We start from the raw sequence: 207,500 nt of genomic DNA on the forward strand, positions 1-207,500 counted from the left end.
CTCTCTCTCTCTCTCTCTCTCTCTCTCTCTCTCTCTCTCTCTCTCTCTCTCTCTCTCTCTCTCTCTCTCTCGATCTCTCTCTCTCTCTCTCTCTCTCTCTCTCTCTCTCTCTCTCTCTCTCTCACTGTCTCTGCCTCTCTCTCTCTCATCTTATCCTATGGTTGTCATGGTGTGGTCCCATCTGACACCAGCAGTGAAACGACCCAGGGGCGTGCATGCTCAGTGCACGTGACAAGCATAGATGCGGGCGCCCGCCAGACCCCGGCAGCCACTTAACATCAAACCCACCAATGTGATCTGGCTGTTATCTGGAAACTCATTGGCTACATTGATGTATTTGCCTACTGCCTGCTTCATTAAACAGGTGAACCAGTGCACCGGCTCCTGGTCAGACCTTACAGGTGAGTATGAAATAGGCAGAGAGAGCAGGAGGTAGAGCGGACGTACCAGGTACCACTGCTGGTTCCACATGGGGTCGTCGAACAGCTTGTCAACGGGGCAGTCCTTGCAGCCCCCGATGGAGGCTCGCTTGTTCCGCCTCTTCTCATACTGCTGTTCAGCCCAGGACACCTACGACGCACAGCAGGCACTGGTTATCGGCATGTTGGGGGACAGCTAAGAGACGGTCGTCTATAGCGCACTGCCGCATGAGATGAATCAGTATCTTCTATGATATCACTTCTTTAAAGCCACTTTTATAAACTGGCCTTTACGTGAAAAACAGCTTTTATGATTTTTTCCTTTTTTTTTTACGTTACAGGAAACACGTTATATTAGGGTTCAATAGACAACCATTCATTAACATTCTTTTTTTAATTCACTAATAAGCATGAACTAACAACTAACTCAAAATGTATTAAGTGTTAACTAATTGTTTATTTATACATTAATTAAACAGGTTATTATAATAAAGTTGATTATTATTATTATTATGAATAATATCATTATCTAAAAATAGGGAGTAGGAAGGGCAGCACTTACGCGGTCGTCCTCCGACAGCCTCTTGGTGATGTGGTTGGCACTCCTCCTCATCCTGCTAGGATGGCTTCGGTGTTTGAACAGGAAATGGTTTTCCAGGGCCCCAATCTGAAACCACAGGAAGGAATGGTGAGCGATTATGTTTGCATTGTTGGACGGTGTAAATATTTAGATTACAAAAGTGTATCCTTGTGTTTTTTTCGTTCAAATGAATTGATCTAGAATTGAATAATTCGGATGAAGGCTTCAGTCCTGGAATCTTTGTTGGATTCAGAAAACATTGGCATGATTCACATGTATTAACATGTATATTACGGTGGTTCGGGATAGATCTGGGTTTGGGCACCGAAACATGCATTCCCTATTGAACATTAATACTCAGAGTTTAGAAAACGGTGCATTTCCAGTCACACAGTGCATTTCATAAGCTTCATTGTCTCTCGGCTTAAAGAGCAATTTTGCCTTGAAAATTGTCGCTGGGTTTTGTTTCAAGGGTCCCTGAGCTAATTTTCCCTATTGGTTCTTAGAACCCAGGTGATCTGGTAGAAAATCTGATATTTTGTCTTACTCTGTTAGGTTTCCAAATCAATGGTGATGTAAGTGTCTACAGAGGATGGCATGCCAGGTGCCTGGTTTCCATGATACCTGGAAGCAGCTCAGTTACTCATTGACCATTGTTTTCAGTGCCACAGGTGCATCTGAATTAATTAAGTGGTCTTTTAGCTCGAGGGAAAACCTAGTATGTTTGCATTGGTCTAATACAAACAATGCTGGGAATTCATTGGGGAAAAAGGACGGGAAATAATAAAACACAAATACAAAATGTTTGATTATGGGTAAATACGGTGTGTATATGTGTGCATACTTAGTTATAGATTGATTCAACTAGTTTAGTGCGACTCATAAGCCTACGTCGAGGAAGCCACGTTGAAGACCAGTCGTGTCCAGTCAATTAGTGCAATTAATAAATCAAAGGAAACTTGAAGTTCTGTAGTGCAAAAAAAGTCTGAAATCTAAAATTCAAAGTCCTTAATAAAAAATATTACAAATAGGTACAGATGGAAACGGACATGAATGCTGCTTTTTTGGGTTGGACATTTTGTGACATGGTTTAACGAATGCTATTTAACTGTAATAACAACAACTCAATTGCATGTCAATTTCCATCAGTAGACTCTCGTCTCGGCGTCGAGACGACGACATTCGATCAATCACACGTATTCATAAAGAAACACATTAAACGTTGTCTGTTTAGATGAATGACCCAGACGGTTGGCGGAAGTCTAGCCTACCTGTCGGACTAATTCGTAGTCCAGTTCTTTGGCGATCGTGTCGGCAGCGCGAAGTCCACCGGGGACCTCCACAGCCCACTCGTTGAGGTACTGTCTGTCCCCGTAGGAGAGACCCGCGGACCGGGGGACCATCGTAGCGCACAGCATCGCGAACACAGAGCAGCACATCACCGTTGGACGACATCTCATTTCCATCTCCCAAGAAAATATCGGATTAAAGAAAAATGTATCGAATAACCCAGATGCTCACCAAAAAACAAACAAACAGCTAGGCTATGACACCAAACATTGAACGGAATGTATGATGAAATCCCCTCCTCTCGTTTTTTTTTTGCCAAAGAAAAACAACAATCTACACAATTATTCCTCAAGACACAACCTGAAGTGATGGAGGGAACGTGACACTGCTCGGCGGTGGATGCTCGCTCCAATAAGGGAAGAGGTGCCTCAGGGATGGGTCGTGGTGGGCGGGGGGGCAAAGTGTACGCGTCAAAGTCCTTCTGACGTCAGCTTGGCGGAGCCTACGCTACACCTGTGTGTGTGTGTGTGTGTGTGTGTGTGTGTGTGTGTGTGTGTGTGTGTGTGTGTGTGTGTGTGTGTGTGTGTGTGTGTGTGTGTGTGTGTGTGTGTGTGTGTGTGTGTGTGTGTGTGTGTGTGCGTCTCTGGTTGGGGGGGGGGGGCGGAGCGACTAATGATGTGGGAATTAATTTTCCATTGGGCGCCTAAATAGGGGGGGGTGAATGGGAATGTATAGGGTTCTTTATTATCATCGGCATCATCTGTATAGATTCTTACATGCGGCTTTTGTATGTGTTAAATTGTATGTGCTAAAACTATAGCAGCATCACCGTGAGACTGAGAGATGCTTAAGTAGGAAAGCGCGACGAGTGAACGGTGTTTGTCCGCCTCTCGGAGGGCGCTCTGCTGATGATGTGTCGGTGCTCGCGCGTCATTCACCATGACATGCACGAGTCAGGTCCGACGCACATCGCTCCTTGTGTGGCAGAGGAAGGTTACACTATGCACACATAACCAAATCAATCCATAGACGTAGACCACTATGGTGATCGTTTTTTTTTTGTGTTTCAATAATGATTGAGGAAACCTATTTCACGTTAAACGTATCCTACCCACCACGTCTTTTCCCCATCCCAACACAATAATTCGATTTCAGGTGGTTTATGCATGCCATAAAATCAGGCTATAAATAATTGTTTTTGGGCTATTTTGAAACGTAACAAGAAACATTGTGACCATTGAGTCTAAATTGGACCAAGCAAGAGTGGCATTTAGCCCTTAATGTCCCTTAAATTGAACCACACAATATTGTTCTCCACTGATTCCAGTAACAGCTGTGCTCCTGGGGAAACTGATCTCACAAGTGTCGAAATGAGTCATGCACTACATCCTTCAGGACGATGCAGGCTATGGGCCTATCCCTCATTTAATACATCGAAATGAATAAATATAAATCATATACATTACAAACAAATGCAAATGACCATAAATGAATACAGAAGAATATAAATAATCGACCTATACATTCATATACATATGTAAATAAATAATAACTAATAATAAGAATGATAATACAAATTATAATGATAATAATAGTAATACTAACCAATAATGACAACAATTCAGCGCAAAATTGGTTGCTGAAAAACCACAGAAAAACCATATCATTCTAATGTCTATTGACATCTAATGTTATAATTCCCTTCACTGTATTGATGGAACAATCGGGCACTTTGCTATTAAACAATGGGTCAAAGCACTCTCATTCCATCTGCATGAGTACACAACACGTTATCTGGGAGTTACGAGGGCTGCTGGCAGGGGCTGCATGTTGAATTGTCATACACATTGAAGGATGTGAATGTCAAAAACACACACACACACACACACACACACACACACACAGGTAAGAACACACACACACACACAGGTAAGAACACACACACACACACACACACACACACACACACACACACACACACACACACACACACACACACACACACACACACAGGGAGGAACACACACACACATGTAAGAACACACACACGTATCCAGACACACACACACGCACAAAAACACACACACACACACACACACACACACACACACACACACACACACACACACACACACACACACACACATATACACAAAAACGCACAAGGCAATAATCTTTGCCAGCCCATCTCTGGAGATGTCTCAAAGATTATTGCCTTCCTTTTCATTACAGGGTTGTCTTCGAGCCAGTCTCTACCAGATAGGTTAGAAAAACAATGCAACTCTTTAGCTCTGCTCATACAGGGATGAACCAACTCAGCCATATATCCTCCTGAGTGAAAGGACTTCTGCGCCAGCAGCCTCATAGGGTTAATAAGCAGAAAGAAAACCATTAGCCTGCTGCTATTGTAATTGGAACCGTACGGTGGGTTCACTAAGCTAGTTAGTAAGGGTTATGTAGCATGTCCCTGCCCTGTACTATCTCAAGGTGTAAAACCCTCAGGCGAAGCTAGCCTTAGATCTGCAGATATCTCACCATCCCTCTTACAATAACAAACAAGAAGAGCTCACAAAAGGTTTCATGACTATCTTTTAATATCAAGTCTCTTGGTACAGGATTTAATTGTTGCAAATAATATAGATATCCAGGGTCTAGGTGGAACCTGGTGAAAAACAGACATAGATCTACCATTTAATGAAGATACTCCATCTATATGTTGGCTCACAATATCTTGAGAATCCTTAAAAGGTGGTCGATTGGCCCTCATATCTAACTCAAACCTCCTCCGTAAAGCCCAAAAAAAAAAAAAAAATTGTATATAGGTTCACATCGTTTGAGGGGCTTGCCTTCTGCTCCTAAATTCCTCTTAGACAATCCAGATTCATTATTTTTGGCTACTTCCCCATCGGGCCAGTATCTGTTTTTCGTAGATGAGTTTTCTGAATTTGCAGCTGATCTTGTAATATATTTGGACAAAGTTTTGCTTATTAGGGATTTCAACACTCATGTGTCTCTTTCTCTTTTGAAGGTTTCTTTGTCTGTTACAGACATGTTTTGCGTCAAACTGCATGTCCAGCACCCACAATGGTGGAAACCAGTTGGACCTTGTCTTGACCCGTGGTGTCCAAACTTCAGACCTGGTTGTCTCACCCTATACCTCAGCTTTATCTGACAACTTCCTGCTCACCTTCAGGTGTTGGTATCCCTCCCCACGACGACCGGCCGGCTGTCGTCATATCACCCAGTGCTTCCCCTATACGCGCACCACCGCTGCAGGATTGAAAGGGGGTGGGGGGGGGGGTATGCCCCAGGACCCCCCTAGCGTTGCTAGGTTACCAACTCACAGCACCACTGCTATAGAAAAATCTAGGGGAAACACTGGATCACCCCTTCAACCATAGCAGATAAGTTAGCCCCTTCACTTTAGAGGCTCTATGGATAGTCTCACTGACTTCAACACTGCCCGTTGACTCGGCTGCTCCTCTTATTGGTAAAAAGCTGACTACAAAAAAACCAGCGCCTTTGAAGACACTTGCACCCTGAAGCGCAGCTGCAGAAAACTAGAACTCAAATGGAGCTCAACTAAACCTGAGGTCTTTCATCTTGCATGGCACGATAGCCTGCACATCGGCAAAACTGAATAAATTACATCTAAAAACGCCAACTAGTCCAGTGTCATAAAAAAGGTTTGACGTCAAAACAGCCTAGGAAAGTAGGCTCCTCCCACTTGGAAAGAAACGTCATGGTATTCCAACAAAAAATTATATAAATTAGAAAATGAATAGATCCTTCCCCTATTCTTCATCTTAAACATCCTACAAGAGCATCCCCACATGTCTCTCTTTGTCTTCCCTGAAGCAACCTTCCTGTACCTCAGCACAATCTTCATGGATGAACTTGCAAAACTAACGAAGGCATCTATACCATCTAAATCCACAACCTCCCAACAAAGGTTCTTAAAGAACGTTTTCAAAATGTGCGACCTGCTATGCTCAACCTGATAATTTTTCCTTGTATATTTGGAAGAGTTTCCTCTTTTAAGACTGCTGTGATAAAACCTCCACTCAGGAAGCCTGGCTTAGACCATGAAATACCCATCCAAATCTAACCATTCCATTCCTTTTTAATGTACTGGAAAGAATTGCAGCTGACCAAATCATCAATCACCTGATGATGAAGAACTTATTTGAATCCTTTCAATCTGGTTTCAGGACTTTCGACTCCACTGAAACTGCTGTGAGCAGAGTCGTAAACTTATTTTTCTCTCTCTCTTCAGCAATGGAAGATCCCTGCTGGTTATGCTTCACCTCAGTACGGCACTTAACACAACGACGACCACCATAGTCTTCTACATCATCGTATTGAGCACTATGTTGGCATCAGAGGTTCTGCTCTGCTCTGGGTTCGATCCGTTCACACAAATAGAACACAATTTGTTCTATTTGAACAAATTGTGAGACTCAAAATCAAAACACTGCACACTAAGCTTTGGTCTTCCCCAAGGGTCGGTACATGGTCCACTGCTCTTTGAAATCTGCATGCTTCTTCTTGCTGATATTATTCTATAGTTATATTATTATATAACTCCTCTAATATCCAGAATGTTGAATCTTGGCTCACTGCAACTCAAAGATGGATGTCCCAAAACGAATTGCAGGTAACTATAGGGAAAACCAAGCTGATAGTAATTTGCCCAAAGCAAAACCGAACATAATTTATGACATCACACTGTATCCCTCCAAAATTCCTGTGTCAAACGTCTTGATGTCTTGTTTGACCCAATGCTTTGAAAAAGTATCACCGGAGCTGCATTCTTTCATCTGAGGAACATTGCTCAAATCAGACCAATGTTATCCGCAGAGACGCTAAGCCACGCATTTATATTGCTTAGACTAGATTACTGAAAATGTATGCATATTACTCCTTTTCTCGCCTCTCTTCCTTTGCTCCCAATAACTGCCATCTCAGAAATGAAGGTGCTTCTACTTACCCCTGCACGGTTCAGCACCATCCTACCTGAAGGACCTGATTATTCCTTATTGACCTTCTCGAGCTTGCCTTCTATCAATTCCAAAGGTTGAAAAGTAATCAGTAGGAACCAGAGCATTCTCCTATCAAGCGGCCTATTTATAGAATAGTCTGCCACCTGTAATCAGGGAAGGACATTGCTGAGAAAACTGAAAAGTTGCATTGGAAGGACGTTGTTTGGCGCCTATTGGAGTGCCCCTCAGCCCTCTAGCAGCTGGATTGGCCGGCATTGACCTAACCCTGATGCTGATAGGCACTAGATTAGAGGTGGCCGACATGTTGCCTGTCCACCCTGCCCTATCTAACCATAATCTCTGTCTCTTTAAGTGTGCTGTGGTGAATGTGACTGGATGTGTGGACTCCCCCAACGGCTACCATCTTGCTCACCGGCCAGCACCCCCTCAGTGTCAACAATATTTTATCCCTCGAAGATTCTAAAATGTTGGCTTTATCCCTACTATGTATGCAGGGCCGACGGACTGCGGGGGAAAGCGAGGCAGTCCTGGGGGGGCCCAAGGCAAAGGGGGGGGGGCCATCAGTACCTCTTGTATACAGGGCCCAGGATTTGGTGCCACGGCCCTGTATGTATGTAAATGATGGCAACCATTGCACTCGTTACCATCTCTGGGGAAGGGATCCCCCACTCTGCGTTCCTTATGAAGATCTCCTTTTTGTTAATTAAGGGAGTTTTTTCTTGCCCTTTGGGGGGCTAGAGTTAGTGGTGTGTCATAAATATATAGCCTGTTAAGCCCTTTGAGACTGCTGTTTAAATAAAATTGACTTGACTTGACACACACACATGTGCACACATACACATGTGCACACATACACATGCGCACACACACAAACACACTCGCACATACACACTATCTGGTCAGTGTAGGAAGATGGGAGTCATGGAATAGCTACCCATTGACGTCAGCAGCAGGGCAGCAATCGCCCTGGAGGACAGCCCTGCATATCAGGGAACCCGATTGTTTTTTTGCAGGTCTTACTCACAAGTAACAAAGAGCCAAACGCCTAGTAAAGAGGACCATCCACCATGACATGACATGGACAAGACCATGACATGACAACTAAAGACAAAAACCATCGGCTAACATCTGATTATTCTAACACCCCCCTCCCCCTCCTCTGTTATGCCCCCTCGGCGGGTGGAAATATGAATGCATTAACACGGACACTGGGTCAACGTAATGTCAACATTGTATCGTCACAGGTTCACTCTCCATTGTACTGCGTATTCGCACATGACATACGTGCCAGTGGTCTTGGGCCGGATCGTAAGGTCCTCAGCAGTGTTTCACAGCGTTCCCGTCTGAAGAGCCACGCAGGCAGCTCACCGCCGCCAACGATGCGCCGTTAGAATGTGGTTGTCATGCCAACCACTGCCTTTGAACGAGGCTGCCGGTGAGCAGTGGTCACATGCATGATGTGCGATGCAATCTCAAACCCTGTATCCTTATTCACAAGCAGCCCTCGCCGAATGAACATATAGATTGATACGGTTGGATGATGGATGCCGTTTGCTGCTAAATGAAAGTGTCCAGCATGGAACCAATATGCATGGGTTACAAGGGGTAACATGCTCTCCTGACAAGGTTTAACTTCTTTAATGAAGTTTTCATACACCTAAACATTTGTTCACCAAAAAAACAGAGTTTGTTCTTATCGCTAATATAATATTCACCCCATATTATCTTATAATTCTCCTAGGAATACCACACTATGAATTTATTCTAAAATGAGAAAACACTGCACTTTAGTAAAAAGCCTGTGTATTATTTTCTTTAGCAGCACCATAGGCGACACGATGTGTGTGTGCGATTGAGGAAATGCTAACAGATTGTAGGCCTATGTAAGAAAGCTGGTTTAATTATGAACATCTCTGAGCTCCCTGAATATCATCTGGTTCACTGACGCTTCCCAAATGTCACCCAGTGTCATCTAGACTGACATTTCTCCGGATAGTTGGACATTATGTTTAGTATCTGTGGTTGTTGTGGTTCTCGGGGCTCTTCCTGTTATCAGGCAGTAAAAAGGGTAACCAGACAGACATCTTTGGGTTTTCACCAGGACGTGTAATTATTTGATTTCATTTTTCTTCCGTCCACAATTCGTCCCCATGAACAATTGGTTGTAGCCTTGGGCTAAATTTTCAGCCCTCCACCAGGAAGGGAAAACAAGATTTGGTGACTTTATGAATTTAAAGCTCTTAATTGTCCTCTTGAATCGTTGATCTTTTCTGAGCTTACAAAGGATAGAAAAGGGTGGCAGCGATTACTAGGGGATTTCACTAAGCAGCTATGAAAAGGAGTTTATTAATAGGCCTACCTCAAACTTTTCCAAAAAATTGCATAGATTTAAGTTATTAATAAGTGGCATTCAAAGTTATCTCTCTAATTGGTGACTGTCACAATCAGCCCAACCAACCAGAGCGCAAACTATACAGACTAATTAGGACTAAAGAAATGACTCATATTGGATGTGAGTTATGCAAGCTACCAAAACATTCAAGGGACTTACTGTAATGCAGAGTCATAACGGTCATTTAGTCAAGGGTTTCACTTTTCTCCCAATTATCTATATAGTTTAATGTTATGCAATCATCCTTCACTGTCTAAACAAAGCTGTCATTTATGACGTTTCTTTTGCATCAATGACTAAATTAGCTGTAGGTCTTGGAAAAAAACAATGAAAGCTCAAATTCAAAGAACTTAATTTTTCCCGTGAGGGAACTTCATTTGTGGTCAGGCACATACAAACAAGACATAGGGTAAAATGTTATAATTAATTGTAGTGGCAACTCATTGGATAATCGCTGGTCGTTAGTCCCTGGTTAAGTACATAGACAGTATCAAATCATTATTATAGGATTTTTTTTTTTTAAGTAAGTGAATAAGGCAGTACCGCCTTCCTCCACTAAAGGACAGCATTCTATCATTTGACCAGGGGGAAATTGTCACACAGTTTGAGCTGGCAATGCAACAACTCGTGGGTGGTGGGATGGGTCCTGGGGAACCAAAACACACATCCAGTGTCGCTCGTAACTATTAGGACCCGACACGTCCTACTTCTAGGCTACTATGTAATCATCTAACTTCTACCCCTTATGTCGGCCTGGAAAATACAAACAAATCTAGTTTACATAATCTACATTGAGTCAGAGATAATGTCTGACAAGTGTATTCGTTGATCTCACTTGCAAAAGCGACGCGACATTCACTTCACAAGAAGTTTTAAGAGCAGCCGTTGCCTACCCATAGCGCCATCTCATGTTGCGTTGGATATCCACCTATCATTTAAATATTGTGTCTGCGGAAACTTATAGCCTATTACCTTCAACCATCTAGAAACTACTACGCTCCAGCGGGAGGGGCATTTTTGCGCTAAAGAGATCGGGCGTAGGCATTGGCAAATAAAAACTAGAACTGCAAGCAGTTATGCAGGGGTCCAAGAAGTGTGCATTTCGCCGGCACAACGCGACAAGAAATGTGCGTTTTGCCGGCACAACGCGAAGCATGTGTTCAAAACGCTACCCTGAACCTGTGGATATAAAGGTTTTGACTGTGGGAGCTTCGGTGTGGGAGTTATAGCCTGAAACGCGTTTTCAGAACATTGGCCAAATAGGAGATAGACAATGTCGTCGTTTTTTGGCGCCGCCCTGTGGCGACATTTTCCAAAGACAATTTTTCTTTGCCAAAAACTCCCGCCCACATTAATAATTCTTGGCCATATTTTCTATATAGATTCGGGTTTGCCCCTTGATGGTTTCCCTTGAGTTTGAAGAACATTCCTTTGGCCAATTAGAAGATATACAATTTCCTCGTTTATTGCGCCCCCTAATGGCGAAATATTCCGAATTCTTTATTGAACGCCATTAAGGGTAGCACCGACATGTGTCTAAAATTTGGACTTGATCCGATGTCTAATTTTGGTATTTTCTGAATTTTTGCGTATCGACGTAAAACGTAGCTAATAAAGCAATATTCAAAACGCTACCGTTTCGTAGTCGAAGGTCGGATCAAAAAAGTATATAGTTTTTCTTTTCGTGTGCGTCTGACGATGTCGTGTGCAAAGTTTGGTGTCGATTGGTCAAGAAATGTGGGCGGAGTTGGGAAAAAACAGTTTTGCGGTTTTCGCGATTTTGCGAAAAAAAATTATAGACGCAAATGGGCGTGGCCTATGCCAAAAGATGCATCAGATTCCAGTGAATCTGTGTGTTCAAGGTTTTGAATGTGGGAGGTTCGGTGTGGGAGTTATAGCCCCAAACGCGTTTTCCCTTGGTATAGCGCCACCTAGTGGCCGGCGTGTCTGGATTTTGTCGTCTGCGTAGTCCGAAGAGATCTGGATCTAGTCATGCAATTGGCGTGTCGTCACCATTTACGGTTTGGGCTGTGGGCACACTTTTAGGGAGGTAAGAATAATAATAATAATAATCCTTACAAAAACAATAGGGATCCAACCTGTTGGCTTGGACCCCTAATTACCCCACGCAGAAGGAAGGTAGTCGACCTGGGAATCAGGACAGTCGTACCCACGCGCAGAGATGCCACACAAAAAAAGAAGTCATGGACATCACAAAAAGAACAAGGAGGTAACTTTATTCATCCGTCGGTTTGTATTCAACTGTGTGAGAAGTGTTCTGTCGTATCGTTAAGTTATTGTATTTCCTGCTAACGTCATGCACGCATGTTTTTATTGCACGAATCGAATCGATAGATGCATTTCGATAGAACCATTTAGGCTACTGCATACAGGTTGTTCCAAAGCTTTATTTAAATCAAGCACAACTTGGAATGGACTACGAAATCAACCAAATAAATATGTAATTGGTAAACAACATTGTAATTTGCAATTTTATTAATTTTTTTATATAGCAAGTGCATGTGGCAGTACCGCTTTTCTCCACCGGGGTACACTATTCTACCACTGATCTAGTGGGACTTGACCACACAGTATGCGCTGGTGATTCAACAATTCCTGGGAAGTGGCGGGGGTCTGGGGAACTGTAATCAAAACACACACATCCAGTGTTGCACCACCACGTAACTACATATAAGGACCCCGCACTGCCGACTTCAACAATGTTATCCTCTCCACCCCATACATGTAGGCCTGGAAAATACAAACAAATCTTGCTAACATAATATAGCCTACATAGAGTCAGACAGAAGTGTCCGACTAGTTAGTTTAGTCGTTGATCTCACTTTCAAAGGCCATGTTCACTTCACAAGCATGCATCTTTTTTTTGTAGAAGTGGCACCGTTTTAAGAGGAGCCTATCACTTGTGCCATGCCATCTCATGTTTACACTCCTAGTTACGTTTGGTATCTATATTGTGTCTGCGGACACTTATAGCCTATTACATTCAACGATCTAGAAACTACTCTGCTCCAGCGGGAGGGGCATTTTTGCGCTAAAGAGAAAATCGGGCGTAGGCATTGGCAAGTAAACTCTATCTCGAGCAGAGCGAAGGTAGTCGACCTGGGAATCTGTATAGTCGTAGTACCCACCCGCAGAGATGCCCCACAAAAAAAGAAGTCATGGACATCACAAAAAAAGCACCGAGGTAACTTTACTCATACGTTTTGTATTAAACTGAGTGAGTGAGAAGTGTTCTGTCGTATGTTAAAGATATTGGTTTCCTGCTACCGTCATGCACGCATGTTAATATTGCATGTATCTAATCTATTGTCTTTTTTGATCGAGCATCGAGCCATTTACTGCGATACCCACACCTTGTTCAAATCCCCATAGATCAAGCATCCCCATAACAAATGAACCAAATACATGTGTAAGTTGGTAGACAACATTTCCAGGATGCCAGTTTGCTTAAAAAACACTCCCTAGTTTTGGGGGGGAAGCCAAAACTAGGGAGTGTTTTCTTCAGAAATTGCGCAATGCTCCAATTGTTGCACCCATCACCCAAATGTGCCAGGGTTGGTCCAACTCTCGGCTACTAGATAGTCTTGCCTGAGGCGGAAGAGATCAACTTAGATCAACTGCAGTAATAATAACTTCAACAAAGCGATTGCTGCCTGTGGTTGTCATCTCAGAGGGCTGAACGTTATCTGTGTAGAGTATCTATCTGCTGTAGAACTACTTTAGCTGGACTGGGAGTGGCACAGAGTGGTATTCGTAGAGAACCGGAGAGGTGGGAATGTGAGTTCAGGACTCCATACAGTTTTTTATTGATTCGCCTGGAGGTCCGTGCCTTTTCTCTTTCACAATGGCCTACGCTGCGTATTGGATGAGCACTGTGAGTACATGGATATTTGCCATCTTTTTTTTTTTTAACCCGTCTTATAATAAGTCCCTCTGGCGTTACATGTTAGGATTTAAAAAAGTTAGATGAGTTATGAAACTATTCATCAAATGTAATTAATCAATGTTTACTTCCATGTCATTTTTTTAAGTTTAGACGTAGGCTATACTTATAATTAGGCTATAGTGTACACTTTGTTGCCAAATTGGTTTTAAACTGGAATAAAGGAGGACACTGTTGGCTACAGTCTAGAATATATTTATTTTGATTAAATGTTTGCATTATGTAAGTGAAGTAACCTAAAAACGTTATAGTTGTTTTATAAACGGAAAGAAAAACAACTGTTTTTGTTGTTGTTTTGTGTGGCGTTGTAGCATAGAGGAGATGGCCATGCGAATAGCAGACTAAACTACTACTCCAGTCTGTCTTCTAATGTTAAGGTACTCACTCTACCCCTGCTAAATGTATGCATGTAAACTTTGAACATCGCAAAGAGAAAATCCCTTATAGAGTTGGCCTACCCTTTTTAAGTGGCTATACTCTATGGCATAACCTTCCTACATAGACATATGTTGCTATTGACAACGATTGCACAATTGGTGTTGTCTAAATGACCAATTCAAACTTTAAAATCCTATTTTAGGAAATACAACAATAGGGGTTTGGAGTTTTGATTGCATTGAAAGGATATTTCATACCAAAATGGATGGCATGGTTGGATTTGTACGGGGCGCCTTCTAGTGGGGACAACGGCAAGTGAATCAGCAAGTCATTAATGAAACAGATGTTGTATAAAGCTATAAACATGTTTGGTGAAATGAATACCAACTTTAACAATTATTGTCTTTAGATCTCTATAAGTAGATATAGAGTTGAAAGTGCAAGTTGGAGTTAAAATAGGTAAGTGTGTTGTTGCATGTGCATGCAAATAATGTTGGGTAACACCCAGTACCACAGAAAGTACTTATTTTTAATATTCTCTTATAATTTTCTTACCTATCTGTAAGATATAAAATACATAAATATGCTTGTTATGGGGTTTGTACCATACATTTTAAGGGTATTAATCATGTGTGATTTAATGTAATGCTGCGAATTTGATTGAACAGCTTCCCATCAAATCATATAATCAAATAGTTGTATTGCTCAAAATGTTGATGCAACCTGTAGCTGATCGTAGCAGGTTGTGTGCTTCACCTATAGGCTCATGAGAGTTGTAGCTTGACAGAATTAGCGTGGACCTAATAATAGTGCTTCCCAGCATCGGTTCTGCCAGGGGTCCAGTTACACCTGCAGTCGTATGTACTACTAATGCGTACAACATGTGCGCACACACATGTCGCTTTTTAGTGTCCTCTACTGGCATCACAACTTTCTAGTACTTCTGTATTGGTCCCTATGAGTATTGGTCCCTAGTATGAGTCATAGGATGGTGTAGCCTATAACAGAAAAATGTTCAAACCTCTAATAACATATTCCACAATTTTAATAACATCTTTAATAATATTCACCTTTTTTTATTTACAGATACTATGTACTCGAAAGATGAATCTAAACCATACAGAAAATGATCAAAAGGGAGTTTCCAGACAGCTCTGTGTCATCATGCTCCACGAGGTGTCAGACTGTGTTCTCATTCGTCCCCAGACTAGAGACGCAATCGATACAAATGACCAGTCAAATGTCTTTTTAGCCCTAGTTTAGCACACATAATGAACCAGCAATAGCAGTTATCATACGCGTTGTGTGATTATCTGTGTCTTAACGATGGAGCTGTCATCTTTAATCAAGTCAATCAGACTCATCCCCAATTAGTACCTCAGATGAAGAGCTCAGCTGCACGTGTTTTACCAGGGTGCAATAGCTCGTTCTACAGGCAACAACAAGGGCTGTCCTGCACCCTTAAGGTGTGCCTCTTACAGGGGCGGGTCCCATTGTCAGCTCTTGGAATGTGTGAAATGCATGGACATTTTATTTTGTTATTTTTGCTTTTCTTTTTACTTTCAGCTGGACAAAGACATATTGTAAAACAGATAGTTTTCTAAAAAACTTAGCCTATTGTGACGTCATACGTCATGACGTGTATAAAACATTTGCATCACTCCCTTTGATGTGTCCCTGTGACGTCGCTGTCTCAGAGTCTATTAGATGTGTACATTTGAATCCTGTCACTGCTTCTGTAAGAGATGTCTTCCTCTGCGGGGCCACTGCAATGTCACATTGCAGCTGCCACCCAACCTCTATCACAACCTGTATCATGCGCTACTTAGTAGAAGTTGACTAGATGAGTTACTGCTGAGGTTAAATATAGCACCGGCAATATATCACAACGTTAAGGGGACAGCGAGGTGAACCCTTAGGGGTGAAGCCCAAGCCCCCTCAGTCACCACTTACCACTTACCACTTACCTTCGGGTCTCAGATCTTGGACCTGTTAGTGTTACAATACTGACACCAAGGTGGGCATTCAATTGATACACACACACACACACCTTTTTCCTGCGCTTGGTGATTAAAGAAAGGGTGTAGACTAGAGCTGGGTTTCGATTCAAATTTCAAGAATCGATTAGATTCCGATTTTTAAGTTTCAGAATCGATTTTTTCAGATTTTCTCGATTTTGATCTGATTTCCGATTCGATCCGATTTCGATTCGATCCGTGGGTTAATGTTATTAAAAATGAAAAATGTATTTGAACCGTTTCCTTCACTTCATGACTGTGTAGAGAAGCAACATATTAAAACTAGTATTATATCAATATTAAACAGCAAATCTTACAAGTATTGGTAGTTACTGATGGCTGGAAGACTGATGAAAAGGTTAAGGGTCAATCTACCTTCAAGAAAGATAATTCAGGACAATAAATGGAGGACATCATTGAGGTGACTATATCTGCAACAGTGGATTCCTACTGGGACACTAACCAGTGCATTATTATTATGCTTGAAAATAATTAAGAATTCACCCAAAAGCGGTTGCTACCAAAAGCATTTATATTTTAAAACTGCTCACACTTAATAAACTGAGAAGTACTGAAACTGGAAGTATAAAATGTAAACGTTGAGCATTTTTCTTTAAAGTGCGAACATAAGAACAGAACATTTTAAACTGTAAAAGCACTGAATGGCGTCTATATGAGCATGTTCAAATCTGTTCTAAAACCACACTCAAGATTTGTTTTCAAGAATATGCAGCACCCTAAGTGTTCAGGGGAATCCCATGAATATTTTCCATGAATATATAAAATATAAATTTTTAACTTATAAAATTCGATTTTTTTTTTTTTTTTTTTTTTTTTTTTTAATTAAAAAAAAATCGATCTTTGGACGTACGAATCGATAATCGGTCATTAATATGCGAATCGATTAAAAATCGGAAAATCGATTTTTTCAACACAGCTCTAGTGTAGACTAAAACAAAGAAAGAGTTAACGCTTGGGAGACATGCACACTGTGAGCGTGACTCAAAGACGCTAGTTTGCTGACTTGCATCACCACACCCAAGAGCTACCCTGAGAGACAAAGGGAACGGTGAACATTCCTGGAGGCCTGCCAACAGCCATAATTGTAATGCACTCTGCACCTTCCCTACATTATTTTCAGTCAATAGTGGTAGGAGGCATGGAACAGCTTTTCACACTGAACTCCTGATTACTTCATAGGGCCATGTCATTGCCTTTGTTGAGACATTCAAGCTCCAGAACACAATTCCTATCAATCCCTTCCGCTCACTGAGTGTTTTCGGCGGTGGTTGCATGCATACTAGTCAACAATGTGTTTTGTCTCCGAAGGAGCAATGGCTGTTGTTAATATGAGGGATGTGGGAGTTCTGCACAAAGGATACACCCTAATTCTTGTTATTTCACTCTGTCATTGTAATTAATTATTGAGCCATTTTCATCTCATCACCCTCACACAAAGACCAAGTCCTAAGCCGGTTGGTTTGGTTCCAACTTTAAAGGGAGTGAGAGTTGAGTGTGCACATTTTTTCAATAGTTGGATGAAAGTGTTTGTCCTTTCCAAATTATTTCCCCAAAGATAACTTTCTGTTCAAATACCATGGGGGAAAGAAAGTCTAGAAGTCATCCCACTTGGACATTGAGAAGAGTCCACTCCCAAGTCCACTCCTTGATGATACAGCTGTAATAGGATACTACTGTGTATCTATCTGCATGGCCCTTCCCTTGTGTCAACACAGATTGCAAAACTTATATCTGACTGCTGTGACTTCCCCTGGGGGGTACTGGAGACTGGAGAGCATGTAAGCCAAAATGTGGAGCAGGGGTGGTCTGATTGGAAAAGTTGTTTTTAATATTTCGTTCTGAAGAAAGAGACGAGTCAGATTCCCTGTGCTTATGCATTATATATAGGTTTGCAGTCATATGCAATTGTATACACATAGGTATGTGTATGTGTGTGTCTGTGTGCGTGTGTGTGTGGTGCCAGTAGCAGACCTATCCGTTAACAATGAGAATTGTCCCAGATGTGGCCCCTAGTCTACGTGGGTGTCGGTGTGAGTGGGGTGACCCTGTTCCCTTTATAGCCCAGAGACTTTACAGCCCAACCCTAATAACCAATCATGTGTGAGCCCGGCTGCCACGGCTCCCTGACCACACCCACCCTGGGAGTGTCCCCGCCCAGCCTACCCTGTGTGTGTGTGTGTGTGTGTGGGGAGCACGCTGCAGCGGACACAGCAGAGTTAGAGGATCATACTTGCGGGAGGAACACTTACAGCTGACATGGGCCAGATACTGAGCTGGATCCGGGGTCCCAACCGGGACAACCCGGACCTCCTGGACGTGGCCGTGGAGCAGCAGGTCTGTGTGTGTGTCTGTGTGTGTGTGTGTATGTGTCCGTCTGATTCCGTCCCGGTGTCGGTCTGTCCCGGTCTCAGTCTCGTGTTGTTATCAGAACATCATGTTCAAGTCCTGCTGTGCTGGAGTGTCTTGAGGAGAACGTTCTCTTTGGTGTTAATACATAAAGAAAGGCTTTGTTTTGAATTTCTTATTTGCAACTGTTAAAATCACAGAGTTGCTGCAAGTTGGAATGTGTTTTTGTTAGTTTAGTAAAAGGACTTATATGGGAAGGCACGTCAGAGGGTAGACGTTTTTGGCAGTGTTTCAAGTCAGACCACCACCTCCCTCTTGCGCTCTCTCTCCCTCTCCTATCCCGGTCTGTCTGGCTCTCTTTCTCTCTTGCTCTCTCTCTCTGTCTATCTGTCTCTCTGTCTCTGTCTCTGTCTCTGTCTCTGTCTCTGTCTCTCTCTCTCTCTCTCTCTCTCTCTCTCTCTCTCTCTCTCTCTCTCTCTCTCTCTCTCTCTCTCTCTCTCTTGCTCTCTCTCTCTGTATCCCTGTCACTCTCTCTCTCTCTCTCTCTCTCCCTTGCTCTCTCTCTCTGTCTCTGTCTCTCTCTCTCTCTCTCTCTCTCTCTCTCTCTCTCTCTCTCTCTCTCTCTCTCTCTCTGTCTCGCTGTCTCACTCTCTCTCTCTCCCTTGCTCTCTCTCTCCCTCTGGCTCTCTGCTGGGCTGGGACGAGACGAGGAATGTGAGGACTTCTCGGTCAGACTTATTATTTGTGTATTACCGTGCACAGTGTGCACAGAGTTATAGTGTCATGTAGAGACAAGAGGTTTATTGTGAAAGGGCAGCGTGGGGACTTCAAACAGTTAAACAGATAGATTAACGGTCATGTCTCCCAAATGACAACATTCCTCTACTGTTCGATGTTTGGCTTACAGGAAACGTCCACTAAGGAAACATGTCTAGATTACACATACCTTGTACAATAATGTCTAACGATGACAGGCCAGGCAATAGTGCCACAGTTATCAGCTTTCCCTGTCAACTCTGTCTCAACTCTTCTAGGCTGTAAGGAGAAGAACACGTCTGCACATATAAGCATGGCTCACTTGGACTGGCTCCAGAAAACGTTGGTTATGAGCTTATATCACCAGGGCTTGTTTTTATGGTCAGATCATGGGTCAAATGTGAGCCTTTATTAGTAAAAAGAGACAACATTTAAGAAACTATAGAGAACAAAACAGGTTCTAGAATATATATTATAATATATATTATGAACAATATATATATTGTGGTCAATAATTATAATTCTCCACTGTGTGATTGGCAGAACTTGCCAAACATTGCCATTATCAATACCTAAACCCTACCCTTAAGGCACTGCCTGACAGTGTGTCTGCTCAAATGTTAAGGCAAACAGCAAACATAATCTCCACCGAACCCCCTCAGACCATTAAGGCCTGTGCGTGCCCTCCGTGTGTGTGTGTGTGTGCCACAGTTGTGTGGGTGCAACATCCGTGCGTTTTCATAGCCGTCTGAAATAAAGCGTGTGTATCAACATGCCGACCACGTGTTCTGGTGCTTTCTGTTTCCGAGCATCGGTTTGGCTGTTGCGTTATGTGCTTCTGCTGTGTCTCCATAATGTATAAGACCTGTGTTTCCATTTGACGGCTTTGGCAGGGATGTGTGTCTCTCAGTTCAGGTTGAGCCTGGTGTGAACTTATTATCTCATCTGATTTAACAGGTTTTTCCCGTTGTAAAAATGTAATATTGTAGAGAAGTCCGAAGGAGTACATGTGGAAGGGCCACTAGGGCTGCTGTCAGACAGCACAACTGTCTTAACAACAATCGTTCCCAAGTCTGCTGTGCTTCAGGAAAAGCTGATGACTCCAGCATGTATCTTATGCAATAGTAACACCCATGACGTACTCATAAACCATTGTTAATGCACAAAGTCAGAGCAGTAAGGAAAGGGATATGAGCATGAAGGAATCCTAATGCTCTTATCTCTTACATTCCGCTGTAATCCGGCATAGGGGTGCAACAGGTGAGGGGGCAGTGATGGAATGCAGCTGTAGCAAGCTGGGGAGAGAGAGTAGATAGAAGCTGTTGGTCCGGTCATTCATGAGGAGGTGATTTGTGTTGTTTTTTTGTTTGTCAATATTGACTACCCCGAACAGGTTGTTTATCTGATACTGTGTCTCCAACTCGGCGTTTTCTATTTAGATTTGAATCTTCCTTTGAGATTTATAGTATAAGCTAGACATAGCCTCTCAAGAGGTGAGAAATGGTTCCGTGTTGACCTGTGATCTGTTGTAGCGCAGGGAATAACTTTGAACATATGATAGCCTTTACGGTGCTAACTTTAGCATGGGAGAGGGTACTGGATGAGTACTACAGAAACCCTAGACCTGCTTTACTGCAGAGATAACCCTTGGGTGTTGATGCTAACACTACAACATCTACACCGGGTTATTGCATCACGAATTAATGAAATCTAACGGGAGAGTTGAACAAAAGACATGAATAAATGGAGTTGAGGGAGTGTTCACATGACTGGATCCCCCCAGTATTATCATTTTCAGCGAGTAAATCATATTTGAAAAGAGTACAGAGTAGAGTTATGGCCCTTGTGCACTTTATTGCATGGGAGTTTGAGAAATTACAGTTTACAGGTTGTAAAAGCTTTTATTTGATCTGAGCTGAGTTGTATATCTAGCAGACAAATATGTTTGAGTTTATCATATATGAGATTATCGTTTCATATGGTTAAAGGTCTGCTTATATGTAAAACAAATCCTTAATAATGCATGCGTGTTATTTTTTGTGATTGCAAGGCTATATCACAAACACATACAATTAATCATTTATTAATAAGTCAGTTTCTGAATGGCCACTCCCTTGGACTAGTTTATTGTGGCACTAAGGCCAACAGAGAAAACATGTTGCCATGGGAACAGACAGTATAGACGCAATTTTACACCCACACACACACACACACACGCACGCACGCACGCACGCACGCACGCACGCACGCACGCACGCACACACACACACACACACACACACACACACACACACACACACACACACACACACACACCTTGTTGTCATCCAGGGTCTGATAGCTTGTCCATGTTAGGGTATTTTTAAACAACGTCAGGGTTTGAGGAACGAGGACACATAAAATACTCTGCCTCTCATCGGTAAACAACTTAACATTATTTGGAGTCTGGGTACCTCCTCATGGTGATACGAATGGTACCTTGAATACATTTATATTGATCAACAAGCAAGTAAATGAAATTATACTTTAATTTATCAAACCCTTGTGGAAAATGTGTATCTATTAATATGCATAGAAAAAAATGACATAATCCACCATGGACTTGCTATCTATACCCCTTTCAAACATCAGTATGGTCAGCTATCCAGATCAACTCATTGCAGTCTGTCGACCTCTGCTATGGGAACTGGAAGTTTCACTGACATACTAAAGTGGCACATGGGTGTGACTACACAGACTTTCCATGATGTATTGCTTTTCCTCCTATCTATTCGGTCACAGACATTTGTCACACCACACCCTGACCTGAAGGTTACAAACTGTTAACTAATGACAAACTGACCCACCCATAATCAAAAACTAGCCTTCAACCATCTCTAACCTTATACCCAATGTCAACCACTGCTGGTGGTTGAAACTTTATACGTATATAAACCCTAACCATCCTTAATCACAAACATACATTTATCAATCCATCACCTAACAAGTAAACTTTTAAATTTTGACCTCGACAGTTAATTTAATCTACTCTTAATCTTACCTGACCTTAACTGTTTATGTAGATGCATTGCACCATGTCAGACACAAGGGGGTGTCCCATTCTCAACATTATTTTTATTGTCTACAGTTAATGACAAATGCTATATTTTAGCAACCCCACTTTTAAAAGTAGGTGACTTCAAACTAATCTATTGAATCATGGTCTTCATGTGCTTCCTTAGGAAGTATATCGTCCTGCCATGTTTTATTATTGTTTTCTTTATTTTTTTCAAGCTCTTTGGCACTAGTCCAGTTCTGTTTCCTGTCTTTCTTGGCTTTGAATCTCGGTAGTGTAATCACATTGAAGACTTGTAAAGTGAAGAACAGCACTTCTAAAGTGTAATGTTTTAACCTTTGCATGACTTCACTCTTAAGCATTCATAGCTAGCAACTTGGATGGTGACACATTCTATCTCTCTCTCTCTCTCTCTCTCTGTCTCTCTCTCTCTCTCTCTCTCTCTCTCTCTCTCTCTCTCTCTCTCTCTCTCTCTCTCTCTCTCTCTCTCTCTCTCTCTCTGTTCTTGCTCTCCTTTTACCCGCTCTGTCTCTCTCTCCTCTCCCTCTCACCCCCGCTCTCTCTCTGTCAGTGTGGCTTTGCAGTCTAGATTCCTAAGCAGTGAGACTACCAGACACGCCCTGTCTTTGCCAAACAAGCTTGCTAGTTTGGATTCGTAATTGCCCTGTCATCATTTATACCTGATTCCCCAACTCTTGTCCCTACTTCTGCTGTACAACAAGCATTTTCCACACACACACACACACACACACACACACACACACACACACACACACACACACACACACACACACACACACACACACACACACACACACACACACACACACACACATATATACATATATATATATATATATCCCCTTCCTGCGTTTTCAGGGTGTTATCAAAGCAGGACCCTCCCATTTCCCCTGGACACACGCAATGACAAGTTTCCACCAGAAGTTTTCTTCAACGCATGGAAACTAACGCAGCCTATTTATTTTCCTGGCCTGCTATGAGGAGTGGGCGGGCTCTGTGCGGTCTGTTTGTCCAATCATAAAGAGACTTCTCTTCAGCAGCATGAGAGGGGAGGAGGGGCTTAAGCATCACAGGCTCATTGGGTTGGTTCCAGTGGGTGGGGCAATAGATTTTTCACTTCTGGGGCGTGTGTCGATGTGTGTGTTTACGAGTGTGTATATACCAACTAGAGTTACGACTGGGGAATCAAAGGCTTTCGGATATATAGAGACCTTTACATAAAGGACACACACTCAAACATATGGTATGTACCCACACAGTTTCCCCTGAAAGTTTAATGTTAAAGTAAAACGGTTATGTGCAATGTTTTTTTTCCAGTTGAAGTAACATTGGCTTCCTGACTGATGTGCTTTGGGACGTTTTGACGACTTAGACGAGATCATAGCAACTAATGATCTCATAAACATCTTTAATGTAGAATGTGTGTGTGGATCAAGAGTGAGGAACAATCTGGTTATTTTAAGCAACGTAGCTAGATACTTTCAAGGAAAGTGAAGAAACTTTTTCAGAGAACTCATCAACTGTGTCCTCACACAAGATGCCAGTCGCAGATCATTTCCTAAGCTCCTCTTGTGCCATGCGTCGGATATTATATCTCATGTTGTTGGTCTATTGGTCTAGATGCTTGTTGGTCGAATAACGGGTCATGTGGTCATGTTATCTTGGGCAGAGGGTCTGTTGTTGGTCTCCATGGAGCAGTACAAAGCTATGCCCCCTCATACAGCTCTGAGCAGTAACCACTGCTTTGCTGTTTCTTAGTAAAAGACCGTCCTCTGCTGAAAGAATATTTAATTTGTTTTTATTCAGCAAGTAGACAGTAAAAACATGTATATCCACGCACTGTCTTACTTTGCATGAAAGCATGAAGGGCCATGAAATAACATAGAGATTTACTATAACAAGTGATACTGTGGTTGGATGAAATCTTTTGAGGGTCACTACTGATAACTACACTAATCCTGGTCATGCCCCATATTAACATTTCCATTAAAAAGTCTGTCATTTCTTGAGTCCCTGAATACTCCCAGATACCTGGCTTGTGCTTCCAATTGAGATGTGACGCAGTCTACCTTTCCCCTCATTCGTTAATGTGCAAGGGTGAGGTCATCCACATTTTCATATACACCACCAAGCATCTAGTTGTCAAGTAGCTATTTAAAGTCCTGGCTGAAGCTGAGGACAGAACCATGCTCCCTGGCGCTCTTCACATGCTTCTGTTTGTGGGGAGGCGGGTGGGGCTTGGGATTAGTCATCAGTTTTAAGAACCAGGCCCTGAGAGGCGAAGCAGTTGCTTTTATCTCCATTGTTGGGGTGAAATGCTCTGGGCGAAAGGTGTGACCTTTATATGGGAAAAAGAGACAAAGAGACTTGAATGTTATGAATGGGGTTGTTGTTGTTGTTCCAGGGTCGGACCATTAGTGGGTCGAGATGCCTAACCTTTGGTTTGATAAAACTATAGAGTATGCGTCTATTTTAGGCACCCGTACTTCGGTGGCGAAAAAGTCCAAGCTATTATTAATGCCATCTTGTTGATGTGGCCGTACGGGCATCCACTGTTGACAGTCAGGTTGCTGTCGTTTTATCTAAGTCATAAAACACTTTAGCCCTCAGCTTTATGTAGTGTGTGTGTGTGTGTGTGTGTGTGTGTTTGTGTGTGTGTGTGTGTGTGTGTGTGTGTGTGTGTGTGTGTGTGTGTGTGTGTGTGTGTGTGTGTGTGTGTGTGTGTGTGTGTGTGTGTGTGTGTGTGTGTGAGAGAGTTTGTTTGTTCTTGCATGTCATGCAGAACAGCGAGACGTTTTTTAATCCGTGTTTGTAATGGAACGTTTAGTCTCATACAGTGCATGTATGTGCCACGTGAAACGCAGCGCCGTTTCAACCACATCTTACTCCATCACAAGGCGCAGGCCGACCTTTGACCCCTGAACGCTCCCCTCCCTCACTCTTCTGCGAGGTTGACACTGGGACGTTTTTAACTCTTATGATGCCCATTCTCAGCTTATTGTTCTGGGCTTTGCAAAGCTCTGCATGACTACGGGGAACTTTGTAGAAATGAGTAAATACTGGGGGGATCCAGGGTCAGTCGAGGTGGGCCTCTATTTATATAGAGGCCTCACCGCAGTATGTACCGTATGTGTCTGTGTGCTTTTACCATTTCGTTTTTTTGAAGTTAGTTTGTTCTTTTCACTTTATTTTTTGCCTATCTACCGACGTATACTCTTTCGTCGATTGATATATAACTTATCTACCTGATCACAAATTTTGAATATTCATGATCCCTTTTCAAACCAGACAGAGCTGGGACCTACCGGGCCCTTCCCCTGCCCAGAGCTCATTTCAAGCAGGTACCGGTGTGACTGCATTGTGAGGTCTGTTGGGCTCTTACAGTCTAGGTCTAGCAGGACACAAGCGTCTAATTATCGAACAAAGGATAAACAGTGAGAGAACAGTCAAATTTACCTTGCATGGAATTGCACATGAGATGAATTGAATGAGTATTCAACTCTCTGAAAAGCTGTGGCCAACGTTGGCTCCACCATAAATTTACCAACCACAGGGCAGACGCAATGTCATCTATCTGAGCTAGTTAGCCAGCTCATTTGACAGTTTATGGCCATCCCTGGAATATCCCTTTCTGACAGCATGTCATTATAGTCAGGCCAAAGGCGGCCGAGAAAGAGGTCAACAGCACCTTCTATATACATCATCACTGACTTTCAAGGGAGAGGAGCATTATCAGTTGACACCGTAAAGAGTACTGTTTATGTGCCTCTCAAGATGGTTTTCTCTAATGCTCCAGTCACCAATCCTACTGTGTTGCTTTGTGTGTTTTGACTCTTCCTTGACAGCATTGAGTAAAAGCACGTCAGCGTGGTGTTCTCTTTGTGTGTCTTTCTTGCTTGTTTGGGTGGTTCCCTGTAGGCACCAGCCCAACCTGTCCCTGTTGACGCTGAGGCACAAAGACCGAGCAGGGTTGTCCCCGGTACGGTTAAAATAACCACATGCTTGAAATATGTTGTGTTTTTGTATTGTATGATGGATTCACTCGCGGTGAATCTCACAGAGGTCAGCCAAAAATAATATATGTCTTTACCGACTTCAGGCTTCAGTTTGCTATTGTGCTGTGTGGCCATGCATTTGCCTGGGGTGTGTTGGAGATATTGGCTGAAATATGGGTTCAAATGGGTTACTACAAAGTCCCTTGAAATGATAAATTGATGCCAGGGATTGACTGTATGAGAAGAAACTCATACAGACTGAAACATTCCACTGGGTTCCAAAGCCCTAAGCCATCACATGATCAGATGAAACCCTGCCATCTTCCTCTTTGTTTCAACCCACACAGACCGTTTTATAGAGTTGATTATAAATAGAGAGAGAGAGAGAGAGAGAGAGAGAGAGAGAGAGAGAGAGAGAGAGAGAGAGAGAGAGAGAGAGAGAGAGAGAGAGAGAGAGAGAGAGAGAGAGAGAGAGAGAGAGAGAGAGAGAGAGAGAGAGAGAGAGAGAGAGAGAGAGATCACTACTTGCTCCTCACAAGGAGTGTTTTTGCGAGTCAAGTGGGTGTCCTATTGACTTTTTATTTTGGAAAGGGAAAGTATGCTAGCTTTTCGCTTTCTCACGTTTTAAAAGTGGCGTTTATACACCTTTATCAGCTTATTCAGGAATATGAAACGTGTGTGTTTGTTTCATTCTTACTTCTTGAAGTCTCTGTTTGAATGTTCATAGTTGCCTAGCATCCACCAATATTTACCTCTGCAAACAGAGTGATAATAACAGTGAATCCTACTAGGGGTGACTCCCTAACCCTAACTTACCCTCTGGGTGCACAGTATAACATACATTTAAAGCCTATAATGCCACAGAAGACCCCATGGAAGTCCACAATACGTTTTATGTAAGAATGTATTAAATCAGTAGGACATCAGAAGGCAGGAGGTAGGTCAGAAGACACAGCACTAGACACGGTCTGCTGCGGGAGGAAGGCAGGATGTCGTGACTCATGTGTTGTTCAGGGACTCCATCACTTCAGTTGTGGGCCAATGCTGAGCTTGCAACGCCACCAGAATATGGGCTGTTTTAGTCGCTTATCAGTGATGGGGGGAGGGGGAAAGAAAGTGTCTTGTTATTCAAGACTTTTTGAATCCACTCCTTTTCCTTGCGTCCTCCTCTCCAACCTGTTGATCTCACTGGTAGGCTTAATGCGTAGTTGTTCAGCCACAGCCAGTGGAACAGGTTAGGCCTGTTAATACCAACTAATACCAATACAAAATGATTGTATTGGTATTAGTGATGGGGTAGAAAGTAAAGACATATATGTTGATGAAACAATGTTTCTAAGAGGGACTGAGGAAAAATAAATTATTGACACTGTTAGAAAACTTAAGAGCAAAAAGTCCACAGACTGTCATGATATTGATATGTGCACTGTCAAAAATGTAATTGAATGTATAGCAAGGCCTCTAACCCACATCTGCAATCAGTCTCTTCAAACCGGTGTATTTCCAAACAATATGAAAACAGCTAAAGTCATACCAATACATAAAACTGGAGACAAACATATACTCTCAAACTACAGACCAATTTCATTGCTTCCCCAGTTCTCCAAAATACTGGAAAAAATATTCTATACAAGAATTAATGAATTCATCACCAAACATAACATACTGTATGAACAACAATATGGTTTTAGAGCAAAGAGAACTACTTCATTTGCAATCATAGAATTTGTAGACAAAATCACTAAGGCAATAGAAAATAAAGAATATGCAGTGGGGATATTTCTGGATTTAAAAAAAGCATTCGACACTGTTGATCATGAGCTGTTAATAAAAAAAACGACAAAGATATGGCATTAGAGGCATTGCACTGGCATGGTTATCCAGCTACCTACAGAACAGGAAACAATATGTCGAAATTCAAAATCATAAATCACAATTGCAACAGGTAACATGTGGGGTGCCCCAGAGCTCAGTGTTAGGGCCATTATTATTCAATCTGTACATCAATAATATATGTGAAGTATCAAAAACTGTCAAAACTGTTCTTTTTGCTGATGACACAAATTTAATCTGCTGTGGAGATAACTTGGAACAGCTTCTGGATACTGTGGAAAAGGAATTGAACAGGATGAAGATCTGGTTTGATGAAAATAAACTCACATTGAATCTAAGTAAAACTAAATTTATGATTTTTGGGAATAGACCAACCAACACAGAAAAGAAACTCATGATAAATGGCATAGAACTAGAAAGAGTATCTAAAATAAAGTTTCTGGGAGTATTAATTGACAACAAATTAAGTTGGAAACCTCACATAAATTATATTAAAGCTAAAATATCTAAATCAATAGCAATACTAAATAAAAAAAAAGTACCTACTGAATAAAACCTCCCTGTATACATTGTACTGCTCCTTCATACTTCCTTACATGAACCTACTGTGTGGAGATATGGGGAAACACATACAAAACAAATATACACCCAATCTTCATCCTTCAAAAAAGAGCTATACGAATTATACATAAAACCGCTTACAGAGAACCAACAAATCCGTTATTTGTTGAACTAAAAACACTTACATTTCTAGATTTGATTGACTATAAATAATAATAATAATAACTATTCAAATAATGTTTAAAGCAAATAATCACCAATTGCCTCATGGCATCCAGGAGTTGTTCCAACTGAGAGACAGCAAATACAATTAAAGATTTATTTTTTGGTAAACAATTATAAAAAATAAGAGGGGGTAGGACCAGAAAAGTTTTTCTTAACTTCTTCCTATCCCTTTTGAACATGAACTATGTTATTTGAGTTTTGTATTTGTTGCTTAGGAACCTGAGGATCCCATTTGTTTGTTTTTAATTTATTTATTTCCTTTTTTACTGCTCAATTGTTTTTGTTTGTATTATTTTATTTTATTTTTTAACCATGTTCAATAAAAGACTTAAATAAAAAAAAAAGATTGACAACTGACAATAACAAGCATCATTACCAGTTGGGTAGGCTGAGAAATGTAAGGCAAGATGAAACAAATGGAAAATGTAAAGAAAAGGCAAATGTAAAGAGTGCAGACTGCAGACACTCTTGGCCAAAAGCCTTCTCCGAAGAAATGAGTCATGCAGATGTCTGGAGGGGAGGCCAGGATGGTGTCCACAGATCTCTCTGTTTCTGTGACGCCGATGAATACACTGGAACCGAAAGTGTTGAAGTTAAAGCAGGAATGGATTTGTGACATGCATTACAAGACAATGTGAACTTATGAACCTGTCTTATCAGTGTGGTCAGGGGAAAAACCACTGAAGGGTGAACCGCGCAAATCACTATTCCATCCAACGCTCAAATCCTGATGAGACTTAAATATACTTCACATTGCTGTGATGCACTTTGATAGGAGGAAACTGATGATTAAAAATACATTCAACAATTCTGTCATACAAGGTATGACATCATGGTGAGATTAGTGGGGCAGAGAGGGGTGGGTCAGCCCTTAATTCACATTATCTGAATGGCTTTGGCTTCTATTGATCATATTGTAAATGCTGACACACACACACACACACACACACACACACACACACACACACACACACACACACACACACACACACACACACACACTACACGGATTCCAATTTGTATTTTATTATATAAAACAAATTCCACAATAAAATCCATAAACTATTTGACCAACAGAATGTTATGTTGAGCTGTAATGAAAATATCCTCTTAAATGAGCCTGTTGGCCTGTACTTACAGTAGAATACATGGCATGTAGCTGATGGGTGTTAGTTTTCCCTGTGGTTCCATTATCCCATGGCACGATATCAAAGCTAACCGTATCCGGTCAAACTAGTTTGGTTGTTGCCTACAAAGCAAACACTCCTATCTCCCAGTGTCTAGAGCAGAGAGTGATGCGTACCTGTAGAATGCAACAGGAGGCTGGATAAACTCAGGATGTCACCGGTCTATTTCAAGTCCCTATGGAAGGACGTACATTTCTTCTCACTAGACAGCAGCATTAGGTAGACGAGGCATGTTTGTGCTGTTCCATCAACATTTACTGTTGTGCGTTTATGTTTGTCTGACCGACCGACAGCCCTCTGTTGTGTGATTGTTGTGACTAGTATTCCTCAAAGTTGCTGTTGTTACCATGCTGTGTTTTGTTAAGTAATTATTGCAGCAGCCATATTATGTCTAACTAAAATACAATCCATTTACCCTCTCGCTATGTCTCTCTGTCTGTCTGTCTGTCTGTCTGTCTGTCTGTCTGTCTGTCTGTCTGTCTGTCTGTCTGTCTGTCTGTCTGTCGGTCTGTCTGTCTGTGTCTCTCTCTCTTTCTCTCTGTCTGTCTGTCTGTCTGTGTCTCTCTCTCTGTCTCTGTCTGTCTGTCTGTCTGTGTCTCTCTCTCCTTCTCTCTTTCTATAGTCGCAGCCCAGCCAGACCACTCCCACTCCTGCGGCTCAGGTCACCACTGTGAAGCCTTCACAGTTTGAGGTATGAGGACAATCTGTCTGTCTGACTGTCTGACTGTCTCTCTGTCTCTGTCTTGACAAAAACCAAGCTTTTCATTTCCTGTGTGATGGGTCCATTCCTTTCTGAGTTTCTGGCCCTTGGTTCAACATGCCTGGTCCTCAGCAGGTCGACCTCTGACCTCTTGCCTTATCTGGGCCTTGATCAGCAGTGGTTGGCCTTTCCGGCGTTGTTTGATTATTTGTGCAAAGCCGGACTTTGTGGAGAAATGTTATTGTCTCCGGGCTAGATGGGCCTTGCCTGCGAATACTTTACGGAAGAGGGACCTTTCCTTTTCCTTCCATTCTTCTCCCACCGGGGAACCCCCTCATCTCCCAGGAGGTATTTAGCAGGTACTCGCAAATACCAAGTATTTGGTATTTACAAGTAGTAAAGCAGTAAAACCAAATAGAAGTGATCAAAACAAAAACAAAAATGTCTCTCTCTCTCTCTCTCTCTCTCTCTCTCTCTCTCTCTCTCTCTCTCTCTCTCTCTCTCTCTCTCTCTCTCTCTCTCTCTCTCTCTCTCTCTCTCTCTCTCTCTCTCTAAAATTTAGGCTTCAAACGTATTTTCCATGAACCTTTTTGCTACCTGTACATTAGCAGATTTCACCAGCTTCTGGTATGGCTAGCCAACACGCTGCTGTTGCCGTAGCAATGGGCGGTGCCAGCCCCAGCAGTGTTTCAACAGGAGGAGGTTCCTCTGTCGTAACCGCAGCAAAAGGGCAGGCCAAAGCCAGGGCAGAGGTAGACTTGTTAGAGCCTGAGAGCTTCCTGTTTGAAGAGGGCTAGCTGTATGGCGTTAGGACTGCCTTCTCCTCGTTCCCTGCTGTGTGGGTGTCACGCCGCCTTCATTAACCCCGCCCCTACCCTTCTTTCTTTTGTCCTTGCCACACCTTCTCAACATGTCATTGGCTGAAAACCAAACCTTTACACCCTTCTGTCATGGATATTTTCTTTGGTTTTGGGCTCTGATATCGATGAACTTTGACCTGCCTCTGCTCTCTCCGCTTAGAGCTAATTAGTTCAGATATGCACAAGGACACTCATTGGCACGTGCTTCTGCCTTGGGATTAACATAACTAACACCTTGAGCAGACTTGTTTCTGTACATGCTGAATAACCCACTTGTCGGTTCATAGACTGCACGCGCTGCGGCTAAGCGCGGAGTTGCTGGCGCTACTTCTATAGACATGTCCTCTCCCGGCGCGACCATTGTTGACATGTCAGCCCCGGCAAGGGGCAGCACTAACACCGCATCCAAGGTAAACATTCTAACACACCTTCGCTTGCTCTCCTATTGTGGGTCACTTTGGTCAGGCAGGCAGAGTAGCGGTTGGAGTCTAGGATGGGTCATAAACTGACCAAGAAGAAAAAGCGCAGTTGATATTAAGTTTTACTTGAGGATGTTAAACAGCTTATCAATTGCTTCATTGCGGCTAAAAAAAGCGACCTGTTTGGAGGGGGATTGGCGTTGTGTGTCTCGCGAAATATGGTTGCTATGGTGATGGTAACGGTTTCGGTTGTACGTTTGTAGACTCCACCGGTCTCACAAGTGAAAGCCACAGCTGCTGCTACACCTTCTCCACCCTCTGGCGCTGCCAGAGCCACGATGTCTGCAGGGACAGCAGCATCTTCAGCCCAGGCTAAGCCCACTGCTAACGAGCCTGCCAAGGTACACTACTCTCCGCTGTCCAGCACTGGCCTTCCCTGTGGGGACTGGCCTTCACTGCGAGGAATGCTTGTCACTGGTCCTTTCAACACTCCTATTGGTCGTTATCACGTCATCTCTGGGCTTTTTTCTTCTCCTCTTGGCTTCTTCGCCTCACTGAGTTTTGCCGCTGCCACTCTGCAAAGTGTACCTCAGTGTCCATATAAGCACACTCTTTGATCTCAGAAAAATCGTCCATCTTTGCTTTACTCTGACAGAGATGGTCACTGATGTCCCACGAAAGCAGGGACGGCTACTGATGTCTTACGAGATGCCTGTTTGCTTTTGCGCTTTCTATTTCTCTACCGGGGAACTTGAGTTTGGTGTCGGGCTGGAAAGGAGCTGTTCACTTGTTCTTCAGCTTCTTCTGCACTCTTCTGGTCTTGTTCTGAGGGAAAGCCTTTTGCACCTGTCCCTGCACTCAGCAAGTTCAGGTAAACCAGGACTATTCTAGTGGCTTGGCTTGAATACAAGAATAGAAAGGCCCAGTGTTTCAATGTGTGCCTTGTATGCGGCCTCAGTGCTCTCATCTCTCTGTGCTACGTCCGGCCGGGGGGTTAAACTGATCCCCTTCATTAAGTGGGTGATAACACAGGCTTGTGAAAGATGAACCCACGCTGTGCTATTTCTGTGTTCCCTCACTTCAACTTCACATCTGTTGGAATCTTATTTTGAGCACGCTTGCGACACAACGTTTCTTCTACGCTTTCTGGGTCTTTTCTTAAAAACATCCCGAGCTTTATGTTAGATCTAAATGGGTCAAAACACTTGTTACGTTGTAGAGCGCTGCACCCACCGCCAAGCCACCAGTCAGAGACACGCCTAAAGCTGATCCTGCCAAAGCAGCCAAGCCAGCTGGGGCTGTAACCCCAGCTGCTGCTGCTGCTGCTGCTGCAGTGGGAGTGTCTGGGAAGGGGAAGCCGGAGGTGGCAAAGCCTGCACAGAAGGTAGACGATTCCTTTAGACATCAGTGGTGCTGGTGGTGGGGGATCTTCTTCTTTCTTGCACCCCATTTGTGTGCTTGTGTTTGTATGTGTGTGTGTGTGTGTGTGTGTGTGTGTGTGTGTGTGTGTGTGTGTGTGTGTGTGTGTGTGTGTGTGTGTGTGTGTGTGTGTGTGTGTGTGTGTGTGATTAATGTATTCATTTGGGTTGTATGTGAAGAGCACACCAGCGATAAAGAGGAACAATCAGATCCTTTAGAGGGACTTCATTGTTCCATTTATGTTGTCTCTCTGTCTCTGTCTCTCTCTCTCTCTCTCTCTCTCTCTCTCTCTCTCTCTCTCTCTCTCTCTCTCTCTCTCTCTCTCTCTCTCTCTCTCTCTCTCTCTCTCTCTCTCTCTCTCTCTCTCTCTCTCTCTCTCCCTCTCCCACTCACTCACACACACACACCCCTTCGAAAGCTTTATCATGCTCTGTAAATGCTGACCCTAAGACCCATAGTGTGAGCCATCAGCAAACACAATCTGTGTGCGTTTGTTGGGCACAAACAGATTCAGAGCAACAATTATAGTCGACCTAATCCAAAGGCACTGTCCTGCAGGTGCAGGTGGAGGTCGCACCCCCGAGAGCCAAGGCTGCCAAAGAGGTAAAGTAGCGCGTTCACTGCTTTTGAAGAGCATGGGGTTGTGTCGTGTTGTGTTATTGCTTCAGCGTCACACTTAATGCATGTGCAGGCACCTGCTCTGGACCCCTTCGATGCCCTGGCCAGCAGCCTGCCCACTGTCGGACCCGTAAAGCCAGAGCCTGTTTACACTGGCCCAGAGGTCCACGAGGTACTGTGCGTGTGTGTGTGTGTTTGTGTGTGTGTGTGTGTGTGTGTGTGTGTGTGTGTGTGTGTGTGTGTGTGTGTGTGTGTGTGTGTGTGTGTGTGTGTGTGTGTGTGTGTGTGTGTCTGTGTCTGTGGTGTGAGCACACGCACACACACAAACACACAGATTGTGTTATTGTGTTTGTATGTGTTTGTGGTACTCACGTGTCTGTCTGCAAGAAAGTCGATATGAATGTTAGTAAGCGTGTCTGTGCTTTGTTAGGTGTTTTTGTTCTTTCTTTGTGTGGTTGTGAGTGTAAAGCCCACTAAAAACACTGCATTCTGTGCTTGTCTGAGAAGCCCTTGTGTTGGTTTGGCCCGTTCAACCTGTGTTATGCATGTCTCACAGCATGGGGTCACAGCCGAGAAGGGGGTTCTGTGTGGAGAGAGAGAAGACACACTGCCTCCCAATTACAGATATGAAAACATGGTCAGTTAAATACTCTGAAGTCCTAATGTTGAGTGCTACTTGGAAGAATGACACTGCCGCTTTACAGCTGAGAGACGATAGGATCTTTTAAATACTGCTATGAATCATATATAAATAAATACCGGAAATATTGTTGTTAGTGTTGTTATCATTATGCATTACATAGCACACTCACTGCTGTAATGTATAATATATTGATAACGTGTGTGTGTGTGTGTGTGTGTGTGTGTGTGTGTGTGTGTGTGTGTGTGTGTGTGTGTGTGTGTGTGTGTGTGTGTGTGTGTGTGTGTGTGTGTGTGTGTGCGTGTTCTGCAGCCCACTGCCCCAGACGTCAAGCCAAAGGACGTGCCGGTAAGTTGAATCACCATTCGGCTTACACACACACACACACACACACACACACACACACACACACACACACACACACACACACACACACACACACACACACACAAATACATATTTCATTCACGTGTAGACATGTGAATGCTCAGACACACACATTACCATGACATCTAGATGTATATGCCAACACACACAAAGTACGGAGATACTGCTTCTATGACCCCGTCATTGACACTTTGGTTCCTTTAGAGTGAGGAATGTTGCATAACTGCGTAGGGTGTTGGTTCTGCAAAACAAAAAGCAGGACCCACCTTCAGTACATGGACCCTTTAGCTCCATGAGTAAACACCTCCCCAAACCATCTGACATAACACATGCATGCAGTAGGCACGCTCATACAAACAACATGAGAGGTTCCACTGCTAAGTATAGAGTATATTCACACAATACACTCCCATATTTGCATCATAGCCTACACCCATGATGCCTCTTTCCTGTCCTTCACTCTGCCTGCTTGCTTTGATTACTTACTTAAGCAAGTTCCAGGTTGTAGTTTAGTTTAACTTTTGAACGTTACCCTCGAGAGTTCGACGATCGACAAGTCGATTAAAAAACGGTGCGTTCGCTGAAATGTTTCTTTTGAAGTTGTTATTTGGGCTTCATGGAATGTATCATGGGTGTGTCTGTACTTTTCCTCCAGTGTTTCTACGTGCCGCTGGTTTGCATTATATTTGCTTTGTCTGGGTTTGACATGCCCCCTACTGGCCGCCACCTTATATTTTTAGTTGTAGTTGAAACATGGGGCTGCTCTGCTTCACAGACGACTCGATGTAGTAACGATGGGTTAATGTTTTTTTTTCGTTTCCATCCCAGAAACCCATGAGCACTGACGAGGCCCTGGACTCCCTGAGCTTCGGCTTCGCGCCGGCCCCCAGCGCCCCCCCGCAGGCCCCCCAGGAGGTTGGTTACAGCACGCTTGTGGCTCCGCAGTCTAAGCTAATTAGCATTTTACTCAGCGTTTGGGTAACTTTGAATGTACAACAAATACTTGTTGTACTCCTTAGCAATTTGAAAGTAACAACTTGGACATTTTCATTTTAGTTGGGGTGGCAGGATATGCTCTCTATCCAGCCACAGTGATACATTCATTTACTTTCTTCACCTTTCGGTTTATCTTCTTCTTTTTTTTCAGAAAATGGAAAGTGTGGATGCCATCGATGCCCTGTCCGCGGGATTCTCAAACTTCGCCCCTCCTCCCCCTGCTTCTGTCAAGGTACAGAACACCTTTGCCTCTGGGAAAGCAGTGCGGCTTGGCATGTACAGGAACGCAGATTAAGACCAAAGGACACTCCCAGGTCCCACGATGTTAGAAATCAACATTTAAAAAGAACTTACAAGCTCCACCCAGAGTGTCAAGGTCATCTAATTGTTTAAAAGATGAAACCTTCTCAGATCGCATGCTTGATATCAAGGTGCTTCTCTAGCATATACCACATATACATATGCAGACTGAGGATGACAAACGTTAGGACTTGGTATTCAAAGGGAGGTCTAACAGGCCTGTTCTCTGACCCAGAGCCCCGCTCCCCCTGTGGACAAGAAGGCCAAGATGGACGCCATCCCCGATGACTTCTCTCTGATGGGCGCGCTTTCCTCCCCGCCTCCTCCTCAGGTATTCAGACTTTGGCACACACATGCACAAAATGTATTACTCCATACAAACTGAACTTAGCTTACCATATTTAGCTTTTTGTCCTGTAATCTCACTTGAATAACAACCACTGTCCCTCTAACGTAGAAGTCTGCTGAGCCAAAGCTCAAGGTAGAGTCACCTGCTGCCCCAGTGCTCAAGGAAAAGACATCGGCTGCCCCAGCAGTCAAGGCACAGGCCCCTGCTGTCCCAGTAGCCAAGATACAGGCCCCTGCTGTCCCAGTAGCCAAGATACAGGCCCCTGCTGTCCCAGTAGCCAAGGCACAGGCCCCTGCTGTCCCAGTAGCCAAGGCACAGGCCCCTGCTGTCCCAGTAGCCAAGGTACAGGCCGCTGTCCCAAAAGAAACCAAGGTCGACTCGGTGAGTCCCATGACTGCTCTACTGGCCACCTCTCGCTCACTCCTCCCCTTCTTCTATCAACCCCCTTTTTTCTGATTTCCCTTCTCCCCGCCCATTTTTATTTTCATTGCCGTAATATGGAGATGAATGTGAATTCCATTCCTTTTTTCTACCCCTTTGTCTTTCTTTCATTTATATTTTAAAGAGCTTTATCTGCATGATCAACTTAAGAATCGTTATTTTGAAGGAAATGACATGAACAACTTTGTCAATACAAGACCTCTCTCCCTCTCTCTCCCTCCCTCTCTCTCCCTCCGCAGTTTGATGATTTCTCTCTGGACCCCTTTGCTGCTCTTGGAGACACCCTGGGAGCTCCAGAACCGGTGCATGAACTTCCTGAGCTCAGACCTGAGGACATTGTTTCGGTAAGCGTCCAGGAGACATAGAACTTATCAAACTGAACAGGCTTTGTTGAGTCCACAGCCACACACCCCCCCCCCTCAGGTGTGGCTCATCAGTTTTCCATTTCGTTGTCTGAAACAAAAGCTTTTTTAGTATTGGTTAATGTTAATAATTGCTCACATTTCTCCATCCTTGGCAGTTTGGTTGTGTATTGATTTCACAGTTCCGCCAATACATTTCACGTTTCTTTAGAAGGGATCCACCGAGCCATCTGTCCATTAGCGTCAACCCTCTTAGCCAGATTTAGATGTTTAATTCCAAATTCATAATTGTGCCTCCAGAAGGGGAGTTTGCTGCTTTAGCATTTGCTTTCCGTTATATTCCCCTCACAGAAGCCTGGCTCCTGTGAGGGGAATATACTTTTAATTCATTTCCAAAGATTTGCATTGTTCCCATTAACATGGATTCAACTCTGTTCCAGCTATGTGGCCCCTGGTTGTGGGGGGCACGCGCGCGCACACACACACACACACACACACACACACACACACACACACACACACACACACACACACACACACACACCCTTATCCTTTGAACCTTGTTTGCAGGAGGCCAAACTGACGGAGGAAGAGGGCGTGCGGACGGGAGTGAGAGATGACACCCTTCCTCCAGAGTACCGCTTCTCCGAAGCCAAGCTCAAAGACCTGCCGGCCCCCAAACCAGAGGTGAGAGGATAATAATAATAATAATATGGATTAATATCGTTTAAACATGAAGGAAGTATTAATTCACGGCCAAAAGGTGCCGGTACAGAGAGAGAAAATACTTTCTCTTTAATATGTGGTGTCACTGTATCAACTAACGAACAAATGATTTGGCTATAATAAGTAACCAATGCATGATGTATATACTCATTAGAATATGAAATTCTAATTCTACCACTACCGATACCCATCCCTCCTTATAACTTTCTCTCTCTGTCTCTGTCCCTCTCTTTCTCTTTCTATCTTTCTCTCGTTCTCTTCCAGCCTTCCTTGGCCCCTGGGGAGGCCCTTGACTTCTTGTCCGGGGACTTTGTGACTCTCCCCGCAGCAGCTCCTGTCGTCCAGGCCCCCGTTTTGGCCCCCTCAGCCCCGCCCGCCCAGGTGAACACTGACATCCCATTGGGGATGTAACATCCTCTTGCATATAGAGCAACACACAAGTCATTCAGTCCAATATAACTCATGTGTGGATTGTGTGTGTGTGTGTGTGTGTGTGTGTGTGTGTGTGTGTGTGTGTGTGTGTGTGTGTGTGTGTGTGTGTGTGTGTGTGTGTGTGTGTGTGTGTGTGTGTGTGTGTGTGTGTGTTCTGCAGCCCATTATAGGCACATGATTCATATATCTGAGGGGCTATTTATGATGGTGGATCAGATGTTATTTCTATGTGTATACATTGAGTGGGCCTATCCTGACTGGACTGATCTGCCCTGCAGGTCATGGTGGAGGATCTGTCAGCGCTGGACGCCCTGGACGCCCTTTCTGGAGATTTCATGACCCAAACAAAGACCACTTCTGTCCAGGCCCCACTCCCATCCCTGGCCAAGAAGACCCCAAAAGTAAACGTGTGTGTGTGTTTGTGTGTGTGTGGAAATTTGTCCTTATCAACTTTTAAATTCTTCGCTTAAACAGTACCAGAAATGTCTGTTTTGTGGCCTCAATTCTAAAGGTCCTTCTACATTGTACTAGATCATTATTATTTTTTATCAAAATTAATAAAATAATTACAAATAATGGTTCGGCTATAATTAGTAAATCAGTTGAACCGATCACAATCAGGTACCTGAAAACTAACGTTTTCTTCCGGCTCTTTCACATATTTTATCCGCTATGCATCTGGTGTCAAAGGACCTTTTGATGCTGTGCCACAGTGCCAGCATTATCACATCTTTAAACCGTAAACATATTTCTTACTCATCTATCTGCATGTGTGTCTGCAGAAGGATTCAGCCAAGCCCAACACCACTGTTAAGGTCCCCTCCCAGAAACCAGTCGAGGTAAGTGGCCACAAATCAGAACTAGTCCTAAGCTTCTCTTTCTGCGATTCTTACGAAGAAGGGGGATGGCATATTCATAATCATATTAAATATTTAATATTGGATACGCATATTCTTTTCCCATATATTTAGTTGCTCTTACGTATCCCCCTTGCGTTATCGCTCTCTGCATGCACCGCACTATTGTTTTGATCGTCTGGTGATTTATCACTGTCGGGTGAACCTCTGTGTCTCCAGGATGACTTCTCTCTGGACCCCTTCGCTGCCCTAAGCGACACCCTGGCAGCCCCGGAGCCGGCCCCTGAACCCCCCAAGCTCAGGCCTGAGGACATTGTCTCAGTAGGTCAAGTGTTTTTAAACCTTACACTGTCATTATGCTATTTTATTCAATATAATACAGCCGTACATTGATGGTTAGGTATCCAAATGGAGATTTGCAGCAGGAAAAATAGATTTTTGTACATCCAGGCACACTTATTGAAATGAATGCATGTGACCATATTTGTTTTTGATCCTGTGTGTGTGTGTGTGTGTGTGTGTGTGTGTGTGTGTGTGTCTGTGTGTCTGTGTGTGTCTGTGTCTGTGTCTGTGTCTGTGTCTGTGTCTGTGTGTGTGTGTGTGTACGTGTCCGTGTCCGTGTACGTGTTTAGGAAGGAAAAGTGATTTCCGAAAAGGGCGTGCGGGTGGGAGAGCGGGATGACACCCTCCCTCCAGAGTATCGGTTGTCAGGAGACAAACTGAAAGACCTGCCGGCCCCCAAACCGGAGGTGAGTCCCTTCAGCCTACCTCTACCTACGCTGTAATAAAAACAGCAACAAGTCGTACTCTGACTAGCAAAGTAGCCATAACTACTTTACCCCACCCCCTTGTTTGTAGCCTACCATGAACACAGGTGACGCTCTGGACATCTTGTCGGGAGACTTCCTGAGCCCATCCCTGGCTCCTGCTGTCCAGGCCCCCGTCTGCAGCCTCCCAAAGCCTCCGGTACGACTCACGGGCCCCGCCCGCCCCCTGCTGTTTATGGGGATTAGCAGAACATAATGCATTTTTATCTGTTACCTGTTCCCCTGTTGTCAAGGTGAATCTGTAATGCTTGCTAGGGTTCAGAGACAGGGGCAGGATTTTCTAACTAGTGGGGAGGGTGTTTGACTCCCGGCCAAATGGTTTTGGGTTCGAGCTCCAATGATTGCAGTATTTCCAGTAGTTGTCTTGAGTAAGATTCCTATCTGCTTCTTAGTATATATGTATCTACAGATCAAACCCTAAACCTTTAGATGCTTAATGACCTAATAAGTCACCTCACAAGACTTACTGTGTACCAGCAAAGGCGGTATGTAGAGTTTCTAGCTACCTAGGTTCTAAGTGTGTGTGTGTGTGTGTGTGTGTGTGTGTGTGTGTGTGTGTGTGTGTGTGTGTGTGGCTCCCTCCTGCAGGCCTCTGCAGATTTTGACGCTCTGGATGCCTTGGCGGGGGACTTTGTCACCAACGCCGTTGTCGCACCTGCAGTCAAGTGTGCCACCAGTCAACCCACACAAATCTCTCGCCAGGTACACGCGCACACACACACAACACCGCACACCGCACACACACATAGCTGCAAGAACACCGAACCACGCACGCATTCAAAAAGGAAACTACTGTCTAACATAAACAATGTGTCTCGGCAGTGTGTGATTGTTGTTCGTGCTCATTGCTCACTCTCACTCTCACTCTGCACCTGTGCGCGATGCGCACCCATCCCGTGAACGCAGGTGTCGGAGGGAGACACCAGTGCCATGGACGCCCTGTCAGACTCCCTGATGGACATCACCCCTGTGCCAGAGCCTGCCCCCCTGCCTATGAAAGACATTGCCAAGGTATTAACCCCCCCCCCTCCCCAAATAGCAACGGAGTGTTGTCCTGCACAGGGGGAGGTGAACGTTTGCCCGTAACATTTGCTTCCCTGGTGGCAGGAGAAGAAGGTGGTGGAGGAGAGGCTGATCCTGATGGGCGAGGACGACAGCACGTTGCCCCCCGAGTACCGGCCCACCGAGGAGGACATCAAGGTGACGAGGCCTTTTACACTTGATATGGACTCCCGCTACATGTTCTAGTCAATGGACAGTATATGGACCCTGTGCTTGAAACCCAGTCAAGAGTTATAAAACCCATGGGCGGCGGCATTAATTAAAGATTCATTCCTTTATAGATGGCAGCGGCTGAGGCCAAGAAACCCAAGGAGGTAAGATCACAACGCTCGACCGCACCCGCACAAGCACACTCTCCCCCCCCACACACACACACACTAAACTACACTACACTACACTACATTACACTACACTACACTACACTACACTACAATGCAAATCATGCTTTAGACCAAAAATGTTAGGAAAAAAATACATGCACTTTAAAAATCAAAGGCCCACCATTTTGTTTCTCCTCCGACCGTCTGTAGAAACCCATGGGTGACGCTGCCGCCCTCGATCTGCTGTCCGGTGACTTTCTTCAGGCTCCCAGCGCCCCTGCAGCCGCTGTTGCACCCGCCGCTGCACTCGCCGCTGCAGCCGCTGTTGCACCCGCCGCTGCAGCCGCTGTTGCACCCGCCGCTGCACCTTGTTTTGTAGCCCCCCCAGCGACGCAGCAATTAGTGCCCGACACAGAGCCCCTGAAGGTGATAGGAGAACTGAACACCTAATTTACATCAACTTGATTAAAAGATGATTAGATACTTGACTCTGTTCACCAAAGTGTTTCCTAAATAAGACCTGATGAACACCTATCACCTGTCAAACAGAAAATGTGTTTATTTTAATGTGATGTCTGTCTGTATCTAATGTACTGGTTTAATGCCTCTGCCGTGAGGCCAAAGGATAACCTCCGGCCCAGACTAAACAATAAAGATGTTTTTTTCTTTTCTGTTCCCTTCCTCCAGCCCATGGCTGGGTCGGCCCTGGACTCCCTGGCTGGTTCCCTGCTCCCTGACGCCATTAAGACCACATCTAAGGGGGAAAAGCCCAAGGTGAGGAATGGACACTCAAATATTACAATGTCGTCGCCCACCATATTGGCTTCTGTGTAACGCTGTGTACGTACAACATGCACACAGCTTATTAAATAACAGGTTTTTAAGGACACATTAACGGTAAACGGTATGGTTCCATTGGTCCATTCGGAGCAAAGTCAACAGTCACAAACTGTGTGGCAGAGACTCTAGCTGAAGTGTTTCTCTTACTTCAGAAAACAACAGGGCCTTCCCTGGACTCTTCATCTGGGAACGCAGACGCTCCTGGAGCCAAGAGCAAGGGGGAGAAGGCCCAGGTGAGGAGGAAACTGTACAATATTACGATGTGGTGTGTGTGTTTGCACGTATGCTCGTGTGTGTGTATGTGTGTGCATGCAGGTTGTGCATACAACGTGCACTGTACCGTTTCTTATGAGGCATTAGCGGTGCGTTAACGGTAATCGGTGTAGTTCCATCGGCCCCATGCGGAGGTCCGAGCCCCCATGTCCACCCTAACCCCAGGTATCGACTGTGTTACAGGGCAAGAGCAAGTCACGGTCAAAGTCAAAAGTAAGGGCATGACCTGCTGCATGTCGATCTAACAGAAGTCGGCCTTGGTCACTAAAACAATCAATTAACCTTCAATAATTCAACTAATTCAACTAATTCAACCTCGATAATGTGATAAATTATCCACATCTGCTGTGCTCTGCTATCCAGGCTGCCAACACGCTGCTTCAGATTTAAATGAATTTCTTTTGCTTCCTGTCTTCATGGAATGTCATAAAGCGTATTGTAATTGCTGTTGCAACGGCGTTTTTATACCTCTCATCTTGTTATCCACTGCATCCCATCTTTAGTGCCAACGTGACACTTTTCATCTATTTTCAATACATAAACTCTACCCTTGTCCGACTCATATACCTTGTACTTATTTTAGCTTCATGTTTTGTAGAAACACCATGCTGATGATCCATCTCCCATTGACCAGCTCGCCGGTGATTTCCGCACAGATGTTATGTCTGCGAAGAAGGGAGGCAAAAGCTAGACCACTTGGTAAGGCAACCACAACTGAATGGTATCTATCGAATCTCTCAAATAGGACATACCAGTTAATCACTCTTATAGGGAGTGACTCATGAAGGCCACCCCAACTGAATTATTTTTAGGAAGCATATCAAAATGGCCATCCCAACTTCAATTTGTTCAGGCAGTGTCTAAAAAGGACATCCCAACTGAATTTTTTTCAGGGAGCGTCTAAAAAGCCCTATCAAACTGAAGTGTGTTTTTTCTAGATGTGTTAATTGTTACAACCCTCTTACTGATCCCCTCCGTTGTGTGTTTTACCTTTTCAGAGTCATGCTGCAATTCTTCTACCCTTTACCGCGATTGTGGGATTGACACTCTAGATTATAAATCTATTTTTCTAAGTGATGGAGAATGTATACTGGATGACAGCAGAACCCTATGCCTACACAGCATGCTTACCCCCTGACACACAAACATACACACACACACAAACACAATTGTAAACACCCTTACACATACATACACACACAGACACAACACTGTGTGCAACGCCTTACCTGCTTATTTTCATGTGTATTAAGAAAACAAGAAGATTGACGATTTACTTCCCCTTTGTGTGCAATTTGATAAAAACTGAAATGAATGATAGCCAGAGAACGTTGGCCTAAATTAGATGAGTTGGGACGGTTGATATATGAGGGCGAAGGGATGGTGAGGATTTTATAGGGGAAGTATTTTTTTTAAAAGAAAACAAAAAAATGTTTTCATCGTCTGTCGGCCCATTGATACAAAGTCAGGCGATGCCCATCAGCATTGGGACCGGGCACCACAGCTGCTGGTGCCACCAAAAACAAACTAAAGCGCCTCGATGCCATGGTGTTGCGGCGACGTCTCCATGTCAGAGAGGGGGCGGTAAGGGCCTTCAGCTGGTGTGAGAGAGTGGCCTCTAGTGGTGTGTATAGGGTGTGCAACCTGAATACGCACAGCCAAGTAGCCCAGTTATCTATTATGTGGTTGAACGCAATTGAGACACTAGTGTACAGCTTACTTTGCTTAAATATATTGATGGATAACATTTAGTTTACAATATTAAAGACAAATTTATGAAAAAAAAGGGTTTACAGGATGTGGTCTGCTTGATTCTGTTCCTGAGAACGTTGTGTGAATGCTGTTCATTTTCTGTAAAGCAATAATATCCCGTGAGAGGTTGTGTGTGTGTGTGTGTGTGTGTGTGTGTGTGTGTGTGTGTGTGTGTGTGTGTGTGTGTGTGTGTGTGTGTGTGTGTGTGTGTGTACTGCTTTGGAGTAAAATCCTATCTGTATTCAAAAGTGCACTTAGAACCAAGGTAGTTAGAAACTCTACACACTGCCTTAGTTTTTATACTGTAGTAAAGGGAGAGATGTTGTTGTTAATATACCACCACTGTATCGTTCACTGGGTCCAATCCCAGCTGATGTTTAGGAGGTTCCTTGTCGAATATGTCAGTTTAAACCGGCTTCTCCAGGGAAAACGATATGTTGAGAAAGATGGAGGGTATTGTAGAAGGGAAAACTAATGCTGGATCTGTGTCTGGATTAGATGTCATTATATAATCCAGACACATACACAATTGCAAAAAAATGAATCAGATTCACTAATTTAGATTCAGCATTAGTTTCCCAATCTAAAATAGGCTCTATGCTCCCCAAAATAAAAACGAATCAATAAAATACACCCCCCCCCAAAAAAAATAGTATGCTAAAAGAAAAAAAAATGGTATGGACAAATGCCAAATATATTTTAGCGACAGGATAGAGTATGCTGTTTTTATTGTGCAGGGAAATGGCAGTACACCCAGCAGGTATACGGTCTCTTTGTCTTTGGGCTCCGTGGTATTTCACTGTGCATATTTCTATAAGCCCACTTCCTTTTGACTCGTGGGGGCTTCAGTTTCAATTATCCTTGCTTAAACTTTCTGTCTAAAACCTTTACAATTCTGTGCCACACCTCTGGATGACTGATGATGGGATTTCAAAAACGTGGGTTTGATGTGCATTAAACCAAATGTATGTGTTTGAAAATATAAGAATAAACATTTGTTCTCACAAGTTGTAGCTTTTGTACGTTTTATTTACAAGCGGGGAATCCAAAAGTTTATTGAAAAAGACAATAGATATTAAGTTAAGAAATGGTTGGATACAATATTTAAGTTGAAATCCAATAAAAATATTGATAATTTCACTCTTACAAAGTGCTGAAAAAAATGATTATCTAGTAGGCCTATTTGTTACATTATAAATGGCATTAATCTGGGAGATCAGTTTAGGACTGAAAAATGGGTCCTTATTTTTTACTCGTTGCTTAAGTTGACAAATAAAAAGAGAAAATACAAAAAATGGAAATTGGTTCATTAAATTGTATTTTTCACATTTCTTCCCTGGTTTTACTTGATTAACAAGTTCTAAATCATGAACTACATTGATTTCTTAAATATTAATTAAATATTAATATTTTAAGGATGGAAATATTACGGTATATGTTTACGAGCAAAGTTTAACCATTTCTCTTGTTTGCCAAGTCATTAGTCAACTAGCATTTAATATTTTGAGTATAAAGAGAATAATTCTACATTCCCTGTTTGATTAAAACCAATTATTTTTAGATTACACGTGAGAATAGGAGCAGCAATTTAAAATGGACTTAAAATTAACTTCAAAACGTATTCAGTTTTCCATCGCACGTCCTCCTTCAACCTTCCGCCGTTGTTTTCTGTAGAAGACAATAAGACTAAGAGTAAATATAATGTTACAATTATCCTGAATAATATATATATATTAATAAAGTATAATATAATAATAACAATATGAATGAATAATTATGTTATATATATTTGTGCGTGTGTGTCTGAGGTGATTTGTGTTTTGTATTTCTATGTATATATATATATATATATATATATATATATATATATGTATATATATATATATGTGTATATATATGTATATATGTATGTATATGCCCTTTGTGTGTATTTATATTTATATATATATATGTAGCCCCTGTTGTGTGTTTGTGTGTGTCTGCACGCGGACAAAATAACTTACTGCCTTTTATAATGATGCGGACAACGCCTTGTCCTTATCCCTTGAACAAAGAAAAAGTGTTACTCAGAACAAGCTGAAGTGCTTTGCCATGTTAAACTCATGGATGGATTAAGACTCATGCATTGACCTGGTGAGTAAAACCAGGAGAACATGGAAGCAATGATTTTCCATCAGGATTTGATACCATCACCCTGCTCAAAATGTTGCACATTGAGAAAGGGATGTGAGTGAGAGCTGTTTCGTCCACAGTTTCGTCTTAATTCAAGTCAAAAGTGGACACATTACACAGCATTTGGATGGTGTACATTGAAGACCAGTGATAAAGGCTTGGACTCACTGTTGCAGTAGACAATTGTGATGACGAAGAGCAAGATGATAAAGCCATAACCACAAGCCAAGGAGCCCAGAATGATGGGGCTGCAGTCCCAGATGCTCAAGACTGAAACACATGACGACATTTTGACTTTGGGCCATTTTTCAGCTAAAAGTTTAAGCTCAGCCAACCAACTCTTTTTAAATGAACTTCTACAACTTCTACAAACAACCATCATTTAAAAAGAGTAGGTGGGCTGACTGAGATGTACAATTTGTAATGATAAGACCACACCCTTACCTTCCTCGGTTTTGCTGTTGCAAGTGCAGACCATTGGAGTGGAAGGCGTCTTTGCGTTGGTGGCAGGCACAGCGGCTGCTGGGGTCACTGATACAACTTGAGATAAAGGAGATTTTCTTTTTAATTATCAATAGAAAAAGATAATCTGAAACGATTTAATTCCCAAAGTGTACAAATTTTTTGGGACTGTAAAGTAATTTAATACGTATGTTTTAATATGAGTTATATAATAAAGTGCTCTCACCCCGTTGAAGTCTTGTGTCTTTTCCAAATATGAGTGTATTGGAAGTCAACGCAGCGCAGATGTAAACACCACTGTCTCGTTGTGAATTAAATTTTTTGATTGAAAGTATATTTTCAGACTGCATCTTTGATTCACTGTAGATCTCGTTCAAGATAGTTTCCGTCTTTCTTATGCCAGTGGAGTGATAAGATGCAATGAATTCTGCGCCGTTGTCCACGACCCGAAGCCACATGACAGTGACTTTTTTTTGTGGAGATTCACATTTGATTTGAACCTTATCTCCTTCTTCAGGTGTAATGACCTCACCATGCAGTGATACAATGTCTGAAATATTCAAAAAATATATATATGACAATTTAGAAAGTACTCTCGAAACTGCATTGAGAAAAACAAATTCAATTAAATCTTGGTATCAAACTTAGCTACTAATGCAGTCAATACAACTTACTTTGAAACAGAATAAAAAGGGAAATGGCCTTAATCCTTTTTTGGTCCATTTTTTTATTTGTCTTTAGCTTGGTAGCGTCTACTCGTCTCTTTGTGTGAAGAATAGCAGCCCAGTCTGACAAAATGTAGTGCGACATATGACCACGCCCCACCTGTAACCCATGTCTCCACTTCATCAAGTAGGATCATTGCATTGGATTTCTGCAAAGAGCATTGCTGCACCAGTTGGTTCGCGGCACAGGCCTTTATGGTGAAACCTAGAAAACATGAACAAGAGCACACAACCATGTTATCAACAGCACCGACACCTTGGGGTGGGGGGAGGGAGGGGGGGGGGGGGGGGGGGGGGGTGCAACCAAGACAATTCTTGGTTAGAGCCTGGATTAATGCGGACATTTGTCATACGGACATGGGCAAATTTTGGGGGAATTCCGACATTTTATGGTCAACTTATCTTCAATTATCAAATGTACCATGGCCAAAAAAACTGAATCTAGTATGCTGTGGCTGATTGTGAGGATTGTCCAATCACATGGCCGTACACATGCCAAACTTTGTGCTCATTTGCATACAGTCAACTGAAGTTCAGCTTTTGTCCAGCTGTTTTAATGCGTTGACTATTCAAGACATCTCTTGTGGTGCGGTCGAGCCGTAACGACCCCATGCTTCACATTTTGTCATCCAAATTCATTCATCTTCCATGATGAACTCATCTCAATACATCATCAAGAAGACAATATATTCAAGCTATCCATGCAAAAAATAAATAAAAAGGATTGTTTTTATTTAAATATCAATACATATACAGTGAATCTGAACAGCATTGTAGCAAGCCTACACGTATATTAAAGTTAGATTGGCTTATCCTCTATTAATTTTACCAGCAGCTCAACTATATGTTGGCACTGCTGCTTTTACCATGTCCTCATGAAACTGTGTTTTGTCTTGAATAAAACATGTGCTGGCCCATTAGGCCTGCAAAGCTTTTAAAAGATCAACACCTCTAAAAGAAGGACAAAAACCAACCATGACCTGTCCCAGCCCACCCAGTCATAGGGCTTATCAACAACAGACTTCCATTTCAATTGATAAACAAACAATGAAATGACTCGCTGCTGAACCACCTACGACGTGTGGAACACACATGCTGCATGGCTCTGAGGCCCGTCCTGTTTCCTCCGACCCAGGACGGAACATCTATTGACACGTTTGGTAACCAGAAGCGAGGTGACATTCAGCAGCACTGCGGCTGCTCCGGGGTGGGTAGGCAGAGATTCAGACACGGTTGCGAAACCCAAGCGTTCTCTGACTTTTCTTTTTACCAAGGCTCAGCCTTCACACACTTTGTTGTTGTTTGTGAGTTTTCTAGTCTTTTCGATTTTTGTTTGTTCATTCATCTTATTGTATTTTATTGCTGGGTGTGGGGGGGGGGGGGGGGGGATTTATATTATGGCTGAAACAGGGCTAGTTTGAGGTTGCATGAGGTACTGATGTCACCAGGGGGAGACTTCCTTTTGTCTCAGAGGAAGCCTTAAGCCCACTTGAATCGTTCCATTGCTGTTCTCCAGGGTTGAGTCACTCACAGCGCCACACACACGCACATGCACGCACGCACGCACACACACACACACACACACACACACACACACACACACACACACACACACACACACACACACACACACACACACACACACACACACACACACACACACACACGTACACCCATTACAATTTTCCAATAGTATGATATCCCCCACCCCTCCCCCAGACACCTGCATGGGCTCCCCTGTCTTACTCACACTGGGGATATACAACCTGAAACCATCTTCACTGTCCCCAGCGTGTGAGAATGTGTGTGTTCCTATGGAGTGGGTGTCCAGGGGAAGCCAAAGAGAATGCCCTGAGTTGCCGTGTGGGTGCGTGTTCAACAGACCTGACATTCATATGTAGTTTGAAAAATAATACCTCTCCTTTCCTCCCCTCAATCAGCTTCCACTGTCGTGTCTCTCTCTGGTCAGATCTAGCGGTTCTAAGCATTGTGGGATATGGTTTGGAGGACAGGACGCTGCAAGGACTCAACAGCATCACAGACAGTAAGTCAATTAGGCATGTGATCAATACATCAATCGATCAATGAGTTACTTAGTCAGTAAGGGATTGAGTCAGTCCGTCAGCCAGTCAGTATTCAGTCAGTCAGTAGTCAGTCCATCAGTCAGTCAGTCAGTCAGTAGTCAGTCAATCAGTCAGAAGTTAGCTTGTTGTTTATGGCTGTGTCTGTACCCCTGGCAGGAGCATGAACCTTACAAGGAGCTTTCTGGATACCAGTAGAGATATCATCAGACGTGTGTGATAAATACACATAAAACGCAAACACATAAAACACGCATGCAAGCCAATACACCCATATTTACAAACACAAACAGAGAACTGATATACTGCGCTTGATGCCAAATCTCGACATAGCTTTAAAAGTGTCAAATATAAATAGATTAGACGTTATATATATAAGGATATAGTTTTATGTTATGCTATATTTTCAGTCAGAATGGACCCTTGTCAGGTGTCATCGACTCATCGTAGGACAAACACAGGTAGTCTCAGGTAGTTCGTAGTACTATGAGTCTGCTGCTTTGAAGCGCCAGGGCTGGGGGAGCAGACTAAACTAGTGAACATAAATACGTACGTATTATCTACTAGCTGTTTTGTGGCACGTCAAAGTAGAAGAGACATATTTAGTGTTATGAGTGACACCTGTGTTTGCCATATGATGATCTAAACTAATTTTCTCTAATTGTGGTATATGAACAATGATTTAACCACATTCTTATGACTTTTGGTCCCTCCTAAGAATTCAAAATGCAAATAGTTCAATATTTTTTTTTACAATTCATTATCAAAAGAACACTATATGTATACATATATATATATATATATATATATATATATATATATATATATATATATATATATATATATATATATATATATATATATATATGTTTATAGCAATGGCTTCTCTCGTTTTTTAATGCAGTATTATGAAGTCTTCAGATTGTACTTCAAATATGTGCTTCAAATATTTTATATTAAACATTGCTGGCAAATCTATTCTTAGGTTTTTTTTAAACACATGATACAGTGAAATAAGGTAGACTTTGTACAAATGATAGAACAAATCAAAAATAATATTTAAAACTCATGTATGACCGTTTGTGTCTGTGTTCTGTTGAAGCAATTTACGTTGTTTCTGTGAGTGCTGAGTGGTTGTTTGTTGGTGAGTTGATTTCTTGGTCAGAGTGCTGGTATATCGTCCCGGGAGGAGGGACCCATTACCACCTCCATCGCAGCAAGGCTGTGCGTCTTTATTTTATTTTATTAATTTATTTCTTCTTTTTGTGTTGTGGATTGGAAGCTGAAGTGGAAGTGGACACCAGGCATTTGTCTTAGACTCTTGCATCCATTTTGAAATAGATCAACAAGGAAATATGTCCGCTGTAAGAAGCCCTAATCTAAACTACAGGATAAGATTAGTACGTACACATATTTGATCATAAGATGTTATTGTAGCTCATGTGCTGCTTATTATAACATAAATATGCACATTGTGTAAAAGGTTACGTGGGTGTAAGGTGGAAAGTGAAGGGGCGGGATTTCCATTTTCTTCTGTGTTTAAATATAAATACATATGTACTTATCTTGCGTTAACATATAACCAGAAGGGCTAAATAATCATAATATTATGGATAAGGATACATCAGAAAAATGTATGCAGCTTTATTCTATATACTGAATCTAGACTACAGGATATCTAAGGCAAAATACTTTCTGAATAGCTGAAAGATCACATCCTTTTTTGTTTTGCTTTATAACATTTGTGTCATATTTGTTAATTGGTTATTTATTAACATCAGACAACGGAATAATGAACTGTGAATAACGTTATATCTTAAGAGAAGAGGTGGACAAAGGTAGGCTATGTAAGGCTATGCAATAGTAGTTAGTTGTAGTAGTAAGTTTGATACAACCATTGATCCCTCCCAGGGGTTGCCCATAGAAGTCCTGAAAACCCAACATTGCCTTCTAAGCTCTCCTAAAGTATTATAACAAAGATGGGCAAACCAAGGAATTTACACTGCATATACAGTGGCATATACATGCCACACTAGAACTGAATCCCAGATCAAAAGGACATTACCGTTTTAATACTAAATTCTAATTCTATTCTTTAATTATAGATGGACAGGTGGTGTTCTGACCTCTTCCTTAGGAATTCAAACGAAATATGTTTAGCTCTAGAACTGACTGAAAACAGAAAGCAAAGAAACAGCGAGACTGTCTCTACCTGTACGTGTGTGTGTGTGTGTGTGTGTGTGTGTGTGTGTGTGTGTGTGTGTGTGTGTGTGTGTGTGTGTGTGTGTGTGTGTGTGTGTGTGTGTGTGTGTGTCACAGAGTGTGTGTCTCAGTGTTTGCGGTGAGGTCTGTGGTGTTCTTGTGGCTTTTTGTTTCAGAGACAATGAGGCACTCAGAGTTGAGAAGCGGACAGCCGAGAGAGATGGCATCTCAAGCGAAGGCTGCTCATTTTCTCATCTTTCTCTCTCTCTCTCTCTCTCTCTCTCTCTCTCTCTCTCTCTCTCTCTCTCTCTCTCTCTCTCTCTCTCTCTCTCTCTCTCTCTCTCTCTGTCTCTCTTTCTTCCTCTCATTATCGCAGAGAAGAAAAACCAAAGAACAGATGCCTTTCACCTTCTCGTGTTTATGTGTGTGTGTGTGAGTGTGTGTGCACCATGGTGTGTGTGTGTGTGTGTCTGTTTGTGTGAGTGCATGTGTGCACAGGTGTTCGTGTGCACTAGATAAGGTAAAGCTAAACCATAGTTTACATTTGTTGTTGCTGTTGAATGTAAATACATTTGTGCTCCAATTACACTCGCTAAAATACATTCACGCATATTACATGAGATGCAGCTTGTTCATGTATATGTATGTGTGTTTGTGTATGTGGGTGTCTCTTTCATTTCTCACCACTCTTTATCCGCTATATGGAAGTAATTTTCAGAACACTGTTTCGTCTCTGTAATACATATCCTTTGAGACAACAAATTATTTCTTGACTTTGCGCCAACAAAGACGAATTAATGTACTTGCTTCTTGCTTGTATGTATATTCATAAATTATCAAATCAACAAATATACTGTGTTGTTTCGTTTCAGTCTTTCAATGTTATTCAGCAGTTAATAAATTGTTTCTCAACTGGAATCCTCAAACACGACATTAAAACAATATATTGTATAATTAAAGCAGTTTCACAGAGCTGTTTGGTTGTCTTACACTTTCCCACATTTGTTGTTAATGACCTTGATCAGGTTACCTCATCCACAACTCAACACAACTATTGACTTTCTGGCACCCTTTTTTCCTCAACGATGCATTAGAGATGTTTAAGGTTAGAAATGGTAAAGCTGAGGTTTCGGTAAACGTATAGTTAAGGTAAGGTGTACAGTTTCAAAGCGTTGAGTTTAGGTCTTACACTATGGTGTGTTTAGTGTTAGTGGTTGCTGTGGTAAGGGTGTAGGCTGTTGTTGATGACATCACAAACCTTGATTGGCTAAGGTTAATGCAACAGAGTAATACTTATACTACTACGATTACTCCTACCACTAATAACAAGGATAATCATAATACATTTTAGTTGAATGGCACCAATTCGGACATTGTAATGAATGAGTATCAACCAAAAGAATAGACACAAATACAAACTGATGCATCAAATTAAAAACAACACAGAAAGAAATGTGATAGAAGAAGTAATAAAAAAATTACTTGCATTTGAAGAAGCATTCAAATGGATAGTTGCAGGCTAATTCGAAGAGGTATGTTTATAAGTGGCGCGTAAAGATGTTATCTTGCTTCCCTGATTCCTTGAGGTATTGTATTCCACAGTTTAGAGGTGTAATTGTCCATCTTTATTTTAGGTTTAGTTGGTAACGAAATGTCAGCAGCAGAGGACATGAGCGTTCCCGAGGGGAACCCGAGTTAGTGGGGTATAGGCTGGTCCCCACATTTTTTGATCACTTTAAATAACAAAATAAGGAATTTGAAGTCGATGCTACTATAGCAGCCTTAACTGGAGTGATATATTCTCTTCCCTTAATTTTCGTTAGTGAACTAGCAATTCTTCGTTCTGTCTGAGTAGATGCCTCTTAATCCGGAAGGGCAGTTCATAGTGAGTTTCAAAAGTCCCAGCTATCTGAAATAGTAGCATGAACTTTATCATGTCGTCATGCTGAGGTAAAAAAACGCAGCACAAGTAAGTTATTATAGGATTTATTGGACAATAACACAATTTTGTAATAGTTTGTTAACATTAAATAGACGGTCAAACAATGATGATTGACAAGCACTGCCAATGAATTATCTTCATCAAGTCTTTAACATGATCTCTCTCTTTATCAAATATTTAGATTGATTCAAATGTCTTCCACACATTTTAAATGAATGAAAAGCCCCAAACAAGACCAATGAATAAAATAGACAAGAGTCGTTACATTCAAATTGTGATTTTAAACATTTTAATAAATGTGTCAATACAAAAGAGGAACATTCATTGTACTTACAAGACATTCTATTTACATACAGAAATAACTTCAGTCACATCAACCTCAGTGGTACTTTTCAAAGTTGGTGCAAGTCTCTAATAAGCACTCACTTAGCACAGCCGTGGCATTAGCATCATTCAAAAACCATGGGGGGCATGAATTCTATACATGGGGTACAAAACCAACACGGTATGATGTGAGCTTTAGATCGATTGGTTTAGTTTAGTCTCATCTTCTATCTTTCCTATAGAGAAAACAATAAAGAACAAAGGATTAATATTGCATGGTAGACATTGACAGACTTTGATACACATATACATACATACATACATGTTTTACATGCACAAGTCAAAAGTGATAAATAACATGAAAATAACGATCCTTAAAGCAATTTATATAATACATGTAGCTGATACGTGCTGTACACTAGCCTGGCTATCTGTGTTTGTCTACTTACTTTACAAAGTGGTGGCGGCATTTCTTGGGTAACCCTGTCCGAGAATTAGGAGACAAATCAAAATAAGAGTCATCATTAAACACGCTCCATTCATCGTACCCCGGCACAAGCAACATATTCTTTTGACAAATTATCAAACAAACTGCATCTCAGTTCCAATTTTTAGATGACGCTCTAATAACAGTATTCTGTGCATCTGATAAAGAAGGCTGACAGTAACTTTACATTGTTGTTGTACTAAAGTGGGAGGCCTACTCACGGCTGAAGTAGTACAGTGTGGCGAGAAGCGCCAGGGCCAAGCCCGCCAGGATGCCCACCGATGGCCACAAGGCATCGGAGTCACAGCCCTTTGCTAAACAAAAACAATACATTTTTCAAGGTTAACACAGCATCATAGCCTGTCACACATAGGAGTCTGAAAACATAGACTTGGTATGGATATGGGCATACAGACTGAAACGTAAACGGACAATCTGCAATGTTCAAGATGATTTGATTTTTTAACCAAAACGCCATCAATATCCACATTGATGCATCTGTAAGCGCTCCAGGTGCCATCTTCGTGGGGCCAGCCCCTGGGGCCGGACTGAGGGGCCAGCCTGGGTAACTTACGGTGCGGTTTATAGCTCTTCTCCGGGCACCTGCAGAGCGGCTTAGATGTGGGTTGAGGCGTGGGTTCTGGAGGGGTCACTGTCAAATAAATGTCCACACAGACAGTTTATTACGACACACACAGACAGAACACTTCCTTGTAAGACATTTGGGTATTTCATTGGACGTTTCTTTTGTTTTGTTTTCTATGTTTGATAATTAACCTTTGGGGTTAATTATCAGGACGGGGATTAATTGCCAGGGCATGATTGGCTGAAGTCTGAAAAAATAACATTTAGTTCAATGGTTTTCAAAGTGGATGCTTTGTGTAGGTGAAATAACGGTATCGCTTTTATCTAGCACCACAGTTCAGTCAGACAAAAAGAAGGATTGCCTTTGTACTGCCGGTCGTTTGTTTTACACCGGGCGCATTGGCGCAACACTCTCAACTAACGCAACACCAAGACAACTACTAGTTGCAGGTGATAAAGGTGTGCTACCTTTAACTAGCATTTACTTCAACATTTATTTTCCCTTAGTATTACTTTAGCACTACTTTCTGTGTACTTTTTGGTTTTATATCTTGCGTCTTTTCTTTTCCCTGCAACTGTGATGCAACAAATATTTTCACTCCGGATATTAATAAAGTGTTATCTATCTATCAATTAAAAATAAACATGACCTTGACTTGATACCATGACCTTGCCTACGGGTCAGACCTAGGTTTGTACGTCCTAACGTCTACCCTCCCTGCTGGGTAGAGGTGTGGGTACTGGAGAGTAACTTGGGAGACACTGGGGTAAAGTGTCCCCCAAATATATAATTTCAGTGGCACGGCGCTACTACTGACCCCCAGGCAGCAGAAGGACCCCCGGAGCCCCGATGCCCTCCGTCTCCTTGTTCTTCGACACACAGGAGTACACGCCGCTGTCCTCCCGCTTCAAGTTGGCGATGCGCAGCGTCGACTTGCCGGCGTTCATCCTGACGATGAAGCGGCTCTTGTCCAAGCCTGGGTTGGTGTAATCGCGGTCAGCGTTGTTCACGCTCACCAGGAACTGCAGCTTGCTTCCATTCTCCAGGCTGCGGAACCACAGGAAAAGATCGCAGGAGGTCTTGTGACACCCACAGGCCAGCGCCTCGCTGTCGTGGATCTTGGGGTAACGGACAGGGACCTGAGCAGAACCTGGGGGGGGGGGAGGGGGGGGGGTAGATGTCAAAAGGAGGTCAATCTAGGGATTGGACTGAGAACTAAAATATGTATTGTTATAGTTCTGTTCTTCATCGCTTATCTTCTAAGCGGTATTATTTTGATCCCTTGAGATTTTGTGTAGCTCAATCGCTTACGCATGGGATTGAGAGGGGCAGGATTCGATTCTGCGTTGAGGACACCGATGCTGAGAAATAAAGCACTCATACTACTGTAAAATGCTTCAGATAAAATCTAAAATGCAATCTATTTAGATTGCGAACGCAGACTTTACAAACTTCAGCACTTCAGTGTGGTTAATTATATTATTATTGATAACTGTTAGATGATTTATCTGTTTTGATGACCGGTGGATGTCGACAATATGGGTCGGACTCGTTACACTTCTCTAGACTTTAGAAATGGTGCATTGAAAATATAAATGTTCAATAAAGTTTATCATAAGCTCAGCGATAAAGGATTGTTTACCCCAAAGGCCAGAAAGTGCTTTTAGGAGGCTTAGTGGGTATAGCCTTTAGAAACTGATGCCAAAAACGCATTCGGCTATCCAGGGAATTCACGTACATCGTCAAAATAAAGAAGATACAATCAGTAAACACAATAATCATATTATGTACCAATAGGTTACAGAGGCCCATTATCATAAAAAGATATGTTAAGCAAGAATGGAAATTAGGCTGAACCATGGCGAAACACATGAAGAAGATTCCAGTCTTATTTAGAAAGGTTGGCATGATGCAAAGGCAGCATTGTGACACCACCTCACCTTGTATGCAGTGTTGCAAATACATTGAAGATGTCTTAAAGGTTTCTATAAAGAAGATGTTATCTCCTCTATTTTTAGAACTTTTACTTTAAGCCAAGTACATGTTGACATATGACTGGTGCTGGAAAATAATCAATGTAACCTGGCCCCTGTGTTAAGGTCCTCGCGCCGCTTCAGATTGTTCTAATTCGGTAAGATGGAAATATAATCAAGTGTATATTACATTATACACATTGTTCAATATCAGTATACAGTATATAGATAGTATAGATATAGTATAGTCTTTATTTGGTGTTGTTTACGGCCGCTGATCAGAATGTACGTAACAATCTCAATACGTATCATTTTAAATACCAAAGGGTACAAGTAAACCAAATGTCTCAATCCAAATAAAGCTCTGTTTTAAGAGCAATTCATAGAGATAAAGATATCTCTATTGTCTCAACAATGTATGACACATTACAAGACCTTGATGAGAACTTGGGTAGTTGCCCTGTCAGATTTCTTTAGTAACGTCTAAAATCTCAAGATAAAATATGGTAATTATATTATTAAATACACATGAAAATACATCAGGGAAGTTCTCTCTTTTTCATTGAATAATACCAACGTAAAAGCATTCGAGATATGAATTTCCAAAATGACGGTGACATTGTTAGACTATCTAACCCATATTTACAACTATAACAATACATTTGTGTAAAAGATGATCATTTACAAGAAACCTAGGACATGCTTCACAAGCTATACTAGACCTGGGTCATAAACAACAAAATAACTAAGTTGTACACATGAGGCCTGAGACTACGTATGCACCGGAATACACTTAATACCGTGATGCGTTTGCACAAAGCAGCGTAAAAGCAACAACTTTCATCGGCCTTACCTGATGTCCAGCAGAGACATGTGACAGTTGTCCATACCAGCACTAAGTAGGTCATCTTGGCAGGTGGCCAGCAGCACCTGTGTCTGTGCATGTCTGTGTCTTCGGGTTGGAGATGGTGATAGTGGGGGTTGGATGGTTTCTTTTCCTGCTGTCTATCTGTCAGCGAGGATGGGAGGAACTCTGATGACAGGGCTCTCAGTCGTCAAGGTAACACCCCAACTGTGACACACACACACGCACGCAGGCACACACACGCGCGCGCGCGCGCGCGCGCGCGCGCGCGCACGCACACACACACACACACACACACACACACACACACACACACACACACACACACACACACACACACACACACACACACACACACACACAAACAAACACACACACAAACAAACACACACACACACACACACACACTCAGAACAGGACTGGAAACAGTACAGCAATTATTTTTTTTGATACTCAGTCACTGTGAGGAACAACTTCCATGCATACTTCTCAATTCACACAAAACAACGTGGCTTTACACGATATTCTACAGTATGTGGGTACAAAGACGATCAAAGAGAGCATGAAAATGACTAGGACTAAAACAGTTTGACACGTTCTTCTCCCAAGATCTGATGTATACAACAAACAAGAAATAACAAACAAAAGAACTCAGTCGCAGAACTTCACGCGCCACAAAGAGAAAAAGCTGCCACATGCAAGCCTCGGGGTGCAGGATTGTGGTGTGGACCCCTGCCCAGACAGCTGCATGGCCCAGCCCTCAGGGGAGGTCATGTTGGAGTGCATGTCCTACTATAGAGCTGGGGATTGGTTAGGCAGAGCTCTGATCCTACACACCTGGGGTTCAGGGCTCTACTGACAACCTAGTAGAGCCAGCGTAGGAGAAACCCTGCCATGGTATACGTTCATCACATGGGCTTTACGGAGCGCAGTAGGCCTTCTACTTGTTGGCCTCTTTACAAACTTTGATGTGCCGCTACACATGTGAACTGTAACTGGGTAGTAGGTTTGATTAGTAGACCACTACATCTGTCCATCAATCATCCATCCAGCTATTCACATTACAATCCACGTGAATATAGACAGAATTGTTTTGAGAGATCATTCGAGATTATCTAGGCAAATGTTTAGTATTCAAAGTTATTAATACGTTGTGTAGCCTATCTGTATAAATGGTTTACTGTTTTTCAATACATTTATCAATCAAATCTTACTTGTAGCATTCTAAGCCTTGCGAAAAAACATATTTGCCCTTTGTTGATAAGCATATAACATTTTGTTTCTAAGCAACAAATAATCCTGATTATTAATAAATATTACTTATTCCTTCCTTGTGTTATTGCCTGTAGCCCAAAATAGGTTATATATTAGAATGGCTTAATCTTAAAGTTAAATTGAATATTCTTAAATTGAATACCTATAGGAGTGTTAAAAGATGGATAGGAATCATAGCTAATCCAATGCAAACATTTGATGACTGGCAGTAATTACAAAAACTACCACAAATAACAACATATATGCATAAATGATTTAAAACACTCAAATCTAATGGGATGTTAGGCTCATGTAATGTATGGAGCCCAAGAGATCCAATATAGTCCTATAGGGTTGTGTTCTTTTAAAATTGCAACAATACCAAATGAAAAAAACATTCTGTAAAGAATACTATAATGTGCCTTGTTCATTCATAGATGAATAGTACAAATGAATGTGTTTGGTTATCCAGATTTATTGCCCATTCTTATAGAGCCAACACAGTTTACACAACCATATCTAAAGCCATTTCTATCCACGGTATCAGAGCTCAGGTGGTAATTTTGCAATGCATTCATACGTTGTACAATATACTGTATAATTCCTAGTGCATCTACAATCTACTCCGTAGCCTGTGATCTATGTGTGGGCTGTGTTTCAAAAGGGTTCTGGGTGTATGCAGAGCCTATGGTAGTCCTAAACACGGAGGATGTGGGTACCGGTACAACCCGGCGGGGGTCGTGGATGCGAGCACGAGGCGGAGAGAACCGCAGGATTCTTTGAAAACAGGAGCTTTGAGGGGCGGCTACAGAGGCACTCTCCACACAGCGCTGTGTGGGCCTTGCAGTGCTGTTCTTTACAGTACTCTATAGGGTGATACGGCTAGTAGTAGAGTTAGTGTTAGTAACATGGTTTAGGTTAGTAGGAGGGTTAGTGTTTGGAAGAGGGTTAGGGTTATTAGTAGTAGTAGAAGAGGGTTACTGTTAGTACGGTTAGGGCTAGTAGTTGGGTTAGTTGTAGTAGTGTTTTAGTAACAGGGTTAGTGTTAGTTGTAGGGTTGGAGGAGGGTTAGTAATAGTAGTACGATTAGGGTTAGTATTAGTGTTAGCACAAGGGTAAGTGGTGGAAGTAGGTTTAGGGCTAGGTTAGTAGAGTGGTAAGTTAGTAGTAGGGTTAATGTTAGTAGTAGGGTAAGAGTTTGTGATAGTAGTAGGGTTAGGGCTAGTAAAGGGGATATGTTTGTGTTAGAAATTGTATAGGCCTATATATAATCTTCCAAATCTCGTGATTCAAATACACCAACATGATTTGTATAATAACCAACATTGGCTCACATTTCACATATTGTGTGACTTAGTTGAATTTCTCAGAGTAAAAGATAATAATTGAATTTTCCTTCCGGCAACCTCATTTTAGTTGCATTGTTGATCATTGTTAAAAGTTAATGTCAATGTATTCATCTGATCTTTCTCCAAAAAGTAATGAATTCATTTAAGTGCTTGGGCTCTTTATTGGAACCCATTGATAAGGGACTTAATTCCAAACAGCTTGATTCCTGCAATGCGGGTTGAGTACTGAAAACCATGCAAAGATCTTACCTAGCGGCATGCCAATGCAATTGGTGTGATGCTTAGACAAGCTAAGGCTAATCAAACATAGGAGGCAGTGCCAGAAAGGAATGAGTGATTTGTCCCCATCAATCATTTTGACTGATAGTACAAAGACCGAGACCTACCCGTTTCTTCACCGTTTGGGATTCATTAAGTAATTGGCACAAAACATCAACGTGTACAATTAAATTGCACTGAAAAGAAACCCTGAAGCATCTGTTCATGTTAAGTACTGTGTCCTAGTTGTCACCTTTGCAGCTGTCTGACCCCAAACGAACTGCAAACTGTGCACACGTACATGAGCTAAATGTAAGTGAAGCCTACCATCGTCAGAACTTTCGTTTTTATCTTCGTCTTTGTTAACAATCTACATGCTTATTCAAGTAGTATATTCTGACAGCGTTAGTTATGCTGCTTTGCATAAATCATGGGTGAACAGTGCCAACTACAGGCTGCTAAAGGAACTACAATTTAGATTTCCCAAAGACACTGAATAATTGCAAATACTTATATTTGACATGATATTAATTACATACAACCAATAATATATTAGAAAATGTAAACGGATGAGTAGTACAGTGCAATCAACTATACTTAAACTAATATGATAAAGAAAAATAGCTTTATTGTGACAAGAAAAGAGGTGTATTAAAAAAACAGCAAAGGTTTTCCATTAATTAATACAAATTATAGAAATAACTAGCCAGCCAACTAGGATGCTTGGACAACACAAGGATTTCTGGATCTTCTTAGACGGCAGTCAATTAATAACTTTTTCATGAAATTTGTCCGATTGTTATTGTTGGGAGGGCTTGATGAAAAGTTAGAGTTGGGCGTCTAAAACAGGCCCATAGACTCATCCCACAGCTTCTCTTCCTCCGTCCGCTTGTCCTCCATCCCTCGTTGTTTCTTCTTCTCCTTCCTGGGTTTGGGTTTAAGGGGCACGGCCATTTGTGTCTCTGCTTGCTCAGGGGTAATCTGAGCCTCTGGGTGCGTCGCCACCAGTTCCTTCTGCATTTCTGAAGGATTCCTGGCCTTCACGTCTTTCACAGCCACCGCTTTCTCTTCTGCTCCTTCAGCCTCCACAGACTCCTCGTGACTCCTCTCCGGCCTTCGCCTCCGAACGGGATCTCGATGTCCCCTTCTGCTGCTCTCTGTGTGAGGGATCCCGCCTTCCTCTCCTCCTCCTCCTCTTCTCTCCTGGGAGGGGTTGCGCCTCACCCTCTTCCGTCGCTGCGCCCTCCAAACCTCCTCCTCAGAGTCCCGTTCTCGTAACCGCTTCTCCCTCCCGCTCCTGTGTCTCCTCCCCTTCCTCTTCTCCTCCTCACTGTCACTGCTGGAGGAAGACGAGGAGGAGGACGACGATGAGGAGCAGGACGAGAAGCTCGACTGCTCGCTGTGCCTCTTCCGTGCCCCCGGTCGGTTAGGGTTCGGGGGGTAACGGGCGCCTGTGCTTGGGAAGAGCGCTGGGTGAGGGAAGGAGGGACCGGGCTGATATGGAGGAGGACCCCAGCCAGCAGCCGGGTAGCCCGGACCCAAGAGGGGCTTGGACGATGGGGGCTCAATGACTGGGGGACAGTTCAGTTCATATATTCTGTGATGTACACTGTCCCTTGGATCCCTTTCGGCGCTGTCGCCGTCCTTCTGTTTGCCTCCCTGGGGTGTCAGGTGACTGGCTGCCGGGGTGTTGATCCCACGAGCCTTCTGGACCTGAATGTAGTCGGCCAGTTCATCCGCAAAGGAGCTGTAGTCCTTTGGTTGAGACTTGCACAGGTCAATCACCTTCTTCTCCCTGGTCAACATATCAGGACTGGTTAATGGTGCCTTTTCATTCTTATTCTTAGTCCACAATCTTGTAGGTTCTAAACCACTCCAGTTTTCAACTGGAAAGGTGATTGTTGATGAGACTTTGATGACTTGGATGTGATGGTATTGAATGGAACTCACTTGACCTGGTGCTTGTTCCCCTTCATGTGGGCCTGATACATTTCCATCGAGGTGAACCGTGCATTGCACACCTGACAGATAAAACCTCTTGCTGCAGACAAAAGGAGCCACACAAATACAAAAGGCTTGAGCTTTTGGGGGATGGATGAAGCAACTGAACGGGATTCATCCACTAACAAACTGTTAAAGACTAGAGTACGTTCCCTCCAAAATGTTATGTAAAGACAGATGCTCTGGGCAGTACCTTGCTGGGCATCCTCTCCGAGGCCTTGCATCAACTTCTCCCTGGCTTTGTTCCTTTGGTGCTTGCGGCCGTTGTAGTGCTGCAGTGCCATCATGGGGTTGTTGAAAGGGGCAGAGCATAGTGCGCAGTAATTGGGGTCCTTCAGATCCTGCCCGGGGTTTGCTGCGGTGCAGACTGCGGCCTTCACGTTGTATGAAGCCTGCGTCTGGCCAGAATGAGTTGGTAGGCCCGGCTGATTCAACTCTAAGAGGTTGAAACAAGACTGAGTGTCAACAGCACTTCCTTTGTGAAACCCTTACAGAGACTTAGTTACAGACACTGGCCAATTACACGCATACAGATCCCCTTCTCTAGCAACACGAAAGATTGAAAACATATATGAAGTGAAAGAAATCACATAGATTGGAGCTTGTCTGCCATCAGACTTTAGACATGAATCTAAGGTCTGATTTGTGATACTAGCTTTGCTTAAAATATGTACTTAGTACAAACATGGCAACACTTAGTTTAGGAAGGAGTTTAAAAGTTTTGGTCTTGACATTATAAAACTTGCCTTTGGATTGTTCGAAGGGTTGCCTACGCAGGTTTTGCGCATGGACCTTGCCTTTGAAATGGGACATTGCCACCACCGGGGAGCAGAACATCATGTTGCATAACTTACAGAAGTGTTCTATGTGTGTCGGCACATCTTTCTGAGAAAAACAGAGGCATAGAACTATTTTACCTTTTATCCTTTTCTTTACTTAAGTAAATTCATGACAATGAACTCAAATTCCCAGAATGCCCAGCATGGTAAATACAGCTGCTTATGAATATTATTTTCACTGGCTAACAGTGAACTTAAGATCGACTGGCGCTGCTCTAGGCCACAGCCAGACGTGTCCTCCGATATTTAATTGCTGAACCAATCACAGGTTATTTCTGATCAAATGTTGACTGCATATTAAGGATCACTCAATGATTGTATCATTCATTCAGCTGCATCATTTACCTTGAGTTCTCCTGAGTCTTTGCTCATGGTCCCCACTGCCCTCTGGCTCTCCAGGTACATCTTCACTTTCTGGTTGTGCTTCTCTCCCTTAGGGTTAGGAGAACACAGATGTGACCAAAGACTATTAATCATTCACGGGAGGATTCTCACTAAACTTCATGCGGCAATGCCCACCTCATAATGTCTGTGAGGCTCAAATAAGAGCACAGTGTCACACACATGGCAGTAGTCATCAGAAAGAAGACCCTTCATTAAGTCCTGGTCACTCGGGTTTCCTACCAGGTGAAAAACGATTAAAGGTTAGTTTAAATAGTTTCCCCCAAAAAACACAGCTGAACCGTAAATCATCATTTCAAAGTACAGATAAAGCCCACAGCTTTTCTGTATACGGCTATTCGTATGGTCTTGTCTGATATTTGAAAGTTTTACATTTTAAATTGGCAACAATTACAATAGCCATCATGTGACTTTTTTGGGAAATGTTTGATTCCTTGTCCCTAATAGGGACCATGCACATTGCTACTAAGAAATAACTTATGCCGTGTCCAGGTAAACAAACAAACTACAAACTGTGCACATTGCACACGTACATGAGCTAAATGTAAGTGAAGCCTACCATCGTCAGAACCGTCGTTTTTATCGTTGTTTTTTGTTAACAATCTTCATGCTTATTCAAGTAGTATATTCTGACAGCGTTAGTTATGCTGCTCTGCATAATTCATGGGTGAACAGTGCCAACTACAGGCTGCTAAAGGAACTACAATTTAGATTTCACAAAGACCCTGAATAATTGCAAATACTTATATTTGACATGATATTAATTACATACAATCAATAATATATTAAAAAATGTAAACATATGAGTAGTACAGTGCAATCAACTATAATTAAACTAATATGATAAAGAAAAATAGCTTTATTGTGACAAGAAAAGAGGTGTATTAAAAAAACAGCAAAGGTTTTCCATTAATTAATACAAATTATAGAAATAATTAGCCAGCCAACTAGGATGCTTGGACAACACAAGGATTTCTGGATCTTCTTAGACGGCAGTCAATTAATAACTTTTTCATGAAATTTGTCCGATTGTTATTGTTGGGAGGGCTTGATGAAAAGTTAAGAGTTGGGCGTCTAAAACAGGCCCATAGACTCATCCCACAGCTTCTCTTCCTCCGTCCGCTTGTCCTCCATCCCTCGTTGTTTCTTCTTCTCCTTCCTGGGTTTTGGTTTAAGGGGCACGGCCATTTGTGTCTCTGCTTGCTCAGGGGTAATCTGAGCCTCTGGGTGCGTCGCCACCAGTTCCTTCTGCATTTCTGAAGGATTCCTGGCCTTCATGTCTTTCACAGCCACCGCTTTCTCTTCTGCTCCTTCAGCCTCCACAGACTCCTCGTGACTCCTCTCCGGCCTTCGCCTCCGAACGGGATCTCGATGTCCCCTTCTGCTGCTCTCTGTGTGAGGGATCCCGCCTTCCTCTCCTCCTCCTCCTCTTCTCTCCTGGGAGGGGTTGCGCCTCACCCTCTTCCGTCGCTGCGCCCTCCAAACCTCCTCCTCAGAGTCCCGTTCTCGTAACCGCTTCTCCCTCCCGCTCCTGTGTCTCCTCCCCTTCCTCTTCTCCTCCTCACTGTCACTGCTGGAGGAAGACGAGGAGGAGGACGACGATGAGGAGTAGGACGAGAAGCTCGACTGCTCGCTGTGCCTCTTCCGTGCCCCCGGTCGGTTAGGGTTTGGGGGGTAACGGGCGCCTGTGCTTGGGAAGAGCGCTGGGTGAGGGAAGGAGGGACCGGGCTGATATGGAGGAGGACCCCAGCCAGCAGCCGGGTAGCCCGGACCCAAGAGGGGCTTGGACGATGGGGGCTCAATGACTGGGGGACAGTTCAGTTCATATATTCTGTGATGTACACTGTCCCTTGGATCCCTTTCGGCGCTGTCGCCGTCCTTCTGTTTGCCTCCCTGGGGTGTCAGGTGACTGGCTGCCGGGGTGTTGATCCCACGAGCCTTCTGGACCTGAATGTAGTCGGCCAGTTCATCCGCAAAGGAGCTGTAGTCCTTTGGTTGAGACTTGCACAGGTCAATCACCTTCTTCTCCCTGGTCAACATATCAGGACTGGTTAATGGTGCCTTTTCATTCTTATTCTTAGTCCACAATCTTGTAGGTTCTAAACCACTCCAGTTTTCAACTGGAAAGGTGATTGTTGATGAGACTTTGATGACTTGGATGTGATGGTATTGAATGGAACTCACTTGACCTGGTGCTTGTTCCCCTTCATGTGGGCCTGATACATTTCCATCGAGGTGAACCGTGCATTGCACACCTGACAGATAAAACCTCTTGCTGCAGACAAAAGGAGCCACACAAATACAAAAGGCTTGAGCTTTTGGGGGATGGATGAAGCAACTGAACGGGATTCATCCACTAACAAACTGTTAAAGACTAGAGTACGTTCCCTCCAAAATGTTATGTAAAGACAGATGCTCTGGGCAGTACCTTGCTGGGCATCCTCTCCGAGGCCTTGCATCAACTTCTCCCTGGCTTTGTTCCTTTGGTGCTTGCGGCCGTTGTAGTGCTGCAGTGCCATCATGGGGTTGTTGAAAGGGGCAGAGCATAGTGCGCAGTAATTGGGGTCCTTCAGATCCTGCCCGGGGTTTGCTGCGGTGCAGACTGCGGCCTTCACGTTGTATGAAGCCTGCGTCTGGCCAGAATGAGTTGGTAGGCCCGGCTGATTCAACTCTAAGAGGTTGAAACAAGACTGAGTGTCAACAGCACTTCCTTTGTGAAACCCTTACAGAGACTTAGTTACAGACACTGGCCAATTACACGCATACAGATCCCCTTCTCTAGCAACACGAAAGATTGAAAACATATATGAAGTGAAAGAAATCACATAGATTGGAGCTTGTCTGCCATCAGACTTTAGACATGAATCTAAGGTCTGATTTGTGATACTAGCTTTGCTTAAAATATGTACTTAGTACAAACATGGCAACACTTAGTTTAGGAAGGAGTTTAAAAGTTTTGGTCTTGACATTATAAAACTTGCCTTTGGATTGTTCGAAGGGTTGCCTACGCAGGTTTTGCGCATGGACCTTGCCTTTGAAATGGGACATTGCCACCACCGGGGAGCAGAACATCATGTTGCATAACTTACAGAAGTGTTCTATGTGTGTCGGCACATCTTTCTGAGAAAAACAGAGGCATAGAACTATTTTACCTTTTATCCTTTTCTTTACTTAAGTAAATTCATGACAATGAACTCAAATTCCCAGAATGCCCAGCATGGTAAATACAGCTGCTTATGAATATTATTTTCACTGGCTAACAGTGAACTTAAGATCGACTGGCGCTGCTCTAGGCCACAGCCAGACGTGTCCTCCGATATTTAATTGCTGAACCAATCACAGGTTATTTCTGATCAAATGTTGACTGCATATTAAGGATCACTCAATGATTGTATCATTCATTCAGCTGCATCATTTACCTTGAGTTCTCCTGAGTCTTTGCTCATGGTCCCCACTGCCCTCTGGCTCTCCAGGTACATCTTCACTTTCTGGTTGTGCTTCTCTCCCTTAGGGTTAGGAGAACACAGATGTGACCAAAGACTATTAATCATTCACGGGAGGATTCTCACTAAACTTCATGCGGCAATGCCCACCTCATAATGTCTGTGAGGCTCAAATAAGAGCACAGTGTCACACACATGGCAGTAGTCATCAGAAAGAAGACCCTTCATTAAGTCCTGGTCACTCGGGTTTCCTACCAGGTGAAAAACGATTAAAGGTTAGTTTAAATAGTTTCCCCCAAAAAACACAGCTGAACCGTAAATCATCATTTCAAAGTACAGATAAAGCCCACAGCTTTTCTGTATACGGCTATTCGTATGGTCTTGTCTGATATTTGAAAGTTTTACATTTTAAATTGGCAACAATTACAATAGCCATCATGTGACTTTTTTGGGAAATGTTTGATTCCTTGTCCCTAATAGGGACCATGCACATTGCTACTAAGAAATAACTTATGCCGTGTCCAGGTAAACAAACAAACTACAAACTGTGCACATTGCACACGTACATGAGCTAAATGTAAGTGAAGCCTACCATCGTCAGAACCGTCGTTTTTATCGTTGTTTTTTGTTAACAATCTTCATGCTTATTCAAGTAGTATATTCTGACAGCGTTAGTTATGCTGCTCTGCATAATTCATGGGTGAACAGTGCCAACTACAGGCTGCTAAAGGAACTACAATTTAGATTTCACAAAGACCCTGAATAATTGCAAATACTTATATTTGACATGATATTAATTACATACAATCAATAATATATTAAAAAATGTAAACATATGAGTAGTACAGTGCAATCAACTATAATTAAACTAATATGATAAAGAAAAATAGCTTTATTGTGACAAGAAAAGAGGTGTATTAAAAAAACAGCAAAGGTTTTCCATTAATTAATACAAATTATAGAAATAATTAGCCAGCCAACTAGGATGCTTGGACAACACAAGGATTTCTGGATCTTCTTAGACGGCAGTCAATTAATAACTTTTTCATGAAATTTGTCCGATTGTTATTGTTGGGAGGGCTTGATGAAAAGTTAAGAGTTGGGCGTCTAAAACAGGCCCATAGACTCATCCCACAGCTTCTCTTCCTCCGTCCGCTTGTCCTCCATCCCTCGTTGTTTCTTCTTCTCCTTCCTGGGTTTTGGTTTAAGGGGCACGGCCATTTGTGTCTCTGCTTGCTCAGGGGTAATCTGAGCCTCTGGGTGCGTCGCCACCAGTTCCTTCTGCATTTCTGAAGGATTCCTGGCCTTCATGTCTTTCACAGCCACCGCTTTCTCTTCTGCTCCTTCAGCCTCCACAGACTCCTCGTGACTCCTCTCCGGCCTTCGCTTCCGAACGGGATCTCGATGTCCCCTTCTGCTGCTCTCTGTGTGAGGGATCCCGCCTTCCTCTCCTCCTCCTCCTCTTCTCTCCTGGGAGGGGTTGCGCCTCACCCTCTTCCGTCGCTGCGCCCTCCAAACCTCCTCCTCAGAGTCCCGTTCTCGTAACCGCTTCTCCCTCCCGCTCCTGTGTCTCCTCCCCTTCCTCTTCTCCTCCTCACTGTCACTGCTGGAGGAAGACGAGGAGGAGGACGACGATGAGGAGTAGGACGAGAAGCTCGACTGCTCGCTGTGCCTCTTCCGTGCCCCCGGTCGGTTAGGGTTTGGGGGGTAACGGGCGCCTGTGCTTGGGAAGAGCGCTGGGTGAGGGAAGGAGGGACCGGGCTGATATGGAGGAGGACCCCAGCCAGCAGCCGGGTAGCCCGGACCCAAGAGGGGCTTGGACGATGGGGGCTCAATGACTGGGGGACAGTTCAGTTCATATATTCTGTGATGTACACTGTCCCTTGGATCCCTTTCGGCGCTGTCGCCGTCCTTCTGTTTGCCTCCCTGGGGTGTCAGGTGACTGGCTGCCGGGGTGTTGATCCCACGAGCCTTCTGGACCTGAATGTAGTCGGCCAGTTCATCCGCAAAGGAGCTGTAGTCCTTTGGTTGAGACTTGCACAGGTCAATCACCTTCTTCTCCCTGGTCAACATATCAGGACTGGTTAATGGTGCCTTTTCATTCTTATTCTTAGTCCACAATCTTGTAGGTTCTAAACCACTCCAGTTTTCAACTGGAAAGGTGATTGTTGATGAGACTTTGATGACTTGGATTTGATGGTATTGAATGGAACTCACTTGACCTGGTGCTTGTTCCCCTTCATGTGGGCCTGATACATTTCCACGGAGGTGAACCGTGCATTGCACACCTGACAGATAAGACCTTTTGCTGCAGACAAAAGGAGTCACACAAATACAAAAGGCTTGAGCTTTTGGGGGATGGATGAAGCAACTGAACGGGATTCATCCACTAACAAACTGTTAAAGACTACGTACGTTCCCTCAAAAATGTTACGTAAAGACAGATGCTCTGGGCAGTACCTTGCTGGGCATCCTCTCCGAGGCCTTGCATCACCTTCGCCCTGGCCTTGTTCCTTTGGTGCTTGCGGCCGTTGTAGTGCTGCAGTGCCATCTTGGGGTTGTTGAAAGGGGCAGAGCATAGTGCGCAGTAATTGGGGTCCTTCAGATCCTGCCCGGGGTTTGCTGCGGTGCAGACTGCGGGCCTCACGTTGTATGAAGCCTGCGTCTGGCCAGAATGAGTTGGTAGGCCCGGCTGATTCAACTCTAAGAGGTTGAAACAAGACTGAGTGTCAACAGCACTTCCTTTGTGAAACCCTTACAGAGACTTAGTTACAGACACTGGCCAATTACACGCATACAGATCCCCTTCTCTAGCAACACGAAAGATTGAAAACATATATGAAGTGAAAGAAATCACATAGATGGGAGCTTGTCTGCCATCAGTCTTTCGACATCAATCTAAGGTCAGATTTGTGATACTAGCTATGCTAAGATGTACTTAGTACAAACATGGCAACACTTAGTTTAGGAAGGAGTTTAAAAGTTTTGGTCTTGACATTATAAAACTTGCCTTTGGATTGTTCGAAGGGTTGCCTACGCAGGTTTTGCGCATGGACCTTGCCTTTGAAATGGGACATTGCCACCACCGGGGAACAGAACATCATGTTGCATAACTTACAGAAGAGGTCTATGTGTGTCGGCACATCTTTCTGAGAAAAACAGAGGCATAGAACTATTTTACCTTTTATCCTTTTCTTTACTTAAGTAAATTCATGACAATGAACTCAAATTCCCAGGATGCCCAGCATGGTAAATACAGCTGTGCCGTGTTCCAATACCCGTACTGTCCGCACTTACTAGCCAAAATTTGAGTACACAGTACGTTCCAATTCAGATCCGGCGAAAAGAAGTATACTTCAAGGACCCGGATGCCGTACTCAAAACGGGCTAATCGTGAAGTGTGGATCGAAGGACACTCCCCGTACTCGACGGCAGCCATCTTAGCTACGTAGCGGAAGAGGCGGAGCCAGGCTGAGCCAAAGTCGGTGCATTTTCCACATAGCCTGCATTAATAGAGTCATTTTGTAGTTTTTATAGCTTTTTATAGCTGCTAGGCGTAAAGAGTTCACCGTTCAAAGCGGAATGTTTATTGCGGGGGAGGAGCCACGGCGGCAGTCGTGATCGTCATTTCCGGTAAGTGCACCACAGAGTACTCGATTTGGAACAGCACTCACATCTAAAAAATTAGCGTACTCAAGTGAGTACGGGTAGTGCAGATAGTGTACTTCCTTTAAGTATACTCATGGAAGTACGGGTATTGGAACACGGCACTGCTTATGAATATTATTTTCACTGGCTAACAGTGAACTTAAGATCGACTGGCGCTGCTCTAGGCCACAGCCAGACGTGTCCTCCGATATTTAATTGCTGAACCAATCACACGTTATTTCTGATCAAATGTTGACTGCATATTAAGGATCACTCAATGATTGTATCATTCATTCAGCTGCATCATTTACCTTGAGTTCTCCTGAGTCTTTGCTCATGGTCCCCACTGCCCTCTGGCTCTCCAGGTACATCTTCACTTTCTGGTTGTGCTTCTCTCCCTTAGGGTTAGGAGAACACAGATGTGACCAAAGACTATTTATCATTCAAGGGAGGATTCTCACTAAATTTCATGCGGCAATGCCCACCTCATAATGTCTGTGAGGCTCAAATAAGAGCACAGTGTCACACACATGGCAGTAGTCATCAGAAAGAAGACCCTTCATTAAGTCCTGGTCACTCGGGTTACCTAACAGGTCAAAAACGGTTAAAGGTTAGTTTAAATAGTTTCCCCCAAAAAACACAGCTGAACCATAAATCATTTCAAAGTACAAATAAAGCCCACAGTTTTTCTGTATATGGCTATTCTTATGGTCTTGTCTGATATTTTATAAGTTTTACATTTTAAATTGGCAACAATAACAATAGCCAGCAAGTGACTTTTATGGGAAATGTTTGATTCCTTGTCCCTAATAGGCATCATGCACATTTCTAGTACTAGGAAATAACTTATGCCGTGTCCATATAAACATGCTCATTAATAATTTACCCCACATATGGTCTTACCTTGAGCTAATTTTCTACTTTGAGGGGCCACCGACATAATGCAGGTATCATGTACTCTTAAAATGTACTTATCATAGCCCATCTGCTTAAAGCAGGTTCACTTGCAGCCTACTACAGATCATAGCATTAAGTCTGTTCTGTAATTATCGCTACTTTAATGATTAATGTAAATGACAATACATACGTACATTGTACTGTAATGTTGAATGAATAAAAACCAAATTTAAAAACATGCCAGAACATACTGTATTTTATGAATAATACATTACAGATGTACTTCTTAATATTACTTCCGGGATCATTACTAGAGTTGATTGTACCCCATTATACATTATCCTTAAGGGTACATATTCTGAAGACACCACGCAGCGCCAGGCTAGGGAATTACTTGCAAAAGCGCCAAACAAGTATAGTTTTTTGACTTGTTAATAAGTGGACCCTTTCCAAAACAGTTGCATTATGCCAACCTTTTTTTTTTTTTTTTTTTTAAATAACAGTAAAAAACATACATGGAGGGCAAGATTGGACTTTCTACTAAAGAGTCAGCCTATTTATTTATTAATTAGCAATATCGATCTTTAAAATTCCTCCGAGGAAAAAAACTTGAAAGTGTCGGATGTATGAATGTACGTGAGAAATGTAATCCAGCAACACCGCCGTGGCTCTTTGACACTCGTAAATAGTAATGGGGAGGGGTCTAAAACTGACACCTTAGATTGCCATTTAAAGCCCCAAATAACCGAAATATATCGTCCAGCTTTTAGCCCTTTACAAGGTCCTTCTATAAAATCCCCCATCCATATTCTGATGTTGGGGGTCCGGCCTAAAGTATAACTTGTTGGTGTGTTAGATATAAAAGGGAAGACGTTTGCAGTAAGCTTTGTTAGCTGTCAACTACCTAGTTAGCCACCAGAAGGAACCCTTACACGGGTCGTTTTGTTGCTATTCTACTTTCTAATGGGCCTAACTTATATTGGTTGAGTTTTATTGGGAGATTATACTACAAGCGAGTCTCATACGCAAGCAAGGCAATAAATAACAACTCGAGTTAGCTAAGAGGCTAGCTAACCCACGTAAGGACGTTGCTAGCAAGTTAGCCAAGAGGCTGACGTTAGCATTCCACTTAGGACACCATGACTGGATTTTCGCTTTCTAGACAAACTCACCTTTAGTCTGGGCACTTTTTATTTTAGTGTTTATTAATTTGTCACCATCGTTTAAAGAGGCCGCGAAAGGGGTACTACTCAAAGTGTTATCATCTGACTCTGCGAGTTGCGTAGCACAGACGCGCCCCTCCATTTTTCCCTATATTGTGAAAAATGCGCACATCCGCAATTTGGTTTATGTGCTACAGTAGGCGGAGGAGAGGGTCATGCATTGTAGCGTTATCCGGTCTACCAGTACGCTATTTCCGGTGTCAATAGGCTGGGTACGCCCATTCACCTACGCCAATAGCCGGAGTGCAAAGAAGATATCATGACAAGAATGACAACGAAACATTTTAATATAAATGTTTTATTTTATTTTATATTATTCGACACGATGGCACCTGATTAATGATTCAACCAAAAAGCAAAATATACATGTTGATATTTTTATTTTAACCATTGTAAATGCAAGACGTTTATGCATGTTTTTCACCTCTTCCAACACAAATCACTTTGAAAGAAAGAAATACCCAACATTAACAAAATATATCCTTTATTATAGGATATAAGGGCACACATGTAAGGAAAGGATGCTTGAAACCTTTAATTGGCAATGTATTATAGACCACAGAGAGCCAAGAAAAAAAATTGAAAAAGAAAATGTATTTTATGAAGCCCATTTAGTCAAGTAACTAATTTCCCCTATTTAGAAAAGAATCGCAAACTGATGTCACTTTCTCTTCTGTAACTCTCTGGCCAGGACATCCATCTGTGGACAAAAATATTAAGCCTGATAAATATCTTAATTAATAAAAATAATGAACAAAAAACCAGCTACAAACAACAAAGCATTTGTGTTGAATTTTCTGATGAGTTATACTTTAATATGATTTAATTTGAATGTTGTTATAATTTCAATCAATGCATCATGTCAGATACAGTTTGAACCCAATGGGTCCTTTTGCATTTACTTACAAAGATGTTTCTCAAGGTGCCCCTGTGCTGGGGCCTCAGGTAGCTACACTCCCCCGCCTCACACAGCTTGATCTCGTCTGAAACCTGGAGGGGAGAAAGGGAGGGAAGCCACATATTTACGTACGAAAATACTCTGTGAAGGGTGACATAGGAGAAAAAACAAGCTGTAAAATAATCTAGTGTTGAGGGTACATGACTCAAAGCTAAAAGGTTCCAAGTTTGAACGCCGACCTATCCAGTCAGCTGCCTCACCCATACCTGCTCATGAATGACATGCATAAATCACCTTTAATGTAGTAAAAACTGAACAATGCGGCAGTTTGGATAAAGGCGTCGGATACAGGACCAAATAGGTAATTTCAAGTAAAGCAGACTGGTTCACTCGTCCATTCCTACCTCAGAGGTGGTGAATGCCTCCAGCTCTCTCTTTCCTCCAGGGTACCAGCCATGAGACCAGTGCTGGGCGGTGGAGAGCTGGACCCCCAGACACAGCAGGAGGCCCAGAAGCAGCACCAGCCGAGACACGTACATCATGGTCCTGGCACAAGGAGAGGTCACAACGATGGAATTTACAGTCATTTATACAAGGCTTATGGGGAAATGGGATGTATGATCTGATGCACTTAAATATCATTTTATATTTGACTTGCTGCTTCATAAAATAGCTTTGATTGTCATTTGCATGTTATTGCCATTAATACGAGCTAAACTTGATTTTAAAGCTAAGTCGATAATGTCTCAAGAGGGAAAGGCTCAGTTTTCTTTTCTAAAATAGCAGAGTTCAGAATTATTTAATATTCAAGAACATGATTTTCTTCTTGCTGGGAGCAGTGATCAATGCATATAGAAAGGAAATGGATATATTAAAATTAAAAGTACCATATTTAATTAAAAGTTGAAACAGAATGATCAATTCGGTGCAAATATGCTGCCTAGATACAGTTAAACAGTGTGGCGCAAAGAAACATTCAAACTTACCTTATACTTCCTTCGTCGCAACAGGTATCCACCCAGTTTCCTTGAATCTCTCTCAGTGTAGTATAAAGTCAAAGATGCGTGGATGTTCAGGTACAGCAGTCAGAACACGTGTATAGGCGGTGGTCCAGTGTGTCTGGTCCTCCTTGTTATAAGTACCAGTAGGGAGGGCTTTCCAGACCCCACGTCACTCTGTCCTGTGGTCCCTCTAACCCCACCCACCATGTTGACCCCTCTGCTCTCGACGCCACCAGGGGTCAAAGGATGGGTCTTGGGAGACGAGGGATGCGGACCACTGGTGCTGTTCCAATTATCAGGGGCAAACATTACTCAGGAGGGGGGCCCAGCCCTGCAAATACTCCTCCCTTAAACACCCAGAAGGTTCCTCCATTAGCCTCACAAAATGCATTTGACTGATCACATAATCTCCCAAGACGAGGAGCATATGCTGGCCTCTTGGGAAGGCCGTTTAACATCTCCTTTCCCATCTGAAGCCTCACGACCACCAGGGCCTCATCCAGGCTTAGACTGTAACCAGACACCTATACAGGAAGTAACAGGTATTAGATGTACACCTATACAGGAAGTAACAGGTATTAGATGTACACCTATACAGGAAGTAACAGGTATTAGATGTACACCTATACAGGAAGCAGCTTTGTACTGTTGGATGTGTCTTTGTACATGAGGATGTCATCTAACGCTGGATAAGGAAAACGGTCGATAGCATGTTCTACTAACACCCTAGGGTCAGTAATACTGGATCATCCAATGAGAAATAGAAGGCATTACTATTTAATAAGAAGGGGGTATTGGCTGATTGATTGAACACTGATTGATACTCTGGAGGAATGCTTGCACACAAGACAAATGGGCAATTATTTGAAACCCATTTGTCTCACTTTAGCCATAATGAGCACTGGATGTGGATGACATGAAACAGCCAATGACAACACCATTTGCCTCATTGCAAATGGGAGCTGAACAACCATTTTTAATTTGTAATTATACAAAATAACGAGGCAGGAATGATAAAATCTCAAGCACTTTATTATGTTGAACATTATCTTGCTTAAAAAGGCCATTTGGTATTATATAATTATATATAATTTGTTAGCATATATATAATTATATATACATATATTAAAATGTTGAATAACAAAACCCTAGAGACAGACAGATGAAAAAAAAAATGCTTAAGACATCAAATTAGAAATGGCCAAAAAAAGATAATCTCTAAAACGTTTTAGAAATGGTCCCAATACAGTTCAATATAGATCTATTAAAAAAAAAAAAAAAAAGCAAGGCAAGAAGACAAGAAGGAAATATAAATAACCTTACATTATGTACAAAGGGTGGTAGGTAGTGACCATTTTGAAAACCGGTAGAAGAGCAAGTCAAGTAAGGACATCAATCAGGGTTGGTTAGTGAAAGGGGGACACCTGTTTCAGCAGGGGAGTGTAAACTTCTCAAACTGAAATAAACATGACATGGATGAACACTCTGAACCTCCACTTCCCAACCAGAGACCCTCTCCATCCATCGATACCTGTCTCTGCTAGAAGGGCGGCATAAAAAACACATTTTTTTTTTAGGGGGGGGGGGAAGTTTAAGATAAAAGGTTCAACCAAGCAGCTATCATTTTTTGTTGTGTACAATCAGGAGCCTACTGTGTACTATTTATAATATACCAAACGATTAAGTGAATTAAAATGAATTGGCAGCGCATTTAGGAAGAATGGCATAAGTGAGTGCTGCTGGAACAATAGTAGACACTCAAAGATCTACTGTGAATTTATCTAAAACCCTATGGCTCCATTCATAGGCTATGCTGACAGCGGCATTTCCTTTTACTCTTAGTTGGGGCGGGGCCACATAGATGGAGCTGCCACTAACATGGGGCTGCTAGCTGGGGTCTGTGGGAAATTCATTACCTTGCTAAAATTCATTTTTTGGGGTGGAACATAACTATGGAGGCACTTTTTGGAGATAACAAGCTACGTTCATTTGAAAAGTTGGCACAGTGTCATATTCTTGTGACGTAATCATCTTGAGCAAACATTTTTAATTAAAACAGGACTAAATGGCCAAACACAGACAAGCCATAAGGGGAACAACACGACTCCTCCCTCTGCCACCTCAGCGGCTATAAGAGAAGTTGGAAACATAACAAAGAAGTAACTAAACACAGTGGCACCTAACTACTAATATGGGCACTTGTGACGCTTTGGAATGAGAGTTAACCTGAAATGGCAATGACGGTGCAGAGACAGCCAGCAGCCAAGGGAAAGGTCTCGACTGCTTCACAAAACAAGGACCCCACGCACTCCGTCGCAACGTTGAGTCTTGACACTGCTACTTTGGATTTTTCTTCTCAAAAATTCTCTCCCTCCACAATTTCTGGTTGGGTTCTATTCATACAAGGGATTCAGTTTCTTTTTAGGGTGCAAATTGCACATTAGTATACGAGTCTTCAACCCAGTGATCACAGAATTGCATATTCTAACCTTTTAATCTTTTAAGCAACAAATTAATTCTGTGTGTTACACGCATGAAGGAGAATCTAATCATTGTAGTCAAAATGAGTTTGAAATTGGGACGTGCAAATTAAATATTAATTTATAAATCGTCTTTTTTTATAAGGTGAAAACAAACAAAAAAATTATCTGAAGAACACACCGTGGATAAGGGTGGGCAATTTATGCTCCGGTAATCTTCAGGTAGGAGTGAACCTTTTGAACTCTAGCCAACTGTGGAAATGGACCAGTGTTGAATTTGTAAATTGAAACAATCCTGTGCGCAGTCATTTCCTGAGTTGGCAGAGTTGAAATAGGACTGACCCCTGTCGATAACTGACATCATTCATCTTTCATTACAATCATAAAGGGAATGGCTTCAATGGTGGCCTCATTGGAAACACATGGCGTCGCAAACCGAAGTAGAATATAAGAATCCACTGCAAACATTTCAGAGCACTCATACATTTCATGAAAAGAAAGTTTCACTTTGGAAATTAATCGAAGCAACAGCTTTATAGTTTTACACAATAAAAAATAAACATTCTTCGGCATCAGTGACCGTGGTGAAATAATACAATCTTATACCAAAAAAAATGGTGACAAAACAGCATTGTGATGCAAGGCCAGTATACAACAAAGGGGAAGCAGTTCATTCATACAGAAAGGAAATACTCTTTGATTTTGAGTTCTCCCCATCAATACTGCTGAATGTCCGTAAGCAAACACATGAACTATAGAATTGGTATATCTCGATGATAAGATTCCAATGGTTTATCATGGTATTTAAATTGATTGTCATGTCTCACGCTTTAACAAATTTACTCGAAGGGCGGGGGATGGATCCAAAGTGTGGTGCATTACTCATCGATGCACCAGAAGTCTTGTCTTGTCTTGTCTGGTTTTTCCTGGACAGTTTGTTGAGGTGGTCTCCACGTTCAAAGCTCAGGTGAATCAGGGGCTTTGGCACTGTGGGAAGGATGCAGCTTAGGGCTCACTTTCTTTTTGCGTATCTGGACGCATGTGCATTTTTTCTTAGGGTTACGCCACATTGATGTCGCCCGCCTAGAGACTCTTGTTACTTCAACTCCAAAACTGGATGGGGGGGGGGGGGGGGGTTGGATGATGATGTGTTAACACTCCTGTGTTGAACAGTTGTGTGGTCTTTGTGTGCACATGAAGGGGTGGGTGGGTAGGGATACCAAAACAGAAAATCTATCGAGGATAATTCTATAAATAAATCAACCTGTGTTCTGCCAACCACTGCAGTCAGGTAGAGCCACTGATTCAGGCCATAAGAAGACAAATCAAGTATCAGTTCCTATGTAGAAACAAAATAAAAAGTATAATAACCCAGCTACGTAGACCCTAACAATCTTCCCTTAACTGTGAACACCAGCCAATAAAGCGTTGGATTTGTATTCATATATAGTTATATTATTTATATATATATTCCAATAAAATATGTTACAAATGCCACCCTAAAACGTAGCCAACCTCAAAATGGTCTAAAAAAAAACAAAATAAAAGAAGCCTCAGGATCGTTATATATACACTTTCTAAAGAGAGACGGAAAGCTAAAAGGGACAAAAAGGGCTGTATTGACAAGACAAATATTACAAAATATTCATGAAAGCATTTCAGTTTGTCGTGTCTTTCTGTAGGAAAGCTCTGGGTTCTGTTTTACTGTGCCGAGACTGTGGTTCCCTTTTTCCTCTGGGAAGGAGGAACCTCAAGAAGTCCGTCAGGTGAGCCAAACTGCGCGTGAACGTGGATGTGTTTACCACGGTGAGTTTATATTGGTTTTAACGGTGTGTTTGAGTGTGGTCGTCCGTCTGCTACTTGAAATTGGCATAGTCGGAAAAGGCATCTATGTACTCTTGAACCACCTTGTAGCAGAACTCGTACTGCTCCTAAAGGGAGAGAGGGACAGAGAGAGAGAACTGTAAGGGACTCCATTGTAAAACCAAAAATGGAATATGAATAAATAATAAACAGTTTTTTGTTAAAGTCTGTACATTCAATATTGTTTGCAAAACCAACAGAATACTCAATTGGTTTTGTATAAACTGGATAATCCTCCAGGGAAATGAATGAATACAGACTTAAATATTAGGTTGACATTTCAGAAAAAACAGACACAATGGGTTCAACAGGAGCATGTCCGAAGTGTGTTGTTAAAACCAAAGCTAGCCCTCTTGAAAGGCGTTTAAGAACTTTATACATTCATGTAAAGTTACACAAAAACGTTCATTTTGTGAGACCCAAACGTAACTGTTTCTAAGTTGGTGAAAACAGGTGAAAGCCCCCCTGATCCAACCTAGAACTCATTGGGCTGAGCTCTGCTCACCAGTGTCTGCACCATGTGGGGCCTCTGAAGTCTCAGGCTCTTGACCGTCTGAAACACGTCCAAGATGCCCTCGGCCTTGACCCTCTCCAGGACCGTACTCAGCGCACAGAACGTCCCGGTCCGGCCGGCCCCCGCACTGCACACGCACACGCACACACACAATTTAGGAGCCGTTTTTATCTAAGGCAGCTTTAAAGTATGGATGCTTACAGTATACAATCAACATTTTCAAGGGTAATTAAGTTCATATAGATGAATGTAGCATTGAGAGTAAATAATAAGGATGTTATGTCCAGAAATACACAGACACCCATAAACACTCAAGACACCCATGAACACAGTAACTGTGTGCAGGTTTTTTTTTTTTGCCTGCCAGCCCGTCAGAAGGAAGAGGAGAACAATCTAACCGAGCAGTGAGTTCCTGTGACATAAATAGACATTGTGTTTTACCCAATACATTAACTGTTCAACGCACACATACACGTGCACGACAGATATAAATAACAGATGCTCTCTACATCAAGTGCCTATGCATAGAATAGAGGTGGGGAGGGGAGGCTGCTTCTATGTACTGTGTATATGGGTTTGCACTTAGCTCTCCTGTATAGAGTGTGTATTTGCTTCATCCAATATTTATGTTTATAGGATGTATGGTCGATTATTTAAGAATTATTTAATTGTTGACAAAATTACAATTCAATTCCTTCATCTCACAACGAACGGGAAACCTTGTGAATATCAAAAAACGTGACTGAATGAAGTCAACAAAGGAGCCCACTAGGCAACGTAAAGTGGTTGTGCGTGTCTCTGACCTGCAGTGGACAGTGATCGGGTGGTTCCCAGACTGCTGCTGCTGTTTCGTCACCGCGGCGATAATGTTGATCATGCCTTTCCCGTCGGCGGGGATGCCCACCTCAGGCCAGCCGTGGAAGTGGAACTGACGCACCGCCCGTGCTTTGTTCTCCTGATCGGAACCGGGGAGCGCGGGGAGAGTACAGGTCACCAGGATGGCAGCACATTGTGTTTATGGGTTATAAAGGGCAAACTAGTGGAGGGGAGGGGATCTCCAATGTGTTTAAGGAATAGGTCATGAAGGTTTACTATTTCTATCTATCTAGCTTTCAATATCTAGAGGAGAATATCTAGAATATCGAGAGGAGGCACAGAGTGATGGCGATAGAGAGACATACAGAGAGCCCTTACCCGGTTGTTGGTGACCAGGAGCTCTCTCACTGTGTAGCTTTCGCTCTCATCCTCCCTCTTGATCTCGATGGAGACGTCCCCATAGGCCACCGCCCCGTCGCTGGGCCAGTACTGGGCACACTTCTCCTGTAATGGACGCCCACGACACAGGGCAGACGCGCAAAGGAGCAGGTACACGAGGTTAATCATCCCGTATTGTGTGCTCCACCGTAGCCACGTTCACATGCAGAGACGCGCTCCATGAATGAGTAAGCCTACGTAAAATAAAAATTGCCTTCTTATTCTGAACTATGGCACAATGTCGGAAATGGATGGGGATTATAAGTAAAAAAAAAAGAGTTCAAGGTCAACCCTTCATCTAGGCTGCGGGGGGGCTATTGTGGCCGTTCGGTTCCTGGTACAATACATGTGATTGAATGAAAGTTATTTCTGTGCTCCTGGATGTTCTGTGCAGGAGTGGCATGATGAAGGTCATGGCTGGGCTCGGGTCGCCTGCGTGCAGCAGGACCTCTGCTTCTGTTGTATTATTGAGTAGCTTCTCCATTAACAGCCGTCTATTTTAGCCCCTTATTGGCCTGATACCCAACACCGCCGCACGCACACATGCGTATTCACACATCTCTCTGGAGACTACCGGAGAAGGGGAGCTGCCCGGCCCCTTTTGTGTATGAGTCTGCCATCCCTAACCTTTTACTCCCAGTATATACGAACCGGGTTGCATCCCCAAAGTCTCACAACCTAAGGAGCAGCCTTAGGTTAAGCACCCTTCCCGATATTAAATGAGCTGTATCCAAATTCACTTGGGAGTATTTCGGATCCATTAACCTCCTGAATGAGTTCTGAGCATTGTAATATTATTCCCAGCAACAATCCCCCTCCAGGTCTCTGATCCTACCTGGCCTCTCTCCTCCAGCTCCGTCAGCATAACGATGGAGCAGCTTCTCCACTCCCAGATCATCCTCCAGAAGTCCTCCAACGTGTGCTGGAGAGGGCCCTGGCTGGCGATGTACGAGTCCTTCTGGCGGTAGCCCTGAGGAGGCAGATGAGAGGGGAGGGGAAATGGGAAACAACAGTTGGTGAGACAATGGGTGAGAGAGAATGCATGTAAGTAGACATGAGTAGTGATTTTGAATGTTAGCATTCATTTTGTATTGTAATGCATCTACTGATTATTACACATGACATCGCTTGTTAAAGAGGGATAACAGAAAATGAAATACTGGATGGTGCATTTGCGTTCAAACATAAAAACAAAAGAATGCTTTTTCAGACTGACATCAATGAAGGATGCGTTCACATAATCCGTGTTCTCTTCTCCCCGTTTCACTGGAATGATGACTCTGTTAAACTCATCTGAAACAGACAGAGGGACACATTGGTGGTAGACTGATACAAAGGGTTGGGATAGACAATGGTCGCAAAGCCGTTTAGAAACCCTAACCCCTTCCTCGTCTTTGGGAGAATAAAAAGCATAATTACTGTTATGCCTTAACCCCTTTTAAGCTTGAGTTTATGTGTAATGGTCCCTTCCTGCAAGTAGAATGATATTGCATGCAAAGGCACGTCCATAAAAACTCAGGAGAAGACCTACATGGAATAATCTGTAGGACTCGGTTCTTCTTCATGTTGGCCGGCAGGTTGCCCGTTCTCATCTTATCGTTCTGGATCTTTATAGATGTCAGCTTCTACGAGGAAGAGAAAAAGAAAGGATACATTTTCTGGATTGTCGAACATAAACATCCGGCAACGTAAAAGTAAGACGGAAAATACCACATGCACACAAAGACTCCCAGCCCTGACTACCTTGAATTCGGTCTCCAGGCCCCCGCAGCCGGCTCCCGGGGACGGGGCGTAGAGCTTGGCCAGGTGGGACTCCAGGGAGGAGACTTCCAGCTCAGTGTCTCCGTACAGGTAGTGCTCCAGCAGGGCCTGGAAGATGAACACGTACTGCATCTGGGGAAGGAGAGAAAGGAGAGAGATTGTAGAGGACTCGTGATGCTCCACCAACTTCAGGATCGACCAAATGGGAAATGCCTTTCTAGGAAACAACCAGCTATTATGGGGGACAACTATTTTTGAAATTGGTCCAGTATTGAGCGAGAGCACCCTGTCAAGGCACGTAAAAAAAAAAGACAGGCCCTGATATTATACGTGTCTGACAACATTATTGAAAGGATCCCTACAGAGATACAAAACTCTTTTCTTTACCTTAATTTGGTCTGTTTGCTATTGTGTCTACAAGAGTCTCGCTCAAGGACAATTTTCGCTCTATAAGAGCACGCGAGAGATCGTTGCAGGAAATTTCCAGGTTGTCGTTACAATCTCAACTCTCCTTCACCCAAATATTTCCAAGGCATCGGGTTTTATGTAGTCCAACACAATACACTCTTTCCTGCACTCCGCTCTGACCTGTCCACTGTTCTCTTCCTGCAACAACTCAACTATCGTGCTCTTTCACAGGCGAGACTAATTAAATACTGGACCAAGTTCAAACATTTTGGTCTGCATTAGTCCCTTAAACCATATATAAATAACGAGACCTACTTTTAAAAAGGGACTTGCTGATATGTATATGACAGTTGCAATTTCAGGTCTAACATCATTTTTGCATTAAATGACTCTTTTAAATGAATGTTTAATAGTTGCGACAAAAAAGTAATGAATTTGAGGAAGAACATAGTGAGGCAGGATTTTCCGAGAATGCAATTTCATTCTGGTAAATAGCTCAAATGAGCAGTGATTCAGCTGGTCATGTGCGTTTGCGTTGGCCTTCCCTGTTGTTTCGTTGGTCTGTGTGTCACCTTTAAAGCCGTACCCCCACTGTGAGCACCAGTCCCTCCATCTGGTGTTTACCCCAGAGACCTGACCGTCCTGTTTTGGCTTCTTTAATTCATTACAAAGCACAATCAAGCTCATGACAACGGCTTTGTTTGCAGTTTTAGCTGTTTATGCGTGTGTGAGCACCCAGTCAGGACCAGGCAGTGATGCATTTGTCAAAATATTTATTTTTAACCTCCACTGGGAATTAAACTCCTGAAGCTTTATATATACTTGCCGCGTTTGAAACCAAAATAGAGTAACGATGACGGCCCTCACACAGTACATACGCCAATTTGTCCTCGGAAAATTTGAAATGTACAAACTGCGGTCCAGATCACAGTGAGGGCAAAACGCAGACTACAAATGCCTTGGTGACACGTGCTCGCATGTCTTAACATTCTATATAAATCGCATCACAGCGAAGGGGCAGGACAGGACCCACCAGATATGAACCCTGATCACAACGCTGCTAAGCAAGTAGCAAACGCATACCGGCTCTCTCATCGTTTCAATCCTCTGCGAGTATGCAAGTGTGTTTTTGTGCGCGTGTATCCAGCCGTCTGCCTGTCTGTCTTTGTTCGTGTCTTTATGCGTGTGTGTCTGTTTGAATGAGTGCGTCTATGTGTCTGTTTGTCTGGCTGTCTGTCCATGTGTGTGTGTGCATTTCCCCCAGAAGCAGCGCGTCGGGGGTCCGACCAACTCACGTCCGTCTGCACCATCTGACAGCGCTGCGCTCGGATGCGCGTGACGAAGCCGAACACGTCCACCTTCCGCTCTGAGGTCATCATGTCCAGCATGGCGTCGATCACGATGAAGGTGCCGGTGCGGCCCACGCCGGCGCTGCAGTGCACCACGATGGCGCCGGCGTACTGCGGGTTGCAGTTCTTCACCTTCTTCAGGAACTTGAGCATGCCGATGGGCGTGAAGGGCACGCCGAAGTCGGGCCAGCTGGTGAAGTGGAACTGGGTGACCAGCCGCTGGGGCTTCTTGCCCGACAGGTCGCCCACCTAGATGGACGGACAGACAGGCAGAGAGAAAGAGGTCAAGAGAAGAAGAGCCCTTCGAGCCGGGGTTCAGGGGTCATGCGTTTGGTTGAAGACACCGAAGGTAAACATGAACGAACAAGGAGAAAATGACGACAAAACAAAAATAAGTCCAAAAGAGTAATAAGTAATGATAGTAATTAATGTGCATTAGTGCTATTTTTATACCACTAAATGAGTGACTTTGTTCACATTTATTTTTATATTCATGCGAGAGTAGAACAACTGTAGCCATCGTGTTTTAACAAAAAAACACATGTGACCCTTCCTGTTGAGACCCAGTGGAACGGTACCTGTTGGATGCAGAACTTGCGGATGGTGTAATCCACGAGGACCATCACGTCTTCCACAGAGACGCGGATGTTCCCGTAGGTCCAACAGCCCTGGTCCGGCCAGTACTGGGCGCATTTACACTGAGGAAAGAGAGAAAAGGGCAGTGCTGTGAATACACACTCACTGAGACCCCTCTGCTCTGATCTACCAATCACCTGGCACTCTACCAGCTGATCAGGTGACACCCAAACACATGCATAAGAAGATCATCTTATGGCACCATGAGGACACAGAATTAAAAAGCCTATTTCCCAAATTCATCAATAAAGCTAATGGGCAAGATGATGTCATACAAAACGTGCAACAAAGGGGTACCTGAAACCTAACGTGTCATTCCCAATATTGCCTACCTCTTTCCTCTCCTTGAGATTTGTAACCATGACGATGGTGGCTGTGTTCTGCTCCCAGATCATTCTCCAGAAGTCGTTCAACGTTTCTTCCTTTGGCCCTGATAGGACAGAAAAAGAAATGCACAGAAACATGAATTAAACCGACAGATTTAAAACTATGGACCTACTTTTATCTTGTTTTAAAAAATGCACCTTGGGCTCCAATAAACTTGTTCTTCTCTTGGTAACCCTATAAAAAACAAACAAACAGAATAAAGAATATATATTAATACAGATTTGAGACGAAAGGTCTGTTCTAACTCAAAACAAACAAAATAGCAACGAAAAAAAGAATCTTCATACTAACGTTTACAAAAGAGGCGTTGATAAAGTCAGAATCGGGGACTCCCTCCAAAGATGAGAGGTGGACCCTTGAATGGTCATCTGAAATGGCACGGACACAAATCAAGGAAAATAAGTCAAAAAATAGCAAATAGGATTTACAATGTGGACCATTGAATGGTCATCAGAAATGGCAGGGACACACATTAAGGAAGATAAGTAAAATTAAAAAGCAAATACATAGACATTTTGAAAGTCAGGAATACCATGCAAGACATGCTAGAATAAACAATACCATCAAGGACGAAGGTGTGATGCTTATTATTGTTGATGTTGGGCTTCTGGATCTATTTCCATTAAATGATTGGAGTGCAGTTTAGTTTTAGAGCTAATAAATCAGTTTCATCTAAGAAGAATCTCTGCAGGGTATATAGGCATTGTACATAGTTTATTTGCATAATTAGGTAGAAAAGCATTTAGCTTTGTGTGGTCGTACTGGGGGTCACTCACATGGCAGGATGTTGACGTATCTATTCTTCTCCTTATTCTCTTCCTTGGAGGCAGCGTCACACGACGGCTGGATAGGGCACACTGGTAGCGACTGAACGAGAAAAACAAACATTTCAAATTCCATTCCCCAACACATCATTCTGAGCTTCTTGTACGCTCCTTGTGGAGTTCACCCTGGTTTAGTACTACTGTGATGACCGCACGATTGTGTTGATTGTATCCCGCGGCTCAGTATGATATCAGACACACAACAACCTTCCCCCCCAGTCTCTCCCTTATCGGTATCTCATAAGTGATGTTTCGAGACTTGCGGTTCCATTCTATAAAAAATATGTGTAAAAAGGTTTAAAATAGTGGTTGTTATTTCTAAACGTAGATAGTTTAATGACCCCCTTGGAGGGATTTAGTCAGTTACTGATGGCATCCCATAATTTTGTGCTCTAGCTACGCTGATCTTCGGTTGGCTCATTTCATTATTGTCTGATTGCATTCTAACAGTCTCAGTCTGTCAGCAGAGGGTTGGGAAGCCAGACAATGAGATCCTAGGTGCAGGTGCGGTGTGGTAGGGCGTTGGAAAGCTATGACAACTCATTTCTCATCAAAGGATTATGTGAGATATTTACCAGCACACTGCTTAATACGTCTGCTTCCTAGACTGTGGGGATACAGGTTTGACATCTATTTTGTCTGGGACTGATGTATATTGTGTGTGACTGAGTCATACATTAAATTCCTCCCTGAAGAGCTTGTTGTCGTCAGCCATTCGCCGGTTCATCTCTTCCTCCAGCTTATCAATAGGAAGGGGCGGGTACTTCCTGTTTGTACTGGGCGAGCGGGCCAATAGTGGCACACTCTGGAGCTCTGGAGGAAAAGAGAAAGATAGAAGAGGAGGGGAGATCAGGAAGGAGAGGAGAGGAGCATAGGAACAAAAAGGAACAGAAAAAGGAGGAAGTAGTTAGAGCGAGAGAGGGAGAATTTGAGAGCACAACTTTTCAACTATTCACTATTCAACTGTTCAAACAGGCCACCAGAGGTCAGTGTTGTGCAGCACTGCCTTAGGAATGGGCTAACCTAAGAGTTAGGTAATCCCATTGAACAAAAGCCTCTGCCATCGGCCAGCCAGTGAAACAGATATTAGCAACGGGAGCGTGATCAATCCAGTCTTATCTGAATCAACTCAATGCGGCACGTTGGAACAGGCCGACTGATGTACAACAGCACAAACTCGTTGATATGACCCAAAATAAACAGAAACGAATGCCTGATTACACGGTCCGATGTGCCGAGACACACACACACACAAAGATCAATCACTGAAAGCACATGCAACCACATCCGCGTACACACGCAGAAAGACGGATACCCACACTTATTGACTTACCCGTATCATCTGATCTACCATTGGTCAGTCTGAAGGAGTTGGAATGACTTCCTGCCTGCTTGTACTTCTTAAACCTGTCAATGACGAGACAAGCGTTTCAGCACACATCTACATCTGACACACACACACACACACACACACACACACACACACACACACACACACACACACACACACACACACACACACACACACACACACACACACACACACACATACACACACACACACACTCGCCCCAGATACACTGCAGAATGTCGGTTGGTTGTTGCCATAGTAACAGCTGCAACTTGGGGCCTCTCCACAGGCTTCTTGGCTCCATAAAAAACCTAACAAGTGTTCCTTGGCTTCCCTGCTTTTTATGTTATTTTGCCCATGAACAGAAATGTTACATTCACTCAATGCATTCCAGGCCACTTTGTTAAAAAAAGTCGCATCCAACATGTTGTTGTCTGACCTGAGCATGTAGAGGATGATGATGATGAAGATGATGACCAGCAAGGAGGACACGGCCACCATGACGGCCATGATAGGCATCTCGTCCGCCTGGTCGTCTTCTTGGGCGAGGGACAACAGAAAAGACACAAAAAGTTTGTTCTGCATGTACAGCACAGCGGGATGAGGGGGAGAAAAACAGACTAAGCAGCAAGAGACAGTTCCACAGTAGGAGTTAACCTGTACGCTTCTGTACGAAGAGACAGATATACGTGCCCACTAAATGCTAACCCTTTAGCAGGATCTAATACATAAGGTCAAAATCCATGTTCCAGCCATGCACTCTTATGCATGTGTGTTTTTATGTATTCATTATAATTATTGACGTTGAAGCAGCATTCCCCAAACTAACGACAGTGCAGTCTTGTTTATTTAACAACAACCTTGTTGTGATGTGGAGGGAGGGATTGAGCTTTGAGCTTTTTTTGCCCCATCCAACCCTGCATCCTTCATGTCAAGTGTTCAAGCATAAGGCAGAGCCAAGGTCTGGTGTAAATATTTCATTGGCCTTCGGAGGAGGACGTCTCGGCCTGGCTGGAGAGAGTGAGAGCTGTGGAAAGCTCATCCACAGTCGGCGTAAACCTTCACTTCAGAATGTGCAGTTACATCACTAGAGAGCTGTAGGGTCAACCTACAGCTCAAGTCTGGTTTTAACCTGGTAAGCGTCCACAGATGTAGACTGGACTGGGTTGTGGTGAGAGTATGGGTTATTCAAAGTAGGGCTGAGGTTTGGGGTTATTTCCATTGTCGGTGGAAAAACTTTGTCATAAAATGTCGGAGATAATGACCAATGGGCACTTCAAAATAGCATCGCCCTATGATACGCCTTTCATATGACAAACTGTAGCTCTGTAGCAAGGGAAAACAACGTTTTATAAAGTTTTTAAATAAATATTTCCTTTTCTGAAACTATAAGGACTCTATTAAATAATAAATGATATAATAAATAACATTAAATATTTATGTGGATTTACTCATCTGTAAATTGACTAATTTCATCAGCACTTGTTTGGAGAACAACAAAAAATAAACTAAAGCTAAAAGCAGAAAAAAAAGAGCTGAAAAACGCTTCAGTATTCAGTAATAGGGTATGTCATTAATGCCAGATATTTGTTTTTGCATGGTCAGGTTACTACTGCTATCAAAACATGTATTATTGATGAATAAAAAGTATAGAATGTTTCTGATTTGAAACATACTGGTTGCCCAGAGAGGGAATCATCTGACCACATGTTCCACCATTAATTTCCACTATGCTGTGAATGTTGATGCATCATTCCCATAGTTATTCTGGCACTTTCCTGCAGACAATGAATACATTTAGGAGTGCATCATCACAATAGCCTATGTATGGACATCATGTGAGTGCAACATGCCTACGATTGCGCAAATTCCAGCTACAAGTTCTCGCAGGTTGGACTAGAGACCACATATAGATTATCAGGAGGGAGGGGTGGGGGGGGTAAAGCAGAACAAAAAAATACAATAAAAAATACAAAACAATTATCATCAAAATACACAAATTCAAGTTATACAGCCAAAATATGGCCCTGCAGTTACATCTGCCACCCTTTCCAACTGGCAAAGTGGATTAAGGCCTGTTTGTCACCAGACCCCTTTCATTCATCAAATCCCCTTTAAACTCCAATCAAATAGCAGGAAACAGTGGGGGTCGGCGGTGTATTAAATGGGGTGTAAAAGTAGGTTTCAAGTGAAGCCACGCTTAAGCAAATAGTGATACTGCTTAGTGAGGGGGATTATTCCAGAAAACCATGAAGCCATGCTTTTTGGGTCCAAAAAATAAAATCGCGGCAATATGGATCACTGTTTGGATTATGTATCAGCATGATCATCATGTATATGATTTTAATCAATCAGTACATGTTCTTGAAGGTATGCCATCAGATAACTATAGTTTTCCATCGTCTCCCCTGTTCAAGCCTCCAATATTATGGAAAAAAAAGGAGAAAAGGGCAGGCATGCCTATTCAAATTATTAAGACACCACCACTCAAGAACCATAACCCACTGAATCATGCCCAGACACCAAAAACATGGATGCTGTCTCACCTGGATCCTGGCCATCTGTAGAAGGACACAAGATGGTGTTTACTTATGGTGCATCTAACAGCAACTACAGCATCCCCCACTGTCAGGTTGTGGATAACAAGCGGCTGACTCGGTCACACGGACAAACTCACCTGGCGGTACCACGCGGAACTCCCCCCCCCCGCTCGCCGCCGTGGCCGTGGCCGTCGCCATGGGGTCGTCGGTGACATCGCCCGAGAACGTCTGCGGAGGAGTGACGTCCGGCGTCCCCGTCACTGCGGTCCCGTTGTCCCGTCCTCCGTCTTCTACTGGCTCCGTGCCGTTGGGCGCCAGCGGGGGCGGTGGGGGGGGCTGGGTGGCTGGAGGTCCGCTGGGGCCGTCTGTTGGGGCCTGAGGTTGTGGCAGGGGAGGGGCCGGTTGGGGCTCCGCTGAGGGCGCGGCCTGACCCCCGTCATCTTGGGCCGCCGCGGCCGTCGTAGGCGTCGTCTCCGGGACAACGATAGGGGGGAGGACAGTGGGCGGGTCTGTCAGGGCAGGGGTGGGCGGAGCTGTGGTGTTGAGTAAGGGGGCGACGGGGGGCGCAGTGGCCGGGGCAGTGATGACACCCACAAGGCCTGGAGAGAGGAGGGAAGGATGGGGGTGGTAGAGCTGCTGCTACGGCGACTACAACGTTGTGATAACAAGAGTCAGATTCCATTAAGCATCAGAAAATGATGTTCAATCCACGTCAATCTAATGTGAATTCAGTCTGGACTTCCTTCTATTCCGTTGAGACGACTTGATGGGTGGAGTGTATTTTCCCTCCTGGCTACATAGCTAAGCGGGTGAGCGATTATGGTACACTAGTGTTATGGCAACGGTGCCGCTGAACTAAGCAACAGCATTTTAAACGTTGAGGAAGTGCAAACAACACAAACAACGCAAGGGGGGGATTCAGACCACACCCCTATAATGTTCATTAGCTGACTTTGAGATTCATATTCATTTACTATTTGAGGGTAAGATACATTATGTTATGCTATGGTTATTGTAAGTTGATAGCTTCTGCTCCATCACTTTCATTCATATGACACCGCTCAAGCATAACAGTACAGAACATGGAAAAGGGTGAGTCATTCTGAGGTACCTGTGGTGAGGGGGGGGTCCTGCGCTGAGGCCCCTAGGGCCAGGCCGAGCAGAAGGAGCAGGGGACACACACCCATTCTGCCCTACACACACACACACACACACACACACACACACACACACACACACACACACACACACACACACACACACACACACACACACACACACACACACACACACACACACACACACACACACACACACAGGACCATGAGTCAAAGAGAACATCCCATCACAATGACATCTTAACCAGAGCCTTGTGACCTGAAAACTAAACTGAACCACTGTTGGGACAGGAGGAGCCACTGGCCCCTCTGACCCCGGAGCAGAATCCAACATGCTCATCATGTCAAGAGATGTATCTAAATCTTGTTTTGAAACCACAACGGAGTACTCACACACTAATGGGTGTGTTCACAAAGAGATCCCCTTACCTTGAGGAGCGGAGTTGGCATCAATTACTCATTCGCACAGCATGGTCCTGAATCAGGAGGAATGGACAATGAATATACACAGCATATGGAATGACAACAATGCAGACTTTATCATGCACATCATGACAGGAGCATAGGCTTAGATTTCAACGGGGATTAAAGGGATACGTCCCCCTCAATATTATAACATGTGCATTCATCCATCCTCACCCACAAAAAGATTTTATTGAGAAATAACACCATAACGCTAATAGACACGGCAATGTCTCTGACAGAGGCAGATCTTTATTTACTCCCAAACACACACAAATACCTGAAAGCAGGAATACCGGAAAGCTTTACTGCATCCACACACGTAGAAATAGTACGTAGGTAGAGTATAGACTTAAGCAGCACAATGAAGGGTATCCTGCATGGTCAATACAGCTATGAGTAGTTCAATACTGCCCAAAGCATAGATTCTGTGCCAAAAAGGCAGAGGCCTATGTGAAACTTCTGCAACCGATTGCTGATCGTAATAACACCGTGGCCAGCCTTCCCTAAATCACCACCGAGGCCTAACAGAATCAGTCCCCCCCCGACCGCAGGACTTGAATGGTTCCTCTGCTGAGTGCTGCCTATTCATGCAGAAGTGACTAGGCCCACTGTGAACCGCGACCAGAAGGAGGGAATGGAGTTGGGCAGTCTGTATCTGCCAGACTGACCGTTTTCTGCTCCACTCACAGAAGCCCTAAAAAGTTGTTGTCTCACTGAGTGAGCTGTGATAATCTCTGTGGCTAATCCAACGCTCTTGACCCAGCAATAATCCTGCATGTCTGGCCCTAAGGAAAAGGAGATGCATTAGGGGGGGGGGCACGGGCACACACACACACACACACACACACACACACACACACACACACACACACACACACACACACACACACACACACACACACACACACACACACACACACACACACACACACACACACACACACATTACTACATCAGGGCCCTGCACAAATTGGGCGCTAAAGTCAATAGCGTTGCCAGTTCCTCTGTCTAGGCAAACTAAAAATCTGTGGACAAGCACAGTTTTCACCAGAGCCTGTCCATTCCAGCACTTACATTCAAGCTGCACAATACCGTTTTCTATCTGGCCCTGATTGGAGCCTAAAACAGCGAATGAATGCTGAGTAATGCAGTCGTGCGTTATCCGCCCACTAAACAAAACGCTTGTCCTCCTTGGCTCCAACCAAACCTACAGCATTCACAATCACGGCATCTTTTGAGCTGAATATTTACTGTCATCAAACTGCTCTTCCCTCTTCATTTGGATCCTATTCAACTTCAAGTAGGGCGTCGCTAATGATCTGCAATAGGCTAAATAAAGTGTGGCTTCTAAACTAGCCCGTGTGACCTTGCATAACAAAACATACCTGTTTTAGTCCACATGGCAATCTAATTAACCATGAACGCAACTGGACTGAAACAATCCATCTTGGCACGCTGCACACATTCTGTTATATGTATAAACGAGACCAAATAAAAATAACACTGGCTTGATTGCGTTTTATCTTGATTCAATCCAGATTGCTTCCATAAGATTAACAACTATGGACAAAAAACACAATACGAGTTCAAAAATTGGGCAACATAATACATTGGGTGACCAAACAGCTTTCTTCACACTGAGTAAACCGATATGGAGTCGGACAGCTCCAAACACGACAGGGATCCATCGTTAGCGGCACATCCCTCGCTCATCGACCTCCCACCTTATTAGAGGGAGTGACTCAGCTGGAACGGCGCTCGGGGGCCACAGGTAGCGACTGAAAGGGGCACCTGCCTTCTGCCCGTGGTAAATATAGCACCATATATAGCTTGCATGTCAACAGCATCTAATCACTGTCAAGCTTTTATTAATGAGCTTTTTTCCTGAATGGAATGTGAATAATTGTCAGTGTCATATGGGGGGGGGGAAGGAGAGAGAGAGAGAGAGAGAGAGAGAGAGAGAGAGAGAGAGAGAGAGAGAGAGAGAGAGAGAGAGAGAGAGAGAGAGAGAGAGAGAGAGAGAGAGAGAGAGAGAGAGAGAGAGAGAGAGAGAGAGAGAGAGAGAGAGAAACCTTCCTTCGTTAATAGGAAGGTTTGAAGCTTTTAGTGCCAAAGACGCTAGAGAACCCCACTGAAACCCCCTCCTATGGTCTCCGAGTCCGACCATGTTTTTGCGATATATTGGGAAGCGGTTATTATTAATTTACTACTCAAAAGGCTAGTGGGTTAACATCTGCCCTCTTAAGTGTGCTTCAAATAAATCAAAGCATTCACTTGGTAACATTTTCCTCCAAAATCTCCATCATGCTACCGCTACCATCTAACAATGGTCATTCAAGCATTTCTGCATGTTCCAAATTTGTCATTATATTTAAATCTATACAAAGCATACTGTTATCATAATAGAATAAGCAACTTTTAAATCAAATTAAATATTCACAGCTTTGTGATGGCCATTCATGAAACGTTATTTATACATCTGGAAAACCTTATAAGGCTCCATTAGAAGTTACTTTTATACTAAACATGCCTTTCGTAAACCCTGACACATATTTCAGCATCTTTTGTCTTTTTCAGCATCTACCCTTTTCAGAAGAGAACAGAGCATAAAAGTTCCTTTCATGTGCCTCATTGATTTTATCTCACAACCTGCACCATCGGTTTCAAATCCTAATGCATAATTATAGTCGTACTATGCAATACATATTTCCATGTATCATACTCTTCCCTTCTGTTTTGTCACGGAGCTGAAAAAACATCCTCACTGGCATCAACATTATCCTATCCCCTTTGGAGGAAACATACTTGTAGCATGTTAGCTCCAATTTTCCTTAGCATCTTGAAGCACTAAAACTAAAAGAAAGTTGAGCCCGACTGGCCTGCAGTGGGAGTTGTGCTGTGCACCCATGTGAAGACATAGTGATTCACAGTGAATCACCTAGGCAGGTCCTTTAGGGCAGCCAGGCAGCTTCAGGAATTGTATGGCAGAAGTGTAATGCCGAAGCAATTAACTGACTGATTAACTGCTGAATTATTAGAAGCAAAACCATGATTACAAACAAAATAACAAACTCCAAATAAAAAAGTGGTTAAAAGGGGGTAAAAAAAAGCTAACATTTTAAACAGATAATTCTAAAACATTGTACCTAAGTACACATTAACTTGTAACCTTTTCTTAAGCTATCCGTATGCGTCTACGAAACAAATGCATTGAGTTGCTATATTACAATTCTACCATGTAAACATTAAATCTGGTAGTAAGGAACAGTGTAGTTGGAGATCCAGCGAAACCCCCTTAAATAGGAAAAACACTCCCAAGGAAGGCCAGAAATGCATGTGAAGAGAAAAGAAACAACTTAGTGCTTTTGCAGCCACCCATATTTATAATCACAGCACTTCCCAAATTCTCACTCCTGCTATAATTCTTACAATGTTGCCAGACTTTAAAATCTCTGAGGCCTACCCAGGCCTAATAATTATAATTTCTAACTCAATACCTGAACCTTAGGGTCTATAAACGAATATCTAAACAAAACCACAATCCCTCTAGAAATGGCCACCCATTGACAATCATAGCCTCCAGGGATTCAGCTGGATCCAGGGAAGAGTCTGGGGTCATATTACAATAGATAACCCATATTATATGTTGTGATGCCGCAAACGCAGCATTGCCTTTCATCATGAATGCAGATTACCTTAATAATACAAGTAGGATCCAATACAGGCAATATATTTACAATATAGACCTATGTATTAAAAAAAGCTGTAAATAAACCGTAGAAGACAGTAATAATAATAATAATAATAATAATAATAATAATAATAATACTAATAAAAATAAGAATAATTATGTGATTCGATAACTCAAATGTTGTCATTTAAACCATTTACTTTGACAATCAAATATTCACCCTCCATTTCTCTCAATACTTAAAGCGTTTGTTAAACTTCATACTGTAATCACTGTTGCATCCGTAGATCCGCTCTTGCCGTTTCATTCTTATACATAACAAAGGATTCTCCTGTGAAATGAATGTTATTTATATGATGCTATGGCCCAAAACACACACACAGACCTGGCTCATTTTGAAACCACAGACAAATTGTCTGCAAGCACACACCACAGGGTTTAACTTCATAATCACCGCAGTTCCCCTGTTTGGTTGCACTACGCGAGTGCCCCCTGACACCTACTAGGATGAGCACAGAGCAGAACCAGCATGACCTCAACCCGAACAGAAGTGGTATAATATTGGTGATTGAGCAAGGATAGTTGTGTGTTTGGGGGGTTTTCTTGAGCGCACCTTGCTGCGGTGGATAATAGGAGTCTGTCCTTATCCGTGGCACATTAATACAGTTCCTATGTCTCTGTGGGGAGGGGCCCGTCGGTCCAGGGGAGACAGCATTACAGTGAATGCTTCTCTTCATCGCGAGGCTGGTGTAGGCCTAACCCAGAACCGCCAGGGCTCTATGCTCTGACACAGACCGCAGATTATATGTCCCCAACGCCACACGGGGCGGCCACAAGCCTCTGGACTTCCCTTTCTAACAGCCCGCTACACTCTGCTGGTGTGGTTTGTCTTCTGCTGGTTTTCATTTATGGGCTGTTGGGTTGATGCAAAGACTTGCAGCACATGCTGGGAATTAGCATTGTGGCTAATCGTACGGGCACGGCCGACCGCGCTGTCCGTTCACCATACTGGTGGTGGTAGGGTTCAATCAGAGAGGTGTTGAACTCTGCCCACTCTTGGCAGGGTCTCTCTCTGTGTGTGTGTGTGTGTGTGTGTGTGTGTGTGTGTGTGTGTGTGTGTGTGTGTGTGTGTGTGTGTGTGTGTGTGTGTGTGTGTGTGTGTGTGTGTGTCCGTCCGTCCCACTGAGTAACCCAGAGGACGACCAGGGCTGGGGCCACATCAGATGGAGAGAGGATGTGGAGCCGCTTGTAGTGGCCTCTCCACACAAGCCTCTCTCTCTCCACCCTCCATGCAGGGTGCAAGGCCGCCAATGTGACAGCATTGTATGCTTTGCTTTCCCACATAGTACGTTTTCCCTTGCAGCACCACGTAAGGCTCCCTAATAAAAATGCCAATTTGAACTAGCAAATGTCACTAGCACATTAAACATAAGAGAAACTATTTTTGACTGTAGCGCCACACTATTAATGTGTGGTTAATGATGCTTGGTTCTTCCAATTGAGATGAAAACTGAGCTTTTAAATATGTGATTGACCTCAACTCCTTTTTGAGAACGATAAAGCCTTTCAAATATAATATTGAACAGATTCCATTCACCTAGACATCATGCAGGTTTTTTTCTCATGTCTTTGATTTAAATTGATGTCATCATAAAAGGATAAACAAGGTCTGCAATTATCTTCCCTTTACATATTCATGTAAATATGACAGCCTTATCTCAGATGATTATTCATGTGTATAATAGGTATATTAAAGCTGGGTGATTAATATTACACTCACAATTTAGGGTGGTCATTATAGCAAATGTTGTGAATTAATCTTACAAACAAATTAGTTTGCATCCTGGTCAGTCATTGGTAATGTTTACAAACACTAAATGTACATTCCTCTTTTACTCAAAGCTGCCTACCTTCACAGGGTACGGTCCATTATAAATGGTTCACGCCTTACAACTGTATTTTTCCATATGCAGTTTCCTCCTTTTATTTAAAACTGAGGTTCACCTCATACGGCATAACCATTGACCCACAAATAAGCATGTAACAATTAAATATTTATAAGCTAAAGATAAAACATTGCCGTACAGTATCTGATTGGTTTAAAGTCCACCATTGCTAAAAGAAAGTGAAATATAGCTAAGAATTTGCTTACCATCCTGGGGAATTCACCACTGTAACTGAGGACATAAATAGGCCAACACCTTTAGGCAATTCTGCATAACCTCATAATATTACCATGTAATAGACATTGAATCAGTGTTCATTTTTTCTAAAATATGTATACCTAGGTAGAAACGAAAATAGATATACTGCCCCCCCCCCCCAAGGGCCAACATAATATATTGTCAGTGGCCTTCAAATTGTGAAATATCCCCCAGTAGGAGTTATTTTAGACTCCAATGTTGCAAAGATTTCCAGAAAGGCATTAGAAGCTCTGTTTATTTGAAAAGGTAAAACAATTGCTAAATGCAGAACACAAGAACATCAAATCAACTTTAGAACGGCCATCCATAAATAGTTCCTAGAACCAAAAATAGGTTGGAATACATCGTTCTGAGTAAGATAAAACGATTAGGCCTGCTGCCTTTTTGACTGATATTGCAATAGCAATGTTTTGGAGTCAATCTGCTTAACTAAGTCGATTTGCATTTTGCTCAGCGATTCCAGGCTAACATTAATATGGGTGGAGGACATACAACTTTTGAGGGGAGGTAACGTGTGCAGACCTGACCGCCGAAGGTAGGCCTGCTGGCAGGATTTGACAGGATGACTAAACACCCCCACGTAACAAGGTTGAGCTTTGCACGTGGAGGATCTTGACTCCTAACATGAGGACCTCACGGAAAATGAATCCCAGATCGAGACAGAGATGCGGTAAGTAGGCCTACTTGCCAACCGCTTGAGGCTAACGATAGGCTAGGATTGAAGCAGCACTTGATCCCTGATGTGACACGCTGCATCCTGGTTCTGGAATGACATCATGACATCAAACTGCTGCAATCGATCCAGCTCACCTTTAGTTTGAATCATGTGATGAATCATCAGCCATTAATATCTTCTGCCCTTCAGCAAAGAACATCATTATCAAAAAATCGGGGTACCAATTAAAGCAAACGACCAAATAAGCCAGGCTAGTCTACACAACTACTGTGCCAGGTTCTCTGACAGCAAGAAGAGTCTCAACACTCACGAGATAGTGTGCTTGGTTACATTCTCAGTGACATTTTGGTAGTATAAAGGCAGGTTGTGGATAAGAAGTGTCTTTGTATAGAGGAGTAGATAGGCTACTTTGTTTCAAGGATCACAATTAAGAAAACTCTTAACCTGCTGGGATTTGGTCGGAAGATGTTAGCGATCCCGTATTCCTGGCCTGGTTCTCATGAAGCCCCCAGTTACTCCACCCACCCCGAGTCGCTCCACACCCTCTCAAAACATGTAACAACAAAGCATCGGCTGATAAAAGTGCATTTCCCAGGGTGACCGAAACCACAAGACTTTCATTCGTTCAACGGAATATGGGGTGTATAATGGGATATAGTTGGAAAAAACGCAGGATGCTCAGTTGAGATATTCCCGACTTAAATGTTCTAATATATATCTCATCTATCCCCCTGTACTGGAGAATCCCCTTCGCCAAAATGTCCCTCCCTGCCTCCCAGCCACTTCTACAATGTTCATGTTGTTCCAATCAGGGTAGAGTTCCCCCGTGATTTACCATTCACAAAGTTGACTGGCTCTCGGGAGATCCGACCCATCCTATAACCTCATTAAACCGTAAAAAGAATCACTTTGTAAACGGAAACGAGATACCGTAGTGGGACAGAAGACCGTCTAATGGGCACAATCATGATCTCAGATTAATGACGCTGGATTCGGCCCGCAGAAGTAACACGGTATGAAAACTTGACTTGACTTCCAGGTCTCCTCTAGAACTGACTGCACTGGAAACAGTCAGTTCTACATAGAGCTATAGGGCCAAAGTACTGGGATCCGATGTTTCCCCATAACCAAACATGCCGTAGTCCCCATGTAATGTAATGTGTGAAAAGCGTGCGCAACAAAAACAAACTCACCCCAACTTCAGTACAGGCCAAGGGGAAATGTTGGAGATGAGGTGATGCGTTGAAATAGTATATTTTGTATTTCCACGTTTTCAACCCCGGCCCCCAGTCTCCACACCCCAGGATCAGAGTGTGTGAGCGGGGTGGGTAGGGGGGGGCGACCTGTGATATAGGAATGATCTGGTGCTCGTACTTCCAATCCGAGGAGCCACTATTCGGTTTATTTTAACATGCTAGGGCGGCCCCCTGAAATTCCCAACTCGATCCCAAAGGCGTACAACAGATGGTAGTTTCTTCGTCTTCCGTATTATACGAGGAAAAATATGGAACAACAGCGTTTATCCTCAGTATCCGGGCGCGTCAGACGATCATTCTAGTCCGCCATGTTGTATGTCTGCATTGGAAGAATGGGAAGCAAGCAGCACATTCCCTGGCCAGGCCCCAGCTCCAAGTTTTTGTTCCGTAGTATGGTGCGACGTCTGCTGGCCATTGGCGAGAGTGCCAGATAAGTTTAGTCAATGTGCCAGTGTTTACTGCAATGGTCTGTGCTATGAATGGGTCCGTTTTCTGCTTTCATGTCCGGTAAGAAAATAAACTATATACCTAAACACAAAGCAGTTGAACCGCATAGATTATTGGGAGAGTCCGTGTTTTTTCCTTCGGTGATACCCATCTCTAATAAATACAACACAGTATTCTTGACAATAGAAAGGGAAGTGATTTATTTGTCTGTTTTAGTCTTATATTGTAGAACGTATAAATCTTATTTTCCTTTAGCTCTCAAAAGAAGCAAACAGATCTTGTTTAAAATGTTTAATGAATAAATAATACATGACACATTATGCATATTTCTTGATATTTGACCCAAGCATCAAAGCCTTATATTGCATTTACAAAGAGCTATAACATAACAGAACCCATGTTACATAGGCTATACATTTCATTTAGCTGGATGTCTTGAATGCAGATACCAACATCACCATAGTCATTGCTTAATATTTGAGCTGTACTCTATTAAAGTAAGTCATTGTTTTGGGATATACCTCTACTTAAGTTTCATGGTCCACAAATAAACGTGTGTGCGTGTTTTCGGCGGAAAGTCTTCTTCTGTATTCAGAATACTCAGACGGCCATGTTAGCGATGACGGCCCGGGTGAACTCGTCACTGGAAGCGTAGCCTCCGAGGTCGCCTGTGCGCACCTGTTGTAAAACACAAGAACCATGTGTTACAAACACACACATGCACAGTAACAGCTGCGCAACACTTGTCCTCACATTCTAAAATACTCCCTTTAATATGGCTGCACAATTAAAGCAGTTCATCAGTGCTGAAGACAGATGCGCGTGTATGTATATCCATTGCAAATAGACAGTGTTCTATGAAGACATTCCCGTGCAGTGTCGCCAAGACAGTTTGCTGCATAGCAGCAGATCTAAGGTCAGTTGAACCGTTGCGACCATTATACAGTGATTAATGGTCAGTAAAGCAGACATCATTCACTATAACAGTAAAAAACAACAATGTAGCTATTAGTCAAGCAGTTTGTTTCAGTCTGGTTTATTATTGCATGGAAACATTGTCAGTTTTATTTTGGGCCACGTACCAGTCTGAAACCCAACTATAATGTTCTTAGCTTTGAACCCGAACAGATTCTTCAAGCCAATTCCGACATTCTTCTATGAAACATGTACGACATCTCTACGACAATGTATGCAATCAGAGTAGGAATGAATGTTGAATTAGTATGTTAATTTGTAAAACTAAAATTTAGCAGCCAACATTGGATTATTTTCAAAATTGGGTACGTACACATGTACATCGATAACATATATGCCAATAATTATAACTAGGATCGTTAAAGGTTCAGTGTTATTCACTTTACCAGGAATGTATTTTGGCTAAATTAAATAAATACTTTGTATTTGTTAATTCTGTTATATTTTTCCCACTTTGATTTTCCAGGTTACACCTAAAGATTAAACAAGTGATTCTTAATACTTTCCATCGGAAGCATTGTGAAAGGTTTCACTGAACCAAATAATTTTCTCCTTTGGATGAGTTTTTGGGATAATCACTCATGGTCAAAGATAAATGTCCTTATTTCCACCATGGATTTGTTACATCTCAAGTTCAACCCCATATTTCAAAGAAATCAAACGTGCTGTGGCATACTTAGAATAAACCTTTGACAGCTAAAGTCAAATGAGATCCCAGAATGCATTGCTGCGAGTTTAATCTGTTTTGGAAAAAGACCTGGGCCCAGTTTTTTTTTTTTTTAATTGGGATAAAATTGATCCGGATTTGGAAATCCAATGTTTTGCTATCCTACTTTGTACTTTTATGCCAGTTTTTAAATGAACATTGGATCGGATCACTGTGATCCAAATACCAAATTTAAGGATAACCAACTGAATCCAACCTTCGGATGGGATCAGGATAATACTGTTTTTTAGGATCAAATTGATCCCAAACCGAGTTCAAAGTTTTGAAAAACCCAAAGGCCAGGTTTGACCAGATCAAATACAAGATCGGATTACATGATCTGATCTTCGTTCTGAATCCCACTTTTGCTTTGAAAAAAACATTTGTTGATCCAATCCATGATCCTAAATCCCACTGGATTACTTTTGAAAAACTGGGCCAAAGATAAAGAGAAAATAAGATTAAACCTGTATACAAATAACACCTTGAAGGAATATTTCAACAATGAAGCAAAAAATGAGGACAGAAAAACATTTACATCAAATTATAAAAATAAAATAAAAAGTCAAAAGTAACAAATCATTTGCAATCAATCTTTTGTGACACAGTAGAGCACTAGATTTCATCCGGGAGAAAGCTAATGAAATCGAAATGTAAATGAGTGTTAGACCCAGGGATTAAAGTGAAAAAAAATCTTCTGACTGAAATTTTATTCGCGCTACACCCAAGTCACGTGCAGTGTGTGAAACATGTTCCAGGTTAGGTTACTTGACACCTGCTTAAGAAATACAAATGTATAAGACGTCAGCACCAAATGCAGCCATCACGTTTAAATGCTCGACCAATACTGTTTTACAGGAGGAGGATTTTAAACAGCTGTTCTTTTGCATCTATTGCAATTTTTTTGTTGTCTTTTCAAATAGACTCTAAGATTTTTTTTTTGCAAAGCTTGTCTCATATTTTACTCTCTAAAAAAGGCTTGCCATCGTTCCCCGTTTCCGTCAGCCATGCCCATCTCCATTTATTTTTTTGTGTTTTATCAATATCCGATACATCAGAGCCGTCAATCATTATAAGGGAGTTCATACTAGCTTAACTTTCGCTCTGACACTCAACACTAACACAACAAAGAGACGTAAGATGTGGCGCGAAAATGGTGTGTATATATATACATTTGTATATAATATATTTAATATATATTTAATATATAATCGGGATGTACATTAAAATGCTTGTGTTTTCAGTCAATTTTAACGGTAGACCTTTTAAATACTCACTATATAATTTGACAATTTTACCGGCGTTGACGTATGACGACATAATACACGCGTGTATTATGTCCATGTTTATGGCAAGCCGAGTGTGCCACAATTCGACTTCAATTAAACGCGTTCTGAAACGCCAGCACGCGTGCCCAGAACGCGTTCCGGCGTTTCAGCGCGCGCGCCCAGCGTTTCAGCGCGCGCGCCCAGAACGCGTTCTGGCATTTCAGCGCGCGCACCAAGAACGCGTTCCGGCATTTCTGCGCGCGCGCTCAGAACGCATATTAGCATATTAACAGCACGCGTGCTGTTAATATGCTAATGCGCTCCTCCCCTCAATTTTCTCAGCCAATAGATTTGAGCCGTTTTCACCCAATCATATGCTAGGGCAAACACACAGACAACATCAGTCGAGACCAGGGCCCCGTTTCCCGATAACGATGGATCCACGCTCGTACGATCATTCTCACGATGGATCTTGCGATCCATCGTCAATTTCTTTGGAGCGTTTCCCGAAACTCCTCTTAACGTGAACGCGCATTCGCTGCACTCACGACGTCGTAGGATTGTAACTGTCTACTGACACGGTGCTGAAATGGGCTCCGTAGGAGGGGGAGACGCAGGAATGTCGCAGGAAAATTGTGTTAAAAAGGGTTAAAATATATCCCCATCAAGGACAACAGCAGAGTAGCCTACGAAAAAAATAGACTGCAATTATATGAATGCTAAAGACATTAAAACACAATTGATTAGGCTTAAACCGACATATATCAGTCCTAATCCTGAATGCACTGTGCGTTTCACGGCATTTTCCCCCCTTAAATAATTCCTCTTCACACCTGTGAATAACCCGGGAGAGGTCCATGATGAGGAATACAACGAAGCCCACCGTCTGGCCCGGTGCATCGTTGAGCGCACGATCGGGAGGTGGAAGTTACGCTTTAGATGCCTTCACAAGTCAGGCGGAGGGCTCCAGTTTTCTCCGGCCAAGTCATGCGCCGTGATATGTGTGACGGCTATGTTGCACAACATTGCAGCTAAGGGTGGGGTGGCATTGCTTGAACCGGAGGACGTTGAGGACGATGACGATGACGATGATGAGGAAGATCGGTGTGAGGACGGCCTCCCTCATAACTACGCGGCTGGTTTTCATGCGCGTCGAATAGTGATTGAGACTTTTTTTTAACCCCCTCCACCCTCCCTCATGTCACTAAACATTCCCGTCAACGTGACCAATCCCCACCATATCCCAGCCTTTTGCCTGCTCCTTTGCTTGTTTTTTATAAAAAAAATTATTTCTTTATTTTCTTATTTTTTTAAATTTCTTTTATTTCGTTATTATTATTTTTTTTTAATTTGTTTAATTTAATTTATTTTTTACATTATTTTATGCTACGTTTTATGAGTAGCCTATGTCAGTCTGCACAAATCCCCCCACTTTCTCTCACACATTTTGAGTGCCCTGCCTGCGCAAACATTTTCTGGACTGTCCCGTTTTATTTTGGCCATTTTAACATCTTTATTAATAAATAAATTAATAATCTTTATTAATTACCAAACTAAGAACATAAAGGCGCAATACGTTTTAATAAAACGCATCCAATAGACGGAATGTCCGATGGTGTCGCCACTGAGGCTATAGCTGACGATGCTCTTAGCGTCCTACGAGCACCCCTGGAGTACTCGTTAGCTACGAGCGTTTTCAAGACGTTCGTTCCCCACGATGCTTTCGGGAAACGCGGTGAAAACTCTACGATGCCCTTTCGACGCACTTCACGATCCACTTAGGCTAACGATGCTTTCGGGAAACGGGGCCCAGAGCTCTTCTTTCGCGAATCAGTTTCTCTCACTCCTAATCAGGAGATTGTCGGCAGGTGCTGGTTGGACCGGGACCGCAGTGTATAGAGCCTGCCCAGACAGGCTTCTCCCTCCTCCCGGCATTTGATTTCTGCTGTTTGTTTGTAACACATGGACTAATGTTCACTTAATAACAATATAGTAATAACATACTAACTAACTAATATAAATATATGATTAATATATTCCTCACCATGACCTGACGTGTAGACACTGTGAAAAAGAAATAGGAAAAAGGTGACCAAAACGTTTCACTAAATTAAAGGCTATGAGTGAGTTTGTAGGTGAGTTACAAATGTATCAAGAGTAGAGGCCAGTTTAATGTGAAAAGGGATGGTTAAATGGTAAATGTTGTGAATATTTTGGGGGCAATTTTGGCTGCAATATTTTCTGCATTTATATAGGCTATACACCAACTATTTATGTAATGTGACAGGAGCAGGATGGAAGTCTTCCTAAAGGGCTTGGTCTGTTGGGTACCAATACCTACCAGTTGGTTACCAATAGTATCAGTTGTAGTAGTATCTATCTCCTCACCTCCCTATAATATATATACATATATATATATATATATATATATATATATATATATATAGTTTTTTCTATCTGTCTCATTCCAACTGATGAAGTGAATTATACCTCGTCTTATAGGCTACTACCACGTACAGGCTAAAACCTGCAACTGCATGTTAATACTTCAGACGGACTTATTTACTTCTAATGGAATTTTAACTCTAACTTCTGAACTCTTTTATTGTTTTTATTGTACTCAGAAGACGAATAAGCTGACTCATGTAATGCTGTAATAAACAAAATGTAATAAACGATACCAGAGGCGTCGTCAGCCCCTTTTTACTGGGGCACGTGCCCCAGTAAAAGTCTCCAGTGCCCCAGTAAAATTCCATTGATCATTATTAAATTCATCTGCAGAAGCGCCGCTCTCGCTATGGAATCGGCAGGATTCATCAAGTGCATCTCCTGCTGCCTCTGGAGTCTTCAGTCGAGCCTGCCTCTTACCAGCCAATCAAAAAACGAAAGGGGCTACATAAAAGCCAATCAGAAAATACCCCTACTGTATCTGGGTAAGATTTAACGCAACAACCAATGAAAAAAATCAGTTATTTACGGATTCGTCCACGTGACTCTTCTGAATGTTTCAGTGGTAAAGTGTGTAAAGTATGACCAAGTGTTTCTTTCTGTTCAATAGTCTAGATAGAACTTTATCAATCCCCTGTAGGAGAAATTTGTTAATAAAACAATAATGGTAAAAAAAATAAGGAATCTCCCACTTCCGGCTTCCATGAAAGAGAACCATACTAATTCACACAATAGCGTTGATGCAAATCTAGCATTAAAGGTTAATTTAAGGAAGTTCTCTCCAGTCACGCTGAAACTAGTTTGCTAGTACTGGTGGTGGTGAGTGAGGTCCCCCCTATCAATGTAAAGCGTCTTTGAGTGTCTAGGACAAAGCGCTATATAAATTCAATGCATTATTATAGTAGTAGCGCTTTAATTTGCAGCATAAGAGAATTCTGAGAAATCTGAATGCTGACAAAATTCTCAGAATTCTGACACTGCAATTTATTTGCACGCTATGACTAGTGAACTACTTTAAAAAAAAAAACTCGACACTGCGACCAGGCGACAAATGACTGGGGAGAACCTTCTTAAATGAACCTTTAATGCTGGATTTAATTATCAGAATTCGGATTTTATCCAAGTATTCTGACTTTATTATCAGAATGCTGAATTTTATCTCACAATTCAGAGTTAATTAGCCTATTCGATTTCTGAATTAAAATTCTTGTGATGAATAATCTACATTTGTACAGTCGATGTGCAGCACTTTAATTCCTGTCAACTTTGTTTTCTAACACCAGCATTTCCACAACTATGCTCATGTTCGTGACTGCTATACAAAACCATTTATAGTGCATCTATTTTTCTGCTGGGTAGTGATAGTCGCCCTAAATGCAGCTTTAATTTGGGCTCTGATTCTGAATAAATGCCGCTGCTGAACTGTGTGAATAAATAAAGGGAACTGAAATCGAAAGAAGACGTGTGGTTTTGATGTACCGTGAATTCCAGCTGAAAGTGGAACATTGCTGCCATCAGGGGAAATTAATGTAACCTAGGCATATTGTAAGTAGCTTTCAATTCCTTGTTTTTTTGTTGATCATGTTTCGTTGGAAACCACGGGAGCTGGAAACAGCCCAGAGTAAGTCATCTCCTTTTTTAACGTTACAACAAATTCACAACTTGTTTGACACAAACAATGACAACTTGATTGCTGTTAAAGAATGTTGCCCATATAATTAGCACCAGTTTTTCAATACTGAGCGTCTGTAGCCTGTAGTTTTATAGCACACACACACACACACACACACACACACACACACCATGCGTGCACGCACACACGCGGAAAATTAATAATGAATGAAAAATTGTCTGTATTCAAAACTTGAAGTTTTAGTGGACAAAAACTTCCTTAACACAAAAAAGGAAATTATGGATATACAGGGTGTTTTTAACATACTGGATCCAACAATGTTCCCAACACTGACACAGATAATTCAGATCATTGCACTCACAATTCCTGTAAACAGTTGTAGTTGTGAGCGATCTTTCAGTGTGTCGAGAAGGCTCCACACCTGGCTTAGGTCCACCATGGGGCAAGGAAGGCTTCACCAACTTTCTCTTTTGTCCATTGAAAAGGAGCAACTATGCAAAGTGAGTCAAAGCCACGTTATTGACCGCTTTGCCACCATGAAGGCGCGGCGATACAGCTTAATAGTGAAAGAATTATCATTTAAAAAGGCTCTATGCAGTAGTGTATGGACTTATTTAGTTTAATTTACGAGCTTTGATGGTTCTATAACATTTTCCAGGTTGATTGGTGGCAATGAGCCACCTCACCTTAAGTCAGAAATTCTATTAGTTTTAAACCTTGTTTCTTGCCTTTTTAGTACATGTCGTTCTGGCAAAATTATGCTGTTTCCACACAGCTTCTAAATAAATATAGATGTGTAGACTTCTCCTGATAAAGAGGTGAAGGTCATAAAGAGACTTTTTGTTTATTTGTCAGTTACCTTATTTGTAAATCTTTGAGATGTGTATGTGTTTAAATAAATATAATTGTACGGTACTCATGAATCCATCTTTGCGTCTTTACCTTTACCAGTGCTTTAATATAGCCTACAGTATGACAGTGACAATGATTTTGAAGCTCGTACATAACCTTCTGTATCAATCTATTTCATATTGTGCACACGTAAAAAAAAAAATGTTGGCAGTTGGGGGCCTGTGCCCCAGTAAAACTCTAGGTCTAGCAACGCCCCTGAACGATACGCTATAAATAAAAGTATTTTTTAATTATGTTATCATAGTTGCCACGGCACTTACCATACACAATGTTCGGTCAAGTAGCTTAGATAGTGTATAGTCAAAGTGTATGTACTTGTAGTGTTCACCACCTCCACATTAACCACCTAATTTGAAACATCTTAACATCTTTCGACTTTAAGAACGACACAACAGAAAAGATTCGCGAAAGAAGAGCTATGGTCTCGACTGATGTTGTCTGTGTGTTTGCCCTAGCATATGATTAGGTGAAAACGGCTCAAATCTATTGGCTGAGAAAATTGAGGGGAGGAGCGAATTAGCATATTAACAGCACGCGTGCTGTTAATATGCTAATATGCGTTCTGAGCGCGCGCGCAGAAATGCCGGAACTATATGGCAAGCCGAGTGTGCCACAATTCGACTTCAATTAAACGCGTTCTGAAACGCCAGCACGCGTGCCCAGAACGCGTTTTGGTTTTCCAAAACGCGTTCCGGCGTTTCAGCGCGCGCGCCCAGAACGCGTTCCGGCGTTTCAGCGCGCGCGCTCAGAACGCGTTTGGGCATTTCAGCGCGCGCGCCAAGAACGCGTTCCGGCATTTCTGCGCGCGCGCTCAGAACGCATATTAGCATATTAACAGCACGCGTGCTGTTAATATGCTAATGCGTTCCTCCCCTCAATTTTCTCAGCCAATAGATTTGAGCCGTTTTCACCCAATCATATGCTAGGGCAAACACACAGACAACATCAGTCGAGACCAGAGCTCTTCTTTCGCGAATCTTTTCTGTTGTGTCGTTCTTAAAGTCGAAAGATGTTAAGATGTTTCAAATTAGGTGGTTAATGTGGAGGTGGTGAACACTACAAGTACATACACTTTGACTATACACTATCTAAGCTACTTGACCGAACATTGTGTATGGTAAGTGCCGTGGTAACTATGATAACATCATTAAAAAATACTTTTATTTATAGCGTATCGTTTATTACATTTATTTATTACAGCATTACATGAGTCAGCTTATTCGTCTTCTGAGTACAATAAAAACAATAAAAGAGTTCAGAAGTTAGAGTTAAAATTCCATTAGAAGTAAATAAGTCCGTCTGAAGTATTAACATGCAGTTGCAGGTTTTAGCCTGTACGTGGTAGTAGCCTATAAGACGAGGTATAATTCACTTCATCAGTTGGAATGAGACAGATAGAAAAAACTATATATATATATATATATATATATATATATATATATATATATATATATATATCTATATATATATATATATATAATATAGGGAGGTGAGGAGATAGATACTACTACAACTGATACTATTGGTAACCAACTGGTAGGTATTGGTACCCAACAGACCAAGCCCTTTAGGAAGACTTCCATCCTGCTCCTGTCACATTACATAAATAGTTGGTGTATAGCCTATATAAATGCAGAAAATATTGCAGCCAAAATTGCCCCCAAAATATTCACAACATTTACCATTTAACCATCCCTTTTCACATTAAACTGGCCTCTACTCTTGATACATTTGTAACTCACCTACAAACTCACTCATAGCCTTTAATTTAGTGAAACGTTTTGGTCACCTTTTTCCTATTTCTTTTTCACAGTGTCTACACGTCAGGTCATGGTGAGGAATATATTAATCATATATGTATATTAGTTAGTTAGTATGTTATTACTATATTGTTATTAAGTGAACATCAGTCCATGTGTTACAAACAAACAGCAGAAATCAAATGCCGGGAGGAGGGAGAAGCCTGTCTGGGCAGGCTCTATACACTGCGGTCCCGGTCCAACCAGCACCTGCCGACAATCTCCTGATTAGGAGTGAGAGAAACTGATTCGCGAAAGAAGAGCTCTGGGCCCCGTTTCCCGATAACGATGGATCTTCGCTCGTACGATCATTCTCCCGATGGATCTTGCGATCCATCGATAATTTCTTTGGAGCGTTTCCCGAAACTCCTCTTAACGTGAACGCGCATTCGCTGCACTCACGACGTCGTAGGATTGTAACTGTCTACTGACACGGTGCTTAAATGGGCTCTGTAGGAGGGGGAGACGCAGGAATGTCGCAGGAAAATTGTGTTAAAAAGGGTTAAAATATATCCCCATCAAGGACAACAGCAGAGTAGCCTACGAAAAAAATAGACTGCAATTATATGAATGCTAAAGACATTAAAACACAATTGATTAGGCTTAAACCGACATATATCAGTCCTAATCCTGAATGCACTGTGCGTTTCACGGCATTTTCCCCCCTGAAATAATTCCTTATGACAAAAAATTAAAAATAGCTTGTGTGACAACTACATTTATCTTAATGGGCTGATTTCTGAAACATGCTTTGCGCAGCAAAGAGAGCCGACTTAATCTGATTCCGCATAAGGGTTTCCTTGATTGATAATTTGATTGGCTATAAAAGCCCCTCCGGAAATAGGGTAAGGTATGTATTGATGAGGAATACAACGAAGCCCACCGTCTGGCCCGGTGCATCGTTGAGCGCACGATCGGGAGGTGGAAGTTGCGCTTTAGATGCCTTCACAAGTCAGGCGGAGGGCTCCAGTTTTCGCCGGCCAAGTCATGCGCCGTGATATGTGTGACGGCTATGTTGCACAACATTGCAGCTAAGGCTGGGGTGGCATTGCTTGAACCGGAGGACGCTGAGGACGATGACGACGAGGAAGATCGGTGTGAGGACGGCCTCCCTCATAACTACGCGGCTGGTTTTCATGCGCGTCGAAGAGTGATTGAGACTTTTTTTTAACCCCCTCCACCCTCCCACATGTCACTAAACATTCCCGTCAACGTGACCAATCCCCACCATATCCCAGCCTTTTGCCTGCTCCTTTGCTTGTTTTTTATAATTTATTTTATTTCTTTATTTTAAATTTTTTTAATTGTATTTTATTTTGTACATTATTTTATGCTACGTTTTATGAGTAGCCTATGTCAGTCTGCACAAATCCCCCCACTTTCTCTCACACATTTTGAGTGCCCTGCCTGCGCAAACATTTTCTGGACTGTCCCGTTTTATTTTGGCCATTTTAACATCTTTATTAATAAATTAATTAATAATCTTTATTAATTACCAAACTAAGAACATAAAGGCGCAATGCGTTTTACTAAAACGCATCCAATAGACGGAATGTCCGATGGTGTCGCCACTGAGGCTATAGCTGACGATTCTCTTAGAGTCCTACGAGTACCTACGAGCACCCCTGGAGTACTCGTTAGCTACGAGCGTTTTCAAGACGTTCGTTCCCCACGATGCTTTCGGGAAACGCGGTGAAAACTCTACGATGCCCTTTCGACGCACTTCACGATCCACTTAGGCTAACGACACTTTCGGGAAACGGGGCCCTGGTCTCTACTGATGTTGTCTGTGTGTTTGCCCTAGCATATGATTGGGTGAAAACGGCTCAAATCTATTGGCTGAGAAAATTGAGGGGAGGAGCGCATTAGCATATTAACAGCACGCGTGCTGTTAATATGCTAATATGCGTTCTGAGCGCGCGCGCAGAAATGCCGGAACGCGTTCTTGGCGCGCGCGCTGAAATGCCAGAACGCGTTCTGGGCGCGCGCGCTGAAACGCTGGGCGCGCGCGCTGAAACGCCGGAACGCGTTCTGGGCGCGCGCGCTGAAACGCCGGAACGCGTTTTGGAAAACCAAAACGCGTTCTGGCCACGCGTGCTGGCGTTTCAGAACGCGTTTAATTGAAGTCGAATTGTGGCACACTCGGCTTGCCATAGAACTATGGCAAGCCGAGTGTGCCACAATTCGACAGCCGAGTGTGCCACAATTCGACGCATATTAGCATATTAACAGCACGCGTGCTGTTAATATGCTAATGCGTTCCTCCCCTCAATTTTCTCAGCCAATAGATTTGAGCCGTTTTCACCCAATCATATGCTAGGGCAAACACACAGACAACATCAGTCGAGACCAGAGCTCTTCTTTAGCGAATCTTTTCTGTTGTGTCGTTCTTAAAGTCTAAAGATGTTAAGATGTTTCAAATTAGGTGGTTAATGTGGAGGTGGTGAACACTACAAGTACATACACTTTGACTATACACTATCTAAGCTACTTGACCGAACATTGTGTATGGTAAGTGCCGTGGTAACTATGATAACATCATTAAAAAATACTTTTATTTATAGCGTATCGTTTATTACATTTATTTATTACAGCATTACATGAGTCAGCTTATTCGTCTTCTGAGTACAATAAAAACAATAAAAGAGTTCAGAAGTTAGAGTTAAAATTCCATTAGAAGTAAATAAGTCCGTCTGAAGTATTAACATGCAGTTGCAGGTTTTAGCCTGTACGTGGTAGTAGCCTATAAGACGAGGTATAATTCACTTCATCAGTTGGAATGAGACAGATAGAAAAAACTATATATATATATATATATATATATATATATATATATATATATATAGGGAGGTGAGGAGATAGATACTACTACAACTGATACTATTGGTAACCAACTGGTAGGTATTGGTACCCAACAGACCAAGCCCTTTAGGAAGACTTCCATCCTGCTCCTGTCACATTACATAAATAGTTGGTGTATAGCCTATATAAATGCAGAAAATATTGCAGCCAAAATTGCCCCCAAAATATTCACACCATTTAACCATCCCTTTTCACATTAAACTGGCCTCTACTCTTGATACATTTGTAACTCACCTACAAACTCACTCATAGCCTTTAATTTAGTGAAACGTTTTGGTCACCTTTTTCCTATTTCTTTTTCACAGTGTTTACACGTCAGGTCGTGGTGAGGAATATATTAATCATATATGTATATTAGTTAGTTAGTATGTTATTACTATATTGTTATTAAGTGAACATCAGTCCATGTGTTACAAACAAACAGCAGAAATCAAATGCCGGGAGGAGGGAGAAGCCTGTCTGGGCAGGCTCTATACACTGCGGTCCCGGTCCAACCAGCACCTGCCGACAATCTCCTGATTAGGAGTGAGAGAAACTGATTCGCGAAAGAAGAGCTCTGGGCCCCGTTTCCCGATAACGATGGATCTTCGCTCGTACGATCATTCTCCCGATGGATCTTGCGATCCATCGATAATTTCTTTGGAGCGTTTCCCGAAACTCCTCTTAACGTGAACGCGCATTCGCTGCACTCACGACGTCGTAGGATTGTAACTGTCTACTGACACGGTGCTTAAATGGGCTCTGTAGGAGGGGGAGACGCAGGAATGTCGCAGGAAAATTGTGTTAAAAAGGGTTAAAATATATCCCAATCAAGGACAACAGCAGAGTAGCCTACGAAAAAAATAGACTGCAATTATATGAATGCTAAAGACATTAAAACACAATTGATTAGGCTTAAACCGACATATATCAGTCCTAATCCTGAATGCACTGTGCGTTTCACGGCATTTTCCCCCCTGAAATAATTCCATATGACAAAAAATTAAAAATAGCTTGTGTGACAACTACATTTATCTTAATGGGCTGATTTCTGAAACATGCTTTGCGCAGCAAAGAGAGCCGACTTAATCTGATTTCCTTGATTGATAATTTGATTGGCTATAAAAGCCCCTCCGGAAATAGGGTAAGGTATGTATTGATGAGGAATACAACGAAGCCCACCGTCTGGCCCGGTGCATCGTTGAGCGCACGATCGGGAGGTGGAAGTTGCGCTTTAGATGCCTTCACAAGTCAGGCGGAGGGCTCCAGTTTTCGCCGGCCAAGTCATGCGCCGTGATATGTGTGACGGCTATGTTGCACAACATTGCAGCTAAGGCTGGGGTGGCATTGCTTGAACCGGAGGACGCTGAGGACGATGACGACGAGGAAGATCGGTGTGAGGACGGCCTCCCTCATAACTACGCGGCTGGTTTTCATGCGCGTCGAAGAGTGATTGAGACTTTTTTTTAACCCCCTCCACCCTCCCACATGTCACTAAACATTCCCGTCAACGTGACCAATCCCCACCATATCCCAGCCTTTTGCCTGCTCCTTTGCTTGTTTTTTATAATTTATTTTATTTCTTTATTTTTAATTTTTTTAATTGTATTTTATTTTGTACATTATTTTATGCTACGTTTTATGAGTAGCCTATGTCAGTCTGCACAAATCCCCCCACTTTCTCTCACACATTTTGAGTGCCCTGCCTGCGCAAACATTTTCTGGACTGTCCCGTTTTATTTTGGCCATTTTAACATCTTTATTAATAAATTAATTAATAATCTTTATTAATTACCAAACTAAGAACATAAAGGCGCAATGCGTTTTACTAAAACGCATCCAATAGACGGAATGTCCGATGGTGTCGCCACTGAGGCTATAGCTGACGATTCTCTTAGAGTCCTACGAGTACCTACGAGCACCCCTGGAGTACTCGTTAGCAACGAGCGTTTTCAAGACGTTCGTTCCCCACGATGCTTTCGGGAAACGCGGTGAAAACTCTACGATGCCCTTTCGACGCACTTCACGATCCACTTAGGCTAACGACGCTTTCGGGAAACGGGGCCCTGGTCTCTACTGATGTTGTCTGTGTGTTTGCCCTAGCATATGATTGGGTGAAAACGGCTCAAATCTATTGGCTGAGAAAATTGAGGGGAGGAGCGCATTAGCATATTAACAGCACGCGTGCTGTTAATATGCTAATATGCGTTCTGAGCGCGCGCGCAGAAATGCCGGAACGCGTTCTTGGCGCGCGCGCTGAAATGCCAGAACGCGTTCTGGGCGCGCGCGCTGAAACGCTGGGCGCGCGCGCTGAAACGCCGGAACGCGTTCTGGGCGCGCGCGCTGAAACGCCGGAACGCGTTTTGGAAAACCAAAACGCGTTCTGGCCACGCGTGCTGGCGTTTCAGAACGCGTTTAATTGAAGTCGAATTGTGGCACACTCGGCTTGCCATACGGAACGCGTTCTTGGCGCGCGCGCTGAAATGCCAGAACGCGTTCTGGGCGCGCGCGCTGAAACGCTGGGCGTGCGCGCTGAAACGCCGGAACGCGTTTTGGGCGCGCGCGCTGAAACGCCGGAACGCGTTCTGGAAAACCAAAACGCGTTCTGGGCACGCGTGCTGGCGTTTCAGAACGCGTTTAATTGAAGTCGAATTGTGGCACACTCGGCTTGCCATACATGTTCGAAACTGCATACTACCGTACTGCCGACTACATACTGCGCGGTATGTACTGTATACTGCATACTGAATGTGGGATTCAGTATGCAGTATACAGCAGACCGACTGCACCGCAGTATACAGTATGCAAGTTTCCCAGAATGCATTTCGCGGCAGCGGTAGCGGTAAAGCTGCTAAAAGCTGTTTTAATTCTCGCTTCAGTGCTGTTAATACATCACTTTCTTAAGTTTTAATATTTTTTTATGCGAGAAAGTACCTATTTAGATCCTTAATATGCGATTAGTTTATCCAAATGACGCCTGTTTGTAAATTTGTCCCGACGTTATCGGAGATGTGAAGTGGCCTCTGTGAACTCCAAATGACGGAAATCCGTCGTAGCGACGGAGAACTTTAATCCATGTAGACCACACACAAGCAGCAGATGTTTTTAGTAATCCAATAACAAACCATTAAACAGGGAGTTGGAGTTATTTGTTTTACAGTTAATGTTTTACCGTCATACACGTTTTAACATTATGGTAGAACTTTCACTCAAACATTTAACATAAAAAGGGGGGGAGAGCACATCGGGTGTGAAGCTTCTCAGTGGCGAGGGCGGAAACGCAGGTTATCCACTACGGCATGCACAAAGTCCCCAGTGGTGCAATAACCGCCAAGGTCCCTCGTCCTCACCTGAGACAGCAGCACGCACACGCACACGCACACGCACACGCACACGCACACAGGTTCGAGGAAGGGAGAGTAAAGGAGAGCGGAAAAGGTAGGGCACTTCAAACAACTTCCAGGCAGAATCTCTCTCTTGCTCCTAATCTATTTTAACAGTCCATTGGGCAAATTTTACCTCAATATGAATGGGTATTTTATTTATATTGGAATAACGGCATTTTAAACTTTAATGCTGAGGCTGACTGGAGTGATTCTAAATGTGATAATTGCTGATTTACATTTAACTTAAGCCCTTTAGTTGTGGGTCCACACCCATCATGTCCTATCCAGATGAACAAAAGGGACTCAAGGCCTGACTTGGGGCCTGATACTGATTTTAGTCACTTCTGTTATTGAAAAAATGTCTCCCATGTCTAGAGATAAGCTTACTTCCCCGCTCAATACATAAATGTCTCATGCAAAGCCTTTTCATTATATTAGGGAAGGAAATGTCAAATTTTTGTTTTGTTTAGTATTTGACAGTTGGTTAATGGATTAGGTATTGACAGGTGAACGGAGCATACAAAAACAAACAGCCGGGTTCCGAGACAATGGCCATTCACATCAGCATGCGAGAGACATGCGTGTTGCAGATGTATTATGATATTTTATCCATATTGCCTAGGTCTACATGCATCCCACCTTCACTTAAGTTATGAAGATAAAACAGTGAAAAAAAAAAAAGTTGATTCGATTTTATGTTTCAGCAATGTTAGTAGTGACTGAAGATACTGAAAAAGAGTTTAGTTTGATAAGGAAAAATGCAGTTTAGGTAAAGACTTAAAAAAAAAATGTTTTTAAAAAGGGACACTGTAAAAATTACTCCCATCTAGTTGTACAATTGTATATTGCATTCAAACTAATAGTGCTCGCTTGTTCAAAACTACTGTGGGCAGTATGTGCCAAGAAGCTGTGTCATGACATCCAATACTACCTCATCGAGTCATTCGAGTGATGATGAGGTTCGTTATTTCAAACAGATTTCAAACTGCATTGAATCATTAGTGCAAGCTAATGATGTATGAGTAATTACTCCTCGAGCAAGATAGTGAATTATTTCAGTCATCATTCATGCTGGCTCAGAGTGAAAACGCGTTTGCATTTCCTGTACCACGTAGTGCTTTTTGTCCCTCTCGGCAGTTCATAGACCGGAAGAACATGGAAGCCTTCATGAAGCTTACCCGTCCTATGTAACTACGTATTAATTATTCTTCGCTCAGGAGGATAAGTGAGATTTTTGGCAGAGATAATTTTACACCAATGAGGGCTTATTTATGAATGAATACGTTGATTTGAGGTAATAAATGGCATTAGAGATGCGGGGACACAAGTGAAGTCTTTTGTGGTTCAGCAGTAAAATAAGTTATACAAGCCTGCCGTTAGTTAGGTTAAATCCAAACGGGATTCTTGTGTCTGGGACTATTGGTGTAAATATGATCAAAACTAATGGATCTATCAAAACATTTGTTCATCGGATTAGTTTCAAACCAATGACCCATTTATATAGAAGACGAGGAAGAAGATGACGAGGCAGGAGAAGAAGAGGAGGAAGAAAGGTTTCCCAAGTCAGCTGTCGTGCTGCTGACAATTTCTAAAATCCAATGTGCCAACCATACCAAAGCAGGAGGCAGACACTGTTCCTAGAGGTCATGCTGGTAGGGTTAGTTCATCAAGACATTGGCTCCGGCGCCAGAATGATCCGGCATAGATTAAAAGCCCACAAAGTCTTACCTTGCCCTGCTTGATGACCTTCTTCACAGCGTCCGACACCATCTGGGAGTGATATTCCAGACTGCAAGAAAAGGCAGCCCGTTAAGATTAAGCCATCTCGTACCCGTGGCTAATAAAGGGCACACTTAAAAAGGTGGGCATGTTCAATGCCTGGATAGCCCCAGTGGGTAGGTCCTATGCTATGCGAGTGCTTTTTTGACCGTTTAAGTACAAAAAATGACTTACTTCAGGTGCTTGAGCATGTTGGCAGCGCTAAGCAGCATGGCGGTGGGGTTGGCGATGTTCCTGCCTACCGCCTGGGCGAAAGGGTGACGGGCACCCTGGCACAAAGACGAAGGAGGAGGATATGAGACAAGGACAGTCAACCAAACAATTGCGGGAGCTATAGCCAGCTCAGACTATTCATTGCTTGGGGTTCTCATATTGTTAATATGGAAATCATTGACCTTTAATAATAATACCTTTTGGATAAATATTCAAAGATATTAGATATCCCAATATCTTACTGACACAATATAATATGACACTGTCGGCAAATGAAAGCATGAATATTCTGCTGAAAAGGCAACAACCAAAATTGTAACAAACAAAATAAGCAAAAACAAAGGGTGTTGGAAGCGAATAGACAATCGATTTACTTTACCATCCAAGCTACATAGAGAAGACTAAATCCTGGGCAAAGCCATTATGTAATCAATAATATGAGCTCTTGAAAGTACTTGACAACAAAGCTAAATAACATTAAATTAAAAATGTCCAAAAACCTACGGTCTCAAAGACGGCATACTCTGCGCTGTAGCTCTCGCCGGGTACCACACCAGCCCCTCCTACCAGGCCTGCTGCCAGGTTGTCAATGATGTTACCATACAGGTTGGGCATCACCAGCACATCAAACTGGTAGGGGTTCTGCACAAGCTGCAAAAACAAAACATCAACCCCAAATGTCACAATATGACTAGACAAATCCTTACTTCATCTATAAAAGGATGCATCATCAATTGTATATCATAGAAAATGTAGCGTTGTTATAATTACATCTTGTAAGCAGATGTAGTGCTGAACATACCTGCATGCAAGCGTTGTCAATGATGATAGTCTCATATTTGATTTTAGGATACAGTTCTGCAATTTCAGCACAGCACTGCAGAAAGAGGCCATCAGCTAATTTCCTGAAATGAAATGATGTATGCACAACTTTAAATGTGCTCCAACTTTGTTCAAAAGGTGACTTAATCTCATGGAAATGAGAATTCAATTAAAATATACTGACATGATGTTGGCCTTGTGCACAGCCGTAACCTTGCTCCTTCCCTTCTTGGTGGCGTAGTCAAACGCAAACTTAGCGATCCGCCGAGACTTCACTCTGGTGATGATCTTCAGACACTCGATAACCCCAGGGACGCTCTAAATAGTAAAAACAGGCAATTAAAAAATAAATAAAAAAATCCCCCCTGGTTAAGGATTGATGAATGGAATCACATTTGCAGAGATAAATGCATGATATCTTCTATCGGTCAGCTCTTCTACCTCGTGTTCCAGGGAGCTGTACTCCCCCTCCGTCTGCTCACGGATGATAACCAGGTCCAGGTTGTTGTGGCGCGTGTTGTAGCCTGGCAGGCTGTTCACATGCACGACGTTGGCGAATAGGTCCAATTTACGACTGGACGTGGACAGAGGGGAGAGTTACCGGAACAGAACAGACCAACCAAAGACAGCCAGACGGCATGAACATAATCCCTCGCATCCACAACATAAGGCTACAATTACCGTAGTCTCATCTCATAGGAAGCAAGTTCTCCTTTGTACTCCATTGGTGTGTGAATTTTGCCTAGGAATACACAGAAAGGACAAGTGAACATTTCATCAAATGGCCATTTAACCAGGGTCTTTGACAAGGTGACGCTAAATACTAACGGTGCACCGTCGCGCGGCAACCGCCCTGATAACCGCCTCGCTGCCAGAGGGTTCAGCGCGACGGTGTGAAGGGCAAGGCGTTTTCAAAAGCGGCCGGGTGGCTGACGCCGACAGTTTAAACACGGGGGAAGCTGAGCGGTAGGGCAAAAATCTGTGCACGTTCACGTGGGCGGCAACCGCTTCCTGGTCCAACAGCCCTTTTTTTTACCGCCTCCCCTCTGCCGCCCTTCCCTCATTTAAATAAATGGAGGCGGCGAGTTGACGCGCGGCGGTGTGAAACCTGCTTAAAGTCTAGTACAGAGATCTACTCTTTTGTTGACAATAGCTTGAGGGAATTATAGGAATGAAATAGAAACCCAATGAGAGTACAATTGATTAATACTTTTTAAACATGATGGTAAGTGGAGGGCAGAAAACAACAAGGTACCTTTCATGGCCACCTTGTTGGTCTTCATGGAGGTCAGCACTTGCTCAAGCTTCTCCTCGCTGGCCATGTTCTGTACTTCACTCAGATGGAACTCCTCAAATTCCACTGGAACATCTCCTGCCTGAGGATTGAGATATGGTCAATTTTATTACATCAACTTAAAATTCGTTTTAAGTTATGATACCAAATTTAAACTTGGGTGAAAATGATACCTTGAACACATCTTTGACGGCGGTCATCAGCTCAGGTCCCACACCGTCACCTGGCACCATGGTGACCTTGAAGGTGGCATCAGCCCGAGCGGGGGATGTTTCTGGGGCACAAAGACCTGCGGATACACTGAGAGGTCTCAGGGGCATCTGCTGCCACCTGGGGCCAGCCAGACCCTGATGACAAGAAACAGGAGGACCGATTCAGTGTCAGACAAACCTTGGTATTTTGCATCCATCGGGTGTATAATACATATATTTAAGTGGTATGTTCAATTTCCTGTGCGTGTGTCTGTGTGTGTGTGTGTAATCACAGCAGATGTAATGCATCTCGATTTTGCAGCCATTAATACCACCATTAAATCACCGTGGCTGTCACAAAAAACAGTAGCTGTTTAAAACCATTAGACATATCAAAATCAGGGTGATTAATTCGGATAAACATAGATGAGGATAACATGATAGTTCAATCATTTAGCCAATCTGCTTCTACTGACTCGAACAAGACGCGAACTAGACAATAAGCCAATTAATAGCTGTTATATCATGTTATATCATACAAATACAATTCCGTGGAAAAAGGGTTAATTTGTTTGCTGTCATCTGCGTCACTTTTGACATGCAGTTAATTTCTCCCTCTTCAATAAGCAATTGTATGCTAGGGGCTCAGGAGTTAAACACTCGTGTATCCTGTCGTTTTCTTCTATATTTACCAGTATCGTCCTCCTACAATGGTAATCACAGTAAGATAATCAATTCAGATGTCTTTACAACATAGATCATGCGTGTAAGCATCATGAAACACTCACCTTGACCAATGTTAACAAACTCCCTCTCAAGGCGGCGGCCATCGTTACGGATAAATGCAGCAAGTGAAGGTGACGTGAGGAAGAATCTTCTTCGTTGGTGTATTACTCGAAATATCACAGTGAACATCCTACTATATCATCAGCGGCACATAGTGGAATGCATTGGTGTTGCACTTTTTTAAAAAAACGGTAGTGTTTAGTGTGAGATTACTATATGCGCAGAGCAACCCACAATTTTGCAAAACACGGCAATCCTTCAAAAAAAAAGATCCATAAAGTACTATTGAAAAATCCAGCAAGTTTACATATTGTTCCTAATTGATTAGTACAAATGTACAAAATGCATTGGATGTGTGGTTTTCGTAACATTGGTAAATAAGTATAGTGGTGGCATAAAAGGGATTAATTCAAATATATTTTAAGCTAATATTAATGGCTGTGTGTCTAGGGTTGGTGATATTATTGATGTCAATTCCAGAAATAACCATTGTAAAAATTCTAAGTTGTAATGAGATCTGCGCACATGCGCTCTCCCTCACAACTAGTTATGGATTCAATGATTAATTTCCTTGATTCAGTTCGCTTCGGTCAGTTCGCCAAGAAGAGTCGTTCAGGTTCGGTCGTTCATTCGTTCGTTTGTTTGTTTGTTCGTTCAGTCTAGTTTCCGGTAGCGGTGAATCGAATCATGGAATGCACGGTTCTCAGGTGAGTCAGTCAGACTCAGCTCCTCCCTCGTTCTCATTCTCAAATGATCATGGGAGTCTGTCATCAATCAACACAACATTACAACTTTAACCAAATGCAGCAGGATTGGTGGTATAGTTGATAAGACTTGATTTAGCAATGATGGTGGGGGTCAGGGTTCGGTTGTGATTCCATCTCTGTGGGGGTCTCTAAAAAAACAAGTAAATATGTAAGGGATAATGTATAACGCTGTGATCACGGCTGTGTGTGCATATGAATGCTGTCAAGAAAAGTGGACTTTTTGCAACTGATTCACGTCTTTCGTATCCAGTGACGGACTGGGAACCAAAAAAGGCCCTGGCATTTGCACTCTGCAGCCAAAATCAATAGATCATCAGAGCCAGCCGCTCCATAATAAAAACATGTGTAACCGTCATGCATTTAACAAAGTACAAAGGAGCTTGCTCTTCTCCGCAACCCTGTCATCCGAATCCAAGTTCATAAGGACCTCTGTGATGGCGACAGAGTATAGCTTCCAACTTCCAACAACCCCAAACACGCAGACGCGGTCTAGCCTACTCGATTCGGTCTTGAAATTCCCAGAAGTGATTGCTTCGGCAAAACTTTTGCAAACAAATAATCAAATAAAGAAAATACAGGTAGATTTGTTTTATTTCAAACCATGCACATTTAACATCTGAATAAGAAATTTGGCTACAAAACAATGTAGACCGAAAAGTTAACTATGACTGTGATATAGAGACCCATATCTCTGGTATAAATACTGATATTTTCTCTCTGATCCGCCGGCCGGCTTAAACGGCCCACGAGAGACCGCGGCCCCCCCGGCACCCGCCAGAACGCAAGACCGCCCAGTCCGCCCCCGTATCGGCATTCGGCTAGTAGTCCGGCTACTCATCAACCCCAGCGTATTCATTTGCTAAGCGACGTCAACGTCATTGGCGAACTATATCTCCTCTGATCAAGACTACCAATGGTAACAAATAAATTTTAAAAAGACACACCTTGTGAATTTATTTTTTCGTTTTGGCAAGTAGCCGTGCAATAAGCGGGATAATGCTTCAGGTCGAAGCAAGTCACCTCTGCTTCGCGTCGGTGCCCGGTTCGCCCTGTCTTGGCTTATTTTCCCAATAATGACCGGCGTTCTATACATAAAAATACCAATAAAGTTTAGACAGTCGATTAACAGTGCAGAAGAAGAGTCAATATTACTCTGTATGTGGAAGGGAAAATAGCTTTTTTTGTAATTAAAATATTATGCTGCTTTATTTTCAGAGACCCCACAGATATTTGAGTTTGCTGCTTTCATGGGAACCAGAACTCTCTCTATGGGAGCTTAGCTCCAAATGGCTCCCACCTCGAACCCTGGTGGGGGTTCCGGGTGGATGACGAACCATGAAAGAACGACAGATTGACGAGAAATTCAAATATTTGATTAATCTTGCATGACACAGAAAGTACAAAGATAGCATGCATTTGCCATTTCACTGATATTGAATCATATTAGCGTACGCTCGCTCACTAAGCCTCTTCCCTCTTCACCACTCACAGTCAGGGAACGAACAGCGAGTCAGCGACTAGCGGGTCTGGAATGAGTCGAGTCTGAGAACGAACGAGACGAACAAGAGAGAAGTATCAGTTCGGTTCGTTCTTGTTCATTCGAACTGATTCGGTTCGAATTTTAAAGATCTCCTATTATAATTTTCTGGTCTTAATTTCTTATTAATGACTCCCATAGAGCAACCTGACACAAATCAAAGCACAAAAAACGATGTCCATTTTTGGGAAACTCTTCCTCTCATCTGGGCGCTTTCAGCATTCTCTGTCAACACTCGGCTTCGTCCTTCTCCGCCCCCTCGTTCTCCTCCTGCCAACCCCACTCCTCTGTGGTTGGTGGAGCATGTTGCAGCATTACATGCATAGAAAATCCGGATTGTTCTACGTAGATAAATCCCGGAAATTTAACAAGTGAATCGTGACCGGCGTCCCTAGTGCTCTGCACAGCAGGGAATACGTCTAAATGCATGTACGTCATTATTTGACACTTTAGTATGGTTAAACATGACTATAAATCATTATAACAACGTTTATAGGTCATAAAAGTCGAAAAAGCTTTAAGTGCAATATTTAATAAGTCAAAGTTAGAACAAACTAATAGTGCATATATTTCATTTTAGACCGTTTCTGTTCAGGATATTATTTATTTTTTTGGCCCCCATGTGGCTACGCCCCTGCCCTTACAATTATTGCACCGGGCCTTTAATGACCTACTTACGCCACTACCACTACCACCATATCTTAGGACGAAAGGCAATTGACGAATTAGAAGTAGGAGGTGTGGATTGAGAGCGTAAGAAATGGGTAATTTGCGTGAGTATCAAGCTCAATGGGGGAAACATTATTCTGTTCTTATCAGAGTAGGCCACACAATGATACGAGGCCCAGATGACTCGTTTTAGTATCAGAGTTGATCGTGTAAACTAAGTTTGAAATAGCCTATATCAATGCAGGGAAAACGAAAGTCACCCAGACCCTAGAACTGTTCGTGTTGTTTATAACATGATTAGCATATATGGTTGTGTACCAAATATGATCAACTATGATTTAACGACAAAAATACAAAGCGTCTGAATTTAAGGACGATAAGGGACATCGTCGATTTAATAATTTCTTATTATGGCCCAATGGCCCATACGAGGCAAGGGGACACCTAACACATTCAAGTCCTTCTCCATAACAGAAGAATGCGGCTAAATAGCACTTTGAGGTCATTGAGTTGATGCCAAGTGCGTTATAAATAAAATGTATTATTATTATTATTATTATTATTATTATTATTATTATTATTATTATTATTATTATTATTATTATTATTACAATAATAATTATTATTACTAATAAATCACACTGGGCTCATCAGGGATTTCCCCACATCCATCCTATTCCTAGGCAGGCTGACGGTGATGTGTATCGTATGTCCATGTTTAACTATTATGCACAGTTGGACATCACCGTGGTTAAAATAGAGACATATGAGAGAAACAACTCGTTCTGATGATGATCTGATCAGGAACTATTTACCATATCCTGTATATTTAATTCACGCAGTCATCCCCTCACCAGCAGGCAGCTGACAGCTGCCGCGTAGGAGCCGAGATGACTATATATGGTCATAGACAGGCATTCCGCGAGCTGCCCTCGCTTCCGTGTTTGTATGATCAGAGAGTCTGTCTGTAGCCGGGGTGTGTGCACTGGTTCATTCATCTGGAGGCCTAAACAAAAAAGCAATCGCGAAAATGTCATATGAGTCGAGTAAGTATTTATTATTTGTGATCTTACAGAATGTATATTGAAAGAAAGCACTGTTGTTATACTTTGAGAATGGGGGACAATGAGCTTTCTAGGCAGCTAGCGGTTTTGCAGCTAACGTAACTAACCTCGCCCAATTGACTATTTGGGCATTTCGTGCAATAGAATGAAATCGGCCCTCCAAGATAGATAGTCGTTTCGTGTTTTGCAGATGTACGATTAAATATACCATTGCTGAATAGCAGAATCCCGCAGGATTTGGGCATTACCAATACCTAGAAATGGTATGTTATAGATCTGCCCCTGTTTTCTTGGAGGCTACGTCCGCATTGTTATGACATGTCCATACCCATGTCCTCGCCGTGGCTTTAGTGGCTTGGTCGTGATTTTGTTTTCCAGGTTAGCAGCTGGGAAAAAAAAGCCAATAAAAGCCTTTACATTACTTTCGAAATGGTTCAATATACTATGTTTTATGTCTATTGCCATTACTTATGTCTAAATGTGTCATTCTCTTTACCACGACCTTTTAGAACACACGTTTGCCAGTCTCCCGCAGATGGAGAGGGGAGTGTCCAAAGTACTTGGCAGAGATCCCAAAGGGAACAACTTTCTCTATGCCAATGGAAAGACTGTTATCATCAGGAACATTGATGTAATTCAATAGTTTATATTATCTGACCAACCAACTTCTGTTATCTTTCCACACCTACTGATGTGTAATGTATTTAATCTTCTACAGAATCCATCTATAGCAGACATCTACACAGAGCATGCCCAGCAAGTAACTGTCGCCTGCTATGCACCCAGTGGCTTTTACATCGCCTCTGGAGGTAATCTACCACCTAGCCGTTCACCTCACTCACCAATGTCAACAAATCCTATCATCAGAACTTTGCTCAGTAATTCTAGAACATTCTAAATCCGGGCAGATGTGTCGGGAAAGATCCGTATCTGGGACACCACCCAGAAGGAGCACCTGCTGAAGTACGAGTACCAACCGTTTTCCGGCAAGATCCGAGATATTGCCTGGACTGAGGACAGCAAGAGAATGGCTGTGGTTGGCGAGGGACGTGAGAAGTGAGTCAGTCAAGTGATTTGGGTTTTACTCAGACATGCGCGTGCAACCAAATGGGATGTGGTTGCCTTTTTCCGTGATGTAATATTACAGCAAATGTGTAGCATGAACATTTAAACAACACCAAAGAAATAAGGCTGATCAAATGAGGGAGATTTGCTGATGGGATATCTAACCTAACCCTAGCCCAAAGGGGTTAATTAGCTTTTGATTGTGTATGAATTGCTGGACATGACTGAACCAACAGAGCATTGGATAAGCAACTGTCCCGGAGTCAAGCCTAAGTACATTTTTGGGGTGTGTGAGAGAAACAATTCACTGTAGGACGCTTTGGATTGACTGTACAACTAAATTGTAATAGCACAGTGTATATACATGGTTGGAGTGACATGTATTCCATTGAGGTTTTTTTTACCTTTCTTCCTCTCAGGTTTGGAGCGGTGTTCCTGTGGGACTCTGGGTCGTCAGTGGGTGAGCTGGCGGGACACAGTAAATCCATCAACTCTGTGGACCTCAAACCCTCTCGCCCCTACCGCCTCATCTCTGGCAGTGACGACATGACTGTGGCTTTCTCTGAGGGGCCTCCATTCAAGTTCAAGTTCACATTAAAGGTATTGACTCATATCTTTAGGGCGGGGAATGGTGTGTGCCAGTATAAACAAACTCAACAATCATAGGGAAATCCTGGATTACCCCCCTAGCTTTGGTGGTTTCTCTTGAGCCTCATCGTTACACATCTTTGTTTAGGTTTATTTTTTAAGGCTAGTTCAGCTGTTCTTTTTGATTGATTTATAGTCTTCTCTGTTGTGTTGTGCTGTATTTTGTTTTGCATGAGGCATCCTGTTCTCCTGCAAAGGAGTGCACAGTAGAGGAAATATAAATGCAGAGTAAATCTGTCTCTAGTGGCCTGATAGTCTAAAATGTTTAGCTTCAAGTGAAGAAGTTGGATTTTAAACATGGGGGGCTCTCTTACATTGTAATGGAGGGGAAATGGAAATGCCGACTCGCATGTTTTGCACCTTCAAAATATTTATTTTATTTTTTCCCCTGTATTAGGACCATACCCGGTTTGTCAATTGTGTGCGATTCTCCCCTGATGGGAACCGTTTTGCCGCTGCTGGAGCTGATGGGCTGGTAAGTACCCTGCTGCACTGATGTGCTGATGATGGTCTGCCCTACGCTTAACACTAGAAGTGCCGTGGGGGAGTGTTGCCCTTTCATGACTTTTTCTAAATATGTGTGCTTTTAGATTACAAGCAGTTTAGTGACTTATAGGCGGAAGTTGACCTTTTCTCCAGCAGGAGTCACAAAAGTGCAGGTTTACCAAAAGACTAATTATTATATCTCGGGCAGACTAAACTATTATTAATTTGCAGTAATTACACTGGGATCCAAACATTTTTTATTATGACCTATGTTTTGAGGAATATTTGTTTTCATTTACTTACTTATAGTGATGCACATTCATCTCTAACCACAATTACCCTTTCCAGACTTCAAATCCACAAATAATTTGCATAGATATACAGGCTATGAATGAAGCAACATTACTCATTGATAAATAAAACACACAAAATTGTTTCTATCAGATTACAATTCATTACAAAAATATTGGGGATAGATCTTTAGCTGGGTCGTTTGCTCTTTTGAAGCTTTCCAAGGCAACGCCAATTACTACTGGCAACAGAGATGCGATATAATATATTTTTCATGTCTAATACAAAATGTGACGTATCCAAATGTCAACTGTGGTTTGTGTCCTCACAGATCATCATATGTGATGGAAAGACCGGCGAGAAAATCTCTGCACTTGGGGGAGAGAAAGCCCACAATGGAGGAGTTTACGCCGTAAGTGTCTTTTTGTAATTCATTCTGCCAAAATACAATCTTCTCACTAGGGGTGGGAATCTCTTAGGAATCTCACGATTCGATTCGGATAACGATTATTGATGCAACAATTAAAAAAAAAAAAATGAATCGCAATCGTGTCAAGACAAATCAGATTGACATATACACACTGAAGATAAATTAAATAATTTTAAAATTACTAAAATTATCCTTCTCTGGCGAAGAGAATGTTGCAGCAAACAAACAAAAAACTAAGTGTTTTATTTTTATTCCGATTATTATTTTATCTGAATCGAGGCGGAATTGTTCTAGAGAGAATCGCGAAGCATCGATTATTTTTCCCACCCCTACTTCTCACCTGAAACTCAGACAGATTTGGCAACAAAATGGCAAAATGCAAGGCAGGTTGAGCCTATGTTGCGCCAACATCCCTTTTGATGCCAAACTCTCACTTCCTTTTCCCAAACCCCTGCTAATAAACATAAACGTTGTGCAAGGCTTGGGGTTGGTTCTTCTAGCTGCCGGCAGCCTGCACCATGTTATTTGTCGCGTAGTGACATGTCTGTTAACCTCAACGCCAGGTGTCCTGGAGCCCCGACAGCTCCCAGCTGATCTCCGCCTCGGGGGACAAGACGGTGAAGCTATGGGACGTCAGCACGGGTACGGCCGTCACCACCTTCAACATGGGCAATGATGTCATGGACCAGCAGCTGGGATGCCTGTGGCAGAAGGACCACCTCATCAGTGTCTCCCTGTCGGGGAACATCAACTACCTGGACAAGAACAACCCAGACAAGCCCCTCCGCGTCATCAAGGTGTGTGTGTGTGTCTGTGTGTGTGTCTGTGTCTGTGTCTGTGTCTTTGTCTGTGTCTGTGTGTGTGTGTGTGTGTGTTAGCTTGAAGCCTATGATGCTCAAAGGACCATATTTGCTCACATTACTAAAAGCTCTTGATTTAGTTTCTGTTGTAAATCTACTAAAGAATAGAAGTCATCGTAATGTATTGTCAACTTATTTGTCCTGCAGGGTCACAGTAAGTCCGTCCATTGTGTGACGGTTCACAAGATTGACGGGAAGTCAATCATCTTCTCTGCAAGTCACGATGGACACATCAATATCCTTTCATTTGTTCTCACTCATCTTCTGGGGCTGCCAAATGTTTGATTAATGTTGCTACATGGAAGTGGGGTATCTCTTTGTATTCTATCGGCATAACTGATTGTACCTGACGCTATATTAGTGTTAGCCTCTTGAGACCATCCTGATATACACTTTTGCCATTGGTGCAGAAAAAGCAGATTTGTTAATTAAACATCTTCTCAGTATATTTTGGATAAAATAACTGTTGATTGCTCGGTAGAGTGCTAAGCTTTCATTGGGCGCTGCGTCATCATTGTTCTTTAACACTTTGCACATTATTGGGATGCGGAAACTGGAGAGAATGACTGCCTTCAGGGGAAGGGTCACACCAACCAGGTGAACAAGATGGTGGTGGACCAGGCCGGCCAGCTGGTTAGCTGCGGCATGGACGACACCGTGCGCTTCACCGACACCCAAACCAAGGAATACAGGTACTATCGACACACTAACTTCTGCTCACATTGTTCTTGGGTTCATCATTGTACCAATGGCTTTACCAGAATATTGGCAAATAATGTCTTTTATTTTTCAAGTGCCTCTGATGTGGTGAAGATGGACGCCCAGCCTAAGTGTGTGTCCATAGCACCAGGGGGCTTAACGCTGGTAGTTTGCATTGACCTGGTAAGCCCAGTTCAGTCAGTGACTTTAAATTCACCTCCCTCGGTTCTCAAATCAACTTCCATAACGCTAGCACATCCATACTTTTCATTTTTTAAACCTATTATTAAAAGGTCAGTCTCATTGTTGCTGGTATTTATTGTAATGTTTTGGTTCGAAATTGAAATGTGGCCCATCTCCACTGCGAACAGGTCGTCTTGCTGAAGGACAAAAAGAAAGTTTTCACTCTGGAAAAGCTGGACTACGAGCCAGAGACCGGAGCGATACATCCCGGGGGCACTACTGCAGCCGTCGGGGGCGCCGTAAGTGTAGACTTTGGGGTGGTGAAGTTGGACCCTGCAGTAACCACAATGCGAATACCAATCCCTGTGTGTCTACTTGCTCTGCCCAGGACGGCAAGGTGCGTCTGTACTCCGTCCAGGGCAACAGTCTGAAGGAAGAGGGCCGCACCCTGGAGGCCACGGGGCGGGTCACAGCCATGGCCTTCTCCCACGACGGAGCTCACCTGGCCGTCACCGACGAGAAGAAGGTCCTCCGCATCTTCACGGTGGCAGACGACTACGCGGTAAGCTAGCTCTTTGACGACTTACATGTCTAAATTATATCTGTTTTATGCATGCTACAATGGCCGTGAAACGCTATAAGGTGTTGGCGTACATTGGATGGAGAAAATTAAATGTTTTCTTTAGGCTCTGTTTAAATGTAATTTAGTTTTTCGGACAATCCAGAAATTGAATGGATTAACGTTTGTTAGATGGGCATTCAAACTTTTCTTTCTTTCTTTTTACCTCCGGTTCAATACTGTGTCATCTGGAATGCCTTCTGCTATGACAATGGTCTTGTCATCCAAACTGCAAAGCAAGTGTGATTTAGTTTTGATTCCTGAGTTTTGTCCATTTCTTGAAGCTTTCCTGTTTCTTTTCCCCAGATCAAGGATGACTTCTATGGTCACCATGCTAAAATAGTCTCTGTGGCCTGGGCCCCTGACAACGAGCACTTAGCCACCAGCGGCATGGACATGATGGTTTACATCTGGACAATCTCTGATTCTGATAAGAGGCTTAAGATCCCAGGTGGGTGGGGCTGTGTGTGTGTGTGTGTGTGTGTGTGTGTGTGTGTGTGTGTGTGTGTGTGTCGTAAAGGTAATGGCTAGCTTAGACTGCACCTATCTATACTCTCTATAAAACACCCTTATTTTAAATGGCTTCTGGTGTAGCCGCAGTAGTAAGGGAAGTTACCAGGCAGGAACTTCTGCTACATCCCTTGGGACGGGGCAAAAATGTTCTAATGAGGTGGAAGGAAGTGAGACTTATCTTTTTGGAGGATAAGCAAACCTACTGCAAGTACTCCCAGTAGAATGAGAAGAAAGAGTGTGTTGAATTGAATTGCCTTTATCAACCCTCCCCCTGGTCACCAATGCGTTTCTCTCTTGATGCCCACAGATGCCCACCGGTTGCATCACGTCACCAGCCTGGCCTGGGTGGACGACCACACCCTGGTGACCTCCTCATACGATGCCTGTGTCAAGCAGTGGACTATCATGTACTGAGCGAGACACACACGCACTCTCTCAGATCCCTTTTTAGAACTCACAACTTTCTGTCTAATACAATATTTTTTCAGTATCGATATGATGATTCGTCTCTGTCTGTGAACACCTCCTGAATGGCCATTATTGTAGGGGTGGGGGGGGGGGGGGTGATGAGCTCCCATTATTGAAAAAAATGATAAGCTCCCATCAATGAAATGGCCAAGTTATGACCTGTACAACACAAGAGTAAACATTGAGTGAGGGGTAAGCACTTTGTGAATAAAGCTCTTTCTGTGGCCTAACAGAACCGGGGAACGCGTACGCACAACATTCCGTAGGCCAGCCCTTATTAGTTCAAGCTAAAATGAATATGCCTGTATTGGGCACAGCGCAGTTGAGAGATACGAGTTTTTAGGGTTAAATCTGGTTTGAGAACATTTTGGTGACATTCCTGAAATGTACAGAACGGTGGCCCTTACTGTGTTGCCTGTCAATTACTCATACCTGCAGGTGTAGTGGGTGTTAATGGGGGGGAGGGGTGGGGTCTTATTCTGCCTATGTTTTCCATTTTCTTTTTCTTCTTTGGCGCAATACTGTCTCTCATCTGGCGTGCTTTCCGAAAGACTAGGGTGCAATAATAGGAATAAATAAACATGAAACAATTATGTCTAAAATTGAAATGCTGTCTATTTAATGGATCTCTTGAATTGTTGCTTACCTTTTTTTAATTCTCTTTGTTTGGGCCCAATATTTTCATCTTGCTTTGATGATGTATCATCTTCCGTAGGTGTAAATGGTTCATAATAAAAAAAATAATTTTGATGCATTCTCTTCCATCTACATCTGCAGCTTTTACTTTTCATCAATACGCATGATGTATTTAATGAAAGGGAGTATATTCATCAAATCGAATAATGAATTGAAGTATGCTAAGGATTGACTACATTATCAGACTTAACGTTCAGATACCCCTACTGCTCAATAGGTGACAGTCGAGAATTGTGTTTGAATGGACTGATGTCTATATGCAGCATGTCTATGTGTGTTTATCAGGGACGTGCCTTTCATCACTGGAGCAGATGCGAAAGGCATCTCGATGCATTGCGGGTGGGTTGGCTTCCCGGACACCTATAGTATAATGCTGTAATGTGTGGATGGTGGTGAAGACACTGAGGGGCGGGGGTGTGTGTGTGTGTGTGTGTGTAGAGTTTAGAAGGGTGACAGCCGCAGGGGCGAGGGGGAGGGCTGGAGGCACCGGCAGTGGTCATCTCCCTCCCACAATGCCGCCGCTTCAGGTGAGTATTTCAGTTAGTCGTGCAGTGCTGCCTGTGTACTTTATAGCACCACGACATATTTGGCAAATTGCCTGCGTCTGGAACGTGTAGCTTATCCTCCTCCATAGACCTCTGAAGAATAAGTCCCGCCTCCGAGGCTCTTGGTTCCATGTTTAAATGTCCATGGAAAATAACATGGGGGTTTTGAATGATCTTACATGACAAACTGTAGGTGGCGAAGAAGTAAAAGCTGCTCAGGTTTTGAACTACACACTTTTTTTCCATCTAGATTCCACTTTGGTTTTGGATTGTCGGGGCGGTTAAAGTAGTTAACTATTATTACAGTTTTTTTCAGTCGCTAACAAGCGTTTTTCTAAACAGTAGTCACATTTTCAAAACTCTAAACACGATTAGCACAACATCGGTCCTTTGTGGCCATACCATTCACACATTTCATGTTTTCACACAATATGCAGTCAGTGACCACATTTATATAATGCTTACATTTTCTTAACAGACAAGCTATACCTCCAAACAAAATTATGGATTGTTTTTGTATTATTTACAAATGTTAACACACAACATCCCACAATTGCAAACACAATATTCCAAACCTTAGATACAGTATAAAAACCTCTGCTTCTGTAATACAGTAATATCAGTTCTAAAACAATATATCTCAGCTGATAATAAACAAACAATTGAATAATTGACACACAGCTGATGTATGTTGGGTATATTGGGTCAACCACAGCTGATTCCACTCTGGCTTAGAATCAATGGCATTACTAAAAGGAGGACTTTGAGGAGTGATGTTTTTGGAAACAGAAACCGAAAAAGATGTCTGGACGAGGAAGAGTTAGAGCAAGGGGCCCAGGGAGAAGAGCAGGCCCAGTGAGAGGAGCAGTGAGAGGTGTAGTAGTGAGAGGAGCAGGAGTAGTGAGAGGAGCAGGAGTAGTGAGAGGAGCAGGAGAAGTGAGAGGAGCAGGAGTAGTGAGAGGAGCAGGAGTAGTGAGAGGAGCAGGAGTAGTGAGAGGAGCAGGAGAAGTGAGAGGAGCAGGAGAAGTGAGAGGAGCAGGAGTAGTGAGAGGAGCAGGAGTAGTGAGAGGAGCAGGAGAAGTGAGAGGAGCAGGAGTAGTGAGAGGAGCAGGAGTAGTGAGAGGAGCAGGTCCAGGGAGAAGAGCAGGCCTAAGGAGAGGGCAAGGTAGAGGTATAAGAATGCGTGGTGGTGGCATTCTAAGGGCTACAAGGGCAGTGGTGAGTGATGGAATTCGTGCCACTATCATTGACCATGTGATAAACCACGGTCTTTCACTAAGGGAGGCTGGTGAAAGAGTACAGCCCAATTTGGGGCGGTCAACGGTTGCGTCAATTATACGCATCTTTCAACAAACCAACAGGTAAGTTTGCATTTTACATGGATTGTTTCTATTTTCACTTGACATGTCAATGAGGCCATACAGTAATGCATATGTTGATTCTTTTTTGTCCCTCAAAAGAATGCAACGTCTTCCTCCCTCTGGGGGAAGAGGTAAGCTCCTTAATCATCAACAAGAGCTTGCCATAGTAGATATGGTTGTTGCAAATAACGCAATTAAACTGCATGAGATTCAAAGCAGAATTTTGGAGGACCAAGAGATATTTCACAATATCATTAGCATCAGCCTCGCAACCATTACGCGGACATTGTCCAAACACAGAGTGCGGATGAAACAGCTCTACACTGTTCCCTTTGAGAGGAACAGTGAGCGAGTCAAGGTGCTACGACAAAAATATGTCCAGGTATAGTGTGTATATTCAATTCAATGTACAGTTCTATAAGCTTTGCACTTTTCAAGTAGGTAACCTACTCAGTAATAGGTTACAGTACTGTATGGTATATAGTACTATAATGGCATGATTTACATACATTTTGTTTCAGAGAGTTATGGAATTGGAGGCCAACCAGGCCCCTCATGAATTCGTATACGTGGATGAGGCAGGATTTAATCTGGCCAACAGGCGTCGACGTGGAAGAAATGTCATTGGAAAAAGGGCCACAGTTGATGTTCCTGGACAGAGAGGGGCAAATATCACTATGTGTGCGGCAATTTCAAATGCAGGATCACTCCTCCACAAATGTCCGGTTGGACCTTACAACACCGAGCGCCTCCTTGCTTTTCTCGATGATCTCCACCAGCGCCTGGTTCCAGAGCAGGATCAGGAGGGTGAAAACAGGAGGACCTTCGTTATCACCTGGGACAACGTGGCCTTCCATCACTCACAAGCAGTTACAGCATGGTTTGAGGTCCACCCAAGACTGATTCGTCTATTTCTTCCACCCTATTCACCTTTCCTCAACCCCATAGAGGAGTTCTTTTCTACATGGAGGTGGAAAGTCTATGACCATCAGCCACATGACCAATTGTCCCTCCTTGAAGCCATGGATGCTGGCTGCAGGGACATCACAGTTGATGATTGTCAAGGGTGGATCAGGCATTCCAAGCGGTTTTATCCAAGGTGTATCGCCTTGGATAACATCAGATGCGATGTGGATGAAAACTTGTGGCCTAACCCTGAAGATCGCAGGGATTAGATAAAGGAATTTTGTGCTTTTTTTTAGTTCTCCCTTTTTACTGGGCTTTTTGCTGTTGCTTTTTTGTTCATGGATATTTTGTTAACTTTACAGTAAACAATACTGTAAAACGTTTTCTGTTGTATCATACTGTAAACAGTATTTCTACTATACCTCCTGTAGTAAACAGTAAAGAAAAAAAAACTGATTAGCTTTTTACTGGAATGCTTTTGAATGTGAACATTACATGTGGATATACAGTACAGTTCCCAACCAAAAAATTTGGCGTAAAAAACAGTGGATTGCATGTTTTGCATGCAAATACCTGTAAAACTGAAACATAAAAGTCTATGCAGTTTTTGTAATGTCCACAATAGCCAGTATTTTGAAACCTGGTGTACTTTGATTGGCTGCATGTTCCTTGTGAAGTGAAAACAAGAGTTATTCTTTGAAAGAATAATTTCATTTTGAGTCAGATGTCCAGTGTTTTGGCAAAGTTAGTGTGTGCAGAGAAAGATGTCTTCTATTTTGAAATGAAGAGTTAGTATATAGTTAACAAAATGTGCTTTTGAGAAGAAAATGATCTATTTGGCCAATTGTGTTATGTAGGCGTAAGTCTGTGTTAAGAGTTTAGAAAAAGTTTTAAGTATAGGTAAGCGCTCGTTAGCGATGGAAAAAAACTGTACAGTAATCCTCCGTAGGCGGGCTCTGGTGCCATTTCGGTGAAGACAAACTGAAACATTGCCGTTGCTATGCAACCTTGACTGGGAAAGTCGTGACGTCCTAATGCTGCTATCCATTTTGATGGTATGCTGGTACGAACGACCAGCTTCAGCGAGAACGTGACGTATTTCCCTTGCTCGAGCCTTCCAGTTTGCCATTTGTGTCCGACGAGTTTGAGAAGAAAACTATTTTGGGAAAAAGAAATAATCCAGTATAATGGTCGCCAGCCTTTACAGAAACATTAACATTGCAAGCCTTTTACATTGCAATAATATCTTGCCATTTTCGCCAATTTTAATGTCAACAAGTTCTGTAGTGTTTCTGTCGAGCCACGAGGGGTAGTAGCGGGCTAGTCATCATTAGCAACATAGCCTCTTTAGCAAACCAGCTTGAAAACACAACTTTACATTGAATTGCACGCAAAGCATGACCGTGCAATGCATAAATTGGTGACCGGATTAAAGCAGCAATGAAATCAAGTGTGTAAGAGGATTTAAAATCGACATTACAACCCCCAACGTGGTACAAATACAAAGAAAATACAGCTCAATCCCCATTGACTATGGGCGCAGCCATCTTCTTTGCTAGTTGTACAGATTTGCTCGCTCTACTTTGAAAGCGATCAGATACTACGACCGAAAGGGGGCGTGCCTCAGTGAAATGCCGCAAGAAAGCTGGGAGATTTGCGACTTTACCACTTCGTACATCCAAATGGATAGCAGCATAAGTCGGCACCACCGCCTCGCGGCGGTGGTGCCCCATGGTGGTGGTGCCTCGCATCAGCGGGCAGCTGTCGCGGTTCATGTACTTCAGTGCTTTGCGCGTCTGAGCTTTGTTTTTTCAACGGCAGAGCAGGATAGCTAGTGCACGTTTTACACCTAACGGCATTTCTAGCTACTGGGGGACCATAGGCAGACTACGGGAACTCATATTAATGTTAGAAAACCTCATAAATGTTCATGCCATGGGACCTTTAAGACTACATCAGGTCTGCTTTACAGTGCATTAACTACCGCACTCCCTCAGGGTCATTTAGGGTAGGTCCCACCTCTTCAGTTTGGTGAGGTGGGGATTTCCCTGAACTCTTAAAAAGAGTCCCCAGCGCTGTTCGACCCATGGACTTCTGTAGATGAGTGGTAGGGGAGATAACTGGACACTTGGACCAGGGCACTTGGAGATGGACGGTACCGCTGGAGGCATGATCAAGTTCTTAAGACCATCGCTGAAGTCATAAGCGAAGGACTTGTGTGGGCAAAGCGGTTCCGACCCTCCAAGAAAACCATCGCCTTTGTCAGAGCTGGGGAGCAGTTAACCCCTGCCGGAAGAAAATGTGCAGGAATCCTAACCTCTGCAAAAGACTGGCAGCTGTTGGTGGATCTTGAACATCAGTTGAAGTTCCCCTGCCACATTGCAGTCACCACCCTGCGACCAGACATTGTCCTTGTTTCTGAGTCCAGCAAGCAAGTAGTGCCGCTGGAGCTGACCGTCCCATGGGAAGACCACCTGGAAGAAGCCTTTGAGAGGAAGCTCTCCTAGTACGCGGGACTGGTCAGTGTCTGTCAGCAGGCTAGTTGGAGAGCAAGGTGTCTCCCGGTGGAGGTTGGATGCAGGGGTTTTGCAGCCCGTTCCCTGACCAGTGCCTTCAGCAGTTTGGGCATCGAGGGAGAGAGAAGAAGGAGAGCCAGCCGCAGTACCACCGATGTGCCAGAGAGGGCCTCAAGATGGCTGTGGCTCAAAAGAGGAGAGCCATTGAGTCATGGTAGCTAGCTAGCCATCTGGACACAAGCTGGGGTCTGATCAGCCCCGGCTGGGTCATTGATGATGTGTCCAGAGGCATCAGTAGATGTATGTACACAGCATGTTTAGGATGGTTAAGAATAGCAGAAGAATTGTACTGTTAAACTTACTTTCATATATACTTTGTTCACAGAAACTTGGCTCAGATCTTAGCCCCTGGGCCTTGGAAGACTCTTACTGTGGATGATCTTCAGTATTATTTTATTTTTATTTTATTTTAGAAATAAACCATCTGACTCATCCTGCTACTAAAACATGTGTACTCTCCACACACTACAGGGTGCACCAAGGCAAGGTTTTTCCAACAAATTTGGGGTGTTTGTGTTTATGGTAAGAAAATGGCTATCCACTATATCATGAATGTGTCGTAAGCGATCAAGCGTTTGATCGCTCCTATCGCTTTTTCGCGCATGTCTAATATAAAGTGAATTGGCGTTTATCACTCAAAACACTTTATAGCTTTTTGTGTGAACGTACAGTTAGATTATGTTAAAGGTGTCCTTTACATTTCTGAAATAATTTGTTTCACTGTAACAAACTTGCCAGAGTTTATTCAAATATTGGAAATATGTAATCTATGCCATTTACTCACCAAGGTCTGCAGAGGAGCTTTCAGAAAGCAGGACGACGTGAGGAAAAAAAGCTACAGGTACGTGTCATATATAATGTGTGTGATGTTGTCTTAGAGCAATTGTGAAAGTCTATACGCCCAGGTAAACACCATTGCACCCAAGTTCAGCGTTCAACACAGGTGAAGCCCTGTTTATCTGTGTGTAACTTCTCCTTTAAGGTGGTACCGGGTGGTTGGAGCTACACAATCAGCCCAACCAGTGCGTGGCAGATATGCTCACCAGTCTGCCCATGGCACTCTCCATCTCCAGACATCAGTTGACTTTTGTTAAACCATTATTTTTGGTTACCTTTTGCTTATCAATAAATTATGATTACTTTTGCATTTAAACCTTGGTGTGTCTGTCTTCCTATTTGTTATGGCCAAGAGCCGGGCCGTGACAGATAGGGAGACACACCACGTCACAGTAGGCTATTGTATTTGTCTTGTGCTATTTATGGACCTGAGTTTGAAATAAAGTTTTCATATCATATCATTATAGTCTTACCTCCCTTTCTAATAGGTCCATGTTGCTAAGCATATAATGACCACTGTCAAGGAAAGTGTATTTTTTGCCGTCTTTCGTAGAACGCTGCAACTAGTCTGGTAATTGATCAACCCCAGCGTACTCTGTTGCTAAGCGACGTCAACGTCTTTGGCGGACTATTTCTCTGATAATCAACACTACGAATGCTAGTAACAAATAAATTGTGAAAGGACACACCGTGTGAAGTTATTTTTTCGTTTTGGCGAGTAGCCCTGTAATAAAGCGGGATAATGTATAGAGCGACGCAGGTCATTATCGAAAATGAGCCCCTTCACTTCAGGGCGAAGCAAGACACCTCCGCTGCGCGTCGGTTCCAGTCGGTTCGCCCTGTCGGGGCTTATTTTTCCCGATAATGACCGGCGACGGCGTTCTATACATTATCCCTATATGCTTGCCTTATATGCTAGGGCATACTGTAATGAGACTTTCTGTTCACCAAGCCTTCCATTATTATTGCGCAGCGATAGGAATGTATATCATATATTATGTATTTTTTTAAGAACTTTAAGAACTCTTCAAACAATTATAAGTAGGTACTTACTTTGAGTACGGACAGTCTCTCACCTGGCGAGAACAAGCCCGGTGTTTCTATGGTGAATCGTTTCTGTTATTGTTATAAATGAGCTTGAGTCGCTCAGCAAAATGACGCCCCTCGGCCGGCCCCCATGCACTGCTTTATTATGTCCGTCTCCACTCCTCATGTGATAATACATGACTTTAGGCTTGCTATTAGTGTGGTTTGCCGACAAAGCCTGCAAAACATTCTGGAATGTGACAGTCTTGAGCGAGAGTTTGGTAAGTTGTATTCAACAGTAGCTGTTTTATTAATTATTTGTTATTAGGCCTACAATAGGCCTAGTTGTACCAAGGTTTATGTTTTTCTAAAAGTTGAAGAGTTCTGAATCAATGCCCAAGTTAATGTTTAACGCAGCTGATAGAGACAGCCTGCTTATCCTACTTGAAGGAAGCATTTCCAAATCAGTAAAGCTAAAGCAATGGACATGCTGTGTCTGTGGTGAGAGAGAATCTCTTTGAGATAGGCCTACTCATAGATTTTTTTGCCAAGTTACAATGTATTTCCAGGTAACGGTTACTCAGTAACTATAGCGCTGACAACACCCCGCAGGTGGTTCCCGATACTGAAACGTTGTTCTTGTGCCAACATTAGTTTTGCCTCTCAACAACTTTATTGTAGGCCTAATAATTGTAATTATTACCCCCCCCCCCCCCCCCCCCCCCCCCCCCCCCTTCCTGTTTGTTCCCTCCCATGCCTATCTCACCGGTCCAACTAACCCTGGAAATGCATTGCTGTTTATGGGGTAACGGTGAAAATAAGCCAGCCTCCTCTGGCGTGGGTCAGATTACCCACGTGGCTTTCATAACCGGAACATACACACTGTATGTTTGTCCAGGAGAATCCGGATCCCGAGACCCGCTGAGAAGATGTCCTCTCCACCAGGGGACCACATGCCACGCCGACCCATGCACTCCCGCACAGACTCAAGGTATGACAGCGAAACCACGACCTTCCTTCTTTTTTTTTTTTTGAAGTAAATGGGTTCTTTTTTAATGTGCTTTTTTCTAAAGCTTGCCTCAAATGCCCATACATGTGGCACATGTCTTCAGTGTGGATAGCTGCCGAGCAGTAATTGAAACAATATGATCCCTCTAATAAGTTGACTTGAATAATGCAGTCTTTGATCGGAAAGCAAGCTGACCCTCCACTTTTGCCCCAGACAATCATACAATAATTCATACAAGAAACCAGAAACCTATTCTAGGATATTCCTTTATTACCAAGGCTATTAAATATGCAGTATCGTAGTAGGCCTACAGTGCGATAACCTTTGTTGCGTTTGGGAACAGTATTGCTTTGCCGGAGTATAATTCTGCTTTGAATCTTTCTGGACCTGCGCATGTGTGCTGCTGTTGTGGGGGTAGGTTTTATGCATACCGGTTGTCAAGAGTAACTGGACACTGTCGTGGTTACTGGATGGTACTAACTGGGGAATTCCTAAGTAGTGTAGCAGTTTGGCAAATGGAAAAGAGAAATGTTCATAATTTCTTTGTACCTTTTTGACACTCTAAGGGGATGCACAACGTTTAGATAACATGTTATCCTAGATGGGAAATAAGAATTTAAAAAAACTAATTATTATAAAGTCCTGGCAGTTCAAAATATATTGTGTTTATTTTGGATCATACAGGTGCACGATTTATTTTTGTTTAGGGAGCATCTGTTGTTTTTACAGTATTAATGACATGGTTTCCCTACTGCCCTCAGAGAGAGGGAGAAGGGGTATGGCAATATTTTTAAACTCTCTCATGGTAATTTCCCCCCTGTTATTTCAGCTAAGGTATAGAATGACCTTTTCCCCAAGCCCTTGCCTCATTATTATTTTAGCAGGGATGAGTAAAAACACAAGCAACGTCTGTGTAGCGTGGCACAGAGTGAAAACCCACAGGCTCAGTTTTATTGCTACACATTTATTATTGGGTTTCTGATAAATGCAAGAAAATGGACCGCAAGTCAACAATGGCCACACAGCACTCCTCGGTTGCAATCCTATACTGGGAAACTCACCGTGTGACGTAACCAAAATTAAAACAAATATGAAACATGTGGAAAATGTATACAACGCTTACATTGAATTAAAGAAATCGTCACGACCGGTGGTGTAGTCTACGTGATACGCAGGTATACGCCGTATACCCACTAGGAACGCACCAGGATTTGCGTATACCCACTTAAAAATATGCACGGATACGTATCAATCGTCTTGTGACAGATCTTTCACTTCTGTGTTAATTTTTTGTAAATATCGGTTGGGTATAACTGCAATAAAATACTCTAAGCAGGGGAAGTTATCTCCTACATTCACACATTCATAAAATTCCCCCTGCGCGCTCGCGCTCTGCCCTGTCTGTTATAATAATAATAATAATAATACATTTAATTTAGAGGCGCATTTCAAGACACCCAAGGTCACCTTACAGAGCATATAGTCATCATTCAAAACTATGTAAAACAGACTAGGAATAAAAGGAAAACAGAGGTTAAACATGAAGAATAATAATAATTAATAACACTCAAAGACGCCTAAAGTGAAGGGGGGACCTCACTAACCACCACCAATATGTAGCACCCACTTGGGTTATGAAGCGCGAAGCTGCCCCTGCACACACACGCTCCTTCTCGCGTGTGTGTGCGTGTGTGTGTGTGTGTCCAGTCCTCCCATATTAATGTGTAAACCACATAGCAAGTAGTCAACAGAAGACAATGTTTTAATCCCACTTTATATCTCCTTGTTACTTTTAGATGACAACCCCTGGCCAGCCTTTCGGGCTGGGTGTCAGGCTAGGGAATTTAAAAACAGGCATCCTTGGTTAGAGTGGAGGGAAAACAAGTTAGGTAAAGGTCAGCCAACATACAGTTGGTATACACAATTTAAATTCATAATGTTAATCACTATGCAAATGAGAGTATAGCTAATTCATGGTCATTTTTAAGGTGCAGTAATTTCACACTTTTACACAATTCAATTACTGTATGGTATGTTAGATAACAACAGTAAGAGCTCAAATTAGAGCAATTGAAAAAGTGAAACATTAGTCTCCTGTCATCTCCTTCTCATAGCCATGGTTGTAAACAGTTCATTAAATTATTTTGAGTAGATTTTGTCCTTGTTTAGCATGTGCTGTTGCTACTATAGATATACAAAGCACAACTTGTCATTTTTGTCTTCTATTTGTTCATACTGTTATTAAAACTGATAAACCTACTCAGCATTACATGATTGTTGATAATCGTTAAAGGTCAGCGGGTTGTAGACCCCTGCGTTGGTGAGTGTGGTGCGACATCCCATAAGTGCCACACACGTACACGTACCGGTGGGACGGGTTTGTACGAGGCTGGGAGGGAATCATCACAGTATACCCACTACAATAAAATAGACTACACCACTGGTCACGACTCAGAACGGGAATCAATTGCAGATCAAAAGGATTTATTCCTAAACAGTCCCGCGGGCAAATCAGATTCCAGGTACAGGCAGGGTTCGTAAACAGGCAGGCAGGCAGACAGATACAGACGGACAGGTACAGGCAAGAGATCAAAAACCAAAAGGCAGAAGACGTAGTCCAAAACAGGCAGGGTTCAAAACCGGGAAGAACAGTAAACTATAGCTTCTCTTTAAAGAGGTTCACGCTAGTTGCACTGACGTGGCAGTCAGGTAGGAAACAGCACATACCGTGATGATCTGACAAAGTCAACAGAAAGGGCAGTGTTTAAATACTCCAATCAATACCAAATGAGGGACAGGTGAACAGAGAAAATGGAGGGAAACAAAAGGCAGGAAGTTGCCCAAATAAGGACATGGGTGTTACTCCGGGCACATGACCAACACATGGCTACAAACATGAACAAAGTCCAGAATTATCACACTCCAACAGGTAGGGGAGACAAAAAACAACAGTCCATACGAAAATCCTGACAGTACCCCCTCCTCTACCAACGCCTCCTGGCGTTGACCGTGGAAGGAGCAGTGTGCTGACGGTGAAAGTCTTTGATGAGCGAGGGGTCAACAATGTTCTGGGCAGGGACCCAGCTCCTCTCTTCAGGGCCGTAACCCTCCCAGTCCACCAGGTACTGGTGGCCCCGACCCTGACGGTGGATGTCGAGCAGGCAGCGAACTGTGTAAACCTCAGACCCATCAACGAGTCTGGGGGGTGGTGGGGGTTTAGGGTCGGGGTTGGGACCCGGATGCCTACACCGGAAGGGCTTGACACGGGACACATGGAAGGTGGGGTGGATGCGGCGGAGGGCAGGAGGGAAGTTCAAGCGAACCGCAGAGGGATGGACCACCTTGGAGATGGTGTAGGGGCCGATGAAGCGTAGATTCAATTTTGGGGAAGTCACCTCCAGAGGAAGGTCACGCGTGGAAAGCCACACCTGCTGCCCCTGGGTGTAGTGGGGAGCCCTGATGCGGCGACGGTCTGCCTGACTCTTCATTCTGGGTCCGCCTCCACGTTCTGCGACAGCGTCGGATGAATGTCTGTGCTGAGGGAACCCCAACCTCCTCCTTCTGGGCCGGGAACAATGGAGGCTGGTAGCTGAGGCAGCACTGGAACGGTGACAGACCAGTTGAAGCAGATGGCAAGGAGTTCATGGAGTACTCCACCCATGGCAGCTGAAGGCTCCAGGCTGTAGGGTCCTGTGACGTCAGGCACAGCAACGCTGTCTCCATCTGCTGGTTGGCTCGCTCCGACTTGCCATTTGACTGGGGATGAAAACCTGAGGACAGACTGACTTTAGCACCGAGAAGGTTGCAAAAAGCACGCCAAAAATTAGAGGTGAACTGGGGACCTCTGTCTGAGACCACATCCACTGGGAGCCCGTGTAGCCTGAAGACATGCTGCACGAGTAAATCCGCTGTCTCTTTGGCAGAGGGTAACTTGGGTAAGGGGACCAAGTGCACGGATTTGGAAAAGCGATCAACAATAGTGAGGATTGTTGTGTTACCATGAGAAGTTGGCAAACCAGTGACAAAGTCCAGGGCAATGTGGGACCAGGGTCTCCTGGGTACTGGTAGGGGTTGCAGTAAGACGGCAGGTGGTTGGTTTGATGGTTTATTCCGGGCACATACAGAACAGGCTTCCACAAACTCACGCACACTCCCCTCCATAGCAGGCCACCATAAGCGTTGCTTGATTTACGCAGTGGTTCGTCTGACACCCGGGTGACAGGCCACCTTGGATGAGTGACCCCATTGCAGGACCTGGGGGCGGACGGATTGTGGTACAAAAAGACAGTTAGGAGGGCAAGCACTGGGGCCGGACTCACCAGACAGGGCTGTGCGGACAATGGCCTCAATATCCCATCTTGCAGCTCCTATGAGGCACTGTGGAGACAGGACGGTGCTAGGTGCAGGAGCCGAATCTGGGAACTGACGAGACAGGGCATCCAGTTTACCATCCTTGGACCCTGGTCCGTAGGACAGACAAAAGTTAAAACCGGAGAAAAACAGAGACCAGAGACCAGAGAGTCAGTTAAACGCGTTATTAACGGCGTTAACGCAAACCAATTTTAACGGCGTTAATTTTTTTATTGCGCGATTAACGCAATTTATTTATTTATAACAAAAATGGCTCCTTAGCTCCTTCCAGCCAATGACGCCACTCCTCTAGGGCAAATTTTACTGCCAATAGCTCTGTCCCCAATGTCGTAATTGCGCTCAGTGGGAGTGAGTTTGTGGGAGTAGAATGCACAGGGATGGATCTTCTGATCTGCCCCATTTTTCTGAGAAAGTATAGCACCCACCTCAACATCTGAGGCATCCACCTCAACGATGGTCAGGGTCGGGTTGGCTCAAGATCGGGGCCGATGTGAAACGACTCTTCAGGTTGTTGAACACTGCTTCGGCAGCTGTTGTCCAAGAGAATTTCACCCTTGAGGAGGTTAGAGTGGTTAGGGGAGCAGCCACTGAACCATAGTTGCGGATGAACCGCCGGTAGAAGTTAGCAAATCCCAGGAATCTTTGTAGCTCCCGCCTAGACGTTGGACGCTCCCAGTCGGTGACTGCTTTTACTTTCGGACCATCCATCTGGACCCCTCCTGCTGAGATGACATACCCCAGGAAGGAAACAGTTTCTTTGTGAAATTCACATTTCTCCACTTTAACGAACAGTTGGTTCTCCGAATGGCGCTGCAAGACACTACGGACATGCTGGGAGTGCTGGGAAACCGACGGAGAAAAAATTAAAATGACATCTAGGTAAACAAAAACAAACTTGCTAAGCATATCCCTCAGGACATCTAGGTAAACAAAAACAAACTTGTTAAGCATATCCCTCAGGACATCATTAATCAGACCCTGGAACACAGCTGGGCAGTTGGTGACACCAAATGGCATGACTAAATACTCATGGTGACCTGAAGGAGTATTAAAGGCAGTCCTCCATTCATCCCCCTCCTTTACTCGGACCAGATGGTAAGCAATGCGGAGATCCAACTTGCTAAAAATCTTGGCCCCCTGCAACAGCTCAAAAGCTGAGGACATCAAAGGCAGAGGGTAGCGTTTCTTCACCGTGATGTTGTTTAGGCCCCTATATTCTATACAAGGACGCAGGGCGCTGTCCTTCTTCCCTACGAAGAAAAACCCGGCACCAGCAGGATTCACCGATGTATTTGTTGATAGCTGCGGTTTCGGGAGGAGACAAGGAATAGAGACGGCCCCTAGGAGATGACGTACTAGGTAGAAGATCGATGGCCAGGTCATAGGGTCGTGTGGTGGGAGGGAGGTTGCACGGGCTTTACTGAACACGGCCTTGAGATCCAGGTACTCAGGTGGTACCAGACAGATCCATGGAATCATCTGCGGCTGGTGAGACTGCAGGCAGGGGGGTAAGAGCATTCTTAAGACAGTTATTCAGACAGAATGTGCTCCAGCCTAGGATGGTGTTACTAGCCCAATCAATATGTGGATTGTGCTTTACCAGCCAGGGCCGGCCGAGGACGATGGGAGCAGTCGGTGAGTCTAACATATGGAACACTAGGTTCTCTTGATGATTGCCAGAAATGAGTAGACTCACCGGGGGCGTGACATGGGTTATCTGGGAGAACCTTACTCCGGTTAGTGCTCTTGCCTCCAGGGGTGTCTTCAGCTGGGCTGGGACGAGGTGTAGCTCAGAGGCCAGAGAGGTGTCCATGAAATTGCCATCCGCACCCGAGTCAATAAGTGCAGACACGAGGTGGGTATGAGCTCCTGTAATGAGCGCAGCAGGGACAAGGGTACGGACGGTAGAAGAGGGATGAAGAGGAGTGACGCTCACCAGTAATCCCCCTTCTACGGGTGAGCGTTGCCTTTTCCTGGGCATTGGGCGGAGTAATGGCCCGGTTTATCACCATACATGCAAGAATTGGTGTCCCTTCTTCTCTGTCTCTCGGCTGGGGACAGATGGGTACGGTCCACTTGCATGGGCTCTGGTACGCTGGGGTCCGCTGGCACTGGCAGGGACGGGAGAGGGACCTCCGAGGAGGGCGGAACTCTCAGTCCCCGGCGCGCTGCTTCAGGCGTTTGTCCACTCGGATGGCAAGCTCAACAAGGTCATCAAAGGTGGAAGGTAGTTCACGGGCGGCGATCTCATCCTTGATGGCCTCAGAGAGTCTGTAGAAGAAGGCGTCATACTGGGCATCTGGATTCCAGCCACTGGTGGTGGCGAGGGTGCGGAAGTCTATAGCATAGTCATAAGCAGACCTCTTGCCTTGACGGATCTGCAACATCACTCGGGCGGCCTCTCTCCCATGCACCGAGCGATCGAAGACCTTCTTCATCTCACCTATGAATGCCTGATAGCTGAGACAGACTGGGGAGTTGGAGTCCCAAACTGCAGTTCCCCACTCTCTTGCACGGCCCGTCAAGAGGGTTATGACATATGCAACCTGGGACTGATCCGACGGAAAGGTGGCGGGCTGCAGCTGGAACACCAGCGAACATTGCGAAAGGAAAGATCTGCAGGTTCCTGGTTCCCTGGCATAAAGTGCAGGAGCTGTCAGTCGGGGCTCTCGGATCGGGTTACCAGATGGGCCGGGTGGGTCGGGCAGTGTTGGCAGTTGAGGCTGGGGTGGCCCCACCAGGGCCAGTTGGACCTGCTACGGCTGGGCAGCCAAGTCTGTGATGTTGGTTGTGATGGCCTCCAGAGACCTTTCAACTGTCTCAAACTGGGCTTGATGTCTACCGAGAAGCGCTCCTTGCCTCTCCAGCACAGTCTTCACCTGATTCAGATCTGCTGATTCCATCTTGATCGTACTGTCACGACTCAGAACGGGAATCAATTGCAGATCAAAAGGATTTATTCCCAAACAGTCCAGCGGGCAATCAGATTCCAGGTACAGGCAGGGTTCGTAAACAGGCAGGCAGGCAGACAGATACAGACGGACAGGTACAGGCAAGAGATCCAAAACCGATAGGCAGAAGACTTAGTCCAAAACAGGCAGGGTTCAAAACCGGGAGAACAGTAAACTATAGCTTCTCTTTAAAGAGCTTCACGATAGTCGCACTCACGTGGCAGTCGGGTAGCAAACAGAACATACCGTGACGATCTGACAAAGTGAACAGCAAGGGCAGTGTTTAAATACTCCACCAATCAATACCAAATGAGAGACAGGTCAACTGACAAAAATGGAGGGAAACAAACAAAAGGCAGGAAGTTGACCAAATAAGGACATGGGTGTTACTCCGGGCACATGACCAACACATGGCTACAAACATAAACAACGTCCAGAATTATCACACTCCAACAGGTAGGGGGAGACAAAAACAACAGCCCATACGAGAATCCTGACAGAAATACTCAGTTCAATGAGCGTAAACAGACCCATTGACATCTGTCACAATTTCATGCAGTTGATTTGTTCTACATTGAACATATATTTTCACACCAGTGATCTCACGGTTAAATGTTAAAATAGGGCTTTTATTATGGAAATACATCTTTAGACGATCTATGGCCTATGCTTCTTTTCGGTTCCATAAGAAAGCTTATGTCTTCTAAAATTATTCATAAGGGATGTGTAGGCTTATTGGACACAACCAACCATTGGTAATATGTCTTATATGAGCTTAAACATAAAGTTTTTTAACTTACTAAAAATACTGTCATTTAGAGAAAATAGGTGTAAAACCTTCGTTTTATGTGTCTCCGCCAACCAGTTTGTGAATGTTTTACTCTGCTCTGAACTCAAGTTGTGTTCTTCGATACTTGACGACGTAATGAAGGGACACCGGTGGCGAGATGTGTACGGATGTGTTGAACTCCATCTGGGCACCAGTTGATGATGATGGCAGAGGGAGGTTTTCATTTCCCAGACACATGACACAGAGACACAATTTACCATACACAATATTATCATAATTCTCCAATCCATTATATGCATAACAACAAGCTTAATAGAAGAGAGACACATTCTCTGTCAAATTGGAGGGAATAATTATCAATGAATTATGAAAAGGAGGTCAACCTCCTTATTTGGTTTCAGTGAGGTTTCAATTGAGTGGACACAGGTCTGAAAAGCGCTACATAAATTCAGTCCATTTACCATGGACTGAATTTGACCTCATCGAGATTGTCATGGTTGCATAACATTAATTTCCATTTAATTTAAGGCAATACCTCATCGAGGTTGTCATGGTTGCTTAACATTAATTTATTGATCTGCTTGGATGTACTAAGGATGCACACGTGATGTAAGAGAGAACCTTGTACCTAGACTGTGTGCATATCAAATTAGTCTTCATGCAGTGCCAGTACTCATTTCGGTAGCTGTTGGATGCAAAGGATTTTGTGTGGGTGAGTTGGATTGCACTGTTTTTTAGGGAAATATGTAAGGACTTAAACATTTGTTTAAGTCGGTTTTTCTTCTTCTTTCAAATGCAAAAACATGTCAAGGGTATTTTGAATTGTAGCATTTGTGGACTGTCCATATAAAAGTCCTCCCAAAAAATGTTCACGCATTGTCATAGCTTTAGAAGTGCACATTGCATTTGTTTAACCACACTACTTGAGTCTGTAAATCCTCTGGAATACTGCAATGCTGTTGTGAAATAACAACTTGGTTTGAGACTGCAGTGCCATATTAAGTTGGCACTTTTGTCACTTGCTTCTAGTTTCTTTATTCACTTCCAACGACAATATGGGTTCATGTGATCATTGTTTTCATATGCATAACAACAGTGGGATTACATAGTTGGACCAATTTGGGTTGTTACCTCTGAAAGTATACTCAAAATGAACCCCACAGCCATAGTATTACAATGCTATACAAATTTAAAATGATTTGTACAATGCAAACCATAGTGTAACGAACGATTACAATGGTACTATTCAGGAAAATGCAAGTGCAATATTATGTTTATTTATTTATTTTTTCCACAATGTCTTGTTTTTTTTAAACGATTTATGATGACTATATGCTCTGTAAGGTGACCTTGGGTGTCTTGAAAGGCGCCTCTAAATTAAATGTATTATTATTATTATTATTAAGTGCAATTGCCCTTTCCCCTCACTTTCCATAATAAACAACAGTTACCAAATATTTAAACTTCATACTCAGTGTTATCCCATTTACGACCCTCGCCAACTTTATGATACTTTTTTAAAAGCCTTGTTGTGCAATTTATGACCCTTATAATAAGCAATGTAGTTTATGAAATCTGCCACACGCCGTAGCGTTAAATTATAGGTGTTCGAAAATCCCAACCTTCTCGCGGACACCACAGTAAACTGCTGCCCAGGCAGAGCTCCACACGTCCACACAATCCACCACTGTCCCTTGGTCATGGCATCATACTACCTTGGAAAAGGAAGTCTAACTTCACGAAAAGAACGCTATCTGCGACCGCAGCAGAGTGGACCGTTCACTGTGTTTTCGGTGGAATGGCAAAACATAGGATTTTACCCCCTTTATCTCTAAATTTGGACTTATTTCAGACACAATGAAAAAACGTCATCGATTACCTAAATGACCATGCTTAAAATATGTGGTTTTGGGGTTCAATGGCTCTTTAATGCATTTTCTAGTTCAAGTCAATATCTGTAAGCTAACCCAAAATTCCATTTCTTGAATTACTGAGTCCAACTATCAAGCATCGCAGCCAATAAAAGTACATGTTTTTGCTTCCCACAAGGCATTTCACAACACATACGCTCATTTGAGTTGATAAAGCCTCACACGATGCTTCCTCTTTTTGGTTCCAGCATGCTGACTACACAACTAATGGATAAACAAGAGATTCCCCACATTGTCCAAACAAACAATGGCGGCAAGGAGTTACGTGTCACGAACATCGACACGCAAAAGGTTAGTGTGGGTTTTTATCTTCACATTTGATATTTTTTCGTAGTTCAAGGTATGATAAACGTTTATTTAAATTCTGAAGTTATGTGTTTGTACTTGCTAGGGATTTAAAAACATTTGAAGTTTGGGCCCTGTATATCTGCACTTTAGATAACTCTTTGCTGATAAGTATTCCCAGGATCCCCACCACCATCCCTCAGATCCCCTGACCCTAAACATATCTAATCCTAAACCGTATGTAACATGACCATGTCTCACTAAATAGCTAACCATAACCATCTCATAGCCATCCGTGTTTAATGTTTTCCTGAGCACAACAGCTTCTTATTCCTAATGAAAATGGATGAAAAATTGACTTTATACACGCGAGTCTGAGAGAGTAAACAGTGTTGCAATTTCACGCTACTGTCTTTAGAGGTTCTTCAGACATAATACTCCTCCCCCAATGTGCAAGACCACCCTTTAAATTAAAGTTAGCCATGAGCAGTGTGTGCTGCATGCATATCTTAACCAATTATGCCATGATCAATTTTATGTGAAACTCTAACAGGATAATGAAACTCTTGTATCTGAATAACACATAAAGCATTGATAGACTCAACATTCAACTCCCAGGAAGTTATGTCAGGTCAATGTACCTAACGTTATACCTAACGTAAGGTGCGGTAAGGCTATGCGTGTTTTATAGCTATGGAGCAGGGCCTACTAGGTCAACAATAATGCAGTAACAGTATGCTGTAACTTATTCACCAGGATCAGCAGTACAGGCTGATGTTCATACTTTTTTTATGCTTGAGTAATGTGCTTTGAATGGAGGGATGGAAATTTTTGTTGATTTATGCTTAAAAAAGGTTATGATTGTATTGTGTATGTGTGTTTACTAGCCCGTCATCGAGAAACAAATTTGCTTGGTTTAAAGTGGGTCGCAAATTAATGACCATGGGAAATTGTGTGCCCCAAGGCCAGACAATTTGACAACCTCTGCTATATAGTATAAGGATAAACTGAACATTAATAATTACACACCCACCTTATGCCCTGGTCCATTTATCTTAATTATTAAAATCTATCTATGCTAGACAAAAAAGTATCAGGATTTGTTGTAGAATCTAATAGTCCCCTGAATCCTAACTTTAAATACAAGTGCAAACATATTCATTCTCAATTGTTCTCCCTGAGCTATACTCTCAGAGCTTCATCAGGGGTTTATAGACATACAGGTGATAAGGGCCAACAGGAGAGGTCACCTCGGCCTTCTCTGGAGCAGCTGGGATGGGGCTCCCAGACAGATGCTCTTGCACCAGATAGGGTGCTAGAGCAGTGCAGGAACAGGAGAAAGTGCATATTGTCAGGATTCTATGAAGAACAGCTGAGTACTTATTGTGCAGGGCTCAAGACAGAAATTTTCTAAATGTTTTAAGGGTTTTAATTTATAACAAGTGAGTTACTATTTTTAAATGATTGTACACAGATAAATGGTATGTGACAGACAAAACAATAATAATAATTGCAACAACACCACTGTATATGATTGTGGAATACATTAAAGCAGGCAGTGTTTAACTGTAGTATTAACTTGTTGACTTTAACCTATAAGTAACAGGAGAGAGGGAATGCAGGGGGCTCCTGTCTTCTTTGTGGACGTCATAAAGCCCTTCCTGTCTCTTCCTCTCAGGAAGGACCACATTGGCCAGATATAAAGAGGTTCGGAGCTTTTTAGGGGCCAATTTGGAGTCAGCTAATGGCACGTTTCCACTGGCGGGTGCGGTTCGACCCAGCACGCCTTTGCCCCGTAGTGAAAGTGGAGTTTGGCCAAGCTCGGTTATGTCTTGCGTTTACACCGTCGACAGTACCCTTATGGTAGGGCGGGCCAGATTTTGATCGCTGCGGCAGCTACATAAACATTGTGACCTCATAGCAGCCCGACACAGTGTATCCTGCTAATAATTCCACGGAAAAAGAAAAACGCGACACAATAAACAAAGAGCAATGTAGCACGTCCAAGAAGACAAGACAAGGACAGCAAACTTTTCTGCAACATTTTCAGCCGTCACCCTTTCAGACGTCTCAGTACCCCAATGGAGGAGTACTGCGAGATGAGTACGGCTCATCCCGGCTAAGTCCGGACCCAGCCCACTTTTAGCTGTGGAAACACAAACCGTGCCAAAACCTTGCATACCGAACCGACCCGCACCCGCCGGTGAAAACGCACCATAAGTAACATGGGTACATGGCTACGGCCCTGATTAGGAGGTGTGATGAGTGATATGGGTTTCCCTCGGATTGTGGTCCTTCATTGACTTCATTGGTCGTTCATTGACTTCCAGATGGCAACTTAGCCTACTAATAACATTAACTGGAAAACAACAATTCAAACATCAACATATGTGTAATGTCCTGACATGAGCTGTGCGCCCGTGGTTAGAATTCACCGCCACCATCTCCCTAGGCATGTCTGTGAGGAGACATTTCTTTCCAAAATTATTACAGCAAAAAAAGCTTCTCATTCCTATCCCCCACCTATGCCTTGGTTTTCTGGCAGGTAAAAGTTCAAAATCCATAGACCCTGTACACTGTTCATGCAAGACTTTGATTGAAACTCTAAATCACAGTGAGTTTGTGCACGCAGAAATTAAACATTAAATGTCCTATTGGCCTGATTTGGTTACTCAAAAAGGGTCAGGAGTGGCGATGTCACAGGTGATTGATGGCCATGTGCAAAGAGGCCCACCCCGACCTGCTTCTTAATGTCATGCATCTGATGAATAGACTCAAAGAAAAGTCTCAAGAGGACAACAAAAAGAGTGTCCTATCCAGGAAGGTCAGCTTGTGCTATATTGGTGAGATAAGACAAACATCCCAAAGCGGACATACAAAACTTTACAAAGAGGGAGGAGGGGGAGTGTCGAGGCGAAAGACGAATGTCGCCAATGGCGACGTGGGAGTTCACACTCCTATCAGTCGACACATTCTGCAACATAACACAGCGGGGCAAGTCAAAGACGACCCCTGTCATTTTTATCATCGTCCGATGCCTCATAAGTCAGAGAGGAATAAGTTGAGCAACTTCTCCTCCCTGATCTCCAGCTGTTCATTTTGTGTGTGTCAGTTGACAATATAATGTGGGTATAAATAAAAGGCAGTGCTTGACAGCAAAAAAATAATTTGATCAATGAACAATGTATACAATGAAGCCGAACACCAAATGTTCCCTGAAATATTATTGTCTGTTATAAGATATATGTTCCGGAAGGAATAGCTTTACTGTTAAGAAGTAAAAGAGAACAACTGAACAGAACAGAGAAAGCCGGTTTAAAATAAATTAAAGGAGACATATTATGGTTATTTCCCAACAAGTAAACATAGTATTTGAGGTCCAGAAAACCTGAAGCTGTTTGCTGGAAATAGCTTTTAGGAAAAAAAATCTTGCCTACCGCTATTCCCCTTTGTTTCAGTCCATTCAGAATGCGCTGTTTCTGGTGTCTGTAGCTTTAATGCAAATGAGCTGCTGCCCATTGACCAATGAGCTGTCAGACTGAACTACAGAATGGAGGAGAAGGGATTGTTGCCGTTTGTGGACTCCTGGAGCTCTATATCTATATAATATAATATAATATAATATAATATAATATAATATAATATTATGTATGGGTATTTATATAATATTATATCTAATATCACAGCCAAAAGCTATGTGCGTCTCGGATGATATTATGAATCCCAAAGACTGCGTCTGACGTCTCTGGTAATTCCACAACAAGTAAATAACTTTGGCCTTGACTCTCTGAAGTCCATGAACGGCGACATGGAGGAGAAAGAGATTGTAGTCCGGGAGCTGAGCTGCTGGACTGCCGCCGAGCTCCCCCTGCCGGACCTGCCAGGTTCGGCGGCAGTGCAGCTCCCGGAGTACACCCGCCGGAGCAGCCGGAAAGCTTCGGCGGCAGTTCAGCTCCCGGAGTACACCGCCGGCGGGGGTAGCTCGGTGGCAGTCCGGCAGCTCAGCTCCGGGAGTACAATCCCTTTCTCCTCCATGTCTCCTCCTCCAGACTGTCCGGCAGCTCCGGCGGGGGGACCTCGGTGGCAGTCCAGCAGAGTAAGGGATGGTACTCCCGGAGCTGAGCTGCCGGGCTGCCGCCGAGTTCCCCCCGCCAGAGCTGCTCGTCCGCTGGTCCACAAAATCTTAGCTCTGATTTGAGGGGAGTGGGGAAGTGGGAGGTGATATTCAAGTGTGCCCCCTTCCAACGTAGGAGGGGGCGCCGAAACTGACTCGCTCGTTTGGTAACTGTAGGCGGGGTACTTTCAGAAATGCATATCTCACTCAAAAAATCATGTACAGACTTTTTTCAAAGTTTGTATGCGTGTGGTAGCACCAGAGACCGAAAACAACACCCCAAATCCCAGAAAAAGTGTTTTTTTCATAATATGTAGTACCCTTTAAGTTAAAATGAAAGGTGAAGTGAAGCATTCACTACAATCTAAAGCAACAGCCCATTTTTGGGGATGGAAATAATATCCACACAAATCCTTCAATGAAATAAAACCAACCAAGATAAGTGTTCAAACATGAGTATAATATTGATAATACAATTAATGTGTGTATATATATAATATATATTCCAGTGCACTTGTACCATGGCAATTTCAATCATTATTTGCTAGAGATATTACCGAATGTATTTCTAATGATAAATTAAATGTTTATGGTAGGTCAACACACTGTACAGCAGGCCTATGTATTAGGCGCATTGGGTTAGGCTGCATCCTGAACAATATACGTTGTCCCTCGATGACCATGTCTTCAGAACTTTACCAAGAAAAGATTTATGTCATAATGATTGTTTGCCTTTTCAGAAGCAGCCAATCACAGCATGTTTGATGAACGCAGCCTTCATCAGTGCCCTTGGGTCTTCTTATCTCTACGGATACAACCTGTCCGTAGTCAACGCTCCAGCCATGGTGAGACAGACTATGTTATGTGAAGAAGAATTTATTCAATAGTGTGCTTTAAAAAGGCATGTGCCTTAAAACTAGGCCGAACTTAAAGTATATACTGCTGTGTTCGTTGTGTCATTGTAGAAGCAATTCAGGGGTTGGGATTAGCCAATGGCATTCCTCTCATGTAACAGTCAAACAATAGATCGCCAGAGGCCAACTGGTCTGTGTGCCATTCTCACCCAGGTATCACACCCTCTCTGTTGTCCAACCACAGAGAGGGTGTGGGCTGTTTGTGATTGGTTGGTGATTTTCGATATAGAAAACAGGGGATTGAACTTTGTAGTACTGTACAGCCTAGAGAAGAGGTGAGGTCATGAGTTTACGACCTGTTAAAAAATAATAATTAACAAGAGAGTCAATGGGCATCAACTACTCATGTTAACCCATTTCGAAATTTATAAATACAATTGAATCTGAATACAATTAGAAACCCATAAATGAATCAATACTTACTGTCGGGCGGCTAATGTATGCAAGCAAATCCCTGTACAGATGGAAAAAAACAACTAAATAAAGGATTTATTTATTTATTATAATATACCAAACTATTAAATCTCACCCTGTACCTGATTTGCACGAAAGTCTGAACATAACACAAATAGTTTGGATCCATTAAATGATAACACAACATAAACTCTGGGGTTGTTGAATAACAACCTGTCGAGGGAAGCCATTAAGCATTTTAGCCTGGCTAGACCTTATTATCCCCAGCCCTTTTTTGATATTTTTATGGGAAATAAATAATTGAGTAATATGATGTTATGTTTAAAACTAAGTGTAATTCTATCCAATAAAACAGCTAGATGAGATAGCAGTCATTGCGTGGTGATATTGTTTAGAGGAACTGATGCAAACCTAAAGGAGTATGGTCACATATTCGAACGGTGCTCTGCCCTTCAGTTTCAAATAATTGCATCTACTGGGAGTTCTGGCCATGCCATTTGTCTTCCCTCTCCAATTGGTTAAAACGCCAACTAACATTTTGCAATTAGTTGACTAATTTGGTGTCCAGAGACACTGAGTGCCCTTACACAATATATTTATATACTCACAACATTTTTACACACACACACACACACACACACACACACACACACACACACACACACACACACACACACACACACACACACAAACACACACACACACACACACACACACACACACACACACACACACACACACACACACACACACACACACACACACACTGTTGCCACCTATCCGATAAATTAATCGATTAAAATGAAAACACAGATGAATCGATATAGATTAATTGCAGATAAAATAATTATGTTGGTTGTAGCCCAATGAGATCGGTCAATACAAATGTTAATGCCATTCAAATATATACAAAGGTACTATACCCTTCTCCCTATGTCATGCACATTAACATTGTGCATTGCATATTTTTATAATTTGCAATGTCTTTTGGAGTTACAAGTGAGTGGTATCACTTATCAAGCAATGCTACTACTGGCACTCAGTGATTCTCAATAGACTTGTTGTCTGTGTCTTGCCGATGCAGTTTATAAAATCCATGTACAACCGGACATGGATGGAGAGGTACGGCCAGCCTGCCAGCACAGAGACGGTCACCCTGCTGTGGTCGTCCACTGTCTCCATATTTGCCATTGGGGGCCTCTTGGGAACACTTTGTGTCTCTTCTATGGTGAAAGCCCTGGGGAGGTAAGTCACTAGTCTGATTCAAAATAGATTTAAAGAGTATTTTAACAATTAATCATACAACACAATCTGTTGTTTATTTACTGCATTCTTGTAATTGTGTTACCTGACCTTTAACTTAAGTGTTTTCCTGAGAGACCGGACAACAATGCTCTATCTACAGCTGCAATCTATTTTTACACATCATTTCTTCATTGGCTTCTCCTCCCTTGCTCTGACTAAAACACTCAACACCCATCCTGTCTGGTCCTGTCCTGTCCCTCTACAATCATGATCCCATTGCAGAGTGTGTCTGAGCTCAGGTTGTGCAAGGGACTTGTAGCAGGCAGCGTACACCTTTGAAGGAAAGACATGGTCTATTTTCCGCTGCCCAGGGCTTTGCAGGAGGGCTCCAGGCATGACATTTACTCCAGCTGAGGCTCCACCTGTGCCCCCAATGTCTTCCTCCAGGTTCCCTTGCAGGTTAATGCCCCCTGCTGATCCCACCAGTTAGGGCCCGGCTAATAGATAGTTTCTTTTCAGCTATTGCACCAGTGGGGGGTGAGGCTGGTGGTGGAGGAGGGCCGTCTTGTCACACAGGGAAATCACTTGGTATTGACACACACACACTCTCTGTATTCATAGCTTGTACACACAGCAGACCATTTGAGATTGGTGTACTGTACACAACAGCAAGCTAATTGGCTGCTACCTCATTAAGCTTCATTCATTTATGCATCCTTGCACATGGTAATCCTGCCCTTGGTGCAGGACATAATGTTATGTTTTACGTACATAAGTATACCCAGTAATGGAACAGTGTAATGATGCTTTGAAGGAAGTTATAGTGTATATAATGGTATAGGCTACACATTGTTACCTTACCCCTAGAATTATATCAGCAGTGAATGGTATTGACTTGGATAGATCAGTACATGGTCCAGCACTGAAATGCTGTTTTTCTACACTTCCTCTTTTGTTGCATCTATTTTTAGTTTTATCTGATTCAGTTCAGTCTATTTTTAGCTCAGGTGTTTATTCTCTTGCCGTAGCAGTTCCTCTGGGATAATTTCAACGTCAGGGAATGAACATGACAATATTTAGGCATTGTTTAAACTTTATTTTGGTGTCCAGAATTGGTTTGATCACAGCCAACATTAACGGCAGAGGAGAGATGAATGAGCTAAAATGTAAGCCACGGATAATGCAGTCATTTCTCCTCGGAATGACCCAAAGAAGGCAGAATAATAACAAAATCTACAAATCAAATGTTCTTCATACTCTATACTTGCTCAAAACAGAGGACAATAAAAAATGTTGTATGATGGGGACACAGAGTGTCCATTTGCCTTGGCCCGAGAGGCAGTGTTGGACCATCTATTTTGTGTTCCAATCTGGAGGAGGATCAAGTCTGGTGGTGCGATGAGATTCTCAGGGCTCCACCTAGCAGAGTTCCTGGTGTGATTTTTCCCCGTTACCTCATGCAGCTCTGCCAGTATTCCCATCATTAGTCCCCAATAATCGGTATTTCAGAAGCTAAGGAGCCTTCCCTCAACTAACGATGAGGACGTCAGATTGGCAGAGGAAAAGGCTCATGGAGGCTTCGCCCTGAGCTGTGTAGAATTGAACAGGCGAAATGAAAGGAGCAGAGCGCTGAAGCAAGGTCAAGGTTCCTGTTGGTGTCTGCAGATATACCCTCTTAACATTCACCTTGGATCCCTCAAGAAGGGTGTGGGGTCCTTCATGTGTCGACTATTATTCATCCTCTCTCTCTCTCGCCCGCTTCTCTCTCTTCTCTTTCCCCGGGACATCTGTGTGCCGGCTGGCAGTCACGCAGGGTGTCTACAAAGGTTTGGGCTCTGGGTTCAGGCAGGGAGAGTTGAATATATTAGCCGGCCGATATGCCCTTATGGTTTGGTACTGAAGAGCAATTTTTAATATAGATTAATTCTGTCTGCCCTCTTTAACTGTATAGGGGAATGTCTATGGATTTTTTGCTTTACCTTAACAGCAAAAGTACACATTGGATCAATAGCATTATGTTTTTACTTTACACTACTATTACCAATTTATTGGTATATTGCTATTGCTAATCCAGCAATATAGTTAAGCTCAACTCAGGAATTGGGTGGGATAAACTAGTTCTTTGGAGATCTCTGAGGCTTTTATCATTGATACCAACATATGCTACTTCTGTGAGGTCTTTGGTGTTGGTGAAATTCCAATCAGCGTTGCAAGAGACAGCTAATGAGAAAAAATACAGGACTATGGAGGGATGATTGAGCTGGCTGGGGTTTAACCAGCAGGGGGCGATAAACATGCATGCAAAATAACTCATTTCCCCTGAGAGAAAAGGAGCGCAACCTATGTCCATCTGCTCTGGTCCGAAAATAACTGTGCTGTGTCTCAATAGCTCCCTTTAACAGTTTTAGCCCTTTCAATTACACAAGTGTACCCTGGACTTGGCTGCCATCCAATCCCCAGGTCCCTTGGTCAGCTCTCCCTGTTCCTCTCTGAGGACATTTCTAAAGGAGACAAGTTGAGATGCAACGATTCTAATTACAAATATATAATGTTTGGGATGATTCGCAGTCCTACATCATGGTTCCCATTGTATTAATCAAAAACAAGTTATAAAATGTATAATTTGTAGAAGCTAGATATTGTTTTGGCTGTTAAACTTAACATTCTTTTCATATTTATTTCCCAAGTCATATTGTTTTCATTTAAAGTAGTCAATCGTTTATTCTTTAAGAGAAAAAAGATTGAATGCTGTGTGAAATATTTGTTCACTGCTGGTCGATTGACCAGTAGTGCTGGCCATCGCAACACACTTAAAAACTGCAATAAACACATGTGTGCGGGCACCCTTCTGTTAATTACTTATATATATATTTACAGTAAATGGTCTTGGGAGAGCTTGAGTGCATATCTTCTAAGATGGTTTTGAAATTGGGATAATCCATCTTGCAGTTTGAAAACTGCTTCTTTAAGCACTCCTAGCTAGGCTCAGCGTAAGGGATGAGCACACGCATGTTGACTGAATATGCAGTTTACTACAGTAGACAGCACTGTACCCCTACTGTAAACAGTTCGTCCCACACATTTATAGAACAAGCATCATGCTGCCTCGGCAAAACCCACATTATCTGATAAAATCTGAAACGAAAGCACTTCTCTTGTTTTGAATGACACAAACGATTATTCATAACCACTGAGAAGTGTATTTGAATACAAATCAAATAATTTCTGTGTAATTAAGTTAATCTCTGTAATACAGTTGAACAAATATTTGCTTGAGCTATGAAACAAAATATTAAGGGTTTGAGTCAGATATTGAATGCTGAAAACATGAAAACATTGTGTAGGCCGACTGATCTGGGATCTATTTTGAACGTCTGGATTAAAGGGAATTAGAGTGTTGCCTCAAACTGAGTGACTCTTTCCCAAAGGACCAGTTTTGGAGAGAAGTCAGCACTTCATAGAGGCACTGGGAAATGGTCAGCTCAAATGTGAACAATAACACGGCCCAACAAAACAAAAGGGACAACCCCATATCAAATTATTGATATGGGGTTGCAATGAATGTACTTAAAATATGCCCCAATTTTATTTTTTGATGGAAGGATAACAATACATCAACCTGCAGAAAAAAATAAAGAAAAGCCATGTAATTGAATTGCAAGAGCAATTTCTTGATGACATACCGTCACAAAATGTTCGTTTTGTGCTCCGTCAGACACGTGCATGTGAAAATAATGAGATCTGACATGGAAAATTGAACTGTATAAAAATCCATTCATCCATACTCATCTTGACATTTATATGTTAAAGACCTTCCGTCACGATCAAGCAATTAGTAGTCAAACAAGGCAATGACGAATTGTTCAAAGACTAAATAATGCATAATTCAATGTTTTTTTACAGGTACATCATAATATAATACGAGTTGTATAAAATAATGTTGTCAATGCATAACGGTGGCGGGAAATGTCGGACAATAAACCTTTATCCTTCAAGAACAGGCCATCGTTTTAGCACTTGGCATATTTACGAGATGAGGCACTGAAGCCCAGTCTAGCTGTTGGTAAATAATTGATGTGACCCTTGAAAAGGAGCCCAATATATCCAGGATCACACAGGGGTTCAGGCACCTGTCTAGTATACTTATTCTTGAATTTGCTTGGGCCCCGACCACACCCGTGGATGAAGCAGCTCCTCCTGTGGCTACCACTGATATCCTTCCCTCTCCTGTGTTCCCTCCTTGGCAGGAAGGGCACCTTGCTGCTGAACAACTGCTTTGCGGTAATAGCGGCTGTGCTCCTCTCCCTGGGGGAGACGGCAGGCTCTTTTGAAATGCTCCTCGTGGGTCGGCTCATCATGGGAGTGGACTCTGGTGAGTTTCTCTATTCCCCCTATAGGTCTGTCTCCAAGAAGTCCTGCTCATTATTATTACTGCAGTATAAATCTGCCCGTGTTGGTACCAGCAGCAGTGCTGCGTTGGGCATGTACGGGGCTATGAAGCATTGCCTGGTACAGTGTCAGGAGTTGACCTAACCCCAATGTGTCAAATGTGTTCCGGATCTTATTATAACCTTTCCATCATTATAATCGTCACTATGGAAACTATGGTCACAGAGAGCAATGAAGATATCACTTACAAATGTGTTTTTTTCTTACACATTAGGTATCGCTCTTTGCGCTCTGCCAATGTACCTTGGAGAAATTTCCCCAAGGAATATAAGAGGATCCATTGGTCAGTTCAATTCCATCCTCATCTGCCTGGGAGTGTTCACTGGACAAGTGCTGGGTCTTCCACAGCTGCTGGGGCAGGTTGGTGCTGTTGGGCTTTTGCCTGCTCTTGAGCATAAGCTTGTTACAAATAACGGATCCCAAAAATGCAAAATGGTTCAATTGGTTATATTAAAACATGACTAATAAAATGCATTTAAACGTTATTTCTTAACATGTTATGCAAAGCTAGAGCTCACAGCTGATTATAAAAAGGTTATAAAGCATGAAATAAAAGGCTCTTGACAAGGTCATGACATTTTAGATATCATATTCTTCCCCTCACCATATTCTCCACTATGTATCGGAAGGAGGGTGACCTTTATCTCCCCATTTTTGTGATAAATGTACTTCATTTATGTCATAATATTTGACCATTCTAATCTATTTCCGAGGCCTTTAGCTATATTTCTCAGCGCCGTCTTCATGAAGAATATGAATAGCTTTGCATGTTTTCTCTGTCACCTAGCCTGCATACCATGATACACGACTAGCCGCCTCAAAAGGCTTGACGCTCCGCCACCTCGGAGCCAGGGTGGAGCCTTTTCCACACTCACATCAGTAGTTGTTCATGTGACATGTTTTCATTGTTGATCTGTTGGGGCTGAAAATAGACAGAATAAGCCAGAAGCACATACGCTCCAGCCGAGCCAAGTGAGGCCGTGTAATGTGAACAGTAACACAACAGTATATAAGTACACTGTAATCCAGCCGCGTCTCACTGAGTCACATGGCTCCTTAGACGGTGGCACCCTTGACTTCCATGTTAAAATGCTGAACAACAAACAAAGCGGGACCTAAATAGTGCTCTTGTAATTAGCTTTTATCGACTCCCCGGCTGCTAATTACGCGGAGGAAACACGCAGCCTGCGCTAAGGCTGAACACGGGGGGACCCACTATGGCAATTCAGCTCCTGTTTGTGCTGCGGTTAAGATTGCACTTTGTGTACGATCAGGTAAGCCTGTAACTATCCAAGTGCTTCCATGGAGGTGTTGCTGAGCGAGAGACCCACCTGGCAGCGATAGTGAAGTAAAAGCATTCAAACGACCATAAACAAACCAAAATAACCAAATACAAGTGCCACAAAGAGCTGTTGCTAATAATGCCTAACACAAATCGAACATTACACGTCTTTGTTTGAATCGTTAATATTGATCCGATACGAGGGATTGTTCGGCGAGGCAGTCCAGACGTAGACACAAGTTAAAGCCCTTGCTTTGCTTCACTGCTTCAGTCCATTCCATCCTGTGTTGTGCCTCAGTAACTGGACCGAATAAAAACCTCAGATTAGATTCATTTTCTAGATATCGCTTCGCTCACTATTTGATTTGTAATAGAGAATGAAGATGAAGATTAGGGCTTGATAGAACCGGTGCTTCCAATATTAAAAGATGGAGATTTACGGCTGCTGTCAATTTCTGTCAATTATTATATATGTATTAAATTAGGGTTTTATAGTTCCTTGTCTAAAAGTAAATCAGTGCGCGTGTTGCTTAGTCCAAGCATGGCTAACGAGTCGTTCCACTGGATAATGTGTGTATCCAGAGCGGATGTTGAACTCTGCACTCCCGCGATCTGTGGGAGATATTACCCACTGCGTCAGGGTGGACACAGACCTCCAGTGAGGGAAACTGGGACGCAGCAGGATGCAGCAGCATTGGCTCTTGTCCATTAATAGTAATGTTGTGCATCATGAGCATCGCTGCATCCACCACATAGCCCACATCCCCCGTGACCAACACTAATTGACCAACACTCTCTCTCTCTCTCTCTCTCTCTCTCTCTGTATCTCTCTCTCCCTCTCTCTCTCTGTATCTCTCTCTCTCTGTATCTGTCTCTGTCTCTGTCTCTCTGTCGATCTATAGATATATATGTGTCTCTCTTTCTTCCCTCTCTGTTCAAAATAATGAATCATTTGATATCCCTATTATCGAGTGTGTGGGGGGTGTGTTGGGGGGTTGTGTTGCGCTCCCTGTCATGTGTTTTACCCGTCATGTGTTTTACCCGTCATGTGTTTTACTCATAGTGGAGGATTTCGATCGAAGTTGGTGAACATGTTGCATTCCCCCCGCCCCCCAATTTTTCAATCTACGCTGACATTTACACATGATTTCCAACAGCGATAAGACGATTTACTCATTTCTAATTTATAAGGCTCGGGCTTTCCTCCATCAACCCTCCCTCAAGACCCCCTTTCTAAATAAATACCCTAAGGAATCAGTACTGTATACATTGATGTGTTCTTACAGATGTATACCAGCCACCGCTCTTCTGCTATTTGCTATCAGACACATGGTTATTTGACAAGAGGCCTCAGACCATCAGCATCTCATATGACACACTTGATGAATATCTCAATCCTGTATTTGCCGGCGTACTACAGCATTGAATGCAAAGGTTGGTTTCCTGCCCTTTGCGCCTCGTGTTAATGAAAGGCGATACACGACGGCAATTGGTAAGCAGTGCGACGCGCTGATAGGGCTTGACAAGTGATCCGTACCCTAACCTTAATGCCTGCGCAATGACCGGGATCCTTCCCGTTGGGAACCATGTTTAATTCGGGTTTACAGCACCAAACAAGCTGGAAGCAGACATTTTAATTGAGGCACCTCTTGAGGCGCGTTGACACGTCACATTAGCGCTGTACAAGCGGAGGCCTTGGCCAACCGCTGTGACAGCCCTAGTGGATGGGCTTGTTAAGAGGTAAAGATCAATGGGCTGGTAAAAGCAGCCCCGCACTTATATAGTCCCTAGCCTCGTTGTCAATAGGCTTTCTCGTGACTCAGGGGCAAGCGTCTCTCTCTCTATCGCTCTCTCTATCGCTCTCTCTCTCTCTCTCTCTCTCTCTCTCTCTCTCTTTGTAATGCATGGGGAAAACCCAATACACACTAGGAAATACTCATGTTCCTACACATTTTTCGCTTAGGGTTTGCTGATGATGAAAGTGTTCAGCAGTCGCACACACTCTTCGAGCATGAGGCTGATGCATTGACAGAAAACAAAACAGTGACCCATCACGGGTGACGCAAAGGTGAAAAGTGGCGAAATGAGAGTGCATGCATTTCTGTTTCCCATGAAAGAAAAGCAATTGTCCACACATTGCTTTTGGATCTGAGGACCTACTTCCCATCCCGCCCTGTGGGCTTGTACCTTGTCGTTCCACAGGGGCCTTGTGATGGAAGATCGCTTTGCTCCATGCTCTGGGGATTTGTTTTTGCAGGAGAAGGGGAAAAACAACACAGGTAGTCCATTTCCCCCCCTCCCCGCTTATATTGCAGCAGGTCATCTTTGGTTTTACTTTGGAGATCTTGGACATCCAGACATTCCCTCAACACTTTTCTTTCTTTCTATATTATTTAATTATTCTTTAAAGGCAACAGCTGTATGAACCAGGCCTTAGGCTTATTATCACACTATCGTCGGATGTCATAAATTGATGTGTTGGTGTATAACTTATTGTGGTGAAGGTGTTCTACTCCAAGCTATGAGGTTTGATTCCAAGTAGAAAGGTTCTTGGTTCCACCCCGAGAGCCCTCAATCTACTGGGAGGGAGATGGCTACCATATAAATATTGTTAAAGATAGTGAGAAGCTAGTATATTGTGTATGTTGTTTTTATGTTGTTGCCACATGTTGCACAACATCAATGCACAGAACAAATGGCGAACAACACTGGGCTTACAAAACAACCATCTTTTTGTTTTGTTTCCTTGAACCATGTGACAATGTCCACAATGACACGTCTTTGTCAAACTGCATCTCCAAACAGACAAGCTCAAACTAGAATGGCCTTGCTGTTGATAAAACAAACGGTGTGACTGGGTTGTTCACCCTTTCATACACCCTTTTTCGTTAAGAATTACATAACACAATCTACTGCCAAATCCAGAGTTTCAAGAAGTTGTTTCTGATTCAACACGGAAAGGCCGGAGAAGTCACAATAGTAGAAGATGACTCCTAATGATGCCATGCCATTACTATTTCAGCAATGGCATGGCATCACTCTGAAGAAAGACTAACCCAAAGGGGTTCAGCGTTCCTCATGAATGGCCATGACCCCAATGTAAATTTGTATACATTTGGAGCCTAGTTACGAAGAGGATGGGTAATTGCTTTGCAGCTGATAAACAGTGGTGGCTAATTCGATTTTTCACCCATCCATCCACAATTACCAATTGATTACCAATCATGTGTTCAGTTTCACTAGTGTCTGGCTCGGATAAGCAAGGACCAGGTTTCCATTACACAATCATTACTTGGCACATACTGGGAAATCAAATTACTGCACTGCCCTAACAACACATAGCCAAGGAGAGTGGACACGTTAGGCTAAAGCACAGTTCAACGTGTCCACATGCTGATTCTACTGGGTTTTCATACACCCCAAGACACCTCTCTATGATGTCTGTGTGTGTGATATATATTTATATACAGTATGTGTGTGTAAATTGTGTATTGATCTTATGTTGTGATGTGTATATTGTGTATTAAACACATCAGTTTCTCGTGTCGAGACACATTTTCTCTAATCGTATCGTTTTTCACCTAAATACAAATATAAAAAGGAAAGGCTACAGGGAGCCTGAAAAAGGCTTAGTGAAAAGCTGTGGATTATGAGATGAGACAATCATGAGTATTGGTTTATTGCTTGTTCTTTCAGTTGGGATTAGTCCTGTGAAGTGACTAACCAATAGTCGTTTTCGAATATGCACCGTCTTTAAGTACCACAAAAAAAATATCTATTAGGTGAGCCATGTTTGGCTACTCACTTGTCATTGCCAACATAAAAAAACAAAAAAAAACAAATTCAGGGGAAAAATTCGGATACATGTATTTGTACATGCCCACTAGTGTATTCAGGGCTGACAGCTACACTTGAAAGCACTATAGCCTCATGCAATTAACTTGGATCTATCTCAAACTTGTTGCCTGAACTGACTCCCCACAATGTTTCCGACTTGTATCATTTATATATATATATATATATATATATATATATATATATATATATATATATATATATATATATATATATATATATATATATATTATCACAGTCCTTTACTTTGATCAAATCGTGTTCCTCCTGGCATAGGAACCAATTCTAGAAAAGGAATATCTGACATGTGTACCACAGCGGTGGTATGTGCCACCGGGGAATCAGCTTGGAGCTGAAGTACTCTGCAGCCGGGGCGGCAGCTTGGAGCTGAGGTACTACCAGCTCTTGATCCCTACGGGTCAGATGAGGGCCAATTACGTTCCGCTCCCCTGATCAGTTAAGGTAGATCTGAAGTTGTGTTGAGGTGATGTCTGCTGTCTCCGATCATCGGCTCAGGTTAGGGCGGTGTGGAATTTGACGCCATGGAGCATACATTTCATTGTATGGTCATTGATTTTGAAGGGGGGTTGGAAAACAACGGTGACAACAAGGGAAATACTGTTTTCCAATTTCTTTTTTTTTCAGGCGTTCTCGCCCTGCTTGACATTCAATCAAATATAACTTTTTGGCTCGACAGCAGTACTTTGATTAAGCTTAAATGATTAAAATAACTCGGGTGATCATAACTCTATGAATAAAATTGTGGGACCCAGTACCTTCTTGTGCATCTCTATGGAGCTGACATTTCTTATCCCCAAGGCACATTTTCCCAGTTTTCTAACTTTACTTACTTTTAACGAATAGAAAAAACCCTCCATGTCCATTCCTTCACCCCCACCCCCATTTACCCAACAGGGAACTCCTGTTGGGTGGTCTATTATGATCCAGAGTGGGGGGGAATTGTTTGTGTAGCCTTGTGGTCGTTAGGGTGCGCACAGTTGACGCATGTGTGTACGTGTTCTCTGTGTGTGTGTGTGTGTGTGTGTGCCTTTCAACTTGTCAGTGTTAGTGTGTGATTTCAAGCGCACCGAGCGGGAGCAGCAGCATCATCCCGCCGGATGACTCAGTGCTCCATGTGCCGGGGATGACGTAGGCCCTGTGGTTGTGATGCAATAGTCTGCAGGGGTACAGTCATCTCTCACCAGGTGTGGTCCTCCTGCTTTCCTCTTTGGTATCCACAGCGGGAGATGTTGTTGAATGTAATGATTTTGCATAATAAATGGCAGCGTTATACAGCAGTGTCCGTGCACGTGCACTCGCTGGACCCTTCTCCGATGACGCATCCATGCTGTGCCTCGGGCACCGGTTAACTATACTGCTTATTTTATTTACTTTCTATCAAATCTGAAACACTGGGACTGATATCCAGCTCATACGTGCATAATATAAGCAAGATCTTATCTTTGAGACCAGGCACAGGCGATTTTTGGTCTTCAAGGGATTCAGTGTGACGGTTAGATAATTAGAGAGGGGAACACGTCTGTGTGGAATCGGGTCATCTTGTATCTGAACTGACTGAGGGCTGTCACTGGCGGAGGCGGGTGAGTAGATGCGCAGGGCTCAAGGTCTGTTCTGCTCACTAACTTCCTCATTACAATTAAATTAGACACACAACTACAATCTGCATCTTTCTCACTTTAAGATGCTTTTAATTAAAGTGAGTCACGACACATTGAAAGAGAACAGCGGATGTCAGTCATTATGCAAATTAGTTGAACAAACCGACTAGGAGAGCATGGGAAGTGTCAGGCGAGCCATGCATTAATTATAGAAGGGAAACTTTATGTCTGGGAAAACTTGGCGGCTTGGTATGTCCTTCCGTAGTAGAGATTGGATATCCAATTATCTGTAATATAATGTATTGTACAACTTGCATCCCCCTCTGAGCATCTATCAGCCTATGCGGCTGCCTCGGGTATTTTGTGCATCACAAAATGTCTGAAGTTATGTTTGTTGGCAAATGCAAACATCTGTATTGATTCTCTTAAGGTATCGTAACACAGACGTGAAAGCGTTTTGCAAACGTAAATAAATTGTTAAAAGATTTGTCAATGCAGATACAAGGTTCACGTTAAATGTGTCTAATAAAATAAACTAAAGAGGATTTGCTTCACACCGTGGCAGCATTTATTTATTCAAATAGGCGTTATAATAAATTCTGATCTTTGATATTTTGCCCTGTAAGTCCACCAGACTGTGACAGATGGACGCTGTCTTGTTTTTCTTTGAGACAAGCGACAGTCTGTTAGAAGTGAGACCTGGCCTAAACTGCATGATGAACCAAATGGCACGGAATGCAGCATTGTTTTCACCACCTCTCCTATTTCAAACATAATTCAAACAAAATAGAACTATATTTTCATTTTCAGTCTCAGCGTTTGAAACCAACGAGAGAAGCGTGTCTTTGAATGAGGTCACTCCTCAAAGGGGATGACTAACAAGGCAGGCGGGGCAACACTTTCATGCTTTTTGTTTCCTTTCTTTTAACCCCCCCCCCATTGTGAATCAAATAAAATATGCTACCCATGTTTTATTGCATTAGGCCATTGATATGTGATGTTGAGTTTCAATTAACACAAAAAGCTGTATTTTTCAAATGTTTTTGACAGCTGAATACTTTTAAACCAGTGACTAGCGTTGATAGAAATTCATGCATGAGGGAATATGTTAGGATTAAATGTTCTTGTAGATAATTCAGAGATATGATGGTAGTGTAGAAAACATAAAGCCACAATTTAGCACTAAGTAGTTCTTCCTTTGCAACTCCATTGTATTCTATTGAAACCTCTAGTTTAGGGCGATTGTAAGTGGTGATTTTATGACAAAATTATATAATCTGTAGGCATGTTTTAGCCTCGAAGTCGAGCAGTCTTATAAGCAGATGTGTCTTCTGTAGTTCATCGCCCACGTTTCTGTTTACTCGAGCAAGATCACATTTTGTATGATTTGTCTTTGTTACAGTTCTGTGGGCCCTATTTTAACTGAAACGCAAGTGAGAATCGCCAAACGCAAGTAGCTTTGTATAATATAATTTGGCCTAATTCACACATAGAACTGTAGTTCTATTTAATGATAGATGCAATACATAAAAAAAAGTTGTTTCTTACCAGTATTGTATGCATTATCGTTATCGACTTGTGTTCCTAATATACATGTGTCCCCCCGTTAATATACATTGCCATGGACTGTATTAAGAGTTACATGTTTAGTTTGCGTGTGTTTAAACAGATGGATGCACACACGCGCGCCCGCATTCATTAATTATTTTACACGTACACACACGCGCGCCCGCATTTATTCATTCTTTTTAACACTCACTCGCGGTAAAACAATGTTTTCTCACGATGAAATACTCATCAATCCTAAAAGTTATGGGCTTGTACACGATGTCTGTGTTAAGTAAATATGTGTTTGCTGTACGGTGTTTGCAGATGCATTGATTTAAAAGTACAACTTATAACCGCTGTATCAGCTGTTCTTTCCCAAATAATTTACCAAGAATGTGTGGCTAGGTAGATGAGAGAAGCAAGCTGTATGTGTGAGGTGCACAAGCAACATTATGCATGCGCCCTTAAAATAGCATCTGAACAACGCCCCACTGACATTAAACCAGGTATTTCCTGGTTTGTGGCGGAATTGTTTTCTGAAACTACAAAACAGCACCAGGGAACGTGTGCGCCAGAACACGCCTCCTCCATTCGCTGAACCGCCCCTTGGGGCGCAAGATCATTCCCTAATTTAGCGACACGTGCCTGTGGAAGGAATAGAACGCTCTGCGCAAGTTGCAAACTAGCAACGACACATGCCTCGTGTAGAAAGCCAATTACGCTGGATGCAAGATAGGGCCCTTTATGTCTTTCCACTGTAAACCTGCCAGTTACCATAGATGCCCTCACTATTGCCATGTGGGGAACATATTAATGCAAAATAAAGCAGGAAATTGGAGATTAGCAAATTAGTTTACACAATGTCTTTGTGTCCCCTTATCATTTGCTTGATGTCGCTTGTTGTGTTTGGTTTCTGAATTTGACTGCAGGAGTCCAAATGGCCCTTCCTGTTTGCCTTCCTGGCGGTTCCTGCTTTGATTCAGCTGTGTGTGCTGCCGTTCTTCCCAGAGAGTCCTCGCTACCTGCTGATGGAGAGGAGGGATGAAGCTGCCGCAGAAAAAGGTACGGAACACACACACACACACACACACACACACACACACACGCACGCACACGCACACGCGCACGCACGCGCGCGCACACACACAAACCACTGCGGTGATGAGATCACTTTACCCCGAACCACAAAGAAGGGGCCGTTTTAAATAATGAAGCGTACTGGGAATTGTGCTGTGCAGAGTTTTTCATTTCAGTTCTCTTAAAGTGGGAGGGCAGGCCTCAACGAAATCTATAATTGTAACTCCCTATCATTTTGTAAAATGTATCTATAGCGATTTTGAAAATGTTGTCGCATGCTGTTATTTAAAGGGACTTACAGTGTCTTTAAGATAAATGTCCTCCAGGAGCAGGTTGAGATAAGGGCCATTGGGGTTCGAAGTTCGAACCTCGGCGGCCATTCAATTTCCTACCCCAATCTGACAAATATTGATCATCACCACTGCTGGTTGCAAAAAAAAACAAGCAACATCTAGAACGGAACAAAACGGGAAATGTAAGGCCTCTTTACTGTTATGGGTAAATCAATTGATCCAATTGTCAATTTAATGTTAATATAAATTTTCTTCAATCACGTTCCAGTTATGTGATGCACCTGATCCTTGACTTAATCAAGGATCAATTATTAAATTATCAAATTTTTATTGACCCACACATATTACACAGGACCACTCCCGACCCCTCCACAAATCATCCAGTCCCCATGGCCAAGAATAACACCTATAAAAAAATCCTTTATTACCACTGCCATCAACATCTCCAACAAAAATAAAGTACCTATATAAAAACTGTAATACCGCACTTCACACACATATCCCCGAACTATGTTCGGAAATTGTTGTATGTTGCTGTTGGTTTTATGGGTTGAATGTTTCTATGGTGTGAGCGGTGTGGGTCTAAAGGTGATATTCTGTCAAAGCTTTTGATAGACGAAGAGATCTGAAAGTGTCAGTGAATGTGGTAGGACTCAGGCCCAGATATAGTGCTGCTGTCACCGCAGCACAATACGGGCAGACTTTACGGACAGGCGGGTGAGAGATCCCAGACCCAGCTTTTTTTCACTGCCCTTCATAGTCCACCCACTAACATCATCTTAGCAGTAAGGCTTCTAGATGGGTCGAGCACGGAGAGCCAGAGTGGAGCATCAGGCCTGGGGTTAGATGGGCTGGTCGTCGGTACACACACATGTAAGCACGCGGACATGCACGCACGCACGCACACACACACACAAAAACACACAAAAGATCCTTAGGGGGTGGGCCTGTAGTGTCCTATTATCATCATGTCGAGTGCGAGACAGAAACAGCATGTTTCTCCACATCCCCATTCGTCTCCTGTCAATTGAGCACAAGAGTGGCAGAAATTTAGTTAACTTACAAATTACAGTTCATTCACATGGAACAATCGAATAACACTTTTATTGGCCGTATCCATGAACACTCAGGCCGGAAGAGGAGTGATGAATGTAGAATATGAACAATTCATCACTCTTAAGTGGTTTTGTGTTATTCATTATTAATAGGCAGAACTCGACTGAGGTGCGTTTTTCATGGGGCAAAGTCAATAAATTCACATTGATTTCGCGGCTAGGCTAGAATGCAACCACAATCTGCTTTTCTCCCTCATTGGCACTCCTCAGATATCTATCCCCCCCACACCGTCCCTCCCTCCCTCCCTCCCTCCCTCCCACCTGTCCTGCCGACAGTCTATAGTTAGGTTTCTATTCACTCCTTGCCTCAGTAGGGAGTCCTCGTGAAGGAGCCCCTGAATCTGTCTAGTTTGAAGAGGGGTTCTTTTGTTGTGCCGTGTCTCCATGGAGCACTGCTGGCGTTGGCCCGGCATGTCTGCACCGTCGCCAACAGGGGGGGGGGGGGGGGGCAGGCGGCGAACAACACTGTAGAGGGAAATATTAACACACTGACAGATGGGGACGTCCCACTATGAGACCATGAACGTCAATATGGTGGCACGCAACGCTTAAATTTGACAAACTCCCCAGGTGTGATGTTATATTAAGGCAGCTTCTCCATATTTGCCATCAGCATCAAGCAACAGCGGCCAACTAATCGGTGTTCGCAAATCAAGGACAAAATTAGGATTTAAGCTCTGTTGCGGTAAGGTCACACTCTTAATTCATGTGGGTTTTATGCAACAAGCGTCAAAGCGACGTCCTTCATTTTGATTTGAATTTCTTCTACTTTATATTCCTTCAACTTTCTAACTTTACATTAAATAGCAAAGTTGAAGGAGGAATGATACATTATGTATGTTTGCCTGTATGCGTAAAACTTTTTTTTCCATATTTCTTTCAGTTGGCTTAATTCACAGCATCTTACGCACCACTAATCTTCATGATTCATTCATGATTCAGTGATTCATTTTGTAATCTTCTCTAATAAAAAATTACTCGATGACAGAGTGGCCAACATTATCAAGTTCAGTCAGGCAGCACCATCATGGGATCTCCTTTCATGTCTCTGATGAGGGGCTTGCATGGCTCATCCATCAAAATCCTCCTGCCCTGGTGACCCAGCTTACCAGCCCTGCCTTCCTGCAGAGCTGTGCCCTAACCTGCGACAGCAACTGCTCACAATCAATGTAGCGCACGCTTGTGTTTGTGCAGATGAGGGATTCAGCGTGTACACCCGCCAATTTACTAGCTCATGGGATTTTGGGGAAACATTTTTGAGTTATTTCTAACCTTCATCAAGGTGAATGTCTTCTTTAGTCTTCAACACATTTGACAAAAGACTTTACTAATGACGTATTCCATCCTTCTGAAATTGTAATTACAGATCTCAATGATACAGTCATTAGGCTTAGTAATTGATCCACCTGTTAATTACCCTTGTTGATTAACCTATGTGAAGGATCGAAATGGCAGTTCTCTTAGTAGTAGTTAACCCCGCTAATTCCAGGTTCTGCATCCTCACAATATAAGCCAGTGGCACCATGTAAAAGGGATGATTTAGATTGGGTAGGATTGAGGGCTTATACATTTTGTTTTGATATTTTTGAATCACTGAACTGTGTCTGGTAAAGACATAGTATATAACCACATAAAAAATATAATACTGTGAAACCAGAATTGTAGTGCAGCATATAAGTCATATTCAAAAGCAAACGGAGGCATGTTTTGATTCAGTCATCTTCCAAATTTCAAGTTTGAGGCACAATCTACCAGGGCCTCCACTGGGGTTTCTCACTTACAGACAAAAAATCATTACGTACTTGTCTTATCCAATTATTATTTTTATTATCAAACTCGCCAACTTGCCTCTTGCCTACACGTTATGGGGCATATCCAATTAAATACAATCAATATATTGCCATATTGTGAAACATAGTTGTATAGTTTACAACTATGTTATCTCATGAGCACAATTTCTGCAATATGGCCCATTTTGAAATATATTTCTATGTACGTAGAATAGAAGGATGAGAATCTTAAAAAAATGAATGTGTTGTTTGAGCATTCCGTGCAGCCTGAGCTGTCTCCTCCACAGAGACGGATAACAAGAACAGAAACAGTGATCCGTCCCGTGAGACTCTACGAGCGTGGCTACGCATGAGATAAATATCGGATCAAGAGGCAATAGAAACGTTGGCCACGCAGAATTGTAAGTGAGTTCCAAAGAACACTTGACCGAAAAAACAAACCTTTGATTGGAGTTGAGCACCAGCCGCCTTCTCTGCCTCTCTCAGAAAAGGCTTCCAAATCGATTGCATTTTTCTGACATGGCCACCCAAGTCATATTTTTCTAGCAGCTTATGTCCTTTATAGTATATACCGGCCTTTGGGCAGTTGACATTTTGTAACAATCAAGTCTGTGGGATGGAAAAGCTGTTATTTCTGTGAAATAAACCCTGACAGAGTTATGTTGCATCGAAAGGTGCACTTTACTACATCCTTCAAGCATCACACTGCTGGATCTCGCAAAAGGGAACCATTCGAGGGACAGAATTGGATAAGGTCTCTGCTATCCAAACATCCAATTGCATCTTGTTTAAACCTCACCTGCCACTCACTATGATTCTGAAAGTAAACGCACATGGTGTCATTTGCTTAAAGCACTCATCAGATTGGGGATAGAGATAGTAAGAAAGAGAGAGCAAAAGCCATTTCCATCAATATACGGATGCCGTCTGATGCGTGCAGCAATGAATGAGACTCGGTGGGATAAAATCTACCATGGGGGAGTCATTATCCTTAGTAATTGCATCAAAAAGATACATAAAAGTAGAAACAGGCTTTCTTGGGGGTGTTCTCAAGCCTTCTTACAAAAAATGTGAAGGTAACGAGACCCTTGAAATAATCAGCGAGGAAAGATTCAGTTCAGCCAACTTATTGTCTGATGAAGGCAAAGAAATGTTCCATTCAGATTGGAAGAATACATTCCTCGGGGAACCTATCGACAAAACAGTGCACTGTCACAGATGTTTGATGTTTGAAATGCTGGAAAGATATTTTGGCGGAAGTCGACTTGTTTTGTTGATAGAATATTTTCGTCGCAGAGCCCCCCCCCTCCCCCCGACTCCCAGACTAATTGCTTGCTTGCAATACTAGTTGAAAACACAAACAAGTCGGGAGCCACTTTGATGCTACAGCCAAGTTCACTGTGGACTGAAAGAATACTGTAACCTTGTCTCACCTACTGGTATAAATAATGAGGGTTGGCCTGGAGGGTTGCTTTAAAGCCTATGGTTCAAATAAATTCAGAGCCTGGCATATGTGGCTCAGGAAGAAAGCTCCAGCTGGGTTGGCCGATTGGAGGGGGCGAAGCACCTGCTAGTAGAATGTGAAACTTGTGCACATAACTCGGGATCTGAGCTGAGCATCGCGTTGCCTAGCTTTTTTGCCTGTTTGTCTGTTAAATGCAATTATTATATGTTTTGCTATAATTAGGGGGATTTAGTGATCATGTTAAAACTGTTCATTTATTATTACAATTTATTATTACTATTTATTTGTACCTTTACCAGGTAGGAAGATTTTCCCCCTTGAATATGCGTCTGGTACCCCCCCCCCCCCCCCCCGCCCCTGTTCAGACAGACCTGGCCTCGGCCAATGCAATCGCATATCTAATAAGGGGCAGGTTTGATACAGTGACTGTAAAGAGGATCGCCCTAGGGGAGCAATGTTGACACATTTTTAATAAACAACCAGGTGGGATGCCTTTGATGAGTCATAAGTTTGTTGCTCTGATTGCTTGTGTCCGGAGGCATTTTGGTCGACACCCGTTGTTATCGCACCTTGGAAAGCATCAATGAAATGAGAGGTTTCAGACTAATATGCATTAGCAAACTAGTCTTGGGATGTCTGGCTAGCAACAACTAGGGCTGTGCTGAATTTTTTATAATCGTCTGAAAGACGGTGATCGATGGCCACGGCAAACTAAATCAAATAACCTTCTCAACCGCAATCTACCCGAATACTTCTGGCCCTTCTGTGAGCCGGAGGCCCTCGCACGCACACAAGCCTTCCGGCAATCCCTCGCGCCATGGGAAACATCCAAGATCATCAAAGATGTATAACATACAAAGTGAATGGATGTTGTTATCAATCGCAATGTGTCATGGGGGCCCGCTCTGTCAGCCTAGCAGGGGGTCGAGGTGTTGAAACCCTTCCTCTCTGAGACACGGAGTGGGAGGGGGGGGGGGTCTCTAATTGTGCCGCTTTCATAAGTGAAGGAGAGGCAGCCATCCTCCACATTACAAACCGCCACATCGGTATCATTTATGCAGCTCATTGAATGAATTAAGGAGACATACTGTGCATGTGCTCGATGTATGTGCAGTGTGTTTTGAACCCAAGGGTATGCACACTCTGAACCGAAGAGGCTCTCCCGCAAGGCGTCCCATGAGAGCCCTCATCAATAGGATGTTGTGGTTCCCGTGATGAACCCTTCCCTGTATGAAATGCACCGTGACTCCTGGTTTATGGACATTACTTTGGCTAATATATGATTTGGACCCTGTGTTTGCGTCACTTGCGTCAGCGTTCCAGCGGTTCCTGGGAAAGAAGGATGTGTCCAAGGAGCTGGAGGAGGTGTACGCGGAGGGCCACGCCCAGAGCAACCTGCAGGTCGTGTCGGTTCCCCAGCTGATCCGGAACCCGGCCGTCCGCTGGCAGCTCATCACCGTCATCATCACCATGGCTTGTTACCAGCTCTGTGGCCTCAACGCTGTGAGACGGAATACATTTTCTTTATATTTTCAGAAATATACAGAATGCAAATGTTTGCTCCAAGTTATGCACACGCGGTTCAAATAACAAAGATATTGTTGAGGCAGAGGTGTTTCAGAACACAAAGTTATTCTCCCCCCTCCCCAGGGAGCTTCATTAAGCGTACATAAGCAATATTAAATTATGCATAGCTGTACGGAACAAGAGAGCAAGAAGTGGGGAGATTTGGAGATTTTGTGTTCCGACGTTCCCATTGATATTTCTCAATGGATTTCTCAATGTGCATCGACGCATTTGTTAGACTAAAAAGAATGCCTCAAACTGGGATGCAAGCAATGGGGATGTGCCGTAGAAGTATAATCCACTCTTATCATTATTGTGACCTTTATCCTTCTCTATAACACCATCCAAACACAAATTAGGATATGGAATGAGGAATGGAGGGTGAAAAAAGAAGAATAAGTAACGTTGTAGTGCAGATCTCCATTTTTATTTGGAAGGATCCTTCATAAAATTAGCCAATGCAGAATATATGTCTCAAAACGGATATATGTATTTCATTATCAATTGCCAAAAATGACCATGCATAATATATGCAGCCATGCAACTGCATCTATGTTTCTTGCTATCTTTTAGTTATGCATCACAATTTGAGAACCTGCAGTTTATTTGAGAACTCATTATATTTCTCCCCATACGTTGTGCATCCGTAAATTTCCCAGTAATGAAGGAACTATGACCATGAGAGTTGCTGAACCTGAGCAATTTGATGCTTTGTTCAAAGGAAGCCAAAAAACGTTGCTACCTTTGCATTGAACAAGGCATCAAAGCTGTTATTGTTGTGCTGAGCCAAGTGGAGTCTAGACTCTTTGGACTGTGACTAATAGGTAATGCTTGTAATACTTGCAAAATACATAATTAAAAGAGGCATGCTGTCAAACCTGAAACATAACCTGAATGCACAAAAGTTAAGTTAGATTAAGTACAAGCAAATATTCATTCACAACATGGAATTCAGTTATACTTCATGCACTTCAACAAATATAATTCAAACCGTGTCACAGTTATGTGGCCTTAGCAAATAATCTGTTACTTTTGAGCTATTAAGGTGGACCTACTGTTAATGCCTCGTTTGCTGGTGGGAAACAATCTTCCAGAACAGCACAGGTGCATGGAAGAGGTTAACTTGGCGGGAGGGAGGGGGTAAACAACCAAGCATTTTGAATTGAAAGCTCCTTGCATGAAATAGGATTTTTCTCTACACTTGAGTTACCCCCTGATGTTCTCTTATCATTAACATTCATGCCTTTCTCCCCATCTTACTTTTTCTCTTCCTCTGGCGTTATCTGCTTTGACGTCTCCTTGTATTCAATGCCAGACCTTCCAATGTGTAGTTTCGATTTGACACAAGCTCTATACATATATTGATCGAAAAACCTTGAAAAAAACAACATTTCACAGATTGTAAATGTTATTTATTCTCACATTCTGATGGAAAGGGCTACCGATAACCCAAATCACAAGGAAGCAGTGAATCCAAGTCTTCCCAGCAAATGGGCTATCCCACATTATTCATCATTATTTCTGCTGATACAATTTGTTTATTGTGTCCTGTGGATATTTCTATTATGGAAATATCCACAGGATCCATATTATGGATCTTTCTTATGTCACTAGGCCCTTAAATGAGCCTTGCCTCCTCCCTTGGATCCTGTGGTCTGTTGACTATAGTAGTCCAGAGGAGCGTCGGATAGCCACATAGAAACACAACAGGTCATTTGTTTTTTTAGACATCTTTAGCCCCTTCCTTACCCTTCCTGCCCACACTGCTCCTTCCTGCCCCAACGGTCCCTTCTTGCCCACCGCCCCTTCCTGTCCACATTGCCCCTTCCTGTCCACTGCCCCCTCTTGCCCTCACTTCCTCTTCCTGCCCTCACTGCCCCTTCCTGTCCACTTCCCCTTCCCACCCATTGCCCCTTCCTATCCACACTTCCCCTTCCTGCCCATTGCCCCTTCCTGTCCACTTCCCCTTCCTGCCCATTGCCCCTTCCTATCCACACTTCCCCTTCCTGCCCATTGCCCCTTCCTGTCCACAACGGTCCCTTCCTGCCCATTGTCCCTTCCTATCCACACCTCCCCTTCCTGCACTCACTGTCCCTTCCTGTCCACTTCCCCTTCCTGCCCATTGCCCCTTCCTATCCACACTTCCCCTTCCTGCCCATTGCCCCTTCCTGTCCACAACGGTCCCTTCCTGCCCATTGCCCCTTCCTATCCACACCTCCCCTTCCTGCCCTCACTGTCCCTTCCTGTCCACTTCCCCTTCCTGCCCATTGTCCCTTCCTATCCACACCGCCCCTTCCTGACCACAGCAGAGACACCGCAATGTACACGACGCACGACGTGTACATTGAGACAGATGCCCTTGTATGGCACGCGCGAAAGCTGACGCCTGATGTGTGCTCTCCCACCAGATCTGGTACTACACCAACGGGATCCTGGCGGAGGCCGGCTTCGCAGGAAACATCATCCCCTACATCACGCTGAGCACAGGCGCTGTGGAAACGCTGGCAGCCATTGTCTCGGTGAGCATACTTAACACTTGACTTTAGTGAACGGTGTCTATTTGAACAGCCTGACTCCACACATCAATGTTGGCCAGGAGTCATGGCCTAAGGACTGGACAACGTTCAGAGCCTGGCAGCAGACACTCAGCACATGTTGGTTTTGATGGACCTTAATCATTGGCCAATATGTTGCTCTTATTGGATAACCGATAGTGAAAAAGCACTGTTTGTATAGCTTTATGGTAATGAAGGAAAATAAATAGAAAAACATGCATAGATGTAACCTCTACTATTAGTAGAGGTTACACATTTAGCCCATTTGAGCAGTAAGCCGGTTGGATCTGTACTGATCTTATTTAAGCCCTTTCATCCCCATCTGTCCCTGTGCTGTTGCATCATCAGCTACCGCTAGTAAACGATAACAACTTGCTTTTCCCATGCTCCTTTAATTAGTGCTGTCTCTGCTGCCTGGTGATATTGTACCCCATCAAGCCTTTTTTTAAGTATATTTGTCTGAATCTATTTTTTGTGTTCCTCAAAATTCTACTAATTCTAGTTGGATTATTAGGTTTACAAAATAGAAATGCTTGAATGTAAAAAGTTAAATTAAGGTATTGTGGGCCCTCGAAGCACATGTTCAAGGATATCAACTTTAATGAAACATTTTCACTTCACATTTGGTTAGAACACAGGGCACATAAAAAGCAAATCAAAAAAGCTTCACAAATATGAAACCAGAAAGATTATGTTAACGGATTGATGTTAAAAGAAGGAATCTGAACTCTGCTTTCTTCAAAGATGAGTAGTGGCTTTTTTCTCCAGGGTAATCTTAGTGATTATCGTTGGCAATATTAAGCGTAACCGGAGTATACTGCAGTTTACTTATTTGCATTTTATTACCATCGATAGGTACCTACAGGGTCTTATGCTGCCATTTAAATCCTGTTGCCTTCTGTGCTTTGAGCAGCATGTTGAAACTGATATGCAATATATACGGCATGTAGGTTACTTCAGGATTCTGCGATTTTAACGATTCTATGAAAATGAATAATTGATATATATATCGAGCTCCTCACTCAATTTAGATGTGTGGTGTTCCTCATTTGACTGTCGAGAATTCAAATGGGCAGTGGCAACCTAGATAGTCAGGAAAGTCAGACAGGTCGGGTTATGTGTATCATATGCCAAATGCATACAAAGCATTGTAGGGCCTTGGCCAAATGTGTCGATCCAAACATTCTTTAAGCACGTTGCTGGTTACACAGTGGGTGGCTCACATGTTAAATTGGGCCTCTTTTGCTCAATATTGAAACTCTGTCTGGAGAGATGAGCAGCTTCTTTGCTTACAACACATTGTGGTTAATGACATTTGGGAGATTCAGCACTAAGCCAAGAGAAGTTGCAGAGAAAACAACATTGTTGCTCCGGGGAAATTAATCCATGCCGCTAGATTACCTGCTGGAGCAGGGAGACGGCACTAGGCCTGATTTTTTTTTAACGCATCACAAAGTGAGGATAATGTGTGTTCTCTGCTAAGAGGTCTGCGAAGGATAAAAGGTTGAGTTGGTATTCAGGATTTCATGCTTGAGTACTGTGTGTGGGGTAATTGAATCCGAACTCGGAGCGGTAGCTCTGAGTTTCTGCATTCTGGAACCACAATTTAAATGTTTGTGTTGTATAAGTGGATGTTGGCAATACATACTCATGGGAATAGAGAAGTATTCATAAGGTCACATTGGAATTAGTTAATGGAGCTAAAGTTGAATTACAAAATCAAATTAAAACTTCTGCATGCTTCTTCTAAGCCATGATAATATCCAGCTGAATATATTATCAGTGGACAACCAAATACTCACTTTCTGTTATTTAAAAAAACTTCTCGCTTATATATGCCACTCTATGTTATGTATTTTATGCATATACATAGTAGATGCATAGAGTACACCCTCATTTTTTTAACCAATCTCTCTATGCACTGGATATTAAAAAATAATTATTTAGAGCAAAGAGTGTGCCACTCCTTAACATATATAATGATATATCCCAGGAATATGTGGATGTGTCTTTTCTACACTTGGTATGTTGTCTTGCTCATTGAACGTGAGCGTCTTGCATCACCTCGCCACCTCAAACACTTGCATGCGCTTGCTGTGGGCTTTTGCTGGGCCGGTTGCACTCTTGGTTTGGTAGGCACTGTTGGTGCCTACCAAACCGGGTGTGTTTGGTTCAAATATATATTGATATTCCAAGGGAGCCCTTCATCATGAATCATTGGAAATATATCGCTTGCATGGGCCTAAATGCTCTGTCGGTACTGAGCCTTAATCATAAATCTTTCATCAATAGATCAAAATAGATCATTGGAAGTAAGGGATGTCAAGAGTTATTAGCATAACTGCATAATATCAATATTGCCATTATTGCCATTGTCAATTACATCAATGACCTTTATGTGACCGCTCTAATGCAGAATAACACACACTGGATCCGCTGGCCCACCATGACCGTTCACAGTAGGAGACAAATGGTTTGCATACCATACAATAAACAATGCATGCCATAACACATTACATGACAGCCCTGTTACAATGCCACGCCAACCTTGGACTAGAGATGTATCACAGCACATAATGAGTGCAGATTCCATGAGAGTAGACACCGAATACAGCTTCACAAGATTTTTATCATTATAATACTTTTATCCTGTGAGGTTATTGGCCAGTTTAGTGATGCAACAGACATAAACCGAGCACTAATGTCAGGGCATGCTTGCGAGGCTGTGTGCTAGATTGCTTGATTTTGCCTCTGGTGTCCCCTCCAAAGGGTCTCAACAGGGACCGCACCAATGCCGCCCCAAGTTAAGGGCCAATGGCGCCTCCAGCTGTGGCCTGTTTTCTTTGATGCTTCGTTTGCTTCTTGATGTAATTGAAAATGATAACACTTTATCAGCAGAGCCTGCACACATAGCCAAATGGGCCCCCATTCAATTCTAACAATCGCAGTACTTGAGTCTACTTAGTGTTGCTACCAATTGTGACGTTGTTGATTAAATAAATAAAGAATAGACACACATGTTGCCCATTGCTTTCTCCCCTTACACTTAATCATCTTCAAGGGTTTGATTGTCCTACTTCTGGGTCCCTCTTGTGGGTCTTTAGGCAGGGGGAATGTACAATGAAGTGATACTTGATGCACTGATGCCAGTGGTGTGTGGTAGTGGTAATAGAAAGTGTCTGTCAGGCCACAGTAACTCTTCAAATTAAACGGTGCATGTTAGTCAGCAGCAGATTTCCACCTTTAAAGCTGGAGGTAAAATAGAACGACTTCAGCTGGAACACCATCTGGATCAGCCTTGTTGTTTTTCCATTCTCCTTGTTTTATTCCTCACCTCTGTCGGACTGGATCGTAATACCCTGTCTCCCCCCACACCCCCATTCTTGTTTTTGTGGAGGGACTCGATATATCTCGACTTCATCCCTGGAGTTTCTGATGGAACCTGCTTTATATGCTCCCTGCGTCGGGTTCCAGATTGAGCCAGCATCCTTCAGGAGCGTTGTACCTCTTGGAATCGTAGGGGGGCAGGCCGAGGTAGCTCGGTCCCCATACGGCCCCTTAGGGAGTGAAGAATCCCCCTGTGCCCCTGAGTCGGCCAGCTGCTGGAACACCAGGACTTTCTGCCTGTTCTTCACTTGTGTTTCAAGGTCTCTCCCCCGATACTTGACAGCCGCCTTTAGCTTTGGGTTCACTTTTGGCCCTGCAGTCTGTTCATCGGAGGTTCTTCACCTTGGAGTCAAAAGCTCAATATCTGACTCATTCTCTCATACAGGTCCTGGTGTTTCATTGTTCTGTGTTGGTGTAGGTCTTAGAAATAATTTATTGATGCCCGAGTGTTTTTAAAACATACTAAATTGATTGCAGAGCTGTATCAAGCTGCTGTCAGATTTTTCTTTCCCAAAGATTTGTTGCGTATGGTTCCACGAAAACGATTATGGGACCGCCAAGGGCGCATGACAATTGGGGACCACCCTCCGCTACAAATCCTGCTCCACAGCCACTGGCACTGGGCCTCGGCGACGTTTGTTTGTCTTGAACCTTTCACCTCTTATCTCCTTATCGGTGGGAGTTAAACTGACACTAGACTGCTCCAGGACCCCCCCCCCCCCCTGCCAAAGGGCTTCCTGAGCCGGGGCCTGGCCCGTGTTCTGTGTGTGGCAGTGTGTTGATTGTCAAAGTGATGAAGGGCTCAGCGCCTCCTGGGAACAATGCCGGTGTGAGGCGGCATCACCCAGTGTTTACCGGGAAGCAGAGGCACTGGGGCGCTGGGGCTCTGCTGCATGAATGACACACACGCCCACGCCGTATCTGCGTCACGTTCTGCTACCCGCGGGGAAAGCCACGGGTTACAGGGAGGCATTCAAATCCCACTGACCCTTGATCGACCTCCCAAATCCCCAGCCGTGTTGTGGGATGGAGACAGCACCAGGAATGCTGGGCTCACTGGGCGTGTGGGAAGGGGGGAGTGAGTCTCAAAGCTCTGTCTTCTGTTTCCACACTCCATGCGTGGGGACCCTGGACTGAGGGGTTGCTCCCTGGCCTTTGTCGGACCAGGAGTATAGGCTGTGAATTATTGATACCCATTTTGGAATACTGTATATATATATGCACATAATCATCCTCTCCAGGTTCCTTCTCTAAAGGTTAAGTCAATTGCAAATTGCATTTTATAAGTGATTTTTTTTTATATATTCTAGGAGACTGAATTACTTAGAATTACTGAGACTAACAAAAGACATTTGAGCACACTATGTTTTTTTATGCCAATAACTCTGCCAATAATGTGGATAACAGAAACCCTGACGTTTTAATCAGCCATAATAAGAAAAACACTGATGCTAATGTGATTACCCCTGCTTCTCCCCAGGGCCTTGTCATCGAACGAATTGGGAGGAGACCACTCCTGATATTTGGCTTCTCAACAATGGCGGTGTGCTTTGGTTTTCTAACGGTCTTCCTTAATCTGCAGGTAAACCACTCAATACCCAACGCATACTCATACGGTGCGTACTTAATTGCATTGTAATTCATGCACATAGCATCTCTGCTTGTTAAATTTCCTTAAAATGGATACATGGCAGACAATATGGAGGAAAGGGACTTGGTAAACAAATTAGAATGGCACCTAAATTTGATAAACCAATTGCATGCAGAATATGTTTCTGAGTTTGCTAAACAAGATCCATTAAATTATTCTATTTTTGGTTTTTACTTTAGGATTTATATAAGTGCATTATTACAGTTAGCACGCTATTAATAGTAGTATATTAGTACCTGCCCCATTATTATATTATTGCTGCTGTTTTGGTTACCTGTATTATTTCTTAGCGGTTGTGTACTAAACCATCAGCATGGCTAGGATCTACATTTCCCACACATCGATAAATTAATTGCATTCATCTTCTCTAAAAATCTCCTTCAGGCAATGCCCTTTCCATCTTCAAAAGCTGATGCGCGATATGACTACTAATGCCAGTGCACTGAACACACCATTCATAATAAAGCCTTTGTGTTGGTACATAGTGAGACACACACACATACACGCACACGCCTGATTTCTCAGAGGGCATAGGTTTCCTGGACAGCAACCAGAGGATAACTTGTTTGGTCATCTGTTCTATTATGCACTACTCCTGGACTCAAAGGGAAATTCTACCCTTATTAATAATAATAATAATTTATCCGTTTTTTATAGCGCTTTTCTAAGTACTCTAAGACGCTTTACAAATAACAAAGGAATACATACAGACAGTACCGACAATCAAACAAAGGGAAAATAAATAAATAAACAACACCACAACAATAGGCAACACATTAAGAGAGCAGAGAGAGTGGAAGATGGCGAAGGATGATTTGTCAAATGTTGTAGGTGTTATTACAACAAGAATACATGCAAACATGCATACACATGCACACATACATACATACATACATACATACATACATACATACATACATACATACATACATACATACATACATACATACATACATACATACATACATACATACTAGGGGGGTCCTGTCCTCGAAGATCTTACATAGTCTAATGTGATTCGTCAGGCCTTACCTATGGTCGAATAATCATTGAATCATGTATGATATCTGTTTTTAGAATGACACAATGAAGCCACATTTCTTGTGACTTTAAAATAATGATCAGGGCTTCTCCCAGCTGTCGGCAAAGGTGCGGCACAGCCTCTCCGCTAAATACCCTACCGCCTCGCAAAACAAATCATAATTAAACTATTTCACAATATGAGGACAACATGCGCATCGGTTCATGTCAGCATCTGAATCAAATTTTACAAAAAATGTGGTTACCTATAAACATAATCAACTATAATATAGGCGTATATAATATCCCATAATTAATGTTGTACGGTAAATCAAAGACTGGCCGGTCTCTGCGGCGATGGACAGCTCTGTTCTGTCTGCCTGTATCCACATCCGATCACGACAAATGACTAGAGGCGTTTGAAAATGAAATGTGAATGATGCGTCTCAGCATACAGAACAAATGTGGCCCCATTCAGTTTTGCAGGACACCAAAAAATGCACTACCAAGAACCCAGAGAATAGTTTTCACCAGTGCAAATGGTCTGGTATGACAGCTGCTGTTGACTCGTCATTTGACTATGTTTTTGAAATGCTGTCAAACCCAAAAGTTTTTTTCCTCAAACTTTCCTTCTTGAAAAGTGGTCTAGAAATTGCTCTACTTCGATAAGAAAAGGATTGGATAGTGCCATTATACAAAGGGGTTACTAGCAACAAATAAGGACATTTTATTGAAAACAAAACATAACCTAGCAAATTGCACACAGAAGAGAGAGTCAAATCCAGACAAAATTCATTATTAAACTCAAAGACTTTTCGTTCTAGAAGCCAAGCAATGCTGTGGTATCCCTCATTCAGCCCCTCATCCTACCGATGTAATTCCCTGCTGTTACATGTGCACAATGTTTGACTATTAAAGTCGCCGTTGACTAATGGAAAATTTGGAAAATTTGAATCAGTTGAGATTCGAGGTCAGCCCTAGTAGATACATATACAGTGCATATATACTTCCTTGCTTTGAGTTGAAATTCCAATTTACCTAACAATAATGATCAGTGTGCCATTTCACAACTCACATGTCTTTAATGCTCTCTTTCTCTCTCTCTCCCTCCCTCCCTCCCTCCCTCCCTCCCTCCCTCCCTCCCTCTCTCTCTCTCTCTCTCTCTCTCTCTCTCTCTCTCTCTCTCTCTCTCTCTCTCTCTCTCTCTCTCTCTCTCTCATCTATCAGGACAGAGTATCATGGTTTCCCTACCTCAGTTATGTCTGTATACTGGCTGTAATTGCCTGCTTTTGCTCTGGACCCGGTAGGTTAAGACTTTTATCTTTTCAATTATATGATTCCTCTTTCATTATATGACCCCTCTCTTCTTCCAGCCTCTCTTTTTCTATGGTGCAGCAACATACATTAAACTTAAACATTCTGGGCCATGATTAATAATAATAATGATAATAATTGATCTTTTTTTTATAGCGCTAAAAAAAGTAAAATTGAATTAAATTAATTATTGAATTAAAATTGAATTGGAACACTTTTTTGTACCTGCCAGTCTCCCTGGCTGGGCTTTAATGAGCAGATGCCAATGCATATTGGGATGCTGTGCATGGGTGCCCTGGTTCTGGGTGGATGGTTGACTTTGGCTTTCAAGGTGAATGTATCGCTGTCACCACACATGTATGTCACCACACATGTATGTCACCACACATGTATGTCACACACGTGTATGTCACATTTGAATAACAATCTCCCCAGGGTGGGTTAATTCCTCCGCCGACATGACTATAAACCAACTCCCTGAGGGTTTTTAACCACGGCTCTGACCATTACAATTGCAATCACTGCGCTGGTAAAAGACTGATCCTTTATACACAGAGCACACTGGTACTTGCTTCGGAGGAATGCAACATTTGTATTTATTTTTTTACATACCTCCATCACCTGTGCATATATAGATATATATATAGATAAGAAAATAGCTTTTTGTCCCTCCAGCAAATGTTATTTATTGCATGCCTGCGCATATTCCAGACACAATGTTAAATGCTGGCTCATTATGAGAAGTAGTTTGATTGTAAAGGTCCCTCAAAACAAGGTGAGATTTCCATGCCTTGCCCTAGGACCTTTTGACTGGCTGTTGCAGAGAAGGTTATCGTCTTCTTTATTTTACATTTTGAAAGCTCAGATGTGATTTATATTCTGGAGGAGGGAACTAAGCCCTAAGCTAACTGTTGGGCCATGGACGTATAGCGGACAGGGAAATCCATCACAGGATAGAGAGACAGCAGCTGTGACAGGCGTTTCGTAATGACTTTTCACCATGGAACCCAGAGCTTATCTGGTATTTTAATAGTTTGACATGGATGGTAATTCATAGTTTTGATATGAAATGCATTACTGGTGGGTTTTATTCTTCCCGAACTTTGCGTTCATTGTAAGCAGTCATTTCTGGTGAAAAATAAAAATGTAATCACTAGAACAAGCTTTGCACAAACAAACATTGTCCCATTTTACTCTGTGTACCATAGCGTTTCTTTTTATTCCAAGCTTAATATTCAATTGTTTGAATATTATATAACCTATTGTTGTTTGCCACAGCTTGCCCTCCTGGTGTTTAACACAAATAAATAGTACTATAAGCTCTCGTCAGGTGCTCATTTAAATGAGCTTTCCTTTATCAGAGCAGGAGCATAAATTGACCAGTAATTTCTGTTTATATACTACGGAATTCAATTCACAAAGTTGGTAATTTGAATGGCAATAGTTTTTATTAAGATAGACAGAATATAAAGATATGTTTGTATCTTCTTGTCACAGAGGTGCTTTGACACTTCAAATAGACTTCAGGTCTGTGGTGCAAGAAAAAGACGCCTACATTCTGGCATAGAATGTTTGATAAAGTCACTCACTGGGAGTACCTTGACATTAGCTGTTAAGGAGCATGCTGCTGTTCACTGATGCCTCAACCCCTCAAACTGCCTGCAGCGGGTGTTACATGGATACTTAGAGCAGTGTCGGTGGTCAAACCTTGACTAAAGCAGCAGTAAACCCAGGAATCACTGGGAGTTACTGCCTGACATAGCCTCAGAGCCTTCTGAAGCAGAACGTGTCTTTACATTTCAATCACCTAGGCAACACACAGGCTGCTGCAAATTAAAGGATACCTTCAGGATTTTTTTAACCCGGACCCCAAGTGAATAATACCGACAACAATTTTGTAAATTGGTCCAGTATTTAGCGAGAGCACCTGAGACATTGAAGCCACAAAACAGGCTTCCATGTCACAATAAAGTTTGAAATACAGATGAAAATTTGCCTGCATGGCTAAATATGGCACATACAGTATACATTTTGAACTCTGGCGCTCAAGATTATTATTGTGCGGTGTCCCTTAAACAAAATAAAAAAGTATTGCCAACAACCTTATTCTACCCGTGCGAAAGATGCAAATTCATCATTTGCTCGAGTTGAAATATTCGAAATTTCGCCCGAGCAAACCTTGAACAAGTAACGCGAGGTGAATGATTGCTTCACTTTTTGATATGAACGCAGTTGCCCTCGCTGCTTTTGCGTTGCGGACTGCGACGTGATGTGCCTCGCAAGTTGGAATAACTGCCAACACAGTTTCACTAAGGGCCTTCTGTGGTAGGGACGACATGGAGGAGAAACTAGTGCTGGCAGTTGCTGAATACCGGGAGCTATAATATTACATATGTATGATGTTTACATACATGATACATGTTTAAATAGATGTATAAATAGCCGTAAGGATAATAACAGTGATTTGGTGGTTGCCAAGTAGCAATACATAAAAACAGGCACCCAGCTGCTCTTTTTCTTAACTGTAGGCTTTGACAAAAAAATGCAGTGTGGTGTGCCTCGTGTTTTACCGGCTGCAAAATGACGGTCAGCGCCAAAAACAAGCTCTATGAGAGGACGAACATTGATTTACGCTAGGTGTAAACGGGATCTGACCCAACCATAGGAAGTGAACCAAAAAAATGCATTGTTGGTTGATTATACACTTTTGCCGTGACATGGAAATAATAACTCTATTCCGCCAGGGAGGCTTATGGGTTACTTTTTCCTACATTCATTGAGCACTTATCAAAATATGGTCACACGACTATGATGCAATCGCTTGTGGTCACTCACGGAAACCCTCTAGTTCTTAAATTATTCAGTGAACATTCAGAGTTGTTTATTTGTAGGACACCAAAGCAAATTCAAAAAGCCCAACACTTGGCTTTCTCTTCGATTTCCCTTCCAATAGACGAGTGATCCCCTCGACTGCGAGGCATTTGTTCACAATGTTCGCTTCGCCTAACAAAGCGCAGTGTGAGCGCTAATCGAGCCAAATGAAAATGAAACAAAGTACAAACTTCCCCCCTGAATAGGACAGAGTCTACCGAGCTACAGATGTGAAAGCGCCCGTAGGCCCAAAATGATGGGAAAATGGGGTCCATGTTGAAAATCACAAGGTTATCCTTTAAGGTGCATGCACACACACACACATGGGCGTGCGTGTGGACGGACCACAGCGTATTAACTTGGCAAGCTCAGGTAATTGCACTCCTAGGGTAGTATAACACAATTTTGTGCTTTATTTCCCTGAACTCAGAAGAACTGCAATGGGGATTATATCTCGGACACACACACACACACACACACACACACACACACACACACACACACACACACACACACACACACACACACACACACACACACACACACACACACACACACACACACACACACCGGCAGCTGTATTGACGGAAGGCTGAATGCCATGTTGACCAAAATTTAGTCAAGCCAGGGTCGAAGCGCTTCATTTCAGCCTTTAAGTCGCTGATTAAGGGGATGCTCTTGTCCAATGGCTGCAGATGTGGGGCCGTTAAGGGGCCCTGTTCCCTTCCACAAGGCGCTGGTGGAGGTGGGTGGCTAATGAACTGTGACCTTCCACCATGGATTTAATGGATTTTTAGTGAGTGGAAATAAACAGCCGCAAACAATGGCTTCTGGGCGGGAGAGCCAGGATCAGATCCCTCCCGTGCACGCCGTCTCTCTGACACACATTCCGTAAGTTTCATATTTAACCCACACTGAGGGCCCTATCTTGCATCCAGCGCAATTGACTTTCTACACTGACGCATGTATCGTTGCTAGTTTGCAACTGGCGCAGAGCTTTCTTTTCCCTCCACCGCCACGCTTCGGTAAATACGGGGATGAGCTTGCGCCTCAAGGGGCGGTTCGGCGAAGGAGGAGGCGTGTTCTTGTCGAAGTTCCCTGGTGCGATTTTGCAGTTTCAGAAACCATTTTAAACCAGGAAATACCTGGTTTAAAGTCAGTGGCGCGTTGATCAGATGCTATTTTAAGGGCGCATGCATAATGTTGCTTGTGTGCACCTCGCACATACACTTTGCTTCTCTCATCTACCTAGCCACATTCTTGGGAAATTATTTGGGAAAGAACAGCTGATACAGCGGTAATAAGTTGTACTTTTAAATCAATGCATCTGCACCGTACAGCAAACACATATTTTCTTAACACAGACATCGTGTACAAGCCCATAACTTTTAGGAATGATGAGTATTTGATTGTGAGAAAACATTGTTTTACCGCGAGTGAGTGTGTGTATGTTTAAAATAATGAATGAATGCGGGCGCGCTTGTGTGCATCCATCTGTTTAAACACACGCAAACTAAACCCGTAACGCATAATACAGTCCATGGCAATGTATATTAACGGGGGGACACATGCATATTAGGAACACAAGTCGATAACGATAATGCATACAATACTGGTAAGAAACAACGTTTGTTAATGTAGCCTATTGCGTATATCATTAAATAGAACCACAGTTACCGCATATCACATGTGTGTTAAGTTTTCTTTGCCGAAATTTATTTGAGGAAGTTGTGGAAGAAAACGCTATTCCATGTGTGAATTAGGCCATATAATTTGGCCATAAACTGAGCCATTTGAAGTTTAAAATTCATATGGTCATTCATCTGTCTCATCAGAGACTGCAAACGTGCTGTCAAAATATCAACTCGTCAGATTCAAATGCGCTTAAAGGGGATGGGAGATGGCACTCTCATTGGTTTATTGCACGTTACGCCCAAACCACACCTACGGGTAATTAGGCTACTTCAGACCAACCCTTTATAAATTTTCGTCGGGCGCAAGAGTCATTTATCCGCCAGTAAAATAACAACATCGCCATAGAACCGCCCACAAAGCTACTTGCGTTTGGAGCTTCTCACTTGCGTTGAGAAGCTGTTAAAATAGGGCCCTGACCCTGTGTGAGTTAATAAAACTCCTTCAAGATCACTTGGTCTAAATTTTGCTTATTAAGTACATTGGGAATGAATGTGTCATTCCATTTGATAATCTCATTTAACTTCGATTGGAGTGGATTTAAAATAGAATTTTAAAAGTGTCATTAATTGCGAGTTAACAAATAATTTTCCAGCATTAATTCTGACATTTAGATTTACACACACAGCTACATCGACACCAGACACATTGACACATTACGTCTGCTGGCACAAAATCACCAAAGCCTAAAGTCTTGTCCAACATGTGTCAATCATATTTGATGAAAAGACTTGGTCTGGATTTTATACTCATGAAAGTGCTATGGCGACAATACTGAGTGGCCACGCACCCTAATGTAAAGACAGGAGATATCCCTCCGCTGGGAGAAGATGGTGAGCTGCTTCACATTATACCTTGAGTGTCTTCAGATAGGTGAGTTTTCAGTCAACATGGGGAAAGCTGTCAAAGTTGTAAATACAGATGCACATACAGGGGCCAATTCAATGCCCTGTCACTTGAGGATTCAGTCAAGATACTGGAGAATTGGTCTAACAATTGTTTGACAGCTGACATCCTTGACAGGAGCCGTTAAAAGTTTCTGTATCCTTAAGCCATCATCAATTTCTATATATAAATTGTGCTTATGGTAAACACTCTGTTTTTGTTCAGCCTACATAAATGCGAAAAAGTACCAACCTTGCTAGATCCAAGTACCCGATTGAGTGGGACTCCCCTGTAACGTAGGGGTTCATGAGTGGTTAATTGGGACATCTCTCTGCTTGGGGGCCCGGGTCCCGGCCTGCTTTTAGGTTGGTTTCTCTGGTTTCTTTGGAATTAAACAGTTATTTATAGAGGTAGCCAACTAGAAAAGCCAGTGTAGAGATTGTTTGCATTTGTGGTATTTTTCAAAAGCTTGAGAAAATGATCCATTTTAATTGCTGTGGAAACATGTTGGGAGATGTTTCAGTGTATGGCACTATAATGGAATTCTAATGGTGCTAGGGTGCACTATAATTATGTGAGAAAGGAATAACGATTATTCTTCCATTCTTATTCCTTAATGGAAAAATAACATTGGGTTAAAATGTTCTCTGACACTTAATCGTAAACACCAACTAACAATAAATGGATTTTCCGGCATAGTGTTGGGTGTGAGTGTGTGTGTGGCTCATCCGGTTATCAAATGCAGCTGCAGTAGTGGAGCCTGGTTTTGGTCAAGCTATGGAAACACTCCTTAGTCTTGAGGACAGCTGACACAGAATCACCTGCAAAAGAGAAGCAAGGAGACTCTTTGCACAACGGCAGCCTTTGTGTTTTGCATTAATTGCATGGACCTTATAAGCATACTAGAAAGCAAGAAAATAACTTGACTTCACTGCTTAAAAGGTTGGAAGGAAAAAAAGAAAAATAATCAAATCAAATTAATATAAATATATATTTACACACACACACACACACACACACACACACACACACACACACACACACACACACACACACACACACACACACACACACACACACACACACACACACACAGAAACATATAGTCGTATAGCGACTTTAGTGCACAAATAAGGAGCTTGTGTCGTTATGTGATCCATGATCATCAGCAATGAAAGGAAATAATGGCAGGCCCATATGTTTACTCTGGTCATTTTCTGCTATTGCATGACACTGAAGGCTGTATAGCGGCATTGTTCAACAGGTCTAATAGATCATGGGTTTATAAATACAACGCTCATTACAATCAGTGCAGTTATATGCCGGTCTGACTCATTCAATCTATTTCTCCACAATACACCACAATTTGTTGAATCGATTCCTTTCAGATGAGCTATGATAGAAAATGTGCGACAGAGTTTGAACCAACAATCATTTCCCAAATGTGATTGTTGAAATACTTTTTCCATTTACTGTTTCTCTCTCGTTTTCCCATGTACACACACTTGCAACACAAAAACACACACACAGGAGGATCATCCATTTTCCTCTCCGCTCTTTTTTAATTAGTATTTAGTACGGTTTGCGTTTTGGTTAGCGCTCAGCAAAAGGATGAGCTGCTTGTGTTGTAAGTCGTGTGTGTTTTCAGTGCCATGAATTAGAAGCAGGGGCACTCTCGTGTTTTGTTTTGTGTAAAAAATAAATAACATGGAATATGCCAGAAAGTGACACCTTCTCTAGAGGAGGATTTTAAATTGGCTCCTGATGCATAAGGCCCATGCCTCTGTTCTTTATTACTAGTTTTAAATTTTCATACAACACAGCCTTATGAAAATAGCTGTTCTCCTAATCCATGGTGAAAGGCTCAAGTTATTATGGTGCCTCCATTGCTGCTGCGACCACTTCTGGATGCCTTAATGCCATCTGAAACCACTTTTATGTACTGTACACTCACCCTACTGCTCATTGTGCCCTGGTAGGCTGACAGACTGTTGGTTTCCTTCATAAGCTTCTCTCCTTTCATTGGCTACTGTCTTTTCACACTGTATCAGTGCTGCCAGTGCCAAGAGTCTTGCCTTTTCTTGGTAACGGTACCCTGCTCCATCCAAATCCATGCTATTAGCTCCTGTAAGTGATGACAGCTCAAACAATTAGAGGCGAAACACTATGTATGTTCCCACGTTCAACATAAATCTGCTTTGGACCCCCTTGCAATCTGTTTTTCATTAAAGTAAGTTTTTTTTGTAAGCCATTTCAGGGCTACCTGATCCTTGTTTTGTTTCTTTTTGGTATTTCCTTATGAGCTGGCTTTATGATTGACTTTGAGGAACAAAGTAACATTGTGGCTAGGTTATTTCTGGAGCTTTTGTGAGCTGCCGTGTTCCTTTTTTTGGTATTTAAGTTCCCCCTGTGTAAATGGCAGCATTGGAAATGAGATGGTGCCAGTACCATGTTCGGTAACATTTTCTGAGACCAAACTCAATTGCAGAGTCATGGTGAAATCATTTGGAGTGATAATGGGAAATATTAAATCCAGAAACATGAGAAATGCTCTCTGGGGTACTAAAAGGAAACTGGGTCAGTAGGGAGAGACATTTTAGTCTAGTAAGGATGAATGAATACATTTAGCCCGAATTAAAATATCATTCAAATGTATGGTAAAAGAGTTAACTAAGGTATGCATATCTGCACAAGGTAATATTGTGAGGGTAATGGTTAATATAATAATGCTTATTACTTGATTAATTAATATAAATGAGTGGTAACAAGATTATAAGTTAGCTGTTACTTTATTTGACTATGGTTGGCTAACACATTATACAGGTCCAACATCTACAGTTAAATTGCCAACCACTTTTTTTACTCTTGTTAAAGTATAGTTTAAATAGTGTAACAGTCCCCATACAATAAAATGTAACTTGATGGCTTAAACGTCCCTTCAGACCTTTATACTTTGCCTGAGCTTACTGTACTATGCTGTAATAAGAAATTTAGTCATAAATGAGTCCCTTTGTGCTGGCTCCTCATCATTATAAATATGCATGGTCCAAGTTTGTTCAGGGAGAGGAAGAGAGTCATGTATAAGAGGAAGTCTTGGGAGTCCGTACCTCGGTAATTTTTCTAGAGATAGAATTAGAAATCAGAAACTGTTTACAAAATCAAATTAGCAGTTGAGAATTTCTCAGAGATGAGTAAACGCAGTTGAAACTAGCCGAGCGCAACTAACACATTATTTTTCAAACCTACGTCCCTGGTAAGATGGCCACATGTTTACTAGTAGCAGGTTGTACCACTGTTTTGAAAAGCAGGTGATGTCAGGGGCTGCTAGGATGGAAATGTCCACATGTTCTTTTCTACAGCTCAGGGGTCATTTGTGGACTACATTGGAAAAAATGCAGTGTTGATTTACATAATTGATGATCATCATGTTTGTTATTTTATAGCTGCCTGTATAAGGCGGTCCACTATTTCTCTTGCAACTCTGATGTAGCTATAATAAAATAATAGAATATGAATAGACATTTTTAAGAACAACAGGGAAATATTGTCATAAAATATGCTCTGTGGAGTTCTACAATGATTGGTTGTAAATTTGTCAGTTGTGTCAAACTGGTTTAAGTTTGAGGCATTGTTTAGTTTTTGAACAAGAAGCTCCTCAGTGGAGAGGAGATTAACCAGAACACAGCGTGTAACAGTACTGGAATAACACGCTGTGATACACACTGATGGGAAACAGATTGGACATCCACTTTCCTCTGAAGTAAGAACAACATTCATTCCCCCAAAAATATGTTTAAATTGATGAGCTTTTAAGGGTTTGGTAGGATAAACCTTTTTTCTTGATGCGTATGATTTATCATTTTATGTTGAATACCAGTGCAGTTACACTGTGATGAACACTCAAATCAAAGGGGACAGGCTGAATAATTGGACACGGATGCAAAAATAAACAAAGATCGATCACAGCATATAGTCTTGCTGTGTGCATTGAGAAATCATCATCTTTGCCCAGAATCTCAAATGCCTCTCCGGTATCCCTGTAAGTAACGGCAGTAGAGTTGTATACCAAGTGCGTCGTTTGTCATAGCCAGACGGGAAAGTACCTATTTTCTCACTCAGTTGCATTTTAATCTCTGCAGGTGCTTCGTGTGCCTGTCTGCCTGCCTGTCTACGTGTGTGCGTGTGTGGTGTTTAGATAGTGCCAGAAAACTTATGAGAAACTTTTGACAATCCATCCAGTGAATTGAAGGCAGCAGTGATGTCTGTGTACTGACACCAGCCCCGGACTGGCCTCCGGGAGCACCGGGAGCTTTCCCGGTGGCCAGGCCTGCTTAATGACCTGCAGATAATAAAAAAAGAGAAATGGCCCTCTGTCAGGCTACTGAACTTAGAAGCAGTCCAGGCCAGTGTTTCTAGCTGCTGTGGCGCGATTGTTCGTTAAATGCAAACTGTCAAGCGTAACCGCCGCTTGAAGATGGATGGTTGGAAACAGAGGTAGGGTGGAGCAGAGAGGGAGAGGGAGAAAAAATAAGGGAAAACCCCTTGCTGCAGATATCGACAAAAGGTTTTCATGCATGGGACCACCAGGTTAGTCAGTAATGAACATCGTCCCCAGTGTTAAAGCTGCCAAGAAACTGAACAATCAATAAGAGAAGTGGTTGTCTCAAATACATTTGTGGCATAATTGGCATATCTGGTTGAGTTAGTGTGATCAATATTGTTTTAACAATACATGCCTTTTGTTGAAAATTGCAGTCAGTGAGCTGCCAGATTGAGCTAATGATTGTATTGTTAAAACGATTGAGGCAACGTCTCCTTTCTTCATTTTGTGTGCGAGTGCACGCCACATACAATAACCCATATGAGTCCCACTATCCGGGCGCCTGTATTGTTGAAAGGTTTGTGTTGGTTGAAGGGCTATTTTAACTTTGGATGGGTAGCGTGTCAGTTAACTGAACATGGTATTGTGTTCTCGCTCTGTTCTTTGAATAGGTCTGGAACTGTATTATAATAATCTTAAATTCCAAAATATGTTGTGCTCTTGCAGGTATTCTTTTTGAAGTTGCAGAGAGTAGCATTGCTAGTGCCACAATATTACTGAAAAATGGATGAGAGGAGCCCAATTGTTCAGAGCCACCTGCAGGTTCACAACATCTATTGGACATTTTATTTGAATAATGTATACAATCTAGGGTATTTTATCGTGGAAAAAAAGGTTTTCAACAGGTGTACTCAAACTTTTGATGGTGTATATCAGTCCACTGAAAAGGGTACTGGGCTCTTACTCTGTTCTCTGGATAGGTGGAGAGAGTAGCAGTGCAAGTCTAGTGCTAGTTAGGCAGTCGCCTTTGGAGAGAGAGATGGGTCGAGAACCAAGCGCAATGATGAGGTGATGCTGAAAAGGGCTCATCAATTCTCCAGAATGGCATTATCCTGTCAATGAAGCGTTTAAATTAGGGAAATCCTGTTTCTCTGATTGCACAGAAACGCACAAACATTGTATGCAGAAGCCCCATTGTGTTGAAGCTCAAGTGTCACACACAAACCCACGTTGTCCCCAGACAAACTCTGTCCTGCAATATTCATCTGTATAGGCTATTCTATCAATGAACAATAGCAAGTGTAAAACTTTTATATCTTCCACATACCGTGAAATGCAGGCGGGAAGTGATAATTGAATCTCTTCTCAGAGAATTATAGCGCCATAAAATGCATGGAGCCACATCTCTCATAAAAGGATGCTCTCTAGAGATTGGTTTCAAACAATAGCCACTTCTAATACAGAGGATCTGTTTAAAAAACATTGTATGCGTGTGCGTGGTTATCTCTCCGAACAAAGAGCTCTCTGTATTCAGTATCACAATTCTGCTGTTATTGATGCAAATATATTATAAGGCCAAGTTACTTGCTCAGACACGGAAAAATAACTTCAGTTTTAGTCAACAGAAAGAAAGTTTACAGACAGGTATAAACTAAGTTAGTTTTCCACTATCTATTAGTAGATAGTGGAAACCGCCCTTTGGTGTTTGAGCTCGGATTCAATTGATCACTTTTACTATGGAAATAGTCGTATGGATTCTATAGATGTACACAGTTGAATAATAAAGAGACTGTACTTGCAGTGTGTTCAGGGCTCTCATCAGGCTCCGCCGAAGGGCTCTCACTATAGTTAGTGAGAGCCACGCACTCACTAACTATAGGAGCCACGCACTCACTAACTATAGGAGCCACACACTCACTAACTATAGGAGCCACGCACTCACTAACTATAGGAGCCACACACTCACTAACTATAGGAGCCACACACTCACTAACTATAGGAGCCACACACTCACTAACTATAGGAGAGACACACTCACTAACTATAGGAGCCACACACTCACTAACTATAGGAGCCACACACTCACTAACTATAGGAGAGACACACTCACTAACTATAGGAGCCACACACTCACTAACTATAGGAGCCACACACTCACTAACTATAGGAGCCACACACTCACTAACTATAGGAGCCACACACTCACTAACTATAGGAGAGACACACTCACTAACTATAGGAGAGACACACTCACTAACTATAGGAGAGACACACTCACTAACTATAGAAGCCACACACTCACTAACTATAGGAGCCACACACTCACTAACTATAGGAGCCACACACTCACTAACTATAGGAGAGACACACTCACTAACTATAGGAGCCACACACTCACTAACTATAGGAGCCACACACTCACTAACTATAGGAGCCACACACTCACTAACTATAGGAGACACACTCACTAACTATAGGAGAGACACACTCACTAACTATAGGAGAGACACACTCACTAACTATAGGAGAGACACACTCACTAACTATAGGAGCCACACACTCACTAACTATAGGAGAGACACACTCACTAACTATAGGAGCCACACACTCACTAACTATAGGAGCCACACACTCACTAACTATAGGAGCCACACACTCACTAACTATAGGAGAGACACACTCACTAACTATAGGAGCCACACACTCACTAACTATAGGAGAGACACACTCACTAACTATAGGAGCCACACACTCACTAACTATAGGAGCCACACACTCACTAACTATAGGAGAGACACACTCACTAACTATAGGAGAGACACACTCACTAACTATAGGAGAGACACACTCACTAACTATAGGAGCCACACACTCACTAACTATAGGAGCCACACACTCACTAACTATAGGAGCCACACACTCACTAACTATAGGAGCCACACATTCACTAACTATAGGAGCCACACACTCACTAACTATTGGAGCCACACACTCACTAACTATAGGAGAGACACACTCCCTAACTATAGGAGAGACACACTCACTAACTATAGGAGAGACACACTCACTAACTATAGGAGAGACACACTCACTAACTATAGGAGAGACACACTCACTAACTATAGGAGAGACACACTCACTAACTATAGGAGAGACACACTCACTAACTATAGGAGCCACACACTCACTAACTATAGGAGAGACACACTCACTAACTATAGGAGAGACACACTCACTAACTATAGGAGAGACACACTCACTAACTATAGGAGAGACACACTCACACACTGCTAGGAGATACACACTCACACACTGCTAAGAGAGACACGTGCTCACATACTGCTAGGAGACACACACTCACACACTGCTAGGAGAGACACGTGCTCACACACTGCTAAGAGACACACAATCACACACTGCTAGGAGAGACACGTGTCCACCCAGGGGTTTCTACACCATCCTTTTACATGCGAGATAAGTGGGGGATATCAGTCATTTGTGTTTGTTCATTTGACCAAATGAAAAATTCATTTAAATGTTGTTCCCAGCGGCAATGCATATAATGAATTGTACCGGGTTCAACTGAGTAAGGAGTCTGTTCAAAGATATCATGATATCATTAATAATTATATCATGCGTAATCAAGAATTACGCATGATAACAATGACACCCTTGATATCTGTGCCAATTGTCTGTGACCTATTAAAGTTTAAATAGCGCTTTCTATAGGAGATTAGGAAATATAACTATAACTATAATCTGTGTTTCCAAATGCTTGACAGGTTGTGTTCATCTGGCTGGTGACTCCCACCTGTAAAGATATGATGGGAAACAAGGCAGTTTTAAATGGCTTGTAAGGGCCAATCACACTCTTTTCTTTTTTGTCTGAGCTAGCCTTGTTCTTCTAAAATCCAACAAGGCTCTCACTGTCTAATGATGATGAAATTATAATCTTGGCTTGGTGACAAGACTCAAGGGAATGAGTCAGTATTTAATTTCAAAACCAATCACACGTTGCTTTAATTATCAACGTCAGAAAGTATTGATGTTCATATTAGCTGAGTGTTAACCCCAAATCTTTCCTGTGTGGTTGAATTAACTTCATGTGAGAAGATGTAAGCTCCCTTAGGACTAAAGCTGAACAACTACGGTATGAAAATGAGTAGAAAACGGCATATTGCCAAGTACTTCGGCCCGATGGTCATGTTCTCATTAAAGAGCGTGACAATGCTTTTGGAATGAGACCTCGAGACCTACAGAATTCAGCTACCGGATATAAACAGAGCTGACCCTTATTAACACACCCCAATGGGTAACTGCATCAGCTCAGTTTTCAGCCTCTGAATGTGAAAAAGATCCGAGGCTTGTTTAATGGCAGGACGACAGTGAGGTGGTGTCTGAGACCACCCAGACTGACAATGGAGGCAGGCTTCTGATGAGATCCCTACTGTCCACAGTTCTCCTTGGATTATCCTAGACATGAGCAAAACTGGACGTGCATACAAAACATTTATCTCTGTCCTTTCTTATTCTGCCATGGGGAAAGGAGATCAGCTCTCTATCGATTCCATCAGATAAAGCCCTTTTTTTTTTGCTGTGTGCTTAGACTGCCTATGTCAAACCATACATAACTATTGCTGTGCCGACATACAGATTTTCAAGGCTGTTAGTTTTAGCTCAGGCCAGAAATGCACAATTATTTATTGGGTATCCATAAAGGCTTATAGTGGCATTATAATGGAAATAATACTTGTTCCCATCGCCATCATTCTGTGTGCTACAATGTTCCCCTTACATCGCTGGTCTTAATCTGGAAATCGACCAACTCCTGTACCAATTCAAACAGGACAGTAACCTTGCTGCTGATAAATGCTTCCAAAGTAATGTAATGTACCACGTTAAAACTTAACTGCCTCTGACCTTCACATGCAGAATTTAATGCTGAACTCAAACACCTAGTTCAACGTCATAAGCTACCGGCTTCAAAATGTCATCCTGGGTTCTTGTACAAATGAGGAGCACTGTTTGACCGCGATGCCAGGGGACAGGTTAGAGTGGTGCACGGGACAACCCTGGGGGACTCTGGCAGGCTGGCACCAGGGGACAGGTTAGAGTGGTGCACGGGGCAACCCTGGGGGACTCTGGCAGGCTGGCACCAGGGGACAGGTTAGAGTGGTGCACAGGGCCAACCCTGGGGGACTCTGGCGGGGTTGCACCAGGGGACAGGTTAGAGTGGTGCACGTGGCAACCCTGGGGGACTCTGGCGGGGTTGCACCAGGGGACAGGTTAGAGTGGTGCACGGGGCAACCCTGGGGGCTGTTTTTTCTGTCTGACAAAACTATATAGCACTGTTAAGTCAGTAAACATACCAAGTGAAAGAAGAATAAGTGTTTTATTTATGGATGGTTTTATAATATCCATCATGTATACATTGATTATATGTATTAGGTTTGATGTTGGAGGACAGCGATGACACAAGCAAGGTTTTAATTTGAATATTTTTTCTTAGCATTTTAGTATTTTATTAATACAGAAAAAACATTGTGTGTGTGCCATGGCTGACGGTCTGGACCTGCCTCTTCTTCCAGGTGGGATTCCGTTCGTCCTGACCGGGGAGCTTTTTGAGCAGTCCTACCGGCCGGCTGCCTTCATGATTGCTGGTCTCGTAAATTGGTTATCCAATTTTGCTGTGGGCCTTTTGTTCCCGTTTATTCAAGTAAGTGTGACCGTGTGTTTGTTGTCTGCCTGCATGCTATTTCACTTTATTCCACTATTTAATGAGACAATGAGTGTGCCTATTTGTTCTTAATTCAGGGCTTCATTAGATTCATGAAGTTCGGTTTATTAACCAATTAATTTCAAGAGCATTTGAACTCAAATGATATTGGCCCTGACATGTCTCCATGTTTGGAAGGTGGAGTAATTGGCAAAAACAGCAGTGCCATCAAGGTTACCCTATTTGTTTTGGAAATTGAATCATTTCTATTACTCTGGGGGCCTGTTTGATCTCCAACAGAAACAGCTGTGTCCCTGAGCAGGGCAACACCACAACACATCCTATCATTGGACTCTGTCCTTTACCCTTATGTTCTGACTTTCCCTTTTCCATCATATCAGGTTTTTTTCTTAAGTCATTCTTATTGAACTCAGTTCCTGCTTTCGCCCCTCCTGACCCTCCTGTTTCACCCTATTCTCTCTAGTAACAAAAATCTTAATTTAATTGATCATATCATCCCTTTTTCAACAGTGTATTTCAACCATAACTAGATGGATGACATGTGCATGAGGTGTCAGCATCACCTTATAGTAAATATATGGGTTTCTTTTCCTTGTGGATTATTTTATTTATTTTCCGTGACTGAGTCGCGGTCCCAACACATGTGCACATCTCATTAAGGTTAATACGGCTGTAATGCAATATGTGATGTTGGGAAGTAGAGACATTTAGAGGAGCACGAAAACCCCTCCAATGGCTTGCTAAGCATGCGTGAAATACCATGTCCCTGCCTCACTAATAGGGTTCTCTGCTGGCTCTCCCCGTGCTCGGCTGGAAGATTAGCGTTATTTTATGCCAACTCTTTGCTTCTAAATATAGGCACGGATCCCCCCTAGAGACTGTGCGGTGTGGCAATGAAGCCGAGTGTTTCTCTAGTCTCCGCTCCACGGCGGGAGGGGGGGAGGCGTTAACCCAGGTAGTGGCTGGACCTACTACCCTGTTGATGTCCTCCTGGAGCGGGGCTGCAAGCTGCATGGGGTCCTGTGCTGCCGTCTCCCATGTCACTGATGTGACAGTCTACTGGGCTGGGGCACCAAGCACGCTTGCGTTTGGGAGAGCCATGGAAGATGTGTTTTTGTGTGTCCCGGGGGGGGGGGGGGTTTCAGACATGCCAAATATAATGAGGCACCTATTTGAGGAGATGCTGGAATTTTAAGTCCATCTCCAAAATAATACCTCCCATTGTTTATTTATACATATATTTCATCCCCCCGGGGATCACCAGAGCATCATGAATTGCAGTTACAAGCGTTGTATAAGCGCCCCCCACCTCAGTAGTAATTACTATAGTACAGCAGGTAGTGCGTTTTTTGATGCTCTGTAATGCACTTTCAAGGGCAGAGTGATTGCTTTTTCTTTTGGTGATGTTATTCACACGAAAATCACATGGCGTCACAATATGGTCACACCACCACTCGATCTCAGCAAAGGAAGTTGGACTGGGGAAAAATGAACTTCGGACTTAAACGATTGTCCTTATTGTGCCTGAATTCAAGGTCATTGGCTATGGGAGACTAAGGTCAAACAAAAGATAAGGTGTCATCAAACCTTTGTGCATTCTTTTCTCCACGTGTGTGTGTATGTGTATGCAACCCAGTCTCAGGGAAATATGTGACACTGTCACTTCACGTCATTTAATCTATTAATTCGTGATCTGGGACAAGTAATTTCAATTTTCTTCTTGCCAAAAAGCACAAATTTCAAACTCATTCTAAAAAGAAGAGATGAAGCAGCCACCCTTTTTTCCGTAGCGGATTTCCTACAGAGCAGCGCACCTGCATTAAATATATCCGTCAATTGTCACAATTTCTCAGAATCAAAGGTGAAAGTAGAAACGGGTGGCCAAAGGCTGTCATATTGTTAGAAATGTGTGCTTTTTGACACGAAAAAATTTAAATTACGTGTCCCAGATCACGAATGAATAGATTAAATGACGTGACAGTGTCACGTATTTCCATGAGACTGGGTTGGTGTACGTGCGTGTGCGTGAACATGTGCGTGTGTGTGTGTGTGTGTGTGTGTGCGCTCACTCGTGTATGCATTTATTTGTGTGGTATCTGAGCATGTGTTTTGTTTGGGTTCCCCTCTGAAATCATTAACATATTCATGGTGTATTTGAAGACTGCCGGATTCCTGTATTCATACTTCTTAAATTGCTAATACTCCCTATGGAGTGAGATGCATTCTTCATGAATATTCGTATAAGCCCTGTCACCATGGTGTCTTCTGTGTGTCCTCCTTCATACTGCAGGAATATTCCCTCTTTAGAAGAGCAGTTCATTTTACCATTGATGTATGAAGCCCGTGTTCAAAACGCTTTTATCCCTCCCGTTAGAGCGTCCATTGCATTGCAACGTAAGGAGTTTCCCACCAATCCACCATTGACTCTGAATCCTCAGAGTTCAGAAGCGAACAGAGCATGCTCGGATCGGTTGCTGTGTAATGAATGGCTGGCTATAATAATGAGGATTAGAGGCAGTTTGGTGGCATTGGGTTAATACACCATAGGGGAATTATAAACACTGCGAGCAGACTGTGTGTGGGCGGTGGAGGGTATTTATTTGAGCTCTATTGTGAGAAATCTGAAAAAAACACGAGAGATATACAAATATATATAGTTCCTCCCATGATGTTTCCTTACATTATCCTCCACCATTCTTACCTCGATTGTCTGCCAACGTCTGTGTGTGTATGTGTGTCTATGTTTGTGTGTGTGTTTGTGTGTCTATGTATGTGTGTGTGGGCAAGGTCTTCAATCTCTTTGCTGTTGATGGGGATTTAGTGGAACCTCGATCTTGCTCAGGTCCGGTCTTTCTCAGGTCTGAAAAGCAGGATAAAGATAGATGTGTGTGTCGTTCAGCGTACACGCATACAGCCATGGAAAGAGATAACCTTGTCCAAAACTCTACCTGATAAACGCACACAATTGTTATCCTCACCTAGCCCTTTTCATGCTGATGCCGATATATACACACATATATATTTATATATATATATATATACACACACATCAACAATCCACAACAAAGATGCAACGGCTTCAACAGAGGAGGGAAACATGTGTCTTTACTGTCCAGTGTGTCTTTATCGAACTGGGCTACATTCATCATCATTACCCCTCACTCTCTCCAAAACATTTCCTTGCCTCGTTTCTCTCTTCTGCGAGATGTGTCGATGCGTCACCCCCCCCCCCCACCCCTGACCACTCCAGAACGCGTGGCACAAAGTATCTTTCCAAGGACTTTCACTAATTAAATTGCCACGTTCCTGCACGTTGAAGCTCCCCTCCAATTCCACGACTATATCTGAAACCTTGTGTAATTGCACACCCACATACATGCTCAGGTAAAGCTCTCGCTTTCGCTGTCTCTCTCTGGGTTTCTCAGATGTTCCTCTGTCTGCCAAGAATATGTATGAACCACTTATACCATATAAACATGGACGCCCTATAGAAGAAGTGAATGAATTGACTGAAATGTCAAGGTAATATTTCATGCACTGAGTAATCTGAATCAAACTCTGAGCCATATCGTTCACCTCTGCGTGGTATTTATAAAGCATCATAAGGCAGTAAGCTTATAAATAATAAAATTTGGAAACGCCTTTCAGGACACCGAAGGTCGCTTCAAGATAAAACAAATAGTAGAGAAAATATCAAGAAAGGATGAACAATTATCAAAAATATATAAAGTCCTTATAGCCATATCATAGTCCATAGGCTAGTCTGAAGAGGTTTTCAATTCCTTTTTAAACTGGGCAGTGGATT

General features: G+C 42.9%; 11 protein-coding genes across 48 annotated transcripts in view; 4 read left to right on the top strand and 7 right to left on the bottom strand.

The window, feature by feature from the left end:
- Positions 1–2,763, bottom strand: part of pcsk1 (proprotein convertase subtilisin/kexin type 1) — an 18,045-nt gene extending 15,282 nt beyond the window's left edge. The window contains exons 1-3 of the mRNA XM_030374047.1: positions 2,271–2,763; positions 982–1,086; positions 448–570 (exon numbers count right to left, since the gene is read on the bottom strand). Of these exons, the coding sequence (XP_030229907.1) occupies positions 448–570; positions 982–1,086; positions 2,271–2,465 (423 nt within the window). The 5' untranslated portion in view covers positions 2,466–2,763. The remainder of the gene's footprint in view (positions 1–447; positions 571–981; positions 1,087–2,270) is intronic.
- Positions 2,764–11,826: 9,063 nt separating this feature from the next.
- Positions 11,827–45,631, top strand: cast (calpastatin). Of its 32 annotated transcripts, none has more exons than XM_030373763.1 (32): positions 13,255–13,579; positions 13,960–14,025; positions 30,667–30,735; positions 31,892–32,014; positions 32,287–32,424; positions 33,243–33,407; positions 34,001–34,045; positions 34,134–34,232; positions 34,617–34,697; positions 35,013–35,048; positions 35,916–36,002; positions 36,235–36,315; positions 36,619–36,714; positions 36,841–37,113; positions 37,413–37,517; positions 38,106–38,222; positions 38,526–38,642; positions 38,972–39,100; positions 39,476–39,532; positions 39,770–39,871; positions 40,183–40,299; positions 40,409–40,516; positions 40,966–41,079; positions 41,284–41,388; positions 41,485–41,577; positions 41,721–41,753; positions 41,970–42,185; positions 42,447–42,533; positions 42,752–42,832; positions 43,056–43,085; positions 43,471–43,571; positions 43,871–45,631. In XM_030373763.1, exons 1-31 carry the CDS (start codon positions 13,550–13,552, stop codon positions 43,561–43,563), a joined length of 3,093 nt encoding a protein of 1,030 aa, XP_030229623.1. In that variant the 5' UTR covers positions 13,255–13,549; the 3' UTR covers positions 43,564–43,571; positions 43,871–45,631. The 32 variants fall into 32 exon arrangements, with proteins under 32 accessions (XP_030229636.1, XP_030229643.1, XP_030229628.1 ...); XM_030373764.1 differs by having other exon boundaries at positions 13,257–13,579; positions 38,972–39,094; XM_030373768.1 differs by lacking the exons at positions 13,255–13,579; positions 13,960–14,025 and adding an exon at positions 11,829–11,914.
- Positions 45,474–48,086, bottom strand: cd8a (CD8a molecule). Its single transcript, XM_030373797.1, has 6 exons — positions 47,933–48,086; positions 47,485–47,808; positions 47,241–47,336; positions 46,965–47,066; positions 46,628–46,667; positions 45,474–46,292 (listed from the first exon to the last, which is right to left on the bottom strand). Exons 1-6 carry the CDS (start codon positions 48,066–48,068, stop codon positions 46,247–46,249), a joined length of 744 nt encoding a protein of 247 aa, XP_030229657.1. The 5' UTR covers positions 48,069–48,086; the 3' UTR covers positions 45,474–46,246.
- Positions 48,087–54,474: 6,388 nt separating this feature from the next.
- cd8b (cd8 beta) lies at positions 54,475–58,689 on the bottom strand. The gene is made up of 6 exons (XM_030375788.1): positions 58,432–58,689; positions 56,423–56,755; positions 55,594–55,671; positions 55,241–55,333; positions 54,982–55,015; positions 54,475–54,768 (listed from the first exon to the last, which is right to left on the bottom strand). The coding sequence occupies exons 1-6, from the start codon at positions 58,520–58,522 to the stop codon at positions 54,753–54,755; spliced, it is 645 nt and encodes a 214-aa protein (XP_030231648.1). The 5' UTR covers positions 58,523–58,689; the 3' UTR covers positions 54,475–54,752.
- Positions 58,690–61,187: 2,498 nt separating this feature from the next.
- Positions 61,188–73,868, bottom strand: zmat1 (zinc finger matrin-type 1). Of its 2 annotated transcripts, XM_030374753.1 has the most exons (15): positions 73,707–73,867; positions 72,123–72,223; positions 71,949–72,035; positions 71,000–71,138; positions 70,450–70,692; positions 68,140–68,240; positions 67,966–68,052; positions 67,528–67,666; positions 66,975–67,217; positions 64,664–64,764; positions 64,490–64,576; positions 64,052–64,190; positions 63,499–63,741; positions 63,255–63,345; positions 61,188–63,099 (listed from the first exon to the last, which is right to left on the bottom strand). In XM_030374753.1, the coding sequence occupies exons 1-15, from the start codon at positions 73,837–73,839 to the stop codon at positions 62,145–62,147; spliced, it is 2,889 nt and encodes a 962-aa protein (XP_030230613.1). In that variant the 5' UTR covers positions 73,840–73,867; the 3' UTR covers positions 61,188–62,144. The 2 variants fall into 2 exon arrangements, with proteins under 2 accessions (XP_030230613.1, XP_030230614.1); XM_030374754.1 differs by lacking the exons at positions 61,188–63,099; positions 63,255–63,345; positions 63,499–63,741; ... (1 more) ...; positions 64,490–64,576; positions 64,664–64,764 and adding exons at positions 65,277–66,575; positions 66,731–66,821 and having other exon boundaries at positions 73,707–73,868.
- Positions 73,869–74,120: 252 nt separating this feature from the next.
- Positions 74,121–75,788, bottom strand: gnrh2 (gonadotropin-releasing hormone 2). The gene is made up of 4 exons (XM_030374755.1): positions 75,642–75,788; positions 75,060–75,201; positions 74,664–74,747; positions 74,121–74,457 (listed from the first exon to the last, which is right to left on the bottom strand). The coding sequence occupies exons 2-4, from the start codon at positions 75,195–75,197 to the stop codon at positions 74,419–74,421; spliced, it is 261 nt and encodes an 86-aa protein (XP_030230615.1). The 5' UTR covers positions 75,198–75,201; positions 75,642–75,788; the 3' UTR covers positions 74,121–74,418.
- Positions 75,789–77,688: 1,900 nt separating this feature from the next.
- On the bottom strand, positions 77,689–100,781 carry ptpra (protein tyrosine phosphatase receptor type A). Of its 4 annotated transcripts, none has more exons than XM_030374685.1 (22): positions 100,371–100,781; positions 92,571–92,617; positions 92,135–92,216; positions 91,161–91,622; positions 91,030–91,044; positions 88,923–89,019; positions 88,466–88,539; positions 87,809–87,945; positions 87,085–87,175; positions 86,600–86,676; positions 86,446–86,482; positions 86,254–86,351; positions 85,864–85,983; positions 85,232–85,534; positions 83,511–83,660; positions 83,299–83,392; positions 82,984–83,060; positions 82,603–82,737; positions 81,708–81,833; positions 81,317–81,468; positions 80,505–80,640; positions 77,689–80,067 (listed from the first exon to the last, which is right to left on the bottom strand). In XM_030374685.1, exons 2-22 carry the CDS (start codon positions 92,589–92,591, stop codon positions 79,993–79,995), a joined length of 2,559 nt encoding a protein of 852 aa, XP_030230545.1. In that variant the 5' UTR covers positions 92,592–92,617; positions 100,371–100,781; the 3' UTR covers positions 77,689–79,992. The 4 variants fall into 4 exon arrangements, with proteins under 4 accessions (XP_030230545.1, XP_030230544.1, XP_030230546.1 ...); XM_030374684.1 differs by having other exon boundaries at positions 88,923–89,022; XM_030374686.1 differs by lacking the exon at positions 91,030–91,044 and having other exon boundaries at positions 88,923–89,022.
- Positions 100,782–101,156: 375 nt separating this feature from the next.
- idh3b (isocitrate dehydrogenase (NAD(+)) 3 non-catalytic subunit beta) lies at positions 101,157–122,037 on the bottom strand. Of its 2 annotated transcripts, none has more exons than XM_030375125.1 (11): positions 121,936–122,037; positions 121,130–121,303; positions 120,918–121,038; positions 120,344–120,404; positions 120,104–120,236; positions 119,847–119,980; positions 119,643–119,745; positions 119,345–119,491; positions 118,802–118,896; positions 118,577–118,637; positions 101,157–101,558 (listed from the first exon to the last, which is right to left on the bottom strand). In XM_030375125.1, exons 1-11 carry the CDS (start codon positions 121,975–121,977, stop codon positions 101,481–101,483), a joined length of 1,149 nt encoding a protein of 382 aa, XP_030230985.1. In that variant the 5' UTR covers positions 121,978–122,037; the 3' UTR covers positions 101,157–101,480. The 2 variants fall into 2 exon arrangements, with proteins under 2 accessions (XP_030230985.1, XP_030230984.1); XM_030375124.1 differs by lacking the exon at positions 101,157–101,558 and adding an exon at positions 116,515–116,812.
- A 3,696-nt stretch (positions 122,038–125,733) lies between these two features.
- Positions 125,734–132,991, top strand: wdr1 (WD repeat domain 1). Its single transcript, XM_030375034.1, has 15 exons — positions 125,734–125,952; positions 126,480–126,601; positions 126,689–126,779; positions 126,879–127,026; positions 127,455–127,635; positions 128,081–128,158; positions 128,792–128,872; positions 129,454–129,687; positions 129,898–129,985; positions 130,286–130,442; positions 130,545–130,632; positions 130,821–130,931; positions 131,021–131,194; positions 131,558–131,702; positions 132,072–132,991. Exons 1-15 carry the CDS (start codon positions 125,937–125,939, stop codon positions 132,176–132,178), a joined length of 1,821 nt encoding a protein of 606 aa, XP_030230894.1. The 5' UTR covers positions 125,734–125,936; the 3' UTR covers positions 132,179–132,991.
- A 1,527-nt stretch (positions 132,992–134,518) lies between these two features.
- Positions 134,519–136,205, top strand: LOC115556549 (uncharacterized). Its single transcript, XM_030373652.1, has 3 exons — positions 134,519–134,834; positions 134,934–135,216; positions 135,356–136,205. Exons 1-3 carry the CDS (start codon positions 134,653–134,655, stop codon positions 136,007–136,009), a joined length of 1,119 nt encoding a protein of 372 aa, XP_030229512.1. The 5' UTR covers positions 134,519–134,652; the 3' UTR covers positions 136,010–136,205.
- Positions 136,206–140,309: 4,104 nt separating this feature from the next.
- The window catches only part of slc2a9l2 (solute carrier family 2 member 9, like 2), a 72,372-nt gene continuing 5,181 nt past the window's right edge, over positions 140,310–207,500 (top strand). Inside the window, exons 1-13 of one of the 2 annotated variants that reach the window (XM_030374470.1) lie at positions 140,310–140,460; positions 141,078–141,170; positions 151,420–151,522; positions 156,371–156,475; positions 158,043–158,203; positions 162,451–162,575; positions 162,867–163,012; positions 171,886–172,018; positions 178,012–178,199; positions 180,671–180,781; positions 185,685–185,786; positions 188,103–188,178; positions 203,547–203,674. In XM_030374470.1, coding sequence (XP_030230330.1) covers positions 141,109–141,170; positions 151,420–151,522; positions 156,371–156,475; positions 158,043–158,203; positions 162,451–162,575; positions 162,867–163,012; positions 171,886–172,018; positions 178,012–178,199; positions 180,671–180,781; positions 185,685–185,786; positions 188,103–188,178; positions 203,547–203,674 — 1,440 coding nt within the window. In that variant the 5' untranslated portion in view covers positions 140,310–140,460; positions 141,078–141,108. Of the gene's footprint in view, positions 140,461–141,077; positions 141,171–149,953; positions 150,013–151,419; positions 151,523–156,370; positions 156,476–158,042; positions 158,204–162,450; positions 162,576–162,866; positions 163,013–171,885; positions 172,019–178,011; positions 178,200–180,670; positions 180,782–185,684; positions 185,787–188,102; positions 188,179–203,546; positions 203,675–207,500 lie in introns of those variants that run through there. The other variant, XM_030374471.1, reaches the window with a different exon arrangement.

The sequence above is a fragment of the Gadus morhua genome, chromosome 13 (genome assembly GCF_902167405.1).
Source record: "Gadus morhua chromosome 13, gadMor3.0, whole genome shotgun sequence".
Taxonomy (NCBI): Eukaryota; Metazoa; Chordata; class Actinopteri; order Gadiformes; family Gadidae; genus Gadus; species Gadus morhua.

What these genes read in the sequence shown, in the direction of transcription:
- cast (XM_030373763.1), top strand. Translation starts at nt 13,550, where the DNA reads ATGGCCTACGCTGCGTATTGGATGAGCACT. An exon ending in CTGCGTATTGGATGAGCACT is followed by an intron (nt 13,580 to 13,959) that starts GTGAGTACATGG and finishes GTGGCGTTGTAG; the next exon opens with CATAGAGGAGATGGCCATGC. An exon ending in AGGCCAAGAAACCCAAGGAG is followed by an intron (nt 41,754 to 41,969) that starts GTAAGATCACAA and finishes GACCGTCTGTAG; the next exon opens with AAACCCATGGGTGACGCTGC.
- cd8a (XM_030373797.1), bottom strand. Translation starts at nt 48,068, where the DNA reads ATGTCGCACTACATTTTGTCAGACTGGGCTGCTATTCTTCACACAAAG. An exon ending in AGACACAAGACTTCAACGGG is followed by an intron (nt 47,337 to 47,484) that starts GTGAGAGCACTT and finishes CTTTATCTCAAG; the next exon opens with TTGTATCAGTGACCCCAGCA. An exon ending in CACAATTGTCTACTGCAACA is followed by an intron (nt 46,668 to 46,964) that starts GTGAGTCCAAGC and finishes TCTTTGTTCAAG; the next exon opens with GGATAAGGACAAGGCGTTGT.
- cd8b (XM_030375788.1), bottom strand. Translation starts at nt 58,522, where the DNA reads ATGCACAGACACAGGTGCTGCTGGCCACCTGCCAAGATGACCTACTTA. An exon ending in ATGTCTCTGCTGGACATCAG is followed by an intron (nt 56,756 to 58,431) that starts GTAAGGCCGATG and finishes CCCCCCCCCCAG; the next exon opens with GTTCTGCTCAGGTCCCTGTC. An exon ending in GGTCCTTCTGCTGCCTGGGG is followed by an intron (nt 55,672 to 56,422) that starts GTCAGTAGTAGC and finishes TTTATTTGACAG; the next exon opens with TGACCCCTCCAGAACCCACG.
- zmat1 (XM_030374753.1), bottom strand. Translation starts at nt 73,839, where the DNA reads ATGGAGGGGCGCGTCTGTGCTACGCAACTCGCAGAGTCAGATGATAAC. An exon ending in ACCCTTCGAACAATCCAAAG is followed by an intron (nt 70,693 to 70,999) that starts GCAAGTTTTATA and finishes TCAACCTCTTAG; the next exon opens with AGTTGAATCAGCCGGGCCTA. An exon ending in AAGACTCAGGAGAACTCAAG is followed by an intron (nt 64,191 to 64,489) that starts GTAAATGATGCA and finishes TGTTTTTCTCAG; the next exon opens with AAAGATGTGCCGACACACAT.
- gnrh2 (XM_030374755.1), bottom strand. Translation starts at nt 75,197, where the DNA reads ATGATGTACGTGTCTCGGCTGGTGCTGCTTCTGGGCCTCCTGCTGTGT. An exon ending in AGGCATTCACCACCTCTGAG is followed by an intron (nt 74,748 to 75,059) that starts GTAGGAATGGAC and finishes TCTCCCCTCCAG; the next exon opens with GTTTCAGACGAGATCAAGCT. An exon ending in GCACCTTGAGAAACATCTTT is followed by an intron (nt 74,458 to 74,663) that starts GTAAGTAAATGC and finishes TTTTGTCCACAG; the next exon opens with ATGGATGTCCTGGCCAGAGA.
- ptpra (XM_030374684.1), bottom strand. Translation starts at nt 92,591, where the DNA reads ATGCCAACTCCGCTCCTCAAG. An exon ending in TGCCAACTCCGCTCCTCAAG is followed by an intron (nt 92,217 to 92,570) that starts GTAAGGGGATCT and finishes GTGTGTGTGTAG; the next exon opens with GGCAGAATGGGTGTGTGTCC. An exon ending in GGACCCCCCCCTCACCACAG is followed by an intron (nt 91,623 to 92,134) that starts GTACCTCAGAAT and finishes TCCTCTCTCCAG; the next exon opens with GCCTTGTGGGTGTCATCACT.
- idh3b (XM_030375124.1), bottom strand. Translation starts at nt 121,977, where the DNA reads ATGGCCGCCGCCTTGAGAGGGAGTTTGTTAACATTGGTCAAG. An exon ending in GTGCACAAGGCCAACATCAT is followed by an intron (nt 119,746 to 119,846) that starts GTCAGTATATTT and finishes ATTTCATTTCAG; the next exon opens with GAAATTAGCTGATGGCCTCT. An exon ending in AGGTCATCAAGCAGGGCAAG is followed by an intron (nt 116,813 to 118,576) that starts GTAAGACTTTGT and finishes CTGCTGTCTCAG; the next exon opens with GTGAGGACGAGGGACCTTGG.
- wdr1 (XM_030375034.1), top strand. An exon ending in AGCCCCTCCGCGTCATCAAG is followed by an intron (nt 129,688 to 129,897) that starts GTGTGTGTGTGT and finishes TTTGTCCTGCAG; the next exon opens with GGTCACAGTAAGTCCGTCCA. An exon ending in TGGTAGTTTGCATTGACCTG is followed by an intron (nt 130,633 to 130,820) that starts GTAAGCCCAGTT and finishes CACTGCGAACAG; the next exon opens with GTCGTCTTGCTGAAGGACAA.
- LOC115556549 (XM_030373652.1), top strand. Translation starts at nt 134,653, where the DNA reads ATGCGTGGTGGTGGCATTCTAAGGGCTACAAGGGCAGTGGTGAGTGAT. An exon ending in ATCTTTCAACAAACCAACAG is followed by an intron (nt 134,835 to 134,933) that starts GTAAGTTTGCAT and finishes GTCCCTCAAAAG; the next exon opens with AATGCAACGTCTTCCTCCCT. An exon ending in TACGACAAAAATATGTCCAG is followed by an intron (nt 135,217 to 135,355) that starts GTATAGTGTGTA and finishes ATTTTGTTTCAG; the next exon opens with AGAGTTATGGAATTGGAGGC.